Here is a 267,100-nt window from a genome sequence, read left to right as displayed (position 1 = left end):
AGAAGGCCCAGCAGGTGCCCACCTGGGCATCCCTCTGGCCCCCAGAGCAGCCCCTGGTGAGGCAGGCAGCAGTGCAGAGCCTCCAGCTCCCTGGCCCACTCAGGTCCTCACTCCAGCCCTGCCGTGCTGCCCGCAGCTCCCAGACCGCGTGCGGCCGTGCCGGCTCTTGGTTGATCCCTGCCTCGCTCCCAGGGAACGTTATGATTAAAATTAGCTGTCACTGTCCTAACGTAATAATTCCCAGTGTCTGGCCCGTCGTCTGTCAGCCGCTTCAAGGGAAGAGAAAGCCCAGACGTTTGATGAGGAGAGGTGTCAGATGTAATTGCGTTGAATGACTGCACGAACAGCAGCAGGAAAAACACATCGCGTGGAGAATTCCCACCAGGAAGTGTGCAAAAATCCGGCGGAATGCAAAGTGTTTATGAAAGTAATTGATAGAATAATCACTGGGGTGTGCGGGAACGGAGCAGGGCAGCGCCCTGGGGAGCCGGGGCGCCGCTCCCTCCAGCCTCCAGCCGCGGTTCTGCTGAGGCGAGGCGATATCGCCTGTACACGACGCCGGGAAGAAAAGCCGGGATGCTCCTCCTCACGGCACGGCTCCCCTGCCCCGCTCCAGAGCCAGCAGGCTGGAAAAGCGGCTGGAGCTTCCCAGCCAGCGCATGAAAAAGCCGATGGCAGCAACCCGGCGTGCACAGGCTGCAATGGGGGGCATGAATAATTGAAGGCGCCAGCCTGAGGAGAGGAGAGGAGAGGAGAGGAGAGGAGAGGAGAGGAGAGGAGAGGAGAGGAGAGGAGAGGAGAGGAGAGGAGAGGAGAGGAGAGGAGAGGAGAGGAGAGGGAGAGGCAGCACTGTGGGTAGGGAAGGGATGGTGGGAAGAATCCTGCTGCTCAGATGCTCTCACGGGGCAGTTGGAGCCCATCCTGGCTCCCTCCTGGCCAAAGGCAGAGCTTTTGCTGTGGCGGCAGGTAAAGGACTTTCTTTGATTGTGACTTTTCCCTCCCCACAGCCGTGGCTGCCCTGAGAGCAGCACCCCGCTGCCCAGTGCGGGGTGGCAGGATGGGGGAGCCGCCCGCGCTCCAGGGATGCTCCTGGCCGCTCGCCGATGCCTGCAGAGCACACGCTGCTCCCGGTCAATTCCCTCGCTGCATCCGGCACGGACAAGTTCAAAGGAAGAGTGAACACACTCCGGGGCTGTGGCAGAGCCTCGCGGTGCCGTGCAGGCTCCTCCGAGGCCTCCAGCACCGGGCAGAGATGGCGGCGAGCTCCGGGTGCTGCTGCTGCGGGCAGAGCCTGGCAGGAGCTGCCCGTGCCCGCCAGCCACGGGCGGACCCATCCCGCCGGCCACAGCCCCTCTCCCGCTCCACGTCTCCAACCTGCTGGACTCTCGTGGTGTGGAGGGAGAGCTGCGCCAGCCAGTAATGAAATGATCAGTCTCCGATCTGCTAAACAGCGATTTATACAGGTTTTCAGCACACACAGCTTTTATCAAATTGGTATTCACCTACTGAACACAAATGGCTTATTATACATGACCCACTTATTCACTGCTTTTCAGTATCGTTAATAAAGGTTTCTGTTGTGATTAAGTGAGTTGCTGCAGAACTGCTCGAGTAGCGAGCTGTAATGTGGCTCCAAAGTGCACTCGCCCTCCCAGAATATTTCATCTCCTTGGCTCCCTGTTCCCTCGCAGCGACCATTTCACTATTTATTTGCCTATTGCTGGATTTCTGTGGGGAGCAGCGGTGGCTAATGGAGGCTCTTCACCCACATTTCCGTCTGGCATGCCAGCCGGGCAGGTCTGGAAACTCTGCTGCTGCGAACCCCCAATGCAGAGGCTGATCACCCCTTCCCTGGGCAGGCAGGCGCCGCCAGCCCGGGCGCTGCTGCGGGACGCCACAAACTGCGGGACACCTCACGCCTGCCACCCTGGCGTGGCCCGAGGCGCCGTGCGCCTGGAGGCTCCTCGGGGCAGAGAGCGGGTCCCTCCGCACACGGGAGGCCCGGAGCCGGGCGGGGGGAAGAGCTGGGACCCGGGCACCCAGCATGTCCCCGTGGTCACCGCTCGGGCTAAGACTGAACGCGCCCGTGTCACTCCACAGAGAGCGAGGAGGGTCTCAGCAGCCTCCTCCGAGGGGTCTCGGTCCCCTGTCACCTTCTCGGTACCCACGAGGGAGCTGCCCCTACGCCACGTTCCTCACCGGAGGGTGCAGGATGCAGGAAGAGGTTCCCCTTCCCAGCCCCGGTGGATCCCAGCGGGCTCGGCGGCACGGCCCCGCCGAACCACCGCGCACCGGAGGGAGCGGAGGAGCGGGAGGCGGCGGGGAGCCCCGCTGCCGGGGCGTGGGGCACCGCACGGCGGGGCGGGCGGCGGCACCGGGAGGCGCCCCGAGATGTTCACGGACGCGGGGCGCGGGTGGCGGCGGCGACACCGTGAGGCACAGAGAGACGGGGCGCGGACGGCGGCGGGCACCGGGAGGCGCGCCGGGAGGTTCACGGACGCGGGGTGCGGGTGGCCGCGGGCACCGGGACGCGCCGTGCAGAGCCCCCGACTCGGCAGCCCGGCGGCGAAGGCAGAGGCCGTCCCCCGAGCTCCGGAGACGGGAGCGGCGAAGCCCAACCCCAGCTCGCCCCGGCTGCCCCCCGCTCCTCGAGCCGCCGGCGAGACGGACCGCGACGCGGAGCTGCCCTCGGCGGCGGAGCCCGACCGGGATCCCCGATCCCCCGCACCCGTCCCGCCGCCCGGGCAGGAGCCGCCCCGACCCGCCGCCGGCCCCGCGGAGCCCCGAGCCCCGGCGGCTCCCGCCGCTCAGCCGCCCCCTTCCCGAGCCCCGGCCGCCGCCGCCGCCTCACCGCTGCCCGCCGCCGGGGCGTCCCACGGGGGGTGCCGGGAGGCGGCGCCGAGCTGCAGGTAGAGCCCCAGGTAGTGGAAAATCCCCAGGGCCAGGGCCAGGGCGCCCATCTTGCCGCGGGCGCGTCCGTCCCGGGGGCGGCGGCGCCGCCGGGCCGAGCCCTGTCCCCGGGGCTGCGCCGCGGTCCCGGCGCCGCCGCGCTGCGGAGCTCTTCCCTCGCGCGGAGGGCGCCGCGCGCCGAGGCGGTGCCGCGGCTCGCCCGGAGCTTCCCCCGCCCGGCGGAGGGATCCCGGCCCGCGCGCACCCCCCAAGTTTTTTCCCACGGTTCGTCCCCAAACTGCGCGGGGCGGGGCCGGAGCCGCCGCGCCCCCCCCGACCCCCGGGCTGCCCCGCCGGGACCCCCCACACCGCCCCGCCGGGACCCCCGGGCTGCCCCGCACCGCCGGGAACCCCCGGGACCCGCGGCACCCCCCGGGCTGCTCCGCCGGGACCCCCCACACCGACCCCCGGGACCCCCGGGCTGCCCCGCACCGCCAGGAACCCCCGCGACCCCCGGGCTGCCCCGCCGGGACCCCCCACACCGCCCCGCCGGACCCCCCGGGCTGCCCCGCACCGCCGGGGACCCCCGGGATTCCTCGCACCGCCCCACCCGGACCCCTCCGCGCCCACTCGGGACCCCTCGGCCCCCCCGGGGGCCCCCGTCCCGCCGGGACTCCCGCGCCTCGCTGGGACCCTCCGCACCGCGCTGCCGGGAGCACCCGCACGGGCAGAGCCCCGCGGCACGCACGGCTCCCTCTCCGGTTCCGCACAGGGAGAGGTTTCTTCCTGGCACCCCCGGCGGCCCCGGTCCCCGCGGGGCGAGACCCCGGGCACCGCCGGGCTCGGCGGGAGAGGCTTCAGCACCCGGGACAGCGCCCGGCGCAGAGCGCGGCTCCGCCCGCCCAGCCCGGCACGGCACGGCTCGGTCTGGTACGGCCCGGTACCGCCCAGCCCAGAGCGATCCAGTTCATCTCAGCACGGCCCCAGCGTCTGCAGCTGCAGCGCCGGAGGGGCAGTGCCCGGCGGGTGCGGTGCCCGCTGCTCCGGCTTCACTCCAGTGCCAGGGCCCAGCTGGGGGCACTTGGAGGGGTTTTTGAAACGTTCCAGGAAGAACAAGGACACGCGTCCCCACGTGTATCCTGATCGCTGCCCCAGACTGTGCAGGACTTGTCTCTAAAGGAAAAACCTGCAGCCGGGGTGGGTTGCAAGCTCGCTGGCACCCTCAGAGCCCGGCTGGAGTGGGGCCAGGGGCTCCAGAGAGAGCTGGAACAGCCACCCTGCTCCTGACACGAGCAGGGTTTCATGGAACCACGAGGGTCCCTGTGTCCCTTTGGGTGCATAAATCCTGAGGCCAAACCTACCGATAGCACCAACACTGCCAGAGCTGTGCCTCACAGCAGGTCACAACCACAGCACCAGCACCTGAGCAATTCCTACACCTGTTCTGAAAAGCCTAAAATTCACCAAGGGCTCCAGTGGTGACATATCACTGTCCTAAACCTTGGCCTCGGCACCAGGGGAGGCACAGAGCAGGCGCCACTCGCACGAGAGTATCTGCATGCAACAGAGCAATCAAAAGGATATTATTTGCTCTCTGGATAAACAGAAAAAATCAGATTATTTCAGGTGTTTTCTGCCATGAGATGACAGATGTTGGCTGCAAAGAGATTCTTTAAATTGGATTTGAAAATACTGACTGTATTTCCTCAGCCTTCCCTTGGCAGGGCTCCAGAAAGAGTGGGGGTATTTCTTCCCATTCCCCTCCAGCAAGGCAGATCCCTGGCCAGGAGCTGTGCTGCCTCGTACCTGCCTTACTAATCAATAATTTTAAAAAAAAGTTGTACCTGCTGCAGCATTTGCTGCATGTCAGAATAAAGCCTGGCTCAGAGCAGAGCATTGATCTCTGCCCAAGTTCATTACTCCCTGTGGAGTTAAAAGCTGAGGGAAGGAGGGAGCAGCAGTGACAGACAAACGGGCGGCACGGCCATGCCTGGCTGCATTTAGAAGTTTCCACGGCTGGTTGGGATCAGAGGGTCTCACTCTGGGATGGCAACAGCAGCAGTGGCAAAGGACTTCAGGTGTCCCGAGGCGAAGCTGCCTGGAGCTGCTGAGCTAACACAGCTGGGTCAGGGAGCAGCTCTGGGCTGGATCCTGACAAAGCAAAAGCATCAGATCTCCCAGAGGCATGTGTGGAGGCAAAACCCACGCACTGAAACAGGGGGATTGGTGTACCAAAGGATGGGGTTTGTGAAGCCCTGAAATAGGGGGTTCTTGCACTGAAAGAGAGAGTTCATGTACTGAAGGATGGAGTTTGTGCACAGGGTCAAGTTCAACACGAGAAGCAGCAAAGGCAAAGCTCTCGTGTGCTCCACGTTTCGGGCAATGGGCCCAGTCTCGTGGCTGCTGTCTGGCCCAGGTCCGTCCTCTGCCACTGGCCAGCAAGGGAATAAAACCAAGCCCACACTGAGGTGGCAGGTACAAACTGTGCTGCCCCAGACTTGGCACCCCGCTTTGCACAGCACCCACCCACAGGTGTAGCCAGAGCAGGAGCTGGAGATGTCACCCAGTGGTGACTGCACGCTCCAGGCATGGGCAAGGATTCCGGGCTCCAGCCCAGCTCCTGCACCCCAGCACGAGGGCAGCACATCCCCTGCTGGAGGCCGAGGCCACACAGCTGCACCTCGAGGGCTGAAACCTGCCTGGGCACCACCTGAGGTATTTAAATCATGCCAGGAGGAAGCAAAGAGCATAAATTCCTCCTGGAGCCAGGAACACCTCCAGAGGCAGAGCCTGAATTAAGTTCCATTTCCCGCAGATTTTCTGCCATCACAGCGGATGAAAAACGGATACTGGGGCTCTGCAGGAGCCGGCAGACAGGGAAGTGCCAGTGCCTGTGTGTTAAGCACGCTGGGAAGGTTTGGTTCTCCTCCTGTATTTTAATCCACCGATGATGAGGCCTCGGGCAGGTGCTGCTGCGGGTGCAGCCATGAAGCCCCTGTTGTGTGACAGGGATGCGGGGGGATGTCACTCGCTCACAGAGGCGGGAGCAGAGCCAGCGGCTCCCGGGGCCGAGCCCGCGCCCGCTGCGGAGCGGGTCCCCTGCCTGCTCGCTTGTCATTGCTCTGAACAGACCGTGCCTCCCTCACCGGGCTTCTCTTTAGCACAACGGGCCCAGGGACTCGCCCTCGGGGATGAAACACTCCTTGTCTCTGCCAGCGCCAGGTTCCTGCCCACTGCTCAGTTCTGCTCCGGGGGGGAACTCGCCAGATGGAGGAAAGCAGTGGGCACTTCCGTGGAACCACAGAGATCCCAGAGGCACCACATCCACAGCTCGTGAGCCCGTGAGGTTTGCATGTGAATTCCCTGGGACACCTGTCCATCAGGAAAAGGCAACCTGCAAAGCTGGAGGGTGCAGTGGAGTTCAGAAGAGCTGGATGGGGTTGGAAGGGGATGGGGGTCTGCCAGATCGGCAGCACCTCACAGGGCACCAGCCTCAGGGAGACACACGGACCCTGAGGGGCACAAAGAACATCCCCAGGCACGCAGCTCTAAGCTGGAGTTGCCCAAGGACACCCTGAATGAAAGCAAGAGCATTGGTCCTTCCTGCTGGCTCCCAAGTGCTGCTCGTGCTCATTCCAATGCCAACACCTCATGTTCCCTTTTGACAGCAAAAGCTGCCCAGCAAATGGAAGAAAAAAACCCTCAAACCCCAAACCCCAGAGCTGCTGAAGCACTGGGGTTTGCCTCATGCATTATTTTGAAATTCACCTCTTTAAGGGTTCACGCAGGGGCACCCGAGGCTCAGCACTGAGTTCTCCTGAGGTCCAGGAGCCAACGCTCGCATTTGCGTCTGCCTGGGAGAGTGAATTGGGTTGTTCATCTCTCTGACGGGCAGAATAAACACCCTCCACATTGATACTGAGCTCATTTCTGATACTTGTTTAGAGACTTGACAATTCCTGTATAAAAGGATTTCCTTCCACAGCTGAAGTTTGACATTCCTGCATTATTAGATTATTTGCAAAGGTCTGCGTGCGCTGCAGGAAAACAATGCTCCCGCCAGGCACCATTAGAGCCTGCTCCTGCACAAATCATCCCGGGCACAGCCAGCCACGCGGGCAGCGCCTGCCAGGATCCCCAGGGCAGGGAGGGAGCAGCCAGGGAGGCAGCGAGTGGGAGCTCAGGGGAGCAAACACAACCCACCCACCCACACCACGACAGCCACAACAGCACCAGAAGTAACAGACCGAGCAGGAGAGGGCTTTTGGGTAGAGGGAACCTTGCTCAAGACAGCAGCACCGCCAAGGGCTCTGTGTCACTGCCAGCACAGCCCTGCTCAGTGGCACAGCCTGGCTGGGAGAGCAGTGGGAGCATTTCTAGCCAGGGACGTGCGGTGGTTTTGTCCCCCTGCCTGTTTTGGGATGGTCACAGCCCTGTGGCCCCGGCCCCCCACCCTGGGGAGCCCTGGGAGTCCCAGCACGATGTGGGAAAGGCAGCAGGAACCTCCCCCTTCCCAGCACATGGGGGCTTTGGGACTCAAAGGCCTCTGCCCAGAGCAGCCCCTGCACAGGGAAGTCTCCAAAGCATAAAATTCAGAAGAAAATGACTTGAAAAGAATTATTTCTTCAGAGAACTCAAGCCCGTTTCCAGGCCATTAACTCCTTCCTCTGCAGAACCTACTGCCAGGTTCCTGATGGAGAGGAGCAATATCACAGGTGTCCGTCATTGTGGAACAGTTCCCTCTTTCCAAACAATTAAACACCAAAAAAATTAAATGTAAAAAAAAAAAGCAAACAAAAAAATACCACAAACCAACCAGCCCTTCCGCCTCCAAATAACTTCCTGCCCCAAGAGAAAAGCTTTCCCTGAGAGCAAGGCCTTAAAAGAAAAAAAATTTTTAAAAATCAATAGTGTAAGTGACTTATTTCGCAGCTGACGGTTTGTTCCCAGTGCTGACAGCCTCTCACTGTATTTAGCACAGCCTCAGTCCCTCCGCTGGGAGATCAGGAGATGTTCCTCAGCCATGATTTACACTCATTTCTCCCCGTTTAGGGAGGCTCAGCCGGGAGCGCAGCTGAAGATGGATTTGGACACACAGTGAGGACGGTCGGCGCCTGTCTCCTGTGGCCAGGGGGAAATGCCATCAGCTCCTGCCACCCCCAGCAGGAGGAAACCAGTGCTCCCACCCTCCCCGATACTGCCAGCACTGGGGCTCGCACCCTGTCACCCACTGCATGGATGGTGTCACCATCCCTCTCCCTCCCCCTTCCCACGCCTGCTTCCCCAGGACTTGCCCCAGGATTTCCCCAGCCCCAGCCAAGCCTGGCCTGGCCTCAGCCCAACCAAACCCCACCAGGGCAAGCGCCTCCATGGGGCAGAGGAATCCACAGGCTGTGGACAGCATCTCCCTCATCCTTCACTGCTTTCCTTCTTTTAAATCCTGCTCTGGTGCTCAGCAGCCTCATGCACCTGGTACCAAACCTGGATCAGACCCTGGCAAAGTCCAGATGTCTGGGTGACAGGCCCGTCCCTGCCTGCAGCAGCCATTGCCCACAGCTGGTCTCAGACCCCCTCCCCAAGGGTCAGAGCTCCCAGCACTGCACCCCGGGGTCCTGCTGCAGAGGGAGGCGTGAGGCACCGCGGGTGCTCTGCTGAAGAACACCCTCCCAGCTCCTTTCTCCTGGAGGGCAAGATTCCTGCTTCCCATCACCAGAGTGCCCCATCCATCATGTTCGCTCTAATTACCTCCTCATTTACCTCTTCAGTCAAATCTGCTTACAATCAGAGATGAGAAAGCGCGGCCCAGGGAGGGCTCCAATGGGGAGGGGTCTCTGTCCCTGCCGAGGCTGGCCCGGTACTCTGAGAGCAGAGTGGGCAGGGGAGCGTGGCTCAACACAATGAGGGCTCACAGAGCAGCCAAGGCCACCAGGCTCCTGTCACCAGTCCCTGCCATCACTCCCAGCAGCCCTGAGTCCCACGGGTGATGCCTGTGGGTTGTGCCAATCCTGCACCCTCTCCCAAAACCCACATTTAGCTCAAAAGCCAACAGTGATGCTGCTGCTCCAGGGCCACAGAACCAGCAGGGTTAAAGCAGGGCACAAATCCCTGTCTGCAGCCTGTGGAATGCTTCCTCAAGGAAATCTGTTATTAGCTCCACCTTTTAATCCTCCCTCAATTACAATAATGTCATTCTCCACAACTGCCAAGACTGGGGGTGCCCATCCTCACACCTCCAAGGCTTTTCTGTGCTGTTCAATAGGACAGCACAAATGAGCTGGCTAGGAGCAGCACATTAGGCTGAATAATTACCTTAATTAATAACAGTGTGCCCAGGTGGGCCCCCAGCCTATCCCAAGGACCAAGGCAGAGGATCCAGCGTTTCCCAGCAGTGGGGTGTGGGGCCAGTGTGGGTGCATGGCAGGGCCTGCTGTGATTACCAGGATCAAAATCGACTGGGCTCCATTGGAGCAGTGGGGTTCCTCCCTCTGAAAGAGCTCGGAAATTAGAAGAGAACAATTTGTCATCCACCTTGTAAAAGCCTGATTTGCAGGAATCATCTCTGCACGAATTCCTCAGCAACATCTGGAGCACCTTCATCCATCACAAGGACAGTGGCTGGGCTGGGTGGGATGAGCACACTGCCATTCCCTAATCCCACAAATTCTTCTTTCAGCTGGGGAAGACAATACTCATGGCAAGGCATTCCTGCTCCCCAGGTGTAGCAGGTGCAGCACCACAGCCCTGAGAACTGTGAGGGACAGTGCAGGGGTGGCACCACATTCCCACCCTGCAGAGGGAACACCACCTCACCTCACCTCACAGGATGCTGCTGAGCCCAGGCCCCATCACAGGCTGTGCCCGTTCCTTCTCCTGATTCAGGACAGCACTGACTGCTGGCAGCTGGAGCAGTGCCAGGACCTTTCCCTGCTCCCCGGGGAACCCACACACCACACCACCACGCTTTTGGTTCCTCCAGCCCCTGTCCCCTGCTGCAAGAGCTTCATGTGAGCTCACTGGCACAACCCACTGTGGCAGCGACCGACATTGCACTCCCAGCAGGTGCTGCAGGAGGTTTTCCCCATCTGAGAGGAGCCAACTCAGAGAAGGGATCGTGCACTGCACACCCACAGCAGCTGCACATGGAAACGATCACACGTATACACACACGTGCAGCAAACAGCAAAACCAGGTTTAAAATGGACACTCAGATTTATATAAACTTACCTTGCCCTCAGGCAGTTCACTGAAGTTTTCTCAAGACCTTCCCTGCCCTTTCCTGCCCCAGATACACGGCCCCACTTCTCACCTGAAGCTGTTCCACATTCACTAAATCCCCTTTCTGCCCTGCCTCAAACTCTGTCTGAGATCCCTCCCTTTCTCCTCAGCTCCTCCAACACAAGCACAGTGTGAGGGGACAGCCAGTTATCTTCCAGGGAAAACCAGAGACCAGCTCTGACCACAACTCCACTGGTGTGGAAAGGGAATAATTCCCAAAATCCCAAATAATTCCCAATCATTCCCAAAATTCCAGAAAGAGTGGCTGCCTTCAAGCAAAAACCTAAACACACCTGAAAGCTAAAGGAGAAAACACCTCTAAGGAAGCAGATTCAAAACAGAAGAAAGAAATTAGGAATTTGACAAGTTCTGCATAAAAAAAAAGGTATTTTTGCAGCTTTTTGTGGCTGCTGAAGCCACGACTTCCATGCTGATGCCCTGAACACCAGTGTTCAATAGCGCCAGGCCAGCAGTGCCTGTGCAGCCAGGATTGAAGGAAGCCTTTAAGCTTGCCTGACAATGCATTTTTCTTGGAGATAAAAAATGAATGCTGCCAGCATGCAAATCTCTCTAAATTAGGCACAGCCCAGCTTGCAGGAGCCACGATGGCTTGTGATGACAGTCATTAACTTCAGCAGCAGAAAAGAGGATGCAGGAAAATATCCTCTGCTACTTCCCATCCCAGCTGGGAGTCCCGGCTCAGGAAAGCACTGGAGTCTGGCACAAGGACACCCAAAACCACACCGTGTTGATGAGAATGAGCTGTGGCCCCTTCCCCTGCGGCAGGCAGGGCCATCCCTCTGCTCTTGGGGACTTGCTGCTGCTCCAAGAGCCAAGCTCCCTGTCCAGGAACCACAACACTGCTTTTCTACTGAACAAGCACAGCCAAGACCCAAAGCAAGGGGGATAGCAAGGCAATGGAATTTGGGCGTGTTGCTGCTTACCTCCCCTCACTCTTAGTTCTGAGTAAAACCCCAACGGACTCATTTCCTCTTTTCCCTCTTCAGGAGGGAACAGTGACCAGCCTGTGCCAGAACCTACCTTCAATTCTCACTCACCTTTGGGAAGATGTAACAGGAATGGCTGATGTGGCCAATTCCTGGATCTCGTCTGCCACAGAAGAAGGGATGAACTGGACACACAGCACCACCTCAGCCTCCCTGGTTCCCATCAGAGCAAGGGTTGTACATTTTCATTAATGGATCAGGCTGGAATAACCTGCCAACAGTCTCTCGAGCCAGGCAGGCTTCCTCTCTGCCCTCCTGCCACACATACATTTGTATTGTTTCACACTGATCCTTGGCAGCTTGATTTAGGGGGAAAAAGATAAAAAAGATGAGAACCTCATGCTGGCTTTGTGCTGGGTATGCAGCTGCAGCCCCACTCACAGTACACTGCTCAAATAACAAACCAGCAACTAAAAAAAAAAGCAAACTATCTTTAATATCTCCCAAATCCCATTTAGAAGCAGTTTCATAGAAACATCACTTTGATCGTGCAACAGAGGCTGGAGGAGGGGCAGGAGGGGGGAGGACTGGCGCCACGTCCTCGTGGGCAGACACAGAGGTGTCTCCCAGCTCCTCAGAAATTCTCCAGCAGATCCAGGATCCGCTTCTGCTCGCTCTCCCGGAACTCCTGGTTCTTCCCATCCCCGATGTTCTCCGCGTACTCTGCAGGGACAGAGCAGAGGGACACAGGCTTTGAGTGCAACACGAACAAACAAAGGGCAACAACTCCCTAGGAATCTACACACAGGAATCTACAGCCACACTACTGCAAAGAGCCAAACGGGAATTAATGCAGGAGCACCGATGGTTTTCCTGCCCATCCCCAGGGTTAAAGCTTTGCATAGCAAACACCCGCTGACACTCATTAAAGCTTCTGTGGCAGACAGAGGCAGAGAACTCCCTGCTCTGGCCCAAGCAGACAGCAGCACCCAGGAGCACCCATTTCCTGGCACGGGAATCGTGGCATTATGCCCAAGAAATGCAAACAGTAGCATAAATCCCTGCAAATCACCGGCTTCCCAGGTGCCTTTGGACACCGAGTGTCATCAGGGAAGGTCAGGCAGAGTCTGTGACAACTGTTAATCATTCCCAGTCCGGGATTTAACCCGCCTGCTGTCCAAGCATCCTGAATGAGGGAGACCCCAATTCCTTCACCTACCCAGTGCTTTTAACCACACAGAAGAAAAGCCACCAGGTCAGATTTAACAACAAACCAAACTACTTGTCATCAGGCAGAGGCCACCAGATCCTAACCACGGTCTTGCCCGTCCATGCACACGGCCAAACACCACAGAACTAAACATTGCCTCTGTAGTTCTCCTTCCTGATATTCATTTGGAGCTGGCAGCTCTCATCCCCTACCAGCTCCCTCCTTCCTGCAACCAGAACCTGCATTTTCAAAGACAGCTTAAAAAGAAAATATGAAAAGCAGGTTCTGAGCTGCAGAAGCAAGGAGCTGAACAAATCTGAGGAATCAGGAGCAGGCTGATGGTTAAGACAGCACTTCCCTGCCTCCGCCTGCTTGCATTCTTTTCCTTCTTCCAAACAAACGGAACAGCTTGTATTCAGCACTGAATGGTAAGTTGCTGCAGAAAGTTTGCTTTAATATTTATACATTTAGCACAGCTACACGCTCTGAGCTCCATCAAAGCCTTTGTTACAGGAGCACTGAAAGCAGTGAGGAGAGGCAGAAGTTAGCTGATGTGGGAGTCTTCCCTCCTGTGTGTACACTCTCTCTCTCTCTCTCCATGTAAAAGCAGTAGAGTTCTTTACCAAGCCCCTGGGAAAAATATTTTTAATATTTATAAACCACTCCGGTACCTGTAACATGAGCAGGTGGTAATGCTGAGGTTTGCTGCAGGTGAACGTGAGCTGCCCACTGTCCCAGCAAAGGGACCAGCTCAGGGCACCTTCTCTCAGTGAGGGAGCTGCTCTCCACAGCCCTTAAAAGCAGCAGGAAGCTCCTGCAAGGAGGGATTCCCTGTGGCTCCCTGTGTATGGACTGATGGCTGCGAGGCAGCCCGGCCCTGCTGCGCGTGCTTTGGGCTCCACCGGGATCCAAACCTCAGGCATGAGATGATCCCAGAGCACAGGGATGGGGCCCCATCCCAGCCAAGGCTGGCGCTTAGCTCAGGCTCCCCTGTCCCCTCAGGCAGTACCAGAGCCTGAGTACTGGGGCTGGTGGAGGAGCCAGCTCCGGCCCCAGCAGCCCCTTCCATGCTCCAGCAGGGCAAGTGCCTCTGGAACGCGGCAGTGGATGTGAGTGCTGGAGGTTATTGCAGCCCAAGGGCAACACTTCCCACCTGCAGAGGCCTCTCCAGGCCCAGGTGAGGGACAGCCACAGTCTCCAAGCCTGGCACAGCCAGCAGCTCTGGCCCCAGCTGTAAGGACGGCCAGACTGCCTGGACTAGGGCTCAAGCAGGGAGCCACTGAGTGCCACTAATGACACTGCTCTTCCATTGTACCAGGAGATCACCCAAACAAAAACAAGACACAAATTCTTCTTATCTTGTCTAAAAGCTCAGCGTTTCTCTTTCTAAACATCTAGGCTTTGTAAGACTAAAACCCCTGTTACTCTAAGGCAGAATGTTTACTGGGTTATGACAGCTGCTAATGCTCATCTGAAGCATTAGCAGCTTGAAGACACCAGATAAAACCCCCAGAACCAGGCTTAAAAAAGTAAATCTCCAACCGAGATTTTATGTATTTACTTTTTTATTTAAAATTCCACCACTTCACTGAGACTGCTAAAAAAAAATCAAATGTAAGCTGCTCCTGCCAACAGTTAACCAAGAGCTTACACACTGCTGTAGCTACACAAAGGGAAAGGGCCCAAGATTGGTTTCTGCTTCATTAGACAAAATACAATGGTTACAGAACAGTAAAAATCAATTGGGAAATACTGAGGCTTGTAATGGATATTGGAAGCTCTGGAGCCTGCACAGATGGAGGCACCGTGAGCCAGACTGAGCTCCATCCTCAGAGCACACTGACCCTTCCTTTGTGTTTACCTGTGCTAACAGCTTTGGGCTGGAATGTGCAGCAGACGTTCCACGTGCCCAGTTCCCAGTGTGCCTGCTCACCTGACACCAGGTGCCAGGGGGGGCCCTCAGCAGGGGCAGCTCTGACAGAGCTCCTGAGGTAGCCAGGATCAGTGGCTAGTCCCTCTGGATCAGTGAGCAACAGAGAGATTTGCCATTCCAGAGCCAAGTATCACTTCAGAGAAGCCTGTGCCTCACTCCATTCCCAATGACAGATGGAGATCAGGCACCTCCCCAAGATACAGACACTCCTGCCATCCCCAATCCAGCCTCCATCCCCAAAACATCTCCCTAGCCAAGGTACACACCACTCAGTTGTTTTCTTCCAAAGCATAAACTAACTGTCCTATTGCAAGAAATGCTTGATCTTCCAGAAAAAGGAAGTGTGGGAGGACTGGTCAGCCTGCAGAAATGCATTAATGAGCCTCCCGTTATTCCCTGCCCACTCCTCCCCCCGAAAGCTCCACCATAAGAAAACAGTCTCGCTTCCTTGCTTGCATCGTAAGTAATTCTGAGCCACCCCAAGGGATCCATCAGCTGTCAGGTTGCCAGAGAAACATGGAGAATATGTAGGCCATAAAAATCAAACTAAAAACTGAGCACCTAATTAGTATGCAAAAATAGAAAATAAAAACTGAACAAGAGCAAAACACTGAACGAAAAGTAAAAACAAACCAGTCCTCATCTGTCCTGAGAGCAAGTTGGGAAGTAGCCTGGAAACATTCCAGCCAAGGCTCAAGCTCCTGAGCTCTCAGTCACTTGCAATAGAGTCTTGTGCAGTTGACTCCAGTGAAGTTTCGGAAGGCCCTTGCTGGCCCCTGCATCCCAGCAGCACACTGCAGGGTCCACACCCAAATCCCTGTTCCAAGCCCTTTGCTTCCCAGGGAAGCTGTGTCCAGGGAAGTGACTCCTTCAGAGAAGCAGGTGCATGTCCTGCTGCTGCTGTCCCAGGCTGGTGAATCTGTGCTGACCCTGCGTGTGGACACAGGTGTGTAACCACTGAAATGCTCAAATTTCAGAGCCCAGACTGCAGCTGAGCCCAGTGCTGCTCCTGCCTCCCAGGTCCCACTGCAGGACTTCACAAGCATCCACTAAAAAATTTATCACTGAGGTTTTGATTTTTGTCTCTAAAAGTCTCTAAAACCAGCAAGTTTAAGAGTTGGGGAGAGCTGTAGTCAGAGCCCAAACTCTGTACCCATCCCTGCAATATTAACAGGGCAATGTGCCCCTTCAGGCAGGGAGCATGCTGCTGCTGAGAGCACCCAACCCAGCACGACCCTGAGCTTGCACCACCCGATACAACTGCGGAGAAAGTTTCACAATGCAAGTCACTGTCTGGGAAAGAAAGAATCAGATGAAATTTTAATGCAGCTGCCCTCCAATTCAGCTTGGTATGTAAGTCAACACCCCAGAGCCGAGACCGTGAGGTGTGCAAATCCAGAGAGGTGTGCAGACAACTCCCCCAGGGACACGCGGCCCAGGGCAAGTGTGGGAATCTGAACACGGACTGTGCCATAGTCCACACTGGAAAGGGGCAGTTTAGAGGCAGGAATTTTCAAGTATCAGAATTAAAATCAGAAAAGACATCCTATGCAGCCCCCCCTGCTCACCAGCAGGCATTAACTTGCACTTTGTTGCTAAAGACAAGAGCCAAAGAGATTGCCTATAGCTGCAGGTAATTTCACACTGTCAGAAAATCACTCTTGATTTTGTCATACCAGCCAGCCTTCTGATTCCTTTTTTCCTGCATATGAGGAGGGAGAAAACCGACAGGTTTTGCAGGAAATAAGCTGTGTGTACCTGCCATTGTTGATGTGGGGGCAAGAAAAGCCCAGGAGAACATTGTTGCTCCCAAAGAAAGTGGAAACATTGAAATACATCCCACAGCCCACTATCCCAGAAATGCTGCCAAGCTTCCCTTTCCTCCAGAAGAAAAATAGACTCCTCTCCTCACAGTGAAAACAACACAGCCCCTTTGGAGCAGATACATTTCATAAGGAAGCATCTTCTCCAGGCAGCTCTGGTTCCCTGCTGCTCTCACTAAGCCTCTGAGCTCCGAGGGGCCATGGGAGGAGGCTGAGTCCTGCCCTCCTCTCCCCAGTTCCACTGGCTGCTGCTGCTGCTGCTGAAGGACAGCAGGCTGCAGAGGAGGCCACAGCTCAAAGGCATTGCTCTAATTCACCATGAGCATTAAAGATAACAAGCAGTGCTTTAAAACTGGGATTGCAAATCACAACAGCTACATTTTAAAGCTATGGAGGATACTTTAATGCTATAATCCCTATTAATTTGACACTAAGAACAAGACAAATACACCACAGGTACTAATATGGTGCAGATGGTAAAGTGCAAGGCCATGTTAATGAAAGATGAGACTCCACTATTCTTCCCTCTAGCAGGCATGTACACTTCCCTTAAATATTTACTCTCACGTTAATGTCAGCAGTGAATTCCAGCCAGGCTGGAGCTGATGGAGGCATGCAGTGATGTGCTGCTCTCTGACAGCAGCTACAGCAAGTGTCCTAACTTGGAGGCAAAGCAAAGCACGCCACTAATCAGGGTGATTCCAGCCCTGCCAGGATCTCAGAACACTGCTCAGCTGCTGCCTGGAGATGCTCAGGAAGCCAGGGAGAATTACATGTGAAGGCTCATACTGCAAAGCCATGACCAAGCTGTCCCTGGTAGCGATGAGACACTTGCACAAAAATATCTCTACTCACCCTTGAGGATGTGTCGAACAATTTTAATGGAGCTGCCTCTCATGTTCAGGATCTGGTGGACTCTCTGACGAATCTGATGGGGAGTAAGACAGAGAAGAAAGAGATCTTCAACACAAGTCCCTGCACAGCCCCACTGTTTCCAACTTTGAAGGATAAGCAGAGACCTGAGCACACAAAAACCAACTCAGTCTTGGCAGCCCTCAGCATCTGCTCAGGAACAACCAGGAAGGCACACAACACAGGAATAAGAAGCCACAGAATGCATTCACAAACCCCAGTGTATTCACAGAGGAAGCAGAGATGCAGCATTTTACACAGATCAAGAAAAGCTGTAGCTGTTCTTTTGTGAGACCTCCTGAGAGCAGGTCCCTTCCCCCTGCTCCCTCAGCAATGGCATCAGCATGGCCTTTCCATTTCAAACCCTGACCTCGCTCACACAGATTATATGAATTTAGTGACAACAATCAACTTCTGTCCCCACTAATGCCCTATCTGCTGCAACTTGATGGAGCTGTATGGACACAAGTGCAATAAACAGGAGCTTTCCTCCCGAAAAGGGAATTAGAGAAACAATTACTCAACGCAGCATTTGCAAAGATTTAGAGCCTTGTCTGCACCAGGAATGGAAACACAGATGATCTGCCAGCCTTGCAGGCAGTTTTACCTGGGGAACGTTGGCATTACAGATCTCTGCCATGATGTAACAGATGAGCTGCAGCACAAAGAGCCCAGCATCCAGACGACGGAGATAGAATTCATCTTCCATGTCATCATCTATGATCTCTCCTCGACGCACCATGTCCTGTAAAGCCACACAAAGGAAAGGTGTGAGGATTCTCTCAGAGCATTAGGAATGGCAAAATGTTGGCGGCATTTGTGGTTTCTTAACAATTGTTTTGTTCCCCCAAACATTATCAGCCATACATTTCTTGCCGAATAAGTATTTTTAATAATTCATTTAAATTCTCAAAACATTTCATTCCGTTTTGAAGAAGTTTTGCCTTTGCTGGTCGTGAAGTGTGTCCATCTGCAAGTCTAAATTTTAATTTAAACATCCAAATCACATTTCTGCATTGAGGGGCGAGAGCGTGTGACTATGGAACAGACCCATGTATCTGTGATTTACTAGTTCTTTGTCAGAATGGAACAAAACCTGCTCTTTTACTGGCCATCTGAGGGTGCTGTTCGGCAGTGCAGAACATGACGCCAGCACACTCTAAGAGCTACCAGGCTTCTAGCTTCATGACTGACTGACACATGAGAAAACACATCTGAAAATTCTGCACAAGGACAGCTTTTCCATGCCCAGCCAGGCTCTTCCAGCTGTTTCTTAGGGGTGCTGCCAGGGCAGACCCAGGACAGGTTTTTTAAGCCAAAGACTCGCATGGGAATGATGTCCCTCCATCTGTCCTTCTTCTGTATACACGAGTTTCACCAGAGAGACCTGCCCAGAGGGAGGCCAGAGGAAGAATGAAAGAGGCCATTCCATCCCTCCATTCCATCCCTCATGCCCAAAGAGCTCATCTCCTTCAAAACACTGCCAAGAGCCTCCCGGCAGTGAGCTCAGAGCGGCCTCCTCTGAGCTGGCCCAGGACGTGCCTGTGCTCCATCCTCACGGGTGCTGACAGGCCCAGACAACCATGTCACGTGTCACCTTCTGCATTTTGGGGGTGGTCTTCAGGATTTGTTCTTAAACAAAGGAAGCAGCTCGTCAGCCCCACGAGCTCGCTGCAGCTCTGTGATTTATCCTGCAGCCGTGTGGCAGGTGGAGCAATATTTCCTCATTAGAGCCATCACCTGCGAGCACTGTGCGCCTGCAACGCGCCTCCTCGGGCACACGTGCTCCAGGCACCCACGGCCACCAGCACCAAAGCTGACTGAGGCTGCCAGATTTTGCTCTTCTGTCAAGCCAAGCCCTCGCATCTACTGGTGAGTTGAGGGTTTTAGGCGTAAGAAGGAAGATGAGCCCTCTGCAGCTCTCCCTGCAGGGGGGCAATGGATGCTCCCCAGATAGAAATCTGATGGAGTGACTCAGACAGCTGATTCTCACTTCCTCTTGAAAGAGAGAGGAAAGCTTAGGAAGTGAAATACTTATTTCCTCCTGGAAATCCAATCTGACAGTAAAAGAACAAGTTTAGAAGCCAGTGCCTTCTTAATCGTGCTGTGAAATCAACTGCTTTGGCTACACTCAGATGTGATGCTTTAGCATCAGATCCTGAAGACTCCAACACATGCATGACTGTCATTTACTCCAGGTTCTCTAAACCATGGGCACACGCACAACTGGGCAAAGCCTGCATGTGAGCTCTTGCCAGTAAATAGAAAAATCTAATTTTGTGCAGAGAGTGACTTCCCTCACCCTAAATCCATGCCAAATGGCTCAAATCTGGTCTCTAAAGCTGAACAATGATGAGTCTGGCTAGTGAGAGAGCTGAACACTGACTGAATTATCTAAAAAAACACTCAAGAAAGACAACACACTCACTCCTGTACCACCGCTCACACTCTGCACTGCACACAGGCTTATTGGCTGCTCTGCTCAACAGTGCTAAATTCCTGACCAGAAAAACATCCACAGGCCAGGACTCTGAATCTCCAGAGCAAGAAACAAAGGCCAGGTCTGCTCTGTATTCTGAGCCGAGCACGGCGATCACAGGAGCTGGATCCAGGCAGCCACGGTCTTAATTACACAGCAGTGGCAGCTCCAACAGCCCCTCTCAGCAGAGAAGATTATTTTGTGCCAGTAAATTAAACAGGTATGAATTAGAAGACAAGTACAGTTTTAAGGTGCCTTTTCACAGTCCTCTTTTTTAAAAAAAAAAACCACAGCCACCCTTTCAGTGCTAGTCTGCCTCCCGTAGAGTACCAGGCAGCCCCTTTCCCACTTGGACTCTCTTTCAAAGCTGTCAGTCGCTAACCTCCAAATGAGCGCTCAGGTGCCATTTCTAATCTGCCAGCAATATCTACTGAGATGCCCCTTGCTGATGGGAGAAGACAGCAATAAGATGGGCTTCTGTGAAGCTAAAATGAGCTTCTCTCACACTAATGAGGCAGGACTGACAGGCCTCGAGGTGTCAAGTAGAGACTCCAAGCCTAAAGATGCGATGGATGTAGCCAGTGCTGTACCAAAAATCACAGTGCTCCACATAGGCACCGGAGGAGATTTCTGCATCCTCCTCCCTCCTCATCTATCACTCACCTTCCAGCATGCACTGCACAGCTGGGCAGAGCAAAAGGATACTGATCAAGAACAAGAACACCTCCACGATCCTGGTTTTACACCCTCACCACATGGAACAGCAAGGCCAATCCAGGTGGACAGAAATGAGCATGTTCCAAATAGCAGTGCACCAGAACAACCACCACAGCGTGTCTCTCACTCTAAGGATGGAGCCTCTCCCCTGACTACTTTCTGTCTGTATTACTGGGGAGAGCTGAGGGATGCAAGACATGCCCAGGAAGAGCTTTCACACCACAGGCTAAGAGCCACACTCACAGCCATCATGTCCTGCCCTCAGCACAGCTCCAAACAATGCAGTCTTTCTACACCAAACTGAAAGGATGGGCTGAAACAAATCCCCACCTGTTATCCCTACCTGTGGATACCAAACTCATCCTAGGAGTTCCACCTCTTGCTTTCAAGGATGGAGTGGCTGAGCTGTACCACAATTAGCATGTAATTTGTAAGTCATTATAGCACAAAGTGTCTGCTGAGAATATTTTATTGAATAAACCTGGTGAGCATAATTTTCCATGGAACTATAAAAATATTAAACTATCTCTTGTCATTTCCTACCATCTTTAGAGATCATCAAGGCTATTGCTGCCACCCATAATTATACCTCATTTTAGAGAGAGGTAAAGGCCACAGGATGTTGCACCATTTCCTACAGAAATAATTAAAGAAATTGAGAGGGGAACAAGATATTTTTATTAACTAAAAACTCTGAGAAAAGTGCTAAGATAGGCATCAGGTGTTGGAGACAATGCTCTCATGGACTTTGCTCCTGGGTTTCCCATGGCAATTAGGATAATCACCAAGTTATCACCTCTGAACCTTTCTGATCAGATTCCACTGAAGCAAACAAGGGGGTAACACTAAGAAGGGGCTCAATGACCTCATCCTGTTTCACAGTCCAGATCAGGGTGCAGATTATTACAACTGTTCCTCCTCAAAACAGCTGGCTTCAGAAATTCCTCCCCTCCCTTCCACCCTCAACTCTTCCCCTACCATCACTGCCATGGGCTGAAAAGCAGGGCTATAAACCAAATCACTAAAATAAGCCAAGCTAAAAGAAATAAAAAGGAGGAGAACTGTAAGAGCAGGAACTTCTTATGCCAGCTGCACTACTAAAGATAAAGCACTCAGTCATTCCTTGTGTAAGCAGCTTTTCACTCCTTGTAATGCAAGACTTACACCAGGATACTCTGTCCATCAGACTCAGATCTCACTCTCGTTAGTGTAGGCTGAACCTGTAAAATCTCACCAAGTATCATTTTTCCATGGGGCAGGGAGAAAGGTGAGGATCTGTATACCAGATTTTTGGGGTACTATGTCCTCTACTGCAAGGGAAAGGCCAGAAGTCCCCCAGTGACAGAGCATGGTTTCTAAAGTGTTCATATAATCCACCTCAGCGATTCATGTGCCACAAAAAGGAACACTGAAGTGTCCCATAAATCCTGTCACAGCCAGACAGTGCCATGATGTGACAGACAGAGTGATGGCTTTTGCCTATTTCTGTGAAGGGAAAACACTTGAGCCACTTCAGATCTCAGGATGTCCCACTGACCATCTGATGATGCTACAAAATAAAACTAATGATAATTCTCCAAAAGTGTTCCAAGCTAGGAATGAACTTGAATACCATATTTTATACATGTTGTGGTCAATATGTTGCACCCACGAGATGCTTCTGCCAAATCCTATTATTAGTTCTAATAGAAAGTAAAGAATTGAGGTCCATTTATTTTGGATAGAGGAGGAGAATTTGACATTCCTTAGTTTTACTTCTCTTATGCATTTAGTAGACACGAATGGGTTAATATTATTAATTGAAAAGCTTCCCCAAAAGCGTCTTCACACTCAAATTTCCTCCACTCCTGCTTTGTGCTGGTTGTTTGCTACAGATGTTAATGTTTGCAGGCTGCTCCGGGGTGTTCCTGGATAAAGGGCACATACCCTTGCTCTGCATGTGGTATTTCGGGGCTCTGTACAAGCAGCCCCAACATACTACAAAGCTTCAGCTGAAAAGCTCCAATCTGGTTTTTGAATTCTAAAGCCCCCACAACACCAAAATGTAAAGAATAAATAATTTCTTGCCCTGTACTGAGGAGGAAGGACAGAGCACGGAAGGAAAGCAGGAAAGGGTAAATGCTGTTTTCCTCCAGGCCACCGCTCAGCGGTGACGCTGCCACTGCCCATATGGAGCCTGAGTGCTGGCAGCAAAAGCAGCTCCATTCATCACTCACTCCCGTGCCTCTTCGAGCAGCAGCAGTGCTCCGATGCCCTCGGAATGTTTGGCAGTGCCCAGAGAAGCAGCCTTGGCAGCGGGCAGGCAGCTGTTTGTCGGGGCCTGGCGGGGGGCTGCTGCCCGTGGCACTGCGCGCGACGGCAGCTGCAGCCATTGCTCTCCGTCCCTGCTAATCAATCTCACACCCTCCCCAGCACTGATACAGATAATCTTGTGGGAAGCTGGCCAAGCTCTCTAACAGCTCTGCAAGCTGCTTCCTGACTCCAGCCGCTCGCTCCCTTTCAAAAGGTCTGTTCCAGCTCCAGTTCCAAGAAAGTGCTGTGGGGTACCAAGGCTCGTGTCACTCAAACGTTCACTGCTGGTGTGCAGAGAGCACACAGCCCTTGGCTCCTCCTCAGCCAACTCATCAACACAGACACTTTCTCATTGCTGATCACAACTCTGCAGACCAGGGTAGGAGGCCTCACACATTATCATGTAATTGTCTCTCTGCATTTCACCTGCTCTCCATCTGCCAAACCAAGCAGGACTGCAGCCAGGTAAAACTGAAGGCAAATTGAAGCACTGACAGACTTAGGTACTTCTAGTAAAATTCACTCTAAGAGACAGCCAGAAGCACTTGTAGAGAAATTCTTGGCCCACTTTATCTGACATTGCCTAGAACTTGGAAAGTGAGGCAACAGGAATTAAGAGGAAGAGCACAGGTATGAGGTCACCTGAGAACAGTGACTGGCTGAGCCAGAAGTCTTGCACAGATGACATGGCTGTGCAGAGGTGTTACAGACATGACCTGGCAAAACTTAAGCCATACGTACATGTTTCTCCCCATCAATCTTCTTATCAGCTGCCTGCATGGCATCCAGGTACTTAAAATACAGTTCCATCAGCCTATCAACCTGCAAGGGCAGAAGAGAGAGACATAAGCAAGAAAAAGGAACAATGCAATCATCTTTAATCCTTCCTGCAACTTTGTTTTTCTCTCAGCTTCAGCCTTCACAAAGCAACAGGCAGCTCTGTCCAACAGGCAGCTCTGTCCCTCCCAGGAAGGAATGTGTTACAGGAGGGTGAAGCACACTGGATGAGCACACTGGGGCTGCAGGCTTTTGGATGTCATCCTGCATGGGAGCCCAGTCCCACCAGTGCCAGATAAACGGCAGCAAACAGACACGTGTCCCCAGCTCACTCTCTGTGCTGTGCTCCTCCAGGCTCCTGGTTTCCCCAGTGGACTTGTCTATCTGTGCTGGTTGTTCCAGCTCCCCCGCTCTTCTCTGAACTGCGTTAGGGCAGCTGAAATCCTGTCTAGTAATTATCTACAATTGGTAGAACAGGTTATGAAAAACACCTTTAAAACACACTAATGAGGAATACTAAGGAACCAGTATTTTCCCAGTGGCAGAATTTACAAATCCCTTGGGATCCCTGGTTTGCAAATGCTGTTTCTTTTCTGCTAAGCTTTGATCTATCCACCACCATGTAAATATTTTGGGAAGAATTTCCCAGAGCAAACACCACTAAAATGAAACATTCTAGTAGAAGAGTGGAGAATGCTAAATGTGTACCATGGCAACTCCTAAACTCTCTGCAAAAGAGCTTCACCAGACACAGTGGCACCTTTCCACACTGTCCTGATCTCAGAGCCAGCACGATGTAACGCTGCAGATTGTCTTCTAGGCTTCTAGGGCCAGGTTTCAGCAGAGACACAACCCAGGACAGAATTGCTACTACCATAGGCAAGAGCACCAGAAAACAAGAGCACAAGGGATGTGGAGGCCATGCACTAAATGTCCAGTTTTGCAGTTTGTAGATACAGTGTGAACAAGAGAACAAAGGTCTGTGACAGCAGAAGTCTCTGCAGGCAGGTACAAGGATGGCTTTTTGTAACTCAGCAAGTGCACCAGGCACCCTGGGCAAGAACCCTCCCAGTCCCAGAGACTGAGACTGAGAGCACTCACCTTCTCACTGTCATTCTCTGTGAATTTATTCAGTAACCGTGTCCTCTGCTGCCCTCTCAGGTTTCGCAGAAGGGAAGCCAGGATGGAACAGACATGTTCTAGAAATACAAAATGAAAATTGCATGCTGAGATCAGGAAGAGGAGCTCATTTCCCTTTGTAACATGCCATTAAATTCACTATTAACACTCCAGCACATAGCTGTTGATAAGCAGAACCCTGGTTTCTTCCCATCATGGTGAGAGGAGACAGAGCAGCAGTGAGAGCCACAAGCAATGTTTGCACGGACAGCTCCTCATTCCAGCCCTGCCAGTGAGGTCTCCTCCTCCTCTGCCTCAGGGACCTAAAGCACCTTACATAGAGAACAAGTTTCACTCTGGTTTTCTCCTCTTTTGTGCCTAAAGGAGCCCTGGCCATAACCAGCATCCAAACGACCCTCAGGTCACCAAAGCAGGGACAGCTATTGAAACAAGAGAGCTGGAGAAAGGGAATAAGTGCATTCCTGCAGAGACTGAAGAGGTATGAGCTAGTGGGAAAATTCTCAAACCAACCAATTTCATTTAAAGAAAATCCCATCAATGAATACAAATGGGCCACAACAAACCAGAAACGACCAAATAAACATGTTTACAGTCTTCTCAATTGCACTCGGGGGTCGTATTTTTCAACACAAACCAAGGAGACAAGTAAAATTCAAGGCTGCAAGCACACAGGAGACACCTGTGTCAATGTCCCACTACTCTGAGAGGTGGCTGAGCCACTCTCCTCAAGCCCAAGCACAGCAGTGCAAAGCAAAGGAGAAGGGCTTGAACTTCTTTCCCTTTCCAAACCAGTCAGTCCAACTTCCCACCTGCACCACTGCATTAAACACAGACCTGCTGGTTTAGCCACCCTAGCTTTTCCACGATGTCCTCACTGTAACCTTGCTAATTAACACTGATGAAAATTAATGGCCATAAACAGTTCCTCAGCCACGGCGGCAGGGAGCAACGAGGCCCCAAGATTTGATATTTTCAGAGGGGGAAACACAGCGTGCAGAGGAGAGGGATCACCATCTCATTGCTGTCACACCACACATTTCCTCAGCGCTGCCCGGCCCAGAGCTACGAGCAGCCCTGACGGATCAGTCCAGCACAAAGAACCAGCGACACCACCATGTTTGCTGGAAGCTCCTGCTCCCTACTGCCTAGGCCCTGGAAGGTGAAGGCACGCAGGCTGCCTGGCCAGGGTGCCTGTGCTCTCTGCTGCATGGATTATCTGCATCCTGCACAAGGGCAGCACGAGGAGAGGCAGCACAGGCACACTCACACCCCCCCATTTCATTAGCTGCTTATAAATGGAGCTTCCTTTTCGAAACAGATTTCTGCCTGAGGTGGTGTCAATTTTTCATGTTCCAAGGAGATTGGGAGCGTGGCTGGCAGGAGGAGCAGGCAGATAACAGGTTTATCGGGTGGCCGCACCGTGTGGCTGCTCCGTCATTCCGACAGCCCAACGGGGGTGAACGATGGCTCCGGGGGCGTCAGAGCACGCTCCCACTGCACACAAACTGTTACTCCACAAAAAGCAACACCAAATTAAGTGTTGACATTAAAAGCACCGTAAAAACCTTCAAGTTCTTGCAAGTTCCCATTTTCTTGAGGAGAAAGAAATTCAACAAAATGAAGAAATTTTTCCCCATATATGCCAACATATGCTCTGCTGGTTTAGGAAGAAGTCAGCATTCTGTATGTCACACTATTTTCTTCCCCAACCTTCTTTTTTTGGAAGTGTTGATGCAGCATTTTAGTAGCAGTATTCTCACCCATGATCTATCTTCATTGCTTTTTTCCAATATTCCTTTACTAGGAAATGTATTTTAGCCATCATTTTTGCTTTGGTGGTTGTATGCAGATATTTATCCGTTTTATCAATAAAATCTTTAAAACTACTGACAAGTCGAAAGGAGCTGACACAGAGGTTTTGAGAACAAGGTTATTCTTTCAACATATCACTGCAGAAAAATCCAAGAAGTATTCAGTTGCCTGGTCAAAATGTTCAAAGAAATATTTTACAGAAATATTTCTGAACTACCTAAACAGGTTTTTTATCAGCTTCCTGAAAAATAACATACTAGTGTGCTTTATGCTGCACCCCAAAATCAAGGTTATGCCTGATAATGCAAGTCCTGGCCCAATATATACCAACATCCACAGGCAAGGACATTGGCCAAAATGAGGGCAAAGCTTGATGGAATGAGAGGCTGAGTCCATGATTCAGTGGATTAAAGTGTTTGCACAGCCACGGGAAGGGAGAAACACGAACCTTGGGGTGCAGGTTCCCACAGATGGAGTCTCACCATTTTAGCATGGACTGACCCAATCTCCATCTCACATGGGATTGGAATCACAATATTTGCCCAGGGTTGGATCTCCTTTGGGAAATGGTAAGCAGCTGATGCTGTTTTGAGTCCCCAGAACACAGAATCTGCAGCTGCCTGGCTTTGATCTCAGTGCAGACAGAGGCCATGAGCTGTGCATTGCCCCAGGGTGAAGCCACAGGCAGCCTCCCTGCTACAGAATATTCTGGGAGCTTCTCCATAGGAATGTAACACTCAGCCAAAGTCCACATCCCTGCACAAAAGGCATCTCGCTTCCAGGGAGGGCGCACAAGGCCAGAGGCAGAGGTTGCAGATGAGCCCTATTTCAAATGACTAAATGTGATTCCTTTGAGAAGCAAACCCAAACCAAGCTGTGCTGAAGCACCACAAAGGTGCCTTCACAGAAATAACAGGTACCAGCTGGCAGCTACTATGCATCAAGAACAACTTTTTTCATGCAAACATCCCAAAATCCCTTAAATTCATGGATGTGGGAAGATGGGAGGCTTCTCTCTCACCAGCCAGTAGCACTGCTGCTGCCCCATGGCTGGCTCACCTGCAAGCCCTGCTACTCCACACGATCCCAATCCTGCAGGGCACCATCCCAAACACATCCCAGGCTCTAGGAGGTCATATTCCATGTGCTTCCTGCAGCAGCACCAGGGTCCTGCTTGGCCCAGCATCACCTCAAGCTCTTGGGAGCCTTTCCCTCTCCAGACAGGCACAGAGACTTCAGCATGCAAGCAGTGTTTAAAACACCCTAATTAGATCGATCTTGACTTCAGCTCAGCGTGTTGGAATACAGATTAATCTATTCCATGGCTGGCACTGGCAGCTGCAACAGCAGGAGGTCCTGTCAAATCAAGCTGTAACACTACACTCCTCTGCCTTTATTATCCCCACCCCCTGCTTTTTTTTTTTTCTTTTTACATCTCATTATAATGGACATCTGCCTGGCAGGGGAGGAAGCTCAACAGTGAGGAAGAGGAGGCAAGCATCATCCTGCAGGAAGGGGTCAGTAGCAGTTCTGGGATGCCAAGGACAGCAGCCCATTGGAGGCCAAGCAGGATGATCTGGTGAACCCAGCAGAAAACATTTAAGAGCCTTCTGTCTTGTAAAGAACACTTGAAATAAAATGTAGTTTCTAATTAGAAGCAGGAAAATACTAGATAAAAAGCAAGCCAGCTCTCTGAGATACTTCTACCCCTCCTAGGCACACAACTCTGTGGCTTCAGGGCTGTTTCAGGGAAACCTGGATGAAGCCACTGCTCCATCTCAGTATTACAGGCAGCACTGGGACATGCTATTCCAGTGGTGTAGCATCTGATAACCTGACTTGTTTTCACGTGCGTTAATAATCTACATTTCAGAAGAATAACCCACTCGAGTATCACTGCATTTTGCCAAGAAAAATCTTATCTTAAAATACTGAGAACAAGGAAGAAACACCAATTTTATGGATGGGTGAGGGGGGGCCCAGGAGGGTTGAAAAAGCTCCACATGCAACAGCCCTGGTGAGCTGGATCCAGTCATCAAGCTGAATGTAAAACAAAATTCTTTCTATTGACTGAGAAACTTTATTTTTCTGATGTTCTTGCAACAGAGCACGCTCACTTTAATTGAGATAAATTTAACTCTGTTCTCAGCATCATGGCTCACTCAAATCACAGGTTCCTGTCGGAGGGTGATGGTGAAATAACAAATTGGCATAATAAAGTTCTGCTTAAACAGACTGATGCCTTCCCTGGGTGCTCACTCCTCAAGACCACCAAAAGAAAAACACCTTCTGCTGGCTGGCAGAGGGTGCTCAGTTAATACCAATAACTCCTTATCAGGCCATGTTTCTGCTGCTGCCTTTTCACTTCCCCACGCCCAGGGAACCTGGTTCTAAAGCAGACATTCATTCCAGGGGCTCTGCTGCCTTTAGTGCGTGTCACAAAGGACTAAGAGTATATTTACTAAGAAATGGGTTTTGTTGTTGTTTTTAAAGGGAGGGTGTTGCTGAGGATCTCCAAAAGAGGCTCTGTTATTGATAGAGGGCAAACAAGCAAAACACCCCAGCAATAGGAATTCTCCTTTGGAAACTGGCTGAACTAATTCTCAGGTTATCAAATTAAGCATTCCTAAGTAAAACCGACATCTAAGACAAGAGAAGGCTTTTAAATGAAGATGAATTGGACAAACATCCTTTTATAGTTCATTACACTCTCCAAGTGAGCAAAATTCGGCTGCAAATAACCATCCTGAGAAAGAGCAGGAGGATATACAGCCTGTCGAGCCAGCTATGATTGCTTCACTACAGATTCTCTAATTCAGGAGGAATTTGTGTTTTCTCCATTTTTAGCTCACTGAGACTGTTCAAGAATTTTAAACCAGCATCCAATGCTGTGACTTGACTGTGCCGAGAGCTGCTGCACCCTCATGGACAGAGGGACACCCCGACTCTCAGCTCTGCAGCAGGAAGGTTTTGGGAATGAAGATGCTCATAGAGCAACCCCCACATTTCAAAAGTCACAACACGGAAGTGTTATTTAAAATCTTACCCTCTATTTATGCCAAGAACCACCCAGAGGCAGATTTCTGTGCACTCCCTGCAATCACAGACATTAAAGGGACACTGCTGTTCAACCAGCACACAATACACAACCACACCTCCTACACAGCCAGGCTGGTTCTCTTTGTGGCTGTCCAACCCAGCTGGGCACTCACATGAGTACTGCAAATCCACAGACACAGGAAAACTCTAAGCCATTTCTGTCTTCAGCTGCAAAATATTTCTGGTTTGAGTTGCTTCACTGCCTCAGAAAGAGGGAAATTGCTTCCAATGAGTTTTCTTCTCACAAATCTAATATCCTAATATAATGATCTGTACAAACACAGGCAAAATTCAAATGTAGATAATGTGCACTCAGTTAGACACCACAGGCCCAATCTTCAGGCTCAGATCATCCATAAAGATGGTTAAGAAATTTTCCCTTTCTTTCTTCCTAATTACATAGTGTACATAAAGCATAAATACGTGCAGTTTGGATTTAAATTGTTCACAGGCTCCCTAGAGTAAAATAATTTTTAAACACTGACAGTGTTTAAAATGTAGCTAACCAGCACTGACACCTTTATACTAGCATTTAGAAAGGAAGAAATGCATTACAGAGAAGTTACTTTTATCAAATTTAATTTGGATTATAAATTTCTGCAATAAATAAAAGCTCAGCAAGTCACATTGAGATTTTTTTTTCACTGGGGTATTTATTATTTTGTCACATTCAGAACACTGCCTTAGAGACAATAAAACAAACATGGTTTTATAGACTATCTCTTATGTAAATAGCAACACTGCTATAAAATAAAGACAAGGGGATATTTTCCTACAACCATCAGATACATACAGAAGATTTGGTGCTCTGGAGATTGAGCATTGGATGTCCTGGGAGAGGTGAAGTACCTGGAGCCACAGTGGGTGCCAGGACCCCCAGCCTGGTGGCACTTCAGCCACTGCACACAGAGACAGAGGGACAGGCAGGACAAACCCTTCAGCAGAGCTGTTTGGAACCTCACCATTCCAGCAGCAATACAGAGAGGGCAAGCACAGCCCAGCCCCTCAGAGCTGCTTTAAATAAATACTGATGCCACTGCTGCAAAGCCATTCCAAAGAATCCTTTCATGGAATCTCTTCCTCCATTTGGCATACACATGAAAGCTCTCCTAATACAAGATCGTTCTAATTAATTTTTTAAAAACAGATTGAACACAGGATAAAGTTTTTATGAGAAAAGATGCAGACTGACCATGAGATTTCTTTTTGATCAATGAACAAAGAGATAAACAAAAAGCAGCATGTTCCTAGCACCAGAACAGCACAGAGGGACCAGTTCCATCATGCCACACCTGCACCATTTCCCTTAAAGCCAGAGGCACCCAGGAGCCTGTGCCATGTTCCCCCCAGGAGCAACTGCTGCATGGCTGGGGCAACACTCAGCAGAGTAAAAGCCCACAGTGTGCTGCTTCCACCGTGTCAGGACAGCGGCGTGACAGCCCCCAGGGACCCCTGCTGAACATCTCTATTACCTCCTGTCCTTAGAAATTCAGTAACTCACCTGCCCAGTGATGCAAAACAAAGAAAATTGGACTTACTACCACAGCCTTTTAGGGAGAGTTTATTTTAATAGAACTGATTTCTGGACTCATCTTAATGTTCTCCATTTCTTCAGCATGGTAATGAGACGGAGATGTGATACAAAGCCTGTTTGCATGGATCACTTCATTCTCCTGAGGCCAGATTGCCTTTTCATGCTATCACAGAAATAGTCAGGAACTGACCCTGTCAGGGCTTTCCAGACTAATCCTCACAGCAGCCAGGGCTGCACACAGGTATCAACTGCAGCCTCCAGAAGCAGCAGATGAGACAGAGATTAGCTCACTTTCCAAAACTGAAAAATTAAGTCAGCAGCATGAGCCACAGACTTAGACCTCTACCCAGAACCTCCCATTCCAGCTTTCTCTCAGAAAGAAGAATTAAACAAACCTCACTTTCACACTGCAAATGAAAATTTCTAAAACTCCCCTAAATCCATCGAAGCATAACTGTGTATTTTATTACATAAACCTGCAATTTTATTACATAACCTACAGAAACCAAACCTAGCTTTGCAAGTCCACTGAATAAACCCCAGACCACAAGACAGCATTTCCCCCTCACCATTATCTATCCAAGACAAGAAACACAAGGCAGATAAAGCCACCAGAACTGTCAGCAGGTGTGTGAACTGCCCTGGGGTTGGGTGACAGTGGCTTTCCTGCTCTCCACTGTGCCAGGAAAGCCACGGCCACACATATGCCCAGCCCATGCCACTGCCCATTCCTTGTCCTCAGGAGAGAGGACAAGCAGCTACCCCTAGCTCAGCAGCTCTGCCAGAGAAAGGAGCTGCTCAGTCCCAGCCAGGGCCTCAGAGAGCTCTGCGGGGACAGAGTTCCTCCCTGGTCTTGGGAGAACACCTGAGTCCCACCTGAGCTGCCAGGACAGCCCCAAAGCAGGGGATTTGGGTTTCAAGCTCCCATGTTTTTGCTATTTCCTTCCACTTTCCTTGGGCTTGCTGCAGGAGTTCAGGATGGATCCTAGGTATATGTGAGAGCCACTCACACCTCCTCAGCTTTTGACAATATTCACCCTCTGCAGAACTGAGCTGAGCAATGAACTGGCACAAAACCTTAAGCATCACTGGCAGTATGGCAGTATTTACAGTTTCTTCCAAGACATAGCCCATAGTCTATTTTGTTTCCCAACAAAATGGGAAAGGCAGTGTTACCAAGAGCAGGAGGGACTGACCACTCAGCTCAGTGTAAGGTCCCACAGTAACAGTTGTTTTATTCCACAGCAGATCTCTGTTAAAGCAGTTTTCTAGGGCAGAGAGTTAAAAAATATAAAAAGGGGAAAAAAAAGCAACTTCAAAAGCAATGCAGTTTATTTCTGCAATGCCTGATGTTCATTCAGTCACACTTCAGTGCTCAGAGCCATGAAAACACTGCTTTTGAGGTGACATTTGTAGTTGCCTCATTACTCTTTTCAAAAGAGTTTTGCATCAGAGTAAGAGCTTCAAACAACAGACTCTACAGGAGTAAAATAACTTATTAACAGCACATGAAATGGAATTGCCAGGAGCTGCCGATACCAAAACAAGCAGGACAAGTGTGCCCTCAACAGCCAGGTGTGACAGGAGCAGCAGGCTGGACACCCAGAGCTGAAAGCTGTGAAGATGGGTGCTGTGCCCTTCCCTCCTCCCTGCAGGCACTTTTCAGACACTGGCTGTCCATTCTCCATTGCAATAAGAAGGATCTGGAAGCACACCTACCTTCGTGTTCTTTTTCAGTTGTTCCAACTTTCTTTATCTTTTTGGGTGATTTCATGAAGAGAGGGAAGATGGTTCTCAGCCCAAGGATGTCCACAAACTTGTGACAGTTGTCTGTGCCCTCTGGTCCAATCATGGCATGGTCCAGCACCTTCAGGGCACTGCTGCGGGAAATCTTCTTCTCCCTGTGAAAAGAGGCAAATTAAATTGTACAGGGACACGAGGAGCTTTGGAGCACCCTACTTTAAAGAGACAAGGAAAGGAACACGACAAGGACAAGATGAAGAGTCTGAGCACAAGCTCTAAGCAAGATTTCTCTTCTAGAAGCCAAAACATTGTATCAACAGTAACTCTTTTCAAAACTGTGGCTGAGAATATTGTCTTGGTTATTTCTTTTTTAATGTCTTTCATTTCTTTTTATTTTCTATTTTTATTTCATTTTATGTATTTATTGTCATGGTTTTATTTTCTTATTTCTTGGCTACTGAAGAAGATATTTTTTCACTCCTTTACAAACAGTAGCACAAAACAGAAGGGGAGGCTGGGTTGGATACAAAAGGCAAATACTATCTCCAAAAAGATCAGGATTTCAATCTAAAAACAGTTTAATTTAATAAAGGAGTAATTTTGCTGAGCATAGCTGGGTCAGTTTTAATGAAACTCCATCACCAGGAACCACACAACTGAAGGAGGCTGACAGACTCTGGGCTGCTCTGCTTTAATACCAGTTCAGAATGTTGATGGTGGTAACTCACACCAGTAACACAAGGATGCCCTGAAAATGATCTCCAGCTGCCCTGTACCTCACAAACCAAACCAGAGGAATTCATAATCCATCCAGGGGAAAACTGAAACTGAGCTGAAAAACTGGTCAACAATACAGCCCAGACCAAGTGAGTACCAGTAGGAGCTAACATGAGCTTGGAGAACAAAAGCCACCAGTGTCCCCGAAGGCCAGCCTAGCAGACCATTCCCTCCAGGACAGGACAGTCACAAGCCTCACCACCTTTCACCCCAAGCACATGCCAATCTCCTCTGATCCTGCCCAGCTGCTGACTGAGCCACCAGGACCCCATGTCCATCAGCAGGGGCTCCTCAAAGCCTCCAGAGAGCTGTGGAAAACAACTTCCCAGCAGAGACCCAACTTCATGAGCCCCTAACAACAGGCAAACTAAAATACCTACATATGAACACCCCAGTCTGACAGAAAGTGACCCTGCCCAGAGCAGCCACAGGCACTTCTGACCCCGAGGTGGGAGGGCAGGGTGTGGAGCTGGACCCTGAGTTCCCCCCAGCAACCAAGGGCTATGCAGGAGGGTGGTTTGGCACCCCCACATCCCCACTACAGGGAGCTAAAAATAAAGTACTCCTTAGGCCAGATGACACCAGAAATGTTTTCAGGGGAAGTAATTGCATATTGATCAGCATTTAGGAAGGCTGTGCAGGGCTGAGCTCTGGAATATTCATTGGGTTTAAGTTCAGGCTTTTAGAGATCAATAGCTGCTTGCCTGGACTGTCTGGAGTTGATTTTATTTGAAATATTTATTCTGCCAGAGGGCAAGCAGTTTATCTTAGTCTCATCTGTGCTCATTGAGGGAACTTTTAGCTGAACACTAATTCACAGACAAGTAAACATGAGAATCACCAAATGCAGAGGGGCCTCAGTGTTCATGGAAACTCTGAATTACAACTTTATTCACTGACCATTGTTTTCCACCTTTTAACACCTTAACATCTGAGGCAACTCTTCTGATACATCTATATTTTTTTAAAAGAGGTGCTGACGTTATTTGTACTTTCCACAGTAGCAGAACATAGCCTTTAACTTTCCAAAATACCAGCAAAAGCAAAACACTAGATTTCCTGGGAAAGTGTGCATAAAATGGTTCCGTTTAATTAACCAGAAGATTTAGTAAAGAGACAGCTTATGTTTCCAGGGGTCATTAGGAACAGCAGGACAAGAAAACATAAAAATATTTTAATAATCATAGAAAAATCTACCCTGAAATAGCTACAGAAAAGCTTTGGGGAGCCATATGGAGTTGTCTGGTTTCACCTCGTTTTCTGTCCAGGAGACAAAAGCTTTTATTGAGGGTCAAGAAAAGTCCCAGCACAGCAGCAGGACAGAACATTTTGTGGCCCAAGTGGTGCAGGTCCCCATGAGCTCCCTGGGCTATATTTGCCTCTGTGCATACACATGCTCCTCAGTTCATAGCTAGGAAAACCACACATCATTTTCCTTGAGCAACAGAGAATCTCCCTAACACATCCCCTGGGAGTGGCACAGCTGCATCTCCTCAAACCCCACACAGCTCTACAGCCAAAGCAATAACTGCCTGTCAGTGCACCAGAAGCTGACAGGACAAGCCTGTTTCCCCCTCTTTGGGCTAAACTGCAGTTAGGTTACTAAGGCAAGACTGAGGGACTGAGTGCTAAGAAGTACTTTCTGAACCAGAAAGAAAATTTAGTAATTCTAAGGGACATTTCTAAACTTTCTGCTGGTGGCTGCTACCTTGATAAACCATCTTGTTTTTGATAAAGATGTGACATAAAATAAACAAGCTTCCCTCAGTGCAGAGACGTAAATTAAATAATTAAATATAGCCCTGCTCTCATTCTACTTCCAAACTTCCTCCTTCACTCCTGCTGTCACCAGCTCCATCCCTCTCGACCTGCTCCTCTCCCAGTCCCTCTGCTCACCTCCCATGTACTTGCTTGGTGAAGCCCCAATTCCTTCAGGGCCAGCTGAAGTCCCAGACCACAGCACGAGTCCAGGACCCATCTGGCCATGGACATGCACATAAGGCACATCAGCCACACTGGGCTCATTTTCAGGCATTACCACTGCCCCCCCTTAAACCAGGAGAAGTTCACAAGATAACAGCATTGCCTTTTGCTGTTGGCTACACATTTTAAGGCTCAATACAACAGAAACCATCCTGTTCTCATGACTATCTGTAGGAATATCATGAGCACATTAAATGCTCATTGAAAGCTGTGCAGCTCTCTGCAGGTCTGTGTGCACAACCATCAATAATGGAACGACTTGGCTGGATGGATCGGGCAGCACCAGACACAGAATGCTGTGTTCCCTACGACAGTAATGGAGATTCAAGCCTGATATCTTCATTCTCACACAGCTTATCTATCTCACATCATGTCAATACACTTTCAACTTTGCCTATTTGTCCTTTCATCTGCACAGGCTGTGGTACAGTGATTAACCACCTCCGAAGTAAAACCAAAATATAACAGATCTCTGCCCCCGGCCTTCAGAGAGGACACCAACAGGAGAGAAAAATACTCTGCCTTGTTTGTGGGCAAGGTGGTCAATCACAACTGAAAGGCATGTCTGCTCTCTGCTGTTTATCATGAAAGTATCAAGAAGATACAGATGTACAGCTTCAGATCACAGCTATCCACATTCACTCCCTGTTTACAACAACAGATTGTGGTCACCTAAGTTGCTATGTCCAAGAAAAACTGAGCATCTGTGAGAGCTTCTAAGCACTACAACTAGATTAGAAGAGTTTAAAAAACATAAAATAATCAGCTGTCAGTATAGTACATGCCTGTGGACAGTAGTGACAGAAGCTTCTAGAACAAATTCTGTGAATTGTTAGTTTTTTTCCGCTGTCACTTTACCAATCCCACTCAAACTGCAGAATCCACAGCCTTGGAAACTCTCTATCAGACAGAGCTGCTGCTGGCAGATCCATCACAGTTTGTCCCTCCCAACCCCTTTGCAACTACTATGGGGGGCAAAATGCAGCCAAGGAGAAATTTTCCTCTCGTCATAATTTTCCAGCTGGAGTCCTGTGCAGAGAGTGGTAAACAGCAGAGTCAAAAAATGGGTAAAAAGCTCTTAAAAATCCAAATACTGAATCCCACCCACATGGCACAAGAACTCCAACTAATTAGTTCTGCAAGGCTGGTTTAGCAGCTTAGGACTCCAGGCAGAGGGAGGCCTCCCTCCCATTCTTAGTTTTGGAGCTTTTCCTTAATTAGCCTCAAGAAAACCCAGTGTTCCTATTTGAATAATCCATGTTGGGTTATTTATTCAGTTCCCTGCTGCCACACATTCCCCAGCCCTGAGCTGCAGGAGCTCAGCATTCCTGGCTGGTGTTTGCTAACCCGCCAGCACACAGCCTGGCACTCTGGGGACAGCCAGACAGAGCCCACTGTGCCCTCCTGCAGCTCTGGGGAGCCAGACAGCCCAGCAGACACAACTCAGGGCCAGCCCAGCAAGGAAAAGTGGAGAGAGAGCAGAGAAGCCCCAGAGGTTCAGGGTGTGACAAAGCATAGCACAAGAAATGCAAACTTATGCCCCATTCACAAAAGTAATTTTTGTATCAGCAACCACAAAAATTCAGCAGCTCAGAGGCTACACAACACAGTGGAGCCTGAACTGGGGAACAAAAGGAAAAATGCTTCCCCTAGAGACATGCAAAGGTCCTCTCCTGCCCTCATAGAGGTCGTTTAAATCCTCAGAGGGTTTACTTGACCTACAGAATTCTCTGTGGCAGATACCCAGATGAAAGATCTGCCACTTTCCAGCAGCCACTGTGGCAACCTCCGTTCTTAGGAAATAAAGACAAAGAGCAGAGATTCCATGTCTGAGAAAATCCAACTTACTTACCTGCTGGGAAAAAAAAAAAACGAGAAGACAGACAAATATCCTAACACAGAAGTTTTAAAATAAAACCATAAATACCTAGCCAGAATATGTGTTGGCACATCAAAGGCAGGAAGGAAATCACAAGGCTAATGAGGTACCTGAGCATCAGGTTCATCAGCTGCAGACCCTCACCCTTCAGGAAGCGATCGCGGTTGGAGCTGAGCATTAGGCAGGAGCAAAGGGAGTCAAACAGGTTCTCCATCATTTCCTGCTCCTCTGCTGTACTTGGATTGTGTCGTTTAAACACCTGAATGACAAAGAAAGTAAAATTACCCCCAGATTTTGAGCTGTGCTGTTGCAGAACACACATGAAGAGTTTGCACCAAAAGCTCCAGCACCTGACAGTGTCAGCCAGTGATCACACAGGTCACTGCTGCATCCTCTGTAGCTGCTGCCCTTTGCTGCCCTGCTGTGCACCCACAAAGGTGCAGCAGCCTGGTGCAGGATTTAAAGGATATTACACAGGGCCTGCAAGGGGAAAGGCAAATTCACACTCAAGTGTCGTAATACGACACGAAAAGACGACACGGACACTGCTGCTCTCCAGGTGGACAAAAAAGAGGGACCTTTATTTTCTGACTCCAACATTTATAGTTTTCTAAAAGTGATAGTGGATTGGAGGGTGACAGTGCCACCTCTCCAATGACACTGCATAGACCAAGAGTTCATTAATTCTCTCTTCCTCCATGAAAGAATGCAAGACATAAGTTGTTTACAGAACTGTGTGTGAGAAAGTTCGTTACAAGAATGCAAACATCAGAAGGCTTAGCAAGGTCTTAGAAAATCAGGGTGACACTCAAGTATGTGAATAAGCTGATTACCAGAGATTCCTACACGATTCATACCTGAGGGTGCTGCAGGCAGCACTGCCTGAAGAAACAGAGGTGAGCTAGCAATACACAACCTTCAGCCAGCTCAAACATGGGCAGCCCTGCTTGGAGTGGAGCATGCTGAAGATGGACCAATTCCAACCCTGCCTACCTCCAATTTGCCATGAAACTATCATGTAATAATTTAATTTCCATGTACCTCAGCATTAACATCTTACAAAAGGGATTCATCTCACTGACCATGGATGACAAACCACACGGGAGGTATTTGGGGACTACGCCTCACCAAATATGAAGCACTGCTAGGACAGCACCCTGGATATTTTCCACTGCTCCCACCCAGCCCAGCAGTGGATGGAAGAGAAGGCATGTGGGAATTACTCACAGATAACTGCTGAAGCAGCACATCGATCCCATCCAGCTCCCCAAGCAATTCTCTGTTGTCTAGACGGAGGTGGGGGGAAGGGGGAAAAGAGAGAGAAAAATGAAGCTAACTGTCAGATTTTACAGCCATCTAACACTGATACATCAGCAAACAAAATCAATACAGCTTGACAGAGCACAAAAGCTGCAGAGAAAGAGAGGGTGGAGGTGAGGGAGCACATGGGGGAGAGTTAAGCCAGCAAAGGAGAGCTGGAGGTAGAAAAGGGCTGCTGTGATCTGAGAGAAGCCTGGATTCTGCCCTCACTGACAAGAGATATGGCAGGCATGGCTCACCATCATTATTCTGGAGCAGAATCGCCAGCACCTCACTGCAGTACAGCTTGTTGGCATCAAAAGGCATCTTAGCCTGTGGGGGAAGGAACAAGAGACCCATCAGGGCACGGCCCTCAGCATCTCATTGATTTGAAGAACACATTAATCAAATCACCAAATGTATGAGCAGCACTTAAAATAAAACACAACTGCAGGAATTCTGCAGTTTTCCTCAGTGACAGAACAGTAACAATTCTGATTCAGGAGTGATGGGAGGTGCTTGTGGGTTCATGCACACATGAAGAAGGTCCACTGTGATTCTTCACGTGATCCTATGTCAGTAGGTTTGGCCAAGTTGGCTCAAAACTCTAAGAATAGTCTCCAGTTGTTTGCCACACAGAATCTCTTTCCTGTGATATACTTTCCACAATGTTATGTGGGTGCATGGCACTTATCTCTGTTCTGGAAGTCCGTGCCTGTCAGCAAAACCAGAATTTCAGAACATACATCACAATGACATCATAGAGTAACTGCCAGAGTTTCCTGTGAGGATCAGAGTGTCACAGTCAGGAGAACATGAGATGGGTTTTGCCTGCACAATCACGTAACTTCCATTTCAGATATTCCCTCCATCCTCAAATATGCCAAAGAAGTCATATTGAAATGAAAATGCTGAATTTGAACCCCAAAAAAATCCCTAGAGTGGATTCTGAACTGGATCCAATGTTTTTGTATGCTGCCAAAGCTGCTTCATCTACAGAAACAGACTGAACATTAACCAATTAGATAATAATGCAACCTGTTTTACTGAGAGATTCATAAAATAAAACAAGTTTAAAAATCATCAGTTACCAGCTATTTATACTCCACTGTTCAAGAAGGGAAAAAGCAGAAGTACTAGGCTTAAAACATAGCATTTTTCACCCAGTTTTTTTCCCCAAACATATAACTCCCTGCAGCATGGACAGTCCTGCCTGTGCAGGGCTGCTGGGCCAATCATCCCACCCTTCTGCCAAGGAACAAAGCATGGTGTGCAAGCACCAGGCAACACATGGAAACACAGAAAGCAGGAAGATCCCAAACACCACCAAGTATTGAATTTAAATAAAGCTCTTCATTCCAAATGATCCCAAACCACTCTGCAGAGGATGGCATTTACAGCAGCCAGGTGACAGCTCCAGGCAGACCATGAGGGAGAGGGGAAGGTGCTCGGTGTTGTACAGCCCTGCCAGCTTCTGCCATGGGGTGACCAACTGCTGCCCTGCAAATCCTGGGAAACAACATTCTGATCTCCTAAGACTGCACACATCATCAAACCCTGCTTGTGTTTGCAGAAGTGAGCTATGAGCTCTCCACTTGAGCTTTCTGATGCAGCTCTGACAGTCACAATACAATTATAAGACCTGAAATGCTGTAGGAAACAGAAAGTCATGCTCTGTGCTGTGTGCCAGATGTCCTTATCAGACAGAACCCTGATCTTAAAACTTATCCCAGAGACATTCCACAGCAGCTCTACCCAGCTGCTGAGATCCTGGGTTAATCCCAAACACATCTGTCAGGGCGAGAGATTCGAGGCCAAGCATGGCCAAGAGCCAAAGCACCTGGAGAGAGGTTTGTTAGCTCCCCATAACCCTGTACAGGCAAGATCCTACACCCCAAATCCAGGGATAACACAGCCAGGAAGCACAACAGACACACCCTACACAAGCTTGGAATGCCATTGAGCATTCATGTTCTTTGGCACCAAGCAGGGAATCCTAGTTAGGATTATTTTGCTTTCCCAGGTTTTTCAGTCTTTCAGCTGCCACAGCAATTCCAAGGCAGGCAGCAGTACCTAGTTGCCAAGACTAAAATTAACTTCACTTTTTCGTTTTAAGCAAAGAACATAATTATGAAACTACCTGTAGTGAGAAATTACAGATTACTTCTGCTAACAAGGATGTGAAGCGCACAGAGGGGTACCTGCACTTACACAGCTGATAGAGAATTTCTGAAATTCAGAGGCTTTCTGACCATGCAGACATTTAAGCATGAAGTGCTAATGCCTTACTGACAGGTCAGAGAACAGCCAGAATTTCTTTGCTATATTTCCTTTACTATATCTGTGACAGGGCTGAACTATCCATTCTTTTTCTATGGCATTTTCCAGTGAATGTTCAGGCATTTTTTCACACAAGAGAGAGTTAAATCATGTAACTTGCTGTCAAAGGATGCAGTGTATGAAAAGCAGCTTTTCATTTAAAAGGCAATTAGCTGAGTTCAAAGCAAAAGCCACCCCAGCAGCATTTAAACACAGACATCACTTAAAACTCAAAAATTGTTAGAAATGTGGGAAGCAAAAACCATTAAATGGTTAATATTAGTGTCCCCTCTCACGGGTCAGCTTTTATAGTCCTACAGATCTCACACATGGAAATCCAACATATATGAATCATATGAAAAGATAAAAGAGACAATTCCTACTGCAAGACATTTATAAAGACAAAACTTAAGTGTGTCTCTTTAAACTAAAACTGCTGAGGACACAAACTCTGAACTTTTAAGGACTTTTTGTCCTTAACTGGGCTTTTACAACACACACAAGCACAAATGGTTTTTCTAAACCAGTTAGTTTTTGTGCTAACTGGTCTGTAGAAGGAAAGTGAGAAACCAGCTCACCTTCAGCCTCTTGAGCAGCCACTGCATGAGGCCCTGCTGTGCAGCCTCCGTGCACATCTCCGGCCTGAACTCGGCCATGTTCTCCACAATTCCTGGCAAGAAAGACACAGAAAACAGACGGTTTTCTCCACCAAAACCTACAAATCTCATGTTTCCAGTCTCTCTCATTCTTGCAGTCCTGGGAGATTACAATCCCAAAGGACTGCAAGGAGTGGGTGATGGTCTGACTGCCCACAGTGGCACCACCCTGCAATGGCTCTGTGCTGCGCAAAGATCAGGGAGCAGAGGGGCAGTTATGTCCTTCCATGACTTGCAAATGTTTTACTACCTGAAAGTTAAATATATTGTTAAGATAGAAACAAAATATAGCTCACAGCTATGTTCATAGTAAATACATGGACATTGGAGCACTTTCCTGGAGGTTTTTAAAAGCTGTGTAGATGTGGCACTTTAGGACATGGTTTAGTGCTGACCTTGGCAGTGCTGGGTTAATAGCTGGCCTCAGTGATCTTACAGAGCTTTACCAACTCAAACATCTTTGTGATTGCCTCTGGTGCAGTACAGTGATCCATGTATCTGCACCTCCCAACACAGCTGGTTTGGGAAGAGGCACCTTTCGTGCAGCCATGGGACAAAGGAAAAACTCTGGCTCCAGGGACAAGTGATTCCAAGCCGTGCTTGAACAAAAGCTGTACCAGATCCTGTACTGCAGTGCAGTCCAAGAGAAAAAGAGGAGGGGGGAAAGGAAGGGATAACTCACATCTCTAGGTACAAACCACAGAAAGAAGCAAGGGGCTGTGCAGCAGCCACTTACCCAGGGTGTTGTGGACACCATCAGCCTCCTCTTTCACGCTTTCATCCAGGCGCTCTAAATTCTGGACCAACAAGGCCACGACCTGGCCCTCCACCTAAATCCCCAGGGTCATGGAAAAGATAAAGAGATAAGAAACAAGAATGAAAAGAAGAAGATGAAGGAAACACCCTGCCAGACATCACCAGAAGACACAAACAACCCTGCTGTAAAATCTCAGAAGAGGTGAAGGAATCATCATGTAAATCTCTCACTATGTTTTCCCTAATTAATGAAACAACTTTTGTGTTTCAGATGAAACAAAAAATCATCAGGAAGAAAACATGCACCTTGTCACAGTCTTATTTCCTGAACCAGCCTGACTCATTAATAACCCCTCAGAATTCTGAAGCATGAGGCTCACAAACCACTGTGGATGGGAGAACTGTCAGCTCTGCGAGCAGCTGGTCACAGCTGGTCACTGCTGCCTGCCTACATTGCTGCTGGACCTTCCACCTAACAGGTACAAAATGCTGACAGAACAATGCTCACACACAGATCCAAGCCCAAGAGTTGAACTGTCACCAGCTGAAGTCCTGCAGTTAAATCCTCTCAAGATTAATGCACCAAGCTGACTTCAGTGAGTTAAGGAAAACTAGAGAGGCAGGGGGGAGTCCCTGAATCACAGAGCTCACACCCAAAATACACCTTTAAAACTGGAATTGGAAAGAGTCCCAGCTTGACTCTTGCAAACTTTCCATTGTGGACATGAGCTTGGAACAGTTAAACAAAAAAAAACATTACCAATTCAAACACTCTTAACCAGCTTCGGGCCCAGTAAATATGTGGAAAAAACACATATATGGGCTGCTGCAGAAAACAATGCCACAATCCTCAGATACCCTACAACCTTTTACCTACTTTTTTTTTTAAAAAAAAAAGTAATCTAAAAAGCAGGTATCTAAACATTTCTCCCAAGACAGGCCTGACCTGTTTCTTTCAAGCAGGACAATGAAACCTCTAAACATGGCTATTATCAGTGAGCTGGTGACAATGAAAACAGAAAGAACTTCACTTGATTTACTACCTCTCCACATATTTTATAGAAAACATCTTCTCCAGCAGCTCCTCTCTCCCATTTCCTTCACCCAGCAATCTCCCACCAATGCAGAGTAATTAACAACAGCCCAAAGGCCAGCTGGAGGAACTGGGCTCTGGGCACTGTCATTAACCTCTGGAAGGTAACCTTATAGTGACTGGACAAGGATTGTAGGAGAAAACAGAGCAGCCAAACAAAGCAAACAAAAGAAAAATTGTAATTTCCTGTCTTCCAAATTCAACACAATAGTTACAGAACCAGACACAGACACAGCCATAGCGACACTCAAAGACAGCAATTCACCAGCTCCGAGGTAGGACAGACCTGTAAAACTCATGTTTGGCTGGGCATCACCTCTCTGAGGGGTTTGTATTCCCCTTCTGCAGCTGGGGAGCAGGAGGCATCCAGCACAAACACCAGGAAAAGGGGGAATCCATCCCCATAGAGGCCAAGAGGCACTCAGAGAGTTAAGTGTGCAAGGAGCACTTAACACCAACCAATGCATCTGCTACCCACCTAGGTAATTTTCTGGGTTGGTTCACTCTCTCTGCCAAAAGGCATCCTTCCCTCTGTACCCTCCTCCACCCTTGAAGTTCATTTGCTCTGCTACACGAAAACTTTCAAGTTCTTACTTTTTGTTAAGAAAAAATGCCACCGTCACCAACAGATGCCCTGGTTCAAGCCCAGATTTTTGGGCTTGAAACGAGAGTTACTGGGTAGAAGACAACAGTCTCCTGTGCAAGAGGGAGATTGAAAGATCACAGGGGCATCACTGTCCTTTAATAACAAACAAACTTCAAGTTACAAACTTCAGTTTGTAAGAAACTTCAGTTCTCCATGAGTGAGACACACTTTTTCACGGGAGAGAAGGGAAATGCAAACAAAGCTCCTGTTTTCAACGGGACACTGTCCAAGTTACAAATATTATTAATTAATTCGCCCTCACTGCACCAAAAAATCTCCCAGCCTACAGAAATTTTGCAATATGACAGTGTTTCTTCCAAAGAAGAAGTGGTGCAACAATGAGAAAATGGTGCAACCACCCACTCCCCAAACTCTAGCATTTAATCAGAAACAGCCATCGTGGTCTCAGGTTCAGAACAGGCTTCTCCTGGCTATCTCCATCACAATGTTGGCAGCAAAGACACCCAGACACAGCTGCAGACAGCAGGATGGGTCAGTGTTCATTGCTGGGCTGAGGCAGATGTTGAGGCACTGAAATAATCTGGGTTTCCTACTTACAAGAGCATCTATGAGGACTTCAGCTCCTTCTTCACTCTCATGGAGAGTATCAATATCAGTCAGCTCTTGCAGCAAGTCAACCACAGCTATGGAAACATGTGCTGGGTGTTAAGGACAACCAACAGGGAGGCAAATACATTTAGTACCAATAGCAGATGGCTCTTAGGCCAGCGTGCTCATGACATGACCCCAAAGCAACTGGCAATACATTACCAGTGAGGTGATACAATGCATTACAATCACAGCAGCAGGGCACAGGGTTCCAGACACAAGAGCACACAGACAAGAGCAGCAGATCTTCCCCAGAAGTGCTAAAATTAGGGAATCTGAACAATTAGGAATGATGGAAACAAATGTGATTCTGTGCTTACTGTATCAGGCAATTTTACTGTTTCTTCATGGTAGTTATTTATTTTTTTCAAATCAAACCTGCTGGAGTTGGTCTAAGGAGGCACCATCTTGCATTGTCAAGACTGAACACATGCAAAGAGAAATGAGTTATAATAATGTGATTTGGGTATTCTGCTCTCAGTGATAGCCCTGCTAACCTGATACACACACACACACCTAACGAGGGCACCGCCAGCAACAGGAGCATCACCCCCCTCTGCCCAGCCCAATTAGGGCAGCATGCTCCTCAAACCGCAGCCCTCGCAGGAACAGCGGAGCTTCTGCCAGCCCAATTTTCACTCATTAACTCTGGGCTGCATAACACACAGCTCCCCTGCCTGCTGCACAGCTCCCTTGTACGACAAGACGTATTCCAGCTCATTAGACCCACTTCCCTATTCTCTCAGACACACTGATCAATCCTGCCTGCGTCCCAAGGGCAGAGCAGGAGACGTGGGTTTCTGGATGTCCTAAATAACCACTCTGTGATGGATCTCTCTCAAGTGCCCGGGCTGACAAAGCGGCTCCCAGGTCTCCTATTTGTGCATTTGCTCAGACACACAAGCAGCAACAGGAAAAGTATTTTCATCTGTCTTTTCTTAGTGAGGTTCAGCCACTAGAGGTAAACTCTGCAAGAGAGAGCCCGGACCTTCTGCTGGACAAGCTGCAGGAGAGTCACCAGCATGTCACTTCAGGCAAGCGTCACCTCAGCAGGGTGTCACTGCAGTGACAAAGGCTAATCACACACTACACTGCACTAGGCAAGAGTAAAACAAGCAAGTCAACAGAAGGAATTCTTATCTTCTCCTTGGCACTCATGGGGCAACTGGCAGAATATTCTGTTCAGTTGTGGGCTCTCCCAATAAAAGAGAGGCCTTGACACACTGTGCTTGGGAGAGCAGAGGACCACTGAGGTGGTCTGGGGGTTAATACAGGATGGATGAGGACAAATTGAGGGAATGGGGTTTCATCAGCTCGCGGGAGAGAAAGCTCAGGGAGGAATCAGTTGAAGATTTCTGCTGTCTCCTGGGTGCTACAAAGGTAACTAAACCAAGTTCTTTGGGAGTGCACGGTAAAGAATTCAGCAGAGCTCATCATGCAGGGCATTACTGTGTGGAAAGCTTCTGTTGAGGCTTGCAGTGAGAGTATCAGCTATCCTCTAAAATTTAGGAGATAGTAAAGCAAAGCCTCATTTGAAGCTTTCATGTCTTTAATTAATAAAATCTTGTTGGTGATCATCTTTCATTCACATGTTTTGTGTAAAACTGTATGAATCATTCAGCAGATTATCTGCTCCCCCTGGACATTGCTTTTGTCTCCTTGCATTAGTCCCTCAAGACACCACAATTAAATCACATTTGAAGAGGCATTTGTTTAGTTCTCTCCTTGAAAAACTCATTTTAAAAAATATTTTCCCACTTGTTTTAACAAAACATCATTAGAAAACCTGAGCTGAATCAATCCAGTTTTATGTCTAGATGCTTCACTTCAATAGTGCTTCTACCCTGTATGTGAGCAGCAGCAGTCTCTGCTTCCAATGGAGCTCAAAACACTTCAGTTTTATAACAAGAAATATACTTTTCCCAAAATTGCAGCTCTCAGGCCAAATTCCTACCCATAAACTCAGACAGACAAGTTGCAAACCAAACAAAAAGAGTTCACACTGGAAACCCTGACAAGTCTTTGACAGCAGCAGTGACCCCAGCACAAAGCTTTCCATGGCAGACAGGACAAAGCAAGCTGTACTCTTGTGCCCTTTATCTGGAAAACAGCTCTGCTATCCCAGTCAATATTCCCACAGTTCCTTTTTTCCCTATGAATGAGAAATTCAGTATAAAAGCACATAGTACAAACAAGTCTGTGGTGTCTGGTACAAAATAAATAATTAAACTGCAGTAACCACGAAATTGGATTTGCATGGGAGGAGCTTCCCCCTGTACAACATAAATTGTTAACAGTTATTTGAGAGCCATTTCCTTGCAGATCTTGGATAAGGGAAGCTGTGGGGTTTACTGTTTTGCAAGGACCAGCATTCACCACATCAAGGTTCTACCTGATGCAAGTCAAAATACCCAAACACAGTGCTCGCTAATATAAACTGGCATGCAATAAAATATTTATGTTTTGGTTTTAGCTTCTGATCACTGCACCCACTTAGAAAGAATGAATTATGAATTCTCAATAGATGGTGCTATAAAGAAAAGTGCTAAAAAAGAAAACCAAGATCTGTGCATCAGACCACAACACGCAGCACTAACAGGCCTTTTCACATTGTATATTCCAAAACACCTCAGGAAAGCTGGTAAGTGTTATCTCCTGCTTTACACATAAAGAAGCAAAGAATAAATTACCTTCCTAAGGCCATGGATCAATAAAAATGGAAAAAGGACTGCCTGAATCCCAAGTCGACACGCAGTGCCCTTTCCGCAGGGCTTCACTGCTCCCTCCACCCACAGATATTTTCAGGACACAGACATGCAATCTCCCAAGTCATGTAACAATTTTTCAGCTTAATCTGCTGTAGAATATTTTACAAGCAAAGCGGTCTGAGGTCTGCTTTTACAGACTGCACAGTGGCATAGTGCCAGTCCCCAGCTGACAGCTAAGCATCAAGGCACCAGGATACTCAAAAAATGGCACTGGTTTTGATCAACATTGCCAAAATGGGAAGCTCTTTCTCAGATGCCCTCAGAGCTCCGGAGGGATCAGGGTCAGTGACACTGGACCTCACTGAGCATGGAAATGGAATTGTCTCTGGATATAACCAGAGGGGCCACCCACAGCCTTGAGCTCTGTGCACACCAAACTAAAGGTACGGGCACACGAAGAGGGCACATTTACAAACTAAGGTGAAACATGTGGTGAGCTAATCCATGACAAACAGCTGACAGCCTGACAGCTCAGCTCCCAGCAAGAAGGGGTAAAACAGTCTCATTTTCACTGGGGATATTCCAAAGTTTGCAGTCTGAGATTATCGCTGCTAAGCCCAGGCCTTCACTTCTCCTGTGCTGCTCATCTGCTCACACTCTTAACACTGCCACTCAAAACTAGATGAAAGGTCATAAAACAAGAAAGAGAATAACAGCACTGAAAAAAATTCAGAATCAATATGACTTGAACAAAGAGGGCTTTCACTGGGAAATAAATGAAAAACCAACACATAAATTCAGGGTGGTGGGAAGAGGAGAAAAACATCTACAGGAGCCTGGGAAAGAGGACATGAGAGATTACAGAAAAGTCTGTATAAAGCTTTCTCATGAGAGCTGCTTTAACAACTGAAGGATATCTGTGTTGTCATGTCCCAGCAGCCCAAGCAGAGACTGCACAGCATTCAGCTCCACCAGCAGGTGATACAGGCCGGGCATCGTCGCAATCACGTGCATTTCCTGAATGATGTCATTTAAATCCAGTTCTGACTCCATAAACCTGAGGCAAGACAAAAAAGGTAACAAAAAGGCAAGAAGAGACTACTGCCTTCCAGGAGACACCACATAGGGCTTGTCACCCCAGGTGCACATGGCACCAGCATTTCTATCCTCCCTGTCCTACACCTGCCCCTTGAAGTTTAATCCTGCAGCAGCATAAACATTTCTAGTGTATAATTTACATAGAGTAAATAAGCAGATTTGTTCCAATTTTGCAATTCAGTTCTAGAATTTCAAGAAGAAATTAAATTCAAGATGCTGCAGCCACACATCAGAAAACCTGCTTATGAAATAAATTCTGCAGAGCGCTGCACCTTCCCTAGCTAGCACATATGAGTAGGTGGGTTGTCTGAGTCTGAAGTCCATAAAAATAACCTGGGTAAGGGAAAGGACAGCAAACTGGACAAAAAATAATGGCATTGAACTGTAGGAAGAAATCCCTTTAATGTGAGGAACAGAACACCTTCAAGGGAGAAAGAGGCTTCAAGGACACAAACACACATCTGGCTCTTGGAGCCCATCCAGCTGTTCTGTTCACCACAGCACTGGGTAACATAAAATGATTTCCTCCCCACACAGACCTCTGGCTGGTAGGCAAGCACACACCTTCACACCAAATGATGGAATGAAACCTTTAATTATTGCTGATGATGGTTTTTGCGCTGCCAGCCATATATTGGCCCCATCAGAGTCTCAACAAAGCCATTTTTAATTAACCAAGTCAGTTTCAAATAATATTTAGAAGAACTACAAGGCAATAACTGCTGTTACATAAGCCTTATGTAACTGAAAACATCTCTGTATTCCTGCAATTGATTTAGGCTTATACCTAAAATCAAAGGAAAAAAGTTAAGTACAGGCTTACTTCTCTGGATTATCAGGAAACTTGATCCGCAGCTCCTGGTTTTTGTAGGATCTCTTCTCAAAGGTGAGAATCATCTTCTTCACTGAACTTTCATCCAAAGGTTCCTCCTGACCAAATCAGAAAAGACAGAAAAGTGAGCTTTGGATGGCTGGAGAAATATCAGCAATGTGGTGGGACTGCAGCCAGGCCCAGGGCCCTGGGAATTCCAGCCAGCTCTGTAATCTCACTGCAGAGAGCTGCCAAACACCTCACATGCCATCACTACCCACCCCAGCTCAGACCTCGAGCTGCTCTTTTACACCTGTTATAACCTGGCACCACCAGCTCATATCGAGGTTTTTTTGCTTCTGACATAGAGCAAACCTGCACTCACAGCCTGTGCCCATGGAGAGCTCCTCTGCAGAAGTCCCTTGTTGTGCTATTGTTTTTTTGAAGTCTACATTCAACTGCCCTGAATTTATGTTCTTCTGCATTTTCCTCACTTGGATAAGCTTTCTTAAAGCTGTTATCTTAAAATCTTTTCCTAAAGAAAAAAAATAAATCAATATTCTACTCTAGTAGAATTTTGTAAATGCTCCTAAGGTGTTTCTCAGCTGGAGTTGTATATTTACTGTACAGCAGCAATGCAACCTCGGCTGCTTCCCTGACACCTACAAACATTTTCCTCAGTTTATGATTTTAATGTACTTCTTTTATTAAAAAATTGATGATATAGATTTCCCTGTGTAACCTCTTCCCCCTCCTCTGACTGTGTTACAACCACTATTTAAGAGAAGCTCTCAAAACAAAACCCAAACCAGACACCCTCCCATCTTTAGCCAAGTTTTGTGCCCATCCCCTGCTCAGAATTAAATCAAGAGCTGCTGCTGCTGGTGTTGCAGATTCTTTGGTCAGTGGCTCTAAGCAGCAACCTGTTATGAGACAGAAAACCTCCCTTTCTTCAGCAAACTCCATTACAATAACAACACCAGCCCCAGCCTTCAGTTATGATTGGATTTCCTCCGTTCCTTGCCCAGCCTGTCTCATTGCCATCCCACTCATGTCACCACCCCATTCAGCCAATCAATACTACAGTGCCCACAGCACATTCTCCTTGCACTGGGATTTCAACCCACACATGCTGACACTGCTTCCTTCTGTTCCCTTTGATTCTTTGCTTCCTCTAACACATATCACTATGATATCTCCATTAGGATCTGCTTTATATCTTGTATTGAATTTGCATTCAGTATTGCAGTGTCCTACAGATTAGCTTCTTCACATCAAATTTACTGGGACGAAGCACATTTTAATGGCACTTATATTAGCTGCAGTCCAAAGTAATAAACAAGAGATTTGAGTTCTAAAGCCCGGACTTTCAGCCTTTAAAATGTCTGGCTGGGAGGACTCCACTTGACAAAGATGAGGGACTGGCACACTGCAGGAATCCACAAGACTCCAGCCAGTCAGGAGGACTCTTCTCTCGATCCATCCTCCCTGGAGCTGAAATGCTACAGAAATCCTGCATTATCTTTCTCTGCTATCAGCAACAACTGTCATGGCAATAGCTCAACATCAAAAAAAAAGAGGGAGATTCTCAAAGACGGATGCTAGCAATGCTGTATACAAAGGACAATGATATTTTACAAAGCTACACGATTCTGCAGTGGTGAATATCACTTGTTTTTTTATCAAACAGGACACAGGCAGCAGGAAGCAAATATCTTCTAGATTTATACCACTCCATGTGTCACATTTATAAAGTGATCTTTTCCCTGGCCCTTGGCAGAAAGGCCAATGCAGCATTGGATTTCTGTCTCCAAGGCTTGAAATCATTTACCCTTGACAGCTGCCACCCCCCTCCTCTGACCCAAGACCTTTCCTATACAGAAGAATGTTTGTTTATTTGCTGCTGCTGCCGCACAGCTACAAAGAGGGGGAGAAGCTGCATGGTTGGGGGTACTGATGAGAACAATAGTCAGGAAATTGGTTAGAACACAGAAACTGTTTCCTAAAAATATACTTTAGAAGGTGTTCTGGGTATTCTCAGACCAAACAGAGATTAGATTTGAAAGCCCTCTCCCTTTTGCCCCCGCTTTAAATCTTCAGCTGATATATTTGAGAAATGTGCAATTAACGAACACCCCGCAGGGCAGGAAAGCAAACCCACAAACTGAAGCTGTCCAAGCACAGAAAAATCACGTTAAGCCTCACCACCTACATGGCAAGAAATGGAAATCACAGAGAAGGGGTTTAGTGTTTGGTTATTTCCACTGCCTCTCCTTTCCCAGAGGACTTACTTCCTCATCTTCCTCTTCTCCATCCCTCTCAATTATCTGAAGGAGTTTCTTCTTCTCATCATCAGTTTCTTCCTGGGCTGCAGACTCCTCTTCCCTGTGACGACCATGCTCTCGGGCACTGGCTTGTTTCCGACGTGCTTTGATTTCCTCTTCCTCTTCATCACGGGGTCTTTTTGTCCCTCTGTTAGGCTGAAGTCACAGAAATAAAAGGTGAACGAATACAAGTGTTTAGTGACCCTTGCAAACCAGAATACCAATATTACAAGCCATACTGAGGAAATTCTTACAAGTTTAAAAGATTTGCTTACACGACACTTAACAACTCTGAAAACCGGAAAGGAAATTAATTTAGTGAAGTGGAACATCACATGAGTAGATGAATGCCTCTGCCAAGAGCTGTGTCAACATCCTACCGTCTTTGATCTATGAACACAATTCACAGGAAAATATCTTCATAGACAGCAAGGACAAGAGTGCACAGACAAGGAGTGGCCGAGCAGCCCTGCTCAGTGGGGCACAGCTGCCCATCAAGGAACCCCAATCTGCTGACTCAGCTCAGACAACCCCACATTTCACAGCCAGCAGACTGATATGCTCAGCAGACAGCAGGGAAAGATAATTTTTTACCCACAACATATACAAGACTATATTGAATTCCTGTGTGCCTCCCATTTCACCCCCATCCTTCTGTCTGAAGTTTGCTGACAAGCAAAAGCAGAATCAGCCCAACTCAGTGTAGGCAAGACAAGGAGGATTGCTGCTTGCTGCAGCTCTGCAGGAGCTTGGCACTGGATTAAACAGTGCCCAAAACATCATGGTTTGCTTGGAACAACCTATTATTTTATTCCACTATTTCTAGTTGATTGTCAAAATTAAAGGTAATTTGCCAAGGACAAGAAGAAGTCCATTAATCCTAATCCCATGTTTTCATTCAGGCAGAAAGGGATAAAAGCATTTGCAACAGAAGAAAAAACTTTCCCCTCAAAAGCTACAAGGACATTAAATTTGGTCTCTCACATTTTTTGAAGGACAACCAAGCTGGAACAGGAGTACTCTATGCTCTATAACTACAGCAAAACAAAGCTTAATTCTTTACTATTTAAAAGGAGTGTATGTATCAAGAATAATAAAATAATAACAGAAATACTTTTACTTTACATCACTACTCAAGTCACCTGGTAGGTGATTTTGTAACCTCATTAGGTCTAACACATGTCCATCTTAATTTATAAAACACCACCTGGCAGGCAGCCCTACTCTTCTGCTCTGTGGGACCCTTTTCTAAAATGGCAAAAGTCACACCAGGCTTCCATGAACACAGGCCCTGCTTTTATGCAAGACTGAGATCCTTCTCGTGTTTGATCCAAAGAAAGATGCAGAGGAAATAAGTGACAGTGGCATTCTCCTGCCAGGTCTGGCACTAGTGCGAGCATCAAGATGGGAATTTCCAGCTCCCTGGCAGGTTAGGAACTTTGGGGCTGCAGAGGGTAATAAACCTTCCAGGCCCCTAAGGGAATCCAGCTGGGGTTCCAGTTCTGCCACACGCTGCACCAGTGGCACAGCCCAATGACAAGCTGGTAAATCATCTGCTCCGGAGAAAATGCTGCTTTCAGATGTAAAAAAATGAACCCCCCCCACCAGCCCCAAAAAGCACACGAGGAGTTAATTGTAGTTAAGAAGCAGGCCAGACAGCAGCCTGGCTGGGATCACCTCGTTTTCAGGGTTACCACCTTGTCACCACTTTAGGGAAGATGCAGAATCAAGTTTCCCAGACAACACATTAGCACAAATCAGAGCTGTATCTGCTCGCTCCCAGGCAAACCTGTTCAAGCTCTGTTATCTCTCTCCTTTCTCCCTATATCTTCTCTGCCATTTCCATTACAGATGGTACATTCCTGACTTAAACCCCCTCTAAAGTGCCTCCATGCACTTTTAAAGCAGTTATTCAGCTCATAATTCAATAGCCATGACGTGGAAGCATACCCAGAGATTCTGTGAAATGAAAAATTTATTTGCTTGGAGGGTTTTGTGGATTGGGTTTTTTTTTTAAAGCAGATTCCTATTACTTATCTTCTAGGTACATTAAAATATAATTTCACATAGATCCATTTGGAAACAAATGTGTCATTGACAACAACTAATAATTCAAATGCTCCCTGAGCAACGAGCAACTCCATAAAAAGAATAAGGAAAAGCTGTTCTTCTAAATGATGTCATCCAAGGCAAAAAACTTCAGTAAATCCATACTCCTTACTCAATGTCCTTGATGTCACAAGGGGCCCTGCCCTTCCTATATCCTCCCATTCACTCCTTGGTAATACCACCCTAAACCATCTTTGGCAGATTAATGTCACAAACACAAACACAGCAATTAGTGACATAAATCCCGAAATTTACATCTAAACCTCAACAAGATTTGCCATGGATGTTCCTAATTTGGAATGGGAATCTCAATCCTCACTCTTATTTCTGAACATTAAAAAGGACCAAAGCCCCTGGCAAGCCTGAGGTGCAATGAGAGGCTGAGGGAGCTGGGGGCGTATGGGATGCAAAGTAACGTGCCATAGGAAGGGACTGCATCCTAGGACAAAACCTAAACTAAAACTCCATCATGAAACCATCCCCATTTCCTCTGAGTACACAATCCTCAAGATCAGAATTTACACCCTTGCTTCCGTCTCAAATATTTTCCCCTTTTTGGTATTTCTGCGTTGCTGGGGGAGGCTGGGTAGCACAGAGCAGAATCAGAATCATCACGATCAATCACGGCGGTGCCCGCGTGCGATCATTAGCGCTGCCAGCAGCCTGGCAATAGGCAGTAATTGAATTCCGGGCAAACGCTATTAAGCAGGCATTAAGGCTTTGCCTCTCCTTATTGATGTTATGCAAAACCTCGCTAAGAACATTGCTGCTCCCAACCAGCACTTATTAAAGCCAGAAAGCAAGGCCCAAGTGGAACACCTGGGTCCTGCTCATTCCACAAGAGATGCACAGTCATGAACAACTGATTTAAGGCAGGCATTGCTTTCTGTTCATTGATTTTCATCGTGGGTTTGCATTTGTGTTTTGCAAAGGACTCTTACCAACCAGCAAGAACGAAGCTCATAGGTTGCTGCACCGAGCCTGGTGCATTTCACTCAGCAAACACAGATTGTGCCCAAACACATTTATTTAACCAATTCCACAGCTTCACAGACATCTGCACGAGTTCTGCCTTTCTGGTAGAAAAGAGAAAGTTAATCATTTGATAAACAAAATGTGGGTTTTTTTACTTAGTTGAGCTAAGGTGGATCTGGCAAGAAGTTAGAATTCATTAGAAATGCACAAGAAAAGCATTTTTCAATTGTTATGTTAGCTAAGCTTAATTCTGTTCCTGATGAATGCAGGGCATTCACAGTAATTTATTCAGCAGGCATTTTCATTTAAATCTAACACTGATAGCACCACACAAAAAAAAAACAATGAATACAAAAGGGTTTAAAAAAAGCTACTGTTTATAAAATATGATAAAGTAAACAGAAGCTGGTAATTGGGAACGGGAGGATTATCTTTCCCTTTCTCTTGTAGCCCTCCTGCACTGGTTGTGTCTGTTAGCTGACACTCCCTGGGGCCCAGCCTTTGGGGCACAGCCTTTGCCCAGACACACCTGACACAGGTCCTGGTCTATGCACAGCCAGGTAAGGCCCAGCCTGACCTCAGTGTGGGCAGCAGGAGCAGCATCAGCCACGTGTGCCAGGAGGAACAGGGAAACAATGTCCTAAATCAAAGCACAATAATCTGCCAGCGCCCCTGGGCTCCCTCCAAGCAGTGACTGCACATTAATATCAGGGCTAAGTACACCACAAAATCAGAACACACATTTCTCAGAATCCTGATTGCTTCAGCCTTTGCCAAACATAAGGAAGGTTTAGAGAGGTCTCAGTAGTTTCATATTACTCAGGAAATACTCAGGAGTTTCATATTACTAAGATATCTGTTTTGTAAGTAACCTCATTACTGCGAAGCTCAGAAATTTTTTGTTAATGAAATCTGAAATAAATCTTCATAAATGATGCAGCTTCTGTGCCTACATCCCAGCCCGCTCCAAAGAGCCCCTCAGAAAGCAGCACAGCAGCTGTGAGTTTGGGATCCTAATCTCCAGAGGAATCTTCAGTGACTTCCTAATTTTGTTTCCAATGTTTGTGATAAACCAGGCCATTATCAATCTCACTTTCCCATGATTTTTCTTCCTGAGGCATGACACACAGCACTTCTAAATGGTGCAGGATCTGAGTGCTAAAACCTGGAAGAACTGGTACCCCAAGAAAATCAGAAATCTCAGAGACCCAAGAGCTCCAAAATCACACAAACTGAGGCAAATGCAGTGACAGGTGCACACTGTACCCACACGGATACAGGTTATTCATTTCAATACAGGGTAGAATTAAGGAGGAATTTTTTCACAGAAAGAGTGGTCAAATACTGGAATCATCTGCCCAGGGAGGTGGGGGAGTCATCATCCCTGGATGTGTTTAAAAACAGACTGGATGTGGCACTTGGTGCCATGATCTAGTTGAGGTGTTAGAACATGGGTTGGACTCGATGATCTTAAAGGTCTCTTCCAACCTAGAAATTCTGTGATTCTGTGATTCAGAGGGAATGAACCCCTGTGCCCTCCAGCCTCCCTTCTGAGGCTCTGAACCACCCAAGGAACACATCAGGGAGGTGCAGAACAGGGATCTTTCTTGACACCCCTGGTTTGGTGGTCAAAGACAATACATTGGGAAGTAAACTAGAGATTCCCTTGCCGCCCTGTGAGAGCACAGCTCTGGCAGCACGGGGCTGTACTCGCAGGAGCAGAGCCAAGGGATGAGGCAGACAGCTGAGCCAATGTCGGCTCCTTGTTTTAACTGCCAGCAGCAGAGGAGCTACTGGGGTAATAAAGCTGCAAGTAGCCAACAACCAGCTCAGCTGAGCTGCCCCTACCATCAGATGCATCCATTGCATTGCAAATTGACAGCAAATGATCCATACCGGCAGCAGAAATGATGATGTGCCCCCGTGGATACACAGAGATCCTCCATCCCTGTACACGCTGCACTGAACCCCAACAGACCCCGGGGGGATCGCCCAGCGTGCCGAGGGCAGATCCCACCCCACCAGCTCCTGCTGCTTCTGTCTGGATTTCACTGACAATCAGCGCTTTGCAATGATCACTCACAGCGATGAAATCTGCCTTTAATGAGAATTCAAATCACCTCCCGTATTCCCTCCCAAGACAACTGAAAGAAGAGTCTGAATAGCCCCGGAGTTGGCTTTGTCCTCTTAATTACCCTCTGTAATCAGAGACCAAACACGGAGGATCTGGGCAAACAGCAGCAATATTTAATCATCACTTTAGACCATCTGCAACTGTTTTGCAGCAACACGTAAAGTTTATGGATTCCTGAGCTTTGTATAAACGGCCAGGTGCTGTTTAATTGTATTTTTTGTTGCAAGAGGTTTCTCTTCCCCTTTCTGGCAGACACTTGGTGCTGAATTGGTGGCACGGTGCCTGCAGTCTTCCAGCCAAGTTTGGCTCTGAGGGAGAACATCTTCTTGCCGAAGCAAGGGCACAGATTACACATTTAGAGGAGAAAATTCCAAACAGCGTAAGAGGAAAGCAATTATTTTGGGTTGTGCTGAGGGAGGTTGAGAAGACCAACTCATTTGCAGCAAGAGATTAAAATCAGAGAGCTGAGGTACCATCCCTGCAATGAGGACAGCCAAGGAGACCTTGAGCCAGCCCACAGCCCAGCCCTGAGCAGGGAAGCTCCCAAACCCAGGGCTGGAGCTGCTGGGGAAGCTGCCAAGCCACCCTCCCCTGGTCATCTTCAAGCCACCCTTCCTGAAGGCAGAGCCTGACCCCCAGGACGGGAGGCAGTGAAATCTCCCGCGTCCAACTATTTTTCCTCACCTCCCAGCAGGAAACGCCCTCACAGAAGGGAATCTCATTTTCTCAGAATCAGAGCAATTTGCCTGCCTTGTGCTCCTCCACTTCTTTCACCTGTACTCACCACTGTACCCAGTTCTGGAGGTCTGAACTCAGCAGCACTGACCTCCAGTGCTCCCTACAGCATCACCTCAGCTGGTGACAGCAGAACCACCTGCACTCAGCTGAGAGCCCAGGAGAGCACAGAGCCAGGGCAAATCCCTCAGGAGCCATTCCAGCAGTTAGCTGAAAGCTGCAGAATGCTTTTCCCCACAGCTAAGAACAATTTTAGCAGCAAGAAATGGAATTAAAATTTAGATACCCTGCAGCTAAGCAGCACTTGACAGAATAGAGCCCCCACTGTCACAAGCAATCACCCCCTGCCCGGGCTGAGAGCTCATCCAAGGGAAAGCTGCACAAAATCCAAGAGAGCAAAGCAAAATGGATGGACACTTCCCTCCAGAGCGGAGGGAATCCCGGGGAGTTCACATCCTGACAGCAAGAAAAAAAAAATCACCTAACAAAACCCCAGACTGGAACTTGGTTAAAAAGTGACAAAGTTCATTCAGGTTGCCCTCTCTGTGCCTTAACCTGCATCCCAGCCTTGTAAGGGATGACATTGCTAAGCTCCAGATGGGGTGGAGAAGGCCAAAGAATCACAGGAACGTAAGAAATGAGATTTCTAATTTGATGTTGAAAAAGCACATTTGAAAAAGACAGAGAAATACAGAAGTGGAGCAGATCTCAGCCCAGCAGGGCTGCGCTGCTGGATGCAGCAGGATACGGAGGGATGTTTGAGACAGAGCAAGCCACGGAAAGAAACATCCTGGAGATTATCAAGGAACAATCCAGTGGAGCTCTCAAAGACAGACTGCCCCAGAAACTGGAATACCATTGGGAAAACTGCTGAGAAACCTCTCAAACCCGACAGCAACTTCCCCTTTTCCCCCGAGCACCTCCAAACAGCACATTCCCAAAGCACAAACACGGAGTGAACAGCAAGACACTCCCTTCACCTCTGCGCCCCACGGAGTGAGGCACACCAGGAGAGCACCAGGAATTCTGTGCTCTCAGCTCGGAGCAGACCTGGCCGCACCTCCACGGCTGAAAACGCCTCGGGGAGTTTTCCTCACCCAGGGAAACCCCAAGGCTGCAGCCGGGCTGGGGACTGAAGCCAAGCCCGGCATTATCCCGGCCAAGGTACCAAAATGTTACCGCAGTTCGTACCCTCATTCCCTGTTTCACAGGGAACACCTGAAATCTGCTCCTGGACAACAAACCAACGCGCTCGATACCTGCACACAACGAGCCAGCGGTGACCGCAGGGCAAGGCAAGAAAACGCTCCGAGTAAAGCGAAACTTTTACAAGGAAAACTTTTTTAAACATATTCTGATAAAAATGAAATTAAATTGGTTTTGTCATAAAATAGGGAGGAAAAGACAGGCTAGAACAGCCACGGAACGAGCTCAGGCTTCGCTCCAGCTCAGGCGGGCACGGATCTGCCCATCTGTGGCCGAAGCGACACCGGCAAAGCCGCGGAGCCCCCGGTAATCGGGTCCTACCGGGCACCGCCGCTCCGAAGAAGGGGAGAGACCCCCAAAACTTAGCGGCGCTTTAACCAGACCCCGTGCGAGAGCGGCCGGTGAGGCCCCGCACGGCGGCCGCCCCAGGCCCGCGGCCGCACGGGAGCCGGAGCAGCATCGCCGCCGCCGCAGCGGGGCCACGGACGAGGTCACCTCCGCGCTGGGGACCGCAACACCCTCAGCACGGCCCAACCTCCCGAGCTCACCTGGTAGCTGAGCAGCTCCCCCACGTCCATCGCACCCACCGGGCCCCGCCACCGGGGAACCTGTCGCAAACCACCGGGGCCGCGCGACACCTGCCGTAAGGCAGGCAGCGTAGGCCGGGCGGCGCGGCGCCACACTGCCGGAAAGCGAGGCGGGGGGGGCGCGGCGCAAAGGGAGAGGCGAAAGGCGCCACACTGCCGTAAAGCAGCGCGGGGCTGTCGCAAACGGGAGCAGGGTCCCCCCCCGCCCCTCACGGGTGCCGGGGCCGGGCTCGGGGGCCTCCCGCCTGTCCCCCGGTGCCACACGGCAGGGAGAGGACGGGACCTCGACGCTCCCGGTGACAGGAGGGCCCCCCCTGCCCCGAGCAGCCGGTGCCACGGGCGAAGCGGGCAGCGTCGGGCCCGTGACACCCGGCTGAGCCCCTCAGGCGGCCCCCGGGCCCGCGGGCAGCAGCGGTTTCTCGTGACACGGTTTCCGTAACCCTGCAAAGGCGCTGGCCGGCTCGGGAGTGCGGGCGGCGGTGCCGGCGGTTATTGACAGCGCTGCTGTTTGTACCGGCGTCATTACCCGCTGTCACCTTGAGGACACGCCAAGGACCGGGCTCGGAGTGCGGCAGCAGCGGCGTGACGGCCCCTCTGCTCGCTGAGGTCGTGACAAATCGCTCTGTAATTCCACGAGATGCAGAAGCCCAGACAGACTGAGGCATTTCTCAATTTAACAAATAAGAATAATTAGGAGAGAGTCGACTCGGCCAAAATCGTACTGGATTTATTTCAGCTACGCTTTAAAAAACAGTCTTGAGCTAAAATAATTTTTCATAATGATCACAGCTATTACGCAGTTATCTCAGCAGGAGTCTGGTTTGAGAAATCTCAGAAAATTAAAAAACTATAACATGTTTTTGAAGGAGTCCCTCGCATCCCCCATTGTTTCAGGAAAATATAGGAGATCGGTCATGGCAAAATTAACTCAACAAATCTGCATGTTAAAGATGAGATAAATAGAAGATAATTATTAGCTCGTCTGGCTTTTGAGTATTGAGTGTTCAGATAATTCCCCAGCTGTGAAACCTCCACATTTGGAGACACTGGAGGGGTACTGGCACATCCTGGGAACAGGGTCCAGCTGCTGGGAAGCTTGACCCCCACGCGGGGATGAGCACAACAAGCAGGTGTAGCACTCGCACAGGGCAGTGCGGATAAGAACTGAGCACCCACAGCCACACAGAGTATGATGAGCTGCTCCTGCCCCGAGGCTTCCCGTCCACCTCATTCCCGCTGAGTGGAACAGCTCTGGGAGGAGCTGGGGGAAGGCAGAAACCACCAGTGAGTGAGCAGAAGAGCCCCAGCCTGAGCACAGCGAGTGAGGCCGGCACCTTTGCCTCCAGCTTCTTGTTAAAAGGGATGGAAAATGTTCAATTCACTCCCTGACAGGACTCAGAGGCCGGGGGCAACACTCAAAAAAAAAAACAAAAGCAGGAATTTGAGGAACTGTGGCACCGCATTGGTGCCTGGGAAGGCCAATTCTCATCCAGTCCTACAGGGCAGGATGCAATAACAGAATTTTTATCCAATAAGGTGAGTTGGAGCACAGGGACAAAACACTGAATTAAAAAGTGAAACCAGGAGCAAAATCAAAGTATTAAAAAAGCTCTCAAGGAAATAAATGAAGGATGGAGATGGGCAGCTGCCCCGGGTGGTGGGTGCTGCATGGGGCTGGCACCAGCCTCTCCCAGGTGGAACGTACAACAAAGCTGGGTAAGGGGCTGAAGGCTCTGGATGGGCTGGAGCAAACCCTGGGACTTGGCTTGGTCAGGAGAACAAGGACTCCTGGCTTCCTCTTCCCAGGCACCCGGTGGGGATGGGGTGCCACCCTCGGGGCTGGCCATGTCCTCAGGCCTTTCCTGACACTTTCCCCTGGATGGGCACAGAGGAGCCAGGAGCCAGCAGCAGCTGCAGATGAGGCTTATGCAATGGTCTCGGCATGGAAACAGCAGATCCTCATCCCAGCAAAGCAGGGCTGCAGGGGATGCTCAGAACCGTGGATGGGAGCGGAGGTGGGAGGAGGAGGAGAGGAGGAGAATCCTGGTTTAATTTTATTCCGAGTTCAGGTTTCAACCCAGATGCCTCGAGATCTAATTCCGAATAAATAATTGTACTGAGTAACCCAGGTCCCCCAGTGATTAACTAAACACACTGAGGCTCGCTGAAATTGAATTAGTGGTGTGCACTCAGCCGTTATTACCCTCCCCACGTCATGAATATTAATGAGGGGTTATTAAGAAATGTAAATGATGCCTCAGGGGGTTGGGAGCACAGGGGGTGCGGGGCCGTGCGGGCTGATATGACAAACCATTAGGAAAACAGCCTGATTGAAGCCACTTTTTAATTATGTCAGATCTCGCTCTTTGGCGGGTGCAGCCGCGTTTCCGGATGCTTTCGTCTTTATTAAAATGAGAAAAAAGGAACAAGTCAGAGCTGGAATGGGAAATGAGCCTTTGCGTGGGGGAAGATTCAGCCGCCCAACAGCCTGGCATGTGGGGGTGACAGGGTCCTGCACCCCACAGGGTCCCCCCCGGCTCAGCTCCGGCCAGGACACCCCCATGCTGACAGAGAGGGACACTGGCACCCCCACAGCACCTGCACCCTGTCCCTGGACCCCCACAGTCCCCAGCTCCCCAGCACGGCCCTGCTGCCTGCAGCCCCTTGCCTTGGTTCAGCCTGGCTGGGCAGTGGAGCGACTGCCACAGGCTCATGCATTTTAACAGGGCTCCCACACCGGAATGGGAGCTGACAGGGCCAGCTGAGTTAATCAGAGTGGATAATGGAGGGAAAGAGAGAAATCTCAGCCCAAATTGCTGCAGAAATCATGAGCCGGGACTCAAAACCATCGAATTAAGCCGGGATGATGCTTAAAGGGAAAGGCTGCAGTTCTCCCAGCCTGCTGTCCCACTGAAGCAGGGAAGGAAAATGGCCACAGAGCCCTTGTCCTCCCACAAAGGGTAGGGGCCACCAAACATTGAGGAGACCCTGTTCCACGGGAGAGATGTGCCACTGGCACTGGGACAGACATGGTGGTCCATCCAGCTCTGCCCCATCAGGGGGTCACACACTAAACAAAGCAGGCCAGGGGCTGTTCTTTGGAGGGCACCATCACATCAAATGCTTTGCTGTAGTGATGAGTAGGGCACAAGCCTGGACTTGCTCCACCATCCCAACACTCACTCCCCTCCGCGTGCTCACCCTCCGAGAGTATCAAACCCGGGTGCCTGGCCAGGGCTGAGCCACCAGCAAGGGGACAATGGGCATCGGATGGAATCACAGCCCACGCCTGCGACCCGCCGGCACCCTGGCGGTGTCACCACAGCCAGATGGAACAGTCTGGGACAGGCACGCACGCGGAGTTCGTTGGGATTCAGGTCTCTCCGCCCTGATAGCTTCATAACACCAGGCTGCCGCTTAATTGCGCCCGTAAGTGTTGGAACTACTGAAGGGTAAAATGCAAATGGTGTAACCTTTCCTGAGCTCGCCCGGCACTGCTGTGCCGGCTCTGCGCCGAAGGGAGCCGCCTGAATCCCTTCCCGCTTCTTAATTGCTCAAAAGCTGCACGGAAATGCCCTCCCCAGGCCCAAGGAGGGAGAGGACAGGCCCCTTATCGAGGCTGTCTGCTGGTTCCCCAGAGGTGCCGGGGAAGCCCTGGAAGCTGCCACCTCCCCAGTCTGACCGTGACACCCGTTCCAGCCCCACAGCACCGTGACCAGCTGAGCTGGGGCTGTGAAGCTGTGAGCACGGAGCAAAACACAGCCTGTGCCCTCCCTCTCCAGTGCCACCTTCCCACCCTGAGAGCCTGGCACAGCTCCTGGCCAGGACCCCTGTGTGCTTGGTCCTGGGGTCCCATGGTGCTGGATGCCAGGGCACAGCACTGGCTGAGCCCACAGCACGGCAGGAGCTGGAGGGCTCCAGTGCCAGCACGGGAGCCCAGCTGTGGTATTGTGGTTAATGAGATTTTCATGAACCTGCGAATCATTTGGTGGGAGGGGTGGGGACAGGCCCGGGTAATTAAAGGTTGCTGACCTGTGAAATCAGGCTGTGAGAAGCCAGGCAGTGTGCTGAGGGTAGATGGGGCTGGAGAGGGGAGGGAAGAGGAAGGTGCAAGGGGAGAAGATGCCTGTGGTCAGGCTGTCCCTGCTCCCCACTTGCAGCAATGCCACTCACTGTCCTGGCACAGTCAGAGACTGGGTGCTGAAGCAGCACCTTATTTATGGCTCTACTTCCCTGAAATAAACTCCACAAAGTGTGACAATCAAAATTAAAGATTTCTCCAGAAAGGCAGCCTAGGGGAAATCACTGCTGCGGCCGGTGGAGATTTCCCAACGGTGACTTTTAAATTAAAGGAGAAAAAAATTTCTTTAATTTGGCAGCATGCATGGGATGCAGCTCACTGGGCACGTTATTATCCAGCTCAGCAAATGCTCCCAGAATTCACTCGTGTTCCAAATTACCAATCTATCTGTGAGGCTGCACATCCCCACCTGTGCCAGCATCAACCTGCACTGGGGGGCTGCGTCCCAGCGGGGACCAGGTGTGCCCTGACACCCCACAGCTAAGTCCTGGCAGCTGCCCCCTCCCCACACAAGCCAGTTTTTCTGCCCGAGCTGGAGCAGCTGCCTCATGTCCCCAGCGCAGGAGCTGCCCAAGGCCGTGGGGAATGGTGGCGCAGGGGGTGCAGGCAGCTATGGCCCTGCCTGCCCTGGCACAGCTCTTCCCCTCCCTCTCCCCCGCCCCTTCAGGATGAAGCAATGAAATTATTTTTCTACTTGAGTAGTTTTCAATTTAGATTAAGAAAAATCTGCGCTCCGTTAGCGACGCCGCAGTAAATCACGCGCGGGCGGCGCGGCGCGGCCGCAGCCCCATCGCTTATCGCCTGCAAACCTTTTTTCACGTTGACAGGCTCCGAGTGTGACATTGGGCAGGGCAGCAGCAGCCTGGCGGGGACACTGCAAAGGGTGGGGGATCCCCACCTGGCACTCTGTCTGGGGCAGCGCCCAGGGCAGGCAGGCACCCTGGGAAGGATCAGGCTCCCCACCATCCCATCCAATCCCTGCCGGTCCCAGCATGGCTTGGCAGCACGCTGGGGGCACGCTAAGTGCCTGCTGCCAGCATCACTCAGTAGTCCAGCAGCTCACCGAGCCCTTGCTCTTGCCCATCACCCAACACAGCTGTGACGGTGCCATCGCTGGCTGCCCTGCAGCCACACCACGAGCGGGTCCCATCCTCATGCTCATCTCAGCACTGCCGCCATCATCATGCCAGCACCATCAAAAACAGCATTTGACAGAAAACAAACCTTTTTTTTCCCTCTGGTTCTTGCAGCTCGTTTATCGCTGGCGCGGGGCAGGCGGAGCTGTCAGCGCCTGAACCTCACTCATCCGTTTAACCTTGGGGGAAGAAACACATTTGTGCCGGATAACGTGCATCAGATGGTGGCACCAGGAGCGCCTGTAGCTGCTGTGCCTGATGGATGGGCTACAGGGGCCTCGCCTGACCTGTGCTTGTATGTTATCTGCATTGCTGCGGGAGGCTTTTCATCACGCCGACAGCTCCGGCAGCACCAGCCTGGCAGGAGCGACTCACCTCGCCAGGAATGGCTGAGGGCACTGCAGCCAGAGGCACCCGGCCCCATGGGGCTGTCCTGGCATCGCGGCACCTGAGGCAGCGAGCCACCGTGCCAGAGGACACGTGTCAGGCTGTGCCCGCGCCAGATGCCTGGCTGCCATGGGGCTGGAGGGACAGGGAGAGCAGAGCTGGTGCCTGCCATGCTGAGAGGACAAGGGACACCCTCACTGCTGGCAGTGCCAGCCAGGCCAGCTGAAAGGAGAGGCAAAGCTGCCGCACTTGTTCTTTGGGTGACATTTTGCCAACAAGGGGTCCTGTGACAGTGACAGAGAGGGCACGGTGCTGGGCAGCCTGGAGCCCCGGTGACGGATGAGCGCTGCCAGGCGCCGACACAAAAGCCATTTGGTGTAGGGAAATGATAGATGCTAACACTAATTTTAAGCACAGGCAGCCGAATTCCTCCAGACAGTCTCGGCACTCAGGATTTAGGGCACAGCTGCTGGGTTCAGATAAGGTGTGAAATCAGCCCAGCGTGCAGGGTGTTACTTGGTAATGAATGGCCAGTGATGGATGGGGGTGGCTCAGTGCTATAACCTCCACATTTGGAGCCTTTCAAATCTCTTGCCATCAATCCTGGTTGCTGCCAGGCACCTGGAGGAGGAGCTAGGAACTGGCAATGGGCACACACCGTGCCAGGTGAGCACCACAGTTTGGATTCCCCCTGCACCACTGGCAGGAACACCAGAGGCGTCTGGGAACAGATCCTGCCCCAGCTGGAGCAGTTACAGCTGGTTTCTCCAGTACCACCAGCAGCATGGCCATACACACCACCTCTCCTTCCTCTCACCATGGAGCATCACTGGCTGTGTCCATGTGCTGGCAGCAGGCTGCTAAGGAAGGGGATGGTGAGGAATCCTGGCCTCCATGGGGACATCCCTGCTCACCCAGCACTGCCACAGTGAGCAGCCTCAGACCCACGTGGACAGCGCAGGGACAGCGCCAGCCCAAAATATTTATGGTGAAAGTGATGCTGGAAATGGCAAGTGCTGTGCTTGTCTGTAGCATTTAATCTTTCCTCTGACCTTATAAAAAATCTATTTGTGTTGAGATTTTAAATTCACTTCCTAAATCATCCACTACAGGCTTCACACCGTATTAATTCCTCCTCAAGCAAATGAGTTTGGTATTTGTTCTTTTCCAGTACTGCCAAAGCCAGAGTGCTGGAAGGATGAATGCCATGCTCCCCTCAGACCCAATGCCCGTGCCCCAGCCAGCACTCTGGGCCCCTTGTACCCCTGTGAGCAATGTCACCCTGTGTGCACACTCACCCCCACACACAGAACCTTTGAAAGGATCCCATCTCCTCCAGCTCACAGGAGAGCTCTGAGCAGGATGGTCACCTCTGTCACCTTCCAGGAGAAGGAAGAATCAGAGGTGGGGGTGAAGGCCAGAGTCTGCACAGAGCAGCAACCTCCGGGCACCCTCCTGCCTCATGGGTCAGGAACTGCCTTGTGCCAGGGGACAGGTGGCACTGCTGCAGCTGGAACAGATCTTCCAGAGGAGCACACCAACACACAGCCATCAATCCAGAGCCACTGTCTGCCAGGATGAGACACAGGCAGTCCTAGTATTGAGCAAATCACTGGGAATGCAATCCAGGTGCACCTGGGGAAATACATCAAAGAATTACTGCTGATGAGGGTTACAGGGTGTTCCCTGCTCACACACTGCACCTGGGCCCCTCTTCTCCCAGGATCTAAGAGGGGGGGGTTAATAATAAACCATGAGGTTTATCAGTCCCTGTGCAATGGGTATGAGCAGGGTGAGCGGACAACCTGCTCCTGATTTATTGTCCTGGAAACATTCTATTTAGGCAATGTATTTAAAGGAACTAATTAGAATTGTATTAATATTTATGGACCATATGGAGAAGCTGATAACTGCTATTGGAGGGTATTAGCTGTTATCTTACACTGGGCAAGACTGTGATGTTTGGAGGCAACTTTAATTGTGGTAAGAGCAGCCAAGGTCTCACCAGCAGCCAGTGACAGCAGCCCACCTGTCACTGCATGGCCAAACTATGCTGGAATTAATAACACTGCTCACATGGTTCCCCTGAGCAGCAGAGCATCCCTCCAGGCATCCCTCCACAGGGATGGGAGCCCCTGCTCTTCCAATCCTGGAGCAGCATCACGGTCTCCATGCTGGACACGATGCTCCCAGCCCTGTTGCTGCCAGTGCTCCCATGCATCCATCCTGGAGCAGGGGGCCGGGAGGAGCCCCAGGGACAGGCAGCCCCAGCAGTGCCTGGCTCATCCATAACCAGCTCCCTGCCCGCGCCTGACCTCTCGCTATAGCAAAGTTCACATCAATTTTCCTTCCCCTCATTTGTCTGTAAACCATGAAGAAAAATCACCGCCGTCCGCCCGCATCAGGCCGCCGCCGTGATGTATGGCTGTAATAAAATCCCCATTTTGGGAGGCCGCCTTCCCGTGCCGCCAGCCGGGCGCCTCGCGTGGCCGCGCCACCAGCCGGGTGCCACGCGTGGCACAGAGCCGTGAGCAGCCAGCACCAGCCCAGCCGAGACCCCTGCATCTTGTCTTGGCTTCCTGCGTTATGGATAGGGGCTATTAGAGCTGCTATTGAGCAGCAGTCCCTGCGAGTGCTCGGGCAGCCAGTGCTGTTCAACCCCAGATTGTGAGGGACGGCTCAAGGCAGGGCTGAGCAGGGCTGCAGCGGGCAGTGCCCTGCTGTGCTGGGCATCCTCCTCACCCTGAGCTGGGGGACAGCTGTGGTCCTGCTGCCTGATGTCCGTGAGCTCCCCCAGCTCCAGGAACAGTGTGCTGGGGGTGAGGTGCCAGCCCCCTGGCTCCCACATACAGGAACTTTCATGTCAGCACCCAGCAGCAGCCATGGTGCCAGCTTGGGGCCGAGCAGCCCGAGAGCGCGTGGGCAGGGACACCTTCCACTGGACCAGGTTGCTGCAACCCCTATCCAGCTTGGCCTTGAACACTTCCAGGGATGAGGCAGCCACAGCTCCTCTGGACAGCCTGTTCCAGTTCCTCACTGCCCTCACAGGGAAAAATTCCTTCCTAATCTCTAATCTAACCCTGGCCTCTGTCAGTGGAAAGTCATTCCACCTCGTTCTGTCACTCCATGCCCTTGTTCAAAGTCCCTCTCCAGCTCTCTTGGGGGCCTTTTTAGGCACTGGAAGGTGCCATAACTCTCAGGCTCCATAACAGAGCCTTCTCTTCTCCAGGCTGAACATTCCCAGCTCTCCCAGCCTGGCTCCAGAGCAGAGGTGCCTCAGCCCTTGGAGCATCTCCGTGGCCCCCTCTGGACCAGCTCCAGCAGCTCCACGTTCTCCTTACGCTGGGTCCCCCCCCGGGGACGGGCACGGGCGGCGCTGCCGGAGCCCGGCAGAGCCCGGTCCGCTCCCGGTCGGCTCCGGCGGAGCAAGAGCCTCCTCTGCCGGCCGCCGCGAGGGATGAGCGCCGGGAGCAGACGGAACCGGCCCCGAGCCGCGACACACGGCAGGAGGGGACGGGGGGAGCCGCCAGAGGCACCGGCACCGGCTGGGAGGAGCTGCGGGAGGGAAGTGGGTGCAGGTGGGGAGGGGGCTGCCCAGACCAGGGGGTCCGTGCCCCACAGCCCGGTGGCGGAGGGCACGCCAGGCTCTCGCTCCCATGTGTCGCACGAGTGGCACGGGCCATCGCTGATGCCGCATCGGGCACACAGCAGCCGGGCAGGGAGAGCGCAAGGCCCCCGCAGAGCCCGGGGTCGCCAGCACCAGCCAAAGGGCCAGGGCTGCTCGGGAGAGGCAGGTGACCCCCATGCTGCCACCACTGCACTGTGGCACATGCCACATTGGGGCAAAGGTGTCACACAAAGGGACCCCATGCATGTGACCAGGCTGCTCTCAAAGCCCCTGGTTTCTGCTCATGTTTCCTTTTGATTTAGACACAGAGTTCTGCCAGCAACAAATGCATTCGGCTGCTCGGAACAGGGATGACGCACACAGGAATTTCCAAGTGGGAAAGTATGATCGTTGAGCTGTAAAACCCTGGATGAGGTCACAGAGGTCACATTGGCTTCAACACAGATGCCTGCATCCTGGCAGGCTGGCCTTGTCACAACTTCCCAGGCAAGGCGTGTCCCTGGTGTCCCCCCACTCACTGGGACCCCAGCTGGGGCCTCCAGCACAGGAGTAGTCTCTTCCACCAGCCCCTCAAAAAGCCTGGTTCTGTCCCTCTCCACACACTGCAGCCCTGGCTGTCCCCTGTGCTTTGCTGCAACCTTGCCAGTCCCTTGCCCCGTCCCCCAAGTCAGGCTGCCTCTGCCCAACTTGCCAGCAGCACCTGCAGGTGCCCTTTGCCATTCAGTGAGGCACAGAGAGCTGTGCCTGCATGGCCTCAGCTCAGCAATGAGAGGAGCCACAGAACAGCCCCCTGGCAGGGCTGCAGTCCCTTGACCATGCCCCCGTCTGCATGGAACAGGATGCAGGAAGCAGAGGTCCTGCTTGGCAGGGTCTCAGACACAGCAGTGGCAGCACCGTGGGATCCCCAAGAGCAGGGAGCACACCTCACCCTTGGCGTGGTCACCCTTCACATGCTCAGCTGGGCTCCCTGTGACCCCCCACACCTTTGACCTTGGGCGTCCCAGGGTCACCTCTCACCAGTCTGGGACATGGGGAGGTGAGAGCAGCCACTGTGCTGACCCCGCCACAGCACCCATCTGCTGGGACGTGTCTGCAGCCAGCGACGCCTCGGCACTGAGCCACCAGCCTGTCCCCACGGAGGAATGGTGCTCAGCAACGGGTGCACCCAGCCTTGTGTCTCATGGAGGCTTCCCACGCTCTGCTCCCCCTGAGGCCATGCTTGCCCGCGGGGACCCAGCCAGTTGTCCCCTGAGGCTCCACCAGCAGACGTGGCATGATGCCATCAGGCCAGGACTGGGACAGGCAGGTGCTGGGTCTCTGGGATGGGCACAGCCCAGCAGACCCACAGCCCTGTGACACCCCAGTATTACACTGCCAGGACAGCAGCCCCCAGGGGAACATCCTCCTGAGCAGCCCCCTCTGGGTTCCTATCCCACAAATTCATCTAATCACTTGTCACAGCTGGGTAGTTCTGGGCTCCCCATGGCTCTAGGGTGACCCCAGCCCATGGCCTCATCTCCTTTTCACCATGAGAGTGCTGAGGGTCCTTTCGCCTGCTGCAGCCAGGTTGCCAGGGCTCGACAAGGCCAGGTAAATCATTTCTCAGGCCGTCATTGCCTCGGGCACAACTGTGACACGCAGCAGCAGTGAGTGTTTTGGCACACGAAGGTTGTGTGCATGGCCCCTCCCCAGCCCCACACAGATATAAACCCCGCCAACCTGCGCTCCTCATCCATACCTTTGGCATTCACCAACATGAAGACCACCATCATTTTGCTCCTGGGCGTCCTGGCCCTGTGTGCCCAGCTGCAGGCAGCCCCTACGGCTGCTGGGGACAAAGGTGAGTGCGGGGGGGCTTGGGGCGCATGCCTTGTGCTAGCCCCTGGAGCACTGCGGGGCTGACTGGGGCAGGGGTCCCACCTGGAACGAGCAGGTAGGAGCAATCCCAGAGCACAGAGCCGGGCAGATGCCAGGCTCCAGAGCATCCCTGCACCACTGAAGCTGTGGCCGTGCCAGCAGGGCCACCGAGGTCTGCGCCGCAGGGGCAGCGTGGGCAGGGGGGACTTGCCTGTGGCAGGATGTGGCAGTGTGGCAGGAGCCCTCAGCAGCTGCACAGCTGGACCTGAGGGGCCATGCACCACTCCATGCCCATGGTGTGGGGACCCTGTGCTGCCGACTGAGGGGCCCAGCGTCTCCAGAGATGGAGTGTCCCGCTGTACCCTTGTCCTTGCTGTCCCTGCTATCCCTGTGCCAGCAGCAGGAGGCTGGCTCACTGCTTGGGGGCACCTCAATGTGCACCTTTTAATCATTGACCACTCAGCAGTCAGGTGATGTGACTCCAGCACTTCCCTGCTGCCATGGAGGAGCCACGGTCACCCGCGAGGCTTGGGCGCAGCCACCGTGACCAGGCTCAGGGGTGGTGGGCACAGCTCCCGAGGGATGCGGCAGGGACGAGCCTTTGGGGCCTGGCTTGGGGCTGCCGATCCCATGTGCTCAGCCAGGATCCTCCCTGGCCATGGGGACAGCTGGCAGACCCCTGTGCTCCCCACAGACATCCTCAGCCTCTGCTGGAGAAGCACCTGGCAGAGCCAGGGTGGGGACACCAATATCCCGGATGCTGTACACTGGGGACAGGAGCCAGAGCATTCCTGTCTCCCAGAAGGCGATGCCAACTGCGTGGGCTGGAGCTGCTGGCCCTGCTGCCAGCTTGCTCAGTCCCTCTCCAGGTGCTCCAGCTGGCCGGGGGCAGCTTCAGCTGGATTGTCCCCTCAGCAACCAGCTGGGCACCTTGGAGCTGAGGCACAACTGTGGTCAAAACCACTGGTGCCAACACTGCTCCCACCAGCTCTCAGTTTCTCCTGTGGTTTTCTCCTCCTCTCCTTCCATGAGCCTTCTTCTTCTGCAGCTGATGTCACCCAGCTGCTCTTGTGCTGGCATCCTCCCCCAGAGCCTCCCAGTGCTGGCTGCTCACTGCCAGCACCAAGGTCACCCCACGCTGGGGTCACCCCATGCTAGGGCAGAGTTGTCATAGGGTCAGACCAGGGCAATAATGCTCAAAGACAGCACCAGCGCAGGGCCACAGCCAAGTGGCAGTGGGACACCACTGACCCTGGGTGGGTGACATGGGACTGGCAGCAGCGCTGCTGCTCTAGAGAAGCTGCTGCTGGGTCCAGGTGGGCTCTGTCCCTGTGCAGCAGAGGTAGGGATGGTGCAGGTCCCTCCTGTCCATCCTGGTGGGCAGTGTGCTCACCTCCCCACCGTTACCACCCCCATCCCCCCCGGGCGACACAGCACTGTGCTCTGGCCCTGGTGCAGGGGCCACTGGGCTGCAAGACGGTTGCTTTCATTCCTGGCATCCCAGTGTTGGCCCTGGCCATGCTGTGGGAGCATCTCAGCCAGCCTGAGCATGGCCAGGTCCCTGCAGCTCCTCAGCAGGACCCCATCCAGGAGGGCACAGGGAAAACGCTGCCTTGATGATCTCCCTGCCACCCCAGGCCTCTGCCCGTGTGTCACTCCCACTGCCGTCAGCGGTGACATGAGGTGCGGCAGTGGGGCAGGCGGCTGAGCGCCGGCTCCTGTTCCTGCATAAACACGAGGCAGGGAGGGGACCACAGGCAAAGGCAAACAGTTACTGATTTACTGCCACGCCGCCGTGCCACATTGTTGACTGTGGGGTTAAATTACCTGGAGACGGACCCCGGCAGAGCAGACGCCAACTCGTGACTCAGGCAGGGATCATGTCCCGGCCCCATGCACCCTTGGCCCATGCAAGTTTGCAAGATGCCTGGAGCTGGGGCTGCCTCCACCAGCAGCAAGAGCACATCACCAGGAACAGGGCAGGTTTCATCCTCCTGCAGGAGGATGGGTGCTGGCAGAGTGGCAAACGCTGATGTGAGCAGGGCAGCCATGCCAGGTGGGCAAGTTGGGCCCATTCAAACCATCCCTTGACATTGCTTGGCATTGCCAGGGACAGTGAAGTGTCCTGACCCACCAGATGTGTCATGGGAAGGGTATCCCAGACAGGCCAAAGGGACTGGGGTCATACAGCCCCAGTACCACCATGCCCTGGATCACTGGGAGCACATGTCAGCGACACTCCCTGACAGCCACTTGCACAAATGGTGGTCGGATGGTCCATCCGCATCCCCAGGGCTGTGGGAGGCTGTGAGGATGGCAGGGTCTGTGGGACATGGCTGCAGCTGGGCAGGAGCTCCCGTGGCTGTGGGAAGGTGCAGGGCAGCCCCAGGGCAGGCACCTGCCCAAGGCACAGGCAGCCTGGAGCACCCTTCACTTGAGGAGCAAGAGCTGGAGGAGAACAGTGGCTGGAGCAGGAGCAGGAGCTGGGTGAGCAGCAGTAGAGCTGAGCCACAACCCCGCCTGCATTGCTGCCTCCTCCCGGCCTCGGGGCATCAGCGACCCAGGCCAGGGGCTCCATCCGAGCTCCTGCCCGTGGCCGGGGCGGTGCAGGGTGAGCCTGAGCGGGGACGGGTCATGCCCCGTTCGCGGTGCACTCGCTCCCGCCTCGCTCCCGGCGAGCGGTACCGCTTCATCCCCGGGGCCGATCGCCCCGCAGGGCCGTGGCGACCCAGCTCGGTGGCGGGCTCAGTGCGGGGCTGCCCGGGGTCCGGCGGGCGGGGGCCGTGGCCAGGGGTGCTCGGCTGCTGTTCCTGCCGGGCGAGTTCTCAGCACGGCCGCCCAGTCTCCTCGAGGCTCCCCCTCCCTGGTCGGCAGCCAGCAGCAGCAGATACCTGATACTCGGGTTGTGCAAGCGCGAAGGGGGAGCCTGGCCCTGCCCGGCCCTTGGGAGCCACCCGGAAGGCCGAGCCCGCCGGCCCCACCTGGAGAGCAGCTTAAAGGCCGGCCGGGCGGCCACAGCGCAGCCGGTTCCTGCACCATGCCCACGGCCCGCAGCGTCCTCATCTTGGCGGGGCTCCTGGCTCTCTGGGCAGAGCTGTCGGCAGCATCCGCCCAGAATGACACCAGTGAGTATGAGCGCATGGCCCAGCGCGGCTCGTCACGGCACGCCCGGCGAGCGGCCAGCATCCCTCCCTCCCTCCCGGCCCCAGGGCAGCCGGCGCGGGGGCCGGGGCGAGCACCGTCCTGCGCCCGGCGCGCTCGGGCTCGGCAGCATCCCTGGACCCAGCCCTGCGGCCGGGGCAGCATCTCCCGGAAAGGGACGCAGCCCTCGCCCTGCCCGGCGCCGGCCGCCCCGCGCCTGCCCACGGCCCCACCTTTGCCTTGCAGCGAAAGCCGGCGTGTGCCCCAGCCCGGCGACGGACGCGGTGAACTGCACCGTGGGGTGCCAGTCCGATGGCGACTGCGAGAGCACCCTCAAGTGCTGCCCGGCAGCCTGCGGCAAGGCCTGCCAGAAGCCTGACGGTAACACTCCCTCCTGCTCCCGGCCGGGCTGCCCAGCGTCGGTGGCACTGCCACGAGCCCGTCCCGGCCGGCAGTACGGGTGCTCCGGGTGCAGTGGTGGCCGCGAGCCTGGGTGCACGACGTGTGTTCAGCTGCAGGACGGGGACTGGGGGCTGCATGGAAGCCCAGCAGGCTCGGGGTGTGCTCCTGCTGGGCCACGCTCACACATTCCTCCTCTCAGCGATGCAGGAGCTGTGTGGACACCCCTAAACGATGCTGAGGCTTGGGTGGAGGGTGGGGTCTGCGCCACTCCCCGTCGCAGTCTTTGTTGCATGCTCAGCCTTGTGGGCAGCTGCCAGCCCAGGATGTGGGGGGCACCGTTCTGTTGCTCACCACAACAGTCCTTCTGGACAGCGACCCAAGGGGATGGGTGCAGGAGTTGGAATCCACAGCTGCAGACAGATGGATGTGACCTGGAGGCTCCAGTGCCTCCATGGCTGCCTGCAGGACAGTGCTGGCTTGGCTGCACCACAGTGGAGGGCAGCATGGTGTGGAGCCAGAGCTCAGTGCCAGTGGCAGGCAGTGGGACAGTGGGGCAGGGGCCCCACACTGCTGGGCAAGGGCTGTTTGGGGGGGCCATGATCCTGGCTGAGGCCGAGGCTGGGCCCCCCTGCTATGGACAAACAGCCTGAGCCCTCCATGGCAGTTGTAGAGGACAGCAGGGCCAAGGCCTGCATCACATCTGCATGCTGCAGCTGTGCCTCCTGTGCCAGCCCTGTGTCCCTGAGAGGGAGCACCGGGCATAGGGACCATTGGGAACCGCTATGCCACGTGGCCTCCCTGACGAGTCCCCATCAGGTCCAGCTGGCAAGGAGTGCCAAAATGCAGATCTGTGGGATGGGGGAAATGCTGGATACCGTGGTGGTCCCTCCTCCATGGCAGACAGGGGCCAAGGCCATGCCCACAGCTTTGGGAGCTGCAGGGTAGGCCCTGCCCCCCATGCCAGGCCCAGCAGGTCTCAGCCATGTTCTTTTGCCTTTCAGAGAAGCCTGGCACCTGCCCACCCGTCAACCCGGGCATCCCCATGCTGGGCGTCTGCACCAACCAGTGCAAGACCGATGCCAACTGCTCCGGGATCCAGAAGTGTTGCAGGAATGGCTGTGGCAAGGTCTCCTGTGTGACACCCATCCTCCACTGAGGTCAGTTGGGTGCATTCCAGCCCCAGGGATCCCACAGCACCGGAGCACGGTGCCTATGCACCCATCCTGCTCACAGCCTCTGCTCCTTTGCAGGTGCAGCCGCCTCCTGCCAGCCCAGCCACAGGGAAGCTGCTGCCCGATGCCCATCCCTCATGCCCTGGCCGTGGCCCTGCACCATCCCCCCGACTTGGAGCCTTCAGCCTCAGTTTTCTCCCTGGGGTTCTCTGCTGAGGGCAAGACCCCTGCACTCTCACCAATAAAGCAGCTTCTCCCTGACACGCTGTGGCTGCCTCTCCATCCCACACCATGGCCACCTCTCTGTTCATGCTGTGGCCACCTCTCCATCCCATGCCAGGGATGCCTGGAAGGGCTTCACACAAGCAGCAGCATCCACTGACTCTGTCATGCCTGCAAGAGTCCTGTGCCCTACCTGGGGCTGTGCCATGGGTCCATGGCCCCAGCTGTCCCTGCACACTGGCTCCTGCACCTTGGGTCCTCCACCATGCTCAGAGCACAGCTGTCGAGGTGCAGCTGTGTCCCTCAGAGCAGAGGGACTCTCTGCTCCCTGCTCTGCAATGGCCAGGGGACAAACAGGCTGCAGTGTGTGCTCGTACACGAGCATCACCCCGACTCCTCCTTATCTCTGCCCTCCCAGCCTGGCCATAGCACCTTGCCCGCAGCAGAAGCCTGAAGGAGCCTTCAGCAGTGCAACCCAACATGCCCCGGTTCCATGCCTGCCCCTGCCACATCCCTCCCCACCTGCTCAAATCTGGGGGGCTCCTGCTCCTGTCCTGCTTTCCCCTGGCACTTCCTGCTCTCCACAGGTCTCCAGGGGCCCTGTTTCTGCTGTACCTGCCTGCTGCTGCTCCCAGCCCCTGGGATCACAGCATGTCCCTCCTGCCTGGGAGGGGCTGGCACCCCAAGAGCCCCCGCCCTTGGCAGAGCCATCCCCTGGGACTGAGTGAGCCCCACACCTTGCCCAGCACTGCCCAGGGTCTGGTGCAGGCTCCCCCTCTCTCTGCGGTGCAGGTGCAGGCTGTGCCAGCACCACAGCTCCTCAGCAGCTCTCCCTGCTCCACGTGTGCTCCCTGCTCCCTCCTGTGCCAGGAGGGACCCAGTGGACACTGCAGCGTGGCTCTGGGAGTGCTGCTCAGCCCTTGGCCCAGCTGCTCACAGGTCACCAGTGACCTGGAAAGGGAGCTGCAGATGTGTCAGCCATGGGCCACGAGCCCAGCACTGCCCCAGGAGTCTCCCCCGCGCTGAATTGTTCATGCCCAGCACTCCCACAGTCCTGGAACTGTGCTGCCATGAGAAGGAGCAGCTTGGCTTGGCCAGCCCCCACTCCAGCAGGGTTTAAATCCCAGCCCATTGCCCAGAAGCACATGGACTGCAGCGCAATGCTGGGCCACCGCACCCTTCTGGTGCTCCTGGCACTGCTCACCCTGGCCCAGCAGCACAGCCCCGGGGACCAGGGCACTGCCCTCACCCTCACTGCGTCCCCACACGGGGCCCTGCAGGGACACTGGACCCCCACTGCCTCACCTGCCCCCCCCAAAGTGGGTGAGTGCCCGGCAGGGGCGAGCAGAGCCCCTTGGCCCCCCAGACTGTACTGCCTCTCCGACCATGGCTGCCCTGGTGCTGAGAAGTGCTGCCAGATCGGGAAGGTCTGGACCTGCCTCCTGCCCACCACAGGTACCGCTGCTCTCTGCAAGGGATGCCAGCAAGGATCGGGCAAGGGGTGGGGTGTGGGCTGGTGCCCGTGTTGGTGCCCCTGGAGCAAGCCCTGCTCCCTGGGACATGGCTGCCTGGAGCATCTCCCTCTGCAGAGAGTCCGGGCTACTGCCCCCGTGCCGGCAGTGCCATCGGGCCAAACTGTGGGACAAGATGTTACAATGACACCACGTGCCACTCCGGGGAGAAGTGCTGCACCCGCGGCTGCTGCACCCGCTGCATGCTTGCTGAGCCAGGTGAGGTGTCCTGAGGATCCCCATGCCGGGCTGAGGATGCCCTGGGGCAGCCCCAGGGGTCTGCAGCTCCCATTGCACTGCAGGGGGGTCGTGGGCAGTGGGGGCAGGCTGGCTGCATGCCAAACCCTGAGCCTTCCCTCCAGCCAAACCGGGGTTCTGCCCTCGGAAGCGTGCCCAGAGGAGAGCTGCTGCCTGCCCCAACCGCTGCACCGACGACCGGGACTGCCCTGGGGAGCACAAGTGCTGCTTCTCTGGCTGTGGGCTGGCCTGCACCCCTCCAGACACAGGTACAGCCCTGCCAGCCCTCTCTGATCCCCACGTCCAGCCACTGGTGCTAGCCCAGCTCCCCCCCGGCAGAGCCCAGCGTGTGCCCGGCCCTCCTGGGGACAAGGCACAGCGGCTGTGCCCGGCCAAGAGTGCGGCTGGTGGCATCCATCCAGGCTCCAGGGAGTGTGTGCCACTGGCTGCGGCTGCCGGTGACACACGCCTGCCCTGGGCACAGCCCCAGCCCTCAGAGCTGGCCCTCAGGGTGCTGTGGGAAGGGATCCCCATGCCCAGCTCCTCCGTTGATGGGTGGGAGATGGCTCTGAGTGTGTGAAAGGCTGAACCCCCTCCTAGCCCTCCCTCCTGCACCCCTCAAACTGCAACCAGAGCAAGGGTTGTCCTTCACCACTCCAGCTACCAGCTGGCATCCCATATTGAGCTGTGACTGGTCTCACTGGGTCACACTGGTACGGGTGTGAGGCTGGTGACTGAGGTCATCTCCATGCTTGGGGAAAGACGATGGAGGCGCAGGACAGGGGCAGGATGGAGACTGAGGCTGTGCCAGGAGCGAGACTGGGGACAGAATCCCAGCACAGCTGCACTCTTCCCTGTCACCAGGGAGCCACCCTGCCGCAGTGAAGCCTGGCGTGTGCCCCATGGTGCTGCGGGGCTCCTTGGGGCCCTGCCTGGAGCAGTGTGACACTGACGGTGACTGCACTGGGGACGACAAGTGCTGCACCACTGGCTGTGGTCACATCTGCAAACCACCCACCAAAGGTAAGCCATCAGCACCCTGCGGGGACAAGACCCCCTGTGCCCCCTCCCTACCTGTCACCCTGACCCTCCGGGGGACAATGGGAAGCTGGGGACTAAGCTGCTGTCCAGTGGGGCAAGAGCTCAGTGAGGAGTCACCCCTGCAGGCAGGGCAGCTCCCCCACCCTGGAGGGGTGCCCTGAGCCCCTCACCCTTTTCTCTGTCCACATGTGCCAGCATGGCCAGCTCTCTGTCCTGCTGCAGCAGGGTGTTATCAGGCAGCCAAGTGCCTCCTCCTGTGCCTGCAGGACAGGGAGGGACTGTCCCCTTGGCCAGAAGTGCTGCCTGCAGGGCTGCAGCTGGGTCTGCATCCACCCACTGTGGGGCACAGTCCCCTCCAGCCTGCTGCCTCCTGGGTCCAGCCTGGAGGGGACAGAGGGGAGCCAGGGCAGGAGCACCACAGGGCCCCCCATCCCTCAGAGGAGGAGCACTGAGGCATCCTCACTGACCACCTCACTTGCCTCTTCCAGGTACATCGTAGCCATGGCCAGGAAGGGCTGCACCAGGAGCTGCCATTTCAGGGTCATCCTGCACCCCACTGCCATTGCACCCATGGGCTGAGCAGAGGTGCTGGTGCACCCCACGCCTCTCCCTGTGCTGGAGCCTGTTCCCTGGCAGGATGGCACCAGCATTGATTCCAATGCTTCTGGTCAGGGTCCCTGGCACCCCCAGCTGTGCCATTAAAGGCTGCCTGCTGCCTGCACTACCCATGGCCAAGATTCCTAGCAACCCTGCGTGAGGCAAAACCCTGCATCCACAATGGCCCCAGCTGCTCCACATCACTGAGACACAATAAACCATCCCACAGGCACCTCTGGGTCACCATCTCTGTTCTGTGCTCTGGTTCCCAGAGGCTCTGGCAGTCCGGGCTTCGTGCAGGCAGGGAGGGGCAGGCAGCCATCCCTGCACAAAGACACTGCCCGAGGGCAGGGAGAGGGTCCCAGTTCTACGCAGGTGACTTCCAGCCATCATTGTTCCATGGTAAACATCCTGCTGGGCCTGGGGGCTGCATGATGTCCCCTCAGCAGTCATGGACTGGAAAACCAGTTCCTTCAGATTCCTTGTGCCAAGGAAGGGCTCATTTGCATCCCAGAGTGTCAAAACCTGGTGGGAAAAGCAGTCACGGGTCAGGCCAGATGGAGCACCCAGACAAGGAAGGGGGCAGGGAGCATCACCCGTGCACCGGGGGCCACGGCAGGAGCTGCTTACTCGTGGCGCTGGATCCCAAGCAGTCCCATGCAGGGAAGCTGCACTTGGCTGAGGAGCAGCATCATGGCAGTAGAGCTGTTAGAACCCCTCGTGCTGCTCCCACGGCCGTGCCAGGACCAAGCCATGGGGTCTATCCACAGCCCCCACTCCAGGGAGCAGAGGGGTGAGTGGGGCTGGAAGAAAACCCAGAGAGGGAGCGGCAGCCAGCTGCAGCAAGGATGGGGCGGTGCGACATGAGGGGCAGAAGTGCCTGACCCCATCTGGCCTTCCCAGCCCCACAGGTCACCATGACCCCAAAGCAGGGCTTGGTAGAGATAAGCGGGATGGCTGGCGGGGCGCCGGCGGGTTCTGGGAACTGCCCCTCCTCCTGCCCCTCCTGCCCATAGCACAACCAGCTGCCACAGCAGGCAGCTCAACTTCACCTGCCCTGCCACTTCAGGCACCCCTGCCACAGGCTTTAAACCAAGCCCCAGCTCAGCTCCAGACATGCACAACATCCCCAGCAGCACCATGAGCCCAGGAGTTTTCATCCTCCTGGGCCTCCTCATCCTCAGGGCAGAGCCGAACGTAACACCAGAGGAGGGTGGTGAGTACCAGGAGTCAAACCCAGCAGCCGCCAGGCACAGGCAGCCTGGGAGCAGCTCCTTGCATCCCGGCCCCCATGTCCCTGCTGTGTCCCCTCTGTCCCTGCCCAGCATATGCTGACAGGGACCGTGTCCCAGCTGGCTGCAGCACCTGTACCGCAGCCCTGCTGCCTGGAGAAGCCTGCCCCCACCCCAGGGTGCAGGGGCATGTGTGCATGCCCTCAGCCCCGTGGGCACCCCCTGCACCCCATGGGCACAGCAACTGTCAGCTCCCAGCGGTACCACGTGCAGGGGCTCTGCTGCATCCCGGGCACAGACCCCTGCTGCCGTCCCCCCGCTGTGGGACAACACCCGGGGCGGTGGTGCCCAGCTGCGGCGTGGCTCTGCCCACACCGAGAGCACGGCCGGTGCCTCTTTGTTTGAAGCGAGCAGCTGCTGTTTGCAGTGAAACTCCGGCAGCGTCTGTTTGCAGCCCAAACACCCGGCCCCGCCGCGGCCGGACGGGCTCCGCCGCTGCCCCAGCTGGCAGCAGGAGCCGGGCACAGGAGCCAGCTGGAGCTCGCCTGTACCAGAGGCAGGGCTGCCCCAAGTTTCCCAACATAGCCAAGAGGAGCACAGAGTGCCAAAAGGAGGAGGAGGAGAAGGAAGAGGAGGAGACGGCAGCAGTGAGGAGCGTGCTGCTTGCAGTGAGGATGCCCGCGGCAGCAGGATGCTCAGGGATAGATCCTGACCTCCAGCTGCTGCTGGCTTCACCCTGACACGGCCAGTGACACTCCTTGTGGCACTTGCGAGGGCACACACGGGCTGTGCCACCCCACACCATGACATGTCATGCTACGCTGTGCCACACTGTGCTGTGCCATGCAGGTCTCGGTGTGGGGGTCCAGCAGCCCCGGGCCATGATGCAGAGAAGTCTCCAGCCCCTGGGCTGCAGTCCCTGCTCCGTTCCCTGCAGAGAGATCCACATCCTGCTTCCCCAGGGGTGGAGGATGGGGGGCTCTGGCACTGTCCTGACATTGCCACCCCAACGCAGGGGACTCCCAGAAACCGGGGTGGTGTCCACGGGACTTCATGCGCTGCTTGCGCCTGGAGCCCCCGCTCTGCACCAATGACTCCAGCTGCCCCGCCGGGCTCAAGTGCTGCCCCTGGGAGTGCCGGCTCCGCTGCATCCCCCCGGCAGAAGGTACGGCACGGCGCTGCAGCCGCCGACACACCTCTGTGCCGGGGCAGCTGGCACCTCTCTCCCTGTCCCGTTCCCTGTGCGCTATGGAGCAGCCCCCTGTGCGCTGCTAGCAGCTCCTGACCGCCGCTGGGATGTGTGGATGGGATGGGGCACAGGATGGGGCGCAGCCAGGGAGAGGCAGAGGGGTCTGGCAGGGGCAGGTTTCCTGGCGCTGCCCTAGGACCCTGCAGTGCAGCCTCACCTGTCGGCCCCTCGGCGCTGCAGAGAAGCTCGGTGCGTGCCCGGCAGCAGCCCCCGAGGGGCTCGTCGCCCCCTGCTCCTTCCCCTGCCTGGAGGACAAGGACTGCCTGGGAGCGCAGAAGTGCTGCCCGCTGGGCTGCGGCTCTGCCTGCCTGGAGCCGGCGCAGGGTAAGGACTCGGCGGGGCCGGCGGGGAGCCCTGGCTCGCCCCAGGGACCCTGTGTGACACGGTTGTCTCCCTGATGCCCTGGCCCCTGGGGCAGCACACGGTGCTTTCCCTGCCCCCGGCAGCTCCTGACAGCTGCCGGGAAAACCCAACGCCGGGACGTGGCCGCAGGCACCAGGAAAGTGCGGGTCATGGCAGGAAGCAGGGACCCCCGGGGCAGGCAGGGCGGCCAGTGGGGGATGCTGAATTCTCACACCCCTTCTGCCCTGTCAGACCAGCCCAAGCCCAGCGAGGGCCCCACGGTGCAGCCGGGACCGTTCCGGGAGCGGTGCCGAGGCGACGGCGACTGCCCCGACGCGCAGAAATGCTGCAACAGCAGCTGCGGCCACCGGTGCCTGCCGGGAGTGACGGCCGGTGAGGCAGGACGGGACAGCATGGGACAGCATGGGACAGCATGGGACAGGATGGGCAGCGAGGGCGGGGACACGGCTCAGAGACCGGGAATGACGCCGCGGGGCAGCAGCCACCATGGTGCAGAGCTGTGGCACGAACGGGACCCCTCACCCCACGCTCGCCAGGGTGGGCTCTGCCAGGTCTGGGGTGGGAACACACTGCACAGACCCCAGGTGGGCACTGGAGTGGGGAGGGAAGGGGACAGTGCAACCAGCCTCTGGTGAGGCCACCATCATGCTCTCATCCTGCTTCACGGTGCAGAGGACACCAGCCCTGCCCCGGTGACTCAAAGGCCACTGCAGCACCGGTGGGGATGCCTCAAGGACGAGGACTGTCCCCCGTTCCACGTGTGCTGTCACCAGCTGTGCACCAGGCACTGTGGGGCAAACAGCCAAGGTGAGGGGGCTGGGAGCCGCCCCAAAGGTTCGAGAGCCCCACGTGCCCGGTCCCCACGGCTGTGTCTCCAGGCAGTGGCACCGCAGCCACCCCGCTCCATGCCTGCAGGGAAGGATGGATTCTGCCCAGTCAGTGCCGGGCTGTTCCCCAGTTATGACTGCAGAGCCTGGTGCCGGCACGATGGCGAGTGTCCCCGCGAGGAGAAGTGCTGCCTCCGTGGCTGTGACTACGTCTGCCTGCCCCCGTCCCAAGGTGCCAGATACGGGCAGGGGTGTCCCCCAGCTCCAGGGACTGTGACACTGGGTGGGAAACACCCGCTGTAGCTGTTTGCACTCCCAGCCCCGCTGCCTCCTGCCCCCAGAGAAACCAGGCATCTGCCCGCTGGCTGAGGAGGCTCCGCTGGCCCCGTGTGGCACCCCCTGCACCAAGGACTGGCAGTGCCCGGCGGCTCAGAAGTGCTGCAGCAGCAGCAGATGTGGCTACGTGTGCTCGGCCCCCGAACCAGGTGAGGGACGGTCGCTAGAACAGTGATTCCACCGGGAACGCTGCCAAAGCTCCCGGGCGCAGGATGCGGGACGGCGCTGCCACAGGGCAGGCACTCAGATCCCCGGGTCAGGGCACCTCGAGGCCGCACGAAAGGAGGTGCCTGCAATACAGGGTGGTCCCTCCTCCTGCTGTCTCTTCCTGCCCCTCTCAGACAAACCCGGAGAGTGCCCAAAGGTGAGGCCACAACACGCGTCGGAGCCGTGCACGGAGAGGGACTCCTGCAGCCACGACAGGGACTGCTCCCGGCAGGAGAAGTGCTGCTTCTCGGGCTGCGCCATGCGCTGCACCCGCCCTGCCCAAGGTGAGCGCGGCAGCCCGGCCACCAGCACAGGGAAGCGATGTGAGAGCGGGGCTGGGACCTCCGCCCTCACCCGAGCCCCCTCCCCCGGCAGAGCACCCCGGGGAGTGCCCCCGGGCAGGGCCGTGCTGGGACCTGCGGCGCCGGCGCGGGAGGCAGTGCCTGGATGACAGCGTCTGCCGGCGACAGGAGAAGTGCTGTGACACCGGCTGCGGCCGCGAGTGCGTGGCCGTGCCCAGAGGTAGAAGGCACAGCCTGTCCGGGGGGAGCTGGCCCCAGCCCCCCAAGGGCAGCCAGGTGACAGCACGGTGGTGCCTCCGCAGACAGCGGGGACAAAGCTGATGGCCGATGTGTGGAGGAGTGCCAGGCTGATTCACAGTGTCCCCGGGGGCAGCGGTGCACCAGCATCGGCTGCGGCCACGTCTGCATGGACATCCCTGGAGGTGAGAACCAGCCGGGCCCTCCGGGAGACATGTGTGGCTGCCCTGGAGCAGCCCGTGGTGAGGTGGCCCAGGCCAGATGTGCCCCAGCTGGGTGATTACCTTGCAGGCAGAGTGGGAGTGTGCCCCGTCCCCAGGGAGGGGGGCACGTGCTTGGACCTGTGCGACTTCGACGAGCAGTGTCCCTGGGGCCACAAGTGCTGCAGTAATGGCTGTGGCCACGTCTGCACACCTGCCTCTCTGCAAGGTCAGCCCCTCACACCCACCCAGACCAGCAGAGACAGAGCCCAGGTCCCCTTGGCACCCACCCCGGGGCATCCTGGCCCTTCATGTCCCACGAGGACCCCTCACCATGACCACACTGGAACCCTGAGCTGGCTCTGCCGAGGCAGCTGTACCTGTGGGGGTCTCACACCCTCCACAGATATGATCTGCCCCCATTCTTCTTTCCATGCCTCCCCCACTTTCTGTGCAAGTGGTGAGCACACACAGCCTCAGCTGAGTCACCAGGTGACCGTGCTCCCCTGTCCACAGAGCAGGACACTGTGGCTGTGCCCCAGCCCAGTGCTGAGCGGTGCTCGGAGGAGTGCCAGGCCGACTCACAGTGTCCCTGGGGACAGAGGTGCACCCGCACCTCCTGCGGCCGTGTCTGCGTGGACACTCCTGGAGGTGAGGCACAGGACACCCAGTGTTGTCCCAGGAGGCGTGGGGTGTCTCAGCCAGGTGGTCCATGGCAGGGTGCTCTGCCCTGCAGGCAGAGCTGGAGTGTGCCCCATGCCTGGGGGCGGTGGGACCTGCCTGGACCTGTGCAGCCTGGATGAGGAATGTCCCTGGGGCCACAAGTGCTGCAGCAATGGCTGTGGCCACGTCTGCACGCGGGTGGTGCCTGGTGGTAAGGAGACCCCCAGGGCTAACCCCAGGTCACACAGGGTGCCAGCTGACCTGTATGAAGGGCACAGCCCTGGCATGTTCCCAGCTCAGCATCACTGTGAGGCCAGTTCCCACTGCTGCCCCCCATTGCTCTGCTCCCAGCAGATGCATTTGCAGGGCGAGGGGATCTGAAGTGATGTGGAGTGGAAGGGAGCTCTCATGGAGCTGGCCAGCATGGCTGCAGTCGTGGCCGCTGGCCCCTCACTCCTGCAGTCTCGTTGCTCCCTAAAAGCACATCCTCCTTTTCAGATGCTGTGTGATGGGAGAGCAGCTCCTCTGCAGCAGGAAGTTAGGGGACATGGGACAGTCATGAGCCCCAGCTGGCCTGTCCCCTCCCCGCCACCTCCAGCAATAAAGTGTGTGCTTGACTGGCCCCAGCTGCCCCATGTGGTCCTGGAGTGGCCTTGAAATCACCTGAAGCCTCCAGGGCCAGGAGGTTCAGCCAGAGTTGGTGCCACAGGACCGACCAGTGAAGCAGTGCAGACACAGACCCGAGTCAGGGCAGGGTGGGGACAGGCCCCACCCCAGGCATCCATCGAGGCAGGAGCTGTTCCTCCTCCATTCAGTGGCTTCAGCTCCTGGCCGGGTCATGTCGGCAGCTTGAGGCAGGGTTGGGCTGGGAGCCCATCCGTGGCAATGGGAGCTGCAGGGTGGTGCTGGGTGAGCCGTGCCATGCCATGCTGCTGGAGGCACCCACCGCCCGTCCCCATGAGGGAGGAGTGCCCAGAGGGACAGGCACTGTCTGCTCCTGCCAGCACAGGCAGGAAGGACCAGACCCAGACGTGCTCATCCAGGGACCCGTCCTTGTATTGTCACAGTCCAAGGGCAGGGACAGGCTCCTCGGCTCAGGCACCAGGCACAGGAGGGGCATCCATGCTGACATGGGCACATGTCCCTGTCCTTAGGTCTGTGAGCCTCCCAGGCAAGCCACAGCCCCCAGCACAGCCACCCAGGCCCACAGCCCTCATTGCCACCAGCCCGTGGTCTCCCTGTGGGGTCGGGGATGTGGCCACCAGCAGCAGCTTCCCCCAGGCAGGGGCTGTGCAGAAGCCACCACTTCCCAGGCCAGCACTGCCAGGCACCTGGAAGTGAGGGCTGGGGCATCAGGAGAGGGGCCAGGAGCAGCTGCCACCTGTGGCCCATGGCCCACAGCACACTGCTAGTTACTGAGGTGGGAACAGGCCTGGAAGCACTCGCCCTTGGTCTCAAAGTTGTTCCTGTTGCCGCCGCAGCCGCCGTAGATGAACTCCTCACACTGCTGGCTGGAGGCATTGAAGAAGAAGCGGCGGAAGAGAGCCTTGCAGTTCCCACAGACTGAGGGCAGGTAGCAGAAGTCTGCACGATCCAAAGGGGACAGGCTGAGCCAGGGCAGGGGGGACACATCACCACGCTCAGCGCTCTCACGCCCTCAGACAGCCCTGCACAGTTCTGGTCCCCTTTTACTGCCGTACCCTTTGTGGCAGCACACAGCTCTGCACACACCTGCCCACAGCCCTGCACACCAGCAGCTTCCCCATAGCACAGCGTGGTGACCCCCAGGGTCTGCAAGAACTCAGAACACCCCAGGGACATCCCTTCCCAGTTTGCTACCCCATGTCAGCCAACACCTCTCCCGTCACCCACCCCTGTGAATGCCACGCTGCCACTCCAGAGCCCCCCACTGAGTCCTCACCCAACACTGGCTCCTGGCATGTGTAGCCACACTTGCTGGGACAGCACTTGGTGACTCCGTGGCAGTCGGCATCGCTGGTGCAGTGCGAGCAGGAGGCACCCATGTGGCAGGAGCCACAGTCCTTGTCCAGCAGGTCCTCCACCTCTGGGATGTGGTAGCAGTACCCAGGCTTTGCTGCGGGACACAGTGGCCAGGACGCTGGTGAGAGGCACGCAGCAGGGGCCACAGCAGCCCCCCAGTGCCCCGGGGTCAGAACCCAGGCTCCCACAGTCCCACACTCGTAGGCACCTGGCAGCAGATGGGGCAGTGGGAAGCACTGGGCAACAGTGGCACCCCGAGTACCCCCACTCCCGGCCACACTCACCCATCCCCAGCTCCTCTCGTCCCGTTGCGTGCGGGGCCGGGCTGGACCGCCTGGCTAGGGGGAGCAGGGCAGCAAGGAGGAGAAGACAGCCAGGTGGCAGCTCCATGGTGCCCTGGATGGCCGGGTCTGGCCCCAGGTGTGGTGGGCTGGGATTTAAGGTGTGCAGGCGGGGCGGAGGGAGCAGGGCTGGTGCCTAAACCAAGCTAATACCTGCCATGCAGGTAATGAGCCACACCCAGGCAGGGCCCCAGCCTCCCTGGTGGCATCCTGGCCACAGCCCTCGAGCTGGGGGGACCGGTAGGACAGGCCAGCTGTCCCGGCACAGCCCTCAGGGAGCCCAGCTGGGTGGCAGCAGCACAACCAGGCTGGGCTGGGGACAGCACCAGCGTCTGCCGCAGCCTCCTGGGGACAAGCCTGTGCTGGGGACAGACATGGGAAGGTTGGCACTGACCTCTCCATTGCCAGGGATCATGACAGTGCCATGCCAGGGCATGGAAAGCTGCCAGCTCTGGTGCGGCCATCAGCCAGGGAAGAGCTGGGGCACAGCACGCTGCAGCACCGCCTTCCCTGTGCTCCCTGTGGTGCAAGTCCTGGGGAAAGGCTGTGCCGGGGGTGAATCCCTTCATCGCTTTCTCCCATGCTGACAGAGAGCATCCCGGGCACGACGGGCCCACGCACAGGGCTGAGCCGGTGGGTGCCACCTCGCTGCCAGCCATTGTGGCTGTGGAAGGCAGGTCCCGCTGATGCTGCCATCCATTCCCATCCCGTCCCTTTGCCGCCTCCTTCCTCGCCCTCTCTTGGTTTGGGGCCGTCCCCTTCACCCGCCCCTCTCCCGGGGAGCAGCAGCGCAGAGCCGAGCCCTGTGCCCTCCGGCAGACCCCCGCTCCTGGCAGTACATGGGGGTCCAAGGCTGCATCGCGCCTTGGTGGCCCCCGGGGCTGGCACACGGCTCGCGGCCGGTTCAGCTGCCGGGCGAGGGGCCCCGGGCGCTGAGCGGGGAGGCTCCCGCCGGTACCGGTGGGTGGGCGTGGGGTGAAACCTGCCAAAGGAGGGAGAAACACATTAAGATGTTCCCATTCAGCAAGAATAATTGTTATCCTAATTACTGCCGTAATTACTGTCCCAAGGGGGAAGCGGAGGGCGAGGAAAGCTCCGTGGGGAGGGGCCAGGAAAGTCGCAGTCGGGGTGGCGTTTGGAGGGCGGTGTCACCCCCCGCCCGCGCCCCCCGCCCACGCCCCACCGCAGCTTTTCCTGCCCGTCCTGTGAAGCCCCGGGATGAGGTCGTGTCAGTGCTCCCGGCTCGGGACACGGTGACGTGGCCAAGGACGCGTGGGGGGTGCAGAGTCAGGGTGGCAGCGGGAAACACACCCTTGCGCAGGGACTTAGCGGCCACCCTCGGTGGCCACAGCGCCAAAATCCACCGGGGCTCAATTTCTCCTGCTGTCTCCCCGGGGAATCGCAGCAGGTGATCACTGGACGAGCTGATGGCGTCTTCCAGAGCTGCCCCGCCTGTCCCTGCACCGGCAGTAACAGCACGGCCAGGCTGGGACAACACCACGGTGCATGCAGGGACGGTGCCAGAGATGAGGGGGGCTGCTCCCAGGTAGATGCTGAGGTTTCACATGACAGAAAACTACGTCCAGAGGAGGACCTGTGTCGTACCCCCTTGTCCTGCCCTGACACCAGGGACCCACAGGGGAAGCAATGGGCGCAGCCGGGAGGGCAGAGCCACCAGCCAGACCTCCTCTATGGGAAAGCAGTGACGGGGTACCCGGGGAACACCCAGGAATGCGGCACCTCCCAGGAATGCGGCACCCAGCAGGGACAGGGGCGAGGCGGCGCTGTGCCACGGGGATGATGCTCCTGGCCAGGCCAGGAGCGATGCCGAGGGGCTGAGCAGGAGCTCCGGGAGCCCGGGCCGCACTCACACGCACTCGCACACGTGCAGAGCGAACCCTCCCGCCGCTCCCAGGCACGGGCGCTCCCGGAAGGCGCTGTCGGGGAAAGCCCCGGCAGCTCCGGTGCCGTCCTTGCGACACTGCGGTGTCCAGGGCGGCCCATCCCATGGAAGGGACAGGGGAAGAGGCAGCTTGAGCACCGTGTGACGGGAAGCTGAGCACCTGGACACGCTGCTGGTGCCCACGCGGAGCCGCCGTGCCCTGTCCCCAGCGGCAGAAGCCCGTGGCCCCGGAGCTTTCCCGGTCTCCAGGTTTGGGCCAGCTGGGCAGCGGCTGGCCAGGAGATGCAGGGCTGAGGGGCTGGTGGCAGCGCGGGGCTGTGGACCGTGTCCGGTCACAGGACGTCCCTCGGGAACCAGCGATTGTTCCCAGAGGCAGAACAATGCCCGGAGAGCTGCCAGGGCACCACGGGCTGCTCCACAGCGCCCGGCCCGGGGAGCCTCCTCCGCTGTTCCACCAGGCCAGCCCCAAGGAGGGACCCCGGCCCTTTGCTGCTGCCTGCCCGTGCCTGGCTCCTGCAGTGGCACTGGCTGCTCTTGGCTTGTGGCACAGCATGGCTCTCTTGGGGCTGCGCGGAGCCCGGCACCGAGCAGCAGCACCTTCCTGCCTCCCCCGAGGCTCGTCCAGCCCAGCTGCCCGCGGGAGGGAGGGGACGGGAGGGTTCACGCTCGGATGGAGCGTGTCAGGTGCTGGGGCATGGGCCAGGTCATGGGCACCAACCTTGTGCCCCAGGAGGATTTAAACCCCTGCCTGTGCCCAGAGGCAGCCCCCACGCTGCCCATCCGCGCCATGCGGCTGCTGTCGCTGCTCCTGCTCCTGGGGCTCTGCTGCCTCTGGGCCCGGCTGGTCTCCCCAGGTGAGTGTGGGTGGGCACGATGGGCAGAGGTGGCCATAGGTGGGCATAGGTGGGCATAGGTGGATGTGGGAGCCAGTGGAACCATGCTGCAGGAGGGTGTGCAGCCATGGGCACAGTGGTCTCTGTGCCCATGGCTAGGAGCGCAGCATCCCACCTGTGCCATCTCCCCTCCATCTCTGCATGCTGCAGACGTGACCACCAAACCCCCCACAGCTCTCTGGGAGAGGTTTCTGGGGTCTCTGGAGCCCTCACCCCCAGGGTCCCTCTGTGGGGCTGCCAGATGTGCCCAGTCATGCTACAGAGTGAGGCCCTGAACATGGATTCCTGTCTTTCCCAGAATTCACCTAGCCCCCACCTGGACCTGGACCAAGGACCCAGGCTGTGCAGCCAACCAGACAGCCAGACAACAGCTGGACAGCTGGACAGCCACCCATGGAGGGCTCCATCAGCTGCTGGATAATCACCCAGCCTCCCAGTCCCACCTCAGCACCCTCAGCTCTGTGCTTACCATAGGGGTCTCTGTGTCCCCCACCCCCAGTAAACCAGTCTGATGAACAATGTCTGGCTCCTGCTGCGTCTGTCTCCTGGTGAGCCCCCACCAGCTTCTGAGGGACCTGTGGGAGGGATGGGGTCCCTGCTCAAGCTTTTGGAGGATGTCTGGGGAGCCTCAGGGAGCTGGGGCCACAGACCCTATGGGCAGGTTTCCTCTGGTCCAGAGATGCTCTGTGGGTCTGGCTGGGTGCCTGGGGCTGTCTCTGGGGGTCTCCCAGAAGGAACAGAATCATTTTGCTGTGTAGAGGGCCCTGCTGAGCCCACCCTGGGCAGGAGCAGCACCAGAGGGTCCCTGTGCAGCGACAGGGCTGGGCCAGCCACATGACCTGGCCGTGCCAGGCACTGACCAAGGACAGCTTGTCACACCCAGCCAGTGGCCAGTGTGGGGTTTATTAGGAAAGAGAAGGTCCTGCCCAAAACACCACTGGTGCCCAGGACCAGCCCTGGTAGAGTGAGGCAGAGGAAGAGGCCCCTGCACCCACACACTGTGGGCTCTCCTCACCTCACATGTTCCTCGTATACCTTCTGGCATCAGTCAACAAGTGTAATCACTGTCACCAGCACCATCACTGTAACCACCATCATCATCATCACCACCATCATCATCTCATCATCAGTGTTAAAGAGAGTTTTGACACCAGGTTCCCATCTCCATCACATAGATTTATTGGCACAGATCAATCATGAAATCTCGTAGCTTGAACTGCAGCCTCAAAAGGAGGACCCCAAACAAAGAAATCTCTGGGCAATTATACCCTGAGAGTGTAAACTCCCCATCCCTCACATGACAGTCCAGGTCAAGAGTCTTGTTAGGCTCTGGGGTCTTCTCACTCTTCATTGCCTCACTGTTTTGTTACCAAGTGGCTGCCACATGGTCATTTTCACACTCTCTGAGGTCAGTTTTGGTGGGGGTTTCACTCAGATCTGTGATCCATGTTACAGTACGGTTGTTACTGTTCACACACCATGATCCATGGGCTGTCCACTCCAGCTATTCATTTTTAAGTAACATTTAAGCTACAGCTTCACCTATTCTAGTATTAATGTTCAGATTGTCAGCCCTGGTTTTCACTACTCTCTGTCTTTCACCTACACAACACACCCAATATGGTTCAGATAAAGATCAACTTGCACCTAACAGGTCCGGCTCCTGATATCAAACAAGCACTCAGCTACTTTCAAATAATAGAAACTTTTCATCAGTCATGATCACCACAGTCATCATCACTGTTGTCATCATCATCACTGCCATCATCTGTCAGACCCATGGTCAGATCCAGGATTCCTTCCCTCCTCAGGCTTCTCTGGCTTCTCCCCCAGCACAGACCTCTCCCAGGTGCCAGCTTCCCCCCAGCCCCCAGCTTCTCTCCGGTCTCCAGCTTTGCTGAAGCCTCTAGCTTTTCCCTAGTCACAGTCTTCCCTCACATTCTGGGGTTTCTTTCCCTTAATTTGGTTTCTTGCCAGGGGAATTACTATCAACAACAGCAAATGTTTACACTCCAGTGGGAGTTTTTTGAAGGTATATTGTCCCTTCTCAAGGAAATGCCAATCTTTGTTTTCTCCTCTAATAAGGGGGCTAGAAAGGACACATCTTTCATACCCAGTGCTGCCATCCATGGGTGTGTGGCTGCAGAAATCCCATTTTGTGCTGCAGCAGAAGCTGGGTATTGTGGTCCATCAGTGAATCAGGGAGGGCAGGTGCTGCACAGAGCACACACTGCAGCCTCCTGGATGCAGGGCTAGGGCTGGCATTTGAGCCACAGGACAAATGACCCTGCTGGACAGTAGACACCAGGTTTGGCCTTTCAGAACATCGAACCCCAAGTGTTTCATTGTGATCTCTGAGTGCAAAGCCAGTGGCTGACATACACTTCATGCCAACACGAATTCTTGCCCAGGGGCCGTGAGTTAACCTGGGTGGTTTGGCTTTTGGCACTTGTTCTCTTTACTCCAGTAACTTTAACTCTTTGCTGACCAGGCTGAACACCCAACAACATTCTGTTAAAATTGAATCTCGTGCTCCCATGTCTATTAAAAATTGCATTAAATTTTGTCCAATAGCATCAGAATGTCTGGACCATTATTATGTCTGCCTTAATAGGATTTCATTGCCAGATTTCAGTCTGGCCTGGCTTACAGCCATAGTGCTCTTGCAGATCAGTCATCTAAATCAAATCAAATGGGGCCAGTTTGGAGTATAATTTCCCACTCTATCCTAAGGTCCACCGGTTTCTTCAGTTTCTCTAATAAGTCTGGTTTCATATTCAGGGGGATTTGAAGGAAACAAAGAACAATTTTCTCCAGGTTCACTATGGTCAGGGTTACCCCAAATGCTTCCAATCTCATTCTTCAGGGGATAACAGTTAGTTTTCTAACAGTTAGTTTTTTTACAATGTTGGAGGACAGGGAGTCCACATAAATATAACTTCAGTCTTTTCTTCTGACTTTTATTTTTTTTCCCTTTCTCCCTGTAGCTTTTCTTCCTGTTTACGCAGCTTTTCAAAGACAATAATACAGCTTCTTTCCAACCTTCTATTTCTCTCTCAGATCTTGTTTCTCTCTGCTGTAGTTTTTCCTGTCCTAACCGGCAGCTTCTGTGCAGGTGTCTAATATCTTACAAAAACTCCTTTGCTCTTTTCATCTTTTATACAATCCCTAGCCACCTTTAGCTTTTCTTCCACAGCTTTCCAATCCTGCCAGTTTTCATCATGTGGAGCACAAATTTGAAAGAAAATCATTGAGCACATTGCTCTGCATCTTCCCTCAGCCTTGGCATGTTAGTAGCCCACACCACTGAATCTCCTGTAACCCAGGGTCAATGGATATAAATTAAAACCATTGCTGGCTGCCCATTAATAACAGTACTCACATAATTTGTCCAGACTGGACTGGGGCAGCTGCAGGTGAAGTAGCAGTGAGCAAGGAAGCAAAGCAACAGGAGCAGACAGTGGAATATCTCTTTCAGTGGGCACACAGGGAGGAGCAGGGTCTGGGCTAGGATTTACCTCAGGATATCATGTACCACCCCCACTCCCGAGATGCTGCTTTTCCCAAGCTCAGTTATCCCATGCATATCAATAGTCCATCCGCCCTGTGCATCAGTCCTGTAATCTATGTTGAAGGCAAATCAAAACAGTCTCTTTGAAACCCCCTGTGTGGGCCACACTTCTGCAGGTTTTGCCCCAGCATGTCAAATAATATATGGCCATTCTTCCTGGCATAATATCACTGTGAGTTTTAGAGATCATTTAGTAGTGCCAGCTATCTTCTCCCTGTTCTGCAGTGCCTCAGCTAAGGGCATCCCCTTCTTTATGCCAGGTACGTAGCTCATCTTTCCCAAAACCCACAAAGCTCAAGCTTGTAGAAGACAGGACTTGAACCTCCTTTAGAGATTTGACACTCAGTACTCAGTCCTTCCTTACTCCAGAGCTCCTGGGTGAAACCATCCACTGCTGCAAATTTGGATATCGGTGTTTGGAAGAAAACAGGCAAGGGAACAAGTGCCCCACTTGAGTTGCCAAGCTGTTAAAGAAATTTTTGACACTAAGCTCTCATGTTCACTAGATACATTTATTGGCACAGATCAAGCATGAAATCTGGTAGTCTGAGCTGGATGCCACAAAAGAGGAACCCAAAAATCTCTGAAAATCCCAGGGCAATTACAGCCTTACAATCTAAAATCTCCATCCCCCATAACCAGCATAATTTTCATTGCTATTGGAGTGATCATATTCATTGTCGTTGGAGTCACCATCTTCACTGCTATTGGAACTGTCACTGTCGATGTCATCATCATCACCATCTTCATTGCTATTGGAATTTTCATCACTGATGCCATCATCACCATCTTCATTGCTATTGGAATTTTCATCATTGATGAGATCATCACCATCATCATAGCCATCATCACCATCATCACTGTCATCGTTACCGTCATCACTGTCACTGTCCTTGCCATCAGAAAGGTCATTTTTATCACCATCATCACCATCTTCATTGCTACTGGAATTGTCACTGTTGACACCATCATCACCATCACCACTGTCATTGTCACCATTACCACTGTCATTGTCCTTGCCATCAGAAAGGCCATTTTTATCACCATCTTCATTGCTACTGGAACTGTCACTGTTGACACCATCATCACCATCATTATCACCGTCATCACTGTCGTTGCCACCATGATCATGATCGTTGCAATCACAAAGCTGATTTTTATTGCCATCATCACCAGTTTCACTGCTCTTGGACTCACCAGTTTCATGGCTATTGGAGTCACCCATTTCATTTCTATTGGAGCCGTTTTTGTCATTGTCAGGCACCGTGCTGGGCTCTTTCCCAGGCTCAAGGCTCAGAGTGCTTCCCAGCTGCCCTGGTGGTGGCCACCCAGCTGCAGCTACTCCATGGAACTCTGTAGGACAGCAGAAAGCAGCAGCATCAGCCCCAGCATGCTGCCCTTCCATCCACTGCTCCCACCCAGCAGCCCAGTTAACCACGATGCTGTGCTGTCTCCTCTGCAGCTTTTCCTGGTGAGTTTTCAGGGCTCTGCCTGAGCTCTGCTGCCCTCAAGGCTGAGGACTCACCACACTGGTGCCTCCCAGCTCACGGCAGTGTCATGGTGGGGCCGGTGCCTGCGGGTCTCTCCTGGGCACCTCTGCCCCGGGGCCAGCAGCCACATATGGCTGGGGACTCGGGGAGAGGTGGCACTGTGCCCCAGTTCACAGTGGCAGTGTGGCGAGTGCCACATGGCCCAGGCTCATCCCACCCCACTCCCCCCATGCCTTCCCTTGCCCTCACAAGGCAGCAACCTGGCACCTGCCAGCACCTGCAAAACACCTGTGATTCTATGAAAATAAGGAAAAAAACATTCTTAAATATTCTTCCCACCCACCCGTACTTGCCTGCAATGGGTGCTGCCTGCAGCTGCACCCACAGGGTGAGGAGCCCCAGCAGGAGGATGCTTCGTGCCATGCTGATGAAGTCTGTGTCCAGGGCTGTGACAACTGGCAATTTAAAGGGCCTCGCAGGCAGCCCGGGTCCAGGAATGGGAGGAGGCAGGCCACAAGTGACTGCAGGAACCTCCCACGTTTGCCTCTAATTCTGTTTACCGAAGAGCCACTCCAGCTCCACCCGCAGCCAAGGCAGGAGCAGGATCCAGCCTTGGCCGCGCTCCAGGGAGGACAGCACAGGGATTGAAGGACGCAAGGGGGAACCAGGACTGCGCAGAGGCAGATTCTTCCCTGCTGCTCTCAACAGCAATCCCCACGATGACCTTTATCGACGGCAGTGACCCCAATGCCGGGCTCTGCCCCAGTGCTGGGCTCTGCTGCAGGCAGGAGCCTGTCCTGGCCCTGCCATCCCGGATGGAACAGGATCAGGGCGAGAGCACCTGGCAGCAGCACCAGGAGCTCTCTCCTTGCACATGCAAAATGCCCTTCATTCAAGGCTCCTGTTTCACACGTGGAGATTCTCTGCAGATTGTTGGAGGTCAAATATTCAAGGCTTCATTTGAGCACTGTCTCTGAACCATCCCATTTCCAAGCAGAGTGCTCCAGCTCTTTCAGAGTTCCTACTGTCAGTTGCCAGGTTTAGGCACACAAATGAGCTCAAAGTCTCCTGAGGAAGTTAATGCTGACCCCCAGACCCATGGTCCTCCTGCTTTGTGGCCTCCCCGGGACCCCCCTTACCACAGGACAGCCCATGCAGCTCAGCACACTCTGGGCAAAGTCAGAGCTCAGTGTGTCTTTCTCCCAGATCAGCCAGACTCCATCAATGTGGCCTCCATGCAGCTTTTGGGAACTCCTGAACATGAATTGCAGGATTTAGTGTCCATGCATGAGAGCCATATTAATTTACACAAGCATTCAATAACCACATGAATTTGCAATGGGAGTGCACAGCTACTGCATGCACAAACACCAAATTAGTTACTGTCCAACAAACATCTGCTCCAATGAAACAGTGCTGCACTACAATAGATCTCTCTGGAGGAAAAGGTTTGGGACTTCAAGACAAGAGCTCACATGAGCTGAGGAGAGCACAGGAACCTGACTGCTAACTGCCAGCCACACTGCTGGCCTTCACCAGAGCCCCACAGTCAGAGTAAATGAAAATTAGATGTACTGCCACACTGCCTCCTCTTTTCTCTGCATGTGATCTCAGGGAAAGACATATTTAATATGTTTGAGACAGCAGATTAAGCTTAACTAAGATCCAATTCTATGAGTGCTAACCCATTTAAACCAAGTTGTTCTCCAGTCACCCAGGAGTGCGAGCTGGAATCTAATGTTCCAATTTTTCCTTCTCTATTTAATTATTTCTTTCTGAATTACACACAAAGCAATGTAAAATGAAGAGGGTAGGAGAACTTAAGGACTGGTCTGCCCAGGACACATCAGCACCAAGCACAAACGGGTTGGAGTTTCTGGATAATAGACAAAGTTTAAATTTGCATCTGTGGGGTGAGTGAATTAATTGGTTTGAGATTGATGTTATTATTACAACCCTAAGCTGGCACTTGACAGGAGCGCTGGAAAAGCAAAGTCATGCTCAAAGAGCTTTCCATCAACATCACATCAAGACGATGCAGGGCCAGTGCAAGGGAAGGAGCACAGCTCCGCACAAACCTCCACAAATCTGTGTGGGAAGAGGGCTCGTGGCAAGAAAAATGCTTTAAGTACAGGTTTATCCTTCTCCTCCTGCTGTGACTCAAGGTGGATGCAATTCCTCCCCGAACCACCCATGTCCACAGAGGTCTGGCGCTCCACACCTCGCAGCCGCCTGCGGAACCCGCCGGCCCGGTGCTCATCGCGGGTTTCTGTGGCTCTTAATCACCAGCAAGCCGGGCACCCCGGGGCAGGCACGGCTGGCCAGCCGCTGTCAGCAGCGCCAGCTCCCTTCCACGCACCTGGAAAACCATCTGGAACAACCTGAGGGATCGCAGGGCTCCTTCCGACCTCAGGAGTGCCACGATAGAGAGCTCAGCGCTGCTGCTGTCCCCGTGCTTGCCTGGTGGTGCCTCCTTTTGGGAACAACTCCATAATTCTGGCACATTTCTGTTTTAGCAGAACATAATCCTGGATAACATTGAGGGAGCTAACGGAGGAGAATGTCTGACAAGCAAATTGCTCTGATGAAATAAACACTTGAGGACACTGAGGGTCAGAGGGACTTGTCCAAAGTCTCCCTGAGAATCAAGCAGGATCATGGGTAACCTCAGCTGTGAATCCGGTGCTCGTGTCTGGCAGACATGCACCTACCACAGAGATCCACGGAAAAATCACCATTGAAAATCAGGGCCTGGAGGAGACCCAAATAAGGCACCACATCAGTTAGATTTAGGTGATCCCTGAGAGATGTTGTTCTGACACGCTCTTGAAAAGATATCCCTCTCCCTGCAAAAACAGTGACTCCATCATTGAGAATTTGTTCCAGGATTTAAGTCTTCTTCCAGGCTTCCATGGGAGCCCAATGTGGTCACTGTGGAGCCAACAGCTACAGCAGGAGAGTCACACTGAGGGGACACAGCCACAGGCTGCCGTGACAGGTGCTGAGAAACACCAGCACAACATCCTCTGGAGGCACCAACAGAGCCCCCACATCATGGGTCACAGAACCACAGAACAGTTTGTGTTGGAAAAGACCTCTGAGATCATCAAATCCAACCTTTGACGGATCACCACCTTGTCAATTAGATCATGGCTCCAAGTGCCACATGCACTCATCCCTTGAAGAAAAATTAAACAAGACTGAGCGTCCGGCAAAGCTGGTGGGAAGGAGATGCCACTTTCCCCCGCAGCACGGCTCAGGGCTGCCCCACTGGCACAGAGGACAGGGACAGCTTGGAGATGGCTGCTGGAGCACACCCCTGTTCTGCACAGCGAGAGCCACCCTGAGCCCTGGCAAATCCCCTGTGCTTGGTTTCTCCCACTGAATGATCTTGGAATGAGGAAGAACGTTACCAGCAAAATAGTAAATGGTTTATCAATCTGAACTGTTATCCAGCTGATTCAACAAAAAAGCTTCTCTTTGACCACAACACGAGGTAAGATTATCTGGAAAGCTACAGCAAAGTTGTTTTGACCATTCTGCACACATTATACAAGATGAGGAAATGCTTTGGGGTGTTTGCTCAGAGAGGCAATGAGAATCCAGAGAGAGGAATTATACGAGGAAACACAGGGATCATGGAGAGACTGGCATCCACACTCCAGCGGCAGGTACTCGGCTCTCAGGGCCAGGGGCACGCGTGTCCCGCTCCGGGTGGGACAGGGTGAGTTCAGGGGGCTGGGGATGCCCAGCCTCGGCCCGGGCACACCCGGCGCCCGGCGGCACCTCCCGGGCGGGCACGCCGTGAGCCCCGAGCGCACACCGGCGGTGCCCCGGCCCTGCCCGCTCCCGCCCGGGCTCGGCCCGGCCCGCGGCCCCGGTCGCGTCACATCCGTCGGGGCCCGATGATGCGGGCGCGGGATCCCCGCGCATCCGGTCCCCGGCACCGCCGCCGGCAGCGGGGCCATGGGCGCAGCCCGCGACGCGGAGCAGCAGCCGGGGCCGCCGGGCGAGGAGGGCCCGGGCGATGCCGAGGAGCAGCTGGTCGGCACGGTGAGCAGCGGCCGGGCCGGGCCGGGCGGGGCGGGCGGCGGCGGGGCCGCGGCTGACGCGTGTGTCCCGCAGAGCCCCTGGAACATCATGATCAAGCACCGGCTGGTGCAGCGGCGCGGGCGGCGCTCCCAGATGACCACCAGGTACGGCGGGACCGGGATGGGCGGCCAGGACGCGCGGGGCATGCAGGGGAAGGGATGAGCACCGTGCGGAGCGGGTTGGACCGGGCCGGGGCTGGCGGGTCCCCGCCGCCCTCCTGACCCCTCCACCCGCAGCTTCACGGACCCGAGCGTGTCCATGGACCTGCTGCGCGCCGTGCTGCAGCCCAGCATCAACGAGGAGATCCAGGGCATCTTCAACAAGTACATGAAGGTGAGCGCTGGGGACAGCCGGGCAGCGGCCGGGCCGTGGGGACAGCTCGGCTGCCTGTCTGTGGGAGCCGAGCTGACCCTGCACAGGCTGTCACCCTCTCCTGCCTTTTCCTCTCCAGTTTTTCCAGACGGCAGCAATCAACGTGCGTGATAATGTTGGGGAGGAGGTGGACCCAGAGCAGCTCATCCAGGAGACCTGCAGGAGCTGCCTGGAGCAGGTGGGTGCTGGTGAGGTGTTTCTTGAGGGCCCAGGCAAGCAAAGCAGCCTGGCTAGAATGTGCCCCTAGAATGTGTCACTGTGAGGAGACACCCACAGCCATTGTGTGACTGCTGTGTTGGGATTCATTCTCACTGGGAAGAAGGGAGCAGCTGAGGCTGGGCAGCTCATGCTGCTTCTGCTCGCTGCTGCTGTAGGAACATGGCACATGTTGGAGTCCCACAGAAACTGGCTCCCAGCACCTGTCACAGGGTCCTGGCAGGGTAGAGCAGGATTTTTCCCTTCATGTCTTGCTTATCTGCCAGTTCACCAGAATTTATCATGCTCAGATTGTGCTCTTGCATCTGGCTGTCTGTGGAAGCATGGCCTGGTAGCACTCCAAAAGCAAAGCTGTTGCAGGGCTTTTAGGCAGACACGTAGAGGTGGGGATTGCTTATGGGGCCCCCTCTGAGCCCAGAATCCATGGAACCTTCTTTGTCTTCCTGCAGGCCAAACTGTTGTTCTCGGATGGCAAAAAGGTGGTTCCCAGGTTGCCCCACGAGCAGGCAGTGCCAAAGGTAATTGTTGTGATTGTACACAGAGGTTTAAATGACTTGTGAGTGCTGGGAGAAGAGTTGGGATCACTTTGTTCTCTGGCTCTTCTTGGCTGCCAGTGCAGTAGTGCAGAGGCAGAGTGGGGGATGTTTGGCTTGAAGGGCATACAGGGCAAGGAGAATCCCAGGTGTGCTGCTTGCTGCAGTTCAGTGCTGCTCACGGAGGTGGGCTGGGGTCAGTGTTCACCTGGCCAGGAAGGGAGAAGAGCCCTGCTCATCCCACTGCCCTTCCTCTTCCAGCGTGCCCGACAGATGGATGAGGAGCTGAGCCGCCGAGGGAGCCCCATTCCAAAAAAGGTGGGATGCTTTTCCCCACAAGAGATGTTATGTTTTGGGAAGCCTGGCCCTCATTCCTGGCCATTCCACAGTGTGGGTGCAGGGAGGTGCACAGGCAGCTTTTCTGAGGCACTGGAGGTGCTCACTCTGGTGCAGGCAGTGTTTTTACCTGTGACAAAAGCAGCAGCTCCCCTGGGAGAGGGAGGGTTGCTCAGAGGGTTCCTCAGGCAGCGCAGCTGGGTCACAGAAGGGTTTTTTCCACGCAGAGGAAGGGGCGGCCTCCAGGACAGAGCCTGTCAAATGACCGCGGAGTCTCAGGCATGGCAGCGTGAGTACAACCCCTGAGCTAGAGCCCCTGTTTCGGGAGGGCAGGGGGAATGAGGCTGCCTGTGGGGAGCACAGAAACCCCACAGACTCCTCCTGCAGAGAGGTGATGGGAGCTCTTCTGGGTGTGGGCAGAAGCAGGGTTAGGTTGAGGTGTTCCCCTCAGGAGGCAAAGACATTAAAAGGAGGGATTTCAGACAGGCCCAAAGGGGTGAAAAGGTCCAGATGGACTGCCCAGAGTGAGTGGTGAGACACGGGGGATGGTGGGATCTGGGCAACCAGGAGAGGAGAGTGTGCAGCAAAGCTGAGGGTCCGAAGCTGGGTGCTGGGGGGAATGGAGGGTGTGAAAAACGGTGGATCTGGAAGGGCTTGGGCTCAGTCCCTGCTGCTGGTGGTGACTAAGCTGATCCCACTGGACTCATTCTTACTGTGTTTTCCTTCCCCTCAGGTGGAAGCTCAAAGTCTCTGAGCCTGTGAAAAGGGATGGACCAAAGGTATTAGCTGTCCTACACTGCTGGGCTCCCTCTCCTCCCCTTTGCTCCTGCTGGCAGAGCCCTGCAGCTGCAGGAGCACTGGAGGGCTGTGCTCTGCCCTGATGGGGCCTCGGGCAGGGGTGGAGCAAGAAGAGGAAGCGAAGTGCCCGGAGGCCTTTGCTGGTCTCCCCAGGCACTGTAGCCCATAGCCCTGCAGCGTGGTGCCGCTGAGGGAGACCTGAGGAGACCGGGAGTAGCCAGGAGAATCCCACAAGTGTTTCCCACGAGGGAAACTGCTTAGATCAGCCCAGATGGAATGTAACATCCCTCCCCTGCGGAAGGCTGGAGGTCATTGGCCTGCTCCCTCCCTCCCGGTCTGGAGGCAGCTCCAAGGTTCCCTGTCAGAGAGCCGAGGCTTGTGGAGCGTGGCCAGCAGCAACTTCATTTCTAATGTTGCCCCTTTTCCAATTGCTCTGTAGTGGGATCCATCCCGACTGACTGAAACCACAACCTTTGTGCTGGGATCTCGAGCAAACAAGTAAGGAACGGCCCTGTCGATGGAGGGTGGTGTCCCCAGGCAGGAGCCCGTGACACTCCTCCCGTCACTTCGCTTCTCTGCCTCAAAAGCAGTAGGAAGGGCTCGGGGAGGAGAGGGGTGTCCCTGTGCCACCGCAGCTGCCCTCCCCACTACCCTAACAGCCCTCGTGTTCCTATTGCAGAGCTCTCGGGATGGGAGGAACAAGAGGGCGACTCTACATCAAGCATCCCCACCTCTTTAAGGTCAGGTGCCACAGCCAGATGGTTTCCCATGGGAATCAGGAGCGTGTGCTTCAGGTCCCTTGTTTATGTCCTCCCCCATGCCCTTGTTTGTTGTCTTAGAGCGCATTCCCAAGGTTTGTCTAGCACACAACACGAGCCAATGGTGTTGTGTGCCTGCCAAGGCAGCGGGCTTGCCAGAGCCAGGGCTGAGGCTGGAGCAGGGCAGGCTGAGCGGGGGGCAGAGCAGAGCGGGGGGCAGAGCAGAGCGGGGCACAGGGTGCCGCAGGAGGGGGCTTTCAGGGGGGGGTCTGTCGCCCGTTCTCAGCTCGCTCCTTGCTGCTTTATTGCAGTACGCTGCCGACCCGCAGGATAAGCACTGGCTGACAGAGCAGCAGCACATGAGGGCCATTGGGGGCAAGATGGTGAGTACGGCAGGGCCCGCCGCAGGGCCAGGCGGCGCCGGCAGGAGGATGGGCAGGGTGCGGGGACACTGCGCTGCCAAGGTCTGTCCCTGCCCACAGCACTGGGGCACGGCCTGGAGGCACAGCTGGCTCCCACGGGGACAGTGGTGGCTGGGGGGGGTGGCCCTGCCCTGGCTGCCCCTCGCAGGCACCCTGAGGTGTCCCCTGCCCTGTGCCACAGGCCTACCTCCTCATCGAAGAGGACATTCGGGATTTGGCCGCCAGTGAGGATTACAGGTGAGGACCAAAGCAGAAACTCTGAAAGTGCTGCTGGGCCTGGGCTGCTTCCCGGGGGGCCCCACCATGTCCCACCTCAGTGCTGCATTGCAGGGGTGTCCTGTGCTGGAGGGACTCTCTGCATGATGGTTGGGGGCTCGGTTATGGTTGGGATTTGGTGCCCAGGGGGCCATGTTGGGCGACTAAGGTTTGGACTGGGTGTTGGTTGGGGGTCTGTGGTAGGTTTGGACTGGGTGTTGGTTGGGGGTCTGTGGTAGGTTTGGACTGGGTGTTGGTTGGGGGTCTGTGGTAGGTTTGGACTTGGTGTTGGTTGGGGGTCTGTGGTACGTTTGGGCTCAGTGCTGATTGAGATCCATGGTGGGTTTGGTGGGTCTGGGCTTGGTACCGATGTGTGCCAGGGGACATGGTGGGTTTGGGGTCGGCAGTGGGTGCTGCAGTCCCTCCATCTCACCCTCCTTCCTCCCCAGGGACTCTGTTGACCTGCGGCTGGAAGAGCTGAAGCCCTTCATCCCTCCAGCCTGGATGACTGAGAAGATGCAGAAGCACATGGAGACGCTTCGCCGCGGGGGGGAGGTGCCGCCCCCCGAGGACCCCCCCGAGCCCTGATGTCCCCCAATAAAGCCGCTTCGTTCCCACCTCGCCGCTTCCTGGGCTCCGGGCTCCGGGCTCTGGCCGCGTACGGCCTGCGGGACGCGCGGTTCCGCCCCCGCGGGGCAGCGGCCAATCACGGCGCGCCGCGTCACTAGCCGGGCTGTCAATCAGCAGCCGCTGGCCGTTACCGTGGGAGCCGCATCCTCGGCGGGCGGTGATTGGCCGGCTCGAACGGGGCTGCGCGCTGATTGGTGGAGAGGCCGCACGCGGAAACATTCAAACGGGGCGCGGGAGCGGGCGGGGCCGAGCGGAGCGGAGAGCGCCCGGGAGCGCGGCTGCGACCGAGCCGCTCCTGCGCCGGACACGGGTCGGGACCCGGCCGCTCCTGGATCGGAGAGCGTCTGCAGCGGGGGTTGGGATCGGGCCGCCGCCGCGCGGGAGAGCTCCAAGCGCCGCCGTTCGGCGCAGGACAGCCCCGCTAGGGGAGCCCTGACCGCCCTCGGCACCGGCGGAGCCGCAGAGGGGCCCGAGCCTGCCCCGGGCGGGACCGCGGGAGGGAGGGAAGGAGCCAGCGGAGCCCGGAGCGGCGCCGCCAGGGAGCGGGAGCCGCGTCCAGCCTGTGACCCGCCGGCAGCGGCGGCGGTGCCGGTGTGCCGGTCCGTGCCCCGGCAGCCGCTATGGCCTCACAGAACGCCGACCCCGCCGCCGTGTCCAGCGCAGCCGCCCGCAAAGCGGCTGAGACCGGGGCCACGGCGGCCCGCGGCGCGGTGGGGAAGAGGTGAGCGGGGCCGGGGCCGGGGCTGCGGGCGGGGGCTGCCCCGGTGAGCCGGCCGGTAACGTGCGCTTTCCCCGCAGGCTGCAGCAAGAACTGATGGCGTTGATGGTGAGTGGGGCCCCGGGGCCGAGCCGCGGTTTGGGGATCCTGGCACCAAGCCGGGTGTTGGGGGTCCCAGAGGCACCTGGGGCTGAACTGGGGTGGGGGGTGTCTCGGGTACCCCGGGCCGCCCTGACCGCTGTCCCCGCAGATGTCCGGTGACAAAGGCATTTCTGCCTTCCCCGAGTCCGACAACCTCTTCAAGTGGATCGGGACCATTGACGGCGCCGCCGGGACGGTGAGAGGCGAGATCCCGGTCTGGGGGGGGCTGACCCTGCCCCACCTTCCTCCCTTCAGCTGAGCGTGGTCCCAGCCCTCCACTGCCCCTGTATCTCTTTTTCCCCGAGGCTTCCCCGCACCTCTGGGGCTACGGCCCCCCCTGACTCCTGTCCCCCTCGATTCCCGCCCCCAGGCCTACGAGGAGCTGCGGTACAAGCTGTCGCTGGAGTTCCCCAGCGGGTACCCCTACACAGCACCCACCGTGCGGTTCCTGACCCCCTGCTATCACCCCAACGTCGACACCCAGGGCAACATCTGCCTTGACATCCTCAAGGAAAAGTGGTCAGCGCTGTATGATGTCCGCACCATCCTGCTCTCCGTACAGAGCCTGCTGGCAGGTGGGTCTCGTGGCCAAACTGCTGTGGAGTGCGGGGGGAAGGGATGGTGGTGGGGCTGTCCAGCCCAGATCAGATCAGGGCTCAAGGATGTCCAGCTGACCCAGCCACTGTTTCTTTCCAGAGCCAAATATCGAGAGCCCTCTGAACACACATGCAGCTGAGCTCTGGAAGAACCAAGTCGGTGAGTGCCTGAAGCAGAACCCTCCTGACCCCTCCCCAGCAGGATGGGCAGCGGCACAGCCCCCAGTGCCTGTCTGGCCCCACAGCTGCCCAGGCCACTCTCTCAGGACCCTTGGTGTCATGTTCCCCCTCTCTCCTCAGCCTACAAGAAATATGTGCGGGAGACGTACAACAAGCAGACCAAGAGCCAGGAGACCTGACCGTCACCACGGCCCCTCAGCACATCCCCTCCCTCCCTCCCGGCCGTCCCCCGCGTTCTGTATCATAGGCTGTTTTTAAATTAATGTCGCAGTCCGAGCCACGGTTAATGTATAAATAAATGCAGGTTTATAACTTCTGCAGGGGATTCTGTGGCAGCTCTAGCACACCCTGAGTGCCCAGAGGCCCCTCTGCAAGTGTGGGCAGGGAGGGTAGAAGGGATACTGACCCCTGTGGGGTAACAGGAGTTTATCAGTATTTGGGGACCTGGAGTGATCCCCTTCCATCTACAGAGAGGCAGCAGCCCCCACCATCACCTGCAAAGGCAGGGGTTGAGGACTGTAGGGATACCTCTGTCCCCTGCTCTGTCACAGGGGTGCCACCTTTGCTGCTACCTCCTGCCACCCTAGCTCACAGCACCCCACAGCAGTGCCCAGCACAGGCACCTCCCCAGGCTGCTCTCTCTGTGGTGCCGCTTCTCTCTGCTGGCTGTGTGGTCTCTGTGGCTTCCACTGTCCATGGTGGAATGTTGGCTCCGCTCTCCATCTCTGCCAGTGTGGCCCTCACCTGCTCAATCTCCTCCTCCAAGCTCTGGGTGGTCGGGGGCTGCGTGGGACCCCCTCCTCTCCGGCTGGGCGGCCCCCAGCCCCCCAGCCCAGTGCGCAGCGGGGTGACGCCACCCCCGGGCAGGGAGAAGAGCTGGCAGAGGTGCTGGGCTCTGTACAGGTCCTGCAGGAAGAGCTCCAGGGCGGAGAGGAAGAGCACCCAGAGCCGCTCCAGCTCCTGCCGCTCCCGAGGGCTCGCCGGGCCCTGCCGCAGCCCCGCCAGCAGCGTCTGCCGCAGCCCTGCGGGACAGGCCGGTGAGCTGGGGCGGCCCTGGGGCCAAGCAGCGTGGCTGCAGAGGTTCCCTTTTCCCCCCTTACCCGTGCTGAGCTCACAGGCCTCCGCGCTCCTCCTGCGTCGCTCCTCCCGCAGCCGGGGGCTGTCACCGCTCCCCCCGAGCTGCAGCACCAGCTGCCGGTGTCCGGCCGTGGCCTTGCAGAGGGCAGCCTGAGCTGTGGCACATGTTCCCACTGCCCCCCGCCCCCGGCACGCGTCCCTTCTGCCTGGTGCCATTACACCCCCTGAAAACGGGGCAGGGGCAGGATGCCCCAGGCTCTCCGGGGGGCTCCCTGCTCTGTGCCACAGCGCTCTGCTGCGGTATGAGACCAGCTCTGAGCTGTGTTTTGGTTCGGACTGCACGCCGCCTCATCCCCCTGCTGTGCTCCACCCCTGTTGGTCCCCCGGGAGCTGTGATTTCCAGCAGGCTGGCACAGAGAGATGGCTCTCTTCTGGCTTCAGAGAGACACAGAGGCAAGCATCAGCTTCCCCCTGTACCAAAGGGGCTCCTCCTCCCCTTCCACCTTATAGCCAGGTCCTCGGGGTAGGAGATGTGGGTCCCAGCGTGGGGCAGGCAGTGGTGCCTCTCTAGACCCCCTGTGCTCCCACAGCCCTGCCCTGGAGCAGGACCCTCGGGGCCGGGGCCGTGCTTCCTCAGCCTCTGGCGTGTGAACGAGCTGCTCTGCACGGAAACTCTGAGCTCAGCGCTGGCGCCTGCCCAAGAGGCCGTGGGAACCACAACTCTGGGCTGCCCCGGCAGCACTGCCCTGTGGTGTGAGCCCGCCCACGTTCCCTCCCTGGGGAGCAGAGCAGGGGCACACTGCCACAGCCCCCCTCCCCATGCACCCCCAGTGAAATCCTGCACCAGCAGCTCAAGCCTTTCCTCTTTAATTGAGGCTCGAATCAAAGCCACAGGTGACAGATGGGAGGAAAAGCTCAGCCGCCGGTGGTGAGAGGAGACCAGGACCCTGGCACGGAGCGAGGTCCCAGCCAGTGCTGAGGGCCAGATGCTGTGGAGCTGCTGCTCCCTGGACAGCAGGGGAGCAGGGCTGGGTGCAGCAGCTGGCCTGAGGAATGTCTGGTCCCTTACTGCACACCCTCCATCATCTTCAGGAACTCTGCAAGAGAGCAGCAGCCTCAGCCCATGGCCCTGCCCGGGTGCACAACATGGGTGCTTGGCTGGGGCCATTGCTCACCATCAAAGTCGATGCGGCCGTCATTGTTCTTGTCTGAGTCCTTCATCATGTCCTCTATGTCCTCATCAGTGACAGGCTCCCCGGTGGCTCTCAGGATCTCACCCAGCTCCTCGATGTCGATGAACCCATCCGCATTCCTGCAGGAGGGTGAGGGAGGGATGGCACCTTGCTTGCCCCCACAGACAGGATGGGCCACTTTGCCCCCACACTCACCGGTCGAAGATGCGGAAGCAGTTGGCCAACTCCTCCTCAGACTTGCCTTTGGCATCCTCTTTCATCTGGCGCACCATCATGACCAGGAACTCCTCAAAGTCGATGGTGCCGCTGCCTGTGGGGAGGGAGCCAAGCGTGGGTCAGGCTGCCTGCCCAGGCTGCGGTGCCCACCCCTGCCACCAGCCCCCAAGGGCTGCTCACCGTCCTCGTCCACCTCCTCAATGATGGCATCCAACTCCTCTTTGGTGGGGTTCTGGCCCAGCATTCTCATCACCGTCCCCAGCTCCTTGGTGCTGATGTCTCCACCGCCATCAGCATCAAACATGTCAAAAGCGGCTTTGAACTCTGTGGAGAGACAGGTCAGGTCTCTGAGCAGTGGGACAGAGCCAGGCCCTGCACCATGGCTGGCCCCTGTCCCTGCTGTCCCCACACTCACCCGCAATCATCTCCTCGCTGAGGAAGGCACGGGCTTCTGCCTGCTGGTCCGTCTGCAAGGCAAGGGAGAGGGGTCACCCATGTCAGGCCAGAGACCCCTCATACAGCGTGGCCCAACAATGCTTGGCTGTGGGAAGAGCCTCTGCCCTGCTGCAGGACAATCCTGTGCTGTCATAAACCAGACTGTCATAAACCAGACACCAGCAATCCCTACAGTTGTGATGCCTTCCAGGCCATCCATGAACATGGAGGGCTGCAGGGACCTGCCTGCCTGAGTCCCCCGCTATCTGGGGGGCTCCATTGTACTGGGGTCACAGTCCCTGCGTACAGCCTTGGCATCCTGGGCATGCAGTGCTATTTTTGGGAACTCCTCAGCTCCCCTTGTAGGGATCGTTGGGGCTACAGCCGTGGCACCTGTCAACCCCGATCGAGTTTCTCCTGGAGGCGCAGGCCGCCCATGGAGCCAGCAGCAACGCTGTGTCGCATGACCCAGCACTCGGCTTTCAGCCACCCCTGCTACCCCTGCCTCTGTGCAGCCCTGAGCTCCGAACGGGGCTGAGATGGTGTCCCCAGGCACCCCCTCAGCAGCCACACAGTCATCCTCAGACCCGTCCTGCGGGGACCCTGCGTCACCCCAACGCCTCTGTGCCCTCACCGCCATGCTCAGCCCAGCCCTGGGGACCGTATCCCTGCTGCCCTCTGCAGAGGCAACTCCACAGCCCAGGCTCCCCTGGTGCCTCCTGCCCTGTCAGGTCTTGTCCTGGCACACAGCACATGCCACACAGCACACAGGAACACTTACCATCTTGGGAATTTATGGAGCTTCCCACCCCCAGAGAATCACCGGCTCCTGCAGCAGGAACTCCCAGAAGCTTCGTGGTGCCCCTGGCACCCCAATTTGTAGTGTCTCCTCTGTGGGATGTGCCTCCAGCTACTGCCCCCTGGCCCCCTCAGCCTATCAGCACTCTGGCAGCACCCAGCCCCTCTCACTGGCAACTGGTGCCTTTACCTAATTTAGCCAAAGCTTTATTGGCCAAGGGCTGGGATTAACATGGGGATGAGGCTGGGATGGAAATTCAAGCCCTTCAGGAGGGAGACCAAAGCTGTGGCAGGAGCGCAGCTCTGCCCACCCCCAACACCCCCATCCAAGGCAACTCAGCAATGAGGGGGTTAAAAATAGCCCTGGAGCCGTCGGCATCACCCGGGTAAGGGGGACAGAGTCTCCCCTGCGCAAGGAGCATGGACTATCACCCACTGGCCCCTGAAAATGCAGCCCTTCCTGGCCCAAGCTTCCAATACCAAGCTGGTTTTCCCCAACACAGTGTCCCCCCCCTGCACCCCCATTTTCTGCTCCAGGGGGCCTAGGCAGAGCAGTGCTGCAGCCCCCCACCCCACATCAGGAAGGGGTCCCCTGTGGGGCCTGGGGCATGAAGTCCCTGGAGAGATTTGGAGCACGAACCCTATGGTTTGGGGTCCCCAGTGCTGTTGGCACCTGTTTCCGGAAATGGCTCCATCTTTTCGTGCTTCTGAGGAGTGGGAATTATGCCCGGTGCCTCCTCGAAGGCTCAGTCCTCACACTCACAAGCCCGTGCCAGCCACTGCTGCCAGCACCGGCTGGGGCCGGTGGCTCTGGGGACACACTGGCCAAGTGGCCCATGCCCTGTGGTGCTCGGAGCCTCAGGGCTGCAGTGGTGTCAGGGTGACAGATCTCTGTCCCATAAAGACAGGGCTTTTCTGGCTCCTGATTTTGCTGGTTTTTCCCCACTCACCAGGTGAGAACTGGGAACAAGTCCAGCCCCTAGTGCATCCCACCCTGCCCAGGGAAGCTCAGGGGTCCCATCTGAGCCCGGGTGGGGTGCAGGGTACTGGAACAGGGCACTGTGAGCGAACTATGGACAGAGCGATGGCAGCAGCTGGGCTGGTTCCTCGATATTTATAGACATTCCCAAGGAAGCAGTGAGGAGTGAGCGGGCAGGCGCTAAAAAAGGCTGGGCGAGTGCCGGAGGTGCAGTCTGGCCATGGGGCGCGTGGTGAGGCCGACTGAGGCTAGGGTGGCAGGGTGCCAAGGTGGCCCAGAGGACATCCTAGTGGCATCAGGAGCCTGAGTCTGGGCTAGCAGGATACAGGGGTGTTGGGGAATCTGGCTGTCAGGGCACAGCGGTGCCAGGGTATTTGGGTATCAAGACCCTGGGACACCACAGCGCCGAGCACCGGAGTGTGTGGCTCCTGTGGTCCCAGGGCAGATATCCGGGGCTCGGCCCGACCACGACATCCCGGACAGCGGACAGAGGAGCCGAGACCGGGAAGGGCGGGGTCGTTCCTAGGCAGGGGCTGCGGGCAGAGCCAGGCTGAGCCCTGACCCTGCTCCGAGAGTCCCGGGCGGTGCTGCACGGACCGATCCCGATCTCGGGCAGTGCCGGGAGAGCCGATCCCGATGGTGCCGGACGGTGCCGCAAGCGCTGATCCCGATCCCGGCCGTGCCGGGCGGTGCCGGCTCCACCGCCCCGATCCGGGTTCCCGGCGGAGGCGGAGCCGCGCAGGGAGGATCCCGGGACGAGCCGTGGCGGAGCGGCCATCGCTCGGCACCACCCGGCTCGGCCCGGCCCGGCCCGGGGCAGCGCGAACGGACCGGGGCGGGGGCAGCACCGGGAGGGTGCCTCGGGGCCGGGCTGTCCCCGCGGGGGGCCGTGCCGCGGTGGGCAGCCCCCGGCCCCGCCGTGTGGCGGTGCCGGGCCGGACCCCCCGGCAGCGATGGCCGCCCGCATCCTGCACCGGCTGCGGCACGCGCTGGCGGGCGAGGCCGGCCGGGAGGAGCCGGCGGGCGGCGGCGGCGAGGCCGAGGACTGCCCGGAGAGCTCGGAGCTGGAGGACGACACCGAGGGGCTGTCGACGCGCCTCAGCGGCACCCTGAGCTTCACCAGCCACGAGGACGACGACGAGGAGGAGGAGGAGGGGGACGGAGCTAGCGAGGAGCTGGAGGAGCCGCCGCAGGCGCCGGGGGCGGCAGCGGGCACGGAGGACGGAGGCAGGTGCTGGGGCGGTGAGCTGGGGGGACTGGGGTGACTCCAGGGACACTCGTGCGATGGTGGCGTCCGGCAGCCCGACAGATGTCAGAGCCCTGTCCCCACGGAGGGCACTGACACCCCTCTCCCGGCACAGAGTGGGTCTCCGCGGCGGAGCGTCCCGGCGGCAGCCTGCTGACCCGGCAGCTGCAGGAGCTGTGGCGGAGGTCGCGGGGCAGCCTGGCACCGCAGCGGCTGCTCTTCGAGGTCACCAGCGCCAGCGTGGTCAGCGAGCGCTCTTCCAAGTACGTGGTGAGTGAGCCCGGCGCGGCTGGGCGGGCACGGGTTGGGTACGAGTCCCGCTCTCCCCGGGGCAGGGATCCCACGGGGCTGGCGCTTATTTTTTTCTCTTTCCCCGTGCTGCTCGGATGGTGCCGGCGGCTCAGATGAGCCTCAGGTAACTATTGCTGATGGGTGCTGCGGCTGCAGCAGCCAGATCCACTCCCTTCTGCTTGGACAAACTCCCCCAGCCCCTTTGAGGCCGCACACACCCCGCTGTGCTTGTGCCAGGAGCAACATGCCCGCGGCACTGCCTGACATCTGCCTCCCCCGCAGCTCTACACCATCTACCTGATCCGCTCTGGCCAGTTTGACAAGGCCCCTGCCACCATCGCCCGGCGCTACTCGGACTTTGAGCAGCTGAACCGTCGCCTGCGCTGCCGCTTCAGCTGCGACATGGCCAGCGTTGCCTTCCCCAGGAAGAGACTGCGCCGGAACTTCACTGCTGAGACCATTGCCAAGCGGAGCCGAGCCTTCGAACAGTTCCTGTCCCATCTGCATTCCATCGATGAGATCCGCCGCTCTCCTGAGTTCCTCGAGTTCTTCTTCCTGCCGGACCTGCAGGCCGCGCAGCGCCTGACCTGCACCGGCATGTACCGCGAGGCCCTGGCCACCTGGGCCAACGCCTACCGGCTGCAGGACCGCCTGGGGGTCTGCAGCTCCGGCCGCTTCCTGCTGACACTGGCTGGGCTGGCCGTCTGCCACCAGGAGCTGGACCAGCTCAGTGAGGCCCATGGCTGCTGCGAGCAGGCGCTGCAGCTGCTGGAGGCCCAGGGCAGCCACCCACTGCTGGGACCCTTCCTGCAGGCCCACGTCCACCTGGCCTGGAAGGTGGGCAAGGACAAGCGGAGATCGGAGGCCCGGCTGCAGGACCTGCGGGACGCTGGGCTGCCCCTGCAGCAGCAGCCATCCCTGAAGGAATGCCTGATCAAAGAACCTCTGGAATGAGCCACCTGTGCTCACGTGGGCGGGAGGGCAAGGGCTGTGGGGGAGCTCACACGCCTGTGGCAGCTGGGAACAGCGAGGGAAATGCCATGGGTGGCAATGGGGCAGGGGAGCAGCACTGCAGTCCCACGGGCAGCACAGTCCACGCCTGGAGCTGCCTCCTGAATGCACTTTCTCTGTGGTTAGACTGTTTTGTGGGGCTGGGGACTCATGGGAGTCCACCACCCACACTGGTGCTGCCAGAAGCTGCTCCCCCTCTGCAGGGGATCCTGGAGTGGCTGAGACTTTAGCTGGGACATACTGGCACCTTGCAAGGGAACGGGAAAGCTTCTGGCAGGGTCCAGGGCTCTTGCCGGGAACTTCCCATAAAACTTACACAATAGAAAGGACTTTATTTAATAAAGTCTTGGCAGGAAGAAGAGCAAGGCGCCTGCTGTGTCTGTTTAGCCGTACTACCCCAGGGCATCATCAGTGGGAGGCCTCAAGCCTCCACATAGAGGTGGGAGCTGCCTCATCCCCTTCTCCCAGCTCCCAGCTGGGCCCAAGCCCAGTCCTGGGGAGGAGCCCAAGGACAAGCAGAAGTAGCAACTGAGGAGTCAGGGCAGTACAAGCAGTGCAGAAGTGAGAAGAGGAAACAACCTGTGCCAAAGTAGCACCTTCCTCTCCTGTGACCCAGGCTGGCATGGGGACAGCGCTGATCCACTGTGCTCCTGGCACTGCCCGCCCTTGTGCAAGCCCAGTCACGGGTCCAAGGGGACAAACTCCAGGGACAGAGTCCAGCTCTTCACACAACAGCTTTATTTTAAGGTGCGTGAAGGATAGCTGATGGCAGCGTGTGCTTACATGCTGTGCAGCTAGCAGCTGGTTGCAGCAGCGATGCTCTGTTGGTCACAGTCTGTCACAGACACCTCTGGCACTGGGACCTCCTGCAGTCCTTGGTCCCACCTGGTCTCCTTCCTGTGCCTGTCCAGGTCCTGTCTTGATCTCAGGGTCCCTCCCTTGGCATGCCTGAGCCCCAGTCTATAGGGTCTCCTCAGCTAGAGCTTGCTCTGGGTTGGTGTCTGTTCCACCCTGATGACACCTTCCTGTGCGCAGGTGACAGCCAGGACCCCATCCCTGCGCCACAGCCGTCCCTGCACCAAGCCCCGGCACCCACCTGCAGAGAGAGACTGTCAGACTGCAGCCCACTGCCCCCAGGACAGGCAGGGCTGCCCTTGGCCATGAAGGTCTCCCAAAAACCCACTAAGGACTTACCAGCCCAGGGGCTCTCACACTCGTACAGCATCCAGTGGTCAGCTCTGAAGGGCGCATGGAACCACATGGAGTGGTCAAGGGACACCATGAACTTGACGCGGTACTGCCGGTGCGGGAGCAGCGCCGTGCCCAGGAAGGCGTAGTCAGAGATGTAGGCAGCCACGCAGCAGTGCACCTTCATGTCAGTCTCCCCTGCAGAGCAACCAGCGCTGCCCATCCTGCGGGGGCCCGTGGGACACGTCTGGGGTGCAGAGCCCCAGGAGCTCCGCTCCCCTGGAGCCAGCTGCCAAGCACAGCTGGGATTCTTCCAGACTCATTCCCTTTGCCATGCCATGCCATGCCCCAGCACGGCTCACGGCATCACCTCTGCACCCACACCTGTACTACAGCCTTGAAGTGCTCAGCCTGGGGCACAGGCAGCCCCCTAATCACAGCCCTCCCAGCCCCCTCTGCTGCAACACTGCTCCATGGTGTGAGCTGCTGCTTAAGCCCTTGGCTTGGGAGGCACCTGGAGCCAGCAGGACCCACCTATGTAGCCTCGTGCTCGCACCCAGAAGAGCTGCTTCGGCTCCTGTGGCTCTGAGCTGAATATATCTGGTGGGTTCACGGGTTTAATGTCAATTGGCACATCTTGAGCTTGGATCTTGGTGAGACGTTTCCTGTATCCCTCAGCCACATTAGGATTCCTGCAGCCCAGCACAGAGAAGCAGGGTTAACACCAGACAGGCAGGTTGGAACACATCCTGCTGGCAGCAGCTCCAGCCCAGGGACCCAGGGCCACACTGAAAGACAAGAGGGGCACAGCTCCTGTTGCGTCCTGCTCCTCTCTTCCCCTCCAAGGCATATCTGAGAACTCCTCAGACCATACTCTCCCTCACCTCCCTATGCCCCAGGCAGCAAGGTGCATCCCTGGCGTGTCCCTTCCACCCCACTCACTGCAGGAACTTCTGGATGAGCTCCTCCTGTGTCAGCAGCTCCTCGGGGGGTGGCACGGTCGGCATGGTGAACTGGTGCTGCACTGGGCTCCCCTGCGAGAGCTGGAAGGAGGCCTGGCAGGTGAAGATCGGCTTTCCATGCTGGATGGCCTTTACAGAGCGAACAGAGAAACTCTTCCCTGTACGGGTCCGCTCCACCTCGTACAGCACCGGCACCTTGGGGTCCCCTGGGACGGGAAAGGGACGCTCTGCCGCCGGGCCACGGCGCACCGCGCACCGGCGAAACCGCCCGCAGGGCCGGGCCCGGCAGCGCCGTTCACACCCTCCCTGCCTGCTGGCACCGGGACGACGGCGCCTCCTCACTCCTGCGAACTGCCCCAGCGTCCCAAGCCCTTCCGGGCCCCTCCCGAACCCCTGCGCCCCGTCCCGGTTCCCGGTTCCTCGGGCGCACCTGTCCGCACGAAGTAGCAGTGCAGCGAGTGCACCTGCTCGTCGCGGCTCACGGCATGGGCCGCCGCCACCAGCGCCTGCCCCACGATCTGCCCGCCGAAGAGGTGCTGCGTGGCGGGCACCCAGTGGTGCTGGCCCCTGCGGGGAGAAGGCGGCCGCGGTGAGGGTGGCGGCGGAGGAGGAGGCGGCCCGGTCCCGCTGCCCCGGCGTCCACCGGCACCTGAAGAGGTCGACCTCCAGCCGCTCCAGGTTCAGCACGCTGGTGATCAGCACGCTGCGCAGGTCCCCGGACGGCGGCGGATGGGATCCCGGTCCCGCTCCAGCCCCGCCGGCGTCTCCCGGGGCCCCCATCACCCCCGCGAACCGGGACCGGCGCCGCGACCCGACCAGCACGGCGCACCAGGAAGCACCGCCCATCCGCGGGGCGAAGACCGCCATATGATTGGACGATAGAGCCGTCAGTCACCCTTGTCTTGCCAGGGTGCTCTGGGTTGGTTGGTTCGTCTCCTGTCAATCGGGAGAAGACGGCGCTGATTGGTCAAGATCAGGGTGCGGGCGGTGCCCGGCCGGTTTAACGGGGATGGCGGGTGGGCTTGGCGGCTGAGCGGAGAGGGTCCGGGCGTTCCCCCGCGCCCGCCGCTCGCCATGCGCCCGCTTCCTCGCCTGCGAGGGCTGCCTCTGCGGGCTGCGGAGCTGCGGCCCGGTGCGCAGCCACAACCGGCAGCACGGCACCGCTGTCCGCCAGGACGTCAGGTCAGCAGCCCCTGTGGCAGGGCCGTGCGCCCGGGGTCCCCCGGTGTAGCACCGCCAGGCCCTGTGGAGCCGCCGCTTGGGCCCAGCCCAGCGCTGCCCCGGGCACAGGCCCTGTCCCGTACCTGGCTTTGATAACCGGGCTGATCCCGGTAGAGGGATGCCCCGGTACCGGGGCACCGCCAGCTGTGCCACACACTTGATGTGTTCGCTGGATAGCTCCTGCCTTTTCCGGCTCAAGACTCCAAGCAGCGGCATCTGCAGCATTCTCCAGCTGTCCTTACCTCACTGCAGTGGAAAGGTGATATCAGGTTTCCCTCAGGGATCGCTTCATTCCATGCCGCCTTCACTTCTCCAAGCACTTGTAGTGACACTGTTTCCTTTCCATCTGAGCTGGTAGATCTGCTTGTGTGCACAAAGGCTACAAGGTCACTCACGAGTTATGCAACTGCTCCCTTTGCCCTTTTAAAATATAACTTGCCTTCTTGAAACACAATTTAACCTCCTTCCCTGATGCTTTTCTTGTCATGTTCTAGCCTGCGCCTCCAGAGCTGCAGAGCCGTGTGGTTTAGGGATAAAGACGCAAACATGGCTATCATTCCACACCAATGTGATGAAGTGCTTCTTCAAGCAGTTGCTGAGAGTCTTCTACACCGGGCACCGGGCAAGGGAGGACAAGTCCTCTGGGCCTTCCTTGCGGAGAGCAGGGAGTGAGGCCGGACAGCGGTGCGCTTGTTGCTGGAGACGGCAGAGAGAGCCCAGTGGCTGAGCCTCCAGCTGCTGCACAGCTGGGGAGGGGGCGGCAGCCAGGCAGGAGCCGGGGCAGCGGCCCCAGCGAGGGGCGCTCCCGGGGCCCGGTGCGATGCACGGCGGCCGCTGCGGGCGGCGCCCGAGCGCTCCGGTGCCGCGGCGGCGGGCGGAGCCCAGCGCCGTGCGAGGCCGCCCCGCGCCGCCAGTGGCGGGGGAGGCGGCGCCGGTACCGGTGTCCCCAGCGGCAGCGCGGAGCGGGCCCGCACCGACAGCCCAAGCCGCGCTGGCCCCCGCCTGCCCGCGGGCAGCTCCCCGTGCTCCCCTCTGCGAGCGGCGGCTGTGCCTGGAGCACCGCCCGAGTGGCTGGCCGTGGCCGCCGCCAGGAAAGCCGTGGGGGCAGGCACCGAGCCGCCGGCAGGAGCTGCTCACCGTCCTGAGAGACCTCATCGCGCCGGACTTGCTGCCTCGGCTCCACCTTCACTGGCTGCTCGAGGATGGGATCTGGGCCACGCACAGAGGGCAGCTGGGGGGAGAGCACAGGCTTCTTCATGGAGTTGGAGATTGTTATCCAAGGGTTAAGTCAAATTTTCAGTGCTAAGCTCTCTCTGGAGAGCTGCATCACCACCTTGGCCTGGCACTAGAAAGAGTGTGTTTCTAAGATCCCTCCTGATGCTGTGTCACTCTCTGCTCCCCATCCTGATCACTGTGCTGCTCAGGCAGCTCCCCAAAGTCTGCCTATTTCAGACTTGCCTCTTGCCTCTCTGGTGTGGTAACACTCTCTTGCCATGGTAACACATCCCAGAGCTCTGGCCAGGCTTCCCCACTGTGGCAGCAGCTCAGCAGAAGCAGCAGCCCATGTCAGCCTCTCTCGTGGCTGTTGAGAGTCGTGTGGTTGTCCTCCAGAGTCCACCAGCTCCCTGAGGCCCTTCAGTGCCAGCCTGAAACACCTCATGCTCTTCTCCAGAGTGAGCCAGCAATCTCAGTCCCTGTTAGATCCTGTATCCTGTGGCAAAACTGGAGGCCACAGAAACCTCAGAGGATGACAGTGAAGATTAGATTACCCAAAGGACTGAAGACAGCATCAGGCAGTTTTTGAGTGGCATTGTCACGGAGGCTGCTGCCAGGCTGTGCCCAAGTGAGAGGCTGCTGCCAGGGTGCCTAAGGCAGTGCTTTGGAAGTCCGGGAAGCTGATTTGCACCAGGTAGGACAGGCTCAGTGTACAGATCCAGGAGGATGCCCACCCTGTGGGTATCTTCCAGAAAGGCTCAAGTAGCTACACTTGCCACTTCTACCTGGCCTTCTAGCTGGCCTGCTGGCACACCTTGGCTGTGCTGAATCCAAACAGGAAGCTCTCGCAGAGGGAAATGCTCAGCAGACCATGGGAGAGGGGATGTGATGCCCATCAGGCTGGGTGAGACAGTGCTGATGGCCTCTTCGAGGTCCTAAAGAACTCCTGGAACAAGTCTTTGGATAAATCCCTGGTGGTGTCCTTCCTCACAGCAGAGATCAGCCACAGCAGTGAGGACTTGGAGCACAGGACTCTGTGGGAGCTGGCTGACAGCTGGATCAGGCCCTGCATTGAGGTGAAGCTCCAGCACTGAGTGGGAGCTGAGCTGGGTGCTTCCACTGTGTCCTGTTTTGCACCTTCATTCCCCTCAGCCTGTCATTTCCTTGGCGTGGAAGGGGCAGTTTGGGTCCTTGATCTGCTGCGTGAGCGTCACTTCTTGCACGGGGCAGCAGAGGAACTGGATTGGGAGCTCCTGATCCTGCAGGAAGGGTAACAGTCACTGACCTGGCTAACAGCTGTGGCCAGGAGCCAGCTCTGGGTGGTGCAATGTGGGAGGTGCTGGTATCCTAGAATCTGCTGAGTTGGAAGGGACCCATTGGGATCGTGTCCAACTCCCAGTCCTGTGCAGGACACCACAAAAATCCCACCATGTGCCTGAGAGCGTTGTCCAGACACTTCCTGAACTCAGACAGGCTTGATGCCATGACCACTGCCCATGGGAGCCTGTTCCAGTGCTCAGCCACCCTTTAGGTGAAAAACCTTTTTCTGATATCCTGCCTCAATCTCTCCTGACTCAGCTTTATACCATTTCCTCGAGTTCTGTCACTGGTCATGACAGTGAAGAGATCAGTGCCTGCCCCTCTGCTTCCTCTCATGAGGATGCTGAAGACCACAATGAGGTCTTCACTCAGTTTCCTCTTCTCCAGGCTGAACAGACCAAGTTACCTTAACTCTTTCTCAAAAGCTTCGCTTCCAGTCCCATCACCATCCTCGTGCCTCTTTTGAATAATGTTCTTTAATAGTTCGATGTCTTTTTTTATATTGCTGTGCCAAAACTGCCCCCAGGACTTGAGGTGAGGCTGCACCAGTGCAGAGCAGGGCAGAACAATCCCCTCCCTTGCTGGCAGTGCCGTGTCTGATGCCCAGGACAGGGTTGGCCCTCCTGGCTGCCAGGGCACTGCTGATCATGTTCAACTTGCCATCGACCGGGACCCCCAGGTCCCTTCCCACAGTGCTGGTATCCAGCCTCTTGTTCCCCTGTCTGTATATCCAACCAGCATTGCCCTGTACAAGGTACAGAATCTGTCACTTGCTCTTGTTAAACTTCTTACTTTTTGGTGATTACCCATCTCTCCAGTTTGTCGAGGTCTCTCAGCAGGGCCTCTCTGCCCTCAAAAGAGTTGACAGCTTCTCCCAATTTAGTGTTGTTAGCAGTAAGCATTAGTATATTACTTCATATTCCTTCAAGTCCTGAGTCCAAGTAATTAATGAAGATGTCGAAGAGAACTGGGCCAAGGGTGAAGCCCTATGGAACCCCTCTAGTGGCTGGACACCAGCCTGATGTCACCCCATTCCCTGTGTGTGCCCAACCTGTGAGCCAGTTGCTCACCCATTGTCATTGTGTAACAGGATTATTCAGCTGCAAGCTGGACACTTTGTCCAAAAGAATACTGAGACAGACAGTATCAAAAGCTTCACTGAAGCCCAAAAACATTACAGCTACTGGCTTTCCTTGGTCAGTTAGGCTGGTTACCCTGTTGTAGAAGGAAATCATGTTCAACAAGCAGGACTTTCCCCTCATGAAGCCATGCTGGCTGTAACCAGTTACTGTGTTCTCCTACAGGTGTTTTTCAGTACCTGCCAGAATGATTTTTTCCATGATTTTACTGGGCACTGAAGTGAGACTGACAGGCCTGTAGTTCCCAGGGTTCTCCTTCCTGCCCTTTGAAACTGGGACATCATTCCCCAGCTTCCAGTCATGTGGGAGCCTCTCCAGATTTCCAAAACCGCTCAAAAATCATCGAGAGTCTTTGTGATGACATCAGCCAGTTCTTTGTGGTTTCTCAAATTAATCCCATAAGGGCCATTAGATTTGTAGGGATCTAGGTACAGTAACACGTGACAAAACTATTTCATCTGTGGCCAGCACCCACAGGTCCTTGCAGCATCCAGCTGTGAGGTGTTGTGCAACTGAGCCAATAAATCACCCTCGTGTTGTCTGGGAGCTGAGCCTGTCCCTGTGCCAGCCACAGCCACCCCTCCCTGCCCAGGGAACAGAGCACGGGGAATCAGGCAGGGCTTTGGGCAGTGCTCCTCGGTCGTCCTGTCTGCCCGTGTTGCCTCAGGTGGCAGGAGGTGGCAGCTCCTGAATCCCTGCAGTCCCGCTGTGCTGCAGCCCATTACAGAGCAGGGGTGTTGTTTGTCTGGTCGCAGCAGCTGCTCTCAATTCCTCAAGAAAGAGGAACCCGCCCTCGTGTGCAGGGGTCACTGCCGGGCAGATAACAGGGAGGTGGGGAGCAAAGGCTTCGTGCAAGGGTGGGGGAGGGAAAACAGCCTGGAGAGTAAACTCCCTCGTCTGTGGGCGCTGCTCTGGAGCGGGTGAGTTCCCAGCCCCATCGCAGCCAGATGAGCTCCAGCCCCAGCAGCTCCCAGCCTGCTGTTGGGACATAGCAGGGAATGTCAGAGACCTCGCTCCATTGCTGTGGTTTCATCACTGTCTGTGTTTTCTCATGGAATTTAGCAATTCCTTCATTAACACCTTGGTGTTGATGGAGTTGGCTGTGGTTGTGGGCTGGGGATTTCCTTTGAGCAGAGTTTTGTAACATGATCTGATACTATCGAGTCTCCGACTAAATATAGCATCGTGTTTCTTTAAAACACCTTTTTGTAAGCTCAGAGCTGCTTGTTTCCCCTTTGGTTGTGCTGTGGAAGAGGCCTGGAAGGCTTTGCCAGCCCCTTTGCTATCCTTCTGGCTCTCTGATTTTAGGAGACCTCTCCCCTCCAGCCTGTTCCTCTGCACAGCTGCCACCCTGCCTCCCCTCCAGCCTGCCATGGGGATGGCAGCCGGCATCCTGCAGTGCCTACCTGCCAGGGGTTGAAGGGTCTGGCTGAGGGCACAGAGCCGAGGGCATGGAGCTCCAAGTCAGGATGGCTGTGCCCTGCACCAGGTCACTGTGACTGGCTCTGTGGCCACAGACACGTGCCCAAGCAAGGGCTGCTGCCAGCACTGCTGTCTGGGTGCTCCAGCATCTGACTCGTCCCACTCCAAGCTGAACACACAGGAAATAACTCATCGTTCTCTGGGTAAACATCTTTCCCAAGAGTGAAACTGCCCGGGATGAGTGTCCGGCTGTAATTTACCTCCACTGAGTGCTGTGCTCTGCTGTGCCCTCGCGCGCTCCACCCGCTCTGATCCACCCTGACAGTCCCAGCATAATTCCAGGGCCAGGGACATGTCCTGAACCCCACAGGGCTGTGGCCTGTGCCCCCTTCCTCACGGGTGGAGGAACTGCTCCCACAAGGGGTTGCTGAAGCACAGGGGCGTCACAGCCCCCCAAGCCTCCTTTGACTGAGTCTTGTCTGGAAGCACTTTATTGCTCTCTCTGACCCACAATAATCCCCCTGCCCATGCTCTGGGCATGCCACACCATCAGCTGGGGAAACTCCCAACCCCACTTTGCTCTGCTTTCATGACAGCCCTTCAGCAGCACATGCTGGGGTGAGTGGGCAGGGAGGGGCACAGAGCCTGCCGGGCAGCCATCGCTGGGGGGCTGTTGATGTGGGGGGCGGCCCAGCAGCCCCCTCGATACCTCACTCATGTTGGCAGAAGCTCTTGAGTAGCGGAGGCAAGTCCAGGCCATCGATGGCCAGGCGGTGCACAATGTGTTTCTGGATAACCAGCCGGCACAGCGTCTGCAGGGAAGGAACTGCAAGAGAACAGAGAGTGTACCTGAGCTGGGCAAGTCGGCAGTGAGGCTGGGCACAGCGGGGTGGAGGAGCTGGCGGAGCTTCTCGGAGGCACTGTGGTTAAAGGCAGTAGTGGGTGAGTTTGTTCTGTGGCATCGTCCTGCCCTGGGCTCGAACTGGCTGTGCGGGGGCTGGTGCCAGGCTGCTCCTGCAGAGCTGAAAGCTCAAGGGCCCCAGGCAGCAAAGCTCTTCCCGTTATTAGGAGGAAGGCTGAGAGACAGTTATGTGTCCAAGCTGTGTGTGACTGCGGCTGGTTTGCATTTCTTTCTCTGGTGGCTGTCAAGCAACTCCCCAGGGTCTCACATACCCATGCTGTGCTTCTTTTCCATCCCACTCCTTTGGTCTGCCTGCACTGGCCCCAGCACCAAGCTGCTGGGTGAGTGTCTGCAGGCTGGGGCTGCACTGCCTGCAGAGACAGTGCCTGCCGTACCTTTGGGGCAGACCACCATGAGAACCGTCCCCTTGGGCACCTGCACAGGATCTGCCTGGTTCCTGCTCATGGGCTACAACTTCCCAGAGCCATGGGTGGCTCAGTAGCATGGGTACTGTCTGCTGCAGCCACTACTCTCCTCAGCTGTTACACCAGGGAGAATACCAGCTTCCAGCCTCGGGACAGAAGCAGCTGCTCTTGACACCAGCATGTGAAGCAATGGCTCCCAGTGCTGGGAGCAGGCAGTACTCTGGCTCTAGCTCTTCTTCTGGCTCTGTCTCACCTGTGCCATCTCCTCATTTTTCCAGCGTGGTGCTAATTAGCACTTATTAGCCTGGTCCCTCCCAGCAAGCCAAGGGACATGGGCTAATGCCCAGGCTCCGATGGCATCACAGGGTGTCTGCCCAGGGAACATCGTGTCTGGAGCAGGCGGCGGGCGCGTGGGCGCGGTGTGCTGAGCCGTGGTGGGTGTAGGTGGATGTTTTGATGCCAGGGCAGGATCTTAGTTGGCTCTGGCTGCCACGTGCTGTGGGCAAGGCTAGGCACAGCAAGGCCTCACAGCTGTGGGACAGCCCCAAACACCCAACCCTATCACTCTGCTTGGGAAGGGTGGCCAGGGGGCTCTGCCCGACTGCTGCTGCTGCTGGGGGGTCTCTCCCCTGGCCCCAGCACAGCACCCATGGCAGAGTTTTCATCAGACACTGCCCAGCAGCGGTACTGTGGATCTCGCCTGTGCTCCACAAGGACCAGAGGCTTTCCTGTGCCCTCTAACCCGCCGTGTCCCTCTGCCCAGTGGCACACGCCAACCTTCCCTCTGTTGGCAACTACGGCATGACCCCACCAGAGCTCCCCCACTGCTGGCCCAGACAGCACGTGCCACAGGGAGGGCACAGGTACCTACAGCCATAATCCACCGGGATCACCCGGACACTCTTGGTGGAGGCAAAGACGTCAATGACGGCGTAGAGCGGGCGGGTGGCGGGCAGGCCCCTGGCGCTGGGCCCCATGTCCTCGCCGTTGATGACGATGTGCATGTCGGCGGTGCCGTCGGGCTGCGGGGCGTACAGCACTCCGATACGGCTGCGCCGGGCGGTGGCGGGCAGCACGTTCATCTTGTACAGGTCATCCAGGATGTGGCTGTAGCGGCCGGGCCGGCTGCGTCCCACCAGCGTGTCACGGGGAATCCGCACCCGCTCGATCAGCAGGAAAGGCTCCCAGGGCCGCCCCCGGGCCTGCGCCTCCTCCCCCTCCACCACCACACGGTTGTGGTTCCGGGTGATGGCAAACACCCAGGTGTCCCCCAGGTTGACCAGGTCCGGCAGCGAGTACTCAGGCACTACCTCCAGGCTCTGGGGATCGTGGGCTGTCAGTCCCACGCGCAAGTGCCCGCACCAGCCCAGCTCCTTCTCCTCAATCTCCACCAGGAAGATCTGCCCGGGTGCCAGAGGCTCCTGGCTGAAGCACAGCCCGTTGGCGAAGCTCTCCACCCGTGTGGCTTGTGTGTGTGAGGCATCCAGGCGGATGTTGGCGCCGTGGATGTGGTGGAAGCGTGCAGCAAGCCGGCACCGGGCAGCCATTGCTGCCGGAGCTATTTTTAACTGTCCCTGTCACAGCTGCTGCGAGGTGCTGACAGCCCGGCTGGGAGGGACAACCGGAGGGCTCAAGGGGGGTCCTAGTGCCATGGGGGCGGTTGTGGGGGCCCTGTGGCTGCTGGGCACAACCGGGCCCAAACCAGACCCACAGGCATTCCACCCTGGACTGTCCAGCGCTGCCACCTGGGCCGGGTGCCTGGCTGTGTCCATGCTGTCCAGCAGCAGCTGGCAGTGCCTGGTGGTGCCCAGTGGTACCAGCGATAGCCAGCAGCGGCCAGTGGTCATCCCACGGTGACGACTGGCAGAGCCTGGTGATGTCCGGCTTTACCCGGCGGTGCCGGGTGGCCCCCAGCTGTAACCGGAGGTGCCCGGCAGTGCCCACCGGCGCCCCGTTTGTGTACGGGGACTCCATCGGTGCCCCCCCCCCGCCACCGTCCCGGTCCCGGTCCCGGTCCCACGTGCGCGGCCGGGGCGGGGCCGGGGCGGGGCCGGCCGCCCCCGGGGCGCTGATTGGCCGCCGTGGGGCCCCGCCCCGCTCACGTGAGCGCCGCAGGTCATATGGGCGCGTGTCATGTGCCCGCCGTGACCGCCGCCTGCGAGCGCCGCGCCGGGAGCGGCCGCGGTCAGCGGGACGGGGGGACGGGACCGGGGGAACGGGGTGGAGGGACCGGGACCGGCGCCAGGGGAGCTGGCTGGGCCGGGGATCAGCCCCGAGTGGGGGGCCGGGCCGGGACAGCCGGGCCGGGGCGCTCGCGGGGCGCTGCCGCGGCCGTTCCTGGCCGAGAGCACCCTGACCGTCCCTTCCGCCCACCGCAGATGGGGCCGGTGTTGCTGTCGTCGCTGCTGCTGCTGGGGTTGGGCCGGGCCGCCCCCCCGGACCATGAGGTGACCTACCTGCCCGGGCTGTCAAAGCAGCCGTCCTTCCGCCACTTCTCGGGCTACCTCTGCGCCGGGCCGGGCAAGTACCTGCACTACTGGTACGTGGGACTGCGCCTGGCGACGGGGGGCATGGGCTGGCACCGGGCACTCACAGCTACACGTCCACAGGTTCGTGGAGGCCCAGAGCGATCCCCAGAACAGCCCCCTGGTGCTGTGGCTGAACGGGGGCCCTGGCTGCAGCTCCATGGAAGGCTTCCTCAAGGAGCATGGCCCCTTCCTGGTTAGTAGTCACTGCTCTCCCGTGGCTCAAGGACTCAGGGGATGACCGGCTGCGTGGCACGAGCCATCCCGCTGTGTCCTGTCCTGCTTTGCCCATCAGTCACCACCTTCTTCCTTAGATCCAGCCCGATGGGGTCACACTGAAGTACAACGAGTACGCCTGGAACAAGGTACAGGCACTGCTTTTCTTTGTGGCTTTGAGATGGGGTGGCCGTGAGCCAGTTCCTCCTGCTCTCTCCATGGAGCCGACCGCTGCTCCCCTCCCACCCAACACACCCTCCTCTCGAGTGTGCTGTTGAGCGGCACAGGAATGTGGCCATCCCAGTGCAGCCCTGGGGCGGGCCACGCTCCTGTGGGTGCTGCCATGGGCGGGGCTAGCAGTCCTTGGCCCCACTGAGCCAGAGGATCTCCCCTGATCGCTGGCTCCTCTGCTGTCCTTGCAGATTGCCAACATCCTCTACGTGGAGTCTCCCGCTGGTGTTGGCTTCTCATACTCTGATGACAAGAAGTATGCCACAAATGACACAGAGGCGAGTGACTGGAGAGCCCTGCTCGCTCTTGGCCATGGGGTGCAGCCTCACCACCTGACCGTGCCACCTTCTCCCTGCAGGTTGCTCACAACAACTACCTGGCACTCAAGGACTTCCTCCGGCTCTTCCCCGAGTACTCCAAGAACGATCTCTTCCTCACAGGGGAGAGCTATGGAGGGGTCTACATTCCCACACTGGCAGAGTGGGTGATGCAGGACCCCAGCCTCAACCTGAAGGTGGGCAGCTTGGCTCTGCCCAGCCGGGGAGCAGAGGGCTTGGCACAGCCGGGGTGGGACCAGTTAGGATGCAGGACACGCCTGGCCCTGCAGCCTTTCATCTCTTCCTGGGGTTCTGGCAGCAGCTCTGGTGGACGTGTCTGTCCCTGCTGCCGGGGGAGTGTCCTCAGGCACCCCCAACCCTCCCTGTTCCCTCCGCAGAGTAAACAGTTCCACATCTGCTTCCTGCCTGCGGCTGCTGTGCTGTGACTGCCCCGCGGGGAGCTGGAACACAACAGGGTTGTTTTCTTCTTGCCTCGCAGGGAATCGCTGTGGGAAACGGCCTCTCATCTTATGAGATCAATGACAACTCCCTGGTTTACTTTGCCTATTACCACGGGCTGCTGGGGACCGAGTAAGAGCAGAGGGAATGCTGGACGTGCCATCCCTGTGCAAGCAGGATGGCTGCACAGCTGAGGCTGGGGCTGTCTGGGTCGGTGGTGTTGAGACAAGGGCAGCACCTAGCCTGTCCTGGGCCAGCGTCTGGGCTGTGGCTCCTTGTCCCAGGGCAGCTCCCACGGGTGGGTTTGTTTGCAGGGTAAAGAGGGCACGGGCCAAGCTGTGTGCTTTGTGGCCACTGGGCAGAGAGCTGCAGGGCAGCTGGCCTGTCAGTGTTGCCACCTGGTCCAAGTGGTCCTGCTCTCTGCCCGCAGGCTGTGGAAAGACCTGCAGGCCTTCTGCTGCTCCCAGGGGAAGTGCAACTTCCATGACAACGCCAACCTGAATTGCACACTCAAGGTGAGGGGAGCCAGAGCACCTATATGTGTGCTCAGCAGAACGTGCCTGGCTTGGGCCCACAGGTCCGCAAGGGTCCTGCTGAGCCCCAAACCCTTCTTCTGATTCCTTGCAGATGGGGGAGATGATTCAGATCGTAGAGGAGTCTGGCCTCAATATCTACAACCTCTATGCCCCATGTGATGGAGGTGTCCCTGGGAGCATGAGGTGAGAGCTTTGCTTGCACTGGCACAGAGGGACATGGTTCACTGGGCAGGGGGCTCCTCTGGGACAGATGGATGCTGCTGAGGACTCCCCCCAGGAGAGCCCTTAGCCCTTGTTCTCCAGGGTTTTCAGTCTGTCCTCATTCTCTCTCTGGCTGCAGATATGAGGGTGATTATCTCATCACACATGACCTGGGCAACTCCTTCATCCGGATGCCACTGAGGTTCTCCTGGCGGCAGGTGAGCCGACATGCCCATGCTGCTGGGCTGTGAGCAACCTCTGTTCAGCCAGTTGTGCTTTTGTGGGCAGGAGGGGCAGAAAGCAGCTGCTCCATGGGGCAGGTGCTGCTGTGACAGTGACCCTCCTGAATCTCCCAGAACCTGTTCCGGATGCCAGTAGCCCGAAAGAAGGTCCGGATGGACCCGCCCTGCACCAACTCCACGGCCCCTAGCATGTATCTGAACTCCCCTGAGGTGCGGAAGGCTCTGCACATCTCCCCTGAGGCCCCAGAGTGGCAGGTGTGCAGGTGAGCAAGCTGTGGGCAGGGAGGGACTACTCTGAGAAGGAGCAGACATGCTGCCAATGCTTCCTCCACAGCTTCGACGTGAACCGCAGCTACAAGCGCCTGTACATGCAGATGAATGAGGTGTACCTCAAGCTGCTTGGAGCCACGGTGTGTGCAGGGGAGCCCACAGACCCTGGGAGTGTCTCTGCCACCTCAGCCTCCTACCTGGCTGGGGCTGCTGCCCTGCCAACAGCTCACTCTCTCTCTGCTACACAGAAATACCGGATCCTGGTGTACAATGGGGACGTTGACATGGCTTGCAACTTTCTCGGGGATGAGTGGTTTGTGGATTCCCTGTGCCAGAAGGTAAATGGGCAGGGCCCAGGCCAGGCCAGTCACTGGCTCCAGGCTATGTACTGTAGCTGGCTGTGGCAGGAGCATGGGCAGGGCCAGCCGCAGGTGCTGAAGGCACTGCTGCTGCTCCCAGGTGCAGGTGGCTCGCCGGCCCTGGCTCTACACTGAAAACGGTGAGAACCAGATCGGTGGCTTCGTGAAGGAATTCACCAACATCGCTTTCCTCACTGTCAAGGTAGGGCTGAGGGCTCTGGGGCCAGGAATGGGGCTGTGGTGGGTGTGCTGGATACCGAGGCTGCAGTCAGGGTTGGGTGATATCGGCTGGGCTGTGGCAGCACCCCAGCCACACTGCCAACCACTGTCCCTTTCCTACAGGGAGCTGGCCACATGGTGCCCACAGACCGGCCGCTTGCTGCCTTCACCATGTTCTGCCGCTTCATTAAGAACCAGCCTTACTAAGAGCTGCAGAGGTAGCGCCCGGCGCTGCAGCTGCTCCCACCACCCCACCTGCCCTCACCACCGGCACCTTGCACAGCCCGTCCTCGCTGCTGCTCGGCTACACCACGGACCTGTCATGCCTGCAGCCTTCCCCCGCAGCTGGACAGGATGAGGGGCATGGGCTGGGGGACTCTATCCTTGTGGGAGAGGCATTGTGCACCTGCTGCAGCCACCTCCTCCCTTGTGGCTTCCTGTCTTGCCTCCTCCCTGTCTGTGGTGGCAGCTTCCCTCCCAGGCAGGGAGCACTCCCCAGCACTTCCCCTCAGCCCCACGCGCACACAGCCTGGGCAGGCTATGAGGAGCAGCAGCAGGGGGCGGCTGGGTCCTCCTGCTCCTGGAGCCTTTACCTTGTCTCTACCTTGGCTCCCACCACCTCTGCTCCTACTGAAGGAGACTTACCACCACAAGCACAGCAATCCCACTGCCAAGGCACGCAGTACTACAGGAACTCGCAATAAACTCTGACCAAGGTGGTTCTGCTCCTCCTCGCACCTTTGTGCCAGCCCCTGCTTCGCTTTCCTCTGCTCTCTGAGGAGCACAGTGAGTGCCAATGCCCTTTGCCAGGGAGCCCTGCGCTCTGTGAGCTGTGCCCTTTCTGCAGGGGTCCCTGCATCCTGGAAACACATGACCCACCTAAGTGGCAGCAGCACAGTCACTCTGAGCCCTCTGGCACCGCACTAAGCTGCATTTGCTCCCAAGGACCCAAGCTGAGCAGCAGCATCAGCTGCCTCCTTTCCATCTCCCCACCATGTACCCCAGCATGGACATGTCCTCCCAGCAATGAGGCCATGTGGTTGGAGTCAGGTGGTTTATTAGTGTAATGAGCAGGGCTGCAGCAGGGATTCCCAGAGCACCCTCTCCACCTTGCTGTGCCCCACCAGGGCCTGGACGCCCTGACAATGTGCTGGTGGTACCAGGGAAGCTGCTTCCTACCTACAGTCTACGGGTCCAGCCCGGGATCTGCCCTTGGTCCAGGGAGGAGAGCTAGAGCGAGCTGGGGTCCAGGCTGGGCTCTGCGGGCTGGGAGCTGGAGTAGGCAGCAGCGGTTGGCACCGGGCGGTATTTCTCAATCACCTCTCGCAGCCCCTTGGAGAAGTGGAGATCAGCTCCCACCGTGAGGAATCCCTGCAGAGGGAAGAGGGTCAGTACAAGGCTGGACGTGACAGTGCCCTTCCCAGCAGGACACGGAGGAACAGGCTGTGCCCATCCCACCACATACCGCGTGATTGGTGACCACCTCCCTGGTGAAGTCCATGCCTTCGGGCAGTGGGATCTGCACCCCCTTCCTTGTCCTCTCTGCAGAGGAGAGCTGGGATGAGGCTGAGCCCTGCCATGCCCCTGCCTACACTCCCAGTTATGTGGGAACAGTGATGCCTACCGTTAATGATGGGCATGATGGTCAGCTGCAGCAGGGTCTTCAATGGGGCCTGCAGTGAGAACAGCTGCAGGAGAAGAGCTGGGGTCAGTGTAGTGGCAGAGCTGACAGCCAGGGCAGGGAGGGCTGCAGGGGACGATCCTGAATGGGCAGCCTCTCCCCAGCCCACCCCACCCATGCTGGGTGTAAGGCTTCCCAGGCCATCACCACGCTCTCACCGCAAGCGACTCCAGCGCTGACTGCTTGGAATAGATGCGAAACCTGCACAGAAGGAAGCAGTTGTGAGTAAGGTGTGGAGGGGACTCTCCCCACGCCCCCATGGGACCCCAGCCATACCGTCGCAGGTCCAGCTGCACACGCAACGCCTTCCCTTGCAGAAACACCTTGGCACTCAGCTTGGTTTCCTGGGGAGGGAGAGGGCTGACTCACAGCAGGCAGAGGACAACTAGGCCAGCTCATGCCACGGGTCCAGTGTCCCTCTGCTTGGTCCCACCAGTGCCTTACAACACAGGATGGGGGACGCTGCTCCCGGATACACTGGGGTGACTGCACAAGGAGCCCCAGCCCCCCTCTCACCATGGCCATGCTGGAGAGCTGGACAGGCGGGCGGTCCGGGGGCACCAGTGAGATGTTCAGGAAAGCAGAGACAGAAACTGAGGTCCCCGAGGGTTTGATGGTGCAGCGGGGGGGAGCAGAGACCTGCAGCACCAGCCGCAGAGGAGCGTCCACAGAAGGGCTCTGGGGAAGGCAGGTGAGTTGGAGGCTGTGTGCAGGGCAGGGCTGTGCTCTGCCCTGGAGCTCTGCCATGCCTTCCATCCTGTCTGGGGGCTCCTTACCAGCATGAAGATAGTCCCAAAGAATGTGGCTCTCAGCAAAACCTCCAGGTCCTTGGGCACCTGTGGAGAGCACAAACCACTGGAGGGGGAGCAAGCCACTGCTGCAGCAAAGCTGCTCCCTGGATGGCACCTCCTTTGCTCTGTAACACAGCCCACCCCTCCCTCCTGCCTGCACACAATCCGAGTGTCTGGTGCTCCTTACCTTCTCCCCCTCGAGCTCTATGGTCAGTACTCCTGCCTGGAAGTACGAGTGCATGGCTGAGTCGAAGAAGTACTCAGAGAAGGCAACATAAACCATGCGTTCAGTCTCCTTGATCACCGGCTCCACCGCGTGGTTCTCCAGCTCCTGGTCCTCTCTCACCCGGGGGAAGAACATGCCCTGGACCAAGAGCAGGAGAGGTTCCCACAGCCACGGGGCAGCCCTCACCTGCTCCATGGAGCCCAACGTGCCTGCAGGCACAGCCTTTTCCACAGGGATGGGGAAGGACCAGCAAGGCAGGACCCAGTGTTCACCTTGAAGTCGAGCTCAAGGGTGTCAGTGGTGATGGACGGATCCCGTAGGAGGGAGTAGTCAATCCCGATATGCTCATCCACGTAGTTTCTCACTGCCAGGGAAGATGTGCTGGTGTGACTTAGCCTGGAGCTGCCTAGCAGCTTGATGCCCAGCCCTGCCTGCCTGACAGTGAATGGGATCCAGTCCCTTTCCCAGAGCAACACACACCAGGCACTGTGTCCAGCAAAGAGTTCAGCAGCACCAGGCTGGCATGCTCCAGGGATGGGCAGATCTGCAAGGCAAGGATCCAGGCTGAGGGGAATCACACCCAGGACTGGATGAGGAGCTGCAGAGGCAGGACAAGGCCCAGCAGACGGGTGGGATACAACTCTGCCCTCTCCCACACACAAAGGGCTGAGCCCTAACACCCCACAGCCCCTCTCTGTGCTCAGCTGTACCTGCTGGCTGAGGAGGAAGCGCATGCCCGTGACGATGAAGGTGCTCAGGAACTCATAGACCTTCCTGGAGAACACAAGAGTTGTTCTGCACTGCCTATTCTCCCTGTGGCTCTGCGCCCATTCCAGCACACAGCTGGGCTGAGGAAGCACTGAAGGTGTGGGAAGGGGGTCAGGGAGCCCGGCACACGCAGAGGGGCAGGTGTACCTGAGTGTGCCGGAGAAGCCAGCATGCATTCTCGCTATGGAGGCGTTGCAGGTCATATTGGAGATCTTGAGGCGCCCAGCCTCATCCTTGGCCAACTGCAGCACCGTGTAGATGTGGACACCATCCGCAGAGGCATTGATGGACCCAATGTCATAGCTAGAAGCCAGGAAAGCAGATGAGAGGAGCACACAGCTGCAGGACAGCAAGGCACCTGTGGCACCCAGCAAGCACAGCTATGGGGTGAGCTAGCACCCAGAGCAGGAGGAAGGGGAGGCAGCTCACAAGAACCAGTAGAGCAGCTGCCTGCGGAAGCGTAGGCTAATGGAAGCATTGTTGATGTTGAAGACAAGGTGCTGCTGGGGCTGGAAGTTCAGGTCTGAAGAGGCCAGCTGCAGGTCTGTCACCTTGACCCTGCAGGGAGGGAACGGGGCGGTTAGATGGACAGATGGACATGGGAAGCCGTGGGCAGCAGGAAGCACTCACTGGCTGATGTTGTACTGGAACTGCCCCTCGCTGCCGTGCAGGTCTGACACTGTGATGTTCTGCAGCTCCTGCTCCACAAAGCGCAGCCCCTCCTGCTTCACTGCAGGGAAAAACGAGGCTGGGCTGGGACATGCCCTCCTGGCAGCATCGCCCCTGACAGCCCCCACTCCTCCCTGGCCGCCCCATGGTGGAGCAGTGCAGGCAGAGCCCTACACAAGCACAGACCCCAGGAGGGTGCCCAACGTCCCTCTTTCCCATACTGAGAGATCCTGGCCGGCTGCTTACCCAGGTCCAGCCCCTTGGAAGTAATCCGGATCTTACAGCCCGGAGGGCTGTGTGAAGCTGTGACCAGCGAGGGCAGAAGGAGAAGAAGGAGGCAGCCGCCGGCAGCCATCTCGCACCTGGAGGCAGAGAGCAGGGTCAGCACGGGCTGGCCTGGGGGCATACACGGGTATCAGCACAGACAGACCCAGGGGACACCCTGAGAGGGAAGCAGCTGCTGTCCAACCTGCCCGGGACACGGGATAGCTCCAAGGAGCCCCACGGCTCCGCTGTTCACCCTGAAACCCCCCCAGTGCTGCCCAGGTCGCCTTTGCCTGAAACCTCCGGACCAGCAGCCCATGAGGGGCACGGCTCCCACCCCAGGGTGCTGTGCACAAGCCCCCGCACCGGCCCTGTGGAGCCCGAGGGTCCCACATCTGGGAACACCCACTCCGGCACTCCCCCCGCCCTGAACACACCCCGCTCCCCAAACCGCAGGGACCGGCGCCAGCCCCGTGCGTGCTGCTGCAGCGCAGAGCCCCAGCAGCCCGCAGAGGAGCGAGCCCTCGCCCCTGGGGCCGTCCCACAACCCTCACAGTCCCCCCTGATGTGCCGCCTGCCCCCAGGCTGGTTTGAGACGGGAGCTGGAGCCGGTCCATGCCGCAGCAACAGGCAGAGCTCAGTGCGAGGCTGCGGGATGGGACGGGGCTCCGCCACAACTTCCCCCAGTTCTCGGAGAGGATGGGGACCCCCTCCCCGGGGCTGTGTGATGGGACGGGGGTCCCCCACAGCGTTGAACTCCAATTCTATGAAGAGAGAGGATGGGTGATCCCCTTCCCCGGGGCCCGGAGCCACCGTCCTGCCCGGAGGCTTGGGGGCTCCCCCACACAATGCCGGCTCAGTTCGGGTACTTACAGCGAGGCTTGTCCTCGGCTCCCGGCGTGGGGAAGCTGAATCACGTGAAGGCAGGAGGGAGGGAGAACACCACCAGCTCCAAGACTTTCTTTTGAGCTGGCTGAGGTTTCCCTGCCTTTATATAGCCCCCAACTGCCACTCCTTGTGGGCTCACAGCTGGGAGGAGACAGCGGGACGGACGGACGGGGAGGATGCAGGTCTGTGTCCCGCCGAGCCCGGCTGGCTGCCAGCACCGGCACAGACAGCGGCTCGCCTGGCCACCTCCAGGCTGGACACGAAGCCTTCCTCCCCCCGAAAGCACCGCTCCCCGCGTCCTGCACACGCAGCCACAGCCACGGATCTCTCCGGCACCCCCCGTGCGAGGGGCACTTGTGCAAACGGCAATGTCCGGGAGGGCCTGGGCTGTTGGGGACTCCCAATCTGTGTTATGCAGCTTCTGCCAGGGCTCGGCTATCACAGCTTCAGTGCAGACCCGGGCCGGGGGTGCTGCTGGCGGCTGGTTCACGGCCATGTGTAACGTGAACCTGAGCAGAGAAGCTGCGGACCCTCAGGAGTGCCCCGGCCCCAAGGCAGGCAGCACTGGCTCTGCAGAATGTGCCTCTAGATGGCCTTGCCCCGTGTGGTAGCGGCAGCTTGGCTGGCTCAGGGGTCGCAGCACCGAGATAGGCGCTGCCGGAGTGTCCCCACGAGCACCCATGCAGCCATCCTGCTCCCGTCACGGACCTCCTCAGCCCGGGGTTCCCTCCCGACAATCCTGCCTGGCCGAGCCATGCCGAGAGTCTGCCCCTGCCCTCACCGCCCCCTCGGCCACTTGAGCTGCCTCGCTCCAAGGCTGGAGTTTCAGTGTCCCTTCACAGAGTCCCCTCTGCCCTCAGGGGTCGGTCTGAGCCGGCCCTTCGTGTCCCGGGGTGTTATCGGTGCTCTGGGCAGCGGAGCCGGGCTGCTGGAAGCCCAAAACGGGAGCCTCAGTGCTTACACAGCACTTATCCCGTCCAGAACTGCTGCGCCAGCGCTAACTCATTAAACTGACCCCGGTGCTCCCGGAGCAGAGGACAGGACTCCGGGAGATGGGAAACCCCTTGGAAAGCTGGGCAGCAGGGATATCCCAGAAGAAAAGGGCAGGAGAGGCCCCGCGGTTTCCCCATCCCGTCTTCACCGGGGCCATGGGCCAGCACCGGCCATCGGCTGCCCCGGGAGGTGGGGCCGAGGCAGGACGGGCGCTCAGCTAGGTGGATGTGGCAGAAGCTCCGCCGGCTGCGAGGGGTCCTGCGGCCCCCAGGGAGCCCCCAGTAACAGCCGTGTCCTCCTTCCGCGTCCCGCGGCATCCTCCGGCATACGCTGTGCAGCAGCAGCCGCGGGACAAGGGAGCGACCCCAGCGACCACCGGGCAGCGCCCGCGCAGCACCGCGTCCCTCACAGCCAGCGCCCGCCGGCTGCCACCGGGACCCGCGGGCCAGGGAACGGCCACGGCAATAGTGTGGTGAGGGACGTGTCAGCGCTGCGCCCGAGGGACGGCCGGGACAGGCAGTGGCTGCCAGGGCCGGCCCGGGCCGAAGCGCGGCGGGAGCAACCGCTGTGCCCGGCGGGCGGCGGAAGCCCCGCGCCTCCACATCAATGCAACCCCCCCGGCCCGGCCGCCACCCCGCCCCGGCGCCGCCGCTCTTCAAAGGCCCTTTGGTGGCGACCGCTGCGGCCGCGCCCTGTCAGTGCCGGGAACCGCCGCGGCGGCGGGAGGGCGGGCCCGGCCCGCACCAAGCGGCTCCACGACAGCGCGGGCGGGACCGGGACCGCGCCGCACCCACCGCGGGGCGGTGCCCGCCACAAAGATGGCGCCGGGTGGGCGGGGCGACCGCGCAGCCTTTGCGCATGCTCCGCGTAATTCCCCCAAGCGCGGGCTCTGCTCCGCGCACGCGCTCCACACCCGCGGCCCCGGCGCAAGATGGCGGCGGCGGGGCGGGCGAGGCGGAGGTGGGGCGGCGGCGGTGGCGGACGCAGCGGTGCCCGGTGCCTGCAGCCCCTGGCCTCACGCCCAGGTAAGCGGCGCAACCGCGCGGCCGCGGCCCGCCATGCAGGAGGAGGCGGCGGGGACCGGCGACGGCGCGCGGGCGGCGGAGGGGAGGCGGCGCAGGCCCGCGGCCGCCATCTTAGAGCGCGGCCGATGCCGCCGCCGCGCTCCCGCCGCCGCGCCCCCGCTGTGCCCCCGCCGCGCCTGCGCGCCGCGCGGCCCCTCCCCGCGGCGCCGTAACGGGCTCCTGTCTCCGCAGCCGCCCCCGCGGGCCAGGCGCGGGACGCCCCGCTATGAGGATGCGGCCCCGGCGCGCCAGCGGCGAGCACGGAGCGACGGCCACGCGTCCCGCCAGGCAGCCCGCCACCGTAAGTACCCGCCCGGCCGGCCGCCGCCCCACTTAGGCCGCGCCCCCGGACCGCTCCCGGCCAGACTGCAGAGTTGTCGCCGCCGCCGCCTCCTCTCCGCACTCGCTGGGCGCCCGTGGCCGGCCCCGGCCCGCCGCGCCGAGGAGCTCCGTGCCGTCTTCGCCGCCGGCAGGGCAGCCCCAGGAGGTTCCCGGCCGCTTCCCCGCGCAGACACGGTGCCCTGGTCCCCGGTGCCCGTGGTGCCCCGGGAGCGCTGCGCTGCTCAGCTCCGGGCCCGCCGGCCGGCGCTCGGAAAGGGGATGGGTGCCGATGGAGGAGGCGATGGCCTGGCTCCCAGCCTCCTGCAGCAGCCGTGGTTCTGGGATGAGGGAGAACCGCGGGGTTGTCCCGGGGGGCTGTCGCTGATCTCCTTTGTCTGCATTTGCTGTTGTCTTGTACAAAATTCTACCTCGGTGAAATGGAAACAAATATCGGTCCTGTTTGCTGTACTTCTTTACTCTGTGTCTCCTTACCCCTCGCTGTGGTCTCTGGTTGTGCTGCTGCTCTAGGTTGTAAGCTCTCTGGGCAGGGACAGCGTTGTACCGTGTTTGTGAAGCACTGTATGCATTGCCATGGTGTATAAAAACATACCGTAATCACCATAAAATGCTTCCTCTGGATCCCTGTCACTGTCTAAGTCCCAGTGTAGTTACATAAAAGTAGAGTGGCTTCTGCCAGGATTCCTGTTAGTTTGGCTGTTTCCTTTTCCCAGATCTTAAGGGTACTTGGATTTAATACTTGTTAACACCGACCAAGTGACAAATCTTCTTGGCTGCTTCCACCATTCCAGTTTATCCATAAATGGGAGGAGGCAGAGCCAGTCACCCTATTTGACAGCTCTTTTGAGCGATGGGTGGTGAAAAACACTGGCAGGTCACTGGAGCTGGCATGTGCCCTCCAAGCTGGCCAGGGCTCCGTGCCCAGCGCTGTCTGTGAATCCTGACAGTCATGACTTTAGGAGCTCTAGTCCCCCCAGTACACACCGGTTCACTCCAGGCTGTGCTCTGTGTAACGTGCAGGACGCAGCAGCAGCTGCATGTGCAAGTGTAGCTTTAGTTTGAGGAGGAGGGACTAAACACCCCTCAGAGTTTCCCTGCGCTCCTGCCTTGCAGCCCTGCCAGCCCCAGGGTCTCTGTACCCACGGGCTGACACAAGCCTGAGCTGCTGCCGCTGGCCCAGCTCACCTTGGCACCTTTGTGAAGTGACTGTAAGGGCACGGTGGGGTTGGAGTTCAGGAGGGAGTGTGAGATTGCACAACGCTCGCTGCTGAGGCCGTTAAAGGTCCCCAGTTGTGCCCTGCGCTCTGCAGCAGGCACGGGGCATTACCTGCTTGCTCTGGGGCAGAGACCCAAACTCCAGGTGTCCACAGTGTCCCACACCTTCCCTTGTGTACCCTGCCTGGAAGGATGGAAACATCTTCCGACAGCTGAAGGAGTTGAGCTCCTCAGTGCTGATCTCAGCCGATGCTGTGGGCAGCTGAGCTACTGGCCACTCGCTCTTGACCACTGTTTGCTCCTGCCATTCTGTTCTGCTGAAATAGCCACTGGCCTTTATGCACAGGAAGCGCAGTGAAGGCTTCAAATCCCAGTGACTTAGCCCTCAAAAAATCCAGAGTTTTTGTTGGAGAGCTCCGGCGTGGCTCCTGCTGCCAGGCAGTGTGCTGCTCAGGTGAGGAGCACACTATGCACAGCGTTGTGCTGCTGCTGCCCTGACTCTGCTGGTGTGTGCTGTGGGGTGTCTCCAAAGCCTGAATAGAGTTAAGTGTCTGAGGTAGCTGGGAATTATGTAAAATGCCTTGTTTCCCCCCGGTTCATTGCCAATGCGTTCCGGGCTGCCAGAGAAGAGCAATCTGTGGCGCTGTTTCAGTAACTTCCCCAGGGGAAGAGTGGTGACTAAGAGAGGAAAAGCCTGGCTGTTTCTCTCCAGCTGGCAACATTAAATTATGATTAAGAGGAGCTTTATTGTTCCAACAGACCTTCTTTTGCATAACTGTTGTTATGCAGATGAAAAAGCAGCAATGGCCAGAACAGCTGGCTGAGGCCCTGCTTGTGGGACTAGGACTAGGACTAGGACTAGGACGTGTCAGCCTGGGACATGCAGAGGGTAATAATTTGGGAGCTCCTGACTCCCATCCTGTGGTTTTCTGAACCACAGAAGTCGTTAGTGAACCTCCAGGGCTATTTTATATAGCAGATTTTTTTTTAAATGAAAGCCTTTTGTTGAAATGATGTGCAGTTATGTGTGGGAATTGATTCAAACTGTCTCTGAGGATAACAGGTCAGACCTGGCCAGTGGTATTGGTGTGGCAGAAGGTGGCACATAATCACAGAGGAGCTTATGTTGTTTTTTACAATCTGATGCTTCACTCTTTGGAGAGATCCAGCTGAAAAGGGAATATTTTGAATGCTGGCCTTAAGAACACCCTGACTAACCTCATTCAACACTGAGCATTCCTCATAGCTCATTGTATTCAGGATAACAGGTGTTTTTCAGGGCTGAGGTGCAGTTTGCATGTACTGGTCCAATCCCTGTTTTATTATCAACTGAACTTGTTATCAAATGAACTTGTATTGCTACACCTGAGCGTGCCAAGCAGATCTGGGATATTTCCTGCTGTAACACTGGATATTACTCTGTTTATTCCAGTGTGGTTGCTGAGAAATGGCCAATGAGAATCACAGAAGCCCTGCGGAGGAAGCGTCTCTCATGAGTCACTCACCTGGCACCTCCAACCAGAACCAGCCCAGCTCCCCCAAACCCATGCGCCTGGTACAGGACCTGCCAGGTACCGACTCCGCCTTCGGGAATTCTGCAGGGCCCTGGCAGCGGGGAGGGCAGTGAAACAAGGCTGCCAAGGGAGGCCAGCAATGATGTGTGTTTCAGAGTGTGCTGTGACAGTGCTGGGCACCTGCAGGGCAGGTCTGTCGTGCGGGATGCTCCTCTCCTGATTCTCACTGTCCTCTCAGATGAGCTGGTGCAGGCTGGCTGGGAGAAGTGCTGGAGCAAGCGGGAGAACCGCCCCTACTACTTCAACCGCTTCACCAACCAGTCTCTGTGGGAAATGCCTGTGCTGGGACAGCACGATGTCATAGTAAGTGCTCACTCCCCTTGGGATTGCTGTGCCAGGACTGGGGTCTTCATGGTCTGTGGGCCTCAGATTACAGGTGTGTGAAGGCCTTCTGTGCCTTCAGAACTCCTTGCTCGGTCCGTTGTGTGGCATGATTCTGGGGAAGTGTTCCTCAGTCAGGTGCCTGTCAGGTGTTGCTGTTCAGGAGTCATGCACCACTCAAAGAACAGTCAGCGTGGGGGATTTGTGATGAGTTTTTCTCATTAAAATATTTTTTTAAAAGCACATAGACATCTAGAAGGAGAATCTTTCAGCTTTGTGCAGGTGTGACTAGCGGTATCCTTATTTCCATCCACGTGGGGGCTGGGAGCAGTGCAGTGGGACGCTGCCGTGGCAGTGGGTGAGCTTGACGTGTGCTGTTGTTGTTTGGACTCTCATAGTCAGACCCTCTGGGACTGAATGCGGCTCCAATGCCGCTGGAAGGTGGGGTGACAGATGCTTCTGTGGAGAGCAAGCAGAGGAAGAGGAGGTTCTCGGAAGAGGTTCCACCAAGTGGCAACAGTGTGAAGAAGCCCAAGGTGGGTGTGGTGCTCTGAAACAAACGTGCAGTCTGAATCCTAGGAGGGCTGGAGAGCTCACGGGGGTCTCCTGCGTGGTGCTCTGGTGTGGAACTGTGATTCACTGGGCTGCTTCTCTTTTACCTGTCTTTCTGGTGCAGTAATTCATCTTTCTCACACACAGGCGGATGTCCCAGGGAACCCAGCTGCTCAGCCAGTCCCCAGCTCTCCCAGTATTCCAGGAACCTCTGTTTTGAAGGCATGGTGTGTTTCACCTGAAGACAAACAGCAGGCAGCTCTTCTACGACCAACTGAGTGAGTTGTGTCCATTTGTCTGCCGTCCCTTTCTCAGTGAAGTGTTTGAGACACACAGGTTTCCAGATATCTTTGAGAAACCTGAAGGATAAATCACTGCTAGGAGTCTTGATAGTTTGGTTTCCTGGCTGGTGAAACAGCCCAACATCTTTAAAAGTAATATTTGATAATTAGCTAGTGATCTGGTTATCCTGATGACATTTGCTTCTGCCACAGAGTGTACTGGGACCTGGATATTCAGACAAATGCTGTGATTAAGCAGAGGGCACCATCAGAAGTGCTTTCTCCACACCCTGAGGTGGAGCTGCTCCGGTCCCAGCTCATTCTCAAGCTGCGGCAGCATTACCGTGAGCTCTGCCAGCAGCGAGAAGGTGAGTTTCTGTTGGGTTCCTTTGATTTCCTTCTCAGTTCTAGTGTTGTGGTGATCTGACTTTTGTTTTATGCTGGTCTGCTCCTGTGTTCTCTTTTTGTGATGGTTATACTCTATGGCATTGTTTGTTAATTGATTAGGCAGAGCTTGGTGTGATGATCCTTATCAGAGCTACTGGGCATTTCTGTATTGTATTGATTAGACCCTTCTTCTGTGCATCTCCAGGGATTGACCCCCCACGGGAGTCATTTAATCGCTGGATGTTGGAGAGGAAAGTGGTTGATAAAGGGACAGATCCTCTTTTACCGAGTGACTGCGAGCCAGTAGTGTCTCCTTCCATGTTCAGAGAGATCATGAATGACATTCCCATCAGGTACTGTTCACAGACAGAGCACCTTGTTGGCATGATTTTGGGTCAGTCTGGTCTGGTGATTTCCCTGCCATGGTTCTGCTGCGGTGCTTCCCTTTGTTTGGGTGCTGGTGAAGGAAAGCTGGGGAACTGAACCTGTCTTCCATGCCTTTGTGAGACTCATGCATATGAATTTAACTTACCTCAGGTTATCCAGAATTAAGTTCCGAGAGGAAGCCAAGAGGCTGCTCTTCAAGTATGCTGAGGCTGCGAAACGACTGATTGAATCCAGGTGGGAGCTCTTCTCACAGTGCTGTCACGTTCAGAAAAGACAAAAGGATTATAGGGGCTTCTCATCCTGCCTTATCCAGCACTGGGCATAATGTTATTGATGAGAAGCAAGGTTAGGAACATACAGAAGAAAAACAGTAGCGCTGGAGCCATCTTTTGATAATGATGTTACTGCAAAATGTAATACTGGGGAGCTGAATGTGTGTGGAGACAATGAAGTACTGGTTGTGGAATGTCTTTTGTTATCCCTGAGATAAAATCAGGAAAATCAGGAGTGCTTGGGTACTCACTGCTGTTACAGAGCAACAAGCTTAGAGTGGCATTTTGTGTACAAGGTAGGGTTTTTCTGACCATTTCTGCCACAGGAGACAGAATTGAGGAAGGTAGTTGGGGAGAACCTTGTGGGGGAAAGGAAAAGCTTGTAAACAGGGTAGTTTTCTCAGAGTCACAAGCCCCTAGCAGTACTTGAAAATTAGAGGCAGTGTCAAAAATGGACCAGTGCCATGACAAATAAAGGCTTTTTGGGCCTCCTCTCTTGCAGAGAGGACAGCAGCCAACTACACCAAGTTTTGGAGAGAATATAGCAGTCCGCAGTCATGCAAACATCTGTAAGGCCTTTCCAGAGAACTGGAGGGGAGTGACAGGGATGACAAGTGACAGTGTCCACATTCCCCACTGACAGAAAACATTGGAAGGGGGTGGAATATCTTGCTGTGCAGCTGTGAGTTAAATTGTGCCTCTGTTTTTGCAGGAGTGCTTCCCCAGACAGCAGGAAGGTGGTGAAGTGGAATGTGGAGGACACCTTCAGCTGGCTGCGACGGGACCATTCTGCCTCCAAGGAGGACTACATGGTCAGTGTACCACTGATGCCTGGCTGGGCACAGGGAGCTGGGGAGGGGCCATGTGGGGACAGGTGCAGGTCCTTCTGGAGACGGCTGCTGCTGCCTCCTTGCGCTGTGTGCCATGGGAGAGCAGCCTGGAGACACTGAAGACCCCTGGAGAGCCAGTGGTGGCTGTGTGAGAGACTCTGGTTCTGTGTTTCCACAGGACCGCCTGGAGCACTTACGCAAACAGTGTGGGCCCCATGTGTCTGCTGCAGCCAAGGACTCTGTCGAAGGCATCTGCAGTAAAATTTACTACATATCCCTGGAATACGTCAAGCGCATCCGGGAGAAGCATCTTGCCATACTCAAAGAGAACAATATCTCTGGTATGCAGCCAGCTTTGAAAAGCTGTAGAGCTGCAGCACTGCAGTTAAAGGCCCCATGGTCTGGCCTGTCCCTATTTAGAGAATGTTTCCTGTTGGGAGGGCAGCTCTGTCTCCAAAAGTCAGAAAATCTGTGTTTCAAAGTAAGAAACAGCCAGTCCAACACAGGCCTCAGCTTTCAGTCACAGTGTCTGTGCAGTGACAGACTCTCTTCCATCAGGTGCTGTGACCAGCTGTAACGTCAGATACTACAAATATGTGATTTCCCAAGATGAAGTAGCTTGTTAGGAGCAGGTGATGCTGAGCAGAGCCTTCATTCATTTCACTGGACCATGCTTTTTTACTTTGCTGCTTCATGCATTCCTGGGGACAGCTGACCCCCTTAGTAATGCTCAGTATTGCCCCTTTGTTCTCATTTGCCATATTTCCTGAATTCTGAGCACCTTTCTGCACCCTTCTGTGTCCCAGCTTGTCACTGTGTGCCCTTTCTTGGCAGAGTTTGTGTTCCTTGATCTTTTCTCTAAGCTTTCCTCCGTTCATGTCTGTACATCTGCCTCTAGTCAGTTTTTCCTTCCTCCATGGGTTCTCCTCCTTTCATTGCCACTGTCTGTAGTCCTTTTCCCTTTTGGGTCTTGGCTCTCCTCAGGCTCCCTTCAGGTCCCAATGTCTGCCTTTTGCCATTGTTTCTGATGCTTATCTTCCAACCCCATTAAGTCAGAGATTCCTTCCAGCTGATTTATGAGCTCTCCCTGAAGCTGAGGCAACGGATAACCACAAGGTGCAGGGAGATTCCTTTGCCTCCTGCATTTGGCAGCCTGTGAATTTTCGTTGTGCTTTGGATGAGTTTGGGGCAAACTGAAATAAGAAACAGTAGCAACAAAAGGAGTGTTTTGTTTGGAACATGCCTCAGGATGCTCAGGTGGCTGTGTGCTGTCTGCTTAGGGGAATCAGCTTTGAACCTGGGTAGCTGCCTCCAAGATCTGTGAGGGACCACCATGGTGGTTTTTGGGAGGACCACCCTGCTCTTCACCCCTATTTGGTTTGCTGTGTCTTTTGAGGTGGACTGAAGATTGGTCCCGAATACCCTTGGCTTCTCACAGGCTGCCTTTCTGTTCATTCTCCATAGCTGAGGTGGAAGCTCCTGAGGTCCAGGACAGGCTGGTGTACTGCTACCCCGTGAGACTGGCCATCCCCTCCCCGCCGCTGCCCAGCGTGGAGATGCACATGGAGAACAACGTGGCGTGTGTGCGGTACAAGGGGGAGATGGTCAAAGTGAGCCGCAACTACTTCAGCAAGCTGGTAAGGGCTGGGCGCTGGCTCTGCTGCCCCTGGGGCAGGGTCATCTCCTGGGCAGGGCTGGGCAGAGGCTGGCCAACTGACCCCGCAGGGCTGTCACACACTGCCATGGCCATGAGCACAGCTGCTCTCACCTTAGCTGGGGTCAGGCTCTGCTGGGAGTATTTCCCCGGTGTTGGGTGCGTGCTCTGAATAAATGTTGTGCTGTCAGAACATTGTACTCAAATCAAGGCAACCCTTGCTGAGAGACACGTGCTGCTGTGGTGGCTCATTCATTTCGTGTTAGTGACAAGCTGGTGGCTCACACAGTGACAGCAGATGTGCTGACAACTCCCTGCAGAGCCCACCTGCTCCTCAGCCTCCCTCTCCCTGTCACAATGTGCATGCATCACCATAGCTTGGCTGTTCCTGGTGTCTTCAATGGCTGGGCTTTCTCTTCCAGTGGCTTCTTTATCGGTACAGCTGCATCGACGACTCAGGCTTTGAAAAGTTCCTGCCCAGGGTTTGGTGCCTTCTCCGTCGATATCAGGTACGGTCTCGCCACAGCTGTACATCAGAAAGCCACTGGGGACTTCTCTTTGCTCTGGGAAAGGGTCACAGCTTTGGGAGCCTGGAGCAACATGGGGTTTAAACTGGGTCTGTAGTCTCCTCATGCTGTGCTGAGGTAGGACTGTGGACTGGGGAGCAGTTGTGGTCTTGACACGAAACCTTGGTGTGGGTAAAGATCTTTGTGAAGGAAACCTTCAGTAGCTCTTGACTCTGAGGGGCAGCTGAAGGGACACTTGGTACAAGAGAAAACTGATGGTTTTGTGGGGTCAGAGTTGGATAAAATCTCTAAAGAGCATTCTTGGGTACATGCAGGGACCTACAGGAATTTGAGAAAAGACGAGGGGGCTCTGCATACCTAGAGGAGTGGGTGCATGGACATACGGCCCTGGGTCCATGGTCAGTGAAGGGAACAGCAGGAACAGCAAGTGCTGGCCCGGCTCACCAGGGTTTGCTCTCCTCAGATGATGTTCGGTGTGGGGCTGTATGAAGGGACTGGTCTGCAAGGGGCACTTCCCGTGCACATCTTTGAAGCCCTCCACAAGCTCTTTGGAGTGAGTTTTGAATGCTTCGCCTCGCCCCTGAATTGCTATTTTAAACAGTACTGTTCAGCCTTCTTGGACACAGACGGGTATTTTGGATCCAGGGGGTGAGTATTACGTTCCCTTGCTCTGCGTGGGTGTGGGTGCATGCCCGTGAGATGACTCAGGACGAGCTCATGTGGATCTTTGCCTCTTTCTCTAGCCCGTGCCTGGATTTCTTCCCTATAAGTGGTTCTTTTGAGGCAAATCCTCCATTCTGTGAGGAGCTGATGGATGCCATGGTCTCTCACTTTGAGGTAAGTCTGCTCACTAGTGGGGTTGTTCGGGATGGAGCTGTGCCGTCCATCCTCTGCTCCCCACCACTCCTGCGCCCTGAGGGCAGGGACAGAGGACAGTGACAGCTGGGCACTGCTCTTGAAGCAGAAGCATTTCCTTTCTGTAGGACTCATTAAACACGTCATTGCTCAGTCAGTGCTGAGATTGTTCCTTTTCTTCTTGCACTAGAAACTGCTGGAGAGCTCCAGCGAGCCGCTCTCCTTCATTGTCTTCATCCCTGAGTGGCGGGACCCCCCCACGCCAGCCCTGACGCGCATGGAGCAGAGCAAGTTCAAGCGACACCAGCTCATCCTGCCGGCCTTCGATCACGAGTACCGCAGCGGGTCCCAGCACGTCTGCAAAAAGTAGGCTTTGTTCTCAGATCCTTTGGGAACACAGCTCTGAAGCTGTGTGACAGAAATATCCTCTCCCAAGCTGAAATCAGTGGGAAGCAGGGAGCAAGCAAGGACAAGCGCAGCGCATCATCACTTTGGGTGTTTAGGATGGGCAGACAGCATGGTGAATTCAACGTCTGTTTAATGACTGCTAACTTTAGCTTGTGAGAGGTGTATGCCTTGGGCACGAGTCCAGCTGGAACAGGTCACACCTGTGGCAGTGTGCCTCTGCCAGCCCTCAGGCCCGGCAGCTCTTGTGCTGCAGCGGCTGGATGTCACTGGGGGAGCAGAGGCAAGGGGCAGTCAGTGGGGGTTTTGTCCCCAGTGGGGCCGGCTGGTCTCTGCTCTGCTGCTGAGGCAACAAGTGTGAGCAGCAGCTTGTTTAAGCAACAGGTGCCTGAACACTGAAGTTCTTACCTGCTTGGGGGACTGATGCCTCACTGTGCTGAATCCCCTCTGCAGGGACAGCAAGGATCCAGCACATGCATGTACTGGTAGGGAGCAATGGGACTCTGCAGCATCAGTGTTTGTTCCCTCTGGAAGTTCAGGAGCCTTTACTGTACTCAGAACTGCCCGAGGCTGCACTGTGCCTCCCTTCTGCCCAGAATGATGAGAGAAAGGATGGGACAAATACTTGTCCTAGTGAAGACAGGAAGAGGAGGAGCAGGTGTTGAGGGCTTTGGGTGGGGGCCAGGGGAGGTGCTGATGCCTGTGCTCTTCCCTTGCAGGGAGGAGATGTACTACAAGGCTGTGCACAACACAGCCGTCCTCTTCCTGCAGAACAGCGCCGGCTTTGCCAAGTGGGAGCCCACGCCGGAGCGGCTGCAGGAGCTCGTTGCAGCCTACAAGCATTCGGGCCGAACCCTCAGCTCCTCGTCTTCCTCCTCCTCGTCCTCATCGTCCTCCTCCTCCTCCACAGCGGACAAAGAGCGGGAGCTGGGCCGAGAGCAGAGCAGCAGCCGAGAGACTAATCCCAACTAAGGCAGAGGTGCGAGGCAGCAGGGGAGGTGCCGGTGGCCCCGGGGGAGGCTGGCCGGGGCAGCAGAGACTGCTGGCTGCGCAGCACGGCCCGGGACTCCTGCGCAGCATCCGCACGGCACCCGCTCTGCTCTGCGAACTGCACGCCAGCCCCCAGGAGCCGGGAGCGTCCGGCGGCCGGTGGGAGAGGAGGCTCAGCCACGGCCCTCCCCAGGGGCGAGGGAGCCCAGTGTGGCGCGGCAGGAGGAGCCGGCGGCTCCGCGACGCCGGAGCGCCGAGGGAAGGGACAGCCAGAGCTGGGACGCGCGCGTGGGCAGGCAGAAGGACGGTGGAACAGATGGAGGGATGGACGGATGGATGGATGGCAAGCGCGAGTGCTGGGCGCTGAGCGCCGCGGCCGGAGGGGCCCCGGCAGGAGAGGGACGGGCAGAGCCCGGGGGCTCCTGCGGCCGGACTGGCCCCAGCACGGCTCCGTGTCCATAGTGTAAATAGTTCTGTCTGTGGCGCCCACGCTCCTCGTGGGGCTGCTCCCATCGCATCTGTGTTTCTTTCTCATGTGTGAGTCCTGTGTTCGCTGACATTGTGTCCTGGAGAGGGGAGGAGCAGAGGAGAAGAGTTTATTTGGTGTGTAAAGATGTCTTTGCAGCTGTTTTGTAGTCATTGTGGTTTTTATGCGGAGCCTCCGGGCTTTATTTAACCTCCTTGGGTTTTGTTTTGTAAGGATTAATTTAACACCGCTAACCATTTTATTACTTTTATCAAGAAGAGCAAAATCTATTTTTGATTTCTGTTTCCTAGTTCTTAGGAACATTAAAACCAGCATACAGCTCTGCTTGTGTCCTTGACTTGCCTTTGGTGTCTGGGGTCTGCGCTCACCCCTGTCTGGTCTCTGCCTGGGTGGAAGGCAGAAAAATGTTGGGGCTTGGTCTTTCAGAACTGTCTGGCATCTGCCCTTTCCCAGGCAGCCCTGCCCTCCTGGTGAGGGAGGCATTTTTTCACAATGATCCGTGTGAGCCCCTGAAGCAGCCTGACCACCACACTGCTCCGGTGAGGCTTTGGTGCTTTCCCATTGGAGAAGTGCAGGGAAGTGCACTCGACTCAAAGTGCTTTTGGACTCATTGGGGCAGGCAGCACAGCCAGCCTCTCCTGTGGGGTGCCACAACGCTGCTGCTGCTGGACCAGCGTCAGTGCCACAGCAGTGCCAGTGCCACAGCAGTGCCAGTGCCACAGCAGTGACAGTGCCACCCTGACGTGGGCAGGAATTGCCCAGTGCCAGATCCTGCCCACGCCCAGAGGCTTCAAAGCTCTCCAGAGATGTTTTTGATGGTGGCAAGGAGATAATTGATGTCCTTTAAGTCAGGGCAGTTGGAAATGTCAGCTGTGAATATGGCATTTTGTAAAGCCTTTTTTCCCCTTTTGATCATTGTTTTTGACCCAAGACCACCTGCTCCCGAGGCACAGGTGAGCAGAGACATGCTGATGCTGGGAGTGTCCCTCACCCACCCCTTGGTCACTCAGCGCACACTGAGCCCTTTGCCTGCTCCCTCAGGTGAGGCACGTTACCTGGTTAAGTGTCCAGTGGCCATGGTCTCACAGGGACATGTAAGTGACATCAGTGGCCAGAAGCCTGGTGGTGTGGGCTGCTTCTCGAGTCTCCTTTACCCTGACAGAGCAAGAGATGGTGGCCGGGGCACATCAGGTTGACACTGGGGGCATTTCAAGGGCAGATAACCAGGACTAGGTCAATCTGCGAGGGGCTGTGGTGTGAGGGGCAGCTGTGGGGGAGCTGGGAGCAGTGGGTGGTACGGGCAGGACCGGGGGGAATGAGGCACACCAGGAGCTGAAGCCCTCATATGAAAGCTCTGTCAGGCTGTACCAAACCTGGATGATCTGGACAAAAAGGCCCCTCACTACCATTGTCCCTGTGGTGGGCAGTGCTGCCAGTCTCCTGATGGGAGGGAAGGAGGGGATCCCTGAGTGCTTTTGCCCCCCAGGGCTGCTGGAAACTGTCCTGTAAAGGCGGCAGCTGGGGGTGGATTTGACCGGGCTTGGGAAACACAGCCTGCAGTGTAGGATGTGCAGGAGTCTTGGCCGTGCCCGGCTTGACCCTGTCGAGTGCTGTGTCCCCCGAGTGCCCCCGACTCGGTTCCCCGGGGATGCTGAACCCCAAGCGCCGCTACCGCAAGCCCCGCTCCGGGAAGGAGCATCCTCAGGGCTGACCGTGAGCGGGGAGCCCTGGAGTGCCGGGAGCCGCACCGATCCCGCACCGATCCCGCCCCAAACCCCGCACCGCCCCCTGCATCGACCCCTGCGCCTACCCCCGGGCAGCCGGCGGGGCCCGCTTCTGCAAGAGGGGGCTCCGCAGGGCACCGGCACGGCCCGTCCGAGCTCCCCCTCCGTTCCCCGCTCCCCGTTACCGGGCCAACGCCGCGGCGCTGCCGGCGGCCCCTGCGCCGTGCTCGCCCCCGCAGCGCGGCGGGCAGCGCCCCGCGCCTCCCCCCATGGGGCTGCCGGGCCCTCGCCCGCCGCCGCGGAGCCCACCGGTGCCACCGAGCCCGCCGGTGCCACCGAGCCCGCCGGCGGCGGGGACCGAGCCGCCGCTGTGTCCCCGCCGGGAGCTGCGGCGCGGAGCGCAGGTACGGGAGAGGATGCGGTGCGGGCCGGGAGCGGGGGCGGGGAGCACGGACCGAGGGCTCCTCGCCCCGGGGAGCGGGGTGGGGGGGTCCCCGCCGCCGGCAGAGCCGGTGTTCGGAGCCATCCCGGGGCCCCAGGGAACCCACACGCACCGTGAGGGCCAAAGACGTGTCCGGGAGCTGCCCTTCCGCTGCTGCCGGCCCCTGGGAGCGATTTTTTCCCAGCAAAGCAGGGGCCGGGATGACGGCGAGTCCCAGCCCCGGTGGCACCGGGCGGGGGCTGGAGTCGGGGCCGGGGAGGGGACTGTCGCCACCACTCTGCTCTCACTGCCCCGCTCTCCCACCGGGCCCCGGGGTCTGACCGGGACAATGGCCATGGCGTGCGGCGGAACTGGGACCCCACGCGTGGGAGGCAGCGGGCCCGGGGCCTGCCCTCAGCCCTGGCTGACAGCGGTGCCCCCTCCCTGCAGCCCCCAGCAGCCCCCCAGGAGCATGGCCCAGCCAGAGAGCAAACTGGTGTCCCCGCCGGTGGCACCCTCGTCCCCCGAGCTGGAATGCCAGATCTGCTACAGCCGCTTCGACGCCCGTGCCCGCAGGCCCAAGCTGCTCCGCTGTGGCCATCGCCTCTGTGCCCGCTGCCTGCGCAGGATTGTTCCCCCGGGGGACACTTCAACCCCCCAGCTCCGTTGCCCCTTCTGCCGCCAGCACAGCCCGGTGCCGGGCGGGGACGTGCAGCAGCTGCAGGATGACGGTGAGGCACTGGCACTGCTGTCAGGCCGTGAACGGGCCAAGAAACGGGGTCCCCCCCTGTCTCCTGAGGTACTCCTTTGCCCCAGTGTGCTGGAGCCCACATCCAGCCCCGACTGCCTGGTCGTCACCATCCTGGAGGTGCCGGAGGACGTAACCCCACCAGAGAGCCTGGGCAGGCTGGAGGTGGTGCGCCTGTACCGCCCCACGAGCCTGGGTGCCCTGCCCTGCCACGGCCCTGGGCAGAAGTGGCGCTCCTGGGGGTGGCAAGCCATCCCCCGCTTCATTCTGGGCGTCCTCTGCCTCCTCTACTTCAGCTCCCTGCCCTTCGGCATCTACCTCCTGCTCATCGAGCACCACAGCCTGGGCATCATCCTGGTCAGTCTTGTGCCCTCCACCCTCCTTCTCTGCATTGTCTACAGCCTCTGCCAGTGCCTGTGCCTGGAGGTCTTTGGGTTCCCCCACTCCTGACCCTGCAGAGCCAACCCGTGTGCCTGAGCCAGGCAGGATTTGGGCTCTTTGGGGCATTGTCCCTTGAGGTACACACGTCCTCTGACCCACAGCATGCTCTGCCTGGACCATGGGAGAAGCTCAGCGCCTGGTGCCTTCCCATGCAGAGCAGCACTGTCTTTTCCATGTGGGTGCTCACACTGGCTGGAATGGCTGCAGGAGCTCGCTGCATCCTACAAGAATTTGGGCCGGACCTCAGCTCTTGTCCTCCTCCTGCACAGCAGACAAAGAGCAGGAGCCAGGACGCCGATCCCAGCCGAGCAAGCGCGAGTGCTGGGCGCTGAGCGCCGCGGCCGGAGGGGCAGGAGAGGGACGGGCAGAGCCCGGGGGCTCCTGCGGCCGGACTGGCCCCAGCACGGCTCCGTGTCCATAGTGTAAATAGTTCTGTCTGTGGCGCCCACGCTCCTCGTGGGGCTGCTCCCATCGCATCTGTGTTTCTTTCTCGTGTGTGAGTCCTGTGTTCGCTGACATTGTGTCCCAGAGGGGAGGAGTGGAGGAGTTTATTTGGTGTGTAAAGATGTCTTTGCAGCTATTTTGTAGTCATTGTGGGTTTTTTTTGCACAGCCTCCAGTCTCTATTTAACCTCCTTGGGTTTTGTTTTGTAAGGATTAATTTAATACCGCTAACCATTTAATTACTTTCATTAAGAAGAGCGAAGTCTATTTTTAATCTCTGCTTGGACCTGCCCTGCTCCACAGGGGCTGCTCTCTGCAGACTAGCAGGGAAGTTACCCTACCATCTCTGCTGGCACCCCAGCGTTTCTACCAGCATCCCCACCAGAATCCCCACCAGCACCCCCACCGCACACAGGCAACGCCAGGAGGCCCAGGACAGAGTCACATTTATTGCTGTTTTGTGTCCCTCCCACCCGCATCTCCCGCTCTCCTTGTCGAGGCAGCTGCTGGGTCCCGCGGCTGTCTCTCCTGTCACGCCCTTGGGGACAGGACATGACTGTCCCAGCCCTATACCTGCTCCAGCACCACTGGCACCCCCGGGCGACACCCGTTCTTGCTGGGGGAAGATTCCAGCATCTCTGCCACACTCCAGATCTTGGGTTTCTGGGGCTGCTTGTCCTGCCCAGGGCCTGTTGTCGCCTCGGGGATGTCCCCACACCCATCCTGCACGGGGCTGGAACTGGGAATGGGGACGGCACCCGATGGGACCCCCTCTCCCTCGCTGTCCTCGCCATCTGAGGTGCTGTGTGTGGCCCAGTTCGCCTTTTTCTCCTTCTTGAGGCGCCGGCGGGCATTGGCGAACCAGGTGGAGACCTGGGTGAGGCTCATGCGGCTGACCACAGCCAGCATCACCTTCTCCCCCTTGCTGGGGTAGGGGTTCCTGGGGTGTCGTGCCAGCCAAGCCTTCAGTGCCCCGGTGCTCTCTCGCGTCGCCGCCGCCTTTGCCCGCCCCGGCTCCGTGGGCAGCCCCAGCGGCGCCTCATAGGGTGCTGAGACCTGGAGGGGCACAGGGGAGTCAGGGTGGGACAGGGGGGCGCGACGGCCAGAGGAGAGGGGCTGTGGGGTGTCAGAGCTCGGCCCTTTGTGTGTGTGCTCGGGAGAGGGCAGAGCTGTATCCTGCCCGTCGTTTCCTCTCCCATGCGCACCCAAAGTGCCAAGTGCAGGACGGTATGAGTGTGCGGGCAGGGGAATGCCGAGGAGGGGCAGGGGCCTCGGGACAGCAGGTCCCCAGCCCCGTTTCCAACCACCCCACACAGTCCCATCCTGGTCCCGGGAAAGCCCCGCATCCCGTTCCTCCTCCGGAGCTGCAGCGCGGCACTTACCAGGGGCGTCACGAGGCTGAGAGGGGGTGGCAGGAGGCTGTACCCGGCCAAAACGGGACAGGGGCAGGAGTAGGGGCAGGGGCAGGGCAGTAGGGCTTGGGGTGGCCCCCGCAGGGTCCCCCAAGGCCCCCCGCAGCCCCCCAGCTCCTGTCCTGGGCTCCTCTCGCCCCGAGGTGCTGCCATACTGCAGGAGAGGAGCCGGGGAGCCGCTCCCGGGTCTTTTATAGCTGCTGGGGTCTGCAGTGACTGACAGCTGATTAGGGGGTATTAGCACCCACGAGGGCAGCAGCAGGATCTGGGGCACCTGATACCCCCCCCTTCCCAGCTACTGTTGGGCAGGGACTTGCAGGGACCGTCCTTGTCTGCCTGCCACCAGCCAGAGCCCTGGTCCCTCCCAGCCCCCCAGCTCAGCGCAGCCTACGCAGCTCCCAGAGGTGGGGTACAACGGCGCCCTGGGGCTGGCACACGGAGCCCACCGAGAGCCCCACGGACACCCAGAGCCACAAGCACGCAGCCCAGCTGGGGCTTGACTGCAGAGCTGAGCTGTGTCCCATCCATGACCCCAGCCCTGGCGTGGGGCTGCGTGTGGCAGAGCCCCCTGTGCTGTGGAAGGGCAGGTTGGAGGGCCAGGGGCTGGTGGAAGAACTACAGCCTGGTGCAAGGACAGCAACAAAGGAGAAGGGTCCCGCAGCCCCGTGGACAGTGAGGACCCTGCAAGGCCCTGGGGGGTTCCTGTGGCTGGCACAGCAGGGCAGTGGGTGGCCAGGGCAGCGGTGGGCAGCTGTGTGAGGGGCCCTGAGAGCCCGCGACCCCCGAGCCACCTGCTCCTGCCACCACGCCTCCCCACTAAGACTGGGATTATCCCACAGGTTGTATCCGTCATTAAATACCGACTAATAACGCTCTCAGGATATTAAATATGTAACAAACCCGCTTAGCGCTGGCCAGGACGGGAAGGCGAAGGTCACCGGTGCTAATGAGCCCGGCCACATCCCTGGCTCCCTGCAGGCCCTGGTGACAGCAGAAGGTCCCAGGGCTGAGGTGCCAGCGCCCAGAGGTCCCATGCCCCTGCACTACCCCATGGCCAGAGCCCGAGCAGCACCTGGAGCTCCCAACATAGAGCAGCCAGAGCTCTGGTCCCATCCATCCCACAGCGGGCTGATGGTGTGCTCTGGGCAGCCACAGGTGCGGAAGCCTCAAGCCAGCCACTGGTGCTGCCGGCTGGGACCAGCCCTGGCCGTGGCCCCGCAGTGGCCCCATAACCTTGTCCCCACAGGACTCGTCCAGCCCTAATCAGCACCGTGGATCTGCTTGATTAGATAATGGGGCTGTAATCTAGGAAAGCGCCTGCGGATTGCGCGCAGCACCCTGACCCTGCACGGCACAGCTGGAGAGGGAGGGCCGCGGCCAGCCGCCGGCACAGCAGGCGGACGCAGCTGGAGCCGACCGAGCGCAGCCCGGCAGGCACGGCCGCGCACCGGCGAGGCTGCTGTGCAGGCAGCGGGACAGAGCCGTGGCTGGGACAACCAAATCAGTCTCAGCCACCTCGGGGCAGGTGCGGGGCCACCCACAGCACAGTGCCCCGGCGGTCGGGGGTGCGTCCCAGAGCGGCCCCGGTGCCATCGCCGTACCCGGCATGAGAGATCACCCCGCCCCGCGGCGCTCAGGCTGCACAGAGGCTCTCACCGAGCCGGGGTGGTTCCCGGCCTTTTCCCCCTCTGCGGATAATCAGTTTAATGCAGGAGCAGAGAACTAAAACTCTGCGATTAGCTGTTATAATCGCATGTAAATAGGCCCAGACAAGCCGCTCAGGAGGGCGGTGTGTGGCTCGGGACAGCGTTACACGGGATTTAGGCTGTTTACCACTCGATTAATTTCATGACTCCAGCCCCCAGCCCACCGCTGTCCCAGCTGCCCGGCTCGCTTCTCAGGAGTCAAGGTCACTCGGGCGGGAGGCAGCTGATAGCCCAGGGCGTGTGCCAGCAGCAGCCGGCCCAGCACAGTGCTGGCTCCTGGACCCCAGGGCCTCAGCTCCAGGGCCATGCTGAGGCTGGGCTGTCTCATCCCTGTCCCCTGGACCCCCAAGCAGGCACACACACGGATCTCCATCCCTTTTTATTCATAAGCATAGTCAAAGCTTGAGAATGTCACAGCTGAACCCTCCAACAACCACCAGCGGATTAACACGAGTCCATTGCTCTTCAGAAGAAAAATAAAGCATCTTCTGCCTCCTGCTCCTTGGGTTCCTCCAGTCCAGAGCCCTGCTGCTGCCTGCCCGCAGGCTGGAGATACCACAGGAGGGCTGGCTGCTGGCACACGAGGACCACTGGCCCCATGGCTGGGGGGAGCAGTGGCTGTGGCTGCACACACCTCATCTCTGACACTGCACCCCACAGTTGTGCCCAGCCCTATGGCTTCCCCAGGATCCTCTCGCGCTGGGCAGACGCTGATCCACGGCTGCCCACGCAGACCGTTCAGGAAAAGGGATTTCAGACCACCGAGTGCAACAGGCAAAGAGACCGTCCACACAAGGGCTGCCCCTGTGGCTGCTGAGCAGTCTCTGGGGGGAGCTGCAGGGCACAGGGCGAGTGGCAGCGTGTCCCTGGTTGTGCCTGTGCCACCACGGCTCAGGCGCGTCCCTCGCAGCCCTGGCACAATAAGGCAACTGCTGGCACGGTGCGGCCCCGGCCCGGTGCTAGTCCGACAGCGTGATGACATCGTAGTGGATGGCCGGCTGCAGCTGCTGGATCTGCTCGGCCGCCGCCTCGGCGGTGAAGACGCCCTGTGCCTGGGCCATCGCTGCATCCGCCACTGCTGCAGGGGACGAGGGTCAGCGCTGCCTCCCACCGGGGGCAGAGCCACCGCCTACCCAGGGCTCCCCTCCATGCTCCTCACCTGTCCCCAGGAAGGAACAAAAGGCCACCCTGCCCATGTGGGGCTCCAGGAGGGAGCCCAGCTCTGCTTAACCCCGTTCCACAACTGGCAGGCAGGGACCAGTAAATATCCTCGGACAGCATGGCTGGCAGCAGAACAGTGATCGAGCCTGATCTTGCCCACCCTCCCACCAAGGAGTGCTGCATAACTTGCTGCCAACCCCAACAACAGGACTGGCACCCCTAAAGCTGGGAGGACAGGCCCTTCTGCGACAGGGCTGTGCTACTACCTGAGACAGCTGAGTGTGCTGCTGCTTCCAGCTGTGCCTGGGTGACGAGCTGCTGCTCCGGTGACACGGGCATGTACTGGATCTACACGGAAAACAGAGAATGCCTGAGGGGAAGGCTCCTCCTGGAGCTGCTCCAGCCATGGTTGCTGCACTCAGACACCAGCCCATGAGCTCCCTCTGTTTCACATATCCCTCTGCAACTGCAGGCTCAGACCCACCCTCCAGCTCCTGCCACCATGCCTGGCTCCTTACCTGTGACTCCGGGAGGAACTGGCCACCCTGCTCATACTGGATGTGGGTGATCTGACCATCCTGCACCTGGGGACAAACAGTGAGGCTGTGGTGGGGTCTGAGGGTGTCCAGGCCCCCAACAATGCTGTGGCCCAGAGTAAGCAAGAGGGAGCAGGGGGGGGCCCAGCCTCACACATGACACCCCATGAGCCCCACCCACCATGTGATGGGAGCAGACAGTCTGAAGCTCACCTGGATGTGATGTCCCTCTGGGACAACAACATACTCCTGGGGAAGCAAGTGCGGGACACCTTCCTGGGCAATAATGTACTGAACCTGCAAACATGGGAATTCAGAGCCAGGAAAAGGTCACCTCTCCCCATCCCCCATCACAACAGCTGGACCTGGTCTGTCTCCTGTGCCTGTTTCTACCACCCCAGTGCCTTCAGCTGTCCCTGTGGAGCCCTGCTCTCCCCCACTGCTGCCAGCTCTTCCCACTAGACAGTCTCCCATCCGTGGGCCATGTTCCCTCACCTGGTTGTCAGCAGTCACTAAGTGCTGTACTGTCTGTCCGTCAGCAGTCGTGATCTCCTGGATGTAGGCTGCCTCCTCCTGCAACGTCAGCAAGTTCCCAGTGTGGTCAGGGGGCTGGACCTGACCACAGCCCCCCAGAAGGCCCCCACTGTGAGAAGCAGCCACACAGGACATGAGCTGAGGCCAAGGGACCCGACTCACCTGGCTGGTGACGCTCTGCTCCTGTGCAACAAGGATGTGCTCCTGCCCCAGAGCCTGCTGCAGCCGCTCGGGAGCCAGCACGGCCTGGCCGGCCTGCAGAGCTGCTGCAACACAGAGAGGGAGCTGGTGGGGATGCTGCTGGGGACACTGCCAGGGCTACCAATGGCCTCGCTCCCCTGTGGCCACTGCCTGACACCTGCCCCAGTGAAAAGCACGAGGCAGTCTCTGGGCTCTGCTCACACAAGGTCAGAGCTAAAGAACTAGAGGCAGAACACACCCTCCGTATCAGAACCTCAACTCTGCTTCCAGCGTGAGCTGCTCCCACATGTACTGATCTACCAGGACTTGTCTGGAGGGAACACAGGCCCCCTTCATTCTGCACAGTTGCCGGTGCCCAGTCCCTTGGTCTCTGTCTCCATCACCAATCCCAACTGCAGGAGTGTCCTCTTGGTCCTTCAGCCCCACCTGACCCACAAGCTGGGTGAATCCTGCATGGGGCTCTGGATGTAGGACACCCACAGGTCAGCCCTGGTCCTGGGGACATGTCTTACTGTGTAGGGTGGCCAGGGTGTCCTCGTTGCTGTTCAGGATGATGGTCTGCTGGGCAGCAGCTGGCCCTGGCCTTTTCCCCTCTGAGCTGTGCAAACGCTGTGTGTGGAACTTGAGGTGCCCATTACGGTTGAACCTATGGAGGGACAGAGTGAGGTGGAGTGTGCCACAGGCAGCACAGGATCCTGTGCTCTCAGCAGAACACAGGTCCCATAAGTACATCCTATAACATGGCCTGTCCCCTCTCCCAGCATGCTCCCATCAGTGCCCAGGGACTGAACCCTCCTACGCAGATGTTCCTTGGAGACAAAGTTGGGACCAGCTGCAGCAGGAACCATTCCCAAGGGCACCATTCCCCTCTAATGGGCTGATCCTGGGAAAGGTTTGGGGCAGGCAGCTCTGCCAAGATTCTATCATCTCCTCTTGAGCCTTGCAGAGCTCTATGGGATCCCTCAAAGCAGGATCAGCCCAGCTCCACCACTCACCTCTGCCCACAGACCTGGCAGACAAAGGGCTTCTCATTGGTGTGGGTCAGCATGTGCCTGCGCAGGTCCTTCTTGTTCTTGGAGGCAAAGCTGCAGTGGGGGCACTTGTGTGGCCGGAGGCTGGCATGTTGAACCATGTGGCTCTGGGGCAGAAGGACAAGTGCTGGATCAGAAACCCCCGTTTCTCCAAACCCCTTGTTCCCAGGGCTGCTCTGCACCAGGAAACTTACCCGGACCTCTGGCCAGAGTGTGGCAGTGAAGGGACAGTCGGGACACTTGAAAGTGCTGGGCCCAATGTGGGCTCTCTTGTGACTCTCCATCTCCGCTCTCCCTGTGAACATTGCTGTGCAAATCTTGCATGAAAACTTTTTGGCCGTGGAAATCTTGCATGAGAGCTTCTTGGCTGTGGAAACCTTGCATGTGAGCTTCTTGGCCACGCCTTGGAGCGCAGGCCACTTGATCTTTGGGGATGCCACTTCCTGCCCCTCGGATGCTGGGGATAAAGACGAGTCCTTCTGGAGCAGACTGGTGACACACTGCACCACGGGCCACTTGATGCCGTCGGGCTCTGCCTCTTGGCCCTCCGCAGGTGAGGAAAAGGCAGCATCCCCGCTGAGGGGCTGCGAGAGAAACACCAGTCACATCTGCTCCCACTGCTGCTGGGATGGGGAGAAGGCTCAGATCCTTACCTCCATGGTCTGGAACTGGCTCGCTGGGACACTGGATGACATGATGTAGTGATTGCTATGGTCCTTCAGTGCCTCCTCTGTCACCACAGTCCCACTCACCACAACTGTGTGGGAGGTCTCCACAGGACTCTCCTCCTCACTGCTGGAGAGTACCGGGTCAGGGACAGTCTGTCTCCTCCTCTTCCTCACCACTAAAGCCTCCCAACTGGAGGCCAGCAGTGCCTCCCCCTCCCCACTCCTCCCATACAGCTGACCTGTACAGCGTAGCAGGAGCCTGGATCTCCTCGCTGATGGGTGCGATGATGCTGTACTCTGCTGTTCCACTGAAGGGGATGGTGATCTGCTGCAGCTCTGAGCCACTCAGGCTTGCTTCCCCATAAGCCTCCTGCACAAGTGTCTGCCCAGGCTCTGCCATGTGCAGCATCACCAACTTTTGCTGCTGCTCCTTAGAGTCCGCCTTTGCCTCCTCCTCCTCCTGTGCCTGCAGCTCACAGGAGCCTGGTGTTTCTCTTGGGTCATCTGGCTTCACCACTGCCACCTGTACAACACAGCAGCTCAGCCAAGGGGGCAAGGCTCTGCAAGACACCCCTGCAGCAGAACAGGGCTGGGAAACCTCCTTGTGCCAGCCCCCAGCAGGCCTGGCTCCCCTCAACTCTGCCCACCTGCAGCGAGCTGGTGGCCAGCTCCCGCTGGGTGCTCATGTTCAGCAGGAGATCCAGGGCCGTCTGTGTGGCCAGCTCTGCTGATCCAGCCACATCTGGGGGGTCAGATAGGAAGGGTCAGGCAGGAGCTCACCTACCTCCTTCCTCATCCTACCCCCTTCCCGAGTGCTCACTTACCTTGTTCATAGATGATGGTGGCCCCTTCCAGGGAACCTTGCGAGAGAACAGAGGGCTCTGCACCTGCAACAGCCTGGACCGTGTGGCAAGTGATGGGGCCAAGAGGTGCCTGTGTGAGAGAGAGTGCTGACAGCACAGTGGGCAGCGAGCTCCAGGAGGAGCTGGGACTAGGCATGGCACTCACCGGTGGGCTGGCCTCTGGCTCAGCCGGTGCCTGCACCTGGCTGTGCTGCTGCTTCAGCTCCTCGATCTGCTGCAGGGTGAAGAAGGGGCGGCGGCGGCAGGGCGGCTCCTCGGGGTGCCTCTGTGCCCACTCCTCGAAGGAGTCGGCGTGGCGGCACTGCACGTGCAGGCGCAGGTTCTTCTTGTGCTTGGTGGTGAAGTGGCAGAACTCGCAAGCAAACGGCTTCCCTCCTACAGGGCCGTGAGGGGGAGTCAGGCAGGAGGTCCCCAGGGCATGGGAGGGAGAGCAGGCAGACTCTGTCTCTGGGAGAAGGGGGGGTGCAGGGCATCGGTCAAACAGGTTCTCTCACCTGTGTGCTTGACTGCCATGTGCGAGACCAGGAAGTCCTCCCGGAAGGTGGAATACTTGCAGACGCTGCACTTGTAGGGCTTGTCATTCATGTGCGACAGCTGGTGGTTCAGCAGGACCTTCTTGTCCTCGCAGACATAGTCACAGAACTCACACTTGAACCTGCCAGGACAAAGCCACCTGTCACACCTGCTGAGGGGGAGCAGGACACGGGCTCTGCCCAGGCACACCGGGCTCCTACCTGCGGTTGGCAATGGCCTGGATGTGCGTCAGCAGGTGCATCTTGAAGGTGTAACGCTTCTTAAAGGACTTCCCGCACTGGTGAAACAAAGTGAAGCAGCACTCACCCCCTGCCCTTCCTCACCCACTGCCAGCCCCTCCCCAGGCTGTCCCCCCCTCACCTTGTCACACATGTGTGGTTTCTCTGTACTGTGTGTCTTCATGTGCTGCGTAAGCCTCTTCTGCATGGGGTAGACACGGTTGCAGACAGGGCATGGGAAGGAGTTCAGCTTTGGTGGCTGGATGGAGAGCATAAAGATGAGATCATCTGGATGAGCTCACCAGTGTCTTTACCCTCTCCCCACTGGAGGACCTGAGCTGCCTTTCCTCAAGAGATCCAGAAACAATGCCCCCAGTGAGGCACTGAGATTTTGTGATGACCCAGATGTGCCTCTTCCCATATAACAGTGCTGAGATTCAACTCAACAGAGTATTCAAACTCACCGGATCAGCTCTCTTCTTCCTGAAAAAGAAGAAAAGCCCCTTGTGTCAGCCACACCCCAAGCCCAAGCTTCCTTATACCCACCAAAACTCTCCACTTTGGAGAGTCAGGGGATGGGGCAGCCATGGCACCCTCCCAGGACAGGAAGAAGTGTCAGTGCTGTTCAGTGCCCAGGACTGTGCTGCCCTCACCTGTCCCGGCTGTGCACTGTAGAGTGCCGAATGACATCCTTCTTGTACACGCTGGTGTAATTGCACTCCTCGCACTTGTAGGGCTTGCTGCCCACATGGTTGAACATGTGCTCCTGTAAGAGGCAGACCAGGGCCATGAGAAAGCCTGTGGGTTTGAGGCAGGGCAGATGAAGCCTGTGGGTCTGAGGCAGCCTGTGGGTTTGAGGCAGGGTTTGAGGCTCACCTTGAGGGAGGACCAGCGCCGGGAGCGGTAGCTGCACTGAAGACACTTGAAGAGCTGCGGGTCGTTGGCCTCGTGCGAGTTGACGTGGAAGCGCAGGTCGTCGTGTGTGAGGAACCGCGAGCCGCAGATCCGACACAGGTAGGGCCGCATCAGGGGCTTGGGGGACTTGTAGTAGTACCTGCAGAAACAGGAGCAGGGCTCAGAGCTGCAGTGGCAAACGGGCTGGACCAGCCCTGGGCACAGGCCAGAGGGCCCAGCACACCCCTCACCTGCGCCCCATGTACTTGCGGTATTTCTTGCCCAGGAAACGGCGGGAGGGCCGCCCGCGCCGCCGGGGGATGACCTCTGCATCCTCAGCACCGGTGTGGGAGGAAGGGTCCTTGTTCTCGGAGTCAGACTGGCTGATACTGGGCTCTGCCAGGTTCTCGCCGGTCCCATTCTCCAGGCTGGAGGAACTGGCTGCTTCCGAGTTCTGCAGCTCCTGGCTTGGTGTGCTTTGGGACGTCACCAAGGGCTCCACCTCCCCTCCTGCTCCACAGAACACAGCACAGCTCCATCACATTCTCACTGCGGCTCCAGGAGCACCAGTCCCTGCTTCACCCCTGAACAGGGCTGCTGCCTCCCAGATCCCTCACCTTCTGGCATGTCCTGAGACGTATTCTCCAGACGAAGCAGCTTGCGGGGTCTCCCCGGGCGTCGACGCGGCCTCTCCTCGCTGGACGTGGCGACAGTGCAGCCATACTTGGGCAGTCGCCCCCGGGGCTCGTCCTCGGCTGGGTTATAGTCACTGTCCTCTGCAGGCAAGTGCCCCAAAACATCAGAAAAGATGATGGGAAAAGACTAAGCTATGTAAGGTGTGGGGAGGGCGAGTCCTACCTTCAGGATCATCAATAGCACCAGCATCCATAATATCATCATCTTCTTCTTCTGGGGCCTCCTCGTCCTCAGTCTTTGGAACAGCTCCCACTTTTCGTGGTCGTCCTTTTTTCAGAGCCAGAGCTGAACCCACTGCCACAGAGAACAGGGCGAAAGCTCTTTACCAGACTGTGCCAGAACAGGCCCTTATGCTCCAGCTCCTCTCGTTTTTCCCAGGAGAGAGCAGAGCCTGTCCGCAGTGAGATGAATTTCCCTGAGCCCCTGGCACACACCTGGCTGGAAGTGACGCTCTTTCATGTGGTTAATCAGTGTTTTCTTAGAGACACTCTTGTACTGACACATCTTGCACTTGAACTGCTGCACCACCACCACTTCCATCATCTCCTCCAGGGTCTCCAAGTCTGGCTGGCCCAGCTCCTCCCCACCATCTGCCTCTTGGGCTCGGTCTGGCTGTGCAGGCAGCTCCAGCACTTCCAACTGCCTGGAAGGCTCTGAAGGGCCGGGCTGGTCAAGGCACGTGGAGGTAGGTCCATCACCAACAGCCTCTATCGCCAAGCTGTTGGCTAGAGCAGAAGTGGCCATCTGGGACACCATGGGGGCACCTGAAACACCAAAACCCACTCAGCCAAGACCCTCACCTGCACCCACACAAGGGGCACAGGGCTGAACACAAGCTCAGGAACAGGAGCCCAACAGGAATGTGGTACAAGCACGGTGGCTGATACAGCTGGGACACCCACTCCAGGCCGTGCTCCAGTGGCACAAGGCTCAGAGGCACAGATGGCCACCGTGGACAGCCCGGGGAGCTCCCTCACCATCATCAGGGCCCTGCAGAATGAGGTACTGCGTGGTCTCTGCCCTTCCGTCCTCTGCGCTGGTCACGGCGATGCAGCCTGGCAGGGAGAGGAGAGCAGAGTGGTGACTGCCAGATCCAGGGGCTGGAGAGTCACTGGGGCTCCCTAGGGCTCTCCCAGCTCAGACAGAAGCCTGAAGGTGGGAGGAGGGTCTGGCTCTGGGGTGGAGCCTGGCCTGGGCTGAAGGAGCAGCTGGACAGAAGGAAGGCTGTCCAGCAACATGAGCCCCTCACCAAACCCTCGAGTCAGTGCAGCAAGGCAAGAAGAGAAAACCCTGCTGACCAGTTGGACTCAATGATCTTGGAGGTTTTTTCCAGTCTTAAAGATTCCATGTCCACACTTCCCCCACCTCCTGAGGTCTGGTGTAGTGGCTCCCTCCCCAGCCCACCAAGCCATCTCCACACGGGAGCACACACTCACTCTGGATGATGTCAGGCCCGATTGTGGACTCGATGATTTTGTCAATGGCAGAACCCAGGTCTGAGGAAGTGGATGCAGTGGAGTCTGACACAACTATGGCTCCATCGGTGACGACACTGGAGTGGACCAGGACCTGTGGGGACTCTGACACCATGATGGACTGGCTCACAGTGGAGACACTGGAGACCAAGGTGGATTGGGCAATAGAGGATGAGTCTGGCAGGTAAATCCTTGGAATGGCATCTGTGCTGGAACTGCTCTCTGAGACCTCTTCCTGGCAGATAAAAAGAGTCCAGAAGAGCTCAGGTGAGAGACCTTTGCCAGCCCAAGCCCTTGGGGCTGCCAGTTTATGCAAACGACCCAGAATATCACGGCAAGATTTCCAGAAAAGGCATCAGAGCAAATCCTTTGGTACTGACAAAAACCCGGACCTCCAGGGCTGCTCTTGCTACCAAGGGGAGCTCTGCTCCTCGGACTGACAAGCAGATGCTGGACCAGAGGTATAACAGTGCCTGCCAAGGCCGCAAAGCTCAGTCTGTCAGAAAGTCTACAGAAACCCCCAGGAACCAGAACGGCGGCTGCCCTCCCTGCCACCCCATCCTTGCCACCAGCACCTACCAAAGAGACCCCGCTGCTGTCGGAGCTCTGCCCCACGCAGGAGTCATCGGCCCGGGAGAGGAGCCCGGGCCCCGCGGCCGCATCGCTGCTGTCCGCCGACACGGCCACCGAGCTCCCGACGCCCAGCCCGCTCTCGGTGGGCTCCTCCCGCGCCGCCTGCGAGCTCGCGTCGCTGCTGCTCTCCACCGCATTTTCCTCCATGCCCGCCCTGCCGGGGGCCCGCTACGCTCGACCTGCGGGAGGACCGCCGCCGTCAGGGCCGCCGTTCGCTCCCCGCCATCCCCGTCCACCGCGGGGGTCCGGGCTGGGCGGGCCCGGGGCCCCGGAGCCGCCGCGGGCCCATTCCCGGCGGTGCGAGCACCCTCACGGGGGTCCCGGCGCCACCTGGCGCCCCCGGTCCCGTCATGCCCCGCGGCCCCACCCGGCGTTCGGCCGCCATCTTGCCGCGGGGTCCCCCCCGCCGCCTCCGCGCGCGCGCACACGGCGGGGCGGCCCCGGTGCCGCCGGGGCGGGGGAGGCGCCGCCACGCCGGGGCGAGGGGGTCCCGCCGCCGCCGCCCGCCCGCCAACCCGCGCCCTCACCCGGTCCGCCGCGGCCCCGCCGCGACCCCGCCGGAGCCGGCACCACGACGGCCGCCATGCCCCCCCGCCCTCTTGCCGCGCAGCGATATGGCGGCGCTGGCCCCGCGCCGGGACTACTTACGGCCGCCCGGCCCCTGCCCCGCCTGCATCGCACGCCGCGGCGGAGATGCACTCCGCGCCCCCGCCGCCGCCTCAGGCGCCTCCCGGGGCCGCCCGCCCCCCGCGGGAGGAGAGAGGCCTCGACGCCCCGCCGGGGACTACTTTCCCCGCGGAAGGGTCAGCGGTGGTGGGGCCCTGCGTCATGGCGTCAGGAAGCGGCGCCCGGGCCCTGAGCGTCGGCGTCGCGCCGGGTTGCGCGGGTCACGTGACGGGAAGGCGGAAGTGGCGGCGGGACCGGGCCCGGAGCGGGCGCTCGGTGCGGGCGCGCCGTTCCCTCCCCTCCCCTCCCCGTGTTTCCCGCCCGGCCCGGCCCGGCCCGGCCCGGTAGCGCGTTCCCCCTGCCGAGGTCCTTACCTTGGTTGAGCCGTGCAGCCGCGCCGCTCCAGCTCCGGGTCCATAAACCGCGGTGGGCGCTGAGACCGCCGTGCTTTGTGGGCTGGGGCCGCCCGTCCCCGGAGTGATCCTGGCCGCGCCGCGGGACCTCCGCCTCGCCCTTCCCTGCGAGGCCCGGGGCCTTGCCGCGTTCAGCCCGGGCGGCGGCCCGGCCGCAGGCTGCTGAGCGCTTTCTCCCTCGGTGTCTGGCGGGGAACGGCACCTACCGTCCATTTGTTCCTTGGTGCCAAACCTGCCTCTTTCGATGGCAGCTCTGCATCTGAACAGCAGCCACCTTCCCTTGGGCTCTCGCTCACCAACTGCTGCCCTCCGGGATGGTTTTCCCCCAGAGCAGATGGCGGCGGGCACCCGATTTGGCTGCGCTGGGGGTGCGCAGTCTGGGGGGCTGCCCTGGCCTCACCCGGGGCTCCCAGAGCACTGCCGGCCGTGGGGCATTGCTGGCACCTCCTGATGGCACAGCATACCTTGCAGGGATGCGCTCGGACCTTGCTGCTGTCCCAGCTCCCTGCAGCACCGCTGATCTGGTGCTGCTCCAGATCCTCCAGCTGAGCTCAGCTGTGCGTGGCCTGGGCTCGGCCTCTGCTCCGTGGTGATGCCTTTAGCAAAGCCTCAGGTGGCTCCTTGTTCCCGCTGATATTTTCTCATGTTGCAGTGCTCTATTGCGAATGGCTCTATCCCTGTTTTTTCCTGGAAGAAAGGCAGCTGTATCGTGCCTGTGCTGTGTCGGGGCTGGGCTGTGGTGGGCTGACCCTGGCTCTGGGTCCCTGTGGAAGAAGCGCACAGGGCAAGGGGGGTCAGGGCTCTGCATCCCACTCGATTCCAGGGCCACTCAGACCAAGCCAGGCCGCAGTGCAGGTCGGGGTGGGCAGTGCCATCGTGCCACTGGCCAGGACGGCTGGTCCCGAGCCGGTGCTGACATGGTGCCAGCTGCAGGAGGACAGACAGTGTCTCATCTGGCACAGTCTGTGAGCTGGACACGGCCTGCCAGCAATCCGAGCTGATGGGTGCTGGGCTGGAGCAGTGCTCTGCAGCACTTGGCTGTGGTGCCTCTGTGCCTCTGCTCCGGGGTGAGGCAGGCGGTGCCTGGATCCAGCCCCCGCAGCCCGGGCTCTTCCTGGGGGCTCTGCGGGTCCCTTGTGTCCTGCCCCAGGTGACAGATCCCAGAGGCACCGTGTGTCCGGCAGAGGCAGCAGAGGAGCTGCACCGCCAGCTGCTGCGTGTGCACCTTCCGGCTCTTTTTCAAGCTAATTAAATGCATCCTTGAAAGGTTTATGCCCTCATCCATCATGGGCAGACAGCAGCGGTGAGAGCCATCCCCGGGCTGGCTGGGCGAGCTCTGCTGCCGCAGCGCCGCTGCCAGTGCCTCAGGGCTGAGTCCCCACATGCGCCCGGCTGCTGCCGTCACTGTCATGTCAGAAACGCAGAGATACTGAGGGCTTGAGCTTTTTTTTCTCCCACTACTGCTTTTTAAAGCAGCCGTGTGTAGCTCAGTGGGGGAAGTGGAGTTGGGGAGGATGGGAGGGAGGTGCTCCTGTGCCCGGTGTCCCCTGTCCATAGCTCTGTCGCTCACACACAGAGCCCAGCACTGCCTGTGACTGGCTCTGGCCGGGTTTGGAATGCCCTTGTGCCCCCTCTCGGGGGGAGCTCCGTGTTTCTGCTGGGGAGGGGGAGCGGTGTCAGAGGAGCCGCTGGCAAAAGCTGCCTGCCAGGTAGAGGAAGCTGGATGGCTTTGTGTCAGACGGGCAGGTTTCCTCTTTCTGCCCTCAGTCAGCTGCTGTGTGAGACAAGTGAAGGATTTTCCCAGCTGGTGATGGCTGCAGGGCAGAACAGCCTGAGCCCAGGGGCTGCAGGGGCTCAAACAAACCCTCCTGCCGCTGGCTCGGCTGATGGAAAGTTGCGTCAAGCTTCCCTGTCACCCCGCAGAGGTGCCCCATGTCCTCTGTCTCAGTGAATTGTCCCAACCAGAGGTTTGCTGTGATGGGTAACCTGCTATTTTTAAAAATGCTGCGTGCCCCCAAGCGGAGTGAGCGGGGGATTTCCAGGGCAGGCAGAGCACGGCTCCCGTTCTGCAGGCACAGCTCCTTGCTGATAATTCTCTGCTGTTGTGCCTCCGAGCCTGGAATCACTTCGGAGCCAAAGAAAACACAAAGAAATCTCAGCGAGAGGCTTAAAGAGAATCCAAAAATGGCTGCAACACGTGTTGGATGTGTGTCCAAATACCTTAGCGGGGGGAGCAGGAGGTTAAAGGCCTTTTGGGAACGGGCTGAGGAGACAACGCAGCGCTTGTGCCTGGAGGACAAAGCTCAGGCGGAGTGTGAGGCTGGTTTTATCAGGCTGCTTGATGGGCTGCTCTGACAGGCTGTCCCAGCCCGGGGAGGTTTCCCAGCTCTGTGCTCTTCAGCCTGGATGCAGCTGGGAAGGAGCTGCCATCAGACAAGCTGCCGTCGAGGCAGGGTGAGCACACAATGGTGGGTCACCCCTCCAGGGGGCTGTCCTTGCTGGTGCCCCCTCCCCAGTACAGTTTGCTGAGCTCCCACAATGGCTCTTCCATGAGCTCATGGCCTCAGTTACTGTCCCAAAATAGGAGATGGTTGTGCTGAGCACGGTGCCCAAGGCAGAGCCTCAGCTTCCCCCCCCTGCAACCCGAACCCCGGACTTCCACTGCCGGTGATTTTGTCATCCGCGCTGTTTGTTCCTCCTTGTTTTCTTTTTTCTTCTCAAAGAAAACATTGTTGCGATGTTTGTGTAGCTGCAGGGCATGAATCCACATCAAGGCTTGTATTTATATCCCACCTGGGAAGGGCAGTTGCATCAGCACATTTTGTAAAACGTTGAGCAAAGCAGCCCTTGCTGCAGGAAATGGTTTTTCTTCACACCAGATTGCCTCACGGTTCTGTGCCTTCCCAGCAATGCTGGCTCCTGGAGAAGGCTCCTGGGGGATCACTCCATGCCAGGGTGGCCGTGAGAGCTGGCATAGCTTCCTGCTAGGCACTGCCTCGGCCACTCTGCCCCGTGCCAGGGTGGCGCTTCTGTGGCGAGCAGCCTCCCCCTGTGCTGGCTGTTCTGCTGGGATCCCCGTTTCCCCGAGCGCTGGTGTGAGTGGGAGTGCCCTAGGATAATACCTGTGCTCTGTGGCCACCAAAGCTGCAGTGAACCCGTGGCCTCAGCCATAATGCCACCCTTGGGCTCAGGCAGGGCACTCCTGGGGCAGGCAGGAGCCACTCCCAGCGGAGGAGCACATCGAAGTAGATGGTGAGACCACTCAAAACCTCACACAGTCCCCTTGGCAGGAGGCAGCTCTCTGGCCCTGGAGGTGCTGCTGGTGGCTGTGCCTTGGGCATGGAAGGGCTCTCCTGGTGTGTCCTGGTGCCTCTTGTGCCATCAGTGCCTGCCCTGACCCCAAGACAGAGCGACGGTGGCGCCGAGCCATGCATTCCTTCTCTGATGTGTCTTCTCCCACACCCAGTGCCATAGGTCTTGTCCCACATAGGTCAGTGCCATGGCTGCCATTCCTGGAAGTTTTTGGGACTATCAACAGCCTTTCCAGGATGTGCTTGGAGCTGCTGGATGCAAACAGCTGGCTGCCTTGCGCCTGCCAGAACTGCTACTGCTGAGTGTTTTTTTTCCCCTTCTGGAGGGATCCTGTGGCTTCCTTCCCAGACCCTGAGACCTTGGAGGCACAGTCCAAGGCCACCAGTTTCCACCCTCTCCCGTGCTGCTGATTCATCACTGCTGGTTAGTTAAAAAATGGTAATCAGCAAATTACTGAAATATAAGTAAAATAAACAAGGTGGGCAGAGAACTGTGTATGCAGCAGGGCCCCAAAGGCCTCGGGTGTGCAGTGTGCTGGGCTCTGTCTGTCCCCTGCACTCCTCCCCAGCACAGGGCCTGTGCCTGGATGAGCACTCCCGGAGCAGGGGATCAGTACCTGGCGCTGCCATGGCATTCCTGACCCTGCCAGTCCCGCGTGCCTGCCCAGGCTGGTCTGCAAGGCTGCTCTGCTCAGTGCCCCTTGCTCCAGCCCCTCAAATGAAAGGAGTTGCTACATGCCGGGGCAGAGCAGGCAGACTGTGGGGCTGCTCCCCACCCCGTGGGGGCATGGCAGCTCCCACAGGTCCTCTGGCTCTTGCCTGGGTGCTCTCCAGCCCTCGTCCTCCCCAGGCAGCACGGCAGCTCTGTCCACCCCGATGTTCCTTCAGCCCAGGGTGTGCCTTCCTCCACTCACACGATGCCCGGTTTTGAAAGGTCACAGGTCGTGTGGCCGGGGCAGCTCCCGGCAGGCAGCCAGGCTGTGTGCCATTCCTGGGCTGCCTGGGCTTTGTCCATATGCCTGTGTTGACAACTGAGCTGCTCTGAGTTAATTTGGCAGCAAGCGGTGGAACAGTTGTCAAATGTTTTACTGCAATCCGAACGTGTTGCATCTACCGCCCTTCCTTCTGCTTTGCGCAGTTTACAATTAAATACCACCAGTTTTGCCCATATTCCACCTTCCACAAACCCCCGCTCCTTATTCCCAAGCCGCTCCGTTGCCGACAGCCGCGGATTCCTGGCAGCACATTGTCCCCTTGCCTACAGCCAGGTTCCCTGTCATTGTCACAATTGCTGCTCTCCCTGTTTTGGCAGGCAGCTGCCATGCCCGTGTCACCGCTGGGAGCAAAGCGCTGCCCGCCCATGCTGTGCCGTGGTGCTGACGGCTCACCGCGTCAGCTGTGCCCCCCGGAGCTGGCAGCCACCCAGCTCTGTCCTGCCCTGCTCCCCTCCCACCTCCTGCCTCACTCCTGTGAAGGAGACGCTTCCATGGAGCTGATCCAGCAGGCCACCCAAGAGGGGATGCTGAAGGGATGCTGGCCATGAGGCTGCCCGTGGATACCCCTTCTCAAATGCTCCTGGACCCTGTGCCCCTCTCACCTGCTTGAATACCCCGTGTTCTTGCTCCCATCAGGTGGGAAACCTTGGGAGAAGAAAGGTTGGTCAAAGTTGGAGTCAGAAGCTGAGGCAGGAGGAGGGTCAGGAGATGGGATGGAGTTTGGAGTTAGGAAGTCCTGAAGCACAGGAACCCTGCAATGTTTGGAGCAGGCTGCTGGCGGCCTGGGTGTGAGGTGTGCCGGGTGCCAGCTTCCAGCCCCAGCGCCTGGTGAATGGAGCTCTGGGTGGGATTCCTGCAGCATTCCAGTGGGACCTCAGCAGATATGGGGGGTTCCCAGGGTGGGCACGGAGGGGATGTCCCAGCCCAGCACAGGGAGGTGACTGTGCCGCCCACCTGGATACCGGGAGTCGGTGTGGCAGGCAGGGGATCCGTCATGTGTGCTTTGCAGCTGGGGTGGGTGGTGACACGGCAGCGCTGGTTTCAGCGCCTGCAGGGTGGAGTGAGCCGCCCGGTGACAGCGGCCACGTCATCCCCACCCAGACGAGGTGCGGGAGCAGCGGCATCAATCTGGGGACAGTGGGGCTGGGTGGCAGTGGGACTGAGGGGTAGGGGGCTGGGACACCAGAAAAGCGGGGGTGAAGGCTTGGCAAGAAGGGCATGCTGAGAGGTGAGGCAAGGGGCAAGCAAGGAGCTGAGCAGGTGTATCCACAGAGCTTGGGGCAGGCAGGGAAGGGATGAGGGCCAGGACTGCTGGTGCTGGACAGCTGTGGGTCTGTGGCATGCAGGGTGGTTGCCGGGAAGGGTCCTGGGCCCGGCTGGAGCCTGCAGTCCCAGCCCACGCGGGGCCCAGCGCCAGGACAGCAGATACGGGAAGTGTGTGCAGGAATGTTGTTTCTGTCTGGAGCCCTTGAGCAGGAGTGATGGAGCTCCGAGCCTCTGACGCAGAGCTGCTCCCTCTGCCCTGTCCTGCTCCCATGCCAAGTGTCCCCGTGCTCCGGTCACTGCATGCCATGGACCGGAGCTGGCTATGGCAGCCAGTGCTGAGTGTCAGCTCTGCTCCCTGGGCATGGTGTGGTGCAGAGCCCATGGGACATGCTCAGCTAGAGGCATGCAGTAATGCATGCCCACTGTTCAGGGTGTCTGGCTGTGCCGTGGTGGCCGTGGCACTGGCTTTCCCTGCAGCTTCTGCCAGGTCCAAGTGCTCCCTTCCCTCTGCACAGGTCGTGTTCCCAGTGCGACCAGCACTTGCTCTCCCCAGTCCAGTGCTGTCTCACCCGCACAAGATGCTGACTCTCTCCCACCCCACTTCCCCTTGCCACCACACTCCTGCTTATGCTGGGAGGGAACCTGATGCCATCCACACGCCTGTGCCTGTCCTTTGCTCCAGTGTACCCCTGTGCCCTGCCTGGGGTTCCTGGGTGTGAAGCAGTGACTCTGGCACCTGAGTGTTCCCTCACACCTGGCTCCTCAGCTCCCCACCAGCTCTGTTGCCCTGGTGCATCCCATGTTTGTGGACCTCTCCCCTGGCTGTCTGGTGCCACACTCCCTCCCTGGCTGGCCCCCACCCTGCTTGCCTCTATGGGGGTAATTGAACTGGGAGGGTCTAGGGACCCTGGCTCCAAACAGTCCCGCCAAACCTCACTGCTGACCCAACCGGCACCTCCCAGCAGGAGACCTGCAGCCTTGCAGAGGTGCTGCTGTGTCCTGTTAGCCTCTGTCCTGGGCAGTGATCCAGGCCGGCAGCAGCCCCCTTCGAGGTCCCGGATCGGTTTCCCAGAGAGGGTCTGCAGGAGGGTGGCCATGAGTAAGGGTGTGCGAAGGGGCTGCGGTGGCTGTTCCTTCCCCTTTCGGCAGCGACAGTGGTGACCGGCAACCTCGTGGCTCGGGCAGTGTCTGGGATGGAGGATGTCTGCCTGGGTTTTTCCATCTCACTCCTTTCAAGGGCTCTGGGAGTGAAAAAGGCATCCTGGGCTGTGCACAGCTCCTGGGGTCTCTGCCATCCACAGCCCCCTCCTGCCCGTGGCACTGCCCCGTCACCACTGCCCTCCTGTCTTTCCCACCAGCCACAGTGGCTGCCCTAAGCCTCCCTCCACACGTGCACTTTCTGAGGAACCTGTGCCTTGACCCAGCTCCCACAGACAAGCTGATCAAGGCTGCCTTGCATGGGGCTCATGCCAGCAGTGCCAAGCCCATCCCACAGAATTCCCTGTCTGGCACAGAGGCTGCCAGCACTGCCAGACATGGGGGTTTCCCTGCTGCCCTGGCCCTGCTCCCTGAGGAGCCTCCAGAGAGTCACCAGAAATTCCCCCGGGATGGTTCCAGGAGGAAGCTGGTGAGCAGGGCCATGAGTCAGTGGGAGCGGCCAGGACGGGGGCAGAGCTGCGGCTGGCAACCCCCCACTGGAGCTCCCACTGCCCAGCTCGAGGGCTTGCTGGCACTGGTGCACAGTGTGTGGGGCATTGGCCCTCATCTCCTCCTGCCATCACTTGCTGTGGGGTCCCACTCCCCTCCCAGCCCCGTTTCTGCCATCGCTACTCTGTGCTGCTGGGCCGTGGCTCTGCCCTCAGGGTGCCACAGGCAGCCTGATGCCACGATGTGCCCTGGCAGAGTGCCCAGGTTGTTGGAGCTGCAGCTTCTGCATGTGGTGGAAACAAAGGATGGGAGTAGTATGGGGAAGGGCAAGACATCTGCCACAGTGCCAGGCAGACCGGAGCTGGATCTGAATTTCTGACTCTATCCCAGAGCTGGAGTCAGAAGTCTCCCTGTTGGGGCTGCCCTGCAGGTTCATCCTCCCAGGGGTTATTTAGCACCCAGCTCCCACAACAGCTCTGTGCTCTGGCTAAGGTCCTGGCAGGCTGGAGAGTGGAGGATGTGGAGCAGTGCCGGCTCCCCAAATGCCTCAGGAGCCACCAGCTTCAGTGGGCTCTCAGGGCACCTTGGCAGAGGCCCTCCTCACCTTGGCTGCACAGAAAGCCACTGCCTCCTGCCTGCTGGGCCATCACAGGGACGAGGGGGGCAGGCTGGACCCTGTGGGAGGGGGCTATAGGGTGACCCAGCTGCAGGGTGCCTGGGCTATGTCCCACCTTGAGGGAATGCTTGGCTGGATGTGTTTGTCACACCGGGTGCAGGACGGCGGCTGCTTGTGAAGCAATTTCCTGTGCCAGGGAATGGGGGCTGCTCTTGCAGGGCTGTGGTGGGGGAGTGAGGCAACCCCCTGATTTCTCACCATTGCTTCCTCTCAGCTTAGCCCACGCTGACGGTGAGTTTCCTGTCCCAGCCAGCCGTGGCCCTGGGATGTGTCCCACTAGCACAGGGCATCTGGCAGGTGATGCTGCCCCAGGGATGAGCTCTCACTTGGGCTCATTTTCAAGGGCACAGGGAGCACAGCCCTGACCTCTGACTGTCCCCAGCTGTGCTGGGTGCCAGCACAACCTGCTTATCCTTTGGCTGGGCCAGGAGCTGCTGGTTTGGCTCAGCCAGAGCTGTGGGATACTGGGAGGGGGCAGCTGCTGAGCCCCAGCCTGGCACTGTTGGGAGCTGGGAGGACAGACACTAACAGCAATGGGGTGAACAGGAGGATCCTCCTGATGAAGCCAGCTGAGCTTCATGGGGCTGAGCTTCCTTGGGCTCATGGGCTTGTGAGGACTGGGGCAGGGGAGCTGCTCTGGGACCTGTGTCTCAGCAGCCTCGCTGGGCTGCACCAGTCGTCCCTCCCCCCCGCTGACGCTGCGCCTTCTTCTCTGCCATCTGTTTTCTCCTCTCTCCTCATCCCTGTTTGCTTTCCCCTTCACCGCTCTCGTTCCCACAAGCGTCGGCACTTTGGGAGAAGCAGGAAAACACCATCCCATGGCAAGGTCTGTGCTGTGCTGGGTGGGAGCCTGAGTCAGCAGCACCCTGCAGGGCAGGGCAGCAAGGATAGGGCACCCCTAATGTCCCAGGGCCCCAGGCGGAGCATTCCTGTGCCCAGAGCTGCTCCCGGGCAGGCACTGCCCCTGGTACCAGGAAGCCCTGCCATTCAGCTGCTGGCATTTGGGCTTGGAGTCATGGGGTGAGGAGCCATGGGCATCTCCAATGCTGGAAACGCTGACCCACTGGGGTGATGCAGCTCTGGTGGGGAAGGATGTAGAGTCCTGGTGAGGGTGCAAGCTCCCAAATCCCAGGCAGGTGGGTTCCAGGTGCTGGGGCTCAGGTGGGGGTTCCACTGCCATCTGCCCCCATGCCCACCCACGTCCTTGCGGGTCTGGGTCCAGCACCATCGGCCCTTGGCCAGCCAAGCTCAGTGTCAGCCGGTGTGATGACACAGCCACAGGGTCCTGAGCACCTGGCTGGCCTCCAGTGATGCCCTGCTGTCCCCGCAGCTACCAAAGTCTTGGGGCCAGCAGGGCAGTGCCTGTGCAGGGCAGCCCCAGGGTGAGCATTCAGTGCTGTGCTGTGGCCCGGTGTAGCTGCCCAGCCACTGTCCTTCCTGTCCTCGCGTGGCTGCGGAACGCAGCGTGTTTAGTAAACAAGGTGATGAAACAGTTAAGGCAGAGATGGAGTGTGCGTTTCGTCACCGTGGGAAGGGAGAAGGGAGCGTGAGTCGGCGCTGAGGGGTCTGAGGGTGACTCACTGCCCTCCCACCCCATAAATAGGAGCGGGTAGCCCGGCGGCACCCAGAGCAGACAGCGGGGACCAGCACCGCCACATCCCTCCTGTCACCGCCGAGCCATGGCACTCCTCCTGGCCCCGCTCGTCGCCGGGCTGCTGGCTGTCTCCTGCTGGGCGGCCCCTCTCCAGGGCAAGCCGCAGGCGGTTGTCACCTTCCCGGGGGACCTGATCAGCACCCTGCCGGATCTACAGCTGGCAGAGGTGAGGGGAGCATGGCCCCGTGGTACCCTCCTGGCACCCAGGTCCCCAAGGGGGCACCCAGGCTGACAGTGAGGGGCTGCAGGCACGGCTTGAGAGCCAGCATTCTCCTTGAGCTCAGGGAGGCAGCCAGGCTGGGATGGGTGCCCGGGGCTGCTGGAGCCCCCTCCTGCCTCACTCACCCCTCTGGCTGCCTTTCCTCCACAGCGCTACCTGCAGAGGTTCGGCTACACCACGGAGGCAGAGGCTAAGATTGGTGGCAGGCACGTGTCCCTGGGCAAGGCGCTGCTCAAGATGCAGAAGCAGCTGGGCCTGGAGGAGACAGGAGAGCTGGATGCTGCCACGCTGGAGGCCATGCGAGCCCCTCGCTGCGGCGTCCCTGACGTGGGAACCTTCCTTACCTTTGAGGGGGACCTCAAGTGGGACCACATGGACCTGACTTACCGGTGAGTCTGCTCTGGAGATGAACCCTCGTGTCCCCAGGGTGATGGTCCCAGGAGAATGGAGAGCCTGAGGGACCAGGAGGCTGGCAGCCTCTGCTCAGCCCTTCTCTGGGTTTGGTGCTGCCTGCACAGCTGGGTCCCAGTGCTGCCAGGGCCAAGCCGAGATGACAGCAGCATCTGCTCCCTGATGCCCAGAAGGGCACCTGAGCCCTGTGTGAGATCAAGGGTGGTGACTGCTATCGCTTCTGGAGGTGGGGGTCTGCTCCTTCCCAGAACAGGGTCACTCCTGCATGAGGAGGGGAGCTGGCAGCACTGACCCTCTGCCTCCCTGGCAGGGTGATGAACTACTCCCCTGACCTGGACCGTGCCGTGATCGATGACGCCTTCAGACGGGCATTCCAAGTGTGGAGCGACGTGACCCCTCTCACCTTCACCCAGATATACAGTGGCGAGGCAGACATCATGATCATGTTTGGCAGCCAAGGTGATGTCCTCTGAGCAGGCAGGGAGTGAGGAGGGGCCTGGTGACGCACCCTGCCTGTGAGATCCTTACCCCATGTCTCCTTGGGCTGTGCCCACAGTCCCCCTGCCTCCACACGTGCAGGAGGTGCGCAGGGCTTGGGTGTCTGTGTGCGTGCTGGGGACGTGAGGGCTCCTCTGGCAGGTCCAGCTGAGGGTGCTTTTCCCTGCAGAGCATGGGGACGGGTACCCCTTCGACGGCAAGGATGGGCTCCTGGCCCACGCCTTTCCCCCAGGCCAGGGCATCCAGGGTGATGCCCACTTTGATGACGATGAGTTCTGGACACTGGGAACTGGCTTAGGTAAGAGCAGGGTGTGGTGAACTGGGGGGGACTGATGGTGCCAACCGCAGCCGCAGCACTGAGCTGCCCCTCTCTGAGCAGTGGTGAAGACCCGCCACGGGAATGCCAATGGAGCCGAATGCCACTTCCCCTTCATCTTCGAGGGCCACTCCTACTCCCGGTGCACCACGGAGGGGCGCAAGGATGGGCTGCCCTGGTGTGCCACCACCCCCAACTACGACCGGGATAAGAAATACGGCTTCTGCCCCAGCGAGCGTGAGTAGTGGTGACCATAACCCTGCTCGGCCCTGCCGTGCCTGGGGCCCTCCTCACTCTCCCTCACCCCACAGTCCTCTACACCAATGGTGGCAACAGTGATGGAGCCCCCTGCGTCTTCCCCTTCGTCTTCGAGGGCACCTCCTACAACACCTGTACCACAGACGGGCGCTCCGATGGCTACCGCTGGTGTGCCACCACCTCCAGCTTCGACCAGGACAAGAAATATGGCTTCTGCCCCAACCGAGGTGCCAGCAGGGAGGGGGGCATGCAGGGGAGGGGGGCACATGAGGGATCTCAGCGTTGTCCTGGGTTCTGGCCGGTGCAGCCAGGGGCCAGAGACAGCCTCACTGACACTTTGCTGCAGACACGGCGGTGATCGGCGGCAACTCCCAGGGGGACCCGTGCGTCTTTCCCTTCACCTTCCTGGGACAGTCCTACAGTGCCTGCACCAGCCAGGGCCGGCAGGATGGCAAGCTCTGGTGTGCCACCACCAGCAACTATGACACCGACAAGAAGTGGGGCTTCTGCCCTGACAGAGGTACTGGCCCCTCTGCCCGTGCTCCTCTTTGTGCCTCCCAGACCCATGCCATCTTGTCACACTTCTTGTGAGGACCACAGTCTCTGGGTGGTGTGTCCTGCCCTGTTGTGGCTCACCAGGAACTTAGGCCAGTGCTTTCCAACAGGTTACAGCATCTTCCTGGTGGCTGCCCATGAGTTTGGACACTCACTGGGTCTGGACCACTCCAGTGTGCGTGAGGCCCTGATGTACCCTATGTACAGTTACATCCAGGACTTCCAGCTGCACCCCGATGATGTCCAGGGCATCCAGTACCTCTACGGTGAGCAGCTGCACTGCAGCTGGGTGCATTGGGTGTCCTGCAGCACCAAGCTGATCCCAGCCCCATGCCCTCCTCTGTATTCACTCAGGTCGTGGCTCTGGCCCTAAGCCCACTGCACCTGCACCTGCTCCCACGGAGGAGCCCCAGCCCGTGCCCACTGAGGAGCCCCAGCCCGTGCCCACAGAGGAACCCCAGCCCGTGCCCACAGAGGAGCCCCAGCCCGTGCCCACAGAGGCTGGCAGCACCTCCACCACTGAGGAGGAGGAGGAGGAGACGCCAGAGCCCACAGTTGGACCCATTCCTGTGGACCCCAGCCGGGATGCCTGCATGGAGAGGAACTTTGATGCTATCACAGAGATCAATGGGGAGCTGTACTTCTTCAAGGATGGGTGAGTGGCAGCGTCTGGCACCTCCTGCCCTGGTGAGGTGGGATGTGGAGGAACACAGGGATGTGGGGGACATGGACTGTGGCAGACTGAAGTGATCAGTAACAGCTCATCTTCCCCACCAGGAAATACTGGACCTACTCATCCTTCTGGAAATCGGGCATCCAGGGTGCCTTCTCTGTTGCTGATACCTGGCCTGGCCTCCCAGACACCATCGATGCTGTTTTCCAGGATTTGCTCACCAAGAGAGTCTTCTTCTTCGCTGGTGAGCTCTGCCCCCCCTGCCCTCGCCCGGTCCCACGGGCAGTGGGAGGAGCCCGGTGAAGCCTGGGAGCTCTCAGGGCTGTCTGACACCCCCACTATCTCCCACTGCAGGTCGGCAGTTCTGGGTGTTTTCTGGGAAGAGTGCGCTGGGCCCCCGGGGGATCGAGAAGTTGGGTATAGGGAAGGAAGCCGGCCGCCTCTCGGGGGCCCTGCAGCGGGGCCGCGGCAAAGTGCTGCTCTTCAGCGGGGAGAGCTACTGGAGGTGAGCAGCGCTGGAGAGCAGCAGCGCCTGCCTCAGCCCGGGCCAGGGACTGGGAGGGGGGCTCCCAGCAGCCCTGAGCACGGCTCTGCCCTCCCACAGGCTGGATGTGAAGGTTCAGAGGGTGGACAAGGGCTACCCCCGTGCCACCGACGATGTGTTCACCGGCGTCCCCCTTGATGCACGCAACGTGTTCCTCTACCAAGGTGAGTGGCACCTGATGGGTGGGTGCTGTGTGCTCAGGCCTGGACTACCTGAGCCTCTCATGGCATTGCTCTGGTTCCTGGCTCGGGATGCTTGGGTGTGTGGGGAATGGCCCTGGAACAGGACATGCCATCAGCCCTGGGAGTCCTTGTGGTGGAGCTGGAAGGGTGCCAGCAAGGTGCAGGGTGCCATGTGCCCGTGCTGCTTGGGCAGCCAGCAGGATGGATCTTTGTATGGCCAAACTCCTGCTGATCCTCCATTCCCTCCATCCCCCTCCTTGCCCAGGCAAGTACCACTTCTGCCGGGGCAGCTTCTACTGGAGGATGACACCGCGCTACCAGGTGGACAGGGTGGGCTACGTCAAGTATGACATCCTGCAGTGTCCCCAGAACTGAAGGCCTGACCAGCCACCAGCTCTGCCAGTGCTGCTCCCGGCACACTGCTCCCACCCTGCAGACTCCTGTCTCATGGGCTGACCCCTGGGAGCCTTGTGGCTGTGGGTAGCCCCAGATGAAATCACCGTCTCCCTGGAAGAAAGGGGCAGGGGGTCTTGGGATCACCTCCTGGGAGCTGCCCAGCCTGGAGAGCCCCAGCTGGGGAGAAGGACTCTTGCCACAGCTGGCATTGTGCCACCCCTGCCAGTGCCAGCTCCACTGCACAGAGGCGTTTGTCTGGTGCAAACCGCACATGGATTCGAGACAAATTTGTCTTTTTCCTGAGCCAGCGATGCCAGGTCAGGCTGAGCCCCACTGGGAGCTGGCGCCTGGGGTCACACCAGGGTGGGACACAGGGTTTTGCCTACTCCTGCCCACTGGCCACTCTGCCAACCACCCCCTCTGCCAATTGCCTGCCCGTTTGTAATAAAGACAATTCTTTGGACACAGCCTCGAGTGCTCTATCAGCTATTGAGACCATGGTTTGGAGAAGCCCCATGTGCTGGGGGCATCATCCTCCCCCAGCCCCGGGGGTGTCAGTACCAGTGGACAGGGGGGCACTGTAGGGGGGCTGTCACCAAATCCCCCTTTACTAATGACTCTGGATCCCGCAGGGACACTGGGTCCAACGGGGAATGATGTCCCTCGGTCCCAACATTGTCCACCACCAGCCCTACGCCACGGGCGGCCCCCCCGCCCCGATCCGCCGGACCTCCCAAGCCCCGGCTCCGCATAATCCTCCACCCACTGCCCTCCCCTGCGCTCCACCTTTGCACCGAGACGAGGAGCGGGCGGTTGTCACCGCATGTGGCCGGCACGCAGCGTGTGACCGGACCGCACCGCAGCTGAGCCCCGCCGCGGGCTGGCCCCGCAGATTGCCCCGGGCCCGGTCTGTCCCTGTAGATTGCCCCGGGCCCGGTCTGTCCCTGCGTGGCGGCAGCGCCAGGGCCGGGATCGTGCCCGAGGGTGCCCGGGTCCTCGGCAGGGTGGGGCAGCCGCAACTCCGGGGCTGTAATTAGCTGTAATTAGCGGCCGCGGCTCCGGACAGGGCGGGGGCAGAGCGCGGCCCCCTCCCGTCCCGTTGGGGCACGGTCCCAGCACCCCCAGTTCGGCGGCGGCTGTGGGACCGAGCGGGCGTGGCGGAGCGGTGCGGTCCCGTCGAGTCGAGCCGGGCCGAACGGGGCCGAACCGAGGCGACCGGAGCGGGGCCGAGCCGATCCGGTCGGACTGGAGCCAGCCCTGCGGCCGCGGGGGCGGCGCGGCGGGCGGTGCCGCGGGCACTAGGACCCCGGTCAGCGCCCGGCGGGGCCGCGCTCAGCGACCGCCGGGGCCGGAGCCACTTGTGGCGACGACGGGGCCATGAGCGGGCGGTTCACCGTCACCGGCGGCGGGGGTGAGCGCCGGGGGCAAGGGGGGCCCGGGGAGGCTCCGGAGGCGGGACACGGTCCGCGATGAGGATCCGCGGGGCAGGACAGGGTCTGCGGGGAGGGTCCGCGAGAAGGGTCCGCGAGGAAGGCCGGGCTGTCGGGACACCACGGGGGGTGCGGAGCTGCGGTCGGTCTGGCCCCTCGGAGGCAGTGCAGACCCCCGGAGCAGGGGTGGCACGGAGCTGCGGGATCCGGGAGATGGGAGGTGCAGAGCAGGGAGTGGGGCTCGGCCGCTCTCCCAGGCAGGACCCTTCGTCTCAGACTCTTCCCCGCGGCCACCTCCGCTCCTCAGGGAGCTCCCCTGTTCCGTCCCCATACCGGGGGCTGTTGGAGCGAGGCCCTGCTGCTGCCGGGCCGGCAGCGGGATGGAGCGGGGTTGCGGCTGTGGGTCGGCTGTGGGTGCAGGGTCACATACTGCTCCTCAGGGAGCCATGGTGGAGGGTGCCTGCTGCCCAGCCGGGAGAGGGCAAGCTGTGGCCAGCCCTCAGATGCAGCAGTGCCCACCGGGCTGCCATGGGCACAGGCACTGGAGCCGGCAGCCATCGCCTCATGGTGCCCAGGGGACGTGGCGGTGGGGCTTTGCTGTCACCGGAGCCGTATCGATCCCAGAAACCGGCCGACAGCAGCACCGGAGCTGTGCTGCCGGAGCTGTGACCTTGCACCCTCGGCGAAGGGCGCGGGTGGGAGGCGCGAGCAGCCGGACGGACACCACGGCACCCGGGCTGGGCTGTGCCTCTGTCAGTGGGCTCTGGCCTGTGGGGCCCTGTCTAGGATCTCACTGTCGTGGGTGATGTAGGGCTGCGTCCAATGGCAAGGGGATGCAGGGCCACTTGTCACTTCATGGCAGCTGGGCCAGCTGGGCCTGGCCTGTGGGCTGTGTCGGGGCGGAGCGGACTGTGATGAGCCAGGGCTGTGGCTGAATTCTGGGCCCCTCCAGGACCAGCTCCTCTGTTTGGCAGCCAGTCTGCTGGTGGGGGGCTGCGGGGAGCTGGGGTGGGCATGCCGAGTGGCTGTGGTGGGACCAAGGGACACATCCTTCTTGCTGAGCTGTGACCTTGTGCCCTCCCAGAGGACAGCCAGTGGCTGGTCCTGCTGGAGGTGCCCTGTTTTGTGGGGTGGTCACGGCCGTGGCAGGGTGGCTACTTAGGAGTTGGCAGCTTTCAAGGATTCTTCACATCCCACATTTCTCCACAGCGCTGGGAGCATGGATGCTGCCTCCCGGGGGGATGGATAGGAGGGGGTGCATGGGGCTGGCGGCTGCAGGACTGGCAGGGGCTGCGGAGGGCAGGCGGGAGCTCTCGACAGCAGTGGTCCGGGAGGGACTCGGCCCTGGGCAAACGTTCGGTGTTACCTGGCCCCATGTCAGTGTCACGCGTGGGGGACAGAGTGACGGAGATCCCGGGGACCTCGGGGCGGTGCGGGAGCGAAGGCTGCAGCTGGCCGTGCTGCCAGTGCCGGGGCGGTGCGGGCACCTCCGGCCAGCTGGAGGGGCCCTGCTCGTCCGTGAGCTGGCGCCGTGCTCAGGGCGCCCTGTGGCTCCCGGGGCCGCCCTTTGGGAAGGCCCTGCCCGGGAGCGGCCCCAGGCGGGTGGTGCTGAGGAAGGATCTCAGCCCCGGGCAGGGGCAGCGGCCGCAAGGGACCGCCCGGTGCCGGGCGGGGCAGGGTACGGACAAGGCGCCGCCGCGGGGGCCGCGGGGCCGGGGGCAGGTCCCTGCAGGAGTACGGCCTGATCCAGGGCTTGGGCCGGGAAATGGGATCCGTGCGGGCGGCGGCGGGGGCGGGCGGGGTCTCGGCGGGCTCTGTGCGGGTCCGTGCGGGCGGCGCCGGGGGCGGACGGGGCTGCGCGGGGCCGCGGCGCCGCCAGGGGGCGATAACGGGACGGGACGGCTCCGGTGGGGGCGTGCCCCTCCCGGCCCCGCCCCCGGGACCCGCCGGTGCCGCCGTCCCGCGGGGACCCGGTCCCACCGCCAGCGCAGCGCGGCCCGGGCCCCGCGGAACGGGAAGCGATGCGCTCCACCCGGGACCCACCGCGGGGCCGGGCCTCCCCTGCGGGCGGCACTGGGGCGGCTGCCCCCCTGCCCGGTGCGCTGCCCGTGGGGCAGCCGCCCTGGCCCGAGAGGGCCACGGAGCATCCCCACCGCGCAGCCCCTCTGCGTCCCGAGCGGTCGGGCTCGGCGGCAGTAGCCATGGCAACCAACCAGTTAAGGAGCCTCTCGTTGCCACGGAAACCGGTCCCGGTGTCACCCTTGCCGCGGCTCTCGGTGCTGAGGGGGCTCAGCAGCTCTCTCGGCCCCCCGGCAGCCCCGGGGTCACGGCGCTGTGCTCCGTGGGGCAGCTGAGGGAGGCTGGCCCCAGGTGGGAGGTGAGGCCCTGAGTGGGGCTTGGGTAGAGCAGGGACCCCACCAGCCCTGGCTGCACCCCCTGCAGGGCCCCTGCACCCTGAGAGGGGCCAGGACACAAGGGAGGGGACAGGCACTTGGGGCACCATGCACAGAGGGGTACACGTGAGCGACAGGGGCTGCTACGGAGGCTCCCCCAGCCATCCCACCTCCTCCAGCCCCCTCGCAGGCACTCAGGTCAGGTTTGTCACAGACTGGGTGCCCTTGGGGTATCATTAGATGAGCCAAGGGTGTGCAGCAGGTAGAGGCTGATGATGTGGGGGGGTGGGATGCTGCCGGGGGGCTGGGGCAGCCGAAGCCCCATCAGTAGCCTTCCCAAGGAGTCTCTATGCCACCGAACACACCACAGGTCTTCCAGTGGGGTGCCAAGAGTGGAGGTCCTTGCACAGGCTGTGGGGCTGAGTGAGGGGTGCCGTGTGGGGCACAGGATGCTTCAGTGCCTCATCAGCTCATCCTGCCCCCAAACCCCTCTGGCAGCAGCTGGCAAGTGGCCATGCAGCTGCTCCTCTGCCATCACTGGGCCCTCTGGTCCTGGCGCAGCAGTGGCTGCCTGGAATCTCCAGGGTACTGCGACTGGCACAGGGCTGCCTGGGGGCTCCTCAGCTGCGTCGCCAGGAGCGGGGCTGGTGGGAGGAAGCTGCTTCTGCTGCTGATCCGTGTGCCAGGCTGCCCGGCCGCCCGCTGCCATGGCCCTGCTGCTGGCAAGACATCTGGGCAAGGGCAGCTGGGGACGCTGCGCCAGCTGCGTGCTGTGCTGGGCTCGCGTGACGCAGGAGCTCACAGCCCTGCCCCATGGCCTCTGCCAGCCCTGCCCCACGGCCTCTGCCAGCCCTGCCCCACTGCTGCCCTTCTGCTCTCAGCCTCAGGCAGCTGCAGTGCCTCCCGTGGCTCCCCACCCAGCCCCACAGGACACTGCACCTCCCTCCATGTCCTGTCCTGCTGCTGCAGCTGGTGTCAAGTCCCTGCTGGTGCCTGTGCCAGCTCTGGGCTCTGCTTTTGCCCCATGCTGGTGGCAGGGCCCTGGCCTGTCTGAATGGAGATGAACAAGAGAACTCCATCCTGCCAAGGTGCTGCAGGACCTGTTGCCCCTGGGCTCCTGGGGCTGTCAGGACAGTGTGGTGAGGGCACATTGTGATGCAAACCCGCTGCTACAACATTTGGCTGGCATCACTGCCCTTCTGCCCTGCTGCACCTCCATCATCTTGGGGTCTGTCCTGCCCCAGCTCTTCTTTTCCCTGGGAGCTGCTTGTCCTCATGCCTCAAGCCCTCAGTGTGGGGTGTCCCATCCTGGGGGGTTGTGGACAGGCAGGCTGTTGACCGTGCCCAGGGATCACAGCAGGCAGTGCGATGTGCTGACCAGCATCTCCAGAGCACAGCTGCCCTCACTGCCCGTGTGGCACACTGCCAGGCTGCCCGCTCCCTGCCCTCAGGAGGTTTCCCAGTGACTCCAGCACGTGTCTCGCTCCTGGGAGGTTTGACCGCTGCTGGTAATAGGACAGGCAAGGGCTGTGTGGCCGGCAGACAGGATTCCGGCCCTGGGAATGCCTGTGAGAACGATTTCCCCCACCCAGGCTCTATGCAGAGGGGTCTGGGACATTCTCAGGAGTCTCTGCAGGGGTACAGGACCCTTTGCAGGGATGCTTCTTGGCTTGGCCGCTCTCCGTCGTCATTCCTGGGCAGCCTCTTGCAGTTAAGTGGGGCACTGATGCTCTGCCTGGCCTGGTGCCAGGATCCTGCCTGCTACTCAGACTCAGGGGCCACTTGCAGTTGATCCCCCACTCCATGGCCAGGGAAAAGCATCAGTCTTCCCCTTTCCCCATGCCTTTGTGCTGCCTGCAGCACGACTGCAGGCAATGCAAGGGCATGGATGATGCCCACACTGTGCCACACCTCTCTCCTGTCGACACACTGCACCACATACCCCAGTCAGGGGTATTTTGGCCAGAGTTAAGGCAGTGCTCTGCTGGGGGATCAAGCCCCCTCGGTCTCCTCTGCCTCAGAGACACTCTCAGTTGTCCCCACATGCTGGTGGGACCCTGCGCACAGGATAAGCCAATGCAGTCTTGATAGCGTAGCCCCCTGTGCTGCCGTCAAATCCCAACCCCTGAAATGGAGCCATAATCCAGGGATTAGGGGATTAGTGGTCTTTCACGTGCTCCCTCCCCCGCATCTGTTTTAGAAGGAAAATCCCTCTTGTGCCGAGCCCACGCGCTGTGGCCTCCTGCAAAAAACCACCCTGTGGTGCTTGGCACTCACCATGGCTGGCTGGACCCTGGCCTGCTGCCTTTCTGGCCAGCCACAGCCCCCTTGGGGGGTTGGGGGTGCCCTCTGACCCCCCAGGCCATCATGGGACGGTGGTTTTGTCCACTACATCCTGTCTGCAGCCCCTTCCTTCCAGTTCCAGCCCTTGGGAGGGGGCCAACCCCTTGCTCCAGCGCTGGCTGCTGCTCAGGGCTGAGGGGTGCAGGTGTGAGGGGTTGGTGCTGCTGCAGCTGGACGGGGCAGCTCCATGTGGTGACTGCCACCCAGAGTCCTGGGCAGGGGGTGCCCACCCTGAGCTGCCCACCCTGAGCTGCCCATCCTCCCTGCAGCCCTCCTGTGCCGCTTGCCGTGGAGCTGGGGCTGTGCTGCTGCAGCTCCCCGGGGATGCCAGGTCCTGGGGTCCAGGCTGCAGCCGTAGGGCAGGGATCGATGCTGCCTGCCGGGCTGGGGTGAGGGGTCTGAGCCTCTCTCCTGGCCGCGAGGTCAGGCCGGGGAGCATCCGCGCTGCGGAGCAGCTGGCTCCGCACCAGGAGAAAGTAAACAATTAATTACAGCCGTCAAGAAGTAACGGAGGCCAGCGGGCTGTCATGATCTCAGCCTGTGCTGGAGGAGATGCCGGGAGCTGCAGCCAGCTCTGGTTGGGGGATCCTCCCGGATTAAGTGCATGAGAGAACAGGGGGCTTCAGGCAGCCTTGCAAGGTCCCTCTACAACCCCAGCTCGAGAGTGGCCTGTGCCCCTGGCCCTGTGGGTGACAGCCGCAAGAGCTGGGGCCTCCATAGACGGCACAGGGCCTGGGGATTTTGGCCCCATTGCAACCCTTCTCCACGTCTGAGAAGGTTGCTATGGGTGTGATCTCGGCCCCCTGGTCACCAGGGGAGGTGACATGAAGCCTGCTCCCGTCTGCAGGCAGTGTTCCCTGCGCTGCAGGTCAGCTGGGCAGAGCAGGGCAATCACCTCTGCTGTCCCGCCAGACCCACTGTGGGGTGGTCTGGACGCCTCCCCTTTCCCCGGGTGCCCTGGGTCATCCTGCTACTGGGGCAGGGTTCTCCATCCACGGGCGAGGCCGTGATGCCCGCAGAGGGGTCCCCTGCATGACGTGGTGCTGCCCAACCCGGAGCCGCCCCCACCCGGTAACTGCCCGTCGCAGGGCAGGGGCCTCCGGACCGAGGCTGCCGTGATCCCGGGCCTCAGCCGCCTCTGATGTGTCGGTCCCGCGGGCGGAGGTTCTGCCCCACTGTGCACCCCGAGTGTGTTCGAGGTCCCGAGGCTGCGCCGGGGTCCGGGGCGGGAGCTGGTGTGGGCTGCGGGGGCTGGCGGCGGATGCGGGGCCGGTGCGGAGCGCGGGGGCTGGAGGCGGGGTTCGGGCCGGGGCGGGTGCAGGGTCGGTGCGGTTGCGGGCCCGTCCCGTCCCGTCCCGCCCGCACCAGCCGGGCCCGCAGCGCTGCCCTAGTTCCCCCCCACGCCTGGCGCAGCCGGGAGGCGGCCCCGCTCCGCTCGCTCGTCTTTGTGACCCCCCCGCGCCGCCGCGCCCCCCCCCCCCCCGCCGCGGCGGGGGCAATGCCTCCCGCATACGTGATGAAGCGGGCGGCCGGGCTGGGCTCCGCCGGCAGCAGCCGTGAGCCGTGAGCCCGGGCGCCTCCGCACTGCAGCCCCCTCCCACCGGCGCGGGGGGCGGCGCGGGGACGCGGCTGCTGCGGAGCGAGAGCTCCAGCTCCGGCGGCAGCGAGCGGCCGCGGCACCGGCGCCATGCTGAACAACCTGACCGACTGCGAGGACGGCGACGGCGGCGCCAGCCAAGGTGAGGCACCGGCATCGGCACCGACGAGCGGGACGGCGGGGCGGCCCGGGGCGGCCGGGGGCCGGCGCCGGCGCGGGGCAGAAGCGGCGCGGAGCCGGGGCCAGCGGGGGCTGAGGGTGCCGTGCCGCGGGGCAAGCGGGAGGCACCGGCACCGACACCGGCCGCGACGGCGGCTCTCGGCCGGCGGCCCCGCGGGGCTGCGGCGGGCGGTGCGGGGATGCTCCCGCTCCCGGCGCCTCCGCGCAGCCCCGGCCGCACTCCCGCCGCTGCGGCAGCCCCGGGAAGCGGCGGTGCGGCCGAGCGGTGCGGGGCTCACCGAGGAGCCTCCTTCCGGGCGGGGGCTGCTTGCTGTGCTCCGAGCGACCCTGTGGGGCTGGCCCCGCCGCTTCCCGGACAGCCCCCGCCAGTCGCCGCACCAGTCCCGCTCCCTCTCGCGCGGGATCCCCGCAAGGGTCCCCGCACCTAAGTGCCGGCCCCCACCCCTGCCTCCCGCACCTCCGCTGCAGCCCCCCCAGCCCTCCCTGCTGCCGCCCCCCACCTCCGGCTGCCGCCCCCCCATCTCTCCATATCGCCTCTCTCACCCCCGCTGCCCTCCCCCCCCATTCCTCTCCTCTGCCGCCCCCCATCTCCGGCAGCCGCCTCCCCATCCCAGGCAGCCGCCCCCCGCTCCCTTCTCCGCTCCCGCCCCCCACTCCCTGCCCCCCCGCCCCCCACCCCCGGGGCCGCCGCCGCTGTCCGCGGTGCTGAAGCGGCCGCCCGGGCCCTGCTCCGGGGCCACCGGAGCCGTTCCTCCCGGGGCCGAGCCCAGCCGAGCGGAAGCGAGCCCAGCTGAGCCAAAGTGAGCCCTGTCGTGCCGAGTCGAGCCGGTCCGGTCCGGTGCAGTCCGTGGCGCGCTGTGCCCCGTCCCGCTGCAGCCCTGGCGCAGGGCCGCTGTCCTCCGCCGGCGAGGGGCCGCTCGGCCCCGCAGCAGCCCCGGCACTGCTGGCGCTCTGGCCTCAGCCCCTCCCGGCCCCCGGCACTACCGAGCTGTGTGAGGATCTCCGTTCCTCACGGGGTCACGTCCAGCACCAGGCAGCACAGGCCCCGTTCTTGTGGGTGTTCCTGCCGGGCACAGGGGTGGGCTGCAGCCAGGGGGATGCAGCGTGTGCACAGGAGGACTTGCACTGCCCCTCTGACCCTCCCAGACACCGCCAAGTCTCCTCTCCGGGTCCCCTCGTGGGGTCTGCCATAGCCCCAGCCGGGAGCGCATGGCTGGCTATAGCAGTGGTTTTGGGGGTCCCGACTGCCCACAGTGGGGCTCTGGGCACAGCCACAGACAAGCTCTATGTATTCCTCTGCTCTGCCGACCCCGGTCTGTTTATTTGCTTGTTTATTTGCGGCTCCGCTCAAGGTCAGGGCTGGCAGGAGACTTTTGGGGGCACCTTGCCGGGCTGGGGTTGTCGCACTGGCCCCCAGCCGTGCCCTTCGCTGGGCACTTGCCCTCCCCTTGCCCTCTGCAGCACCGGGATCTCTCCCACTCCCTGATTTCCATCGCGGCAGTGCCTGCGGCGTGGCAGCAGGCGGTGCAGCCATGCTGGGGTCTGGCAGGAGGGCTGGACACAGTGCCACTACAGATGGACCAGGCAGACTGTCCCTGGAGCTGAGCCTGGTGAGATGCCGCCCTGTGGGACAGCAGGTGAAGGATTGGAGGAAGCAGGGGCCTGGGGGACTTGGGGGAGCAGGGATTGTCTGTAGGAAGGGGCTCAGCAGAGCTCCCCACACCTGTGACAAGGGAGGTTGTGGTGGGGGGGCGGGTTGTCCCCCCATGCCAAGGGTCCCAATCGTGAGGTCTGTCTGCAGGGACCATGGAAAATCCATTGGGTAGCAAAGCTGTTGAATGCCAGTGAATCCCCTCCACATGTCCTGGCTGCTCCAGTGCCGGCTGTCCAGCAACTTGCCAAGCCCTGCACGACCACTGAAGCCCTGGGTGCCACTTAGGCCTTATTTGTCAGAAAGGGCAGCAGTGTCCCCACTCAGGTCGTGCTCTGGACAGCATGCGTGAGCCGCATGACAGGGGCTGGAAGGGCTCCAGCCCCAGCAACCCAACAAGGGCTGGGCCAGTGCAGACCCTGCAGACCCCCTGGGGAGATGGTGGGAGGGGGAGCAGGCAGGGCTGCTGCCTGCAGTGCCCGGGCTGGCACCTTGCACTGCTGTGGTTGGGGTATTGGGATGTCAGCCGCAGCCCCACTGCAGGGTGCCAGGCTGACACCCAGCCCGGTGGCACTGGGGTGCCTGGGGAGCCCAGATCCAGGACCAGGAGCTTTGCTGGAACTTGTGTCCACGGCCATTTCCAAGGCAGGGCTTGGACTGTCGGAGAATCTGGGAAGCTGTTTAAATGCAGCCAGCCAAAACGCCTGTGCTGGAAATCCTGCGCTGCAGGGCCGGCTGATCAAAGGGAGGATAATCCTGGGTTTAGGAAGGAAGAGGATAGGTCTGAAGTAGCAGTTGGTCCAATTTGGGTCAGGCTGTGAAGGAATCCAGCCCAAAAGGCCACTGGGTGTGCTTGCTGGCTGGAGGGGGAAAACACAGCCCTGGAATGGGGGGGGGCATCCTACTCCACCATCCCACCCCTGACCCCCACCCCTGCTCCCCTGACACTCTGCAGCTGGAGTGGCTCTGCTGTGACGCTGCCAGCACGAGCCAGCCCTGCTCTGATCATCAGTGGTCTCTGCCTCTGTGGGGCTGCAAGGGCTGTGTGGCCTCTTCAAGGGTCGCTGTCCCCAGAGCAGCTGTCAGACACTCCTGTGCAGGGTAGAAGGAAGCGGGGTGGGCGCAGAGATGCCACTGCCGTAAGAATACCTTGGCCATCCCCATCTGCCTTAGGTGCCCCAGGCCAACAGCCCAGGGCCAGGCAGTGTATGTACAGCCAAGTCCCCTTGATAGCTGGAGGTGACAGAACAGCAGCGTGGCCTCCCTGGCCAGCAGCTCCTGCAAAAGGGCAGCAGCTGGGGACATCAGCCAGGGCCACGTGCTCGCCCATGTGCTCGCTGGCCTGCTGGGGTCACCCTGGGGTGCCCCTTGCTGCAGGCAGAGCCCCGGGAGTCCAGGTGTCCTGTGGCAAAATTCAAGGTGTCCTGTGTACCTGCAGGGGAGCCCCAGGGCATCCCTAGTGCCACGAGCAGCCATCGCGCTGCTGCTGCCCCTTGGGCTCGGGGGATCGGGCTGGGGGCGGCGCAGGGGATTCCGGAGCCGTCAGCAGCCCTGTGCAGGAGCGCAGACGGAGGCGCAGAGGGCTCTGAGGTCGGGGCTGTTCCTGCCACGGCCCCCCTCACCCACTGCACCTCCCGGCAGTGCTGCAGCCCTGGTGCCCGCTGTCCCTGGCTGGGGCTCGCTGTGCTCTGGATGCTGCGGAGGGCACGGGCCGGCCGTGCTCGGGTAGCAGCCTTGGCAGCAGCTCTGGTTAATTAGCCCGAGGGGGGTGGCTGCTGGGGCTACCCCAGCCAGTGCTCAGTGCCCTGCGCCGTGTAAAGCGATTAGGGAGGATTTGGGATAAGGGACATGACGCTTCCCAACCCAATTTAGGGCTAAGTAAAAAGCCATTAGAAGATCAAATTGTGGTTGGTGCTGCTGCCTGAGCCCTGCCTTGGGGGGCTCCGAGGGTGCTGTGACGGTCCTGTGGCGCTGCTGCATTTGCTCTGGCTGCCCCGGGCAGACAGGTTGGTGGAAGCCCTGCTGAGAGCGGGGCTGCGCGGTGCCCACGGCGGGGCTGCGGGTTCCTGCCAGCGATCCCGCTGCCAGCCCTTCCAGCCGCCGCAGCAAATTAAAAGGCCGATTCGTGTTGAGTGATCCCTGGGGAGGGGGGCGGCTGAGCGCCGGGATCGAAGCCTGGCACGGCTCGGCTCGGCTCTGCTCTGCTCACACTGTCTCTCCCGGCTCGGCTGCTGGCCTTGGGGCTGCTAGCCCGGTCCAGCACTCCGGCCCTGCGCTGCTCTGTCCTGGCTGCACTGGCGGAGCGGGGCAGGGGCAGCCCTGTGGGCGTTGCTGGGACTGGCGGTGTCCCACGTGTCCCCAGGGCCGGGAGGCAGCGCCCCGTTTGTGCTGCCGGGCAGGGCTGCCTGTGGCAGTGGCCGGGGAGGGATGGGGGCATTGCTCCTGCCTGCCCTGGCTGCCCCTGAGTTCAGACCCCGGGTCTGAGGCAGCTACCGACGGGAGGCTGCACCAGCCCCGCTGCGGCAAAATGGTCTCCGTCAGGAGCAGGAGCAGGAGCGGGAGCGCTTTGTCACCTGGGACCCTGCGCCCTAGTGTTTAACTCCTTCCAGTCTGTGGGGCTGCAGCGACGTGGGAGACCGAGAGTCTCCCCGAGCCGTGCTGCATCCTCATGCTCGCCAGCCCCGGGCCTCTCCCGGTGCTGCTCCTCGCAGCAGCGTCCCCGGGCGAGGGGCTCCTGCGCCGCGGGCCAGCCCCAGCAGCCCGGGCGATGTCAGCACGGGCCGCGGCCCCGGCACGGGGAGCGCTGGCCCGCGTTGGGGTGGAGGGGCTGCGAGCTCTGGGTGCTGAGGTGGTGCCGTGGGTTGGAGCTCGGGCACCCCAGGGTGCTGCTGGCGCCTGTCGTGTGGAGCCGAGCAGGGCAGTCCCGTGGGCGGGCAGGGGCCGGGGGTCGGGCCGCAGCATCCATCCGGCGCCGGTGGGCCGGGGCGCGGGTGCCGTGCGGGGCCAGCGTCCGGCTCCTGCGCCGTTACATAAGAGCGGGAGCCGAGGCGGCCGTGGCTCGCCGTTGCCATGGAAACCTGCACGGTGATGTCGTCGGCTGGGTACCAGGCGGTGAAGCGAGGCCCCTGCGGGCTCCGTTCTCCCGGAGGGGTCCCAGAGCCTTGCCACATTTCGAGCACATCTCCCCGCCAAGCTGCCCGCGTCCCCCGGTGCCACCCAGCCCCAAGGGGGAGGTGAGCTCCAGCCTCCCCTGCTCCTGCACGCTTCTGTCACCTCACTGGGGATGGCCACAGCGTCAGCCTGGAGGGTGTCCTGTCAGCATGGTGGATGTTTCACATCCGTGTGGTCCCCAGAGCTGGTGCAGGTGGGCAAGAGCCGTGGCGAGTGGGTGGCTGCCGTGGCCACGCCATTGCTGTTACCTAATGACGGCAGGGTTCAGTGGGGCTTTAGACCAAGCACAGAGCAAGGAGTGCATGAGGTTCGTGATGAGACCCGTTGTGGGAGATACAGGGCAGGCACATGGCAGTGCTGCAACCTGGGCTGCTTTGTGTGTGTCCAGGGGGACTCTGGGGAGAAGCCTGTGGGCCAGGGTGTCCCAGTGGCACTGCCATGGCCACTCCTGCACAGGAGGAGCCTGTGGGCTGTGCCTCGGTGTTCGGCTGTGCCCTTAGGGACGCTGCTGCCCTGCTGCCCCACGCTGGGGGAGCCCAGGGATGGTGGGAGTTGGGGGCCAGCCCACAGGTCTGTGTCACCTGTAGCATTTGAGGCTTCACCTCCTGGTCAGCCAGGAGCACCCTGTCTGCCAGGGAATTGCAGATGGTGAATCACTGCTGCACGCGGGCTTCCAGGATCCCGAATATGAGTCAACTGGCAGGAGAATGGCGGTCTTCAAAGGACCAGGATGCTCCGAATGGTCGCAGGGTTTGTCCTGGGGCTGCCACCATGAGTGGGTGACTACACTGCTAGGGCACCATCCGTCCGCCCCGGGGCACTCATGGGCTCCATGCTGAAGGATGGTGGAGGGGGCAGTTCTCTCCCTGGCCCCAAAGCATGGAGCTGGTCTGTGACCCTGCCCGTGTGGGCAGCCTGCCCAGCGGTGCGGTGGCCAATGGCAGTGTGACTGCTCTGGCTGCAGGGCTGTGGTGGTGGGGTGGATGTGTGGAGGGAACCTCTCTCACCCCACTGAGGGCTGGGGACTAGCCTGGCTGCCCAGGTTTCCCCATGCCATGGGTGCCTTCTCAGCTGCTCTGCCCGGGACTGTGTCCTTTGGCTCCTGGCCCTCACGCCCTGGTCCCTCTCTGCTCTGGACCTTCTCTTGGAGCTGTGCTGCTCCGGCAGCACCATCCTCACTGCTGCTCCATTTCCAGCTTGATTTATTTCTGCTGCTCTGCAGCTCAGCTGTTTTCATCGCTATTAAGCCAACTCCAGGTTTCTTCTGCACTAGGTCATTAATGCAGTGAGTGGCTGTGGCCCCTATCCTGGTAGTTCTATGGGCCTGGCACTGCTGTGGGTGGCTCCACTGCCCCGGGCATCATCTGCCCTCAATGATGTCACCTCCCGCCCTGTGGTGCATGTCTGGGAGGAGGAGCAGACACCTGGCCCGTGGCCCCAGTCCCAGGCACTGTGCCGGGACCATCCGCTGTGCGCTGATGCTGAGCAGCCCCGGGATCAGCCGCAGCGCTGAGGGCAGCCCGTGCCGTGAGTTATTGCTGCCGAGCGTCCCGCCGGAGGGCTCCCCCGATGCACTCCGCTTGCCTCTCTGCGTGGATGCGCTCCGCCGGCTCCACGCGTCAGCACGGCCGGGCAGGGCAGCGTGCGGCTCCTGGGGATGGCAGCCCCTGCCCGTGTGCGGGGTGGCAGGTGATGCCGGGGGCTGGGGTGCCGGCCTGGCGTTGCCTGTGCCTGGGTCTGGGCGTGAGCGTGGTGCCCACGGCCCTGGCAGCTCTCCTGGCAGCCACGGGCAGCTGTGACCCCTCACAGCGGTGACCCTGTGGGGTGAATGTTCTGCGGATGTGGGTGGGGCAGGGGCTGCTTACTGACTCAGGGGTGTCTCTGCAGGCGATGGCAATCCCAAGGAGAGCAGCCCCTTCATTAACAGCACGGACCTGGAGAAGGGCAAGGAGTACGATGGCAAGAACATGGCCCTCTTCGAGGTAGGGCATGCAGGCAGTGGGGCACGGGGAGATTAGCAGCTGTCCCACAGCACCCAACCTGCACCCTGGGCACTGGGACATGGCAGAGCCCCGGGCCAGGACTGCCACACTGCCAAAGCCATTCCTGGAGGGGCAGGCAGTGGGGTAGCAGCTGATGAGGTCTCCTGGGGTTGGCTGGGGTCCCAGGGGTCTGTCCTCACGACTCGGGATCTGCTCTCCACAGGAGGAGATGGACACCAGCCCTATGGTCTCGTCCCTGCTGAGTGGACTGGCCAATTACACCAACCTGCCACAGGGCAGCCGGGAGCACGAGGAGGCTGAGAACAATGATGGAGGCAAGAAGAAGCCGGTGCAGGTAAGGATTTAGGAGGGAGGTAAACTTCCCTCTCTCTCCAGCCCTTGCCTTTGTAGTGCCAGGCCATAGACTGCCCTGGGAACGGGAACTTCTCGGCCTCAACCAGGGGTAGTTTTACCCTGGGTTCTTGGCTGCTTTGTGGGAGGAGTGGGACCTCTTGCTCCTCCGCCAGCCAGGCCCCTGAGCCCTGGTAACTGCTGTTCCCTCAACAGGCCCCACGGATGGGCACCTTCATGGGTGTCTACCTGCCCTGCCTTCAGAACATCTTTGGAGTCATCCTCTTCCTGCGTCTCACCTGGGTGGTGGGGATTGCTGGCATCATGGAGTCATTCTGCATGGTCTTCCTCTGCTGCTCCTGCGTGAGTTTTGGAGCCATATGAGCCTTCACTAGCCTTGCCCATGGCCTGGGGTCACCAGTCTGGCTGGCTGGACTATGGAGAGGTGCACTAGCTGCCAGCCCAGCGTGCCCTGCCCCAGCTCTGCTCCTGCCCCAGCTTCTGCCCCTGCCCTAGCTCCTGCCCCACTTAGAGCAAGGAGAAGCCTTCAGCTTCCCAAAGGAATCAGCAGTGGAATGGTGCTTAAATGGTGACCCAGATCATAGCTGCCATGTAGGGGGATGTGCCGGGGGTCCCCTGCTCTGGGACTATGCAGAGGGCCCCCTCGCCAGGACAGTCACCCCAGGGCATAGGCTGGGAAGGCTGGCCTAGTCCAGTGTCCTGAGCCACCCCAGCACTGCCAGCCCCTCCAAGGGCTCAGCTGTCTCAGCTGTGCTGCCAGCCAACATCCTGCCTGCCCATCCGCACATACATCTATCTATTCATCCTCCCTGGGCATCCCTGCCCTGTGGCAGATCTCAGCGTGGCCCCAAGAGGCCTCATGTCCCAGCATGGCCCCAGCTGTCCCTTCACTCCCCTGTCCCTCTGCCCAGCTCCTGAACACTGTGTTTCTTCCCGCAGACGATGCTGACGGCCATTTCCATGAGCGCCATCGCCACCAACGGTGTGGTGCCAGGTAGAGCCAACCCCACATCCGTGTGTGTGCCACGCGTGCGGGCAGCTGGTCCCTGCCGGGTGGGGTGCCTGCAGGGGCTTTTCCCAGAGAGCATCCCCCGGGGCTGCCAGCCGCTCCCCAGCCTTCTGCCACCAGCCCGCGCGGGATCCCCACGGCCCGGGGGAGCGCCGAGCCGGAGCCGCCACCCGTCCCCAAAGCCGCGAGGTGCAGATGGCAGCGAGAGCCGCCAGCCGCGGCTCCTCCCTCCGCCAGACTGGCGAGGCCGCGGGGAGCCGGGAGACGCACGGCAGGAGGATGGGAGCAGGGCGTGCTGAGTGCCACGGGCTGGGGATGGGATGGGCTCTCCCACCGCCGGACCCGGGGACGCTGCCGTGTGTGGGCTCTGGCCGGTGGGTGCCCTGGCTGCCTCCCGCAGAACATGCCAGCCCTGCAGAGCCCTGGGGAGCCGTGAGCTGCGCCAGGCTGGGCACAGCGCTGACAGCCCGACGCGGGGTGTAATTAAAGCTATTTATCATCCTGCTGCCGCAGCGGGACCATCGATCCTGGCAGCCCGGCTCTAAGGGCTCCTCTGGGAGGATGGAGCAGGGTATGGCCCAGGTCCCTGGGGCTCCGGCTCCTGTCTGGTGTCCAGGGAACACCTGTGACATTGGCCATTGCACCTGGCTGCTGGGGAATGACTCTGCTGGTGTGGTCACTCGTGCTGCTCTGCATCTTGCTCAGTGCTGGAGCAGGGCCCGTGGCTATCCTGGCTCTAGTCTGCTCTCTGGGATACCTGGCGGGGCTGAGGGTGTCACTGGGGTCTGGCTGGGACCCACTTTTGCTCTCTCTGACAGCGGGTGGCTCCTACTACATGATCTCACGCTCCCTGGGACCCGAGTTTGGTGGGGCTGTGGGGCTCTGCTTCTACCTGGGCACCACCTTTGCCGGAGCCATGTACATCCTGGGCACCATCGAAATCCTGCTGGTAGGTACCTGGTCCTTGCCTTGTGCACTGCCATGGGCTCAGCGCCTGGCAGGGCAGGGGGCCTGAAGGACCCTTCTCCTGGGGCCCCTCTGCGGGCTGTTAGCCAGGTAGTGATGCCGTGACTCTTTCCCAGGCCTACATCTTCCCGGCCATGGCCATCTTCAAGGCAGAGGATGCCAGCGGGGAGGCAGCTGCCATGCTCAACAACATGCGTGTGTACGGCACCTGTGTGCTGACCTGCATGGCCACCGTGGTGTTCGTGGGTGTCAAGTACGTCAACAAATTCGCCCTGGTCTTCCTGGGCTGTGTCATCCTCTCCATCCTTGCCATCTACGCTGGTGTCATCAAATCGGCCTTTGACCCGCCAAGCTTCCCGTGAGTACGGGGTCCTGCAGGGCTGCAGCAGGGCTGGGGCATGCAAATGCTGAGTGCCCGTGTCCCCCCCAGGATCTGCCTCCTGGGCAACAGGACCCTCTCACGCCACGGCTTCGACCTCTGCACCAAGATGGTGGTGGAGGGGAACGAGACAGTTGGCTCCAAGCTCTGGGAGCTTTTCTGCACCTCCCGCTTCCTCAATGCCACCTGCGACGAGTACTTCACCATGAACAACGTCACTGAGATCGAGGGCATCCCCGGCGCTGCCAGCGGCCTCATCCAAGGTGAGCACATACGGATAGAGGCATGGGAACGTGGGCATGGGCTTGAAGACATGGGAATGGCAGCATGGAGAAGCAAGGGAGCTGCGGTGGGGCAGGGGCTGTGTCTGCTGGGCAGCTCTGCCAACAGGGCTGGTGGAGATGTGCTGTGGGAGGCCATTCTAAGCATGGCTGCTCAGCCATGCCAGGTGTTGTGGGGGCAGACAGGGCTGGGTGCAGGTGAGAGGGCATGTGGGAGATCCCTGCTGGGGGCTGCTCTGCTCCTGAGGCGCAGGGAGCTGTGCTCATGCTGTGCTGGGCAGTGGGACAGACTCCTGCACTGGGTGACAGAGCAGGGCGCTGCAGCCACCTGCACGCAGTCTGTGTCAGCCAGAGGGGTGGCGCAAAATGAGGCCCGAAGGCTGGGGAGCAATAAATCCTCCCTCTGCTTCCTCTTGGCCTTTGGAAAGGCTGGTATTGATTTGAGGTTTTGAGAGAAGTGATCACCCCTTGGGGCCACTTAGCTACTGTGGCTACAGCCCTGCTGGGAGAGTGGCCAGGACCACAGAAAGATGTGTGAATTTGCTGGGAGGAGCCACTTATGACCTGTTTTTCTGGAGATGCTGGGATATCTGCTAGGTGCTCACGCTCAGCAGTGGGTGGCAGTGGCTGATGCTCTGTGCCACATTCAGAGGGTGTCTGCAGACCCCCATGCTGGAGTGATTGTTGGGACTCAGGAAAGCAGCAGAGCCATGAGCAGGATCAGTCCTTCCTGATGGCTGCAGGGCTACCCCAGCCATCCTGCCCTGGTGTCTGCGTGGACACGGGCATGGGAGGTCAGACTTAGCTAAGCACGTGGTGCTCAGGGCTGCAGCTGTGACTGTGATTAGTGGAGTGCAGTCACAGGGTGTTTGGGAGCCTCCCGATGATGTTGCACTCTGAGGTCTTTTGGGTCAGATAAGGAGTTGCTGGCTGCTGGGTGGAACCTGCTCCTGTTGGCAATGGTGCTGCTGGGGAGGGGGTGCAGACCCCCACCCACCCAGCTGGTCTCTCTCAGGGCAACAGGCAGCAAGCACTCCTGAACTGGGGGCATTGGGACAGAGCCAGGACCCCCCTCTGGGGTGGCTGGTGGCAAGGGTGACCGGCCCAGCAGCATTTTAAGACGGGTGGCACAGTTGACCCTGGCAGAGATGACTGGGGCTTGCTGTGCCCTTGGTGAGGCTGGGGAGAAACACAACATTTCAGGGAGGATGAGACAGGCGAGGCCAATGGGAGCTGCCAGCCCCATCTGTCACCTGTGAGCAGCCGCGAAGGGGGCTCAGTGCCGGGGGCTGAGGGCTGGCTGCTCCTCTCTGCAGCCCCCCAGCAGTGACATGCCAAGGGCAGTTGCCTCTGCCCGCCCTGCCCGCTGCTGGCTGCTCTCCACTGCTCCAGTTTCTCCCCGCGATCTGCGGCCAAAGCAGCACACGGAGGGACGCTAAGCCTGTTACATCAGCCCCGCACTCATAATCCCATCAAAAACATTATCAAGTTACTTTGACACGATCCACTTCCCTTAAACCTGTGTTGATCAGCATTAATTATATTACCCTCTTAATTATTTGCTACTGCAATCCCATGTCAGCTGCTCCAGTATCTTGTGGGGACGCTGCCAACAGCAGTATGAACCTGCTCTGGTTGCCCACCTGTGCTGCCATCCTCACCCTCTGGATGCCCGTGGCCCCGTGTGCTGGCCGAGCTGGCTGCTCAGTGAGCCGGGGAAAGGGGTGGGAGAACCAGGTACCCCCGTTCCATTCCTGTGGGGTGGGGATGCTGTGCTGGGTCTGGGGGCTGGTGGGCATCTCATACCGGTGGCACTGCCCGGCCTCCTCCCTCCTCACAGAGAACCTCTGGAGCTCGTACCTGACCAAGGGCGTGATCGTGGAGAAGCGGGGGCTGCCCTCGGTGAGCTCCCCCGACACCCCAGTGGACATGGACCAGCCCTACGTCTTCAGCGACATGACGTCCTACTTCACCCTGCTCGTGGGCATCTACTTCCCCTCCGTGACAGGTGGGAGCGGCGCCCGGCCCCGCTCCGTGCCGCGGGCGCACGTGCCGCCGGGCGTGCTCCGCGGGGCCCCGCGTGTGCCACCCCCGCGCTGGCTGCGGCGGTGACAGCGGCGTCGCGGGGGGCGGCCGGTCGCCATCGCCTCCCACGCAGCCGCCCGCGCTCCAGATCTGACGGTGCCGCCCGGTGCGCGCTGACGTCCCGCCGCTCCGGTATTTTTAGCTCTCCGGGGGCAGAGGAGCCCCCCCGCCCCAGCCCCGCGGCGGAGCCGAGCGGGCGCAGCCTCCGGGGCTCCCCCGCAGCTCCGCCGGGGACGGGGCCGGCGGCAGCCCCCGGGGTGCCCCGGTCGAGGCGAGCGCTGGAGGGTCCGGCGCTGCGGGGTCCCCGGCGGCCGCTCAGCCTCCGCTGCCGTCCCTCCCGCTGCCGTTCACCGGCGGGTGCCGGTTTCTGCGGGCCGCCTGTCCCCGGTGCCGCGGGCCCTGGTCCTGCCCCGGCTGCTGCTGCGGGTCATCCTCGGGCTGGGCTGAGCCCGCCCGTGCAGCCGTGTCCCTGCGTGACCTCCTGCCCTCCTGGAGCAACGTCGGGGCTGGACCCTGTCCCTGCCCCTGCGGCAGCCACCGTCCCTGCCTGAGCTAATTAAGGGCTAATGAGACAAGGCACTTGAGAGCTTTCGAGCCTAATCCTTGAGTGGCCTCAGACTGAGGTTTGGGGTAGGGGGGGAAGTGCTGGGGGGGGGGAGTGAGAAGAGCAGGCTGGGTACCCCAAGCTGCAGCAGCGCCTTCTCTGCTCCCATCATGGCTGCTTCCCATCCTGGCGCATTCCGAGCCGTGCCCTGCTGTGCCCAGGGCCCACACAGTGCCTGGCGTGAGGGTATCTGGGACGGGTATGGGCTGTAGCTCTGCTCCCCCTGACACCATGCCCTCTTTCCCCAGGCATCATGGCTGGCTCCAACCGCTCTGGAGACCTGCGGGATGCCCAGAAGTCCATCCCCACGGGCACCATCCTGGCCATTGCCACCACCTCTGCCGTCTGTATCCTTCAGGGCTTGCCTGAGCCTGGGCTCCGGGGCTGAGGGTGGGTGGGCTCTGCGGGGCAGATCAGCTCAGGTGCTTCACAGCACTCACTGGCTGGGCAGGCAGGACTCTGCATCCTCCTGGCTCTCCTTGACTACCTGGCAGATATCAGCTCTGTTGTCCTCTTTGGAGCATGCATCGAGGGGGTCGTCCTGCGTGACAAGTGAGTGTCGCAAGGCCATGGGGGGCATGGAGAGAGTCTGGCAGCCCCCCCGGAACAGTCTGGGGCAGGGGCAGTCCCAGGGGCAGGCAGAGGTGTGGGGAAGGCTGCAACCAGGACACACTGGGCAGACATGGGGGCACTGGGGGTCTGGTGGGTGTCACTGGGCAGGGGGGCTGGAGCTTGTAACCAGCACTGGGGGCTTGTGTGCTTCCCAACCATCCACGTTTGCTGCATTCCTCCCCCTCCGGGGCTGCAGGCAGCCACTTGTTTGTCAACAGGCAGGGCTGCCTGTGCTCCTGCCTATCTGGGGCAGCCCTGCTCACTGCACGTGGCAGGTGACACTTCTGGGTCGCCAGCACCAACACAAACAGGATCCAAATGCATGCATCATCATTGCCCCCCCCCCCGGCACAGAGACAAGGAGTCCTGTCCCACACCTGCCCTTGTGCTTTGCCGTGATAATGGGTACACGGATGAGGACAGACCCCTGGCAACCTCTGAGCCTGCTCCCTTGCTCACCCCTTGAGTCAACATCCTAGTTGTGTCGCATCCCCCCAGAGTGGTGCTGTTGGGGGGCCTGGGTTGTGCCGCTGTGGTGCTGGTGCTCGGTCATGGGACGGAACTGCAGGTGCTGCTGATGCCCCGCAGGTTTGGTGAGGCTGTCAACGGGAACCTGGTGGTTGGCACCCTGGCGTGGCCGTCCCCGTGGGTCATTGTCATTGGCTCGTTCTTCTCCACCTGCGGGGCTGGGTTGCAGAGTCTCACCGGAGCGCCCCGCCTCCTGCAAGCCATCTCCAGGGATGGGATCGTACCCTTCCTCAGGGTAGGTGACCCCCGAGTCCGGTGCTTCCCCACCCCGAGCGCCCACTCTGGCTGCAGAGAGAGACCGGTGGGACCCCACCCTGCCTCTTCCCGGCCCCGTCGCTGCCGGAGCAGCCCCGCTTCCCTGCCCTCCTCCCGCCGGCACCGGCACCGGCACGGCGGTGGGCGGCCGTGGTGGCTCTGGCTGCGGTATCGGTGGGAGGAGAGTGTCGGGAAAGGTCAGAATTCCCTCCCCCCCGCTGCCGTGCCGCTTCATATTTTATCTGCTCTCTGAAGACGCGTTCCCACAACCTCATCTCTCCAAATCCAACCCGACAGCTCCCCCCAGGGAAGAGCGGGCTAATTTTATCCTCCCTCCTTCTCCTTGCCAGCCCCAGCCCGAGCTCTCGCTCGCACCGCCCGCACCCTCTAATGCGTGCGGACACGCGCCCCCGGCCCCTCCCCGACCCCCGCAGCCGCAGGAGGGGCCGCTGTCCCCCGGCCGTGTGTCCGTCCCAAGCACAGGGTGCCCGACTCTGTGCTGGCTGTGGCCAGGCTGTGAGCCGGGGCTCGTCCCTGGTGGGGGTACCGGGGCTGCTGTGCTGGCTGTGAGGGGAGCCACGGGATCTGCCGGGAACGGGACTGTGCCGTCAGCAGGAGCCAGCCCTGGGACTGCTTTCCTGGCAGATTGCAATGGGACATGTGCCAGCTCACGGCACCCAGTGTTCCCAGTCCCTGCTCCTGCCAGGGCTGGGTATATGGGAGGGTCCAGTCTCACCAGGCTGTACCCTTGCCCAGGGCTACAGGGCACCGCAGAGCCTGACACACCCCTCTCCCCCCATTTCCAGGTCTTTGGCCATGGCAAAGCCAACGGGGAGCCGACATGGGCCCTGCTGCTCACAGCCTGCATCTGCGAGATCGGGATCCTGATCGCCTCCCTGGACGAGGTGGCTCCCATCCTCTCCATGTAGGCAGCGTGCTGTCGACCCGCACCTTCACAAGCAGCGGGTGGCGTGTGTGGGTCTCTGCTCCTCGGGGGGAGGGGGGCACGCACCTGCTGCCCTGGCCCCTTCCTGGGAAGGGCAGGGAAGAGGAGGGCCCTGCAGGAACTCCGGGGTCACATCTTGGCCAGCACTGAGGCTCGGTTTGTCCATGGCACTGCTTCTCTGTCCATCAGCGGGGTGTGCTCCAGCACTGGCCACCCGGGGCCAGGAGGTGTGGAGACTTCAGTCCCTCACAGTGCACCCACTCAGCCCCCTGCTCTCTCCTGCAGGTTCTTCCTGATGTGCTACATGTTCGTGAACCTGGCGTGTGCGGTGCAAACGCTGCTGCGGACGCCCAACTGGCGGCCCCGCTTCCGCTACTACCACTGGTGAGCCGGGCGGGATGGGGCGGCACAGGGACACCCCAGGACACCCCGCTGGGTGGGCCCCAGGGCACGCTGACAGCTCTGTGCCCTCTGCAGGACCCTGTCCTTCCTGGGCATGAGCCTCTGCCTGGCGCTGATGTTCATCTGCTCCTGGTACTACGCACTGGTGGCCATGCTGATCGCGGGCCTCATCTACAAATACATCGAGTACCGCGGGTAAGGGGGGGCACGGCGCTGCAGGTCCTGGCCAGCCCCCCGTGGCCACACGGCCTCTCGGTGTGGCTGCTCGGCTCCCCCGGGCTGCTTGTCCCAGGATGCTCCAGGGTGCCAGCGTGGCGCTCTGTGGCCAGAGCCGTGGGCATCCCTTATGTGCTGCTGGTTCCTGCAGGGCGGAGAAGGAGTGGGGTGATGGGATCCGGGGCCTGTCCCTGAGTGCAGCCCGCTACGCCCTGCTGCGGCTGGAGGAAGGGCCCCCGCACACCAAAAACTGGAGGTAAGGCTGGGCAGGGAGATGGGGATCTCAGGGTTCCGGGGCAGGGACAAGCTGGGTGCGGGCACTGACTGCAGGACCTTCCTTCCAGGCCACAGCTGCTGGTCCTGGTCCGTGGGGATCAGGAGCAGAACGTGGTGCACCCGCAGCTCCTGTCCTTCACGTCGCAGCTCAAGGCTGGGAAGGGCCTCACTATCGTGGCCTCTGTGTTAGAAGGGACCTTCCTGGACAACCATCCTCAGGCACAGAGGGCGGAGGAGGTGAGAGCTGCCTGCACTGGGACACGCTGTGCCAGCAGTAGGTCCCCAGGTGCCCAGGGTTGTTTCTGCCCCATAGCCAGGGTTGGTGGGCCCGGGATGGCCCAGAGAGCTGTAGGGTGGCATCGGGCAGAGCCTGAGGACTCCATGCTTCGCTGGTGCTCACAGTACTACTGGGACCTCTGGACTCCTCTTCCCCTCCAAGACACCAGAGATGCTGGCACCAGCCAAGCACTGGTCCCAGTCTTGGCCAGCTGCTGCAAGACTTGGCACAGCATGGCACGGCACGGCACAGCACAGTGCCCAGCCAGGGGCTGCTGTGCTGCTGGGCTGAGCGGACTCCCCAGCCTCAGCTCTCGCCACAGTCTCTGTGGCCCTGGTGCCAGGCAAGGTGGGAGATGAGCCTTTCCCCGCCAGAGTGAGAGCACTCCCCACCCCCCGCACCCGCGGGGCGGCACATTAATGAGATTAAGCCCTTGGAAGCAAACAGTTTCTCTCCCATGCAGACATGTTATAATTTCTCTGAGTAAATAACTCTAATTGCTGCTCTGCCACCTGTCAGAGCCCTGGCACAAGGACACCCTCCACTCTGCACGGTGCAGAGCTGTGTGCCAGCTCTGTGCTCTGCTGGGTATCACCCCCCTGGCCCGGAGCCACTGGCCTGCCATGGGGCACAGAGACCCAGGCACCCTGCGAGGACCTGCACAGCCTGCACCCTGCATCTCACAGCCCTGTACCCCACACTCTGCACCCCCCATTCCATACCCTGTACCCGACAATCTGCACCCTGTACCTCATCTGGCCTGGGTTGGGCCCCTGCTGGGCCTGGTAGCTGCTGTGCCCGTGATCCATGCCTGTCCCCGAGGTCCTGGGATCTCTGACTTCCTTCTCCCTTGCAGTCCATCCGGCGCCTGATGGAAGCGGAGAAGGTGAAGGGCTTTTGTCAGGTGGTGATCTCCTCTAACCTGCGGGATGGCATGTCCCACCTCATCCAGTCCAGCGGGCTGGGAGGGCTGCAGCACAACACAGTGCTGGTGGGCTGGCCCCGCAGCTGGCGCCAGAAGGAGGACCACCAGACCTGGAGGAACTTCATTGGTAGGCACCGTGGAGGGTGGGCACTGCCGGGCTTGGGGGGCTGCAAGCTGCCCTGGCTGACGTGGCCCTTCCCCTCCCAGAGCTGGTGCGAGAGACCACAGCTGGGCATCTGGCCTTGCTGGTGGCCAAGAATGTTGCCATGTTTCCGGGCAACCAGGAGCGGTTCTCGGAGGGCCACATCGACGTCTGGTGGATTGTCCATGATGGGGGGATGCTGATGCTGCTGCCCTTCCTCCTGCGGCAGCACAAGGTAGGCTGGGCCCCGCAGTGCTGGGCTGGGGCTGTCCCTGTCGAGCCGTGCCCAAGCCTCCCCCATCCCTTGCAGGTGTGGCGTAAGTGCAAGATGCGCATCTTCACGGTGGCACAGATGGATGACAACAGCATCCAGATGAAGAAGGACCTGACCACGTTCCTGTACCACCTGCGCATCACCGCAGAGGTGGAGGTGGTGGAGATGGTGAGTGCTGGGACGGGGCACGTGCTGCAGTCAGGGATGCTGTGCCCGGGAGTCAGGCAGAGCCTGACGTGGGGCACACAGCACCGTGGGGGGACACAGCACCATGGGGACATGCTGGGCCACGCTGGGAGCAGGTAGTACAGCTAACCCTGCCCCAAATTTCTTCTGTTCCCCCCACAGCATGAGAGTGACATCTCTGCCTACACCTATGAGAAGACACTGGTGATGGAGCAGCGTTCCCAGATTCTCAAACAAATGCACCTCACCAAGAATGAGCGGGAGCGGGAGGTGAGGCTGCAGGACAGGCTGGGTGGGCTCTGACCCCTGCGGTGGCTCTGATGTGAACCTAGCTGCCCTGCAGCTCTGTGTGCTCATCCTGATGGAGAACTGGGCTTCAGGCTAGGCTCTGCCCAGCCAAGCCCTCTTGTGCCCAACTCCCTTGGCTGACCCCTCCCACACAGATCCAGAGCATCACGGATGAGTCCCGTGGCTCCATCCGGCGCAAGAACCCGGCCAACACGCGCCTGCGCCTGAACGTCCCCGAGGAGCAGGCTGCTGATGGCGAGGAGAAGCCAGAGGAGGAGGTGAGGGCTTGTGCCAAGACACGGTCAGGCAGGTAGCTAGCCCCAGGCCCTGCCCACCATTCCCCTCTTCCCTCTGCAGGTCCAACTAATCCACGACAAGAACGCCACCACCTTCTCCAGCAGCTCTCAGTCTCCTGGTGATGAGGTGGAGGCAGCCCCTGAGAAGGTGCATCTCACCTGGACCAAGGAGAAGTCCGTTGCTGAGAAGAACAAGAGCAAGAGCCCTGTCAGCCCTGAGGGCATCAAAGACTTCTTCAGCATGAAGCCGTACGGCCCCCCATGCTGCTACCTTGTCCCACCCATGCCCTGTGATCCTGGCTGTCCCTGCCTGCCCCAGCCAGGGGGATGCAGGCAGGGCCTCGGCAGCACCAGCTTGATCCTTGCCCTGAGGAGTGGTCAGGCAGCCTGGGTGCTCTGAGTGCGCCCTTGCAGAGGGGCTGGGGGCAGTTGGGGAGGGATCCCTGTGTAGAACTGTGCTGGCAAGGGATGGGGTGCCCAGGCTGGGTGTGCTGCTGTGGGGGTGCCCACCTGGTGTTCACCACATATTTCTCTCTCTCTTTCTCTCTCTCTCTCTCTCCCTCTCTGTCTCTCTCCGACCCCATCATGCTCCTGGCAGGGAGTGGGAGAACCTGTAAGTCTGGGTTTGGCTGGGTGCCGGGGCTGGGGCGGAGGGAGCTGGGTTGTGCTCATGGGGCAGCATGATGGGAGCCATCAGGGTTGCCCCTGTGCAGGAGGGCGGCTCAGTGAGCCGTGGCAGCTGCAGTGCCAGACAGTTCACCCGGGCAGGGCAGCGCGTGGCGGCTCTGGCTGCCAGCCCGTGCACCGTGCACTGCCCGCACCACGCGCTCCTCATCTGCCCTGCTGTGCTGCCAGCAGCTCCCTGCAAGCTTGGGCTCGGGCACCCACGGTGACACTCGCTCCTCCTGCTCCTGTTCGCTCCCACGTGGCCTGGCCCTGAGCAGCCGTGGTGGCCACTGCCCGTGGGCACCGTGCGTGGCCCTGCGGCTCGTGGCCACCGGTGCAGGCTCAGAGTCAGCAGCGCGGTGCCTGGCAAAGCTTGCTGCACCCCGAGTTTGTGCCGCAGCCCAGCCTGCACTGCCCGAGGGCAGGAGGCTGCTGTGCTCTGTGGCCCCTTGGGCCTGGTGTGGGCTGGAGGCTGACTGTGCCTGTCCCATGCCCACACGTGCTGTCACCCACAGGAACCAGTCCAACGTGAGGAGGATGCACACGGCTGTGAGGCTCAATGAGGTGATTGTGAAGAAGTCCCAGGATGCCAAGCTGGTCCTGCTGAACATGCCAGGGCCGCCCCGTAACCGGAAAGGGGATGAGAACTGTATCCTTCCTGTGGGGCCAGCCTTCAAAACCCCTCTATGCCAGGGGGACCAGGGTCCATGTCTTCCCCAAAACTGGTGGGTCTTTTAGGCAAGTGCCAGGAGGCACAGGTCAGTTCCTGAGCTTGGACCCTTCCCACACCTCCTGCTCCTGGCTGTGTCCAGCAGCTGTCATTGGCACCAGCCTGCCCCTCTGGCAGGTGATGGGTGGTGGGACCACATGACATTGCACCTACACCCATGAGTGCAGTGGCACATGGCAGGGCCTGGGTAGAGGTCTGTGGGGCTCAGCCATCTGGTGGCTCAGTCACCAACCCCACAGCACCAGCACGGGACGGGTGGGCTTCCCTGGCCCCTTGGCTTGGGACTGACCCCGCCAGCTCCTGGCTCTGGTGTGGAGGCGTCAGTGCTGCAGGCTCAGCTGGGGCTGGGCAGGGATGGCACAGGGCTGTCCCCATGTTCCCCAAGTGTGAAGTTTGCCCTCCTTGACAGCTGTGCAGACATGGAGTTCCTGGAGGTGCTGACGGAGCATCTGGACAGAGTGCTCCTGGTGCGTGGTGGGGGCCGGGAGGTCATCACCATCTACTCCTGAAAGACGGCGCGAGAGAGGTTTGTCTGCACACTGAGAGCCCCGCCACCCCTTTGCACCGCGCTCCCGGAGGGGAGGAGGGAAGGCCGGATGGCAGCCGGTGCGCAGAACCTTCTCCTGGCTTTGGCCGTGCCCCTGATCTCTCCATTCGAACTGCAGCACCAGATCTTCCGGGAGCATCCAGCACCAGAGCAGCTGTTCCTCATTGCAACACCACAGCACTGCTGTCCTTGTTTATATATAAATATATACAGTGAACCGCGGACTGAGCACCAGAGCTCGGCGCTGCCGCCACCGCCCGCCCTGGCAGGGCCAGCCCCGCCGCCAGCCCCAGCACTGCCGCCGCAGCCCGTGCCGGGCCGGAGGGCGGCTGTGCCGAGACGGACCTTGGCCCCAGCGTGCTGCTCCCCCTGCACAGACTCGGCCGGACGGGCCCGCGCCCCGTGCCCTGTGCCCGCACCGCGCCTCCCTGCGAGGCGCTGCGAGAGGAGAGAGGCCCGCACCGCGCCGCCCTGGCCGGACGCTCCCGTCCCCTGCTCCGGCAGCTCCCGGGGCCGCCTCCCTCGGCGCTGCTGCCCCGCTGCCCCTCAGCGCCCCGGGCCCGGCCAGCCCCGCCTCGCCGCTGCCTCGGCGCCGCCGTCGCTGGAGCCCGCGGGCTGAGCTTGTGGAGATGCAGCACGATGGTTTGGAGGAGGCGGAGGGTGGGGGGCGGCTGTGCGGGGTCAGGTGCTGGAGCACAGCAAAGCCATGAGGGCAGGAGCCCCAGCTGGGGTGGTTGGGGGTGCTCCCTGTCCCCCCGGCTGACCCCAGGCTGTCTCTTCCCGACGCTGTCCGGGTGCTTGCGCAGCAGTCGCGGCGTGGAGCCGCGGTGTCGGGGGCCGCGCAGGGGCTCTGTCATGTGAGCGTGAGCTGGGGACCCCCGAGGCACCGGTGCCTGCTCTGGCCTGGCACAGGGGTGTCCCGGACCCCCACCCTGCTCCCCCGCCGCACTAAACTGGGGGCTCTCAGGGCCCAGCACCCGCACATGTGTCTGGGTCCCCCCTGTGCCCCGCTGCGCTCCCTGCTGCTCCCCAGGGCTTTGCTGCTAACCCAGCCCTGGCCGCGGCCCCAGGCAGTCGCAGATGCTGCCGGGGGCTGTAGGACAGTCTGGATCTGTGTGTATTTTTAACATATGCAAAGGCTGTTTGCTGATCTGACCAGCAAGACGTCACAGTGAGGGGGAGGGCTATAGGGGTCCCACTGTCCCCCCGGCATGTTGACACTCCCTCACCCGGCTGGCCAGGGCAGCCCCGGCACCAGCCACGCCACAGCCGCAGAGCCCCCCGGGGCAGATCAAACACCTCTTATCTTTGGCAGCAGCTGCAGGGTCGCCCCCGCCGTCCCCAACCCCCGCCCTCCCTCCCCAGCATCTCTCGCAGAAGAGAAACTGAGGCGCTTTTAACAAATGTGAACGGTTCCAGGAACCACGCAGGAAGCGGTGCGAGGGCAGCAGGGTGCCGCTGGCGCCCGCCCCAGCCCCATGTACATAGTGTACATAATACAGTACGTGTATTTTTAAAGTGATCATATTTATGTTAATAGAACCAGATGAAGTCTATATATAGAGATCTATATCTATTCTGAGAGATGCAGGGCTCTGCTAGCACCAGGCCGCAGGGACGGGGAGCTGAGCCGGGCTGCTCCTGCACAAACCAGGAGCCCATCCGTCGCACTGAGCGCTCCAGAGTGGTGGTGGAGGCTGCAGCCTTCCTCGGCCACCAGCAGCCCCTGGGAAAGGGCCAGGTCGCAGGTTTATTCTCTTCTCAATTTAGCTTCTTAAGAGTTTTCAGGGAAAAGAAGTCACAGACTTTTCTGAACTTGTTTCACAGCAGATTTGAGCTTCCACTCAAAGTGCAGCCTGCTAAGAGTTGCCCTCTCCCGGCAGCGCTGGCGGCTTTGTGCCAGCCTGGGCCCTGGGGCAGCACTTTGTCCCTGGCCAGAGCTGAGCCCCTGTGCTGGAGCACTCGCCCCCTGAGCCCCTCCAGACGCTCCCCAGTGCTGCTCTGCACTGAGCAGGGGCAGGGGGAGCGGGTGCTGCTGCAGCGTGCCTGCGGGTGTCCATCCGGGCAGCAGCTGCCTCCGGCCTGGCACAGGCAGCCCTGACTGCTCCCAGCTCCCTGCCCACCCGACCCCCTGCCAGCCTTGGCTCCTGCCTCCCTGAGAACAGGAAACCCCACCCTGCACCGGCCGCTCCAGCCCCTGCCCCCTTTCAGAGCTCCTCTACTCCAGGTCCAGGCCAAAGCTATTTGGGGATGCTTGGATAGAAAGCAGTGGGTTTTTTGATGTTGGATTATTTTTTTTGTTGTTGTAAGATACTACTTGGACGCACTCCTAGACCAAAACCAAGCCCCAGCTGCACATCTGTGCCTGCTCATACCTTGCTCCTACATTTCCATCACTCCCGAAGTGCCTCCCTTCTCTCCAGGAGCAGTCCCAGTCACAGCCAGACTTTCTGCCAGGGTAGCTCGGCGGCCTGTGTGGCTGCAGGTCTGTGTCACAGACGCTGCTGTGGAAGCTGCTCCCATAGGCATGGGGAGCTCAGCATTTTCAGGGGGACTGTCAGGCTGGGATGAGACCTGGCTTCAGCACAGGAGCTCAGGGCTGACGAGTGGTGCAGATGCACAGGGTAGCACTTTCCGGTCCTGCTGCTGCCTCAGCAGCCCAGGAGCTGTGAGAAGAGCAGGTAGGGGTCTGCAAGTGACAAGTTCCTTTAGTTTTGGGAAGGGCAGCCCATGGGAACCAGCATTTGCCAGTGCTAGCTGCTCTGCCCCTCGGAGCTGGTCCTTTACCACCACACACAAGCTTGCGGGCTGTTTCCAGCCTCCCAAAATTATTTGAGGCGCTTCAGCAGCAGCGGGGGAGGCACAGCAGCCTGCCCACACAGCTCATGTGTTAGCACCATGTTGTTGGGCCTCGAGCACTTGCCAGCTGCTCTGCCTCTTCACAAGATGCCACTCACTCCCTGCAGTTGCCCTCTAATTGCAGCTTGGCTGCTGCCCCCTGTGCTGCTGGGCCTGAGGTAGCGAGCACGGTCCCCTCCTGCCCTGGCACATGGCACAGGGCAGAGGGCAGGGACAGGTTGGGCACAGCCTCTGCTGAGCCTGCTGACAGCAGCCACCCTCACAGTGCCAGGTGAGAGGTCCTCCACTGGCTGCAGGTACAGGGCAGCCAGGAATGACATTTGCAGAGCAGTGCTGAGAGCAGCCAGGGCACACTTCTGACAGGTTTGCTTCATCCCCCCCAGCATCACCAGTGGATCCCATTCCCCTCAGCATCACTTCACCCTGACGGCAAACCATGGCCCCAGCTCCCCCAGGGAGTAGGAAGGCCATTCCTTTCCATCACTACTGCTGAACAAAAGCATTCTCCTTCCCCATCCTTCAGCAAGAGCAGGGGCACAGCTCTGGACAGAGTCAGGGCTGCTCCCACACCCCTGCCAGGCAGTTTGGCTGTGGCAAGACAGGAGCTGGTTTCCACAGCGTGTCCCCTCGCCGTCGGCTGGAGAGGGCCAGTTTTAGCAGACAGCACTGCATGTTAGTTTACAAACCCAGCCCTGCACGTTTGGCCTCTGTGAGTGTTCAGTTTCCCCATGGAGCACCCTTCTGCCGCTCCACCGTGGTGAAGACAGTGTCCTCCTCTGGTACACATGCAAGTTCCTCCTTGGCACATGCGCAGACACGGTCCGGTTTTTGTTCCAGTCAGGAAGGTCTTGACCCCCCAGTTTGTTTTACAGGCAGGCTGCTGCCGGAGCAGCACTGAGCAGCACAACCCACGGGAGGGTGGGCTGGAGCGTGGCCACAGCAGGCAGGGAGCGTTCGGCCAGCACACAGCGCTGGTGGCACGTGCTCCAGTCCCTGCTGCAAGAGGGCCAAGCAGTCCTGGCCCCTGAGTGGCAGTGGGCAGCTCAGGTCACTGTGGAGGGCAGCTCAGGTTGCTGTGGCCACCACGCAACACAGGCAGCAAGCCACAGGGCAGCAGGGACGGGAGCATCCAGCCTGGGCAGATGCTGGTCCGTGGCTGGACAAGAAGGACAAGAGATTGCACAAGGGCAAGAGTTGCACTAGAAGAGTCAAGACCCTCCTCTGTGTAGCAGGACTAAAAACTAGCAGAAAGACCGAAAGGTCTGAGATCTGCTGGTTACAACACTTTCTGTGCTACATGTGCAATATATTTGTTATGAATGTTATCACAAAGTCGGTTCATCAATACTCTTTTAATCACTGTAGCTAGATGTTCTCTGTCCATTCAAGTGACTTTTATTCGAGTGCAATATTTCAATAGACATGTAGTGACCTAGAATGCTTTGTGTTTTAGAGAATCTGTGTGCAGAGCAATGCAATTAAGTTTAAAACCTTGTAAATAAAACAGGTTGCAAACCAAAAAAAAAAACAACCCAATAGGCTTGCATTTAATTTCTGTGTGTGTTTCAGTGTTGTGCATTAGGCCGCCTCGGTGCAGACCCCGTGTTCTCTGTGCAGGTGTTCATGGAGGAGTGGCTCCTCAGCTGTTGAATGCTCCCTGTTACTGCTTTACTGCTTTACCTGTATTCATTTTTCTAGACTCCTGTCTGCACAAAATGCAATAAATGATTTTATTACACCCTTCACTACTTGCACGGGGACTTTTCACTCGCTTCCAGGTCTCCACAGCTATTCTGAACCACTTCCATAACTTGGAGCAAGCCCTGACAGGGTGCAGATTGCACAGGAAGCAAAGCACAAGGAGAGGAACAGCCTCTCCAAAGGGATGCAGTTCCCACATTTCACCTCACAAAGATTTCTGGTCACCCCACCAAAAGTGCTCTACCTGGCTGCAGGATTGTAGGGGTGGAGAAAGGGATCTAACAGGAGCAGAGACAGCAGACAGACACACTGCTGTCCAGACTCAGCCTGGGGGGTGATGTAGCGCAAAGCCATGGGACACCAGTGCTGAAGGCACAGGGACGTGCAGCCCTGACCTCATGCTGGCTTGTGACACTGACCTGGACCTGTCCCTCCCACCACTGTCACCAGAGAGGTTTTGGAGTCCTCACATTGGCTGTGCCACACCACATCTTCCTGAGGCCACCCCAGTGCTGTGCAAGAGTCAGGACCTGTGAGGTCCACACACATCCAGTGTGAAGCTGCCAGCACAGCTTATCCAGGAGAGGAGAGTAACAGCAAACACAGTGAAAGGATGTATTCTGAGAGTGCTCAAGTGTCAAAAAACGCAACAAGAAATTTATCTGACTTTTATTAGAAAGTAATGTCCTCTTGTTAACAGCACAGAGATAAAAGAAATGCTACAACACAAACCACCTGGGACAAAGAAAATCCTCTGCTTCAATCCACTGCTTTCTTAGTATCTCACAGTTCCCTGCAGGAAGCCCACAGACTCCAAGAAGGCCATGACGGGAAGGACCACACAGCTAAGTGATGTTTTGTGTTCTGGTATCAAAGTATGTTCCCAGTAAAAACACGGTGACGAATCACTGCCTGATTTACCACTCCACTGTCCGCTGCAGCTACCCAAGTGTTGAGAAAACATTTAAAATTATGGTATTAACATCTTTAAAATTATGGTATTAACCTCTCCTCCTCAGATGGACCAAACATCCATCAACAGCAAGAGGGTCTGATAGAGCAGCACTGCCTCCAATACCTGGTGACAGGCGTTCCCAGGGAGAGCCAGCAGCACATCAGTGTGGTGCAGCTAAGCTACACCAACAACTGTGCCAAAGACTGTAAGAAAAGGAAATTTACACACCAAATTTACCAGGCTGATCTTAACACTGATTACTCACGGTAGGAAAATTGACAGACCGTTTGAAATCTCTGCCTTGGCTGGAAGTTCTTGTGTTGCAGATGTGTGCTCAGCCCACAGCTGCCAGTCTCTGTGAGTGTCAGGAACACCGGCCTCTCTGCCTGGACAGGGCGGGCCAGCTGCAGACAGACTGCACAGTCCTGGTTACTGAGCAGTGATCAGGCATGTGCTTCATGATTTTGGCTGCCAGCACTATCACTGGACTTTCCAAATGGCTTATACGCTATTAAAAGGGGGAAAAAATATTAAAAAAAAAGAAATCCAAAGAAAAATAGTGCTCATTCCACATTGGTGGGTGTCCAAGGCCAGTCAGTTTGCTGCTCTGTTCAGTCCCCTAATTCATCAAAACTGATGATACAAAGCTACACCAAGACCAATTGGTGAGCCTAGACTGCACCTCAATGGGAAGGTGCACCAGGTGCTGGGAGTAAGGAAAATGCAGCAGGGCTGATGCTGCGGCAGCTTCTGGGATGGGACAAGACAACCAATGATCCAACACAGTTCAGCACATCGTGCCGTGGAGAAAACTGAGCATTCTGCTCCAAACATTGCTAACCAGACCAAGGAGAGGGAGGGCAGCGCCAGCAACCGTTGGCAGCAATGCTGCAGGGGGTATGCTCTCGCCAGAGTGGAGAGGACATGCATGTCCAGGGCATCTGTCCCTGGGCAAGGATGGGAGAATTCTTTAACAGCTATAAGTATGGAATGGCAAAGGGAAGGGGAATGGGTCCAACAGCTCAGCTCTAATAGTGTCGCTGGTAGGCACCCATCGGTTGCTGGGCTGAGGACCCCGCTCGCCCCTGGGCCACGGTTTGGCTCACGAGGTGGGAGAGTGCAGGACCACTCTGGATAAGGGTGTCCAAGGCTTTCTGTACACTGGGGTTGTCAAAGTTGATACCAGAAGACACTGGCCTTTGGGTGGGCACATTGCCAGGCGCAGGGAGGCGGGTTTGGTGCTGACCATAGAGCGGCTGAGGCTGTGGAGGAGCTCCAGGTCTGGGACCAGCGTTTCTCGAAGGGCCCGGGAGAGCAGGAAGCTGCGTGTTTGGAGTCTGCAATCTCTGCTGAGCCTGGTTTAAATTTCCAGCATTCATCTGTGCTGGCCGGGGCTGCCCGCCAGCCAGGTTAGCAAAGTTCTGGTTGGGAGTGCTGCCCGAAGAGCCCGCGGAGGCCGCAGGACCGCTGTTTGCCACAGCAGCTGCCGCCGCCGCCGCCCCGCTGTTGAAGAGACTGAGGATTTTTGCTTGAAGCTCCTGCTGAGGAGTAGACGAGGACACTGGAACAGAAGGAGTAGAGACCAGAGGCTGTGAACTCTGATGAGCCTGAGAGCTTGGAAGGTTGGACTGACTACCCAGTGATGATCCTGAAGGCGCCCCCAAAGGTTGTCTTGACATGGGTGCTGGGAAAGAAAGGAAAGGTGGTTACAGCTCTGCAAATGCTCTTGAAGAGACACCTAAAGAAAACGAATGAAACAGCTACCAAAGACATGGCAGCAGTGAACATCCTCCCTCAGATCACAGCTGCACAGCTCTGGGAACCCAAACCGCTCTAGAGAACTGAGTGTAGCAGCCCAACCAGTTATGGCAGTCCTGCTGTTGCCCTAAGAGAATCCAGCATAAAAGGTCTTCCACATGAATACTCTGAATTGTCTCACGGCATGCAACGACACATCCATCTCAGTAAAATGAGGCACTACATGAGGATATTATGCTCCCGAACTCCTCCGCAGTCCCAGGACTCTTTTCCTGTCCCAGCCCTGAGGACCACAAACCACACAGTAAAGCCTGTCTGGGGCTGTGGGACTTACCCTGCAGAGATTCAGAGCTGCCCCGCAGCAACCGTTCCTTCCGGTCTCTCAGGTAATTAATGACTTTATCTATCTCCTCAGCAGTCACATAGCGATTGTCTGCCAGCAGGTTGAAGAGAGTCTGGATCCCGGGAGGGTGACCTCCTCTGACACCCTCCTCCATGGGGGGTGGGCGCTCCCGCTCCTGCAGAATAGCTTCGTCTGCCATCTTGGCAGCCTGCCGGGCGATCTCCTCCCGCTCCTTCTCCCGGGACTCTGTCTTGTAGCGCTCGTAATTCCTTGCCACCAGCACCATGGCATCAGCCTGGGGCATGTTGCGGTGCTCTGCACAAAGGAAGAAATGCTCTGAGTGACCCAAAGTGACCCCGATGGAGCTGCTGTTCCTCCCGCCTGCCAGCACAGCCCAGTCAGCAGCAAGCACCGCTCAGGGAGTGTGAGTGCAGACTTGGGAAGTTCCCAGGCACACGGCAACAATTACATTTTCAAAGCCAACAGAAGGCTCACGGCTATCAGCCAGCAAGGCCAGCCTTTCCTTCCACGGCTGAGGGCTCAGCCCAGAAATGTCTTTCTTGTCTCTCACCAGTTAAAAGGAAAGCAGCTCCCTCTACCTCTCGCATAAATCCTCAGCTCTCCAAGATGATGGTCCCAGTCATTTTACTGCTAAACCCTGGGACAGATCCAAAACTTGCCCTCTGAAGGCTGTATGCTTCCCAGAGGAGGACAGCCATGGGAACAGGTTTGTTTCTGTGCTGCCAGTGCCTTAACATCTCATGTGCACATGCAGCTGGGGAGGGAGCAGCACTGGCTCAGTGTCACATGGCTGCTCACATTCACCACTCTTGAGGCAACAAGCAACAATCAAATTCTTCTGTAATAAAATGAGTAACAGGCAATTTCAATGGTGGGTTTTGAGGTAATTATTTCCAACTCACAAAGCACACACATGAACAGTGACCTGAACACAGATTTAAACCAGGAGATCAAAAGAGCCTTTACCTTCCCAAAAGTGCCCACAGCTCTGGGCAGGGTCCTTTTAACACCTGCAGAACATTCCTGCAAGCCTTTTCCTCCTAATGGGAAACTTGGGTTCATTTTAACATTAGGCTTTGCACAAACTGTGAAAGAGTTCCCTGAAACAAACATGCATGCAAAGGTGGCCAGGAGTAGCTGAAGTGACCATAGCTAATCTCTGGAATGAGCTGTGGATGAGCTAATGACTGGGGTTCCCATCACATCTGATACACTAGCAGATCCAGTGAAGAAAAGAAGCTTTGGCCTCCTGCCAAAGGTTTAACAGGTGTTAAACCAAAGAAGTTGAGAATTAAAACCAAGGGTAGTGGGAAGCTCAGTGACAGTGCGTGTGAGCTGTGTGTCTGCAGGGAATGAGGGAGCTCTCCTATCACATCTGCAGCTGATGTTAAAAGAAACTGGGCTTCTCCAGTCAGTGAGCACACATCAAGCACTGGCTGTGCACTCAGAGGTTTCCTCTCTCAGATGAACTCACAGAACATTACTTGGGAACACAGTAAGGGAGAAATAACCTTTGAAAGCTCAGTTGTGGTCAAACCAGTCACCTGTGTTGATAAGACTACATGAACAGGCCTACAATCAGAGCAACAGCTGCTTTCCCCAATCACATTCTGAGAAGGCATTTTTAGTATCTACACCCACTCTCATGCAACAACCAAGTCACACCTTGTGATGGAAAGTGATGTGACAAGTGTAAAGGTGCTAAGAAGGTGGAGCCTGTATACCCAAACACTTTGTAAATCTATCTTTTCGTAACACTTTGTAGTTTTATCTTTTCATAACTCTTCCCAGTTTCATTATCAAATCTCTACCATTACCAAATCCTTATTAAATCACATTTGATTTTAAAATCTGTCCTTTAATTTGCCACATTCCCAACACGCTCTTTCTGAGAGCAACAAGTGATAGAGCGAGGTTGGGCTGGTATTACTCAGAGATCTCCCAGAGCAGTGCAGCTCTGGGGTCCATGACTTGCCCTAACACTGCAAAGGCTGGCAGTGTTAGGAGCCAGGAACACAGCTGAGATTCCCTCCTGGCAGGAATAAGACGTTCCTTTTGACAAGGGGCAAACAGAGTATTACTGAAGCTTTTAAATAATGATATTCACATTTATGACATGGTGTCAAGTCATTTATAACTACTTATGTGACAGCAAGTATGAACTTTGCTCTATGTGATTCTGCCTGAAAGAAAAGTTCAGAGTGACCCCACAATTCCCAGCCTGCTGAGACCTTAGTACCTTGTGGGGTGCCAAACATGATGTTAACAGTGCAAGAACGGTGAACTTGATGCTGCTGGGTGATGACAATGGCGAAAGGAGACCCTCCCCTGCTCACATCATCCAGGGCTTGTGTCAGTGACATCTCTGTGTTCAGGAAGATCAGGTCCACTACCATGCCCAGGTCCCGCACCTTCCGCCCCACGGACTCTGCGTACTCCCTAGGAGAAAGCAAAGCCAGCAGTTTAACAAATCAGTCACACACGGGAACAGAAACCTTGGCACTGCACCCTCTCCACCATCCCAGATTCCCTTTTCTGATTACTTGCCCAGCTTCATGACGTTTACCAGGACAGTACTAAAGCAATCCCATTATAGCAATATAAAAGCTCTTATTCTGATCTGAATCAGTCATTTCAGTTCAACCAAAATAAATTACAAACCAAGCTTAGCTGAGCTGAGAAACAGAGTGTTTGCAAAGGGATTTACACTATTACAAATTTGTTTACACATAAATGTGTTTCAACTGAATTCATTAGCGGAAGGAATTTCTGCCAGCAGAGGTCCAAGGGGTACAGAGCAGAGGAGCCAACCTATAGAACTCATTTACTCCTGCTTTGTTCAGTATCTCAACTGTTCACACGTGCTTCATTCCTTATTGGCCTGCTCTTTTCTACTAGCTGCTTTCTGCTCTAACCCACTGCCAAAACAGCATCTCTGGATCCACTGCTCCTGCATACCCTGTCCTACAGACTTCCCCATCCAAGCACAAAACACAGCTCACAAGGCTGAGCTTGAATTGCCAAGGGATTTTTTAAGCTTACTATATTTAGAACCAAACCTGCAATACTGACTGCAAAAAGTCTGACAAATTCAGTCTGCGTGCACCCACACCTCAAGAAAGAGGGTAATTTTATTGTCTTTGGAGGTGAAGTCTGTAATGGTGATTAAAACTGTCCCCCCATCAGCCATCTTTTTAAGAGCTTTGAAGTCAAATGACTGTATCTAAGGCGTTCAGGAGTCATCTTTCAACAGGTCTATAGCACGTGACATCAGTGCTTCAATACAAGGTTTATGAACAGGCTCCAGCTCTTAAGGTTTGTAGCTGTTACAGACCAAAATGATTCTTGGGATAGTAAGCTGATCCTCTGGCACAAAAAAAATTCTTGAGTAAAGCACAATAACTTGTGGTCTATTAGAATATCTTCCAAAGGATTTTAGCCACCAGGGGATAAAGGATCTAAAATTTCCTCTCAAGATTTGTTCCAATAGGTAATCAACTCCATCAGAAGTTTATTTCTAGTTTCACTGCTTCTCCTGTCCATTTCCTGCTCCATTTTCTACCAGCAGATGAGGCAAATGCCAGCTGTTTCTTTCTGCCCCACACGTACTGCAAGTTAAAGAAAAACAACTCTTGATCTTTTCTCTGAAGGGTGAAGGAGACAGAGATTTAACTTTCCCCCGACAAACATTTTCCTCAGATTACAAGCCGGATCTGTGATTTATTTACATATTTACTATTCTTTACTATATTTAATTGTAAAGATACAGACATCAGACTGGTGACATTGCTGAAACCCTGTACTACTGTGCCAGGTGTACCTCCTGTTCCCAACAGAGTGAACTCAGTAAGTGCTCAGCCAGCCATAGGAGATCACCCTGGTTACTACTTACACCTGCTTTCGGCAGTGATTTTGTATTTCTTGCACACTGGACTAATGGCAATGACTGGTGTGTGCCCTAGGAGCCAATCCAGCAGGAGCTCTGAACTAACACCCCCAATCCACCCTGACCCCTGCTCTGTATTGTCACCTGGTTGGCACATACTCCTAAGTTCCATATCATGCTACCCATGAAAAACAAGTACAGGCCCATACAACCTGTTGAAATGATAGGCTTACATGGAGAGTAGGTATAAAAGTATCAGGAGAAAGTATAGCAATAGATTACAAAGGGGAAATACAAGCAAAGCACAAGATACATTTCCTCATCTCATCAACAGATATTCCCAGAAAAAAAAACAGGAGCTGCAGCTTCCTGGGGACTCTAAACCCACACTCCTCAAGAGCAGCCTGTAAGACAAACAGCCTCAAGGCAGGACTGAGTTTAAATCCATTCTCTTGAGCCATGCAATAATAAAGCTGATTATAACTACTTTCTTACTTTGTCTGTTTATTCACCACTATCACAGAACAATCCACGGGTCTCTCCGCATCAAACCGTCTCTTGATCTCCTCATAGTACTGACGGTACAGCTCCTCCCGGCGCCGCTCCTCGCGCTTCAGGCGGTCTGAAACGAGCCGCAGGGACAGGACGAGTGACACCCTTCGGAACTGCTCAGAGGGGCACAGAGCACCACAGCCGTGGTTCTGTGGCACACGGCACCCTCCCTTTGAAGTGGTGCAGGTACTCACCGTCTGGCTCCTTGTAGCGGTCGTAGTAGGAGTCGTCCTTGCGCCGGTAGTAGTCGTCAAGGCGCAGGTAACGGTCGTAAGATTCGTCTCGTCTGCAACATTCAGAAGCAGCAATGGTTTCCTGCAGCACCATCTCAGGCAGTGACTCTGGCCAAAGCATCACACCCAGACCTCCCCCAAGTTTAATTTCTGAGGAACGCATCTGCTCCTCACAAGACACAGAGCAGCACCCAACTGTCCCCAGCTAAGGGTCATTTCCTTAAACACCTGATACCACTCCAACAATTGTGGCAGAAATGCCATAAAAGCATTACTTTGGCAAATAGGATCTTGGAGAGTTTACCTGTACAAAGGGTCCCGAGGGTCTCTCATATCCCGTGGATCCCTCACATCTCGTGCATTTCTCATATCCCGCGGATCCCTGTATCGATCATACAGTGGCTCCCGTGGGTCACGAAGATCTCTAACATCACGTGGGTCCCTCAAGTCCCTTGGATCCCTGATATCCCGTGGGTCTCGCAGGTCCCGTGGGTCCCTGTGGTCTCTGGCATCACGCATGTCTCTAGCTCGAATGTCTCGAGCGTCTCTAGCATCTCGCCCGTTCCTGCCATCCCTGCCATCTCTGGGGTCTCTCCGTGGGCTCCCCCGCAGAGGGGAGCGGTCACGCCTGGCATCTCGGCCATCCCCGTAGGCATATTGATCTCTGAGGAAAACACCAGGGAAACTCCATTAGCCTGCTGACAACACCAGTAAAGTTACCCTTACATCTCTTACCTGAGGTGCCAAAGTCACCATTCACAGAAGCTGAATCCTCCCTCTTACCCCACAACAACAAACATTGACCAAAAGTCATATTTTTGAAGCAGTCTGGAGAAGGTTCTTAATTCTAATATTCAGCACAGACAAACAAGACCCAGAAAGCTCCTTAATGGAGCACTAAGTGTAGAGCACCTGTGGATGAAGTGAACAGGCACTTCAGAAACCACCATTTTAAGGCCTCCGACCTCCAACATCAGCCATAGAGGATCTATCAATCATGTCTGGCAAATTCTTTGGGAGAATTTAAGGTGATGTAGGCTAATACCCACATATATGCAATAGCCAGGAGTGTTCAAGGGATCCATTAAATTCGCTCATCACTGACAGCAGAACACTTGAAGTAACGTTACTGGCATGTGATTAAAAAAGGAGGAGGAGGAAAGACATTGCAGGTTCCGTGTTGCAGTTGGGTTTGTGCTGCTGACAGAAAGCAAAGACAGCTATGGCCTTCTCCTGGATTTGAGGGATAGCTTCTGTAGAAAGCCAGCCTTATGTTTATAATGCCCTAGTTAAGAGGGTACTAAACCAAACCAGCACTGCATCCTCAGTGGCCACAAAAGGCTTCTCTGTTGGATCTGAATGATCCATCTCATTCAGACTTTATATTGCAGTCTTCAGAGGCAAGGAAGAATAATGTTCCAGTCTTCCTACTTTTCCCCAAAGCAGTAGGATTTTTTCGAGGCTGTATTCTCTTTTCCAGAGAAGACTATAACTTCACTGTAGCCAAAACAAAGCATTAAAAAAAATCTTGCAGAGAAACTACAGAGCTTGATGTGTTCGGACTGTTTTTTCCCCAAAACAGTGACAACCATCAGGAAAAAAAAAAACCCAGCTTTTTGAATCTTTATTTCCCATAATTGACACGACTTTTACAGTCCTCAAACAGCCTAATCTAGTTTATGAAAGATAAGCAGAACCTAAGTCTGCATCCACTGCAGTGCAGTCACACAGAGATCACCTGGAGAGAACGAGTCAGATGAGCCCAAGTTTGGTGTCAGGCAGAGTGACAGGAATGAGATGGAAGAGCAGTCTGTGCATGGATTTTGGTGTCAGACACCCAGCTGTGCTGGGAACACATAAGAGTGCTGGCATTCTCTGTTTGCATGTCAGATACAAACCAGATTTTGGGACAAATTAGAGATGCCACCAAGAGCACACATAGCCTCCTCCTCTAAGTGACATAGTGAATTTGCAGACAGCCAGGTGTAAACTCCTTCAGCTTTTTGGACATATAAATCCAGTTTTTGTTTGTGATCTGCATTGAAACCACATCCTGTGAGAGACACATCATAGCCCCCTTCCCACAAAACCTACAATGAATGATGGTGGAAGCTCAGGGGAAACTTCTGACTTGCTCTAATGGATACTGAATAACTCATCTTTCCATAGCTGTGAGACCATTTAGCAAAACAACCAGATGCAGGGGAATTGTTTGGCATATGACATTTATTCCAGCTGGAGTGGGGGTGACCAGAACAGGCCACATTCATTATCTGCAGAGATAAATAGATCCGGAATGAACAACGCACAACTGCGACAGAAGTAGAGATGTGGCACAGGTCCCCTCAGCTCTCGTGCCCGCATGGCTGCCCTGCTTGAGGGCAGCACAAAGGCACGGCTTCCACCTTCTGCTTCCACACTTCAGCCACCATGGTCTGGCTCCTGCAGCATCAGCACCACCACCTGCATCTGCTCGGGACTTGGCCCTGCTGGCCCAGCACCGCTGTGTGGGGCGCAGCGTGGGGCTGTGCAGCACTGGCAGCTGCTGTTCCCAGGCCACAGCGTGCTCCAGAGTCCATCCATCACAGCCATGTGCAGGACTTGATGACTGTGACCCCACTGCCACCTGTGCCCGCTGTGCTGCTTGGGACCTGGTGCTAACCACATGTGAGGGCCACGGTGTAGGCAGTGCCAGCTGAAATCCAGTGTGTGTCACAGCGGCACCAAAGCCTCTGGCTGCTGTCCAGTCACGTCCAGTGCTCCTCAGGACTGCAGCACAGGCACCTGCTCTTGCACACATGCAGGATGACAGAGGTTGCAATGCCCATGGCATCAGTGCCTGTGCTTGTCTCTCGGCAGTGCAGTCCAAGGATCAATGCTCATGGTACAGATGCCTGCCCCTCACCCCTGCAGTGCTGCAGCATCGGTGGCACCGAGGCCAAAGATGTGCCATCAGTGCCTGCTGCTCACATACTCCCAGGATCCTCCCACCAGCACTGAGCACACCCCAGGCCCAAGACTTGCTGCATCTGCCACAGGAACTCCAGCACTTCTTGGGCCTGATGCCCACATGCTGGTCTCTGCAAGCACAACTGGCCCTGTGTAGGGTTAAGTGCAGTGCATAAAAATCCTAGATGGTGCCAAGAATTGCAGCTACTCATTCACTGCTTTTTTTTTTTTTTTTTTTTTTTTTTTTTTTTTGGTGTAGATGTCTTGCTAGTTGCACTTTTCCCTCATTTTTGGTAATTTAACAGTTCAAACTAATAAAGCACACTAGACATGGCACCTTGATTACCTTCAAGTCCAACAAGCACCATGCTTTTTCATGGAAAGCTTTACAGCAGAGGCACACAGGGTGGATACGTTGTGCCAAACAACACTGGAGCATGTCTTTGTGAGCTTCCTAGTGATGCTGTGGAAAGGAAACTGAAGTTGTCTTCCTGTGACAGGCCAATCCATCTCTTTTCCCCTTGCCTGTGGCTGCCTACACAGAGGAAGTGAAAGAGGTGAACGTGCTGTGCCCACTGCAGGGTGGGAAGCCAGGAGAAGCTGGAGAGTACAACAGTGACTGCATGGGGGGCTGGCTCCAGGCTCTGATAACACAACCACATGGGCAGAGAGGACCGTGCAAGGGACATTTGCTCTGTCTTGTGTTTTGCTCCAGCGCTCTTTTCCAGTCTCACGGTGGCATTGGAAGCTTTCAACATCAGAAGAGGCAAGATCCCAAGATCCTCTGCTAGAAACGCTGCAGCCCCTCGGCATGCTCTAGATATGTCTTGGCTTCTGTGGTCCTTGGAGGCAGGAGCAAACATCAAGCGTGTTCTTCCTCCCAAGTCTCTTACAGCCTGTGCTGCAAAACTGAATGCTGGGCTGCAGTAATGGCAGCAGACACAAGGTTTCCCTTGTGCCTGCCAAGGTGCCCAAGCCTAAAGGGCTCTCAGAGGTGGAGCAGACACTTTCCTGCTGGAGCATCACTGATTGACTGGGGAGGTGGCAGTAGGGAAGAGACACAGACATTTAGCACAGGCCGCTGGGCTCATGCCCCAAAGGCCTGAATTCCTAGTACAACTCACTGCTTCCAGGTACTTTACCTTCGTGTGGGACTGGACCTTGATGAAGCCTTATTCATATTTCTTCTTTCCACTGCTTTATTAATATCTGTAAAGAATAATCAACCCATCTGTTCAATGCTATGAAACAAAAAAAAGATCATCAGCACAATTCAAATGAAAGCAACTTAAGCTCAACAACATCCAGATGGTGCAAGGAAATCCATTCAGCAGAGAGACATTGTCACTTTGACAATTTTTTATTAAGTTTAGATAGTACAACATAATGAAAATTTCATGGATTTCTTTGACTTCAAAATAGAGTGGACAGCTTGGGTGAAGTTTTAACCCTGCATGTTCAGGCCTACATCCAGACTCTTCCTTCCATAAGAGAACCTCTTTCTTCTGCAGTCTATGAGCGAGCAGAAAGCGACTCATGGACTCTAGGAGAAAAAGCAGAGTCTGAAAACCTCTGAGAAAGGAATGATGGCCAGCACAGTCTTAAGTTCACAGCCAGTCCTGTTCAATGGAGCATGCCGACACCCTTGTCGGAAACAATCCAAGGGTTCTCAAAGGGGCACGTGCAACTGCCTTCCAAGAGACTGCTGCAGCGTTACTGCACGGCTCTCACCACTGAGAAATGGATCCAGGAGCCTGGAGCACAGGCTCCTTGTGAAGTCAACACGGTGCATTCAAAACACCATTGTTAACGTGATGCAGACTAAGGCAACAGATCAGAAATTTGAAATCTGGATGGCTTCTGAGCATCTCTGTGAAAAACACCATGAAGGGAAACACAAAGAAGGAAGAGAGCTGAAGAAGCAGAATCTTGTCCTCAACCCACAAAAGTGCAGTTGCCCAGAACTGGCAGGGACCCACACTGTTCTCAAAGCCTCGCGTGACAGCTGACTGGAGATGAAATAATGCACTGGAGGAGGGCAAGAGCAAACAGCAATGTGACTTTGGACATTTTAATGAGAACCTTTTAAGGAAAAGAACCCAAATCTAGGCCCTCTCTGCTCCCCCAGAATCTATCAACAATTAACATTTCTGATGAGTTATTTGCATTAACCACTTTCAAAGCTCTTGCATGAGAATATAAACATGCCGTGATGTCTTTAGGCAGACTCGGTCTTAATATCTTTTGCAACATCTCAAACTATCCTTCATTATTTTCAAGATTAAAATTGTAATTAAGGGATCAGATCTAATTTTTGTTCTTGATGTCAATCAAGGAGCATGTTGCCTCTCAGATGGGGCAGAGAAGCAAGTGCAATCTGAACATTAACTACAACTGCAGCATTACACCACTCACACGACCCCAAAGCATCTCCCCAGGATCAAACACAGCTGCAGGGTCTACTGTTACAAACTACACCTGAAGGACATTTATTCTCTAAGTAGTTTTACTACTAAGATATGAAAACACTGCTGTGCATTTGTGGAAATACTTGTATAATGCTACATTGAAGTTAAACTCTCCCAAAATTTTTTACCTGTGTTATTAACGATTGTATTTAATACTCAGACTGCATAACTGAAGTAACTGTTCTCCTTGCATTCGTTTTTTAGTTGATAATTTTGCCCCTTAAAGTCAAGCGTTATCTTTAAGCAAGACACTAGCTGCTTTCTTTGGTTTAAGATTATTTTTATTTTCTGTTTTAAGATGCCATTGAAGAAACCTATTATGATTTTTACACTCGGTATCATACATTTCTTTCAAATAAAAAAAAAAAAAAGTATTTAGATCTCCACAAAAATATTTTACTAGAAGAAAAAAAAATACTTTCACAGGGATCCTTCTCTTGTGCAAAACAAACACGATTAGTAACATTTTATTTAATGCCAACAGCATTTACAAGTTAAGTATTTGAACACTGACAAAACTTCGGGGGAAAAAACACCCAAATAAAAAGTCTTCTGTCCTGTAGGATTTTGAGATGACAGGGCCACTGTAATCACACAGTGTAACCTACTGAACAAACACAGGTGACAGGAGTTTCTGGAATCCATCTATCTCAAGTGCAGCAGTGGCACTGAACTAGTGCTTATCTTTTAGCAAAACATCCAATTCCAATTTAAAAGTCTTCAGAGCACAGAAACCACCACAGATCCAATAAATTACTCCAGAAGCCAATTACTCTGCTGTTAGAGAAAAGTCTTTATTCACATTTAAGGCACTGTCACACTTATGCCTACTACACTAAAACTCCCTGATCCCCAGGTCTGTCTGTAACAGAGATCACATCACTCCTTTCTCTTGAGATTTCTGCTTGGGTTTGTTCTTTGATTCTAAATCTCTGTCAGGTTTTTTCAAAGCTTTTCCAATTCAGTATTATCCTTTTTGAACCAGGCATACCAAAACTGAGCACTCTTCCAGCAGCAAAATCCCACATGTACCAAAACCTCTCTGCTTGCACACCTGTGTTTTGCACAGCCAAGGATGCCCCAAGCACTCTGGCTGGGTGCAGACCTTCCCTGTCAGCTTCACTTAAAGCTCAGGTCTGTCTGCATCCAGGATAGGAAGTCCAGGTCCTTTCACAATCAGTGACTCAATCTTCTTTATTTCATCCATTTTTAAAAATATGTTTTTTTCTCCAAGTCACTTATAAAAGCCCTGTATGGCCAGGACTCAGTTTTTCTAGACCACCATTCAAAGCACTGAGAAATTCCATCATGTTACATCTACTCCATTCTAGATTCCCTTGAAATCCATTTAACCCTGTTGTTTTTAACTGTTCTCCTTTCTTATAAGTCAAACACCTTACAGCAATCTGTACACTAACACTGCTGCTTCCAGCCCTACAGCTTAAAGCACCCTAAGAGTAACTAAGACAGGATTTATTTTGATGGGCATTAATCAATTGCCTTCTCATCAGTGCCAGGTGAAAGAATCCCTTTGTTCCCAGGCTCTGATGGCAGGCTCATCCCATTTACCCTGCCTACTGGCTCACCTGCAGCACTCCACCAGCTCCCTGGAAACTCCCTAGTTTTCCAAGGCTTGTGGAAAAACACCAGGAACAGACTAGGCAGGTCAGTAGTTCACTGAGCCTCACTGACGTTAATTCTTTTGAGAGTTCTAGATTTGGTAGCTGCAGTTTTACCTTTTTGGTTTTGCTACTGAAATGGAAATTACATTAAACACATCTCCTGCCTCTTCAAAAACAGACAGCAGAAACATTAACTGGTCTTCTCTGTTAGAAATTTTATCATTGCCAGTCAGTTACCCTTAGCTTTTAAAACAGCCAAAGTTGTTCCTATTTAAGTCTCTACACTTGGGTAATGCTGGACATCATTTCTTCTTGTATCCTTCTACCCTTCTTGTCTATTTGCCTTCATTTCCATCTTCAGGCTCCTATTTGTTACTGCACATACACCTTCCCACAGGTTACTATTTATTCCTCCTGTCATTCTTTTTAAAGTCACACTGTTTTTCTTCAAATTATCATAGGCTTACTTTGAAAGTAATTTTTTGCCTTGCATTTAAAAGATTACTCGTGGATTTCTAACCATTCATGTCCATTTAAGTCTCCTCTCAGCACATTTAGCAGAATTATCTTCATCTTTATGAAAATATCCTTTTTAAAGCACCCAGTATTTATAGCACTGCTTAAAGGCTGGCTCCACTTGTGCAAAAATCCCAGCTAAGTTTACTTAGCCAACCAGCCACCAAGCACTGTCACCAATTCCTTTGAGCACGTCAAGATGAAGCCCAGTTTTGGTTTACAAATGTTATTAAATTCTGTGCTGGACGTTTCAACGATCCCTTTCCAGGGCTCACTTGCTGCACAGTTTCTTCTCTATTCTTAAGGCTAACAGAGCTTTCCAAACACTACCACAGAAAAATTCGGGGTAAGACCCAGGCAGCAAGGTGAATCACAATGCAGGTGAAGCATACAGCAGGAACTCAGGAGGCAAATACATCCTGTTGAAATTGATTGAGACTAAGGCCAGACAAGTGTCACACTGTGACCTTTGAGGAGGGCTTTAAAACAACAGCAGCCTTTCTCCCGAACGCATGCTGGGGTCAGGAGAGCGAGGAGCAGTTTCCTTACCTAATCTATACCCTTTATAAAGGCGACCCTTCTCACCGTCCAGAGCGGCCTGGACATCTTCTAGACGGTCATACTGCACGAACCCATAGCCATGGTACATGCTGAGGGCTGCAAGAGTTAACAGCAGGGCAAGACCGGTTACAACCACGGACAGTGCTGACCCACACACACATCGCTAACCCCACCAGCTGCGCTCTACCCAGAAACCACTCTGCAAGCTTCCTGGGAAAATAAAATCCACCAGGATCAAAGTGCAGAGCTCAAAGACTCTGATCGAGTTCCTTCTGACAAGGCAGTGACCAAAATGCAGCCCGTGAAGTGACCAAGATTTGATTAAGAGGCTATGAAAGAGTATTGTGACATCACACAGCGACCCTAAAAGCTAAAGCATAGCTGATATATTTGCATTGCGTTTGAGCTGTACTGAAGGAATCGCTTTTCCAGACAAAATGCAGCAGAGAAAATTATCATTAAAAGGTCACTATTTAGGAACAACATTGGTCACTCCTCTCATCATCATCAAATAGCATTTGACAAGCATGAAGCAATATTTCTCCCTGAAATCCCTGCCACAAAAAGGCATAAGATAATATACTAACCCCTGATTTTGCCATATTTTGAAAATATCTCTTCCATTTCTTCACGAGTCATGTGGTCTGTGGGCAAATTGCCGACAAAAAGTCTTCTCTCTAAATCCTGAGGGTTGGTGCTGTTAGTGAAGTCGCTCTGTTTGATGCTATTGCTCTTGCGTCCTCGAGCCATTTTGCTTTCGTTCCAAATCCAACTCTTCGCAAAAAAAAAAAAACGGCCATGCATATAATTTCAATCCATGACATCAAAATTAAACTGGAACAAGATTAAACTTAACAGCTTTGCAGACTAGAAGCCAACTGGGTCTGCTTGACGCAAACTTCACTCCAGAGAAATCTTAATACGAGGGACACAGAGGTCAGGCAAAAACACTCACTGCAGCATTCTGGTTGAGCTTTTCTGTAATACTGAAAGGCAGCAAACCTTATTATTTTGCAGATAGGTTTTAATGGTTTGACTTCAAACTGAGATACAAATAAAACTAATTTTCCACTAAAACTCCTTAACTTTAAGCTTTTCAACATGCCCATTGTTGTCACATCTAGTTCTTCAATCCACTGATAAGAAATATTGAAATTTATGCAATATTTTAATAAGCTGAAAGGAAACACTCATTGCAACATTGCATAACAGCACCCAAACGTTCCAGTAGGGTTTGGAATGAGGAATAAGGAAATGGTGCTGAAATACTCCTAAGTGAGCACACCTGGATCACTTCACTACATGTGAGATCTCAGCTTTCCAATGCCAGAACGCACAGGTCCTTATCTGCACCTCTGTCACACAGCACAGCCCTGTCCCCATGGAGATGTCAGCTCCCACAGCAGGCGGGTCCACAGCTGGGAATTCAACCACCCCCAGGTAAATGCTGCACCCTTCCTCACCTCCCCCATGCAGGAAAAGCACATTCCCTTAGCCCACACCCCTGCACACAGCTGGAGCAGTCAGCAACATTCACTGCACAAACTCACCCAAACAAACAAAAAAAACCACCCCAGCAAAAAAATAACAACATAATAAACACTGCCAAGGCTAACAAAAAACACCATCCCCAGTATTCAGACTTTCTGGATTAAAATCCACCATTAGATAAAGCTTAAAGAAATTAATAACACTGAAACTTTCAAGGTGAACTTAAAAGTTTGAAAATTATTTAATAAAGTTGTTCCACTTCCTAAACATTCACCTACAGGAATGCAGGATGGGATTTTCTGTTTGTAACATGCACGAAGCTTGGGAAAAGAAAGATGATGAAATTGAGTGTAACAACAGAAACTTCTCTTTTTGATCATGCAATGCCTACAACCAAGATACTCCCTAATAGCAGACTGGAGTAAATACAATTTAGAAGTCATCTCTAAATGAATAAACCAAATGTCAAAATAGATAAGATGACTCTATGTGAATACTTTTGCAACACTTAACTGGCATGAAAAATGCATCTACTCCAGATCTGAGACAAAAAAAAGTGTTTATTTAGCCTTTAAAGATCAATCAACTTCATATTTGCATCACTCTTGCCCCTTTTCAGGAAATCCTGCAGAGATGGGGGGCAGAGAACACTTCCCTGTCTAATCAACTTTTTAAAATAAAACACCAGAACCGGGGTGAGGAAAACAAAACCCAACAGCCAAACCAAAATCCAACAAGATTAATCTTCTCTATCACATTTGCCCCAGTCCCCCTGCAGGTTTGTTCACACACATAGACAGAGTTTTATCTTCGCCATGAGAAGTACCAAATCCCTTTTATTTCCACGAAAGCATTGGACTTCTATTCCACTACTGCAGCTCAAGTTCTCATCAGTTGAGGGTAGAGAAGCTTTCAAAATTCCCTCAAAAATGAGTAAGAGGCAATAGAACATGGAAGGCACCATCTAGCCCAAGTTCCCATTCGGAGCAGGATGCAGTACACAGGCACACACAGCAAACAGGTGTCAAACAGGCCTGTAGCTGCTGGCAGGATACCTCACTTTCAGGATAAAAAGCTGTAAGAAATTCCCTTTCGTGCTCCTTAGGGGTGGGGATAGCAGGGGGTGTCTGAGGAAGGCTGCAAGAACTTTCCACGTTAAGAGAGAGAACTATTTCCCCACTTCAACACAATCAGTAAATCAGAAGTCTCATCTAAGGTAATTCACTGCCTCTTATCATTTTCCACGCAGCAGATTACATAGTTAAGGGCCATTTAGTGATCATAAGACCAGAATAATTGAATGTTGTCCCACCTCTGGGCACGCCACATCAGGTGAATTCCCACATTAAGTCTTGTACGAATGCAGCCAGAGAGGCACTGGGACACTTTAAAGGTGCCAATTCCCCGCGCAGTAACCGTGGGTCCTACCACAGGACAGCCCACGGCACCTCACGAGCCAACAAATCCTCTGGAAATCAATTCAAGCCACACCTCTCTAAAAATCTTATATATAAAATCAGAGTTGTTTATTGATAACGCTACAGCTTCAAGGAAGCAAGGCTGCTGGAGCGGGATATTGCAACTCATTTGCCACCAGCGAAACACGACACAAGTCCCCTTGAAGTTGGGGGCGAAGCACAAACAGCGGGCACGGAAGGCAGCGGTGCCGAGGAGCGGAGCTGCCCTCGGAGCAGCCCCGTGCTCTCCCCAAAGGGCCCTCGGGGGCAGCGCTGGCACCGCCCGTCCCGGCGCCCCGCACCTGGGCACACGCGGTGCCGCCCACACGGTAACCCGGCAGCGCCTCCGCCTTCCTCCCGCCGCGCCCGCGCCCCGGGCCCCGCTCACCGCGGGCCCGCCGCAGCTCCCGGGGCAGCGGGGAGGGACCCCCCGGCCGGGCGCTTCCCCGCCGGCCGCCGCTCCCACCCGCGCTTCCCCTGCCTCCGGCCGGGCCTGGGCGCTGCCAGCGCCGCTCACCCCGCACACCGGCTACTCCGGGGGTGCGGAGCAGCCCCATCGAACCCCGGCGATCCCGCGCGGCCCGGACGCCAGGCGGAGGCGCGGCCCGCCCGCAGGCCGCGAGGCACGCCCGGCCCGGCCTCAGCCGAGAGCCGGGAGGGGCCGGGCCCTCCGCGGGGCTCGCTGCCGTAAGCCTGTCGCTCGGGCGCTCCGCGGCCGCGGACCCGCAGACTCACCGCCGCTCCCGGCCCGGTCCCGGTGCCCCGTCAGGCCGCCGCCGCCAGGACAAAGGCGCCACCCGCCACCACCGCACGGCGCCGTCGCAAAGAGGAGGAGGGGGAGGGGGGGGGAAGCACGGTCGCTATGGCGATGTAGCGCACTTTACGGCGCGGCAGCGTACCGCCATGCCTGCCGAGGCAAAGGCCGCTTGCCCCGGCTCCCGGCGTACCCCGCGGTACGGCGCTGCAAGGCAGGCCGGGAGTTGTAGTGCCGAGGAGGCCAGGCGGCCGCTGGGTGGCGCTATCGGACCTCGCGCGGGGGAGGCGGCGGAATCGCGATCGGGATCGGGATCAGACTGGGACAGGGACCGGGATCGGGATCAAACAGTGACAGGGACTGGGATTGGGATCAAACAGTGACAGGGACCAGGATCGGGATCAGGTTGTGACAGGGACCGGGATCGGGGTCAGACTGGGACAGGGAGTGGGATCGGGATCAGGGTCAGGTTGTGACAGGAGTAGGGGTCGAGGTCAGACAGGGATCGGATGGGGCTTTGGAACGGCACCGGGACCGGTGTCAGGATCGGGACCGGGGTGGGGATCAGACCAGGACAGGTTCTGAGACTGGGCCCGCGATCTGGGATCAGACCGGGACAAGGACCGGAGTCAGGATCACACTGGGATCCGAGTCGGGATCAGACCGGACCCAGGGCCAGGACCGGAGTGTCCCTGCCCCGTTCAAGGGGTGGCGTTCCCGTGCTGTGCCCCCCGCCCCGGCGCCGCCCCGAGCAGCAGCTGCCCCGGTACTCTGCCCCGCTGTGCGGGCAGCGGGCGCGGGGGCTCTCGTAGGGGCTCCCGCCTGAGCAGCTCCTGCTGACCGGGAGCACCGGGGGCAAGGGGCGCTCACAGCCAGCCCGTGGCCACAGGAGACCCTGCTCAGGCAGTGCCCGCCGCCGCGGGGATTTCCCAGGCCAGGCCCGCGGGAATCGGGCCCAGAAATCCCCTTCTCTCCGCTGCCACCCCCTTTGCCCTCGAGATTCCCCAGGGACCCTTCGTGCTCCCGAGTGAGTCAGTTCTGGGAAGTGACATTGGGCCGGGGAATCCAGGGCGCTCGGTTCCCAATTCTCGCAGCCCGCGGGGAGCACGCTGTCCTTCTCCTTCTCCCCGGGAGCGGCTGTGACCCGGCGATGGCCGAGGCCGTGACCGGGACCGGGCAGGCGGCTGCTGCGGTGTGTCCTCTCCGGCATCGCGGCACTGTGGGCAGTGTGGCGGCAGTGCCATAAGTGACCGGGCACCGAGGTGACCGGGGCACCGAGGGGCGCTGAGGAGCCGCCGTTCGCTGCCCAGCCGCCGCAATGCCAAGGGAAGTGCAGGGAACGCCTCCGGAGCGGGCAGGGATCCTGGAAATTCATTGGGGGTTGCTGGGAACCGCTCTGGGGAACTGAGACGAAGGTGCAGCCGCAGCACAGCGCTGTTGCCCCTTCCCCTTTCAGGACTGACGTCTTCGCGGGGACACTCCGCCCCTCTTGGCGGCTGTGGGGGCTCTCCAGGGCTGCAGCCAGCGGGGCTCTCCCTGACCACAGCCGTGGGGGCCCTCCAGGGCGACAGCTCAGGGGCTCTCAAAGGCTAAATATTAAAAAAAAACCCAAAAAAACCCTCTCCGAGCTGCTGTTGAAAGAAGAAGTGAAACCTGCAACTCTTGCGGGGGGGCTGCAGGGACAAGCGGGGTCCCCTTGCCGCGGACCCCGGCCGACCCCTGCCCTGCCCCTGCCCCTGCCCCGCTCCTGCCTGCGGCCGTGACTCCGGGCCGGGGGTTCCCGGGCGGGCAGCGCGGGGCTCGGGGGGGGCCGGCGGGGAGCTGTCCCCAGCCAGGGCCGGCGGGGAAGCCCCGGCCAGGGCGGCCCAACGCCCCTTCCTGGGCGGGAACGGCCGAGGCGTTCTTAGCAGGGCGGCGGCGGCGGTCGGGGCGCAGCGCCATGAACCGGCTGGGGCTTTTGGGACTGCTCTGCGCGGCGCTGCTGGGCGTGAGTGGGGCCGGGATCGGGGCAAGGAGCGGGACAGGGGCAGAGGCGGAGGGGATCCCTCCATCTCTGTGTCCCGCCGGGCTTTCTGGGAAGGGGCACGGTCCGGCCGCTCCGGCCCGTCCCCTCGGCGCAGCCGCCCCCTCCGGGGAGCCCCGGGGATGTGCGCGGGCGGCGTGAGCGGGACCCGGCGGCGCTGCCGCCTCGGCTCCGTCGGTCCGCTCTCCCGGCACCCAGCCAGGGCGGAGGAGCTGTCTGGACTGCCTGGTATCCTCTCCAGATCTTCTACCCACGCGCTTTCGCTTTCCTCCGGTGGCGCGGGCCCGGCAGCCCAGCCCCGCCCTGCGCTGGCCCGGGGGTCCTCACGGGCAGGGACGGGCAGCGGCGAGCCCCGGGACCCTCAGCCGGGACCCCCAGTCGGGCGGGGCGCTGGAACCGGCTGCCGGCCTTTCTTTCACTTTTCAGTTGCGTGTGGGCGGCTGGGACGGCCCCGCAGCCTCATCGCTGTCCCCGGGGCTGCTCGAGGTGCCCACGGGGGTGGGCTGCGCCTGGCCGTGCTGGCTGCTCGTCCGTGGCACCCTCGGCCCGGCCCTCTGTCCCTCATCGCTGCCAGAGCCCCCGTCCCGCTCCGCAGGATGGCCAGGCGGATCTGCCGGGAGCTGCCGGGCTGCTGGGGATGGGCAGCGAGGGGCTGGCTCTGTGAGAGGAGCGGTGCTCCGGGTGCCCTCTTGCACCCTGTCTTGCCTGAGAGCTCATTCCCTGCCTCCTTTTTACCCTTCCCTGTGCAGGTAGTCCTCTGCCAGGAGGAGCAAGGGCAGGTTCTGGCAAAGGTTGCATGGGTGATGTGCTTGACTGGGGCTTTCCTGTCCCTCAGGGACGGCGTGTCAGCCTTGGGAAGGGGCTGGCCGTGCTCTGGGCGTGAAAGCTTGGTGATCGCTGCTCCCCCTGTGAGGGACTGCAGTACTGTTGGCAGGGGCACAGGGTGATGTGCAATCCCCTTATGGTAGGAAATGTGGGGAAATGCGGAGCAACTCTGCCGGAATCACTGCCACCCCACTTCAAAGACAACACAGATGGCATCAGGCAGCGTGGGTGGCTGCTGTGGTCTGTGGTTAGTGGAGGTGTGGGAAGAGCAGTGTGAGGAAGCCTTCACCTCCGGGTGCAGGTTAGCACACGTGTCTGTGGAAGCGCGGTGATGCGGGAGCATTGGATATGAATTCACAGGGCTTGTTTCTTCCAGTGCTGGGAGCCTGGTGATGCCTTAACATGCTTTGATAAGCAGTATATGTACAAGGGCAGATGCTGCAACCGCTGTCGGCCAGGTATGGAAACCCTTTCCTGGGAACGTCACAACTGGGCTGTGCCAGGATCTGCTGCCTGGGCACAGTGGGGAAAGCTTCGCTTGGTGTGATGGAGCCCTTCCACGTCACTGCCAGCAGTGCTGACAGCTTCACCTCCCTGTATCATCTCAGTGGTAGAGCAGCTGGGACCATGTGGGTGGTCTTGGGGACCCCTTGGACCTCACCAAATGTGCCACAGCTCTCTTGGGACTGTTTGTGCTCTTGCAGCTACAGGACTCCATGGCAAAGGCAGCTTTGTGGGGAGAGTGCTGCCACTGGCACTAGCAAATTGTGATGGTGTTTCCCACTCCTGTGGTCACTGTCAGGTCATCTCCCAGTCCCTGGAGTGGCCCCACAGCCCTCCCTCCCCACCTGGCCCCTGCAGTGTTTGTGGTCATCGGGTGAGCTGACTCCTTCAGTCCTGGCTTCTATGCAGAGTAGTGCAGCAGTCCTGGCACCCACAGCTGCCAGCCTTCCCCTGCCCTGCTGGCAGAGGTGCTGTCTGGAGAGAGGGGAAGCTCCCTTGCCCCTTCCTCACCAGCCTCTGTTGCAGGGGAAAAGCTGGTCTCTGAGTGCAGTGAAAGAGAAGACTCTGTCTGTGCCCCCTGTGAGAGCGGGCACTATCAGCCAAGCTGGACCAAGGAGAAGCACTGTGCTCCTCACGATATCTGTGAAGGCAGTAAGTGCTCCCTGTGACCACTGTCCCCGACCTGGGGGGACTGGGGGGACTGGCTCCCCTGCTGAGTGTCTCACCTTGTCCACGTTCCCTCTGCCCAGATGCCGGCCTCATTGAGAAGATGAAAGGAAATGCAACACACAACACGGTGTGCCAGTGCCGGGCTGGCACACACTGCTCTGACATCAGCTGCCAGACCTGCGTGGAGAACCAGCCTTGCCAGCTTGGCTCTGGCTTTGTGGCAGGTAAGTCTGACAAGCTGCTCCCACTTAACAGGACTGAAGCCCTGTCAGCACTGACCTCAGGGAATGGAGGCTCCCCCAGCGTGGTGCCCCCTGGCAGGGCTTTGGGAGAGCTGTGCCATTGCCATGGGGCGTGCTGCACATCTGGACTCTGCAGCCCCTTGCCCCCTTAGGCCATCGACCCCCACAGCCCCTGCTGACTTTCCTGCCATCTCTGCTCCTCTCCAGCCAAGGCCATGGAGCGGATGTCATCCCCCTGTGAACCCTGTGCAGAAGGCACCTTCTCCAATGTCTCGTCTAAAACCGAGCCGTGCCACCCCTGGACAAGGTATTGTCTGAGTACACACCATGTCCTTCCACCAGCCCCAGTGAGCACATCCTGTGCTGCCGGTTTTCTTGGTGGCCTTGGGAACTGGGTGGCCGGGCTGGTCTCTGAGGGACACAGCATCTGGGCTGATGTAGGGCCAGAGTGAGAGGAACAGGGATGGGAGCATGGTGCGGTCCATGGCAGCATTGGCTGAGGTCGAGCAGACATTCAGTCATTTGCGTCTGTCTCTTGCTCTGTGCACAGACTGCTTGTCCCTTCAGAGGTCTCCATGCTGTCATCCATGCTGGAAGTAAGGGATCAGGATCTATGGGGATGCCCCATGCCCTGTTCAGGTTCTCCCTCCCAGTGCTCTCTGTGGCTGCAGTCATCAGCCAAAGCACAAGCCCTCTCCGTGGGGAGTTTGGCTTTGGGGATGCCATGAACTGGCAGGTCATCCCTGTCTTTAGAAAGCTGCTTGAGGGTTAATTGCAGTTCCTGGTAGAAACATGAGCCTTATTTCCAAGCTGAATTAGTCTTGCTTCAGCTGCCAGCCATTGGATTTCACTTTGCTTTTATCTGTGCCCAGAAATTACTTCCCCACAGAGCCACTTGTAGGCTATCTTAGCTTTTCTGTCATCGCTACAGTGCTCAAGCCTTGGGGGCTTCCCTGACCGGGCAGGTCTACTCCTTCCTGTGCCTTGTCCCTAAACTTGTTCCCATCCTTAGCAGTTTCAGCAACCCCAGGCCAAGCCCCAGGGTTGGTACTCTGCTGTGTAGCTGCTGTCCCCCTCCTGCTGTGTCAGTGGAGCCCTGCTCTCCCTAGTGGAGCTTGGCAGGCTCAGAGCAGGATGTCTTTTGGTGCCTGCCCAGCCCCACCTATTCCCTGAGCTCAGGTGACTGCTGTGGTTACATGGTCCTGTTCTTCCCTGCAGTTGTGAGGAGAAGGGGCTGGTGGTGAAGGTGAAAGGGACGAACTCTTCGGATGTGATCTGCGGTAAGTGCCTGGTGCCCAGGGCTGCTCCAGTGCAAAGCAGAGAGCACCCCAGGGCTCCTGCAGCACTCAGAAGAGCTGGCCTCCTGCATGGTGTTTTTGGGAGAGGAAGGTCTGAGTGCGTGGCCAGTGTGATGCCTTTCTGCCTCTCTGTCTCCATGAGGGGTCTCTGTGGGGCTGGGACATGACTCTGTGTCACGCTGGGTGTCCTGTGGGTGCCTCACTGACCCTGTGTCCTCCCGCAGAGTCGAGCGGGCGCTCCTCGCTGTCGGTGCTGATCCCCATCACAGCTGCAGTTGTCACGTGCCTCGTGGGTGTCTGCATCTACTGTCTGGTGCACACAGGTGAGGGGATAAAGCCTGTGAACTGCTGCCTTGGCCGAGGGAGGGAGAGCCTTGGCCAGAGGGGCCATAAAGGGCTGAGGGGTTGAGCCAGGGAGGACACAGGCAGCTCTGCTGAGAGTGGGGAAGCTCCTCTGGGGACATCACCAGGACAGGGTTTGCTGAGTCCCACTCTGTCTTTGGGAGCAGGTGTGTTGGCAGTGCTGCAGCCTGAGCTGGGCCAGCTCTTGGGTGACAGCACTGGTGCCCCACGAGTCCATTCTGGCTCCTGCTGTGATCCCCAGCCTGCCCAGCCTGGCAGTGGCAGCAGGCATCATGTGAGCTGCAGGACCTGTGGTGCAGCAGCACCAGCCCTGGCTCTGACCCTGGGAAGCTCCGGGCAGGGCACGAGCACTTCCCCCTGAACATTGCCTTTTCTGTTCCTCTTTCCATCCAGATTCCAGGCGACGAGTGCCAAAGGAGGTGAGTCTACCTAGAGCCCCCTCCAGCAGTGGGTTGGGATCCTGCCTGGGCACAGCTGGGGATGGGCCAGCAGCAGAGCAGGGGCTGTGGCTTTGCAATGCAGGAGGGGTGGGGGCTGAGCTAGGCTGCCTGGCTGGGGCAGGACAAGGGCTGGGGCAACCTGAGGGTGCTGCTGGCAAGTGCTGAGCATTTGGGAGGGGCCCATACTCTGGCCTGCATGGGAGTGTAGCAGGAGCCTGTGGAAAGACATGGGTGCAGAGTGGGGGAACGTAGCTGCCTGCCCCTGACCCCTGCCCCTGTGCAGATAGAGGCTGGGGAGCACCGAGAGAACCCAGGTACCCAGCAGCCCACGGAGCAGGATGAGAATGTCTTGCCTGTGCAGGAGACCCTACTCAGGGGCCAGCCTGTGGCCCAGGAGGATGGCAAGGAGAGCCGCATCTCGGAGCAGGAGATGCTGTGAAGGCGCAGGGCACTGCCCCCGACAGGAGCACAGACTGGACAGCACCATCTCCTCTGTCCCCTCTCCAGCTGGGGAGGAAATCTGGCATATGGCCTGGCTACAAATGATGTAATGCTGCAATGGACCATGGCACGACCACCCCACGGGAATACCACTACAACTCCTGGTCTGCTCACCTGCACAGGGCTGCCCTGCTGGAGCAAGGCTTGGCTGCCACAGAGCCCCATCCTGCTTCCTGCCCAGGTGATGCAACGAAGCCCAGCGCGGCTGCTCACTTGCAGAGCCCAGTGCAGCCCCTGGCCACAGCAGAGTGTCACTGCTGCCAGAAGACCCCAGCACAGAGCCCCGTCTCCCTGCTGGAGAAGCCAGGGCTGGGAAAGGGAGCTGCTGGTGTGAGATCCCCACGGCAGAGCTCAGTCCCTGGGGTGCTGTGGAAGCTCTGCCCGCGCTGGGGCAGGGCTGCTGGCATCCGGACAGGGCACCCCGGCCCCTGCGAGCCGCCCAGCGCTGCCGGGCTCCGCGGGACGAAGAAAGGCAGGAGCGGCGGGCCCACGGCCGTGCCCCGGGCCGGGGATGGCGGCGGGGCCGGAGCGGACACCGGCGTGCGGCGGCCGGGAGATGGTGCTGCGGGACCGGCGCGGGCTGCGCGGGGCGGCACCGGCACCGCCTGCTCCCGTCCCGTCCCGCCGGGGCTCCGGTGGCCGCGGGGGGCTCTGGCGTTGCCCAGCGCGGGGCCCCCTCCCGCGGCTCCCCCGCACACCCGCCCGTCCGTGCGGGAGCGGCCGCGCTCCGTCACCTCCACCCACTGCTGGCGAAACCGTGTGATTAAACGTGGTTATCTGCCCCCGTGCGTGAGCAGCCCCAGCCCCAGCCCCTGCCGCCCACCGGCGCCCCCGAGACCGGCGCTCCCGGCTCTGATGTTCCGGGAGGGATGCTTTGGGAATGGGCGGGTGCTGCCAAGGCAGAGGCTCCCACCAGAGAAGGAAGGGAAGAGATGCCACCAGCTGTGCCGACCCTCACCGTGTCCCCAGGCCCTCCCCAGCACACCCGGCTGGCCCCACTGCCCTGCATGCGCTTCCCCTGTGGCTGCCCTCGCTGACCCCCACAGCAGGAGCTGTCCCAGCACAGCCATGCCCAGCCCGGGTCCCACACCAGAGGAGACGGGATGTGAGCAGGGCTGCTGCAGCAGGCAGCTCTGTGCCCCTGGCCTGGCTGCTCTGGCAGTGAAATGCACCAGTGGGGTCCATCACGCTGCAGGGCAGCACTGCGGGGTGCTGCGGTGCAGCAGTGGAGTCACCCCGGGCTCCAGAGCACTGGTGTGGGGCTGCAGCAGCACTGAGCCCACTGCAGGCTTTAGATCCTGGGAGCAGCCTCAGCCTGTGACCCTCCACTATCTGAATACAGGCAGCACCACATGAGAAAGGCCATAAATCCCAGAGCAGGAGCAGCTGGAGCATGGAGCAACTTTGCCAGTACAGGCAGTGGCACATTATTTAAGGCTCCTCTTAAAACCTAATGTTAGGTTTAATAAGGGAGATAAAAACATGGCAGCAGCTTTCCCTCCTCTCAGGGCTTGGCAATCCCAGCAGTGCTGGTGGGATGGTCTCAGGCTGGGCAGCATTCCCTTGGCACCAGCCCAGAGAACACCCAGTTCTGGGGACAGATGTGATCCTGCTCCTGCTGGAGAAGGTGTTACGTGGGCCACAGATGCAAAGTCTTTGACCCCACACATGAAGCCCATAGCCCCAGATGGTTTCCAAAGGACTGTCTCCCCAGGTGGCAGGCTGAACTCGGGGGCCCCCTCCCCACTTCCCCCAAGGCTGCCCCTTCCCTGCTGGCGTGCAGCATGCTCGGTGCCCGCTGCCGCGTGTCACACATGTACCATCTCATTAGCACGTCTGTCCCCCAAAGTGAGAAGGGAGAGCGCATGAGACCTAATTGAATGTAACTAATTATTCACTCTGCAAATGCTCTGTTTAAATGGGATTGTGAGGGACAGAATTACTCATTCTGAAAAGGGGAGAGAAAAAGAGAAAGACAGAGATAAAACAAATAGAGGCGGATGCTGGAGCTGCAGCTCGCTCTCTCTCCCCAGAATACCAATTACCGGATGAAGTGATTGTATAAATCTTTACCGAGTGAACGGACTGTACTAGTCACTTACTCCTGTCCTCTTATTATGAGGAAGCAATGAAAAATCATCCCACTCTCCAGCCCAGTTGAGGGTTCCCCGTTGCTGTCTTGGGCAATATCTCAGCAGCTGGAGAGCTCGTCCTGGGGCTTTCTCAGGGTGGGGATCCCAGTGAGACAGGGCTGAGCACTTGGTAGGAGCCCACACCCATCCTGCACCCCCAGCCCTGGGGAGGAGCAGTGGCCGTGCATGCTCTGGGGAGGTGCAGGACTTCTGCCCCATCAGGAGCCAAACCATGCCATGCAGCACCCTTGGAGACATGGGCTGGCCAAGGGCCCCAGTGTCACACAGGACACCCAGGGACCCTGGTGCCTGGCTCAGTGGCACTCCAGGTCTTGACCCCTCATCTTCCTTGTTCTTCCTTTCTGTGGGTCCAGCCCTGCCAGGCCCCTGGTCTGGCTCCTGCAGTGCTCACTGAAAAGGTAGAACACAGTGCTTCCCACCCTCTTCCCACGCTGCAGTCAATGTTTCTCACTCAGGGTGTCTCTGCTCCACTGGTTGCAGAAAAGCACTTATTGGCAGTGACCTCCATCACTCTTGCCTGCCACATCTTTTAATCCCGGATCCCTCCAAACACCCACATTTCTGTTCTCAGTGGTGGTGTGGGATGGGAGAGGAGGTCCTGGCCATGCAGAGCTGGGAAAGCTGACAGAGTGCCCCTGCACCCTGCCATCAGTGGGGAGCACCCACATTCTGGGGTCCTGCTGCATGAGCTGTTGAGGACCCAGCCAGTGCCATACTCCCTGCAGGCAACCCCAGATCCCCCTCACCCCAAGGCACCCACAAGGGGCTGGTTTCAGGGAGAAAGACCACCTGGTGTCCACATCCTGCAGCCAGAAACAGAGGGACCCCCTCAGAGGGGCCCTGCAGGTGCTATTCCAGAGAAGCCACAGGAATTGTGTGGTGGGTTCAGCTGGTGGGGGAGACAGGCTGGGCGCAAGTCAGTGATGAGAGGATAAAGCCTCCAGTCTGTCCTGCCTTGTCCTGGTTGGGGATTTGATTGTTGCCAGCAGCGAGTTTCCATCCACTGGAGATGTGCGTGTGTGGGTGTGAGGGAGAGATAACATCATCATCATCATAACAAATGCAGTTGTGCAGCTCCATTCTCTGCTTATTGGCTTTCTTCTCTTTATCTATAAATAATTGCAGGGACACAATAGACTTTTAAGTCTGCCAAAGAGTTTGTCTCCCTCCAGCAACCGTATTGCTACAGTGCTGCCACCTTATCTGCTTGTAGAAGGATGAGGGTGGGAAAAATATTTACTGTCAGGGATATTTGTCATCTGCAAATTACTCCGCCTACAGTTCGCGGCGGGGATGGGACTGACAGCACCGATCTGTACTGTGGGAATGTGAGCACAGGGGGGCTCCAAGCTGCCCTAGACACACCTGAGCCTCGTCTTGTTAGCTGGTGGGGTGGGCAGCAGCAAGCTGGCAAACCCAGCATGTGTGCAAAGCCGTGCCACAGGGATGGGGGATACAGCTGATGATGCTGAACCAGGCTGCCTAGCAAGTGCCTTGACACAAGATCCTTGATGCAGAGGATCACCTTGATGGGACTGGGACATTAGGCTCAGAGGTTTGCCAAGTTGCCAGCCCCTCCCCAAGCACAGGCCTGCACCCCCAGGCTGTGCAGCAGCCCCAGCACAGCAGCCCCAGGCACTGACCACTGTGAGAGCCCCAGGCTGTTCTCCTGCAAAGGCCGAAAGTGCTGGACACTCCACCACTCTCTCAGCACCCAATGTCCCTGCCAGACCCGCTCTGCCTGCTGCTGCCAGCCCCACCAGGCTCACTCACTGCTGGAATTCCTCACATCCTGCAGCCCAGAGGCCTTTGCACAGCACTTATCACTGCAGTATCCAAGAACCGATCTAATTGATGTGACACCAATTATTCCTGTATCACTAAATGCAGAATTAATGCATCTGTGTGTACAAACCTCTTAGACCCTGACCATGAAATTATGACTTTGACATGAAAAGAGCCAGAGCCTGGGAGCACCATCTCTCAGCTGAGCCCCCATCACTGCAGCTCTGGCCAGCCCTGCTGGGACACCTTCCTGATGGCCCCACGGACCACGCAGGATCCCTGAACCATCCAGCTGGCTACTGAGAGAGAGAGCAGAGAGCTGGGGCTTGTGGCTCTTTGCAGACTGGGCTGCAGCCATGGTGGTCCCACACAGCCATGCCAACCCAGGCAGCACCAGCCCAAAAGTGAGTGCTGGCAGAGCTGCCCTGGCTATTGTGACAGCCAGCCCAGGGGGCTGCATGCTCCACAGGGCAGTGCAAAGCCGTTTCTGGGCTGCTCAGTACAGCTTATGCAGACTGCAAAGCTCTTGGCTTGGACGTGGACTGGTGCTGGGAAAAGCCATTCATTGCGCTTGAAATTTTACTGTGAAATTAGGCTTTGCCTGGACACGCAGGGCTTGGCACAAGCAGAAGTTTGTATTTTGTAAATTGCTTTCTACAATCAATTAAAGAAAGGAGATGGCTGTAGCCAGAGGTGGCACACGAGATGGCTCCAGGTTGGGGCTGGCTCCAGACTCCTGCCATACAGCCCCAGGAGCAATCCCAGCCCAAAAGGAGCAGCCTCAGAATGGGGAGATAATGTGGCTGGGCAGAGCCTCAGCAGGTGGAGGAGGAGGGCAGCTGTGAGGGGGGAGATTGGTCCCATCAGGGGCTGCAGTGCTGCCCTTGTGCCCACACTAACCACTGGGGCCACGTGGGAGCGCATGGGAGCCGCTCCCAGGCCTTTGCACTGTGCCAGTCAGTGGCAGCTCAAGCTGGAGCTGTCCTGGAGATGTGCCCTGTCCCCTCCCAGCCTCATCCCAACACCAGCAGCCCTGACACTGGCAGAACACCGTGGTGCCAGCACTGCTCCAGGGCAGCAAAGCAGAGAGGTCCCAAGCGAGCCGGGGGTGCAGTGAGGCACAGCCAACGTGGCAAAGCTCTGGTACCCCTTCCATCCCATTTGGGCAGAGCTGGTGAGCACAGCATGTGTGGGCTGCTCGCATGGCAAAGGGCTTGCCCTGGTTCTGGTTTGCTCAATGTTTTCATTAAGGACCTGGATGATGGAATAGAGAAAGTGCTTATTAAATTTGCAGATGACATGAAGCTGGGAGGGACTACAAGTATCTTGGAGGACGGGATTAGAATTCAAAATGATCTTGACAAATTGGAGAAATGGACTGGAAAAAATAGGATGAAATTCAACAGGGACAAGTGCAAGGCAGTACGCTGAGCAGGGGAACAGTCAGCTGTGCAAACACAAGCAGGGCTGGCGGCGTGGGGCCCAGCCAGGCATGAGGCCACAGGCATGGGGCAGGCACGGGGAGGCACAGGGCATGGGCAGGCGGGAGGCTCAGGCTGAGTGCTCAGTCTGAGCTGGGGGGGTAGGGCCATGAGGAGGCAGCAGGAATGGATGGAGGGAGTGAGAGGAGCCTCTGCTGGCCTCAAGCACAGACTGACCTCTTGGAGCTGTGCCATGGGCTCCCCTGCAGTCCCATGTACTTCTCCCACCTGGCCAGGAGCTACAGTGAGGTCTGGCAGCACCCCAGCCCCTGTACACTTCAGGTGTGTGGCTGAGCAGAGGTTCCCTGCTGGGCTTCTCAATCCCCTGCCTTTGCCAGCTCAGAGCCAGGGCAGACACTGCCCTGCAGTGCCCCAGGGAGATGCCCCTATGCCAGCTCCAAAAGATGCTCAGCCTTTCCTACAGAGCCCTGCTGAGGCAGATCCCCAGGCACTGGCACAGCCCAGCACCAGGGGCCAAACCACCACCAATGTGCAGGAAGCTTTGCTCCAAAGGCACTTCCCATGCCTGGGGCTCTGCTGGAGGTCTGGCTGCAGCCCCCTACCCCACAGCACACAGCCCTGCACAGATCCCCTGGAGCCCTCCAGCCGCCTCCCCTTCGATCCCGCAATTACAGCTCCAGCCAGCCCCCTCCGAGCCTGTGCAAACACCGAGGCTCATTTAAATAAATTAAGAAGACATAATAAATCAAAGGGAAATGAGGGGCTGTGCCTGGGGGCAGGGGAGTCACTCGAGTTTAATTACATTGGCAAGCCTCTCGCAGCAAAAGCACAGCAAGTCCCAGATGTGTCAAGCACAGATGTGCAGGAATGTGCAGAGCTTGGTGGCAGAGCTGGTGGCACCACCCTGACGCCTGTGCCTGGCACAGCACCGGCTCCAGTGAGTCAGGAAGTGAGGCATGTGCTGGCAGAGATGGGTCCTGGGCACTCTCCACTCCAGGGCACCTGTGCAGCAGTGCCCACGTGGGCAGATGGCATCCTGGCAGTGCAGCACTGCCAGCACCTGGTGCCACATGGGCCATGCTGGGGCAGCCTGCAGAGCCCTGTCTGCCCCTTTCCCAGCCCTGTGCCCTCTGTGCCCTGTGGCCACCGAGAGCCAGCAAGTCAGGCTGAGGCTCAGGGAGTGTCACTGGCACCACATGCCCCTGCCACACACGTGGTTTGCAGCCCTGTTGTTTAAGGACTCGCTCACGGCTGCATCAGGAACTCCAAATAGAGCTTTGTGTAGAGGCGGCAAATTTATGAGACTGGCTCTGAATTCCCAGTCACATCAGGGGCCAATTCGTCTTCCCAGGGCTGAGGATGAAATTAAATGATTGTAAAATAAATCTGTAAAAATGATGAAAAGACCATCGCCCACTGGCAGGGGCGGGGTGCTGAGAACCCACGCGTGGCCGTGACGGATGGGGCTCACCAGGTGATAAAGCGCCCGGGACCTGGGAGCTCAGGGATTTCTGCTGTAATCTCACTAAAGAGATGTTGTTTACAGGAAAAAGGATATTTTGGGGAGGAAATTGCATTTCAAGGTTAAAGGAAAAAAAAATGGAGCAAGTCTCCCAGGGAGCCACTTACGTGTGAGATGGCAGCAGACAGAGGCAGGCGTGGGTGCCCGGGAGCAGCTGGGGTGGGACGCGGTGGGAGGCAGTGCCCGGCTCACACATGTGCCAAGGGCCAGCTCCCCTGCAGCCCAGAACCAGGCAGGGATTGCCCAGGCTCACAACAGGAGACTGGAGGCACTGGTGGGTCCAGGACAGTCTAAGGGGGCTGAGGGTCCCTGTGGGTGCTGCCAGCCCACCCTGATGGCTGCCACGCTGCTCCCCTGCCCTGATGCCATCCTGTCCCACTGGAGAGGTACCTCATCCAGCTCAGTAACAGCAAACCCTCGCTGCTCCCTGTGAGGAGCCCTGCAGGGGCCTGAGTGGCCACCATCTGGTGCTTCAGGGCAAGGGGCATGTGCCCTGCATGGGGACTTGCAGCTTCCAAGTTTCAGTCTTATCCTACAAGACGGATGCTGGAGAGATTTTTTTTTCCCAGTGATGAGTGGAAAAAATAATGACTTCAGCTTACAGTCAACTGGCTGGCCATTTAACAACAGGCCATTAGCATGGCTCAGCGTGGGGAAGGGATTTATTTAGGGGACACAGTTGCAAAGACAAACCAGCACCAGGTGCTTAATAGCAGTTCAGAGGTATCGGAGTGTTGCAGTGCTCAGAAAATGCAGCTGTGGGAGTTCGGAGACTTTATCCTTCATGTCTGTGAAATCCCACAATACCAGAAGAGATTTCTCAACTCTGCCCCAAGTACAAAAGCAGCTCAGGGAAAAAGATGGCTCTGCTGCAAGGGCAGCAGCTCCTAGCTCAGCCACTCTGGCTGCCCCAGCACTGTCAGGACTGGCTTCCACTGGCACAGACCACACCTGTGTCCTCACACCCACCACAGGGCCGCTTCCAAGGCCTGTTAGACCTCAGGATTCCCCTCTGTCCCTGGCAAATGCATCCTGCGTATGACACAGAGGAGGGACATGTTCTGCCATCCTGGGAAAGCCCAGTCTTCCCATCCCAGGATTGGGTTGGGCTCTGACACGAGCCTCCCTTGCTCATCTCCAATGCTTGTACCATTGCCCAGAGCAGCTCTGGAGCATCAGCAGGCTCTGCCTGAGCCCTCCCTGTGCCTTGGTGGCCTGGACAGGCACTGTCACCCACCAGAAGCCTTCTCACTCCTGCAAACACCATGGCTCAGCCGTGGCTCCAACCCCTGTCCTGCCATCATCGCCAGGGCAGCACAATGATCACCAACATGTCCCTGCCCATGGATAGGCACAGAGTTCTTGCCAGCAGGGATGGGTGCTGGCCAAATCCCCTCATGCCCGTGAGTGCTGCCCCAAGAGCAGCAAACCCTCCCAGTACATCCCAGTACATCCCAGTGCATGCCATGTCCCAGCCAGGGCTCCCGTGGCCGAGAGCCCTTGCAGTGCTGTAGTGGAGCCAGAGGAAGAACCTTTGCTGGCCCCAGAGCCTGTGTGGCCCCTTGCCCACAGCCCTGGCAGCGTGTGGGGCCCTGCCATGTGCCGAGCGTGGTGAGGGGTCCCAGGGCAGCAGGAGGGGCCGGGGGCAGGAGCTGGCGGCCGTCCCGCACAGGCAGCAGTGTGCCGAGGTGGAAGTAAAGAGTTACTGAGCAAGCAGACGCTCAATAATTCATGGTCACTGAACTGCAACAGGAACAACGACAAATAATAATACAGGAAAATGGGGAAAAACCTGAAATCGTTAGGCCGGTGGTTCAAGCATGAAGTGTGCATGCTGAGGGAGAGGGGCGCAGTCACGCCATGCCTGGGTGCAGGGGGTGCTGCCAGCTGCACTGTGGCACTCTGCCCCTGGCCTGGCACTCGGGCCCAAGGGCTCCAATGGTGTCACTGCCCCATGGGGGCTGTTCAGGGAATGTGACCAGCCCAGGGGAGGCTGAGCAGTGCCATGTGCCAGCCCTCAGTGCCCCTGAGCCTGGTCGGCATGCAGGGTGCTTCACGTGTCCAAGAGGCAGGAAGAGCAGATCTACTCTCCTTAATTATAATTAGTAATGCTTGCCATGGGAGTTTGCAAACATGGTTTAATTAGAGCAGCCAGGCTCCCTCCACATGCTGCATCCTCCCCAGGGTCAAGGACAGAGTGGAGTGAGGGAAGCGGGAGCTGAGGAATGCTTGGCAGAGTTTGGCTGCTGGGCCCACACAAGATTTACCCCTTTTCTCTGCCCACAGCCATGGCCCAGGAGGCTGTGCTTAGTTTGGCTCAGCTGGCAGGGAGCACCTTGTGTCCCTGCATGCACCCTCTCCCCAGGCTCCGGCACCACCAGGACTGCCTGCTGCTCCTGGGGACAGGAGGACACCTGTGCACAGTGACTCAGCCAGAGGCCAGCAGACGCTGAGCTGGGAAATTTAATCTACAGCCACAAGAAAGGACTGTGGAGTCTCTGGGTGCATGAGCCTGCTGCTTCTGTCAAGAAGAAAAATAGGAAAGGGGGGTAGGGAATTAGACAAAGGCCACGAAGCAGAGAGGGAGGGTTGGGTGAATTTGGGAAGAGCAGGTAGTGGCTGCTGCAGCCCCAGAAGGGGCTGATGGCCAAACATCCTTGGTCCCCAAAGCCCTGCAGAACTGGGACCAGGATGGTGAGAGTCATCAGTGGGTGCCAAGGAGGGATGGGTGTTGAGGGAGAACAATCCCCTGGCAGCCTGAGCCTCTGGATACAGCCATGACAAGCCCTGCCTAGGTTGTCCCATCACTGACCAGTTATCTGGAGGGATGCATTTGGGATGAATGAGAGCATCCTGAACTCAAGGACAGTTAGCTGTGGTGGCTGTGCAGCAGCAGGCAGTGTATCCGTGCAGGCTGAGCCATGGAGAGGACACCTGGAGCCGCAGCGTGGAAAGCAGTCACCTGGTCAGAGCTCCCTGCACGTCCCAAGCACCGCAGCGGGGAACCTGGGTGACTAATTGCCGTTGTCACCACACCTAATTAGGAGGCTGGCCACAGCCAGCTGGAAACTGTAGGTGTTAATTCTTTCTGGCAGGGGTGATGCCCCATCCAGAGGGGCTCCTGCCACCCAGCCTGTCCAGAGCAGCTCCCATCAGCCCTGGCACCATGTTCCCATCCTCACCCTGCTCTGCGTGCTCCCCAAGATCCATCGGCAGGTACACCCCGCCTGGACACCGGCCGGACACCCGTCCCCTGCCCGGAGCCGGACCGAGGGAGGGGACACGGCTGGGGCGCTTTGCAGGCAGAGCTGGGGCGGGTGCCCCGCTCCCGTCGCTCCGGGGCAGGTGCGATGGTGCTCCCGCTGAGGCTGGCAGCGGAGCTCGGTGTCTGGGTGACAGGTTTACAAATCACCGCTGCTGCGTGCAGAGGGAGCTTGGTTGCCTCGGCATTCATCCCCGCGCTAATTGCTGCCTCCCCGAGGAACCCGATCCATCTCGCTGTAATTGACAAAAGGCAATTAAAAAGCAGTTGTGAATAAAGGGGGACATCTCCGGAGGGCCTGGCAGGAAAGATTTAGGTGCTTTGCTCCCTGGTGCTTTGGAGATGTTCCAGTGGTGTGGCCGGGTAGCGATGCTGGGGTGGCTGTGCCCCCTCCTGCCCTGTGCCCAGCCCTGGGTGCTGGCCCGGCTCCCAGACCAGCCCTTTGCTCACCCTCATCTCTCCCTGTCCTGGCAGCTGCAGGACCATCTGCTTGCCCCCTGGTTGACCACCAGACAGGCCTGGAGACCGGGCTGGCTGCAGGCTCCCTGGGCACCTCCCGAGGGCAGGTCCTGCATCCACGCGGGGCCAAAGCAGCACCCTGCAGAGAGCCCATCCCCAGGGCTCCCCCCGGCCCTGGAGCTGGGAGAGCCCCAGCACCTTCCTCTGCTGGGAACTGTGCGTTCATGGGGACTGCAGGGCAAAGCCACGCCACGGGAGTGCCGCGGGAGCGGCCTGGCCCCGCTGTCCCCGCTGCCACCGCAGCGGCCTTGCGGGAGACAAAGGACAATCAGCAGCGAGTGGCACAGAGAGCGGCGCAGCGAGTGGCACGGAGCTGGGCGTCAAGAGCAGCTGATTGAGGAAGAGATGCGTCAGCTGCCTCTTGTGCACAGCAATCTCCTGATTGTGGAGAGCCGCAGGTGCGAGTGCTGCCAGCTCACCTGCAGAGAGGAGCCCTTCCTGCCGAGGCGGAGGGGAGGACAGCGGGGAGGATGCGAGAGGGAGTGCGTCCTGTGTCCCTGCACAGCATGTGCCTTGTGTCCCCATGTGGCAGTGTCCTGTGTCCCTGCACAGCAGAGCCCTGTGTCCCCATGTGGCAGAGCCCTGTGTCCCTGCACAGCAGTGCCCTGTGTCCCTGCACAGCAGAGCCTTGTGTCCCCATGTAGCAGTGTCCTGTGTCCCCATGTGGCAGTGCCCTGTGTCCCTGCACAGCAGAGCCCTGTGTCCCCATGTGGCAGTGCCCTGTGTCCCTGCACAGCAGAGCCCTGTGTCCCCATGTAGCAGTGTCCTGTGTCCCTGCACAACAGTGTCCTGTGTCCCTGTACAGCAGAGCCCTGTGTCCCTATGTAGCAGTGTCCTGTGTCCCTGCACAGCAGCGCCCTGTGTCCCCATGTGGCAGTGTCCTGTGTCCCTGTACAGCAGAGCCTTGTGTCCCCATGTGGCAGTGTCCTGTGTCCCAGCACAGCAGTGCCCTGTGTCCCCATGTGGCAGTGCCCTGTGTCCCCATGTGGCAGTGTCCTGTGTCCCAGCACAGCAGTGCCCTGTGTCCCCATGTGGCAGTGCCCTGTGTCCCTGCAGGTATTTTTCTGCCAAGGGATGGGCAGGTCTGTCCCATCCTGGCAGGGACAGTCCACCTGGGGACCAGGGGCCAGGGGGCAGGGGCTAGGCAGCCCCATGGGCAGCAGCAGGCAGGGGCACTGTGCTGTGGTCTCCAGCTATGGGGCAGAGCCTGTCAACAGAGCAATCTGTGCCCACCTTGAACAGTGCCAGCTGCTGATGCTACCAGGAGCCAGCCTGTGGCATGGCAGAGCTACCGTTTTGCCGGCTGCTTGCTTGGGTCAGGGCTCAAAAGCTGCCCAGGGAGAGGAAAAAAGGCAAAATGCCTGGGGCAGAGTTGCAGACCCAGAGGCCCCTGGTGTGTGCTCCAGGCAGTTCCAGTCCCTCCTCTTGCCACAGAATCTGCACCAGCATGGGCTGTGCATGACCCTTGCTGAGAGAATCCGACCTGTCTGTGGTCCCTGGGGGGCAAAGTGTCAGAGCTGCCCTGTCCCAGGGGTGGTTGCCATGGGACATGAGGCTTTGGTGGGGCTGCCATTTCCAGAGGTGGCAGATGGCAGGATGTGCTGATGCTGGGATGTTCTTCACCATCTGTTGGGTCTAATTGACTTCCCGCAGAAGTTCTTAAAAAAATTAAACCAGTTGCAAGAAGAAAATTGTTAATTAAAAGGCCTTTTGATTAGATAGACAAATATTTACCAATTATGACTGACCCCGGCCACTCTATTTTTTGTTTGCAAACTCCACAATCAGCAGTTATCTCAGCAATTACGCCTGTGCCAGCAATTCCCTCGTGTAATGCCTCCCCCGGGGGGGGATCCCTGCAGTGGTGGGGAGGAGGGGGGCACAGTACTCCTGAGCAAGGGGTGAGCAGCCTGCTGTGCCCTGGGCATGGCCATGCATCACCCCACCCACACCCTGCTGGTGTTATGGGTGCCCCGTTGTGGCCATGGTGGTTTTTGGTGGCAGCATCCTCTCCTGGTGCCTGCCCCAGGCAGGCAATTTAGGCTCATGCCACACCGTAAGCCAAGGGGACACAACTTGCGGCAGAAAAGCTGTTTGTGCTTTTGGGGGAGACTGAGCACAGAGCAGGGCTTTTGGCTAACCCCAGTGCTTTGGGACAGGGACACCCTGTGCCCAGAGGCTGCAGCACAGGGGACCTGTGTCTGTCCTCGTGTTTGCCCGTGTCATGCCAATGACTCCTGGGCAAATCCCACTGCCCACCAAGTGGCCAGGCCAGTGTGACCGCAGCCTGTGTCACACCAGTCCCCATCTCTGCAGAGGGCACCAGGGCAGTCACACTGCACCAAGAGATGTGCTGGGAGGGAGTCTCACAGTGGAGCACCAGCCATGCACTCCCAGGGCGGGACGTGGGTTTTAATGTGGTACAAAATTGATGCATGATTCTGAGCAAGCGAATGTTCAGTGTAAATTACCCATGTTAGGCTCCAATCCGTGGCTAATTCATTAGACACACGTTTCTACACAAAAATAAAAAGCCTTCTGCATGCATTGTTCACCAAATGCTCTGAAGAAAAGATGTGGGGAGGCGAGGTAGTCTCTTGACCCACTCTTGAGGTTAAATCCTAATTCCCAGCCTCTCTGCTCCTGCTGCCAGGAGCGGGAACAGCTCCAGCTCAGCCTTCCAGGGAAGAGCTGCCAGCTCCTGCCTGCCCCAGAGCCTGCTTGGTCGTGGGGCTCAGCCCCCCTGGAAGCACGGAGGCGATGGAGATGAGCGCAAAGCGTGGCACTGAGAGCACTGGCTGCCCGAGCTGCAGGGAGAACAAACCCTGGGCATCAGACTCGGCAGAGTGCCAGGATGGCTGTGAAGGCACATTCCCATGATGTAGCACTATTGAGAGTCTTATTAATGGAGTGGGAAAGCTAATTGTGATTAAAGTAACAACGGTGCTAAACAGATAATTCTGCCCTGAACGGCAAGATAGATTTTTAAAAAATGAATGAAAAAGGAAAAGATAGAGTAACCAATCTTTAAAAATACAGAGATCAGTAAGTGAGGATTCATTTTTTTATTAGCACAGGGCTCTCGGGGGAGGCATGTGTCTGCATCCCCAGTGCCCGAGACTGCTCAGCTCATAAAAACGGCACACTGGCGATGCTGGGCCAGCCCGCTGCATTGCCATGGCTACTGCACTCTGCCTCTGCAGAAACTAAATATTGAACACAGAGCAGGTGTGCCAAGGATCCCAGCCCTCCCACGCCACCAGCGCAATCCCTCTGGGCACCTGATCCCACAGGAGGGAGAGGCTGGCCAGGTCAGTCCAGGTGGTGACCATCCCTGTCCCACCCCCTGGCTGCAGGAGACACCTGAGCCAGGGGCAGGGACAGGCCAAGCCCTGGGCAATGGGATCAGCAGGGAGCTTTCTCCAGGGAGCTTAAAATTCCTGCTGAATGGAGCAGCACTCCTTTCCCTGCCAACATCTGCAAGGAGAGCCCAGACAGGGCCAACACTGTGCAGGCTGACAGAGCAGGACTCTTCCAGAACCAGGGATCCTCATCCCTGCTCTGGCCACCGAGGATATGTGACAGGGACATCCCATGTCCAGCCTCCCTTCAGGGCTTGGCTCCTGCTTTCAGCAGATCCCAGGCAGGAGCTCAGCAGACACCCTGTGGCTCGTGGTGCCCGCAGTGCTGGGCGCAGGAGGCAGCAGGAAGGAGCGTGTGTATCAGGATGCTGGAGGTTATTGCTTTCATTAATAGCTGCATGAGAGAGCTCGAGGTGAGCCAGGCAGGAGCAGAGCCCCCCTCTCAGCACGGCTCCTGCCTGCAAACAGCCTTCACCTCCCTTTTGCTTGCCCAGGGCTCCCCAAGGCCGGTCTCTGCCCAGCAGCTACGGGACTCCTGGGTACCCCTGGGTGTTTTGCGCCCCACTGCTCTCCCACCCCCACTGTGCATTTCTGCTCACCCCTCTAAATGTTCTAATACTGTAAAAGATCCATCAGAAACCTTCCACTCCAGAGGGATATATATTATCTAAATTTGATAAGACAACTTAATTTCTCTCCGTGTCTGTTACTGGCGATAAAACTGGGAGACTTTTATGACCCGGAGTCCTCTGTAAGATTGTCAGGAACTTATTATACAAGGTATAACTGGATTTCTCTCCACAGATGGCTCGCAGCCATGAGCTGTAACGCAATTCTGCAGCACATTTGGTAGAATAAATGCAAAGAGCTTGTTACAGTGAGTTAGATAAGAGAGACGGGAACACGGCTCTCGCAGGCTAATTCGGCATCTGATCTGCCTTTTCTCACTGTGAAGGACGACTTGGAAAAGTGCATTTCACACTGAGGAAGGAGCCAAGCCCTTCCCAGAGCCACCTGGGATTGGTGCAGCAGCCAGCATGGTGCACTCAGAGGGACAGCACCCAGCGTGTGACGGCAGAGCTGCTGCCCCGGCCCTTTGTGCGTGCCACTGCTGTGTCCCCAGCGCCAGCAGGTGCCTTCCCACGTGGCACGAGGGCCAGCAGGTCCCTCTCAGAGGCTCTCATGGCAGGCTCATCCGTTATAGTTATCACACAGCCCATTCAGGCTCTGACCAGATAAAGACTGGTGATTTTTTATTTACTGATTTTTTATTTCAGCATCCTGCAGGCAGGATGCCATGCAGCGTGCTCATTTATCTCAATTTGCTCCCTCCCACCTCCCATCCCTAATTTTTCAGCAGAGCCTTGGAGGTGAAAGCCTTATCTCTGTGGCTCTTCTGCACATGGAAAGCAATCATGGCCTCTCCTTGTAGGGGCCCTGGTGGGGCTATTTGTTGTCGGGGCAGTAGCTTTGTGGACTGGAAATGAGACAAATCTCTCTGCATCTGCTCATGGCCCTGGGCTGGGGCAGACCCTGCACTGTTTTGTGGGGCTGCAGTGGGGCTGCAAGAGCTCCCAGTCACACATTGGCTCCCCGCTGACCATCCCCAAACAAGAAATGCTTGCCCAAGCTCAGACCATGTTCGAGCAGATGGGAATTGCTGAAAACCATCAGGTGGTGACAGCATGTTCCTCTTGCAGCACCCATTCCCCTGCAGTCCCACTGGCTGCAATCCTGGGAGTGGGCAGATCCAGCCCTGCAGACCTTCTGCAGGCAGCACTCTGGTGTCACACTGTCCCCAGAGCAGAGGCATGCCTGGGTCCTGCCTGCCCCTACAATACTGCCAGAGCCCCTGCAGGCATTTGGAAATACACAGCTGCTCCTCGGCTCTTGGGTCCCAGGGAATGGCAGGGCCAGGAGCCCAGCTCAGGGCAGGGCTGTAGCACAGCACGGCCACATTAATTCTGGGTGAAACGTGTTGTTATGTGCATCAGGTTTTGTAATGGAACATGTTTAAAATTCAATAGAAAGAAAGATTAAAAAATAAGTTTCTTATCTAGAGGAGCCATAGAGCCAGTGAGGAAATTATGAATGTCTCGTTGTCCAAGGTTAAAGAGTGAGAGCTGAGGCATGAAAAGGCAGGAGATAAGATGAAATGTTTTCTGTTCAAATGAATGGGCTCCACTCTGCTCCCTAATAAACGATCAGTGTCAATATGACAAATTAATTCTGCATTGAGCTCCACTCAGGGCTCAGTGTGGGCAGGGTGGGGAGGGTCCTGGCCAAGCCTCCTCTGCCAGACCTGTGCCAGGGCCAAGCCAGCCCTGCACAATCCCCTGCGCTGGGAGGGTGGTGCAGGAGAGGCCCCACGTCCCTGGCTCTGCTGCTCCAATCCATGAGGAGGGCAGGGGATGCCCTGAGCCTCAGCAATGTGCTGCAGCCACCCGTGGGCTGGGCTCTGACTGGGACTACTCCATGGGCAGAGAGGGGACCACGCAGGACCCCAAGGACAAGGGGACAGGGATGACGCATCCCGGACTGGCGGCTGCGGCAGAGCTGTGCCAGCACGAGGAGCTGCTGGCAGAGCAGCCAGGTGACCCCACGCAAGAGATTGGACCTTTTAAAAGAGACAGTGACAAATGAAGCTCTGTTCCACTCGAGGCACAGAGGAAGGGGACAGGGAGGTGCTTCCAGGAGCTGCAAGCTGAAGGTCACCCAGGAGCCAGGTGAAGGCAAGGGGGAGTCCGGGAGGGGACAGTGCGGGACAGGAAGGTGCAAGCAGGGTGGGATGGTGGATGTGGCACCTGATGGACAGGGCCAGAGGTGCAGGCAGTGCTGGGAGGAGAGGGCAAGGAGGAGCTGACCCCACCCTGGGAGCAGGGGCTCTGTGGATGATGCTCCTCAGCACCCTGGTACATGCCTGGCACCAAGGCCGGGCCATGCCAGCCCTGGCCAGGGTAGCCCAGCCAGACCCACTGTGGTCCTGGCAAAGCCCCCACGCCAGAAAGTGATGCTGCTGATGGCGACTTGTTTTCCACTGATGAGCAGGAGCCCGGGGAGAGAAGCACTGTCCCTTGGGGTGGGGAGCAGGCTGTGTGGCCAGGCAAAGCCCAGTGATCCAGACACCAGCCCTGACACTCGCAAGGCACCGTTCCTGCTGGAGAGCAGCTCCCAGCCTAGCCCTGGGGCTGCACCAGCCAGGGCAGGAAAAGGCCAGCCATGCCAGGCCAGCAGGTGCCAGGGGAGGCAGGGCCCTAGGAGCAGCTGTTATTACTCACAGGAGATCCTTAGTGCAGGACAGACTCCTGCAGAAGACAAATCACAGCCGACACACAACACTGTTACTCCGTGTTTATCTCCAGCTGCCTGAGGGCAGAAGCAGGTAAAGTTACAGAAAATGTGGGGTGTCTGGAGCTCAGCATTGCTGCAGCCCCAGGCAGATCCACAGCCCTGTCTGCGCTGGAATCACTCACAGCCAGCCTCTGTCCAACTGGCCTGGCACAGGCAGGGACAGAGCAGAGCCCTCGAACTGGGGAGGCATCTCCATCACTGCCGTGGGGCAGGACTTGCTTCTTTTGGCGCTGCTGCACCAGCTTGGAACCCAGCTGACCAGGGAGGGTTCCCATGCCATCGTGCTGCCCTCGCCCCAGCCCTGTGGCTGGCATGGCAATGGGGCACTGCAGCAGCTGGGCTGTGGGACCTGCTCTGGGAAGGGTTAACAGCCTTCCACACCGACACTGGAGTGGAATGGAAAGAGTATCTCAACAGCTGAGATTAAAACAAGAAAATGAGTATAGAAATTATGTTTGTTAAAGCGAAATAGCTAATATAATCCTCAAAGGATTTTTCCTTTTGACTTAAAAAAAATCTAATATCTTCATTTCCATACCTTTTTTAAGCTAATTTGTGGAAAATTAAAATGGTGAACCCACAAAGGCTGCAGTTTAATTGAATCTTGCATCAGCCCTTGGTGAGCAGTCTCTCTTGGATTCCTTGATTAGTTCCCTCCATTAAATCATTTTTGCATCGTTTAGCTGAGATACTGTCTTCTGGCGGGTCTGGGACTCAGGGACCTGGATAACTCAGTCTCCATCTGAGCAGATGTAAAACGACACGCCATGCTCTGGAGATCTCTCTTCTTTGGCCTCCCGTGTCCATGGGACTCGCCCCTGTGGCTCGCTGCCTGGCAGACAGCAAGCACGAGCTGCCCTCAGCACCAGCCCTGCCTGGGCTCAGCACATCCCCAGCACAGGCACGGGGGGGCAGAGCCTGGGCACAGCTTCAGGTGGGTGCAGAGCCCAGGCTCCGCAGGGCTCAGGCTGGAGCGAGCAGGATGGGGAGCAGAGGGAGCAGAGGGAGCAGAGGGAGCAGTGCTTGGCACTGGACAGCTTAGAGGGGCTGCACTCACCCGCCTGTGGGAGATGGGGTGAGGTAGGGACCACAGTGTGACATCCTGGCAGGGGCCAGTCCTTCCTCTCTGCCCACCTGGAATGCCCTGTGCATGTGCTGCAGGCACCAGCCCTGCTGGAGCCACCAGTGCCCAGCATGGGCACCCCAGGGTGCGGCCTCAGTGCTGGCAGCCACTGAAGTTCACCTTCTGGGTCTCCCTGCAGAATCCCCTCTTTTTAAGTGTGGATCAATTACACCTGTCAGGGATGGCTCTTAGAGAACTTGCAGCCTTCCCTGTCCCATGGCACGACATTCCTACAGGGACAGGGCCACTCAGTCTCTCTGGGGGCACCAGCAGCAGTTGCACACCAGGACAGCTGGCCTGGCTCTGGGCCTGATGGGCCACGTTCCAGCCCTGCCGGTCTCCTGACCCCGTTGCACTCAGACTGGTGGGTCCTGGGTGAGCCAGCTCTCCCTCCTGCATCCCCTGTGCAACTCTGGCACCTCTCGCTGCCCCAGCAGTGGTGCAGGAGTGTTCTGATGGCCTTGTCAGGCTATCATGTCCCGTAGATTAAAACAGATTTATATAAAGTCCTTTTCACCCCATTAGATTACTCTGGATTAACCTTGATCTCAGTAATAGATGCTATAAATGTAAGTCCCGCTCAGGGGGATTTTATCCATATGTTCTTGGAAGGCAGAAAGTAGATAAATTCTTAGAGAAGGTCTTACTGAGCGATTAGAAAGATTTAACCTCTTCAGAGTCAGCTGGAGCTGCCTGCCCCTCTGCAGGGCGAGTGCTCAGCCCCACCTCCTCAGGCAGTGCCCCCCAGACCCAGCACCCCCAGACCCGAGCTGGGACACATCCTGTGCTGTCTCCCAGGGGTGAGGACACAGCGTGTTGTGCTACGTGACCTGACACCCCGCTGCTGCGTGGGGCTGCCCTGTAAAGCCTGGACTCTGCAGCCACCTGAGAATCCCACTGCAGTCATCTGGGGGGGGCTGGTGGCCGCCAGCACCTGAGCTGTGCTCATGAGCCCTGCACTGCCCCTTCAGAGCCAAGGGCTGCCTGATGCTGCTGCTGCCCTTGATTTATGGCCTGTGCTTTCCTTGAGAGCTTTGTGCTTTTCCATCAGCAGAAGGGCCAAGCCTGTTGGGCAGAGCCAGCTGCCGCCCTTCAGTGTTTCGTGGCTGAGAAACAGTTAATGCAAGGAGGGATGAAGGCAGGACAAGGAAATTCAAGCAGCTGTTCCAGCAGAGGAAGGGGGGAGCCAGCGCATTGCACTACCCAGCACACGTAGGTGTGGCCCGAAGGGGTGGCAGCAACCAAAATTAATTCCCCATCCCCTCCTGCTGCTGATATTAAATTGCTCTAAGCGCAGGCTGGAGCCAGAGCCAAGCTCAGCTCCTCCAGGAGAGTCTGACCAGCAAGTTGCCTTCTGCTTGCTGATCAGAGAAGCACCTAATGGAGGAAGGAGAATTTGGCACTGGGCTGGGCTGCAGAGAGCTGGCCCTGCTGGAAGCTGCTGTGATCACGCAGCCCGGGTAGGAGAGAGGAACCGGCTGTTGACAGCAGACACAGTAATGAAGAGGAGCCAGCTCTGTGGAGCAGGGCAGTGCTGCAGAGCCACAACATTCAGGGTGGTCTGTGGACTCTCCTGGGGTTCCCTGGTGGGGGCTGCAGTGCTGCTGCAGAGCACTGTAAGGTTGGAGCTGGTGGAAGGGTTTGATTTTAGCATTAATCATTGACTGCTGATCACGCTCCTGGCAGGGCTGGACAGTGGCAGGAAGGGGCTGGAGTTTCAGCTGTTCAGTCCCATGCCAAGGTGCTTTGCCTTGCAGGGGCATGGGGAGACAGCCCTGATAGACACAGCCCCCTCAGTGCTGCCCACCCTGTGGGTTGCATGGGCAGCCTGGACTGCAAATCTGTACTGCAATGGCACCACCCCCTGGGCTGGGGGGAGGCAGAGAGGTTACCCAGACCTGCCTGCAGCACAGGAGGACCAGGGGGAGCATGCCACCCCTCTGCTTATGCCCCCCAGCCAGGCACCTCTGCACACACGGTGGATGTACAGGAGGACCTGCACTGTTAGCAAAGTTTGGTGCAAATGGGCATGGTTGGCAGTGCCCTGCAGCCAGGGCTGCACCTGATGAGCTGTGGCACAGGGACAGAGCAGCCAATCCAGCTGGTGTGAGCAGAGCTCTCTTCGAGGAGCAGGCACAGGGGATGCAGAGTCAATACTGCATCCCCTGCCCTCAAGGGTGGGTGTGTTCACTACTGCAATGACCTTGCTGCCTTCCTCCTGCCAGTGGCTGTAGCCACAAATACCCCCAGCGAGGGGAAGCTCCATCTCCCTTGGATCAGCCAGGACCCACACTCCATCCTGGCTCTCCTCTTGCACAGGGGCATTTCCTGTGCTGGCTCTGCAGGGCCACGTCCATCCCACGTACCACAGGGGCCCTGAGCAGGTACAAGGCAGTTTTTGAACAATGACTTGCGCCGCAGGAAGAAGCACCAGCAAGGAGAAGTGGCTGCTCCTCATAACCATCAGTGGGACTCAGGCTGATGGCAGCAGCTGTGGAAGCATCCCTCTCAACAGTCTGCCCTGACCTGCTGCACAGCCCTGCAGCACCGTCCCTGCCTCGGTGCTGCTGCCCCTGGCAATCTGCAGGGCACCTGTGTGCAGCCCAGCAGGCACGCTGCTCCCTGTCCGAGGCGTGACTCTGCAGGGTGCCTCCCTGGGCTGTGCCCAGCTCCATCTCTCTTCCCTGCTCACCCAGGTACTTTGCATGGTCAGCTGAGCCTGCAGGCTCTGCCCACACCCCTTGCACCGCCAGCCTGCCCAGACCCCTGTTCTGCCTGGCTCAGGAGCCTCCTTCACGCTGCCACTCGCTGGGCCTCTCCTCGGGATGTGGCACCAGAGGGTGGGGAGTGCCAGCTCTGGTGTGGAGCTGGTGGGAGCCCCCAGTGCTCTTGAGACACCCCAATGCACTGGTGCTGACAAAGGCACTACCTGCATGCTGCAGCTACAGGGAGCAGCTGGAGCAGGGCAAGCTCAGCAGCAGCCTCCTTCCTGCCCCTCCACTGGGTCACCAGCCTCGGGGAGCACAGGGACAGGGAGCCCCGGCCACGCTCTCCACGGTCCCAGCCTGTGCTGTCCCCAGCCACTGCCGCGAGGTGCCGGGGTTTGTCCTGCTGTGCCCCCCCTCCCAGGGGGCCAGGAGGTCTTAGAGAGACGTACAGAAATTCTGCCTGCTGCCATGAGCTGTCACCTCCGATTCTGCTGAATATTTAAAAACCGCCTGAATCTGAAGTGACAAATCCATCATTGACCATCTGCCACTCTGCACGGTCACCCTGCAGCAGTCCCTGACATTTCCAGCTCTGCCCTGACACGAGCCAGTAACTCAGAGATGGAAGGCATCAGCCTCAGCAGGCTGACAGGCGCTGCCCCCCGCCTGCCCCAGGCCCCTCGGCAGCCCACGCACGGGGACAGCCGGGTCCAGGGCCCCTCCTGCCCCTCCCTGGCACAGGCTCCGTGTCCGTCTGCTGCCTCCACCGAGCGCACGGCTCCACGCACACCGACCCCACTGCCAGCACAATCTGGGGGACAGAGCCAGTGGGACACCCTGCTGAGGGCACGGCCATCCCCAAAGCTGGCTGTGAGCATCCCCTGCCATCCCTCGGAGCGGGGTTGTCCCGAGGGACAGGGATTGCTGCAAGCCCCTTGGGCAGCACTGAATCCCCCTGCACCTGTTCCAGAGGTTACAGGTGAGTGAGTGAGTGGGGCTCCACTGCGGGCCCCCAGAAGTCAGTCCCTCCCTAGGGCTGCACAGGAGTCCTGCCACATCTCCACGGCCGGCCAGAGCAGCCAGGCTGCCTCAAACTCTGCACAAGGGTTAGGGGAGATGACTGCTTGGGCATGAGACACAGCCCGTTCCAGGGCCCGCTCCTAGTCCTTGACAGGGCCTGTCCTGTGTACACCAGGCAGGACAGCACGGGATGGGATGGTGCAGGGAACAGGCTGCTTTGAGGCAGTCATGCCCAAGAGAAGTGCACGTGTTCACTGCCACACGTCCCCGTGGCAGCACAACGGCCACACTCACTGCTCGGCTGTAGCCAGTCGTCCTGCAAGGTGAGCCCATGCTCAGCCATGCTCCCTGCCCCACAGGGACAGCTCTGGGGGTCCCCCTCTGAGAGGTGGTCTCCTCAAGCCTGCTTCCCACACAGGATGCGGGAGGAGTGTTTCAGCTACCCACTTTCCAGCAAGGCTGCTGCACCCTGTTTGGGGACCCATGGGTGGCACTGCTCATCTGGGCTCTGAGCCAGTGCAGTCCAGGCTCCAGCATGGAGCAGGGGAGGCTCAGGAGCTCTTCTGGAGCAAGGGATGCTCCGGGAAGGCAGCATGGCTCTTATACCCTGTGGCCCCAAGAAGGGCCAACAGGTCGTCTCTGCAGAGCTGCTCCTGGCAGGTCTCCACAGAGGAACTGTACTGCAAGGCCACAGGGCTCCTCACCAGCTCTCCAGTGTCTGCAGCAGCTTGAGGGGGAGGCTGTGGGGCCAAGTGCCAGGAGACCCCACAGGGGATGCTGTGGGCCATGGCCCTACACGTCCTGCTTGGCTCAGACCCGAGCAGAGACAGCCGGGCTGCAGGAGAGCTCCCGCCAGCCATTCGCTCCGTACTTGTAGCTGGCACAGAGCTGCAATTTACAATCAACCTGCTGTTTGAGCTAATTGTGCTGTAATTGCTGAGCTGTGCTCCCTCCTGTTCCACCAGCGAGAGGCAGTTCTCACACTTCTCTTGGCAAGCTGGCACATCCACGGTCAGCCCGCGTGCTTCCACCCCAGCCATGCCCCGGGCAGAGGCAGTTTTCCTCTCACTCCTCTGCCAGCAAACACCACCCCGTGCTTGGCAGCTGCTGGTCGCTCTAGAAACCCTCGTTGGAAGCAGCTGCTGGAGGCCACAGGATGACCAGGACCACAGTGCCTTGTACACGTGGATGGGCAGGCACTGGGCACTTACCGAGATGCCTCTGCCTCCTGGGAAGGCATCTTGCCAAAGTTTCCTTTATTCTGGATAAAATATGGGCAATTGGAGGAGCAGAGCAGGCTGTGCTGGGTTCAGGGAGCGGCTGGGTAGGGCCTGGGGTCCCATTGTCCCACTGCGAGGCAATGAGCTGCTGAGCACTGGGGAAGGGAGATGCCAGGTCATCAATTGCAATTAAAGGACACTGTCACTGCCGGGGTTGGGCTGGCTCCCAGCAACTCCTGTCACTCCCCCGTGCTGACACCGCAAAACTTGTACATCCTCTGTGCTATTTAAAAATCCCATCTTTAATAACTCGGAGACATCAGGAACCTGCATGACAGGCACGGGGGGATGTCAGACACCAAGGGGACAAGCACAAGGGGAAGCCACTCCCTGGGGAGCAGGGGGTGCTGCAGGTGGTCCCAGCCCCATGTGAACAGACAGGCAGCCCCGGGCTGTGTCCCCTGCGGGCTCAGTGTCCCCTGCAGGCTCAGAGCCCCGGGCTTGGTGCCCTCCGCTGTGCCCTGGGGTGGGGCTGGCGCGGGGTCGCGGTGGGGCAGAGCTGGCAGCGCCGCAGGCAGCGCCGCAAGCTGTCCCCGCTGCAGGCGGCGTGTGCCTAATCAGCGCTAATCAGGTCTCTCACTAATTGCGGGGCCTCCCGCAGGGTGGTGAGGGCTGGGGGGTGCGGAGGAGGGTGGCACTGCCCTCCCCATCCCCTCTCCCGTCCCGGACAGGTGTCACATCTCTTGTCAAAGGCATCTATGGAGAGTGGGTGTTAAACACTCACAAAGGCGCTGGGATTCTTTCAAGTGAGAACGGTTTGAAGAGTCAGTTTTCCTGAGAAAATTCATCCCTCTTCACATCCCAACAGTTTGTCTCCAAGGTCACTGTACCACTGCGTTTTCCCCGCAGAGTCACTTGTGGTCCCAGCAGTGGGCAGCCTCATCCTGCTGCCTGCCTGCTGTCCATCCTGCCTGCCTGCTATCCATCCTGCCTGCCTGCTATCCATCCTGGCTGCCTGCTGTCCATCCTGCCTGCTTGCTGTCCATCCTGCCTGCCTGCTATCCATCCTGGCTGCCTGCTGTCCATCCTGCCTGCTTGCTGTCCATCCTGCCTGCCTGCTATCCATCCTGGCTGCCTGCTGTCCATCCTGCCTGCTTGCTGTCCATCCTGCCTGCCTGCTATCCATCCTGGCTGCCTGCTGTCCATCCTGCCTGCTTGCTGTCCCTCCTGCCTGCCTGGTGTCCCCATGGGATTCCCAGCAGAGGAGGTTGGCTGGGCACTGACCCTCCTGGCTGGGCACTGACCCTCCTGGCACAGGGTCCTGCCCAGCACCCCTGGCTTGCCAGGATGTCTGCAGCTTGTCCTCATCATGGGTTTGTGCCTTCAAACCCATCTCCACCTGACAGGCTGGGGCCTATGTAAATTCCCACCATAGTCACACTGAGAGCTATCAAACTATCTAATTTAATTTCTTTGTGAAAATAAATAGCTAAAGTGGCCCTAGGTACATGCATAAATACTTCAGCTTTATGTTGGGCCTGTTATTACTTCTCCCAGCTCGTGCAGTTGTAATGCACACTTAATAAGTACATATTTATTGCATGCCTCATCCTGGTGGAAGAGTAGGGAATTTTTGCTGAATTAGCAGGAAAACAGCTTAGTCTGTAATAAAAAAGGGAGGGAGTTAAACAAAAATATGCTGGGTAATTAATGATTGAGCTTTGAATGGCCATAATTTTTTATTAAGCAAGTATGCAAATATGGCGTAAGTGGCTGTGTTAGTATTCAATGGCTTTTTTCAAATATTGATGGCTGATCTCTGGTAAGACTCTCTCTCTTTTCTTCATGCCTGTGTGCACCATGATGAGCTAACGTGAGCACTCCTGTGTGTCCATGTGGGAAGCTGGGAGCAGGTACCCAGGGAGGTGTGCTGCTCCTGTGCAGCCCTGGCCAGCTTCGCTGACCCACACACCCCCTCATCTCCCTGCTGCCTGCTGCCAGCCGCTGGCTCTGTCTCTGCTGCTTTCTTTGCCTCCCTGATCCATTTGCTGCACGCTTCATTAATCCTGATAAATGTGTGGGTTAGTGCTGGGAGAAGCAGCTCCAGGGATGCTGCCACCGTGGAGCTCCCTGTGCTCCGCTCCCGCTCCGGAGGGTGGGTGCTGGCACCACCAGCCCTGGGACAGTGTCCTGCTGTGCAACCGTGGAGCAGGGAGAGCGGGGGACAGGCACAGGGAGAGGGATAATAGGCCCCAGGCCTGTGGAGCAGAGACGTCCCATGCAGAGCTGCTCTGTCCCCAAGCACCAGCACCACAGCCATGCGAGCCAGGATGGGCGTGCAGGTGACAAAAAGTTACTGAGCTGTGGCCAAACCATCACTGCTGTGGCTACCAGTGACTGCTGTACCCTGTGCAGACCCCGAGTCACAGCAGGGCAGCACAAGAGGTGACACAGACTCCATGAGTAGCTGGCTGCCCCTTCTATAAGAGGAGGGTCCCAAGGGTCATCTGGCTGTCCTGGAGCTGCAGAGACACGAGGGGGTATGGCAGCACTGTGGGTGTCCCAGCCACAGGGGCCAATCAAGCTTTTGGGACTGTTGATGTGACACAAGGGGGCTGCCCATGGACAGCACCAGGAGGCTCTGCTCCCCAGGTGAGTCCTGTTGCTCTGTGGTCAGAGAAGTTGGCTTGGTGGAGCAGTTTTTGACATGGCCCATGAGCCCCAGGGGGAGCAGACCCCGAGTCCCTCTTCCCATCAGAGCAGCAAGGCAGGGAAAGACACCAGCCAGTGAGGACAGCCGGGCTGCAGGAGTGACAGGGCCGTGGCAATGCACACAGCAACGCTGGCAAACAGCAAGCTGATCTTCCCATTAGCCCTCATTAGCACGTGGCTGAAAGACAACACGAGTTTAAATTAAGAAGACATCACAGTGGTCCCAACTGTGTTACCGCTGTGCTCGGGAAGAGCCCGACAGCTGCTGTTTAATACACCTTCAGGATCTGCCAGGGCACACACAGGCTGCACAGCACAGCGTCTGCCTCAGCCCACACGTGCTTCTGCATGGCTGCACACCTCCACACGCACACAGCACCTGCCTCTGCACGTGCCCAGCACCCTGCACATGTGTGTGCAGGGGCAGGAGAGCCATGCTCAGCTCTGCTGCCCAGGATGTGTCCCTGGGGCAGGAGGTGCTTTCTCCATCACCGGAACACCTTGCTGTGGCTCCATGTGTGTCTCTGTGCTGGGCAGTGGATGTGTCCCTGTATGCCTTCGAGTGTGGCCACGACACAGCTCTCTCACGCTGTGCCCTCCTGAGCCCAGGTACCCAGAAGGAGCCTGTGGATCTAAAGAACACCCAGGGTCAGACTGATGGGTGGTTGCTGCCAGGGAAACAGCATCAGTCTGGAGTTGCTGCTCCCAGCATGGCAAAGTGGGATATCAGCGCTCCATATTTACACTGCACATTCCCAGTGTGATGCCTGCTAATGACTCCCACTGCTACGGGGGAGCTGCTGGCTGTCAGGAGAAGGAAGGAAAGAAAAAAATCTGTTTGTGGGCATGAGAGGAGCCAGAACCATGTGATGGGAGGTGTAGGGGGGCTGATGCTGAAGGTGTGAGCTTTCCCCTCTCAACAGGGACAGCAACCTGCTGATGTCCCCCACAGGTGTCCCACATTAGTATCCCACACAGGCAAGCCTTGCCTGCAAGCTCATCTGCCAGCCCACAGCTCACGCCTGAAGGCCTGCAGGAGCCCCAGGCAAGGATTGCTCTTGCCCTTTGTGCCAGGACTTGCAGAAGGGCTGGGGTGTCTGACTGGTGAACAGAATGGGTGGCAGGTACTGCACCGTGGTGGGACTCACAAGGGACAGGATGCTCCCACTACTCATGGCCAGGTGAGTGAGGAAAGCTGTGCTCAGGGATAGATTGTGCTTCCAAGGCCACAACAGCAACAAGCACTCTCAGCCAGGGATTGTGAATTTCCCCACACATTTAGTGACAGTATTGGAAATGCATCTGAGTACATTAAACTATTTCAGATAGAATTAACTGTGCTGGCCATGTGCTGGCACAGGGAGACCTGCAGGTGCTGCCCTGGACAGCTCTGGAAACTTCAACACATTGGGAAGTGGTGGGCACTGACAGCCAGGAGCTGCTCCTGAGAGTCCTGAGTCACTGAGATCACTGGGCTCCTCTACCCACGTGCCAGGCTCTCCCCACACATCCACACATGGCAGTGCCCAGGCAGGAGGCAGGAAAGGCAAGGTCTGGAGCCCGATGGTCTGCACTCACCTCCCTGCAGGGAGCAGCCCAGACCCCAGCCCTGGGAGCACAGGCTGCCAACGCAGCAGAGAAATCGGTGTGGGGACAAGTGCCAGGTGCCCCTTCGTGTCTGAGATGGTGAGTGGGAGAAGGAGAGGTCATCTCCACAGGCCACCTCGCTGGAGGAGCAGAAAGCTGCAGCACAGAGCTCAGTGCAGACCTGCTGCCTCAATTATTTATAGGTACCATGGGTAGAACATGTTTTAATGACATTTGTGCTGGAGCTCAGCAGTGCGGATCTGCAGCCAGCCAAAAGGAATATGTCAGAGGCTTTATGGCCGGTAAAAGCAGCGTGTCAATCACAGTGGCATGCTCACCTCAGCCCTGGATCTGCTCTCCCTGCCCCGAGGAGAGCCTGCTGCTGCCGTGATGGATTGATGGGCAAACCCACAGACACACCAGCATAAGTCACCGGGCCTTTTTTATGGGTAAATCACAAGTAATAAGGTTTCTCAGTAGAATTAGAATGACATCCTGGAAAATTATGCTCTGGTTTTACAGCATATGATGGAAAAGCAATGGACACTTTGGAAGGGGATGCCTGTCCTACCATCAGGCAGCCATGGCTCGAGGCTGGGCGCGGATGAAGCGAGCCTGGTTGGTGCAAACTTGAGCAGGAGATGAAAGAGACAGGACGGACCTGGCAACGTGATCTGCACTAGACTGCACCAGCTCTGCACCCAGGACCCACCCCAGGCCCCAGAGGCCCTGGGTGATGTCTGGGTGCTGCTGTGCATGGGCAGTGCTGGCTGTGTGCAGCCCTGCATGGGACAGCCTGGCAAGGAGCACAGTTGCCTCTGGATCCCAGCAATGTCTGCAGCGACAGGAAAGGGACGTGTCTCTGCCTAACCTTGTAATCCTGCAGCCAACTTCTCTGTGCAGCTGGTGGGCTAGGGGTCCACAGGCCAGGGCCCTGGCAGCCAGACCTGAAAGCAGATGAGGTTCCAAATCAAGCCATCTGGACACAACACGCTCCAGCAGCTTCCCAGAGAAGAACCTAGGACACAGAGCTGTGATGCTGAAGCACCTCCAGCTCACCAGTGTGTCTGACAGCATGCCTTGTGCTGGGATTTAAGGACAATTGGCCCTTGTGTCTTTTTGCATTTCTGCTTGCAGAGTGTCATTTTCTTCAGAAAATGCTGTTTTGCAATTACTGTGAATTACACATGAAAAGCAAGCGACCACGTATTGATTGGAGCCCAAGAAAAACACCAAAGCCATTTAGAGTAGATTAACTTTTTCTGGAAAACGTCTTCACAATTATTTAAAGAGATTAATCAGTTAATTTTAGGTCATTTACCATTGTTTCCATGGCCTAGCCTGGACTATCCCCCTCCCCACTGTGGACAGAGCTGAGGCCTTCTCAGGAGGAGGAGTGCCCGGAAGAGGAAGGTCAGTGCAAGCAGAGGGTGCTGCTCTCTGGGTCCCCGTGGAGACTGAATCACACAGCTGCCTCAGGGCAGGGCTTAGGGGAACCCTCCTCAGCCAACCCAAATACCTGCCTGCTCCATGCCAGGTGCAGCCAAAGAACAGGAGAGCAGAATTCCTTGGGCTGCATCCTGGGTCATCGCTTGTGCACCCTCGCTCTCCTCCCGCTCCCCATGCCAGCATGCTGCAGGCAGAGCAGGCTCCTGGCCTCGAGTATTTCAAAGCATTTTTTTTCTTCAGGAAGAAAGAATTGAAGTCAAATAGCTCCTGTGGTGGAATACTTCCCAAATGTCAACACAATCTGTGCTACATTACGGGTAAATGTGATAATCTTAACGCCTGGCTTCTTAATGTCAGTGGCACTGAAGTCTGATGGATTGACAGACTGCCAGAATGACACGCAGTCATAGCTGATAAGGGCTCTCTCCGGGGAAATCACAGCTTTTTAAAGATGTTGGCAGCTACTAGCAAGTACCTTTTTATTTAAAAGGATTACAAGCATTGATTGCACTTCCTGTTTTCTTTTTATCACATTCCTGCACCAAGTGAAGCTTGTGCTGCGAGCTGAGCTTTTCAGACAATTATTCTGGAATAATGAAGGCGTGTCATGTTGCCTGTAATGAGTGTTTTCAATGCCTAATTTGCGTGCAGTGTGAAGGGATTTCAACAGCTGCCTGGCTCCTGGCTAAAGGTGAGTGACTCCTGACCGCGGTGGAGGCTGCCGTGGGCTGGCTCTGCCGGGGTGGATGGCAGCTCGTGCTTCCCCCAGCAGAAGAGGGATTAAAACTTCACGAATTACCACGGTTAAAACACAAGCTAAGGGGATGTGTTGTGCTTAGAAATGGCTGGTGGCTGTTTCCCCAGCGAACAGCTGGACCAATTCATGCTCACCTGAGCAGCTCCTCCACAGCAGCGAAGGAGAGAGATGAAAAATGGGTGTCTATAAACCTGCAGTGTAGCTGGACAGGGCAGTTAACAACCCTGAGCCACAAACACTTGCTGTCACTGACTACAGATGAGGAATGTCTAAGAATCACCACTTGGCCGCCCAACCAGGGCCGATGGGCACACGCAGCAGCAGCAGCAGCAGAGGTGGGTGGATGGTGAGACTCACTGCACGGCCCAGGGGAGGCAAACACCGAGGCACTGGGCTCCTCCTTTCACCCCTTCTTGCTGCCAATGTCATGCTCTTAAATGCCAGATTTGACCCCTCACAGCTGGGTTCCAGTGTTGGTGAGGGCAGGTGGGATGGGCCGTGGGAAAGCCAGGGTGGTGTGATTGCTGCGTGGGGAGCCCTGGTTGTGCTTTGCTGTGTATCCCGACTGCTGCAGACTCTGCCCACCCATGCTGGATTCAGCTTTGCAGAGCTAAAGGTATTTCCCTAAAAATTTGAAGAACAGTCATTCAATCCACACTCATCTGGAAAGGAACTGTGAGGCTGGAGAAAGCACAGGCTGGGATGTGTGACTGGCAGATGATGGCCAGCCTGGCTGCCCAGCATGGCACCAGCATCCTGAGAGGATATAGTCCTGCTGGCAGCAGGAACACCAGCTCTCCACCACACTGCCCTGGCTGCTCCACACTGTGAGGGGTGGTCTCAGCCCCACTGACTGCCCAGAAGCACAATTCCAGGGCTAAGTGAAATTCAATGATTTTGTTTCTCTCCAATTTCTCTGGTTGTGGTGACAGAGCTGTGACAGCTGCCTGGAAACACAGCTCTGCTCCCACCAGTGAGAGGGGAGCAAGAACTGCTGCTGCCAAGCACAAAGCCAGGTCCTCTCCAGATACTGGGAACACTCCTGGGATGGGCCGGGAGGCAGCAGAGCCACAGCAAGTAGAGAGCACAAACCAGAGTTCTGTGACAGCAAGAGAGCCCTGACAAGACAGAGCTGCTGCCTGCACCAAGCACAGGGCAGAGATGTAAAACAGAGATTTTGCTGAGCAGGGAGAGTCTGACACCAGCCCTGAAAGCAGCTCAAGGGCTGGGTAAATGAAAGGACATAGGGGGCTGGGATATTAGCCGTGGTGGAGGTGGTTAAAAGGACTCAGCTTTCTGGTGATAAAGCAGCTTCCTCAGAGGGTATGGGGAGAGAAGGGATCACCTTCCAGAGCAAGATATTGCCAGTGGGAACGGGAGGTAGAGGTTGACACAGCCTTGCTACATTCAGCTACCAGAGATGGATTTTCCTCCTGGGGTTGAAGGTATCACTGCCCTTTTTTCACTTCCTTTTAATGATCCCAGCAGATCACATCCATCTTTTGCAAATACCT

At 57.5% G+C, this 267,100-nt stretch overlaps 23 protein-coding genes and 1 pseudogene across 45 annotated transcripts in view; 13 read left to right on the top strand and 11 right to left on the bottom strand.

The window, feature by feature from the left end:
- VSTM2L (V-set and transmembrane domain containing 2 like) overlaps positions 1-3,124 on the bottom strand; it is a 13,013-nt gene extending 9,889 nt beyond the window's left edge. The window contains exon 1 of one of the 2 annotated variants that reach the window (XM_038159375.1): positions 2,852-3,124. In XM_038159375.1, the coding sequence (XP_038015303.1) occupies positions 2,852-2,960 (109 nt within the window). In that variant the 5' untranslated portion in view covers positions 2,961-3,124. The remainder of the gene's footprint in view (positions 1-2,851) is intronic. The other variant, XM_038159376.1, reaches the window with a different exon arrangement.
- An 8,458-nt stretch (positions 3,125-11,582) lies between these two features.
- Positions 11,583-59,277, bottom strand: CTNNBL1 (catenin beta like 1). 2 transcript variants are annotated; one of them, XM_038158908.1, is made up of 16 exons: positions 59,248-59,277; positions 51,508-51,696; positions 49,229-49,335; positions 48,225-48,364; positions 44,549-44,646; positions 42,232-42,325; positions 41,418-41,509; positions 38,781-38,853; positions 38,449-38,507; positions 37,332-37,480; positions 32,559-32,740; positions 24,356-24,453; positions 23,219-23,299; positions 17,597-17,734; positions 16,933-17,005; positions 11,583-11,834 (listed from the first exon to the last, which is right to left on the bottom strand). In XM_038158908.1, exons 1-16 carry the CDS (start codon positions 59,275-59,277, stop codon positions 11,746-11,748), a joined length of 1,692 nt encoding a protein of 563 aa, XP_038014836.1. In that variant the 3' UTR covers positions 11,583-11,745. The 2 variants fall into 2 exon arrangements, with proteins under 2 accessions (XP_038014836.1, XP_038014838.1); XM_038158910.1 differs by lacking the exon at positions 59,248-59,277 and adding an exon at positions 52,846-54,618 and having other exon boundaries at positions 51,508-51,700.
- A 14,037-nt stretch (positions 59,278-73,314) lies between these two features.
- LOC119710418 (WAP four-disulfide core domain protein 2-like) lies at positions 73,315-75,351 on the top strand. The gene is made up of 4 exons (XM_038159422.1): positions 73,315-73,500; positions 73,763-73,897; positions 74,920-75,075; positions 75,169-75,351. Exons 1-3 carry the CDS (start codon positions 73,413-73,415, stop codon positions 75,072-75,074), a joined length of 378 nt encoding a protein of 125 aa, XP_038015350.1. The 5' UTR covers positions 73,315-73,412; the 3' UTR covers position 75,075; positions 75,169-75,351.
- A 1,274-nt stretch (positions 75,352-76,625) lies between these two features.
- LOC119710328 (whey acidic protein-like) lies at positions 76,626-78,900 on the top strand. Its single transcript, XM_038159291.1, is given in 5 exon segments — positions 76,626-77,042; positions 77,186-77,329; positions 77,943-78,083; positions 78,297-78,373; positions 78,375-78,900. Coding segments are annotated over 5 exon segments (921 nt in total). The 5' UTR covers positions 76,626-76,789; the 3' UTR covers positions 78,681-78,900.
- Positions 78,901-79,838: 938 nt separating this feature from the next.
- On the top strand, positions 79,839-84,454 carry LOC119710395 (keratin-associated protein 10-4-like). The gene is made up of 11 exons (XM_038159390.1): positions 79,839-79,914; positions 80,946-81,095; positions 81,360-81,503; positions 81,774-81,914; positions 82,215-82,349; positions 82,458-82,601; positions 82,711-82,854; positions 83,047-83,196; positions 83,288-83,434; positions 83,517-83,636; positions 84,168-84,454. The coding sequence occupies exons 1-11, from the start codon at positions 79,839-79,841 to the stop codon at positions 84,452-84,454; spliced, it is 1,638 nt and encodes a 545-aa protein (XP_038015318.1).
- Positions 84,455-85,435: 981 nt separating this feature from the next.
- SPINT4 (serine peptidase inhibitor, Kunitz type 4) lies at positions 85,436-86,711 on the bottom strand. The gene is made up of 3 exons (XM_038159136.1): positions 86,600-86,711; positions 86,236-86,409; positions 85,436-85,898 (listed from the first exon to the last, which is right to left on the bottom strand). The coding sequence occupies exons 1-3, from the start codon at positions 86,703-86,705 to the stop codon at positions 85,723-85,725; spliced, it is 456 nt and encodes a 151-aa protein (XP_038015064.1). The 5' UTR covers positions 86,706-86,711; the 3' UTR covers positions 85,436-85,722.
- An 11,090-nt stretch (positions 86,712-97,801) lies between these two features.
- On the top strand, positions 97,802-102,913 carry DNTTIP1 (deoxynucleotidyltransferase terminal interacting protein 1). 2 transcript variants are annotated; one of them, XM_038159316.1, is made up of 13 exons: positions 97,802-98,184; positions 98,639-98,709; positions 98,842-98,938; positions 99,057-99,155; positions 99,643-99,711; positions 99,988-100,044; positions 100,290-100,351; positions 100,796-100,841; positions 101,300-101,358; positions 101,540-101,600; positions 101,930-102,001; positions 102,222-102,277; positions 102,745-102,913. In XM_038159316.1, the coding sequence occupies exons 1-13, from the start codon at positions 98,071-98,073 to the stop codon at positions 102,881-102,883; spliced, it is 1,002 nt and encodes a 333-aa protein (XP_038015244.1). In that variant the 5' UTR covers positions 97,802-98,070; the 3' UTR covers positions 102,884-102,913. The 2 variants fall into 2 exon arrangements, with proteins under 2 accessions (XP_038015244.1, XP_038015245.1); XM_038159317.1 differs by lacking the exon at positions 97,802-98,184 and adding an exon at positions 98,407-98,566.
- A 121-nt stretch (positions 102,914-103,034) lies between these two features.
- Positions 103,035-104,876, top strand: UBE2C (ubiquitin conjugating enzyme E2 C). The gene is made up of 6 exons (XM_038159320.1): positions 103,035-103,646; positions 103,724-103,751; positions 103,894-103,980; positions 104,155-104,359; positions 104,481-104,540; positions 104,681-104,876. Exons 1-6 carry the CDS (start codon positions 103,546-103,548, stop codon positions 104,737-104,739), a joined length of 540 nt encoding a protein of 179 aa, XP_038015248.1. The 5' UTR covers positions 103,035-103,545; the 3' UTR covers positions 104,740-104,876.
- Positions 104,877-105,023: 147 nt separating this feature from the next.
- On the bottom strand, positions 105,024-105,966 carry LOC119710345 (regulator of G-protein signaling 9-binding protein-like). Its single transcript, XM_038159318.1, has 2 exons — positions 105,661-105,966; positions 105,024-105,582 (listed from the first exon to the last, which is right to left on the bottom strand). Exons 1-2 carry the CDS (start codon positions 105,851-105,853, stop codon positions 105,149-105,151), a joined length of 627 nt encoding a protein of 208 aa, XP_038015246.1. The 5' UTR covers positions 105,854-105,966; the 3' UTR covers positions 105,024-105,148.
- A 522-nt stretch (positions 105,967-106,488) lies between these two features.
- On the bottom strand, positions 106,489-108,371 carry TNNC2 (troponin C2, fast skeletal type). Its single transcript, XM_038159321.1, has 6 exons — positions 108,263-108,371; positions 107,462-107,513; positions 107,227-107,370; positions 107,026-107,140; positions 106,813-106,949; positions 106,489-106,734 (listed from the first exon to the last, which is right to left on the bottom strand). The coding sequence occupies exons 1-6, from the start codon at positions 108,263-108,265 to the stop codon at positions 106,703-106,705; spliced, it is 483 nt and encodes a 160-aa protein (XP_038015249.1). The 5' UTR covers positions 108,266-108,371; the 3' UTR covers positions 106,489-106,702.
- Positions 108,372-109,489: 1,118 nt separating this feature from the next.
- SNX21 (sorting nexin family member 21) lies at positions 109,490-112,171 on the top strand. Of its 3 annotated transcripts, XM_038158806.1 has the most exons (4): positions 109,490-110,489; positions 110,620-110,774; positions 110,909-110,919; positions 111,078-112,171. In XM_038158806.1, the coding sequence occupies exons 1-4, from the start codon at positions 110,212-110,214 to the stop codon at positions 111,747-111,749; spliced, it is 1,116 nt and encodes a 371-aa protein (XP_038014734.1). In that variant the 5' UTR covers positions 109,490-110,211; the 3' UTR covers positions 111,750-112,171. The 3 variants fall into 3 exon arrangements, with proteins under 3 accessions (XP_038014734.1, XP_038014736.1, XP_038014735.1); XM_038158808.1 differs by lacking the exon at positions 110,909-110,919 and having other exon boundaries at positions 110,620-110,767; XM_038158807.1 differs by lacking the exon at positions 110,909-110,919 and having other exon boundaries at positions 109,497-110,485.
- Positions 112,172-112,521: 350 nt separating this feature from the next.
- ACOT8 (acyl-CoA thioesterase 8) lies at positions 112,522-114,906 on the bottom strand. Its single transcript, XM_038158810.1, has 6 exons — positions 114,606-114,906; positions 114,387-114,523; positions 113,937-114,162; positions 113,529-113,686; positions 113,001-113,192; positions 112,522-112,902 (listed from the first exon to the last, which is right to left on the bottom strand). The coding sequence occupies exons 1-6, from the start codon at positions 114,821-114,823 to the stop codon at positions 112,784-112,786; spliced, it is 1,050 nt and encodes a 349-aa protein (XP_038014738.1). The 5' UTR covers positions 114,824-114,906; the 3' UTR covers positions 112,522-112,783.
- A 518-nt stretch (positions 114,907-115,424) lies between these two features.
- LOC119710394 lies at positions 115,425-120,637 on the top strand (annotated as a pseudogene).
- A 111-nt stretch (positions 120,638-120,748) lies between these two features.
- On the bottom strand, positions 120,749-123,600 carry NEURL2 (neuralized E3 ubiquitin protein ligase 2). Its single transcript, XM_038158811.1, has 2 exons — positions 122,471-123,600; positions 120,749-121,099 (listed from the first exon to the last, which is right to left on the bottom strand). Exons 1-2 carry the CDS (start codon positions 123,144-123,146, stop codon positions 120,984-120,986), a joined length of 792 nt encoding a protein of 263 aa, XP_038014739.1. The 5' UTR covers positions 123,147-123,600; the 3' UTR covers positions 120,749-120,983.
- An 85-nt stretch (positions 123,601-123,685) lies between these two features.
- Positions 123,686-127,893, top strand: CTSA (cathepsin A). The gene is made up of 15 exons (XM_038158805.1): positions 123,686-123,783; positions 123,978-124,138; positions 124,209-124,320; positions 124,439-124,489; positions 124,763-124,849; positions 124,930-125,085; positions 125,388-125,479; positions 125,778-125,862; positions 125,975-126,066; positions 126,224-126,302; positions 126,441-126,589; positions 126,661-126,736; positions 126,845-126,934; positions 127,056-127,157; positions 127,298-127,893. The coding sequence occupies exons 2-15, from the start codon at positions 123,978-123,980 to the stop codon at positions 127,379-127,381; spliced, it is 1,416 nt and encodes a 471-aa protein (XP_038014733.1). The 5' UTR covers positions 123,686-123,783; the 3' UTR covers positions 127,382-127,893.
- A 318-nt stretch (positions 127,894-128,211) lies between these two features.
- On the bottom strand, positions 128,212-140,536 carry LOC119710136 (phospholipid transfer protein). 2 transcript variants are annotated; one of them, XM_038158804.1, is made up of 16 exons: positions 139,896-140,536; positions 131,556-131,602; positions 131,271-131,370; positions 131,070-131,198; positions 130,788-130,943; positions 130,583-130,646; positions 130,353-130,416; positions 130,145-130,236; positions 129,834-130,010; positions 129,632-129,691; positions 129,372-129,533; positions 129,132-129,199; positions 129,014-129,056; positions 128,799-128,862; positions 128,640-128,716; positions 128,212-128,545 (listed from the first exon to the last, which is right to left on the bottom strand). In XM_038158804.1, the coding sequence occupies exons 1-16, from the start codon at positions 139,958-139,960 to the stop codon at positions 128,405-128,407; spliced, it is 1,509 nt and encodes a 502-aa protein (XP_038014732.1). In that variant the 5' UTR covers positions 139,961-140,536; the 3' UTR covers positions 128,212-128,404. The 2 variants fall into 2 exon arrangements, with proteins under 2 accessions (XP_038014732.1, XP_038014731.1); XM_038158803.1 differs by lacking the exon at positions 139,896-140,536 and adding an exon at positions 132,447-134,172 and having other exon boundaries at positions 131,556-131,671.
- PCIF1 (phosphorylated CTD interacting factor 1) lies at positions 134,342-145,917 on the top strand. 2 transcript variants are annotated; one of them, XM_038158802.1, is made up of 17 exons: positions 134,342-134,479; positions 134,711-134,819; positions 137,505-137,643; positions 137,825-137,949; positions 138,366-138,503; positions 138,667-138,797; positions 139,014-139,168; positions 139,393-139,540; positions 139,725-139,808; positions 140,559-140,658; positions 140,855-141,017; positions 142,141-142,313; positions 142,753-142,839; positions 143,321-143,505; positions 143,601-143,694; positions 143,903-144,078; positions 144,837-145,917. In XM_038158802.1, exons 3-17 carry the CDS (start codon positions 137,520-137,522, stop codon positions 145,087-145,089), a joined length of 2,136 nt encoding a protein of 711 aa, XP_038014730.1. In that variant the 5' UTR covers positions 134,342-134,479; positions 134,711-134,819; positions 137,505-137,519; the 3' UTR covers positions 145,090-145,917. The 2 variants fall into 2 exon arrangements, with proteins under 2 accessions (XP_038014730.1, XP_038014729.1); XM_038158801.1 differs by lacking the exon at positions 134,711-134,819 and having other exon boundaries at positions 134,416-134,479; positions 144,837-145,089.
- Positions 145,918-147,320: 1,403 nt separating this feature from the next.
- LOC119710208 (E3 ubiquitin-protein ligase RNF182-like) lies at positions 147,321-149,170 on the top strand. The gene is made up of 2 exons (XM_038158966.1): positions 147,321-147,722; positions 148,190-149,170. Exon 2 carries the CDS (start codon positions 148,212-148,214, stop codon positions 148,935-148,937), a length of 726 nt encoding a protein of 241 aa, XP_038014894.1. The 5' UTR covers positions 147,321-147,722; positions 148,190-148,211; the 3' UTR covers positions 148,938-149,170.
- A 652-nt stretch (positions 149,171-149,822) lies between these two features.
- LOC119710393 (iroquois-class homeodomain protein IRX-1-like) lies at positions 149,823-152,796 on the bottom strand. Its single transcript, XM_038159388.1, has 3 exons — positions 152,654-152,796; positions 150,754-150,937; positions 149,823-150,427 (listed from the first exon to the last, which is right to left on the bottom strand). The coding sequence occupies exons 1-3, from the start codon at positions 152,794-152,796 to the stop codon at positions 149,939-149,941; spliced, it is 816 nt and encodes a 271-aa protein (XP_038015316.1). The 3' UTR covers positions 149,823-149,938.
- A 53-nt stretch (positions 152,797-152,849) lies between these two features.
- ZNF335 (zinc finger protein 335) lies at positions 152,850-162,801 on the bottom strand. Of its 11 annotated transcripts, none has more exons than XM_038159283.1 (28): positions 162,461-162,573; positions 161,880-162,112; positions 161,262-161,535; positions 160,803-160,880; positions 160,260-160,589; positions 159,988-160,119; positions 159,747-159,905; positions 159,381-159,639; positions 159,112-159,289; positions 158,889-159,001; positions 158,700-158,718; positions 158,378-158,494; positions 158,218-158,294; positions 157,978-158,138; positions 157,629-157,858; positions 157,445-157,553; positions 157,268-157,362; positions 156,860-157,143; positions 156,606-156,747; positions 156,147-156,536; positions 155,917-156,059; positions 155,434-155,567; positions 154,883-154,986; positions 154,682-154,759; positions 154,400-154,483; positions 154,169-154,234; positions 153,917-153,998; positions 152,850-153,564 (listed from the first exon to the last, which is right to left on the bottom strand). In XM_038159283.1, exons 2-28 carry the CDS (start codon positions 162,078-162,080, stop codon positions 153,449-153,451), a joined length of 4,155 nt encoding a protein of 1,384 aa, XP_038015211.1. In that variant the 5' UTR covers positions 162,081-162,112; positions 162,461-162,573; the 3' UTR covers positions 152,850-153,448. The 11 variants fall into 11 exon arrangements, with proteins under 11 accessions (XP_038015211.1, XP_038015212.1, XP_038015206.1 ...); XM_038159284.1 differs by having other exon boundaries at positions 152,850-153,567; positions 154,883-154,983; XM_038159280.1 differs by lacking the exon at positions 162,461-162,573 and adding an exon at positions 162,582-162,801 and having other exon boundaries at positions 153,449-153,567.
- A 9,651-nt stretch (positions 162,802-172,452) lies between these two features.
- MMP9 (matrix metallopeptidase 9) lies at positions 172,453-177,079 on the top strand. The gene is made up of 13 exons (XM_038158812.1): positions 172,453-172,727; positions 172,932-173,170; positions 173,503-173,651; positions 173,860-173,988; positions 174,070-174,243; positions 174,318-174,491; positions 174,611-174,784; positions 174,930-175,085; positions 175,174-175,474; positions 175,597-175,736; positions 175,847-175,997; positions 176,097-176,200; positions 176,484-177,079. Exons 1-13 carry the CDS (start codon positions 172,587-172,589, stop codon positions 176,591-176,593), a joined length of 2,142 nt encoding a protein of 713 aa, XP_038014740.1. The 5' UTR covers positions 172,453-172,586; the 3' UTR covers positions 176,594-177,079.
- A 710-nt stretch (positions 177,080-177,789) lies between these two features.
- SLC12A5 (solute carrier family 12 member 5) lies at positions 177,790-209,227 on the top strand. Of its 3 annotated transcripts, XM_038158670.1 has the most exons (27): positions 184,468-184,519; positions 191,267-191,361; positions 191,585-191,716; positions 191,929-192,075; positions 192,673-192,727; positions 193,561-193,691; positions 193,825-194,066; positions 194,139-194,350; positions 196,209-196,376; positions 197,306-197,404; positions 197,552-197,609; positions 198,258-198,432; positions 199,259-199,377; positions 199,684-199,782; positions 199,876-199,995; positions 200,168-200,272; positions 200,361-200,529; positions 201,426-201,621; positions 201,702-201,871; positions 201,947-202,078; positions 202,259-202,366; positions 202,540-202,662; positions 202,742-202,929; positions 203,279-203,293; positions 203,862-203,995; positions 204,494-204,602; positions 204,742-209,227. In XM_038158670.1, exons 1-26 carry the CDS (start codon positions 184,468-184,470, stop codon positions 204,583-204,585), a joined length of 3,336 nt encoding a protein of 1,111 aa, XP_038014598.1. In that variant the 3' UTR covers positions 204,586-204,602; positions 204,742-209,227. The 3 variants fall into 3 exon arrangements, with proteins under 3 accessions (XP_038014599.1, XP_038014597.1, XP_038014598.1); XM_038158671.1 differs by lacking the exon at positions 184,468-184,519 and adding an exon at positions 177,790-178,025 and having other exon boundaries at positions 204,494-209,227; XM_038158669.1 differs by having other exon boundaries at positions 184,133-184,519; positions 204,494-209,227.
- A 609-nt stretch (positions 209,228-209,836) lies between these two features.
- NCOA5 (nuclear receptor coactivator 5) lies at positions 209,837-228,931 on the bottom strand. 3 transcript variants are annotated; one of them, XM_038158672.1, is made up of 10 exons: positions 228,731-228,931; positions 225,635-225,821; positions 225,036-225,143; positions 221,023-221,089; positions 217,236-217,595; positions 216,893-216,984; positions 216,642-216,768; positions 214,500-214,699; positions 212,231-212,554; positions 209,837-211,822 (listed from the first exon to the last, which is right to left on the bottom strand). In XM_038158672.1, the coding sequence occupies exons 2-10, from the start codon at positions 225,795-225,797 to the stop codon at positions 211,167-211,169; spliced, it is 2,097 nt and encodes a 698-aa protein (XP_038014600.1). In that variant the 5' UTR covers positions 225,798-225,821; positions 228,731-228,931; the 3' UTR covers positions 209,837-211,166. The 3 variants fall into 3 exon arrangements, with proteins under 3 accessions (XP_038014600.1, XP_038014601.1, XP_038014602.1); XM_038158673.1 differs by lacking the exons at positions 225,036-225,143; positions 225,635-225,821; XM_038158674.1 differs by lacking the exons at positions 221,023-221,089; positions 225,036-225,143; positions 225,635-225,821.
- A 729-nt stretch (positions 228,932-229,660) lies between these two features.
- On the top strand, positions 229,661-236,986 carry CD40 (CD40 molecule). 2 transcript variants are annotated; one of them, XM_038158677.1, is made up of 9 exons: positions 229,661-230,736; positions 231,974-232,055; positions 232,627-232,752; positions 232,851-232,994; positions 233,220-233,319; positions 234,231-234,292; positions 234,535-234,633; positions 235,067-235,092; positions 235,475-236,986. In XM_038158677.1, exons 1-9 carry the CDS (start codon positions 230,689-230,691, stop codon positions 235,550-235,552), a joined length of 765 nt encoding a protein of 254 aa, XP_038014605.1. In that variant the 5' UTR covers positions 229,661-230,688; the 3' UTR covers positions 235,553-236,986. The 2 variants fall into 2 exon arrangements, with proteins under 2 accessions (XP_038014605.1, XP_038014604.1); XM_038158676.1 differs by having other exon boundaries at positions 229,703-230,736; positions 235,397-236,966.
- The last annotated feature ends 30,114 nt before the right edge of the window (positions 236,987-267,100 follow it).

The sequence above is a fragment of the Motacilla alba genome, chromosome 20 (genome assembly GCF_015832195.1).
Source record: "Motacilla alba alba isolate MOTALB_02 chromosome 20, Motacilla_alba_V1.0_pri, whole genome shotgun sequence".
In the NCBI taxonomy this organism is placed as follows: domain Eukaryota; kingdom Metazoa; phylum Chordata; class Aves; order Passeriformes; family Motacillidae; genus Motacilla; species Motacilla alba.
This window is presented reverse-complemented; position numbering and strand designations above follow the sequence as displayed.

Excerpts from the sequence above, each read along its gene's own strand:
- CTNNBL1 (XM_038158910.1), bottom strand. The coding sequence starts at position 52,940 with ATGCTCGCACTAGTGCCAGACCTGGCAGGAGAATGCCACTGTCACTTA. Across the intron at positions 48,365-49,228 it reads TTTCCTGATAATCCAGAGAA|GTTTATGGAGTCAGAACTGG; the intron begins GTAAGCCTGTAC and ends GTCTTGCCTCAG. Across the intron at positions 41,510-42,231 it reads TGGTGTCCACAACACCCTGG|GAATTGTGGAGAACATGGCC; the intron begins GTAAGTGGCTGC and ends CTTTCTTGCCAG.
- LOC119710418 (XM_038159422.1), top strand. The coding sequence starts at position 73,413 with ATGCCCACGGCCCGCAGCGTCCTCATCTTGGCGGGGCTCCTGGCTCTC. Across the intron at positions 73,501-73,762 it reads ATCCGCCCAGAATGACACCA|CGAAAGCCGGCGTGTGCCCC; the intron begins GTGAGTATGAGC and ends TTTGCCTTGCAG. Across the intron at positions 73,898-74,919 it reads GGCCTGCCAGAAGCCTGACG|AGAAGCCTGGCACCTGCCCA; the intron begins GTAACACTCCCT and ends TTTGCCTTTCAG.
- LOC119710395 (XM_038159390.1), top strand. The coding sequence starts at position 79,839 with ATGAGCCCAGGAGTTTTCATCCTCCTGGGCCTCCTCATCCTCAGGGCA. Across the intron at positions 79,915-80,945 it reads CGTAACACCAGAGGAGGGTG|GGGACTCCCAGAAACCGGGG; the intron begins GTGAGTACCAGG and ends ACCCCAACGCAG. Across the intron at positions 83,197-83,287 it reads CTGCACCCGCCCTGCCCAAG|AGCACCCCGGGGAGTGCCCC; the intron begins GTGAGCGCGGCA and ends CTCCCCCGGCAG.
- SPINT4 (XM_038159136.1), bottom strand. The coding sequence starts at position 86,705 with ATGGAGCTGCCACCTGGCTGTCTTCTCCTCCTTGCTGCCCTGCTCCCC. Across the intron at positions 86,410-86,599 it reads ACGAGAGGAGCTGGGGATGG|CAAAGCCTGGGTACTGCTAC; the intron begins GTGAGTGTGGCC and ends TGTGTCCCGCAG. Across the intron at positions 85,899-86,235 it reads ATGCCAGGAGCCAGTGTTGG|ACTTCTGCTACCTGCCCTCA; the intron begins GTGAGGACTCAG and ends TGGATCGTGCAG.
- DNTTIP1 (XM_038159316.1), top strand. The coding sequence starts at position 98,071 with ATGAGGAAATGCTTTGGGGTGTTTGCTCAGAGAGGCAATGAGAATCCA. Across the intron at positions 98,710-98,841 it reads CGCTCCCAGATGACCACCAG|CTTCACGGACCCGAGCGTGT; the intron begins GTACGGCGGGAC and ends CTCCACCCGCAG. Across the intron at positions 101,601-101,929 it reads AGCATCCCCACCTCTTTAAG|TACGCTGCCGACCCGCAGGA; the intron begins GTCAGGTGCCAC and ends GCTTTATTGCAG.
- UBE2C (XM_038159320.1), top strand. The coding sequence starts at position 103,546 with ATGGCCTCACAGAACGCCGACCCCGCCGCCGTGTCCAGCGCAGCCGCC. Across the intron at positions 103,752-103,893 it reads AAGAACTGATGGCGTTGATG|ATGTCCGGTGACAAAGGCAT; the intron begins GTGAGTGGGGCC and ends CTGTCCCCGCAG. Across the intron at positions 104,360-104,480 it reads CGTACAGAGCCTGCTGGCAG|AGCCAAATATCGAGAGCCCT; the intron begins GTGGGTCTCGTG and ends GTTTCTTTCCAG.
- LOC119710345 (XM_038159318.1), bottom strand. The coding sequence starts at position 105,853 with ATGGCACCAGGCAGAAGGGACGCGTGCCGGGGGCGGGGGGCAGTGGGA. Across the intron at positions 105,583-105,660 it reads GGCCTGTGAGCTCAGCACGG|GGCTGCGGCAGACGCTGCTG; the intron begins GTAAGGGGGGAA and ends CCTGTCCCGCAG.
- TNNC2 (XM_038159321.1), bottom strand. Across the intron at positions 107,371-107,461 it reads CAGCGAGGAGATGATTGCGG|AGTTCAAAGCCGCTTTTGAC; the intron begins GTGAGTGTGGGG and ends GTCTCTCCACAG. Across the intron at positions 107,141-107,226 it reads TGAGGAGGTGGACGAGGACG|GCAGCGGCACCATCGACTTT; the intron begins GTGAGCAGCCCT and ends CCCTCCCCACAG.
- SNX21 (XM_038158806.1), top strand. The coding sequence starts at position 110,212 with ATGGCCGCCCGCATCCTGCACCGGCTGCGGCACGCGCTGGCGGGCGAG. Across the intron at positions 110,490-110,619 it reads GGCACGGAGGACGGAGGCAG|AGTGGGTCTCCGCGGCGGAG; the intron begins GTGCTGGGGCGG and ends CTCCCGGCACAG.
- ACOT8 (XM_038158810.1), bottom strand. The coding sequence starts at position 114,823 with ATGGCGGTCTTCGCCCCGCGGATGGGCGGTGCTTCCTGGTGCGCCGTG. Across the intron at positions 114,163-114,386 it reads CTGCTACTTCGTGCGGACAG|GGGACCCCAAGGTGCCGGTG; the intron begins GTGCGCCCGAGG and ends TTCCCGTCCCAG. Across the intron at positions 113,687-113,936 it reads CTCATCCAGAAGTTCCTGCA|GAATCCTAATGTGGCTGAGG; the intron begins GTGAGTGGGGTG and ends GCTGGGCTGCAG.
- NEURL2 (XM_038158811.1), bottom strand. The coding sequence starts at position 123,146 with ATGGCTGCCCGGTGCCGGCTTGCTGCACGCTTCCACCACATCCACGGC. Across the intron at positions 121,100-122,470 it reads GATCCCGGTGGATTATGGCT|TTCCTTCCCTGCAGACGCTG; the intron begins GTAGGTACCTGT and ends GTTCTCTTGCAG.
- CTSA (XM_038158805.1), top strand. The coding sequence starts at position 123,978 with ATGGGGCCGGTGTTGCTGTCGTCGCTGCTGCTGCTGGGGTTGGGCCGG. Across the intron at positions 124,139-124,208 it reads GGCAAGTACCTGCACTACTG|GTTCGTGGAGGCCCAGAGCG; the intron begins GTACGTGGGACT and ends ACACGTCCACAG. Across the intron at positions 126,590-126,660 it reads CCAGAGTGGCAGGTGTGCAG|CTTCGACGTGAACCGCAGCT; the intron begins GTGAGCAAGCTG and ends CTTCCTCCACAG.
- PCIF1 (XM_038158802.1), top strand. The coding sequence starts at position 137,520 with ATGGCCAATGAGAATCACAGAAGCCCTGCGGAGGAAGCGTCTCTCATG. Across the intron at positions 140,659-140,854 it reads CCTCCAAGGAGGACTACATG|GACCGCCTGGAGCACTTACG; the intron begins GTCAGTGTACCA and ends GTGTTTCCACAG. Across the intron at positions 141,018-142,140 it reads CAAAGAGAACAATATCTCTG|CTGAGGTGGAAGCTCCTGAG; the intron begins GTATGCAGCCAG and ends CATTCTCCATAG.
- LOC119710136 (XM_038158804.1), bottom strand. The coding sequence starts at position 139,960 with ATGGCTCCAGCGCTACTGTTTTTCTTCTGTATGTTCCTAACCTTGCTT. Across the intron at positions 130,647-130,787 it reads GGCTTCTCCGGCACACTCAG|GAAGGTCTATGAGTTCCTGA; the intron begins GTACACCTGCCC and ends TGTGTTCTCCAG. Across the intron at positions 128,863-129,013 it reads CAGCGCTGGAGTCGCTTGCG|CTGTTCTCACTGCAGGCCCC; the intron begins GTGAGAGCGTGG and ends CTTCTCCTGCAG.
- LOC119710208 (XM_038158966.1), top strand. The coding sequence starts at position 148,212 with ATGGCCCAGCCAGAGAGCAAACTGGTGTCCCCGCCGGTGGCACCCTCG.
- LOC119710393 (XM_038159388.1), bottom strand. The coding sequence starts at position 152,796 with ATGGCCCTGGAGCTGAGGCCCTGGGGTCCAGGAGCCAGCACTGTGCTG. Across the intron at positions 150,938-152,653 it reads GCCGGGCAGCTGGGACAGCG|TATGGCAGCACCTCGGGGCG; the intron begins GTGGGCTGGGGG and ends CCTCTCCTGCAG. Across the intron at positions 150,428-150,753 it reads TCAGCCTCGTGACGCCCCTG|GTCTCAGCACCCTATGAGGC; the intron begins GTAAGTGCCGCG and ends GTGCCCCTCCAG.
- ZNF335 (XM_038159280.1), bottom strand. The coding sequence starts at position 162,080 with ATGGAGGAAAATGCGGTGGAGAGCAGCAGCGACGCGAGCTCGCAGGCG. Across the intron at positions 156,060-156,146 it reads CACTCTGGCCAGAGGTCCGG|AGCCACATGGTTCAACATGC; the intron begins GTAAGTTTCCTG and ends CTTCTGCCCCAG. Across the intron at positions 154,484-154,681 it reads TAGTGACTGCTGACAACCAG|GTTCAGTACATTATTGCCCA; the intron begins GTGAGGGAACAT and ends CCATGTTTGCAG.
- MMP9 (XM_038158812.1), top strand. The coding sequence starts at position 172,587 with ATGGCACTCCTCCTGGCCCCGCTCGTCGCCGGGCTGCTGGCTGTCTCC. Across the intron at positions 174,785-174,929 it reads GGGCTTCTGCCCTGACAGAG|GTTACAGCATCTTCCTGGTG; the intron begins GTACTGGCCCCT and ends GCTTTCCAACAG. Across the intron at positions 175,998-176,096 it reads AGCGGGGAGAGCTACTGGAG|GCTGGATGTGAAGGTTCAGA; the intron begins GTGAGCAGCGCT and ends GCCCTCCCACAG.
- SLC12A5 (XM_038158669.1), top strand. The coding sequence starts at position 184,468 with ATGCTGAACAACCTGACCGACTGCGAGGACGGCGACGGCGGCGCCAGC. Across the intron at positions 197,405-197,551 it reads TGCCACCACCTCTGCCGTCT|ATATCAGCTCTGTTGTCCTC; the intron begins GTATCCTTCAGG and ends ACTACCTGGCAG. Across the intron at positions 199,783-199,875 it reads CGCTTCCGCTACTACCACTG|GACCCTGTCCTTCCTGGGCA; the intron begins GTGAGCCGGGCG and ends TGCCCTCTGCAG.
- NCOA5 (XM_038158672.1), bottom strand. The coding sequence starts at position 225,797 with ATGGCTCGAGGACGCAAGAGCAATAGCATCAAACAGAGCGACTTCACT. Across the intron at positions 225,144-225,634 it reads AAAATATGGCAAAATCAGGG|CCCTCAGCATGTACCATGGC; the intron begins GTTAGTATATTA and ends TAACTCTTGCAG. Across the intron at positions 217,596-221,022 it reads AGGTCCAGTCCCACACGAAG|AGATCAATATGCCTACGGGG; the intron begins GTAAAGTACCTG and ends TGTTTTCCTCAG.
- CD40 (XM_038158676.1), top strand. The coding sequence starts at position 230,689 with ATGAACCGGCTGGGGCTTTTGGGACTGCTCTGCGCGGCGCTGCTGGGC. Across the intron at positions 230,737-231,973 it reads TCTGCGCGGCGCTGCTGGGC|TGCTGGGAGCCTGGTGATGC; the intron begins GTGAGTGGGGCC and ends TGTTTCTTCCAG. Across the intron at positions 233,320-234,230 it reads CCGTGCCACCCCTGGACAAG|TTGTGAGGAGAAGGGGCTGG; the intron begins GTATTGTCTGAG and ends TCTTCCCTGCAG.